The following is a 272,959-nucleotide window of genomic DNA, read 5'->3' as shown; positions in this document are numbered from 1 at the left end:
CTCAGGTATTTCTCTATAGCTATGTGAGAATGGACTTATACAACTATATATTATAGAATGAATTGTGATACTTTTGTCTTTTTCTGTGCCTGGAAATAATAGTAATTCTTAGTACAAATTCATCTGTATCAAGTTCTTCATATGCAACAAACACAATTCTGTATATTTTACATGAGTTAATCTTTAACCTGGAAGTCAACCCTGTGAACTAGGTATTGCTTTCATGTCCATCTGACAGATGAAGAGGCTGAGGGTTTAAGTGTCTGCCTAAGGCCACCAGCCATGGGGGCAAAGATGGAATTTGAACTGAGCTGTTGGCCTTCAGAGGACAGGTTCCTGAACGGTCATTCTGTCTCTCTGTTGCAGAGATCAGTCCTGCATATTCCTGTAAAAACTGCCTGAGCTTGGTGCTTTTTTAAAGGATATCATTTGACTACTTTTTTTTTTTTTCTGTTTCCTGCCCATGTCCCATAGGGCTAATCAGATTTTCTGTTTCTACTTGAGTCAATGTTATACTTTATATTTTCATTTTTGTTGTTGTTTTTAAATTTTACATTGTTTTTTGAGATGGAGTCTCACTCTGTTGCCCAGGCTGGAGTAATCTCTGCTCATTGCAACCTCTGCCTCACAGGCTCAAGCAATTCTCCTGCCTCAGCCTCCCGAGTAGCTGGGATTACAGGCGTGTGCCACCATGCCCGGCTAATTTTTGTATTTTTAGTAGAGACGGGGTTTCACCATGTTGGTCAGGCTGGTCTCGAACTCCCGACCTCAAGTGATCCACCTGCCTCGGCCTCCCATGCAGAGATTACAGGCGTGAGCTAGTGCGCCCAGCCATACTTTATATTTTCTAAGAAAATCACTTTATATTTTCTAAGAAAATCATCTGTTTAACCTGGCTTTTAAAATGTGTCAGTGTAAGCCAGAACATGGTGGTTTTATAATTGAAAAAACCTGCCCTGTTTGTTCTTTGTTCCCCTCTCCCTGTGACCCGGGGACTCTGTGTGTCCCAGGTGTCTGCCTGTGTCTTTCCCGAGGTCTTCTGGGTGGAGACTCGGGGGCAGGGGCCAGTCCACAAACACACCTCATGTTACCGTTCCCTGTAGGAACCCTCAGCTCTGTGGCCGTCTCAGATTAACATCCACTCCTCCTGCAGAATTGAGAGTTGCTATCACCAAATCCCTTCAGGTGTCAGCATTTACCCAGGCTACCTTGATTCCAGAGATGGCTCTTAACTTCATTTCTATAAACCAGTAGAGAATGTGTCTGATGGCACAGAGGGAAACACTGTCAATGCGAAGTTGCTCAACAGTTTAAAGAGATGACACAGATGTTTTTTAAGGTAACCCGTCTAAATCACTGGAAATGCCCCTTTCTCCCTGTTTTGTCAATGGATGGAAATGTGTTGAGAAAGGTGCTTATCGTAAGAGAAACGTAACAGAGTTAAAGCTACTAATACCAATTCAAAACTGGGGAACGGCTGGGCATGGTGGCTTATGCCTGTAAGCCAAGCACTTTGGGAGGCGAAGGCAGGAGGATTGCTCGAGCCCAGGAGTTTGAGACCAGCCTGGGCAGGATGGCAAGACCCCCGTCTTTACAAATTTTTTTTTAATTAGCCAGGGGTGGTGGCAGACAACTGTAGTCCCAGCTACTCAGGAGGCTGAAGTGGGAGGATGGCTTGAGCCGAGGAGGTGAGGGCTGCACTTTTAATTTTTTTTTGTTTGCTTGTTTGTTTGAGATAGTGTCCAGCCTGGATGACAGAGCAAGACCCTATCTCAAAAAAAAAAAAAAAAAACTGGAGGAAAATCCAGAAAAGTAGGGGACATCAACAATCAACACACTGTGAAACTATAATCTCAAACACAGTAGTGTGTGCGTGCAGCTCGCTGGGGCTGAGTGTGTGTGACACTGCGCAGGCTTACAGGCCCCTGGCACGTTTCGGCGTCTGTCCTCTGCGGATGATAACGTGCTTCTGCCAGAGCCGCTGGAGCAGTGTCTGCACTGGGAGGAAGCCCGTCGGGTTGTCATCATACCCTGCTCTGTGGGAACCTTCCAGACAAGACGGTCACTTCGGGGCAGATATTTCCTAAAGGGGCTTAGAATCAAAATCCAGGAATAAGGACATGGAATGCTGAGTGGTTTCACAATCAAAATAGAGTTTATGTCAAATATCGAATATTAGACGACAGCAATTAAAGCCAGCCTGGCCTGAACAGCTGCCAGTGCTCAGCCTGGGTGGGGGCTCAGGACAAGCGGCTTTTATGGAGGCCCTCGAGACCCCCAGGAGGTGGACACTGCCCCCAGCTGTTGGTGGAGCCCTTGGGCTGCAACAGCAGGAACTGAACCCCAGGGGCTTTGGGGTTAAGAGAAGAATGTCTGGATGTTAGAGGCAAAAGCAGGCGGGTGGGGCAGTGAGCGCAAGCGGGGGTACCCTTGATACTGGCTACCCCTCCACATCTGTGTCCGGATCTGCCTGTGTCCTCGGCACATGGCATGCGCTGCTCCAGGGGCGGCCGCGCCACAGGTGAGCGGAACACGGTTCGAGGAAGGTGGGCCGGGCACAGCGCGGCCCGTGGTTGCAGGTACCAGAGCTTGCTGGAGCTGGCTGGGCTTTGAGGATCAGTCACCTGGTTCTGCAGATATGGAAGTACGTGAAGTAATCAGCGCTTTCGCCGGGGCAGGACTCGGATCCAGGCTGGCAGCTGCCCAGCCCAAGGCTCTTTGCACCACCATGTGGGCCACGTACTTTCCGGATAGGAGAAGGTCCAGAAGGTGAAGTCTGTGCCCAGGACCTGCAAAGGTCAGAGGTCAGAGGTGAGGGTCAAGCATTCCGTACCGTGGGGTCCCTGGGGCCCCGCCCCTCTGCACAATGACAGTTTGGGAGAGGTTTCCCACAGCTGGCCTTCCCCTCAGACCACTCGAGGCTCCCATCGATGGAATGTTCATCCTCTAACTGCACAATTTTTCGCAAACCACAACTTTCTATCTTAATCTCATGAAACTGGGAATCCCAGACCATGAGAAAGTCAGGAAATGGCTTTGAACACCGGCAGGCACTGCGCGGTGCTGGGGGAGGGGGACAAGCCTGGGAACTATCTCTGCTGAGGATCTCGGCCCCACGTAGCCCGTCCCTCAGACCCGCATGCGGTTCATCCCCTTCTGTGGCTCTTTTTCGGAGCCCCCCTACCCAGAACGTCCCACCCCAAGGCACGCAGTGGGTGCCCCTGCATGGTCTCAGGCAGCTCCTGACTTCCAGTGAGTCCTGGGCGCTGCAGCAGGAGGTGAAGACGCCAGGACCGGCGCTCGGGCCTCTCGGGTGGCTCTCGGGTCAGAGGGCCGCCCTGCACCCTCACCTGTCCCAGAAGCCCCCCACATCCCTCCGGGGGCCTCTGCTCTTCCCCTGCTGCCTCCCCCAGGCCTTGCTCCTGCCTCATCCTCCGTCCTCCTCCGCATTTGGCATTCCATTAGCTCAAGACCGCCCTTCAGCACTGCTCGGCCCCAGGCAAAGCAAAATACAAAAAAAATTAGCCGGGCGTGGTAGCGGGCGCCTGTAGTCCCAGCTACTCGGAGAGGCTGAGGCAGGAGAATGGCGTGAACCCGGGAGGCGGAGCTTGCAGTGAGCCGAGATCGCACCACTGCACTCCAGCCTGGGTGACAGAGCGAGACTCCGTCTCAAAAAAAAAAAAAAAAAAACCCGAAACCGCCGAGATCCCCACGTCTCTGGTCGGGCCCTGCTTCCTGGAGCGCCGCCCTCGCCTGCTGCGTGGTGTCACCTGCCTCGTGCCACCCCCGTGGCCCCGGCCGCCCCTGAGGCTCCCTGGGTGGAGGGTCTGTGGCCGCCTCCCTGTCTTTGCTGCGGGTGATCCTGTGACTTCATCCGCCCCAAACTCGCTGGCTCCTTGGCAGCAACTTGATTTGTCTTCTGCGGGGCAGGTGCTGTCTTCCCCCACGTGGGTCCTGCTCTCTGTGGCCTCCCTCGAGGTCACCGGCAGGGGCCTCTGTAGGTTTCATTGAGAGGGGCCGGCAGGTCCTGCCCCCGTCCGACACTGACGTTGTAGGACGAGGACACAGGGACTCACATCGGGGAGCCTCTGCCACATTCAGGCCTCACAGCAGCCCTGGGGGTGGACGGGTCCCACAGAGTTGGCCACAGCCCCCCAGTGCCTCCCTGTGAGCCATCCTGACCGCCAGAAGGCCGCTGGTGACACCAGCACAGTCTCCCTCTGGGTTCCCACACCCAGGCCACAGGGCACTCGGGCAGGCTGGGCAGGGAGTCTAGTGCAGGAATTGGTACCGACTTTTCCTGGCTTCTAGAAGGTTCAGCTCTGGCCAGGGTCAGGCCCAGGAGGCAGAGCAAAACCCAAAGCTCCCTGAGATCCCCACCTTCTCTGACGGGGCCCCGGGGACCTCGGGGTATGGAACGCTTGACCCTCGCCTCTTCCTCTTTTGAGCTGCAGTCCGGGGCAGGTGTGCGCCTCCCCGCTCAGCCCGACAGGAGGCTGGTCTAAGCCCCGGCCCCACACATGGCCGCATCGCCACAGCACGGACCAGACTCTGTCCCGGCTGTGCCCGGCACCTCCCGTCTCACAGCTGAGGGTAACCAGGGTGGTGTGGGGCTTGTCCCAGGGCAGGCAGTTGCTGAGGAGAAGGGACACACGTGCTGACGGGGAAATGCAGGCCCGGCTCTGACAGCGAGGTCAGGGTTGCGGTTTCCATGTCTTCGTCATGAAGCCTCGAAGCGCTGCCTGTGCTTAGCAGTTAAAATGTTTACTTGGAGATATTCAGTTTCACAGACAGCCAGGAAGCGGCGGGGGTGGTACGGAAGCATTGCTCCCCAGAGCACGCGGGAGGCGGTCCAGCCCTCAGCCAGGGCGCTCCCCCACCTCACCCTCGCTGGGCTGTGGCCCTGGGGATGCTACCACCGGCCTCACACCCGGGAGCGTGGATGGGCCGCTCTGGCCTGTCTGCAGGGGAAACGGCTGTCACTTCCATTGGAGATGACGGACGCATCAGGGCTCGTCTGCGCCAAAACCAGAGTCAAAGCGGTCCCCGGCAGCCGGTGTGTGGGGAACCCATCAGCTTCTGTGTGGAGGGTCAGGGAGGCCGGATGGCTTTTCCTTCTGTTCCTGTAGGCCCGAAGCCTTCCCCGGATGCACTCATGACCGGGGCCCAGCCAGCAGGCGTCCGGGAGTCAGCGGCTGCTTGGGGAGCCAGGGCCCCAGGCACACGCGCGAAGGCGATGGTGGCAGGCAAACTGGTAGCTGGGAGCGAAAGGCGTGGCGGGGCCCGTCTGGCTGCTGCTAGAGCCCCAGGCTCGTGCGTCGCCTCTGCGTCCCGTCCCCTGCGTTGCGCAGCTTCACCTGCTCATCCCGCTCGGCCTGGTGTTTCTGCTCCTAAGCGCCCCCCTCACGGTGGTCTTGGGAGGCTGACGTGAGAGATCCCGGCTGGCTGCAGTCTCCAGGGAAGCTGGCATTCGGGGCACATGGAGGTCCTGCCTTGGTGCCCAGCCCTGGGACACCCCACAGTGAATGCCTCCTCTGCACGGTCTCCATGCCCCTGAGCTGCTGCCCAGGTCCCCAGAGCTGGCACTAAGGGTGGACGCAGCAGCTGGTGCACACGACAGGGACGGCAGAGCCCGTCCGAAGGGACATGCCACCTGGAAGCCACCTGCACGGGCTCTGTCTGGTGTCTGACGTGGGAAGGACATGCTGGAAGCCCAGGGGTGTGTGGGAGGCCCAGGCCTCGAGCCATGTCCTGGTGCGTGTCGGGGGCATGTGTCTGTGAAGATGCTGCAGCCACCTCACCTCCTTTCCATGTGCGGGGATGGGTCGGCAGCGTCGGGGATGGGTGGGCAGCGTCCTTGCCGGGGGTGTTCCCGGCAGAGGGAGGAGAGCATCACCCTTGAGCCAACACCACCACCAGCAGTGGCTGGACCATGGAGCTGAGCATCAGCTGCTGCTCCGCTGGACCCAGGGCAGCAAGGGGCTGTGGGCGGCACCTGTCCAGCAAATGTCAGCACCTGGTTATTAATGATGTTTAACGACAAGTGTGGTCACAGCGAATTCATCACCCTTGGAATTTGAGGCATGCTCTGTCCAGCACAGTATCAGGGCTGAGTGGGGTCCCCAAAATCCATATACTGGATCCCCAACTCCCAGGACCTCAGAGTGGGACTGGATTTGGAGTTGGGGCCTTTAAGGAGGTGACTACAGTAAAAGAGAGTCACTGGGGTGGCCCTGTCCAGTCTGAATCCCAAGGAGGAGATGAGGACCCAGAGCGCACAGAGGGGCCCTGGGAAGGTGGGAGGAGCCGTTGACTGCCAGCCAAGGGGGTCCCGGGGGCCCTGGCCCCGCAGCACCTGGACAGTGGGCCCCACCCTGCAGGACTGTGGGAGAATTGATGTGGGACGCCAAGCTCCTGTTCGTGGTCCTCCGTCCCAGCTGCCAAGCAGACTAATCCGACCGCAAGGTTTGGGCCACACTGGGCTGGGCTTGTTATTGATCAGCCCTTGGGCACTGTGAGTTCAGCCAGAACTCCCTCCCACACCAACCATCTCCCTGTAAACAGGGACCCTGGGACAGCCCTTTCCTAAGGCACTAATCCCACCCTTCAAGGTAGAGCCCTCAAGGGCGTTCCCACCTCAGCACCTCCCCCAGCCATCACACCAAACATAGCCCAGACCAAAGCCAGAAGCTCTCTGAGCTCCAAGGACCAGCTTGGGCCCCCACCTTCCCACCATGTTTACCCCTGCTGGTGTCATCTGTTCAGTTCCAGCCGGACCACAGGGCCTCTCACCTTCCCTCCCACTGCGGCTGCCGTCCTCTGGCCTGGACCGTCTCACCCTTCCACCCTCCTGGCTGAGCTTGCCCACCTCCTTGGAATGCTCTCACAAGCCCCCCCGCCAGAAGGCTCTCGTCTGGACCACCTGACCCCACGGGCCCCTCCCCTGCTCCCCTGGCCACACCTCTCCGTGAGGCTGTCCGTCTGTGGCAGCCGTGGTGTGGGTGAATTTCGTCCTGCCAACACTCCTCCACACCTGCTCCGTGCCTGGCAGGCGTGGTCTAGGGGCTGGGTGCCCAGGGTAAAGTGGGGAAGAAGGTGATAAGCACCCAGCCACATGCTCCGTGCCCACAGATCCCTGGGGCCAGCCAGGCTGCAGGTGCCGTCCCTCAGGTGAGAGTCTACTCGGCCTTGTGATTCCGACAGAACAGCCCTTCTCTCCTTCTTCTGTGTCTCTCCAGGGGCCAGCGAGGAGATGCTAGGCGCAGAGAGCCAAGGTGGGGTCTCAGCCTGGGAGCGATGGCACTGCTGTGGTTCCAGTGTCTGTGTTCCTCCGAAATCCATGTTGAAACTTAATCCCCAGTGCAACAGTGTTCAGAGGTGAGGCCTTCAGGAGGGTTAGGCCGTGAGGGTTCCACCTTCAAGGGCAGGATTAGTGCATTACGAAAGGGCTGTCTGACTGGCTGGGCCCCTTTTGCCCTCCCGCCTTCTGCTATGAGAGGACACAGTCACAACGGGCCATCCTGGAAGCAGAGAGCAGTCCCTGTCAAACACCAAACCTGCCAGGGCCCTGGTCTTAGACTTCCCAGACTCCAAGCTGTGAGCAGTACATTTCTGCTCCTTATGTGTTACCCAGTCACAGGTACCATCTTACAGCAGCACAAAGGGGCCACTGCAGCCTGGGCCCTCCCAGCCCCACCGTGCTTCCTGCAGATGCGAGCAGCCGGGCGCCAGCCACACAGGGTGCTTCTCGCTTTTAATTTTACTTTTTATTTCAAAACAATTTCAAATACACCAAAAAGTTGCAAGAACAGTACAAAGAGTACGTATTCTTCACCTAGAGACCTACTCAGGTTTTACCAACTGTCCCAATAATGTCTTTTTTCTTTCTTTCTTTTTTTTTTTTTTTTTTTTTTTTGAGAAGGAATCTCACTCTGTCGCCCAGGCTGGAGTGCAGTGGTGCGATCTCGGCTCACTGCAACCTCCACCTCCCAGGTTCAAGCGATTCTCCTGCCTCAGCCTCTCGATAACTGGTACTACAGACATCTGCCACCACATCTGGCTAATTTTTGTATTTTTAGTAGAGACGGGGTTTCACCATGTTGGTTGGCCAGGCTGGTGTCGAACTCCTGACCTCAAGTGATCTGCCCACCTCGGCCTCCCAAAGTGCTGGGATTACAGGGATTATGAGACTTCATGCTCATCCTCAACCTGGAATAGTCCTCAGTCTTTCCTTGACTTCTAAGACCTTGACTCTGTGGAAAAGAGAAATACTCTCAGTTTGGGTTTATGTCGTGGTTAGACCCAGGTTGTCGGTGGAGGGAGCTGGTTCATCTGGGTTGGGAGGTGGGCGTACTTTGTGCACGTGTTCTCCCACCCTCCGGGGGGCACTGACCTTGACCATCTGGGGAACGCGGCGTCTGCAGGGGTCTCCCCTGGAAATTCCTTCCTTCTCTGTAATTCATGCACATTTCGTGGGGACACTCAGAGGTGATGTAAAACCCCATTCCTCACTCCGCTTTCACCACCAGCATTGACTGATGTTCTGTTGCCTGAATTAATTGTGACAGCAACAGCTGCTGGGGGGTATTCCTCATGTGGTCACTTATCAACTGGAATTCTACTGGGGTGGGTGAGCCTTCTTTTTCCCCCATTTATTAATAAGTATATTGCCATCTATATAGAACCACAGAGTCTCATTTTATGCACGGGCCATCATCTGTTCCTGTCCTTATTTAGTTTATTTTGATGTTAAGTTCGTCTCAGCAGGGACCCTTCGGGCTGGCATCTCTGTCTTTTTCACGTCCATCCATGTTTCCTGGCATTTTCTTACTTGCAAACGCACGCACACACACACACATTTCATCTGCAGATTCTTCTACCTATTTGTATTGGGAACCCTGCATTCTGGTGCTTCCAAGGTGAATCTAATGCCATGTGCGCCGCTATGGCTGCCGTCCTCTCTACATCGCGCTCCCGTCAGCCCTGCCGGCCTCCCTACACGCGCTCACGTGTTCGGTCTCCTGTGTGTAACCGGTCTCCTGACCCTTGGGGCTCAGACCGGCCTAGAGGCTGCGTCCCCTAAAGCTGCCCTCTGTCCTGCTCCAATACCTCCCCCATGGAGCCCAGAGCCCCACTGGGCGCCCTCCCTGCCTGCGTGGAAGGAGTGGGTCTTTCTGAATTCAGCTTTCTCCGAAGTGAGGGTGGAGTCTCTGGTGGAAGGGGGGCCCTCGCTCTGCCGCGCCCTCTGTGGGAGGGAGCAATGAGGTGCAGGCTCTGCTGGTCCTAGGGCAGCTGTGCTCAGCTCAGGCAACAGAGGAAGGGGCACCTACAGAGGCTGCAGGGTCCCTCAAGCCATCCTTGCTGCCCCATCCTCAGGTGCCATGGGGAGGACCTCGCAGGGAGCCTGGCTGGTCCACTGTCCCTCCTGCTTCATCCCTCACTCAGGCCCTAGGACTCTGCCCCAGCCAAAGCCAGCGTGGGCGATTCATGGCTTGCTGCTGCGGCAGCTGAGCGCCATCAGAAGTGACCCCATTTGTGACTGTCTGGGCCTGAGAATGTTCCACAAGTAAGAGCGTGCCCCTCCCTGCAGCCAGTGTCCCAGACTCCCCCGCAGCCCAGGCAGGGGCTGGGCTCAGGCGCTGACGCAACAAGGAGAGCGCTTGTCTCCGGGCCGGCCAGGCGGCCAGACAGGCGGTCCACTTCGCTTCACTACTGCAGCCACAGCTGCCCACGGCGCACAAAGGGCTCTTGTTCCCACCCAGCATGTGCTCCCGGTGCCCCCCCACCGACCTCTCCCGGACATGATTAGGTGTGGGAACTATTTTCCTTGGGGCTGCACTTGACATTTGCCGTTCATTTGGGAGGAGGCGTCTCAACCGAAGGAGCCCTCGGCAGCCTCCCCTCCCGTTCCCGTCTCAATGCAGGAGTTTAGGAGCAGGCGGCCCTGATACGCCTGTGACCCCAGACGGGCCTGTGCAGCCCCGGCCTTCGTTGCCTTCCACTCAGAACAGGAGAGGCTGGCCCAGGAGGGCGGCAGGCAGAGAGGACGAGAGGAAGAAGGAGCCGGGGTGCACAAGCACACACATGCATGCACGTGCAAATACACATCAGGAACACACCTGCACAGACACGCTCCAGGAATATGCAGGCATGTGTGAATACACACCAGGAACACACGTGCACAGACACAGTCCAGGAATATGCATGCATGTGCAAATACACACCAGGAACACACATACACAGACACGCTCCAGGAATATGCATGCACGTGCAAATACACATCAGGAACACATGTGCACAGACACACTCCAGGAATATGCATGCATGTGTGAATACACACCAGGAACACACGTACACAGACACGCTCCAGGAATATGCATGAACAATACACCAGGAACATATGTGCACAGACACACTCCAGAACACACACAGATGGCAGATGTACAAATTCACACCAGGAATGCACACGTAGAAATGCACAAAAAGACGAAATGCTCTGTGTGGAACAGTGAAGACACTCAACCCTTTCCTTAAGGACGTTTACTCACGTGTTCACGCCCACAGCCCAGCCGGCCCCAGCAGAGCTGCAGCCTCATGAAAGCAGGGGCTTGCTGTGCAGTGGGACTTCAGGGCCTATCTCTCACCTGCCCCACTCACGGGCTGCCCGTGCCCTACTCTTGTCCTTCTCGCATAGTGGGACCCAAGATGCATTTGGGCACAGCAGGAGGGAATGTCCTGGTGTGTGAGGAATGGCGGCCGGTGGGAGCTCCATGAACTGCCTGGCCCCAAACCCACACTGGGAGCATTGTTGAAACTGCCCTCAAAACCACAGTTGAGAGCCGGGTGGGCCCTGGGAGTTTACAATGTGCTGGGGCAGTGGGAAGAGGCTCTGATAAACACTGGAGGAGATTGCAAAATCGTGGGTCTGAAACGTGGAGCCGGAGTTCAGTTGTAGGCTGGGGCCTCTGGCGGGGCCAGAGCACCTGGGGCAGTGCCTGGCAGGCTGGGCTGGGCCTGGCGCTCTGCTCTTCCTGAGCCCAGGCTGCTATCTGCAGACAACTGCTGCCTGCCTGCTGTCTCGTGCTGCTGGGGGGCAGAAAGGGTCCTGTGGCACCGTGGGCAGGGTGGCGGCTGATCCCCTCTTCCCGCAACGGATCCTTTTCCTGAAGTCCACAGCGCTGGTGCCATCCAGCAGCCTCCGCCCTCCTCCAGCCTAGCCGCCTCTACATCGTGTTTGACCCCTGGAGCCTGTGGTTGGGACCCTGTCTAGGAGGGAGTCTTGTGGGTGAGGTGAGGTCAGGCTCTTGAGGCAAGGAGATGGTCTGGTCTATTGGAGGGGGGACCTAGATGACATCTCAAGGGTCCTTAGGAGAGAGAAGAGAACAGGGCGCCATCCAGCCAAGGGACTCCGGGGCTTCCCAGAGCTGGAGGAGGCAGGAAGGATCCTCCCGGCAGCCCCTGGCGCCCTTGGAGGGAGGCGGCCCTGTGACACTTTCCTTTCAGACTCTGGCCTCAGACCTGGAGAGCACATTTCTGATGCTGAAAGCACCAAGCTCGTGAGGCTTTGTTACCGCAGCCCCAGGACACGTGCAGTCTCTCACCTTGACCCAAAGGAGCACATTTTATTCAAATTTCACAAAACTGAGGACCAGGGGACATTCCAGCTGCTCAGAGAAAAGCTCATCTGACTCACCTGTAGGAAGATGAGTCACCAGTAATGAGTCATGGCTTTTACAGTTTCCGAAAATACCTGTTTTTTCCTGAACTTTTAGTCCTTTCTACCCTGATCCGAAAGTTAAAAACAAAACAACACTTCGTGGACCAGCCCCGACAGCCGCCGTTCTGTTTTCTCCAGGCCAGTGCAGAGCAGAGCCGAGGTGGGGAGACCTGGGCGGTGCCAGGGCTGGCCCTGCTGCTGCTTCCTGGCTTCTGGACGGGGCTTCCTCTTGGCTCAGGGCCGGGGAAGCCCAGCCTCTGAACAAAGTTAGGGTCAATATCTGCATCCCTGCCCTGGCCAGGCACCGCATCTCACATGGGAAAGACCTATTTGTCCTTAAATGGGAGAGAAGACGGAATCCCAGAAGGGGGCAGTGACCCAACTAGGGTCAAAGGGCTGCCGCCGAGAAACCAGCCGCTTCTCAGCCCCAAGGCAGCCTGCCTGCCCTGGAGAGCCCAGGATCCCCAGATACTTTCAGGGACAGGTGCAGGGCCTGTGAGCGACGCTGGCCTTAGGCCTGGACTGCAAGGGGTGGCCCTGGCTAGAGATGGAACTGCACTCCCTGCCAGGCACCGTCCTGGGTAATGGAGACACTCTGGGAACACATATGTGCACATGCACACACTTACACACACATGCACACACATGCAATTACACACACACAGCCATGTGCACACACATCCATACACATGAACACACATCCACACACATCCATACACAGGCGCACACACATGCAGTCACACATGCAATCACACATGCACACACAGCCATGTGCACACACACATCCATACACATGAACACACATCCACACATCCATACACAGGTGCACACACATGCAGTCACACATGCACACACAGCCATGTGCACACATCCACATACGTGTACACACATGCAAAACATGCACATGCAGTCATATGCCCACACATGTGCGAACACATATACACACATACAAGCCCCCACACACTCAGCATGTCCACAGGTGGAGGTGGGTGGGGAGGGTGTTCCTGGCCCTGAACACGGGTGTTCTGGGGGAGCTGGGCAGGTGGGGGCAGCTCTAGGATGGCGGTGCCCGAGCTTAGCCCGGCCTCTGCTTCCTGGGTGCCGCCCTAAGGACCAAATCCCCAGAAGGCAGTTGAGGACATCTGAGAAGCGGGCTGCTCCTTAGCAGACCCACAGAACCCTGAAGCATGGCTGGGCACCCTGGCCTGTCCCAGAGCCTGCAGAAAGATGGAAGCCTAAACAAACTCATCCGCTTCTGCTGTCCCAAGATGACTTTCAGCCCAGGTAAATCCATGTCCCCAGCTGCCTGGTCTGCTCTGGAGGCAGTGGCTTGCAGTTCCGGGAGACAGATCCGCCACCTGGCAGAGGTTTTGGGAGGCTTGTCACCGTTGGTTGGCCCCCTGGCACCTGCCTGTCCTCCCAGGGAGCAGGGATGAGTCAGCTCCCTGGCCCTTGGACTTAGGAAGCGTCAGATGGCTCTGAGAAGGCTCCTCCAGGGCTTCACAGGCACCCTCAGAGGCTTAGAGTCTCCTGAAGATGCGAGAGAGGCCTTTGCCCACCAGCCCATCACAGAGCAGTGGCTCATGCCTGTAATCCCAGCAGTGTGGGAGGCCGAGGTGGGCGGATCACCTGAGGTCAGGTGTTCGAGACCAGCCTGACCAACATGGTGAAACCCCGTCTCTACTAAAAATACAAAAAGTAGCCAGACATGGTGGCAGGTGCCTGTAATCCCAGCTATTTGGGAGGCTGAAGCAGGAGAATCACTGGAACTTGGGAGGTGGAGGTTGTAGTGAGCAGAGAGCATGCCATTGCACTCCAGCCTGGGCGACAAGAGCAAAACTTCATCTCAAAAGAAACAAACAAACAAAAAGGTAGAGGAAGGGCGAATTCTCTCTCTCTGCCTGACTGCTTGAGAGGTGGCACCTTCTCCTGTCCTCCAGCTGGGACTTGAACCCACAGCCCCCCTCATGTGCGGGCCTTCAACTGAAACTGGAACCACGACGCCAGCTCTCTTGGGTCTCTGGCTTGCAGACGGCAGATTGTGAGGCTTTTCAGCTTCCAAAATCATGTGAGCCGACTCCTCAGAATAAAATTCTCTCTTTCTGTCATGCAACCACACGTATAAACATGCATGTGCGTGTTTTCCTGCCCTCTCATCTCTACTCCGTTGACTTATTTCTCTATTCCTGCTTCATTTCCTCTAGTTTTCTTAGGCATGTCCGTTAATGCAGCTTGTCCTTCTTAGCTTTTTTAAAATAGACTTTACTTTTTAGGGAAGGTTTAGGTTCACAGTAAAATCAAGCAGGCAGTACAGAGTTCCCATGTACCCTCTGCCCCACCACAAACATGCAGCCTCCCTCCATCAACACCCACACCAGAGTGGCCCAGGAAAACATGTATACACATGTATACACACACACACACACACACACACACACACACACACACAGCATGTCCACAGGTGGAGGTGTGTGGGGAGGATGTTCTGGGCCCAGTGACAGCATGAACACATGAATTCATCCATCCATCCATCCATCCATCCATCCACCGATCCTCTTGGCTCTGCTTCTCTGGAGAGCACTGTCCACACAGATGCACACAGATATCTTCACTTGGTCTTCAACCCCAGAGCACAGGCAGTGCAATGGACTAAAGATAGGCTTTTCAGCAAATGGTGCTCGAACAACTGGACATCCACATGCAGAAAAAACAAATGAATCTAGACACAAACCATAAAACCTTCATAAAAATTAACTCACAATTGATCACAGACCTAAATGTCAAATGCAAAAGTATAAAACTACTAGAAGGTATTGCAAGAGAAAATCTAGATGACCTAGGATTTGGTGATGAGTTTTTAAAGTACAACATCAAAGGCTGATCCATGAAAAAAAATCAGTGATAAGCTGGACCTCATTAAAATTAAAACCCTCTGCCCTGTGAAAGACAAAGTCAACAGAATGGGAAGATGAGCCACAAACTGAAAGAAAGTGTTTGCAAAATACACATCTGATAAAGGACTGTTATCCAAAATATATAAAGAACTCTTAAAACTCAACAGTAAGAAAACAAACAACCCGATTAAAAAATGGGCAAAAGACCTGAACAGACACTTCATTGGAGAAGATGCACAGATGGCAAAGAAGCACATGTAAAGATTGTAAGAAATGCACTTAAAACAACAATGAGATGCCACCACACACCTGTTAGGAAGTCAGATTCCAGAACACTGACCACCGAATGCCGGTGAGGGCGTGGAGCGAAGTTTGGCATTCGCTCATCACTGGTGGGAATGCAGAACGGCACAGCTACTTTGGAAGCCAGTTTGCAGTTTCTTACAAAACTAAATGTGTTCTTACTATACATTCTAGCAAATACATTTGTTGGCATTTACCCAAAGGAAGTGAACATTTATTTCCATACAATCACCTCCAAGCAGATGTTTATAGAAGCTTTATTCATAATTGCCAGAACTTGGAAGCAACCAAGATGTCCTTCAGTAGGTGAAAGGGGTAGGTGAACCGTGGCATACCCAGACAGTAGAATATGATACAGTGCTAAAAATAAATGTGCTGTCAAGCAGCCAGGAGAAAACATGGAGGAACCTTGACTACGTATTACCATGTGAAAGAAGCCACGCAGAAAAGGCTACAGACGGTGTGATTCTAACAATGTGACACTCTGGAAAAGGCAGTATCGTGGTCGCCAGCGCTCAGGAGGGAGGGACAGACAGGCAGAGCCCAGGGATCTTCAGGGCAGTGGAACTGCTCTGTGTGGGACTGCAATGGTGGATCCATGCCATTGCACATCTGTCCAAACCCACGGCATGAAGAGCACCAAGAGCGAGCCCTTGTGTGAACCAGGGTCTTTGGGTGCTGACGATGTGGCCACGCAGGCTCATGGCTTGTAATAAATGGGCCGCTCTGGTGTGGGTGTTGATGGTGAGGGAGGCTGCATGTTTGCGGTGGGGCAGAGGGTGCATGGGAACTCTGTACCACCTGCTTGATTTTACTGTAAACCTAAACCTTCCCTAAAAAATAAAGTCTATTTAAAAAAAAACTAAGGACAAGCTGCGTTAATAGACATGCCTAAGAAAGCGAGAGTAAATGAAGCAGGAATACAGAAATAAACGAGCGGAGTGGCGTTGAGAGGGCAGGAAAAGCTCCATGCAACTGTGGGAGTCCCATTCGTGATAAGGGCGGTTTCTCAAATGAGGGGTATGCGATGGACTCCCCAGTACGTGTGAAGTCAGACCCTCCCAAGACTGAACCAAGAAGAAGTTGAATCCCTGAATAGACCAATAACAAGTTCTGAAATTGAGGCAGTAATAAATAGCTATTCCTCCCATTCCTCACTTCATTCCCAAAAACATGTTTCACAGACAGTAAAAGCCTAAACAGGAAGGGAAACTATAAGATATCAGAGGATGGGAGTTCACTCATGATTTGGGTTTCTGCTTGGCTGTTGTTGGTGTATAGGAATGCTTGTGATTTCTGCACATTGATTTTGTAGCTTGAGACTTTGCTAAAGTTGCTTATCAGCTTAAGAAGCTTTTGGGCTGAGAAGATAGGGTTTTCTAGATATAGGATCGTGTCATCTGCAAACAAAGACAATTTGACTTCCTCTCTTCCTATTTGAAATCCTGTATTTCTTTTTCTCGCCTGATTGCCCTGGAGTCAGAACTTCCAACACTACATTGGGAAAGAGTGGTGAGAGAGGGCATCCCTGTCTCGTGCTGGTTTTCAAGGGGAATGCTTCCAGCTTTTGCCCATTCAGTATGATATTGTCCATGGGTTTGTCATAAATGGCTCTTATTATTTCAAGGTATGTTCCTTTAATACCTAGTTTATTGAGAGTTTTTAACGTGAAGGGTGTTGAATTTTATCAAAGGCCCTTTCTGCATCTATTGAGATAATCATGTGGTTTTTGTCATTAGTTCTGTTTATGTGATGGATTACGTTTATTGACTTGTGTATGTTGAACCAGCCTTGCATCCCAGGGATGAAGCCGACTTGATGGTGGTTGATAAGCTTTTTGATGTGCTGCTGGATTTGGTTTGCCTGTATTTTATAGAGGATTTTCACATTGATGTTCATCAGGGATATTGGCCTGAAGTTTTCTTGTTTGTTGTTGTGTCTCTGCCAGGTTTTGGTATCAGGATGATGCTGGCCTCATAAAATGAGTTAGGGAGGAGTCTCTCCTTTTCAATTGTTTGGAATAGTTTCAGAAGAAACGGTACCAGCTCGTCTTCATACTTCTGATAGAATTCGGCTGTGAATCCATCTGGACCTGGGCTTTTCTAGGTTGGTAGGCTATTTATTACTGCCTCAATTTCAGAACTTGTTATTGGTCTATTCAGGGGATTCAACTTCTTCTTGGTTCAGTCTTGGGAGGATGTATGTGCCCAGGAATTTATCCATTTCTTCTAGATTTTCCAGTTTATTTGCATAGAGTTTAAAATAACTACAAATACAGCTAACAAGGGAAGTGAAGGACCTGTTCAAGGAGAACTACAAAGCGCTGCTCAAGGGAGCCAGAGAGGACACAAGCAGATGGAAAAACATTCCATGCTCATGGATAGAAAGAATCAATGCTATGAAAATGGCCATACTGCTCAAAGCAATTTATAGATTCAATGCTATTCCCATTAAACTACCATTGACATTCTCCACATAATTAGAAAAAACTATTTAAAAATTCATATGGAACCAAAAAAGAGCTCTCATAGCTAAGACAATCTTAAGCAAAAGTAACAAAGCTGGAGGCATCATGCTACCTGACTTCAAAATATACTACAAGGCCACAGTAACCAAAACAGCATGGTACTGGTACAAAAACAGACACATAGACCAATGGAACAGAATAGAGAACTCAGAAATAACACCATACATCTACAACCATCTGGTCTTTGACAAACCCAACAAAAACACGCAATGAGGAAAGGATTTCCTATTTAATAAATGATGCTGGGAGAACTGGCTAGCCATATGCAGAAAATTGAAACTGGTCCCCTTCCTTATACCTTATGCAAAAATTAACTCAAAGTGGATTAAAGACTTAAATATAAAACCCAAAACTATAAAAACCCTAGAAGAAAATCTAGGCAATGCCATTCAGGACATAGGCACAGGCAAAGACTTTATGATGAAATTGCCAAAAGCAATGGCAACAAAAGCAAAAACTGACAAATGGGATCTAAATAAACTAAAGAGCTTCTGCACAGCAAATGAAACTACCATTAGGGTGAACAGACAACCTACAGAATGGGAGAACATTTTTTGCAATCTGTTTGTCTGACAAAGGTTTAACACTTAGAATCTACAAGGAACTTAAGCAAATTTACAAGAGAAAAACAAACAACCCCATTAAAAAGTGGGCAAAGGATATGAACAGACACTTCTCAAAAAAAGACATACATGCAGCCAACAAATGCATGAAAAAAAGCTTAACATCACTGATCATTAGAGAAATGCAAATCAAAACCACAATGAGTTCTCATGCCAGTCACAATGGTAATTATGAAAAAGCCAGGAAGCAGCAGATGCTGGCAAGGTTGTGGAGAAATAGGAACGCTTTTACACTGCCGATGGGAATGTACATTAGTTCAACCATTGTGGAAGACAGTGTGGTGATTCCTCCAAGATTGAGAACCAGAAATACCATTTGAGAAGCTATCCCATAACTGGGTATATACCCACAGGAATATAAATTATTATAAAGATACATGCACACGTATGTTCACTGCAGCACTATTCACAATAGCAAAGACATGGAATCAACCCAAATGCCCATCAGTGATAGACTGGATAAAGAAAATGTGGTACATATAGACCGTGGAATACTATGCAGCTATGAAAAGGAACGAGATCATGTCCTTTGCAGGGACATGGATGAAGCTGAAAGCCATTATCCTCTGCAAATCAACACAGGAACAGAAAAGCAAACACTGCATGTTCACTTACAAGTGGGAGCTGAACAATGAGAACACATGGACACAGGGTGGAGAACAACACACACCAGGTCCTGTTAGGGGAGGGTGGGGGTTGGAGAGCATTAGGGAATGGAGCTAATGTGTGCTGGGCTTAATACCTAGGTGATGGGTTGATAGATGCAGCAAACCACCATGGGACATGTTTACCCATGTAACAAGCTTGCACATATACACCGGAACTTAAAACAAAAAGATATCAGAGGAGAACATGGACCTTAGAGTAGCAACTCTCCCAAACGAAGACGCAGCCCCACATGGAACAGAGGAGGAGAAGATAAAGTGGACTGCAACAGAAGCTAACACAACTTTACCACAAAAGACCCCAGAAACCAAGTCAGAAGGCCAGTGGCGGACGGGGGAATAATAGATGCTAAAGAATGCTCAGCTCATGGTGGCCAGAGAAAATACTGGCAAAAGTGGAAAGTGTGAAGGCACCAGGCATCAGTGGCGCGCGAGTGTGATCTCCGGAGGCGGGGGAGGCCGGGGCGTGAGGGGCTGTGGTTATCAAAGGGAACCGGCTCTCTTAGGGGGCTCTTTTGCTTTCTCTGTTACTCACAGCAGGGACCAGCCAGCTCTGTCAAGGCCTGGAAAGTAATGGATTTAAGCTTTGCGGCCACGTGGTCCGTGCACCCACTCTGCTCTGCCCATGTTCTTCTTTGTATTTTTCTCCAAGCATTTAAACACGTGCAAACCATCCTTAGCCCAAATGCAGCCAAAAGCTCCTATGGGTGGAGTTTGCTGTCTTACGCCCGTGAGCGGCTCAAAGTGTGCCCCAACCAGCAGCCTGGGCACCCTTGGTGCTGTAGGAATGCAAGTCCCGTGGCTAACCCTGGTGTGGGGGTGGGACCCAGGTGTGTGGCTCAACCAGGTGTGGGGGACCCTGGTGCGGGGGCGGCCCACCCAGGCCTCTAAGAAGCCGTCTAGGGGTCCCGCCCAGGTCTTTGAGAAGGGCAGCCTTGGCCAAATGGTCATACCTGTACACAGGACGGGCTGCACAACTTCTTCAGAGCTGGGGCCAATGGGAGCCTCCTGAGTGCCCCTCAACAGGGGCCTGGAACCCCGGCTCTTGTTAAAATGCAGATTCTGACTCAGCAGGTCTGGGCTGGAGCCTGGGACTCTGCGTTTCTACCCAGCGCCCAGGGGTGCCCAGGCTGCTTCTGGGACCTCAGTTCCTGGCCGTGGCACCTTCACAGCACCAGCCACTAGCATGGAACTTGCACCGCAGCTTCTGACAGCTGCAGAAATGGGCATGCGGGTGGGGTGGGGGCTGGGACCTGAGCTTGTTGTCTGTCCCTCCCTCTCTTATTGGGGCATTGAGGACACACGTGAAAGAGGCGAGGGGGCGAGAAACAATGCTGGCATCTCCATCCTGGGAAGAGGCTGGGAAGAGTGACTCGGTCACAAAAAATAAACACCACCAGCTTTTGTCTCAGAAATTCACCCTGTTTGACTTCATGGATTCCCATCAGTCTGCAAGGACCCGGGTTAGCCTGGAATCCTCTTCTGTGGCCTTGGTGAGCAGATCCCCATCAACCTCCTCTTAGGATGCCTAGTCCTGCCGTGCGTGGCCTTGGGGGCCCGGGGGTGACCTCAAGTGTCCCCAGCCAGGCCGCCCACCCTGATCTCAAGAAGAAACAGGGTGGGAGGAAGCAGGGCAATCTCAGCACCCATGGCAGAGGAGGCCACGGCAGAGGAGGCCACGGTGGAGGAGGCTACGCCTGGCTCAGCCTGGAGTTAGGGACCAGAGGAGGGGCTCAGACGGTCACCCCAAGATCCCCACTTCAGGCCAGCTCAGAGCGTCCAGGGTGGGGGTACTTGGGAGAAGGCTTATAGGGGTCCCTATGGCCTTCAGGGAATCCCACCCCATTTGGATGTTACCTCCAGGCTGGTCCTAGGGGCTGGGCGCCCACAGGCCAGAGGTCAAGGAACCAGGAAGTGCCCCCTGACATGTGCTTGGGGAGCCCCAAGCTCCTCCACTCATGAAAAATCGAAACCCCCCACCGCCACCAGGTCAGTCACCGTCTCCAGGACGTGGGTGGCTGCCCCCACTCCTCTGGCCCCCACTCCTCTGTCCCCCACTCCTCTGGCCCCCACTCCTCTGGCCCCCACTCCTCTGGCCTCCACTCCTCTGGCCCCCACTCCTCTGGCCCCCACTCCTCTGGCCTCCACTCCTCTGGCCCCCACTCCTCTGGCCCCCACTCCTCTGGCCCCCACTCCTCAGGCTGAGAAACTCCACGTGCACCACCCCAGGGGCTTCAGGCTCCTCCAGAGGGTCTCCATTTCCCTTCCTGCCCCGTCCTGATGTTCCTTCCCCACCAAGCCCTGGGCCATCTTCCCACAGCCTGGGACTAGCCTTCTGGTCACCTGCAGTGGCTGCCAGGCCAGGCCGTGGGCTGGGGTGGGGGCTGTCCCTGGGTGCCCAGGCCTCTCGGGGACCCCTGCATGCACCGGGCATGACATGGAGGGTGCCTTTCCCCACCCAGGGCCCAACCAACCTGGAGGTCACAGCCCCCCGCTCCCCAGGCCCAGCTCCAGGGTAAGGCCGGGCCCCTCTGGAGCCCCGCTCTGGCCTCCTCTCCTGCCTCTGCCCCCATCCTGCCCCTTCCTGCCCTGGCCCTGTGTCTATCTGCTCTGCAGGCCGTGCTCTGGGAGCCTTGAGGCCCTGCGTCCACCCCTGGCAGTTCTCCTAGGCTGGGCTCCAGGATTGGGGCCTGTTACCTGGAGGTGGACTGGCCGCCCTGCTGTCAGGCAGGGCCATTGCGATGGGCGTGGTCACAACTGCTGTAGACCCGGGTCCGGGAGGACAAGCGCCTTCCTTCCTGGTGGCGAGGTTTTCCATGACTCACTTCAGAGCCAGGCCAAGGTCAAAGGGCACCAGATGCCGGTCTCTCCTCAGGCAGAGGGAGACAGGAAGGGGCACCCGGGCCCCGAGGGGGAAGGGCTGCTGCAGTTGGGACAGGGAGCGTGTGTGAACGTGAGTGAGGGTGTGAGGCCTGTGTGCAGGCAGCAGGTCAGATGGACAGGCCGGAGGAATGGCCCTGACTCCGTGGGGACCCCGCCAGACGGGTGATTGGCAATGCCGAGAGATGCCGTGCTGCCGGCCCTTCCTGCAGGGTCATGGAGGAGCTCGGCCACTTGTGAAGCTGGACGGGAGAGGACAGTGGTGGCAGCCAGACTCGACTCACATGTATTCCATCAACACAGTTAAAATGTTTTATTACCACACGGCAGTATGGTCGGGTGAGGGTCCTGTATGTTTTACATGACGCATTTTTAAACGGCATTCCAGGAGCACAGAAGCTTTGCCCACCGGCCAGCGAGATGCAGTAGAAAAGGTTAAGGGTCCTAGTCTGGTCCCTTGTGGGCATTGCCTGACCAGGTGGGGTCACCACCAAGATAAGAGCCCCAGCCTGCACCTGCCAGCTGCAGTGCCGCGTCCTTCCTCCACTTCCCTTCCCGCAGCCCTGGGAAACCCCAGCCCAGCGGGCTGGCAGGAAGGAGGCCGGTGTGCATGTGCCTGACTGGCCCCTGGTTGGCGCCGGGCACTCTCTGCAGGACCCTGGCGCCAGCCCGTCGGAAGATAAAGCCTGGAGGCTATTCTTGGAGTGTGTGTCACGGCCCCAGCAGCACCTTATAAGGCTCTGTCCAGGCTCAAGATGCTCTCTGAGCGCCAAGGTCTGCCCTGACAATGGCCTGCGGGTGGACGTGGGGCCACACAGCCACCTGGCTGCTCCTGGCCTGTTTCGCCCTGGGGTCCAGACTCCCTCCTGTTTCCTGTGAGTCTCCCCTAAGATTTGAAGGAATTTGACCAACACCTTGGCCTGGGGGGACCTGGGAGAGAAGAGGGGATGGAGCTCAGAGCTGGCCCTCGGCAGCCTTCCATGGTGATCGTCTGGTCCCGCTGAGCCGCGCCTTGGAGGCTCTGCCGTGGGAGCCTAGCAAGGGTTTATTTTTAGAAGCTCTTACTCTAACACCAGGGCTGGGCCCAAATAACACATGTATTTTAGTGGTTCAAAAATATAACTTTATGGTAACTCATTTGATGCGGAGAAAGTGCCAAACCAGTGAGCGCAGTGAGAGGCTTCCTGGGGCCACGGGCCTCCTCCTGCAGGTGGCCCAGGTGCACCTGACTAGCTGGAGCGTGTGGCTATAATCCCGGGAAATGTACCCCTCCTCTCAGAGGGACTCGGGCTCAGGAGCACACACCGAAGATGGGAGGCCAGGACCCAGAGTGTGACCGTCCTGGCCCTAGGAGGGCAGGGCAGCCTTTGGTTTGCTATCAGAGCCTCGAGGCCTGGCACTGAGCCCCGTGTCCCCGGAGTTCCCTGCTTCGTTGGATCAGCAGCTGGCGGATGGGTGGGCCAGCGGGCCGAGTTTTCCCCAGGACTGGGTGAAGGAGGCACTGCTAGGAAGTCCCCAGATGCAGGAGGCACCCAGCACAGCCGGCCCTCCCTGTCCTGGGAGAGGCATCTACCCCACTGGAGGCTGAGCCCTCGCCCCACCACCGTGGCCCCTGCTCCATGTCATCACACACCATCACCAGTGGCTCGTTAGAGATGCGGACGGACCCTCAGTCCCCATCACACGGGTGGTGGATCTCATAAACCCTCCCAGACCAGGCTCTGCAGCTGCGGGGCTCAGCCGGTGGCTCTTGCTCAGGGGCTCCTGAAGGGCACCCAAGTGGCTCAGCGCAGGGAGGGCAGGAAGGGCAGGCGGCTGGGTTGGGCCTCGGCCTGGGCTGTTGGCTGAGGCCACCCCACGTGGCCACGCTGGGGCTTTGCACAGCCGGCGGCAGCTGGGATCCAAGCGGGAGCATCCCCAGAGACCCAGGCAGATGCAACCCTGGGAGCCCCAGAAAGTCTCTGTCTCACTTCTGTTGGTTGAGCAAGTCGGATTCGAGGAGAGGGCACTCAAACGCCGTGTGTGTGGGGGGGTCAGGGTCCCCTCGTGTGCATCCTGGGGTCAGGGTCCCCTTGTGTGCGGGTGGGGAGATCAGAGTCCCCTCGTGTGCATCCTGGGGTCAGGGTCCCCTCGTGTGCATCCTGGAGTCAGGGTCCCCTCGTGTGCATCCTGGGGTCAGGGTCCCCTCGTGTGCATCCTGGGGTCAGGGTCCCCTCGTGTGCATCCTGGGGTGGCACCTTCAGAACCCACGTCTGCACTTAGTCAGATCCTGGCTTATCTGTGGCTCATTGAAGGGGGAGAAGTGGGGGGTCCGGTTTCGGGGGAAGCTCACGCCCCTGATGAACCCCAGGCAGTGTCCAAGGTCCTGCCCACAGGCCAACTGGGGAGCGGGCAGGCAGACCAGGGGTCAGCAAACTGCTCTGTGACGAGCCAGAGAATGAATATTTTAGGCTTTTTATGGCCAGTCACAACTCAACTCTGCCACTGTGGGTTCTAACCTCGTGGCATCTGTGTCACACAAGGCGATGTCTGCAGATTCCTGAGGTTAGGACGGAGATACCCTAGGGGGCCCGGTTCAGCCACCACAACCACCTCCAAATAACGCTCTGGGGTAGCGGGGGCCGGACGACGGAGCCTCCCATCCCCCTCCCACCCCATGACGACATCACTGTCCCATTACTTATCCCCAGGCCATGACCACCCAGCAGAATTAGGAATCAGAAAACAGGCCAGGCGCCGTGGCTCATGCCTATAATCCCAGCACTTTGGGAGGCTGAGGCGGGTGGATCACCTGAGGTCAGGAGTTTGAGACCACCCTGGCCAAATGGTGAAACCCTGTCTCTGCTAAAAAATGCAAAAATTAGCTGGGTGTGGTGGCGGGCGCCTGTAATCCCAGCTACTTGGGAGGCTGAGGCACGAGAATCTCTTGAACCTGAGAGGTGGAGGTTGTGATGAGCAGAGATTGAGCCACTGTACTCCAGCCTAGGTGACAGAATGAGACTTTGTCCCCCCTCCCCACCCCCAAAAAAGCGTAAGAAAGCAGAAGTCTCTCTCTCTGTCCTTCCTTTCCTCTTCTCTGACACTTCTCCTTGCTGTGGACCTGAGTCTCTGACCTGTCCCATGCCGGCAGCCCCAACAAGGCAGCCAGACCTCAGCCCCAGCCTGGCTTTGAGAGCCACACTTCCTAGCGGGCAAGGAAGGCTATTGGCCGAGGCAGGCTGGCTCCTGGGACAGAAGGTCTCCTGGGATGGCCCCTTCCTGCACCTCCCCACCCCATCCTGCACGCTCTTCCCTCTGCGGCTTCTGAAGAGCTGGGTCTGGGGGGTGTCTCGTGTAAACAGGATAGAGTTGGGTTTTGCTGGGTGAGCCCACACAGCCACTTTTATCTTCATGGGTGAGTGGAGGCTGCTCGAAATTCCCCATGTGGCTGACGGGGCCGCACCAGCTCAGCCGTGCTGTTCTGTTTACTGTGGTCTTTCCCTGAATGGCCACTTTGGCTTTTTGAATTCATTTATGCAGATTTGTACATTTCCTCATGGCTCATTTGTGCTCATATGTATGATATTTGTGCGTACATAACACCTACCTCCTCTTCCTCGCGTGGGTTCTGCCCTCCCGGCCCCACCCTCTTCTTCCTCTCGTGGGTTCTGCCCTCCCGGTCCCGCCCCTCCTCCCCCTGCTCCGTGTTTAGTCCTCAGGTCAAGGTCACGGCCCGGACTCTGTCCTCTGAGCCCACCCTCCCCTCAGACAGGGATTGGACCCTTCGGATCTCTGTGTGGTGCCCTCTGCTCACTGCAGTCCCTCTGATGCCACCTCTGGGCTGGCTGAGCCTCACAGCGTCTGGCGGTGCCCCAGGATGGAGTCGGGGTCAGGGCCTGAGTCCCCCCTTGCTGAGCTGTTTCCCAAGCCCTGAGGCGTTCAGGACAGCGTTGGGGGGAAGCCACGCCCACCGTCTCGCCTCCGCCCAGGTCCTGTCCTGCACGGGGCTCTCAGGAGGCCTCAGCATTCTCCTTCAAGATGCCCAAACTTTACCAACCTCTGTGCCCAGCCTTGGCCCAAACCCACAGAAGCAGGGAACTGGCCCCATCCCAGCCAGAGCGGGTACTCCAGGCGGGCCCAGAACCCGGAGCCGGTGCCACCAAACTCGCATGCAGAGCCTGGCTGTCTGTCAGGAGGAGCCGTCTGGGTGCCCCCTGATGCCAGGACAGCTCTGCCCATTGTCTGCGTCCCTGACTCGAGAGCTTGAGCCCGGGGTGGGCCCCAGAGGCTGGTGCTCTGTGCCAGTTGTACGGGCACCCATGCAGCTGCCCCTCTGCCTTCTTGGCAAGCTCAGGACCCTCCCCACCTGGGACAAAACCACCTCCAACCCTTGCGCTTCACTCGTCAAAATCACCTCTGCTTAATAAACCTTAAAGGTCTCAGGTGCTGCCCGCACAGGAGGCTCCTGCCTGCAGGCCTGGGGCCAGGCCCTGGAAGGCACTTAGGGAGGGCTGGGCTGGCAGCTGCACAAGGGCAGCCTCGTGGGGTGCTGGTCAAGCAGAAAATCCCCAGGGATGCGAGCTCGTTTTTGTGGGAACTCTGAAATCGAAAACATCAACTCCCCGAACCGGGAGGCCACCAGCCCCAGAGGGCCCTCCCCAAGCCCCCGAGGGGTCCCAGCAGGGCCATGGGTGTGGGCAGGCCTGCAGCTCACTGGCCAGCTCCCCTCTGCTTCCTCCCGGGCCACAGCATTCCTGGGGGTCACCGGGGTCTCATTGTCCCTCACCCGGCCAGGGTCTCCGTGCCCCTCACCTCCTCTTTGCTGGAACATTCCACACATTCCTTCCCCCGACAGGGCAGGGTTCCTGGGCTGAGGCTGGGGCAGGTGTGCTGGGCCTGGAGCTCTCCCTAAGGTCTCCAGCTGATGTGGGCTCCTGGGATCTGCACCGTCTCCCCTGGGCCACCCTCGCTGGGCTCATCCTAAAGGAGCCTCCTCCGCCCGCCCCTCCTCCCTCCCAACCTGCAGGTGCCTCACCTATAGCTCCTTCTTTCAGCCTCCCCACCCACCGGCACCCACCATGAGCTGAGCCTGCTGTGAGGAGGGGGGCAGCCCCACGACCCCACACAGGTGGGGCTCAGCAGCTTCCAGTGAGAAACCCATGCAAACTGCCTGGGGAGTTCCCACAGCGATGGGAGAAGGCACCGTCCTGCCCAGGGGGCTGAGAAGGCTGAGCCTTGAATGAATGGCAGTGAGCAGACATCAGTGGAGGTGGACAGGACACTGAGGACAGAGTCATCCTCCCAGGGAGCCAGACATGAGGGGTGCGGGGGAGTGGGAGGGAGGTGAGGGGGTGGGGGTGGGAGGGAGGTGAGGGGGATGGGGGCAGGAGGGAGGTGAGGGGGGTGGGAGGGGGTGAGGGGGTGGGGGTGGGCAGGAGGTGAGGGGGGTGGGAGGGGGTGAGGGGGTGGGGGTGGGCAGGAGGTGAGGGGGGTGGGAGGGGGTGAGGGGGTGGGGGTGGGAGGGAGGTGAGGGGGGTGGGAGGGGGTGGGGGGTGGGGGTGGGAGGGAGGTGAGGGGGGTGGGAGGGGGTGAGGGGGTGGGGGTGGGAGGGAGGTGAGGAGGGTGGGAGGGAGGTGAGGGGGGTGGGAGGGAGGGGTGGGGGTGGGAGGGTGAGGGGGTGGGAGCGGGAGGGAGGTGAGGGGGTGGGAGGGAGGGGGGTGGGAGGAAGGTGAGGGGGTGGGGGCAGGAGAGAGGTGACAGGGCAGGAGGGAGGTGAGGGGGTGGGGGCGGGAGGGAGGTGATGGGTTGGGGGTGGGAGGGAGGTGAGGGGGTAGGGTGGGGTGAGGGATGTGGAGGGGTCTCCTGGGCTCTGGCCTGAGCTAGGAAGGGGCAGGGCTGGGTCAGGAAGCTGGGTCTGCGCGCTGTGGTGCATCCTGGGTGACGGTGGGACGCTGGAGGAGGAAGAGTTCCCGCATTTGCGTCTGGGTTGGGACTGTCTAGGCGAAAGCTCAGTGTGAACTGTCGGCTGTGTTCCCAGTGTCCGAGGCCCCCAGGGGCTGGGTGAGTCCCGAGGGGGATGTAGGCCAAGCACAGTTGGGCACTGAACCCCCAGACTCCCCTTGTTGACCACCCAGCCAGGAATCCCCAGGGCAGAAGGTGGGGTCTGCTCACCCATGGGGCAGGCCGTCTGGGGGTGTCTGACACCTGGGCCTCTGGCCAGCAGGATGTGGACTGAAGTGGCCGCTGGGTGGGGCTGAGTGCAGAGGGCAGTGCCCATCCACAGTGTGGCCGTGCGCCCCATGGAATGCAGGCCCAAAGCGGGGAAAGGACCCCCCTCAACACCTGAGGCCAGCAGGTCCCATTCCAGCTGCCACCCGGACTCAGCCTGAGGCCTCCGCACCTGCACTGGCTTAACGCGGATCCCCAGCCACCACGGCGCCATAGCGCCCGATTCCCATCCTGGTGCCCCCGCTTCCGGCTCACTCACATCCCAGAGAGTCAGTGCCAGCAGGGCAGGGGACAGATCACGTGGGGCTCCTGGGGGATGAACAGTCGTGGGAGGCGGGGCTGCAAGGAGCCTGTGCGGAGGGACCTCGACACCCATCGCCCACGACACCCGTCCACACCTGTGGCCCAGCCACCTACACCCCAGCAAGTCCCACTGGCCTGTTCCAGTGGGGAAACCTGCACACCCCCCTTAGCTGCAGGACACTGGTGCCCAAGCTTGTGGGAGGCCTGAGCTGTGGGCAGAGTGGGGAGGGTGGGAGCCAGTGGTTCCTTGGAGAGCTTCCTCTCCCCAACCCCCACAAAAGGTGGCAATACCTGATCCCCAGGAGAAGGTGCTTCCCTCTGCTGCCCGGCCTCACTTTCCCACCCTGGGATTCCCGAGCAGCCTCAGTGGGCAGCAGACTCTGGGCTGGGCCCCCGTGAGGGGTGGGACTGCTGTGCCTGCATCCCAGGAGCAAGGTGCACGGTGCACCCGGGGGTGTCTCTGATCTGGTTCTCCCTGGCTCCACGGGCAATGGTCCCAGTGGGCTGTGGTCCCTCCATGGGCTGTGGTTCTGTGGGCTGTGGTTTCGTGGGCTGTGGTCCCTGTGGGCTGTGCTGTGGCTCTCATCTGCCCTCGGAGGGGCCTGGCTGGACCGCTGTCTCCTCTGACCCTGCACTTGTCTGTGTCTCAGCCTTGGCTGCCGCTCCCCTGCCATGCGGGCTCGTCCCACGCGGCCCCTGTCTTGAAGACATCTTCACATGGGATTGGCAAGGCCCCGGGAGGCTCTGGGCCCTCGTATCAGGGTTGGGGGGTTAAACAGCCCCCCGGGAGGCTCCGGGCCCTTGTATCGGGGTTGGGGGGTTAACCAGCCCCCCAGGAGGCTCTGGGCTCACTCTGTTTCTAACTGAGTCAGAGCCAAGATTAGAGAAGGCTGAAACCACCCCTACAGCCCAGGGCCCTGGCGCCTTTGCCAGCTGTTTCTAATCACTCTGTAGTGTCAGCCACATGGTATTGCCCCAGGATCCCCGAAGCCAAGTCAGCCTTCACTGTGGAGGAGCAGGGCGGCCTTGAAAGGAGCTCTGTCCTCCATGGGGCCTCGGCCAGGAAGGCACAAAGGGGCTTTGTCCCCAGCCCAAGCCTGGAAGACCCTCCTCCAGCTGTGGCCCTCGGGACCGTCTGGCCGGCTCGTCCTTGGGGGTTGCGTCTCCCCAGGCTGCAGCATGGGCCCCAGTCAGCCGCTGAGGTGCAGAGGATGAGAAATTCCACAGAAAAACGTGTACGGACACCTTGGGGAAGCTTCCGGAAGAATGCACGCAGAAGCCTCGCCACACGCCCGGGCTGGGACTCGGGTCCAGTTCCCAGCTCCTGCCCCCACAGCATCCTCCAATGTCCCTCAAAGCACTGAAACATGAGCGCATGGGCCGTGGGGACACACTGTCGGAGGTCACCGCCTCACCCGGTGCCCGGTGTCTGCCCTGGCCCATACGGTCCCATCGATCTGCCCCAGACGTGCTGCAGCCATGTGTTCGGGGCCCCGGGTCCCCCTAACTCCCGGCCTTGGCTTCCCCCGATACCACCCACGCTGATCATCTCTTAGTCACCCTGACAATGCCCACTGCTCACGGGTCAGCCCCACGCTCTGTGGCTGGGTGTGGACGCCCCCACTAGCCCTTCCTGATACCTCTGCCCCCTCTTTTCTCCTCTCTCCCTCCTGCCCCACCCCTGGCTGCAGTTGACTCTAACATTCCACCTGCATTCACCCCGGCACAGCGCACAGGCTGCATTGCTACCTCTGGGCTTTGCTGCCTGGTGAGGTGTGGGCATCCTTCAAAGCCCAGTTCCCCAATCACCTCTTCCAGGAAGCCTCCCCTGACTGCCTGGGTGGCAATGACTCCTCCCCTTCTGTGTGCAATGGAAACAGGTGGCCTGAGGAGTCAAACGGTGCAAACCCTGCCCCACTCTATTTGGGAAGCACCTGCTGTGTGGCAGGCGCTGCGCTTGGTGCTGGGGACAGACCATGGGGGAGAAACACACAGAACCTGCCCTGCTCTCAAGGAACAGGCCCTGGAGGCGGCCGGGGGCAGAGACCCAAGGCAGAGACCCACACAGTGGCATAATGACAGTGCTTATGGTAGGGATGTGGCTGCATGGCAGGTCAGTGAGGGGATGTTCAGGTGACACCGGGGGCACGGAGACCCAGGGCAGAGTGGAGGGACAGAGGGGACGCTGGGCAGGTGTCCCGAGGCTGAGGTGGAGCCACGGGAAGGAGGAGGCTGCCGGGCAGAGGCGCAGAGAGCTTTGCAGGTGCCGGCGGAGACCAGCAGGCCCTGCGAGGCCTGGGGTGTGTCCTCAGCTGGGAGGGCCGTAGAAGGATTTGGGCCTGCAGATGCTGGTGCAGACTGGGGGCCTGGGGTGTGAGAGTCCAGGTGGGGCTGCTGCCAACACCCGGGGGAGTGGGCCTGGGCCTGGTGGACCAGGAGCTGGCACAGTGCTCAGGTGCTTGGAGGCTGCGTGCCACGCTGGGGACCTGGAGGTGTGTGAGGAGGTGTCTGTTGCGCCTGGGGCTGCTGCCTGCAGGGCTGGGTGTGCAGCAGTGCGGGGCAATGAGGTGGGCGGGTGCTGGGACGGTGGGCGTTCCCTTTGTGCCGTCAGGGGAGGTGTTGATGCCAAGCTGCCATTTGAGTTTGGCTCTAAGGGTGTCTGGGCAGGGGACACACAGGGGATCCCTTGACCCACAGGACGGAGTGAGTTCCCAGGGACCCAGGGTGGCTTGGCCTGAGAACCTCGGCACCAAGTCTCAGCCTCTCCATCTGTGAAATGGAGACGTCACTGGACTTGCAGGCTGTCCATGAGGGTGATGCAATCAGAAAGGGTGGAGTTCCTGAACGCCCCGGGGTCAGGGGTCTCACAGCAGGAGCTTAGCTGGTGTCAGCATCTCCTGGACCCGTCCTCAGCTCCAAGCGCCCGGCCCTGCCACCCGTGTCCAAGTCTGCACTGTGCCCACGAGGCCCTCAAGGCCGCAGACAGCCCCACACGTCTCAGACGCCGCCCGGGCACAGTTCTTGTGTGAGGTGGGCGCTCCTTCTAGGGAAGGAGTAGTAACTCTTGAGTGGTCGGGTAGTTGCCATGGAAAGGGGCGGTAACGCCCAGGTATTGCCATGGCAACCGTAAACTGACATGGCGCACTGGAGGGCGTCTCATGGAAAGCTACCTCTTCCCCTGCCCTGTGTTAGCTAGGCCTCAATGTGGTCCAGTATCTGAGCCCTGCCTCCTGCCTCAGATGTTCCCGTCTGTCACCCCATTACCAGGGCGGCACTCCGAGTCCCTTCCAGCCATCACTGTCCTGGCATCGCCACGGTGGACACTGCCACACAGGTGCTTGCGTGTACCCAGGTCCTTACCTCTCTGGGATAAACCAGGCACGTGGCAGCCGCCCCATTTTCCATCCGCCAGCGGTGGAGGAGTCGCCCAGGCTTGCAGGAAAAGATCTCTCATGCCAGCCGCAGAGCATCCGATTCACGTTTTCTCGGGGCTGCCGGCACAAACGCCACATGCTGGGCAGCTTCCTCAGCAGACCGTTTTCTCTCTGTCCTGGAGGCTGGATGTCCCAGGTCCCGGTGTGGCAGGTCCGGTTCCTCCCGAGGCCTCCCTTTGGCTTGTGGGTGGCGTTCTCCTCCCTGGGTCCTCGCAGGGCCACCCCCCGTGTGTCTGTGTCCTCCCCTCCCCTTATAAGGACCCCAGGCAGACTGGATCGGGGCCTGCCCTAAGGACTGAATTTTACCTTAATCACCTCTTTAAAAGCTGTCTCCAAATACAGTCACCTTCTGGGGTCCTGGCTGTTAGGGATTTGATGCATGGATTTGGGGGACACCGCTCAGCCCGTAACAGCCCCCACCCTCTGCCTGCCTTTACCGTGGGGCCGAGCCCAGCCCGGCAGGAGTCCCCTGGCTTGATGTCTGCTGTGGCCACGGTGACCCTCAGGCTGCTCCAGCCACACCTGTGCTTGTCTCTGCCTGGCCCTGGGGCTTCACCTCCTGAGGGGGTGGAGAGAGAGAGACCTGTCCCTCCCAGCTCTCCTGGCCTTGCCCACAGCAGAGCCCAGAGGGACATCCTCCGCCATGGGCCTGGGCTCAGGTGTGCTGCACGTTCTCCGGCCCCTCCTCCAGGTGCGCTGCTCACGGCACACGTCTCCACGTCCCGGCACCCCGGGCCTCCCTGGGCTCCGTGGCCCTGGAGAGTGCCCCTTTCTCAGCAAGTACTGTGGGAAGAGCCCGGTCCATCTGGGGCCAGACGAGCAGGGCGGAGTGAGCAGGTCCCCCTGCGGTGGAGATTCACGATCTCCACCCCACCCAGCAGCCACCCCAGGCCGCAGTCTGCTGACTGTCCCCAGCTCACACTTCTCACCAGGCGACATGGTGTCCTGGCCGGGCACCTGCCCAGGGTCCCACCCGCAGAGGAACCTGCGTCTTCCAGGTTGGTTCCGGGCTCCTGGACGGGTCACGCGCTGTTGACATGCAGTTGTTGTAGCTTTTTCCTTGTGGGTGGGAGCGATGCTCTTCCCACCTCCACCTGGAATTCTGCCCGGGTTGGGTGCGGCGTCCTCACCCGCCTTCCCTTGGAGAATTCACTGCTCTGGACAGACGCCTGGCCCAGGATTTCAAAGGTGCATCTGTCACGGACTGGGCCCCCAGAGGGGACGTCTTTTTGCCGTTTTGTTTTCTGACCGGAGGGTTTTTGGAAGTTGCCCTCCCACCCACCGGGTTGCTGGCAGCCCAGCCGTGCTGTTTTCAGTGGACCCTTTTGCAAATGTCTTCACAGGCTCCTGGGAAGCTGAGCTGAACAGTGACCTCAGCCTTGAGCAATCCCGAGGATGTGTTTGCTGAGGAAATCATTAAACAGGGAGATGAGAGCATTCAACCCCCCACATGCCAGGCTCTGCGGGAGGCTGCTTGTCCCTGTGGCCTCGGGCCAGGTGCCCCAGCGTTTGCTGCCCTTGGTAGACACTTGTCTGGCCTGAGCCCTCAGGCACCATACACCGACAGGGTTAGGGCAGCCAGGGTCAGCCCAGGCCCCTGGGAGAGCTGAGTGGAGGGGCCACTGGCCAAGCACAGAGGGTGCAGGGTGCCCAGGACCAGGTGTCACCTGATGGTCACCTGGGGGGACCTGCTCACTCCACCCTGCTGCCCTGCTCACTTCTCGGGGGCCCAGCCAGGCCGGGGACCAGGGCCTCAGGGTGGAGCAGAGTCAGGGCCCAGGGCCTCAGGGTGGAGGGTGGTCAGGACTTAGGGCCTCAGGGTGAGTGGTCAGGGCTCAGGGCCTGAGGATGGAGGGGTCAGGCCTCAGGGCACCGGACAGCTGACTGGCTTCTTCACAACCGTTTTCCTTCTTTTCACTCAACATAACCGCTGGGAGGTCTCCACAGAAGGGGGCTCCGCAAACCCTGCCTGGTGTCCTCTGTCTCAGCCCCAGGGGAAAGGACTCTCACGGGACGGAGAGTCCTTTGGGTGAAACTGGGCAGGGGGTGCTGGCCAAGGTGGGGAGGGGGTGGACTCCCATCAGGTCAGGAGCTCCGAGGTGGGGCCTCTGCTAGGGTGGAGGGTCTCAAGATGGGGAGGGAGGAGTCGTGGGAAAGGGGAGGGGAGGTGCAGCCGCTCCAGGAGCCTGAGGGGCCTTCGGGATGGAGCCGCTGGACATTGGCGAGAGGCTTCCATCCACAGCACAGCCCCGCATGGGGGCAGAGGACGGGAAGGGACCCACGGCAGCCCCGAACCACCTCAGACTTTTGGAAAATGAACTGGAAAGAAACAAGACTTCTTTTGAAAAGAAGAATGTCCTTTTTTATTTTAACTTTTTGTCATCGATATTTTTTGCATTACTCCTGGTTTTGAAAAGAATTGCATTAAAATATTGCTTTTCTGATGAGTTTTTGGAACACCCACCTGCTCCCTGCTTTAATTTTGCCCTGGAGATGAGCACCTCATTCTAGTCTGGGCTGTGCATCTTTGGAAGGAATGCTGAGAACCCCGGTTCCCACTGTCCCCATGGGCCATACCCCGTGAGCCAGCGGGACCAGCTCGGAAGGCAGAAGGTCAGCCCGGGGTCAGCTTCAGCCTTGGCGGGGGCAGCCGCTCAGCACAGGTGGCCCAGGGAGGCCAGGCTGGCTAAGAGCAGGGCCAGGACCACCCAGACTGGGAGGCCCACAGCCCACCAAGGGGTTGCCCTGTGGGAAGGCACGGGGAATGGGTCTGGCCCTCTCAGCACGCTGTGGAGTGTGGCAGAGGGCGGGGGTTGTGTCCTGGAAGGAGGAGGCTGAGCCTCCAGAGAGCTGAGTTGGGCTGGAAGATTGGGGGAATGCTGTGTGTACGGGGCCCAGCAGTGACAAGCAGTGACTGTGGTTTTAGCCAACAGTGGGCAGCGAGGGAGGGGACACACATGGCGGATAGGGTGGGGGGTGGCCCCCGCAGGACATCGGCAGGGACCTAAGTGAAGGAGGAAGCGCTGATAGGCCAGGCATCCACCGTCGGGCTCCAACTATCCAGAGAGTGGGCAAGGGGAGGGCAGGGGGCAGGGGCTGAGAGCAGGCAGCGGGAGGGCGAGGGAAGGGGCTGAGAGCGGGCAAAGGGAGGGTGGGGGGAAGGGGCTGAGAGCGGGGAGGGGGAGAGCAGGGGCAGGGGCTGCTGCCTCCTGGAAGCGTTTCATGTTGTCCTTGAACTATTTACAGTGAGGATTATTTATAAAACCCAAATCGCTTTAAAGCCATTTCCAGGTTTTACATGAACACAAATCTATTTGAAAAAAGAAAATAATAAAATAAACATTTAAAAATCTTTCTTAGAATTCCCTAAATTTCAGGGCCGTGTGTGTGCCCATGTGTGGTATTTGTGTGTGTGCATCTGTGCATCTGTGTCAGTGTGTCTGTGTGTGTGAGTCTGTGTGTTTGTGAGTCTGTGTGTCTGTATCTGTGTGTCGGTGTGTCTGTGTCTGTGTGGCTGTGTGTGTGTCTGTCACTGTGTATGTGTCTATGTGTTGGTGCATCTATGTGTCTGCGTGTCTGTGCATCTGTGTGTCTGTGTGTCAGTGTGTCTGTGTGTGTGTCTCAGTGTGTTCGTATCTGTGTGTTGGTGCATCTGTGTGTCTGTGTGTGCGTCTATGTGTCTGTGTGCTTACGTGTCTGTCACTGTGTGCGTCCGTGTGTCTGTGCATCCGTGTGTCTCTGTATATGTGTGTCTGTGTCAGTGTGTCTGTGTGTGTGTGTCAGTGTGTCTGTATCTGTGTGTTGGTGCATCTGTATGTCTGTGTATGTGTGTCAATGTGTCTGTGTGCTTATGTGTCTGTCACAGGTTCAAAATTGTCTGTGTATGTGTGTCAATGTGTCTGTGCATCCGTGTGTCTGTGCATCTGTGTGTCTGTGCATCTGTGTGTCTGTGCATATGTGTCTGTGTACGCACACAGCTGATCCTCTGACACCCGGGAGACACAGTGGGGATTCTGGGTCCGGCAGGCTCCCTCCTCTGCGTCTCTCAAGCCTCCCACAACCCCCTTAGCGTCCACCCATGCTGTAAGAGGAGACTGTCTGGAGTCCCAGGTGTTTCAGAGACTGGAAACCAGCCCACGGGGCCCTGGAGGAACAAAAACCAGTTCCCAGCCAGTGCATGCACACCTGAGATGCACCCTCAGCCACTGGCTTCTGCCACTGCTTTACTGGGTCAGCCATGAGTGGGGCTGAGGAGCCCGCCCTCCCATCAACATGTTGCTATCTGGAGAGCACTGACAGACGTGGGCCATTCCTCTCCGTGGCGGGTGCCCCCGTCTTCCTGTCTACATGAGTCCAGGGGCTCTGCGGTGCATGGGAGCAGCCAGGAGGGGTGGCTCAGCAGGACTAAGATGAGAGACTATCACCAACCGGGCGCATTCTCACCAACAGGGGGTTCCCTTCCGTCCCCGCATCTTCCCTCACCACCAAGCCCCGTGCAGAGCCCAGACTCCACAAAGGCCCATCAGTCATCACTGTCCACACATGCATCCGACACGTAAGGTGGTGGCGGGGACGAGGCTCAGACAAAGACACCCCAGGGTCAGCCAGGCCGGCCTGTCCCACCTGAGCTGGGCTGAGACACCAATGTCACCCCTCTTGAACCCCCAAAGCTTGCTCTCTGGCCGACAGCTGGCTTTTGAGCCAGAAGCCTGGTGACCCTGTTAGGATCTGGCAGAACTGCCAGGGTGGCTCCCAACTCACCCGCTTCCCGCCCTGAGGTCCTCTCCTCCCTCCCCACCCTCTGGCTACACGGACTCTCCATCCTGGAACACCGGGCACGCACCTGACTCGCCTTTGCCTCGCCGTTCCCTCTGCCTGCAATGCTGTTCCGCCGACCACGCAGGCCTCCCTCGCTCCTGGCCTCCTCCAGTCTTTTCTCGGGGTCTTCTCAGCGAGGCCCCCCTGACAACCCTGTTCACGTTCCTAACCAGCACCCAGCAGCCTGTCTCATTGTCTCTTACTGGAATGTGTGTTTGCACGGCAGGGATTTTCCCCCTGCTTTGTGGTGATGGGTCCCCAGCATCTGGAACTGCTTCCAATGCAAAGGGGCTCGGAAACCTTCAGTGTGGGGGTGAGTGAGTGAGGCAGGCGGCGGCCGGCGCGGGGAAGACAGTTAGGGCTGTTCTTACGTGATGGCTTTTAAAGATGCCATCTTTTCAACCAAGAAATTCTACTTCTAGGCCCCTGCCCTGGAGAAACAATGAACTGGCGGGGAAGAGTTTGATCATTTCAAATGCTCGGCCACGGTTTCTGTGACCTGTGGGTCTGGTTCCTTCATGGACGGAGCGGATGTCAGCGGCCTTTGACTGGAGAAGGTCATGGGTCTTGCAGGCTTCAAAAGCTTCTTGGTTTATGTTGTGCCAAGAAAGCCGTGGCTGGGAACGGTTCCCTCCCTCGGTGTCTGCCTGTGGGGGCTCCCGGGCGTTTCTGCACAGCCTCACCCTGCACTGCGCTGGCCTCAGAGCCAGGCCTTCATCTAACCAAGTCCCCACCTCCCGCTGTCTTCACTAGTGCTGTTCTTTATCTACCTTTGGGTTCCTTTTAGTATTTTCCCCTTAATTTTCAAATGATGTGTCTGGTTGACTGGATGTGAACGTTTGTTGATTTCTAGGTAAATGCATCTGGTCTTCCTGGTATGGCTGAGTCCCACAGGTGCAGTGTGGGGCACCCACGTGCCTTCCCTGGAGTGAGGAGTCCAAGCGCTCCTCCCTGTCTCTGCTCACAATGGGGGCCATGCTCCCCCGTGCCCTTCCCAGCAGAGATGGGGCCTCCAGGGCTCCACTCCCACTCCCCAGCCCCTTCAGTGTGGACACATCTCACCGTTACCCCGGTATCCGTTCACAGTCACTGAGACTTGGCCGGCAGCTCTGCTGCCTTTGCGTTGGGTTTGTCAACACTCTGTTCTGTGTCCCGTGCCAGCCAAGAGGCCTGTGGGGTGGCTAGTGGGGGGAAGCTTGGCCTGCAGGTGAAGGCAGGGCCGGGGGCCCATCTGGGCAGTCCGTGGTGCCTGCCTATCACCCTTGTGTTTCCGGCCATCGGGTGTCAGGGTCCCACTGGGCCTTCAGCTGCCTGTGCTACCTGGGCCTGTGCCCCTCCCCCGGCCTGTGTTTTCCCAAACGTACCCCATGGAGAGGAGCTGGGTCCTCACAGGTTCAAAATTGTCCTATAACCCTGGGGGGGTTACGGTGTGTGCGAGGGATGGAAACCAGACTCTGAGGTAGACGTAGATGTGTGTGTGAGGAGTGTCAGCCCCCGCCCTGGAGGGCGAGGAGGGGAGTCCAGGGAGGCCCCACCCCTGGCCTGGGGAGATGGGTCTCAGTGAAGAGCCAGGGCCACACTGGCCTCACAGGCAGGCCCAGTCCTGGTGGATCTGTCCAGGCCGCACCTTTCTTCCCCTCCATCCAGGGTGCACCAGGCTTCTCCCCTCACAGACCACCCAGCCGGAAGCCCAGGCTCCCAGGTCACCAAACGGGGCTTCGGGGCCTCCTAGGCGCCACGGGGTGCTGGGGGTGAAATGTGGCTCTACCAGGCAGCCGTCAAAGAAACAGGTGTAACTGCATCCCCAGCGTGGAGAGGAGGCTGGCTTGGGCCAGCAGGGTCCCAGAGAGAGCCCAGGGTCCGGGAAGCAGAGCAACCTCAGGCAGCCCCAGGAGGATATTGATGGAGGGACCATTGGCAACAGTGGGGCAGGGAGTAGGGAGAAAGCGAGCCCATGGCTGGAGCGCGCCAGGAGGGTGAGGTGAGGGCGGGGCCCCGGGGCCTCAGTGCAGGGAGACAGGCTGCCTGTGCACCTGCCAAGAAGGAGCCCCCCCGCCCGATCTTGGACTGCCAATACCCAAGGCCAAACCCACCCTCCCCAGCCTGTGCCAGCCCCAAGGTCAGCCTGGGCAAAGTGCGGTGGGGAGGGGTGCCCAGGGCACCTGGAGGGGCAAGAGGGGGACACCTGCCCTACGGTACACAGTCCCTGCTTCCCCTGTGTGCTCCCCACCAGCCTGCAGGGAGCATGGAGTCGCTTTCACTTCATCAGGATCCTGGAGCACCTCTTCCTGCTGCCTCGAGTGGCCCACAGTTTCCACAATGCCTCTCCGGTTTGGAGCTCTTGAGCTGGGTTGTAAGCCACCAGCGTTCATCTCCCCTCCCCTGCCTCAGGCCCTTCAAATACCAAAATAACGGGCAGGAGTGGGAGCTTCAGCCAAGGCCCCTGCGCACTTGGTTCACACTGAAATCTGGAACACGGCATCTTGGTTTCAAGGAAAACTGCCCTGGGTGCCACGGCGCAGCCTGCCCACCCTTCAGTCACAGAGCACAGAAGATTCTGTGATTTCCACACCTGGGAAGAGAAAAGAAAAACCTCCCAGGTACTTTAAAGTTCCAGAAAAATGAGAAATGCTTGGCCACAGGTACACCTACAAACCCTGCTGTCTGCACAAACCTTGCTGCAGAAGTCACAGGAAGACTCTAACGAGGAAAGAAGGAAGTGCTGGCCCCTCCTCTCTGGGAGACTGTAGGAGAATGAAGGAACCCTAGCCGGCAGCTGTTGAGCTCATGGTCCGCTGATGACATTGCCTGGGGTGGGAGGGAAGCCCAGCCAGCCCAGCCAGCCCAGGCAGCCATGGGCCAGCCATGGATCTCAGAGGGAGAACAGAGGCCTCCCGCCACCAGCAGCACTAGTGTGCCAGCCACGTGCCTGGACCTGGCCCCTGCAGCCCTGGGGAGGCTCTCAGATGACAGTGGCTCCAGAGGCATCCAACTGCAGCCTCGTGAGAGCCCTGTGCCCCAGCACCCAGCTAAGCTGTGCTGGATTTCCTGGCTCAGAGGAACTGTGAGGATAAGGAAGGTTTATTGTAGGTTATTGTGAGCCATTAAACTTGGGATGCTTTGTTAGGACACAATGGATAGCAAATACTCCACTGACTGGTCAGGAGCCCCCAAACTGGGGAGAAAGTCTCACAGGGAGCCTGTGCTCACAGGGATGGAGTCAGCCTCACACACAGACACATTTTGTTGTGGGCTGAATGGTGTCCCCTCCCCCCAAAAAAGGACGCACTGAAGCCCTACACCCCCATACCTGTGTGTGTGACCCTACTTGGAAATAAGGTCTTTGCAGATTTAATCACGTTAAATTGAGTTCATTAGGATGGGCTGTAATCCAATGTGACTGTGCCATCACCAAAAGGGGAAATGTGGACACAGACACAGACCCACAAGGAGGAGGCCACATGAAGATGGAGGCAGAGACGGGAGTGATGCACAGGCCAGGGGACACTGGGGGCTGCTGGGAGCTGGGAGAGGCAGGAGGGGTCCTCCCCAGAGCCTCTGGAGGGGGCGCGGCCCCACCCACACCTTGATCTGGGACTTTTGGCTCCAGATCTGTGAGAGAACCCCTGTTCTTAGCCATCAGGTTTGTGAACAGTGTTGCAGCAGCCCCAGAAAACGAATGCAGATTTCTGCACCTTTTAAGAGCAAAGACAGATTGGGCGTGGTGGCTCACGCTTGTAATCCCAGCACTTTGGGAGGCCAAGGCAGGTGGATCACCCGAGGTCAAGAGTTCAAGACCAGCCTGGCCAACATGGCGAAACCCCGTCTGTACTAAAAATACAAACAATAGCTGGGCGTGGTGGCAGGTGCCTGTGTGCCTGTAATCCCAGCTACTTGGGAGGCTGAGGCAGGAGAACCACTTGAACCCAGGAGACGGAAGTTGCAGTGAGCCAAAATTGCACCATTGCACTCCAGCTTGGGCAACAGGAGCAAAACTCCATCTCAAAAAAAAAGAAAAGAAAAGACAATCAAAGCCCAGCTCAAGTGAGCAGCATTTGTACTGAATCAATCGGCCTCTGTTTAGTACTATTAATTAGACAAGAAAAAAGGAGGTTGTCTTTGTGTACCACTGGGGGTTTGCAGTTTTTAGATAATAAGTTTATTTTAAGTAACTATGATTTTCGTTTTCTTTCAGTGTTCAGGTAGCCACAGTTGACCATGGGGACCGCTTGAACTGGCACCACCTCCCGTCTGCACCCAAGTCCCCACCAGCCTGTCCCTCTGACGGCTCTGGGCTGGGTGTGGCAGGGACAGGGCAGAAGTGAGACTTTGACCTGGTGGGTGCACACGCATAGGTGTAAATCTAGCTCCAACATCTTACATGAGAATGATTTGAATTCAAATTCTTTAAAGGCCCACCCTGGAGTTTTATCCCTCCTGTTAATAATTTCATGACCAATACAGTTCTTTGTTTAGCTGAGTGTTTCAATCCCGGTGAGCATCATTTCATGTGTGTGGTGTTGTCAACAGCCACAGGTGAATCTAAAATAATATCACAGGGTCTTGTGACGGTGCTGGCAACCTCTCCGCTCATACTGGCCCGCGTGCCTCAGGACGGGAGTCATGGCGCAAGCTTGCAGGTGGTCGTTCCTGGGAGTGTGGTTTTAAGGCAATAAAGGTCTCTGAGAAGAGAAAAAAAGGTGTCTTTATATTCAGAATAGTCAGGAACGGTGCTGGTGTTTACATCTAATGTGAAGTGACCAACACAGGGAAGAAACGGACACGCTCAGGTCGAGGGAATTTGTCTTTAACATACTTTTTTAAATAACCCACAATTTGGTGTTGAATTCTAATTTTTATTTATTTATTTTTTGAAAGACACTCATGTATTTATTTATTTGAGACGGAGTCTCACTCTGTCACCCAGGCTGGAGTGCAGTGGTGCGATCTCGGCTCACTGCAAGCTCCGCCTCCCGGGTTCACGCCATTCTCCTGCCTCAGCCTCCCGAGTAGCTGGGACTACAGGCACCCGCCACCACGCCCGGCTAATTTTTTGTATTTTTAGTAGAGATGGGGTTTCACCGTGTTAGCCAGGATGGTCTCGATCTCCTGACCTCATGATCTGCCCGCCTCGGCCTCCCAAAGTGTTGGGATTACAGGCGTGAGCCACTGCGTCCGGCCAGGTATTTATTTCTTAATGCCCTATTCCTACGAAGTGCAGAGGCCATTTGAGAATGTCAGAAACTATAATGAAATAAGATCAAAATACAATAGCTTTCCACATTGATATTATTAGAGATGCTTGCCCTTAAATTTCACCCTGCAGCTCAGGTTCAGGAGCAATTTTATAGGCCTTTATAATGTTATGATATAATCAATGCTTCTATAAAATCCCGTTTATGAACGACAACAAGGGAGCCATCGTGTGTGTCAGAGTCATTCACAAAATGTTTAATGAGCTGTATTAGGTAATGACATGACCCAACAGGCGATTTCCAAAACGCCTCGTCTTTCAAAAACCATATGAAAATCTCCCAATCGGACATTTAAAATGATTCATATTATTATTAGGAAAAGCGTATCAGATGTATTGAAGAAGAAGCATGGTTTGGCTCCTTTTTAAACATTTTAATTAGTGGACTTCGTTACTTAGAGCAATGTTAGGTTTACAGAAAAACTGAGTATCAGGTCCAGGGAGCCCCAGTGCCTCGGCTCCTCTGCAGCTGACATCCTGCTTCCTGTGCTGCGTTTGTTACAATTATCAGTCACATGAACACACAGCTCACATTAGGGCTCATTCCTTGTGTCAAACATTTTATGGGTTTTGACAAGTGCATCATGACATGGATCCACTAGTTCTGGTCCCTTTTATCAGGTTAAAAATAAAACGGGGCCTTGCAGAGATTTAAAGGTGGCAGTAATCACCTTTGTTATATTTTTCGTTCTGAAAATATTAGCCTTGGAAGGAAATGTTTTAACAACTAGCCACTGTTCTGTGTCTGGGCACATGTCCATAGTGAGCGTATTCTCTTATCTGCTTCGTGATTGGGCACATGTCCATAGCAAGCGTATTCTCTTATCTGCTTCATGCTGTTGCCAATTTACAGACCAGTTGCTCAGAAGCTGTGATTTTTCTTCTGAGCATAAGCTTATCCTCAAAATGGAAACTTTAATTCAAAATACAGTTTGGTCTCATAGGAACATTGTAGTCTTGCTGGCTGGCATTCACATGGAGACCGATGACAGTGCCTCTTTCCTCTGCACACATCCATCCACCCACCCATCCGTCCATCCATCCATCCATCCACCCATCCATCCACCCACCCACCCACCCACCCAACCATCCATCCATCCATCCATCCACCCATCCATCCACCCACCCACCCACCCAACCATCCATCCATCCATCCATCCATCCATCCATCCATCCATCCACCCACCCACCCACCCACCCACCCAACCATCCATCCATCCATCCATCCATCCATCCATCCATCCACCCATCCACCCACCCATCCACCCATCCATCCACCCACCCACCCATCCATCCATTCATCTATTTATCCATCCATCCATCCATCCATCCATCCATCCCTCCGTTTGCTCATTTCCACCCAGGAATCCATCATCTCTCAAACTAAGGTTTCGACATCATTCCCTCCTTTCAGAAAGTGCAAACCAAAGCCAACACTGGCTCACACATGCCACGTGGGAGTTAGAGTGAGAGCATTTTTCAGATCCTTGTTCTCTTCTGGCCCCACCTCCCACAGTTTCTGGAAGTCCCAGGACAGGGAAAAGGAGAGAAAGGTGGAAAGGAAATTATTGAGTGTGGCTCTTCCCTCTCCTCAGAGGAAATTGTTCACCTGCCACCCTCGGGAATTTAATTTTCAGTGTTAAAACTTGACATTTTATAGTAGTATGTGTACCACAGTTATAAAATGGGCAAACTTGTCTAAATGAAGATAGCTACATTGTTATGACATTCTCCCCCAGAGAATCACAAGCTCTGAGATACACTTGTGAACATTACTTATGCAGAAATTCTCTTAAACCGGGATTCTTTCTCTCAGTTTACCTTAGGCTAACACAGAAACATATTTTGACACAGAAAGAATTTTTTATCTTCATTGCTCAAGTCACCTGGAGGCAGCTCCTGCCTGGGGTGGATGCCTCCGACCCCTGGGAATGACCCTGGCAGCCACCGCTGTGCCCCCCACAGAAGGAGGCTCGTGCCTGGTCCAGCTTTCCCACCCGGGGTCTCTGTGGCTGGCTCCCCCCAGCTCGGGGCAGAAGCCTAATTCAGGGTTGTTCTGCTCAGTTGATCCAGTCGGACACTAGGGTTTGCCTAGGGGCCTGGCCTGCCAGCAGCACAGGTGAGGGGACGCAGGCTTGGCCACAAGCACCCCCGCTGACCTTCCCTACAGACCTGGCACATTTAATCTTCTTCTTTGAGGAGGGGAAGAGGATGCATTCAGAAATGCCTTTGCCAATGAGGCCCTCAGGAGCTTGTACTGGAATCACTCAAAATTCCCAAGTAGCCTGAGTGTCCTAATTCATTTCTGTGTACATCTGCCTAATTCTCAATCCACGTCTAAGATTAGAATGAACATTTGAATTAGCCATTCTGGACAACACGCACACGCACTATACCATGCATTTAGATCTCTGCACCTTGTTCGTGTCAGCACAAACGCAGCCCCTCTCTTTTCAAAAGCCCAGTTTGTTTTCCAGCAGGCGTGCGCTTTCATTAAACTTTCCCTCCTGTGGGTTCCGGCAGATTTCCCAACGCAAGCACAGCGGGAACTGCATTGTGTTTGTAGAAAATCCAAAATAATCTCTAGGTGAGTGTTAGGATGAAAAATGAATTTAGTGTTGGTACAGGTTTTTGTTTGTTGTACTTTTTGTTGGGGAGGGTGATAAAAATGTTCCAAAATTGATTGCGATGATGGTTGTGCAATTCTGTGAATTTCCTAACAAGCACTGAACTCTACACTTTAAATAGGTGAACTGTATGGTATGTGAATTATATTTTAATAAAGCTGTTATTTTTAAAAAGTAAATTTAGCAACAACACTGGATACAAGCTAAATATACAGAAATTAATTGTCTTTATACAGACCAGCAACTAATAATTAGAGAATGAGAATTTTTAAATGATACCATTTTAGTAGTATCAAAATCCATCAACCACCTAGTAATTGTTCTAGGAAAATATTCCAAAAACAGCAAAACATTTACTAAGGTACATTAAAGAAGATTTAAATAGCCCAGGCATGTGGGTTCACGCCTGTAATCCCAGCACTCTAGGAGTCCTAGGTGGGCGGATCACCTGAAGTCAGGAGTTCGTGACCAGCCTGGCCAACATGGTGAAACCCCATCTCTACTAAAAATACAAAAATTAGCCAGGCATGGAGGTGTGCGCCTGTAATCCCAGATACTTGGGAGGCTGAGGCAGGAGAATCGCTTGAACCTGGGAGGTGGAGGTTGCAGTGAGCGGAGATCTCACCACAGCACTCCAGCCTGAGTGGCAGAAAAAAAAGAAAAAAAAAGATTTAAATAAAGGAAGGGATATGATATGTTTATGGATTAAAAGCAAGTTAAAAACAAGTTAACAAACACAACAATTGATCTATAAATTCCATGTAATCCCCATTAAAATCCAGGCCGAAGTGTGTGAGTGTGTGTGTTGGGGGTGGGGGGGTTGCCAAGCTAAAGTTTACATGGGAATGGACAGGGCAAGAATAGCGAGACGACCTTGAAGACGACCAAAGCGAGGTACTCGGCCCACAGGTGCCAATGCCCACCACAAAGCTACAGGAGTCCGGACGAGGCCACACAGTGGTCAGTGAAGTGGAATGGAAGGTCCAGAAACAGACACACACGGGACGCTTGTTTCACAACAGATTCAGGATTGCAGATCAAGGGAACAGGAAGACCTCTTTGCTAGTGGTGCCAGCTCAGTTGCAGATCCATACAGAATGCAGGAAGCTGGGGCCCCACGTGCTCCCACATGTAGTCTGCAGATGCAAACACGGAGGCTGAAACAAACACGTCTGGAAGAAATCATGGGGGAGCATCTTCCCTGCTGTGCCCAGGATCCGTGGGTGGGCAAGACAGGGTCCCTGTCTGGATGGGGTTTAATTGGGGGTGCGGAGGGGATGCAGAACCAAAAAAAAACAAGCAAGCGAGTGAAACAGGGAGCTCGGAAGTGGGCGCTCCCACAGGCCGAGGTGGGGAACGCTGGCAGGCACGTGTGTATGCAAGGACACCGAATGTCGATCTGCAGAGCAAAGCTGGGCAACAGCAATCACGTTAACCAATAGACATTGGCTTATCCAGGCAATGGGATTATATGCAGCTGTTAAAATAAAGGTCTATCTGGCCAGGTGTGGTGGCTCACGCCTGTAATCCCAGCACTTTGGGAGACCAAGGCGGGCGGATTACAAGGTCAGAAGTTCGAGACCAGCCTGACCTGGTTTAGTAGAAAGCCTGTCTCTACTAAAAATACAAAAATTAGCTGGGCATGGTGAGATATGCCTTTAGTCACAGCTACTCGGGAGGCTGAGGCAGGAAAATCGCTTGAACCCGGGAGGTGGAGGTTGCGGTGAGCCGAGATCACGCCACTGCACTCCAGTCTGGGTGACAGAGTGAGACTCAGTCTCAAAAATAAATAAATAAAACAAAAATGAATAAAATAAAGGTCCAAATGAGTTTGGAATGTGGAAGGAACCACACCTGGAGTGGCCCTGGGTGTATCCATGTGAATGTGACAGGATGTGCACGTTCCACACAGTGCCGCAGAGGGTGGAAAGGCAGCGTGGTGTAGCAGCCAGTGGCCGGTCCCATCCGTGAACCCAGCCTTGGTTCAGCACTCCACGGTGGGGTTTTCTGCCCCTGCTACCACTCGGAGGACAGAAGGAGTTGGATGAAGTGCCAGGACTGTGATGAGGAGGACTCTGACCTGTGCTCATGGAAACATGCATCTGCTCCACAGTCAGACAGAGCCTGTGGCAGAGGCCGCGGAGGCTTTTCTGGTGGCCACGGACTGTCCTGTGGAATTCCAGCTCATCGTTGGTCAATCGGATGAAGTTTGACTTTAGAGGTGGATGAGACAAGTTGGGCTCTACCCAGAGCAAACTAAAGCTGCTCCTGGTCAACAAACACCAGCTCAGCTGGTCCAACCAATGCCTCTGGGCCCCGGGCACACAGCTGCAGGGAGGCCGGGTGAGGAGACTCTGTCCCTGGCATTCCACCTGCCCCGTGGGAGTGAGAGCACAGGCATCGCTCACGGCGCTGCAGGCCATGTGCACTGCTCCTCCCTTGATGGGCCCTCTAGGCTGTGCCCACATTGCCCAAGCTCCGCTCGGCCTCATCCTTGATTTCAGGCCTCTGTGACTTACCCTTGGGGCCCAGCATAGCACAGACACTATGTTTAAATAGGAGAGCATAGAAAAGCCGAGTCCCTGCAAGGGACAACTGGCTTGAGAGGACAGTTAGGGTCTCAGGCGAGACGGCCTCCAACCGCCTTCAGAGCAGGTAGGTGCCTATCAGCAGGGCCACGTGGTGGTTTCACAGTGCCTTGGCCCCCAGTGCCGAACCTGCCCCCTTGCCAGAAAGCCGAGCTAAGCCAAGCAGCTGTGGTTGACGGTTTTGCCTCAGGAATCGTGTGCGTAATTCAGTGACAAAACAAAGCAGGCACAAGGAAGACTCAGACAGGGAAGTCCCTGAAGATGGGAGACAAGTGACCAACAGACAGAATTTCATGTCCTATTGGTGGCCTAACCGCTTGGAGAAGGATTCCAACTGGATTTTAAACACAAGGAATTGGTTAGACATCCCTGGCAGGGTGTGTCACAGGATAAGAGGAGCCACACAGAAATAGCGGGCTGCGGTCTCTAATTGGGTTGCTGATAATAATATTTAATAATATTTGTATTCCCTTTTTTTTGGCTGTTGTTGTTGTGTTTTTGTTTTTGAGACAGAGCCTCACTCTGTCACCCAGGCTGCAGTGCAGCAGCACAATCTCAGCTCACTGCAGTCTCCGCCTCCCAGGTTCAAGCCATTCTCGTGCCTCAGCCTCCCCAAAAGCTGGGATTACAGGCGCCCGCCACCACGCCTGGCTAATTTGTGTATTTTTAGTGGAGACAGGGTTTCACCATGTTGGCCAGGCAAGTCTCAAACTCCTGACCTCGTGTGATCCACCCGCCTCAGCCTCCCAAAGTGCTGGCATTACAGGCGTGAGCCACCGTGCCAGGCCTGTTGGTTTGTTTTTGAGACAGGGTCTCACTCTGTCGCTGAGACTGCAGTGCAGTGGTGCAATCACAGCTTACTGCGACCTGCAACTCCCAGGTTCAAGAGATCCTCCTGCCTCAGTCTTCCAAATAAATGGAACTACATGTGTGCACCACCATGCCCAGCTAATTTTTCATTTTTTTGTAGAGATGGGGTCTCACTATGTTGCCCAGGCTGGTCTCCAACTTCTGGGCTCAAGTGATCCTCCTGCCTCGGCCTCCCAAAGTGTTGGGGTTACTACAAGTGTGAGTCACTGCACTTGGCCATAATATTGGTATTCTTATTTTAAACTAGAATATATAGAGTTTCAAATACAGCAAATGAAGACAAAACATGTTAATACCATCAGGAACCAGGATTTTCGGGGTTAGAGAAAAAAGCGTACAAGTATAAAGTCAAAGAAGTTGAAGAAACTCTCCAGTTTGAATGGGAGGCAGCCGTGTAAGCTCTTGAACTCACACCATATGTTTCTTTCATACACATACGTTTTTTCCTGCTGTGTCATCTGGAATTGCCCAGAAGCAAAGGCGACTCGGGAACCACAGTTGCCAGCACCCAGGCTGGCTCTGAGCACCTCTCCCCACTCACCTGAACCAGGACTCTGGGAAGTGACTGAGCGCAGGCTGGGCAGGGGCACAGGGAGCTGCCGGAAGCCCAGGAGGCACCAGCAAGTGCAGTGTCACCCGGCACCCCCCCCCCCGGTCGAGAAGGCAGCCCCCAGCTTGAAGGGCTCCCAGCGCCAGCTGGGGCACTACAGGCATCGAACAGACTAATGGTAGTGATGGTAGAAAACATCAAATGTTTAAAACTCCGTGAATTTATCAAACCACTTTCAAAACCTCCTGTCCTTCTCGGATGCTGTTAGGGCACCAAGCCATGATGCTGCTAATGGGCAAATAGGGGGAGGAAGCAAGCACGTGTCCCGGCTTTCCTGCGGGAACTTTCTCACCCAGCCGAGCGGCACACGGGAGAAAGCTCTTTCCAGAGGGTCTCCAGTGAGTAAACGCAGAAGGAGTGATGGGATCCGAAGATCGTCATTTTGCAAGCCTTCATGAAACGCCAGAGGTGAGCCACCGCCACGAGAGGGGCTGAGCCGTCAGGCGGGGAGTAGGGTAACACAGGGAAACCGAGTCCCTATGAGGAGAGAGCCAGCTTGAGACCACAGTTAGGGCCTGAGCCGAGGCAGCCTCCCACTGCATTGAGCTCTAAGGCGGTCCAAAAACTGCCTCTCGCTGCTTTGAGCTCTAAGGCGGTCCAAAAACTCCCTCTGCGGGGCCACCCTCTGCAGCAGCACAGGCTGGAGGGGGTGCCAGCATCCTGCCCTCCAGGGATCCCAGGACCAGGGGAAGGAGTACCCAGTCCTCCTCTGGGGGCCTATGTGACCAGGCTGACCATCCCCAGAAGAGAGGCACCAGGACGCCCTGTGCCCCCACAAGATGCCAAGGGCAGAGGCCGGCACTGCCTGGCAACCCCAAGGCAGGGATGGAGGAGCTCGTCAAATCCGGCCAGGCAGAAGCAGCAGCAGCCCGACAGTGGGCATCCCACGGGACGAACGGCCCGGGATCCACACGCAGATGCCCAGAACACGAGAGGACAGAGGGCGCGGGGTGGGAAGATGCACCTCGGCCGGGGCAGCAAGGAAAACACGTTACAACAGCTGTTTTCAGTCAGGGAAATGTGAACAGGCTGAATATTTAGGGATCAATTGTGATGATTACATTGTGACTATGTTTTCTAAAAAGGAGAGATTTTATCTGCTGGGGGCACATACCACAGTATTTATGGATGCAGTGATAGGACGTCTTCATTTGATTTCAAATACCCCACAGGAGGATTTATGAGGCTAGAGGGAGGCTGGCTATCACTGAAGCTTGGTGATGCATTAATGGATTCATTTTCCTAATAAAAAGTTATAAAATTATGTAAGAGTGGATAAAAGAAGGACATTAAACAAAGGAAGTAAAAGGAAATCTCCTTACTGACAGAGTCCCTGGGTGGTCTGATTCCAGCTGATACATCCTCGTTACTGAAGGTCATAGGTCAGGGTGCTGGGAGTCTCAGGCTCCAAGGGCTGAGGGCGGGGGCTCCGAGGTGGTCTGCAAACCCCCTCTGTGGGGTGACCCTCTGCAGCAACACAGGTTAGAGGGGTCCTAGCATCCTGTCCGCCAGGATCCCAGGACCTGGAGTGGGAGGGCCCAGCCCTCCTCTGGGTTCTCCTGAGGGCTGAGGAATTGGGCCCAGGGCATCGTCGGGACACCAGGCCCTCCCATCGTCGGCTTCCTGTGAATGCTTAGGCCAGGGCAGGGCAGGACAGTGGGTGAGGGCCTGTGTCTGGGGCCAGGCTGCCTCACTCCCGACCTCTTCTCTCCCCTTCCTGCTGTACAACCCTGGGCAAGTTAGTGACCTTGCTGGACCTCAAAGTCCTCATCTGTAAGACAAGCGTCATGCTGTGGATGTGAGGAACCAATGAGAGCACTGCCGGCCGGCGGCATTTGCCCGGTGCATCGATCCAGGGTCGCTGGAACCCAATTCCACATTAACCAGGGGTCTGGCAGCCAGAACTGCCAGTCTCTGGGAGACAGACTGCCCGGGTCCCCAGCAGGCCAGAGTCAGGGCCTGTCTGGGTCCCCACAGCCCCCATGCTCGCTCTGTACACCAGCCTCAGGGGCTGGGGAGGAGGAGTATTCCCAGCCATTTCCCAGGCAGAATCCTTGGTGCTTCTGCTCTAATTAGGGCTGGGGGAGGGGACCTGGGGTCATCATCCCTAAGGTGGGTGGTCACCACATTCCAGGAATCACCACTGGCATTGGCCTCAAAGTCCTCAGCACCAATTGACATAAAATCCATGGGAATTCAGCTGAAGCTTCACACCTACAATCCCAGCACTTTGGGAGGCCAAGGTGGGAGGATTGCTTGAGCCCCTGAGTTTGAGACCAGCCCAAGCAACATAGTGATACCCCATCTCTACAAAAAGTACAAAAAACAATTAGCTGAGGGTGGTGGCACGTGCCTGTAGCCCCAGCTACTCAGGAGGCTGAGGCGAGAGCATTGTTTAAGGCCAGGAGTTCGAGGCTGCGGTGAGATATGATCGTGCCACCACACTCTAGCCTGGATGACAGAGCCAGACTCTGTCTCTAAAAACAAAATAAATGAACAAAAAATCCATGGAAATTCCCTCAGAGCCGGAAAATTGCTTCCAGCCTTTGGGAACGGAGTGTGGTTTGAGCTGCACCGACTGGGCACGCTGTGCCCCACTCTGGGAAGAGAGGCTTCTTTCTGCAGCTTAATCACCCCGCTGGACTAATGAGGCGAGCTGTTCCCAGGAAGCGTGCTTTACGTAACTGCTGGTAATGAGACTGGTGGGGCCGTGCGTGTGTGTGCGTGTGCGCGCTCGTGACTCTGGAAGCCTTCAAGCTGCCAGCATTCATCCATCTTCTCTAATGAGCCTCATGGGAACATTATCGCCCTGGAGGAAGGAGAAAGCGGGGCTGGGCTCTCTCGCCAGCAGCTCTGCTCCAGAACTGGAAGAACTTTACTGCCTTCAGGGACACTCCAGAGCTCCTGCCTCTGCTCATTCCTACATCACTCAAGTAAGCAGCTCCTGAATTTAAAGAGGCACATGTACACATGCACAAGCATTCAGACATGCACATGGGCTACACACGTATATGCGCACATGCACTCATGTGTGTACACAGCACACGCATGTCCATAGGCACACATCCTCACATGCTATATCTGTGCACATGCACATATATTCACACAGGCACACACCACATGTATGTGCACAGAGAGCTGCATCACACAGCACATGTGTAGACACATGCACCACATACATGCATGTGCACACAAACATGTATCACACAGCACATGTGCATATAAACATGCACCACACACCGCACCACACATATGCATACAGACATGCCCCACATACCACACCACATGTACGTGCACACAGAGCTGCATCACACAGCACATGTGCATATAGACATGCACCACACACATCACACACATGTGTATATATATCACACACAGACTTATACGCGTGCAATGCATTCCCACACACACCATATACATTTATATACCCGCATGCATGACACACACTGCCACATATACACGTGTGTTGCATGCGTGTGCACATGTACCACATATAGCACATACATGTGCATAGGTGCATGCCACACACATACTCACCATGTACCTGTGCGTAGGTGCATGCACTCACATATACCATAGCTATGTACACACACAATTCGTATGTACACATATCTGCACATAGACCATTTACATATATACCTGCCATAGAAGCCACATGTGAAAATGAAAACCTCAGAACCCAGAAGCCGTTGTGAGAGGAGTGTGGTGATCAGGAGATGGACTGGGGCTGGGAGAAAGCCCCCTCCCACGGGCTGGAGTGCTCGGGACTTACAGAGGACCCCAGGGTGAGGGGCAAGCCGAGCAGCTGATGCTGGAGGCAAAGCTGAGGTGGGCAGCACAGCCCCCTGCCTCGGTCCCAGCGCTGACCGCGACTCTGCCCTCCAGCTGCCTCGTTCACTGGGCTTGAGTCGACAAGAACCTGCCTGGGAGGGCAGCAGGACCACGAGGCTGGGGGGCTGCACAGTTTCCCCTGCAGTGACAAGACCCAGGATGGGGGAAGGGCCTCCGCACACCTGGAGCTCCGCGGGAACCGGGACGTGGTGGCGGCCAGATCCCAGGATGGGGGGGAAGGGCCTCCGCACACCTGGGGCTCAGTGGGGACCAGGACATGGTAGCAGCTGGATGGGCCCCAAAAACAGAGCAAGACTGATGGAGAGCGTGGATCAGGGAGGTTCTGCACCAGCTCTTTGCACAACGAGGAAAGGTTTTGCTGCTACAAAATAGAAGAAACTCAGCAAACAACCTCTCTGAGTGGTGGGTAAAGATGCCCGCGCCCTGGCACATGTGGTACTAGAACCTCATGCTGTACAGGCGTTCCGCTCCCGCTGAGGGCCTCCTGGACATCTTGGGTTTGAGGCCAGCAGAGGCCTGGCCTTGCTGTCTACCCACCTGCCTGCCCACTTATCCACCGACAGCATGGCCTGGGCGCTGGCAGTGGAACAGGGAAGCATCCCTAGTTTCCCCTCTGGCTCCGGGGTCTGAGTGGGGAGCCCTTGCCGTGGGGATGTGTGCATCCTCAGCTCTGCACCAGCCCCCACAGGCCCCTGGGGTTAACCTGGGCCCACAGTTTCTAGGAAAGAGGGGCACGGGCTGAGGATGCAGGGCCCACCCTTCCTGTGGGGGCCAGAGGGCTCCTCGGCCTCTCCCAGGACCACTTCCTTCCTCCCACATGGATGACCCGGGGGTCCAACCCTGGAAAATCTGAGCAGCTTGGCTGTGGTTCAACCTCCTCTTTCCACTAGCCTGCACCTGGGACCCACTTCCTGCCGGCTGCCACTCCTGGCAGGTCCAGGGCAGCCCCGGCCATTGGTCAGCCCTGCAGCCAGCGGCCCACACAGAAACCACGCTGCCTCCAGCTTGGACCTCAGCATGTGGGGAGCTGTGGGGGCCTAGGCATCTGGGGAGGATCTGCCAGACTTGAGAAGCCAGGAGGGCACAGTGGCTCAAGCCTGTAATCCCAGCACTTTGGGAGGCTGAGGCGAGTGGATCACCTGAGGTCAGGAGTTCGAGACCAGCCTGGCCAACATGGTGAAACCTTGTCTCTACTAAAAATACAAAAGTTAGCCAGGCATGATGGCAGGTGCCTGCAGTCCTAGCTACTCGGGAGGCTGAGGAAGGAGAATCACTTGAACCTTGGAGGCAGAGGTTGCAGTGAGCCAAGATCGCGCCATTACACTCCAACCTGGGCAACAAGAGCAAAACTCTGTCTCAATAAAAAAAAGAAAGAAAGAAAGAAAGAAAGAAAAAAGAAAGAAAGAAAGAAAGAAAGAAAGAAAGAAAGAAAGAGAAGCCAGAAATCCACACCATACGAGGGATCTCATGGGAGAAGAAGTCCAGCCCCTCGGCCTGGCCCCCAGAGGCTGGACAGTTGCCTGGACCCGGCGCCCAGGCCACGCTGTCCTGCTCCCTGTCCCTCCCAAAGACCCAGGCACCAAGTCCCGAGGGCTCCTGCGGCGGCTCTGTGCTTACCCCACCAGCCCCTCCTCGGCCCCCTCCGGCTCTGGCTTCAAGGCTTTCTCCTTTGTGCCCACAATCAGCCCCCCGCCCAGCAGTTACCTCCATCCAGGCACACACAGCCCTGGTTCCCCCCTCTGCCTGTGGGGCCCCTCCACAGATGGCTGGAGGACCCGTGTAGACCCTCGGCTTGGTAACCTGCTGCCCATTCCTGTGCCCATGGCCGGGTGGCCTGACCTCACAGCACAGGGTGAGTCAGCAGGGAGGGTGTGGGGGAGGCGACTGCCCAGTTTCCTGTGATCCCGGCAGGTCCTGGCCCTGCACTGGGCCCGGTTTCACTACCTGTCAACCTCAGGGTAGGATATTATGCAGAGTCACGCAGTTTACACACAAACACACACACGCTGGTATACACACATATGTGCACACACATGCACAGGCAAGCATATACGTACACATGCCATTATAGATTGAATTGTGTCTCTCCCAAAGTCATATGTTGGAGTCCTAACCCCCAGGATATGTGAATGAACTTATCTGGAGATAGGGTCTGCAGCTAATCAAGTACAAATGAGGTAATTAGGGTATGTTTGTGTGTCTTTTAAAGGGGGGGTCTGGACACTGTGTGGAGACAGCTGTGGGATGCATCTGCAAGCCGAGGAGCCACGATGGCTATGGGATGCCCAGAAGCTGGGGGAGGCCTGGAGCAGTCGCTCCCTCACAGCCTCAGGAGGAACCAGCCTGCTGTGAGATAATAAGTGTCTGTTGTTTAAGCCTCCAGTGTGTGGTGGCTTATTGTGACAGACCTAGCAAACTGTGCACACAGACACAGGCACACAGGCACATACACACAGGCGCATACACACAGACACAGGTGCACAGGCACAGGCGCACAGGCACATACACACAGATACAGGCACACAGGCACATGCACACAGACACAGGCATAGGCACAGGCACAGGCACAGGCCCAGGCACATAGGCACAGGCCCAGGCTCAGGCATAGGCACACAGGCACAGGCACACAGACACAGGCACAGGCCCAGGCACACAGGCACAGGCCCAGGCCCAGGCATAGGCACACAGGCACAGGCACACAGGCACAGGCACACAGACACAGGCACAGGCACAGGCACAGGCACAGGCACACAGGCACAGGCACACAGGTACACAGACACAGGCACAGGCACAGGCACACAGGCACAGGCACACAGGTACACAGACACAGGCACAGGCACACAGACAGAGGCATAGGCACAGGCACAGGCACACAGGCACAGGCACACAGGTACACAGACACAGGCACAGGCACAGGCACACAGGCACAGGCTCACAGACACAGGCACAGGCACAGGCACACAGGTGCACACAACTCGCAGGTAGTCAGTAGCATCAACTTGAAAGTCCAGCATAGCAGGGCTCAGGACCTGGCTGGACCATATTCCACCTGTTTGACCTTGAAAAGGTAATTTAATGATTCTGAGCTTCAGTTTTCTCACCTGAAAACTAGGAATCGTAATAGTCTCTTCTTCTAGCATTGTTGCAAGAAGCCGGGACATTTTGCCCTGGGTTTGGCATGAGGGGCTGCAGTGTCTCCTATACATGCTTTAAATATTTTTTAAAGTCTCAACTATTTGTACACTAAACAACACACATCTAAATAACGTGTGGGTCAAGAAGAAATCGCATGCCAGGCAAGGTGGCTCTCACCCATCGCCCCAGCTACGCGGGAGGCTGAGGTGGGAGGATTGCTTGAACCCAGGAGTCCATCAGCCTTAAAAATGTAGCAAGACTCAGTCACAAAAAAAATTTTTTAAAGAAGAAATCTTGAAGAAAATATTTTGAATTGAATGATCATGACAATATAGAATGTAAGAATTTGTAGAATGAAGGCAAAGGGTGCTTAGAGGGAAATTTTATAGCTTTAAATGCTTAGATTAGAAACAAAAAAAGGCTTAACATCAATAATATAAGTTTCCAATATAAGTAACATAAAAGAGATAAGCAAATTAAACCCAGAAAGTAGAAAATAAATAATGAAATTAGTAGCAGAAATTATTGAAATACAAAACAGATAAAAAGATCAACAAACCCAAAATTGATTTTTTAATTGTTAAAATTGTTAACTCTCAAGCAAGATTGATTTAAAAAAGAGAGAGAAGACACAAATTGCCATCTAGACTGAAAGAAAGGCATCAATATGGATCCTTGAGACAGTACAGGATAATAATAAAACTTTATGAGCAACTTTATGTCAGTAAATTTAACAACATGGGTGACACAAATTTCTGAAAAACACAACTTACCAAAATCATCATGAAATAGAAAATCTGGATAGCCTTACGTCTACTTTTAATAATTGAATTCGTTATCAAACTCCTTCCACAAAGAAAACTGCACGCCCTGGTGGTTTTATGGTGAGTTGTATCAAATACGTAGGGAAAAAATAATGCCGATCTTTCACAAACTCATTCAGAAAACAGAAGAAGAGAGAACTTCTGCCATGGCCTGAATTTGCCCCTCTCCCTGCTGCCAAAATTCATATCCTAACCCCAGCATCTCAGAAGGTGACTGTATTTGGAGAGGGGATCTTTACAGAGCTAATTAAGTTAAAATGTGGTCATCAGGGTTGCCCTGGCCCAGTCTGCTGGGGTCCTCATAAGAAGAGCAGATGAGGGCACAGTCACACACAGAGGGACGGCCCTGTGAGGACACAGGGAGAAGATGGCATCTGCGAGCCAAGGAGAGACCCCAGGCACCAGCCCTGCCCCTCCTTGGTCTCAGACCCCAGGCTCCAGGACTGTGAGAAGGAAGTGTCTGTTGTTTGAGCCGCCCGTTCTGCGCATTCTTAAGGAAGCCCAAACAAACTAATAAAATCCCCAGTGCGTTGTACCAGGCAGATGTAAGCCTGAGAGGACACCTGACAAAGACATTATGATAAAACACAATTGGAGAACGTCCCACACATCAACACAGACACAAAACACTCAACCAGATGTTAGCAATCACGGCCAGCAAGGGAAGTAAATGGTGCACCACAACCAACGTGCTTCCGCCAGGAATGCAAGAGCCGTGTACTATTTCAGCATCAATCAGTGTCATTCGCAGAAGCAGAAAACATGATCATCTCAATAAATGCAGAGAAATCATTCAACAAAAAAGCAACACCCATTATCACAGATAAGAACTCGAGACAGGCTAAGAACAAAGTGAAACTTTCTCCATATGATATGGGCCACGTATGAGGGGCCTACAGCTAAAATCAGATGTGATGGTGGAATGCTGACCTTACACAAACTCATTCAGAAAATAGAGGAAGGGGGAGAATTCCTGCTCTATCCTGAATTTGCCCCACTCCCTGCTGCCAAAATTCACCTCCTAACCCCAGCGTCTCAGAAGGTGACTGTATCTGGAGAATGGGATCTTTACAGAGGTAATCAAGTGAAAATGTGGCCATTGGGGTGGGCCTCCCTAACGGTGTCCCTCTCAGTCTGTGAACGGGGTGAGGCTGTCTGCCTGGCCACTTCTGTTCAATGCCGTACTGGAAATTAGAACCAATGCCACAAGGCGACACAAACGAGAGTCGTGCAGTTTGGAGGGGGCGCCTGTTATGAAGGTGTGGTCTTTCCACCCAAACCCACCCTCTGGACCCCACCCTGAGCTGCCGGGTCTGGGACTCCACAAACCACATCTCTGCTCGGCCTGCCAGCATCCCCTTAGACTGCCAATAAGGGGCGCTGGAGAGAACACCAAGGTCCAAAGGGACAGGAGAGTTCAGGCGAGTGTTCTGGGTTCAAGGAGATTGGAGACGTGACGGTTAAATTCCATGCGTGCTCTGCACGGCACCCTTGGGTGGGAAGGAACATTACTGGGACAGTGGACAAGAATGGGAAACGGACTGTCCGCTAGATGGTTGTATCACATCGTTAGGTGATTGCGCCAAAGGGCGTTCCCTGCAGGCACACGCTGACCTCCACAGGGGTGAGTGGATGTGGTGACCCCGGCTTGCTGGGGTTCAGAAGCCGGTACCTGAGACGCAGCTTTGATGTGAACCGAGGCAGCCTCAAGGTCTCTCTGACCTCCCTGCTCCTGTCTCTCTCAAAACATGAAGCTGTTCCCTGAATCTCCCTTATCTGCCTGAAGTCCGCACCGGCCAAAGAAGAAAACAATGACCAGAGTCCCCTCCCTGTGTTTGCATTAACTGAGCTCCCATCGCAAGAAGAAAGGCTGAGGTTTGTCAACATGCCTGGCAAATGCCACAACCATTGTCTGCTCCAGTGGACTTTGTTCCAGGCCATTGTCTGCTCATCAAGCCCATTGAATTCCCTAAAAATCATTGACTACCTCCCTCAAGTCGCCCACACTGCCCCATCTCCTTTCCCCCAAGAGGAAGGGTGCGTGGCCATCTGTGGCCCCCGGGGTGTGGGGTAATCATCTTCCTGGGATCCTCCACGCTACGCACATTCGAACACATGTCGGCCTTTTCTCCAGTTAATCTGCCTTCCGTGAGTTGATTTTCCAGCAAAACTTCCGAGGGCAAAGGGGAAGTTTTTCCCTTGGCCTCTGCGCGCCTACTTGTTTTTTGTTTTTTTTTGTTTTTTTTTTTTTGTTCTAAAAACACTTTTGAGTGAGGGAGAGGAAGTGTGATAAAGAAAACGGGGTGAAATGCACAAAGTTAGTGAGTCCGAGTGAGGTGCCCCGTCTCTATCCTCACAACTTTGTCTTCTAAGTTTTAAATTTCAAAATATAGCAGCGAAGAGAATGAGAACGTTAAGTCCCGGAAAAGCCATGATTTCTTTCACAGGGAAGTGGCCGCGTGTCCGCGATCACAACCAGCGAGGTTCCGACTCCAGGACTGCGAAGCGGCTCCACTGTCAGACACGCCAAGCCGGCACGTTTCACAGCTGCCCTCAGCTCCTGCAGCTGGGAGCATGTTTTTCCAGTCAGATGTTCTTTCGCAGAAAAAGAACGTTCAGTTTTTTGCTTTCGGTCTCACTGTTGGTGACTCTTTCTGGCTGCGTTGGGCCGGACACACACAGGCCCACACCACTCATTTCTCTCTTCACCAGCCAGCTTAGGAATGCTTGACCACTGAACACATATTCCCACACGCCGGGCACTCTCAGGGCGCGGGGTGTGTCAGGAGCAAGACAGCGAGCTGGCCCCTGCCGCACCTGTGGGCTGCTGGGTGGAGAGTCCTGGTTTCACAGCATGTCAGATATGGAAGGAATAGACAGGCCCCCAGGGGTCCTGTGGTTTTCAAAGTCTTCAATCCGTTTCATACATGACAGCACTGGGATAAATGAGGCCCAATATGTGAAGCAAAAAGCAGCCCTGGTCTACCTGAAGGGGGAGCTGCCCGGGACCCTCCTGAGTCCCATGCCCCCTCCTGAGCCCCTCGATCTCCCATGGGGACCCCAGGGGCCAGGGCACTCAGGGCAGCCAGCAACTCGGGCCCCACACTCGGGCCTGGTGGTCGATTCCAGGAAGGGCCCAGCTGCACAAACCCTGCCCTATAGGTGAGGCTGAAGCACGAGGGGCAGCCTCTCCCGGAGCAGCCGCGGCCCCCGTCAGGCCACCTTCTCCAAGCCCCTTCTCTCCATGCTTTGTTTTGCTTTTTGTGTGTGGTGGACACATGAGTGGCCTCCCACCAACAAATCTGGCCAGTGATGACTAGAGACCATTCCTGGCTGCTCTGTGAACCGGGGCCCCGTCCACACAGAGAACCTGGATTCACAGCCAATTCCAGGACTGAGAGCTTCGCTCAGGTCAGAGCCAAGGTCCGGGGATCCAGCCATTCCACCACTGGCCAAATGTTCCTTGGCACCCGAGCCTCTGCTGCCCGGGGAGGGGGCCATCAAGCCAGAGCCCCCAGGTGGGTGAGGGGCCTGGGTGGAATATGATGGAACAAAAGATGATGGAACAAAATAGTTCCAACTCATCAGCCTCATTATTTCACACCAAGTGTGGAAGAGCAGTTCCCCTAACTAGCACGTTCTGTCATGTTCCACGGCTGTTGGCTGTGAGCACAGCCTGGCCACACAACTCTATGAATAGCTGCCACCACTATCCCTACTTGACAGAGCAGGAAACTGAGGCACAGGGAGGCCTCACAGCTGAGCGGCACAGAGCTTGGATTTGCAGCCGGGGAATTGGACGGCAAAGCTGTAGTCCACCAGCTGCCCAGAGGGCCACAGAGAGGTATGGGGCGCAGGACAGCATGCATGAGGGTCCCAGCCTTTGGGAACCTGGGGCACAGCCCAGGAATGAGAAGCTGAGCAGATGGACAGGGAGGGGAGCATCCTGGCAGCAGAGGCGGCTTGGGGCATCTGAGGGGTGGGGGCCAGCCCTGCAGCCCCTGGGAAGGCGGGCTGGTCTGGGCGCAGAGCAGGAGAGTGGCATGGAGGGGGGTCTGTGCGTGGGTTGCCCCTGCACTGGAAGCAGCTAGGGGTGGGGCCAACCCCACTGAACCTTCCCAGGGTTCGAGGCCCTAGGGAGACGCCTTCCTCAGCTCAGCTTTTAATGCCTTCTCCGGCGCTCCCCATTGCAGCCCCAGGAGTCCCTCAAGGGGCTATACCTCCCACTCCCTCATGCACACCAGCCAGAAAATGCAATGGAAAAAAAGACGTCCTATTCACAATTGCAGGCACATGCAAACGTTAGCATAGGCAATTTGCAATGTGTGTGGCCAAATACAAGTAAGCTTTTAAACTGCAGTGTAAGCTTTAGGCACTTGGAGGGCTGGAAGCCCCATATCCCCCTGACCCCTCACGCGTCCATCCCTGTGTCCTCATGGGCACCGGGTGAGGCCTCAGGGACAGGGAAACTGGACGGGCCCCACTGCTGTCCTGGGCCTTCCTCCCGTGCAGGTGATAAGGAAGTGAGAGCATCGTGACGGCTGGCACAGGCCTGAGAGGGAGGGGATGGGGGCTGCTCTAGGTGGCATTGGGAGGCCCCGCTGGGGAGGAGATTCCTCCAGGAGGCCCTGAGAGCTGGAAGCCACCAGCCTATGCAGAGGGCGCCCCCTCCCCATGGATACAGTCCCCAGAGAACCCCCGCCGCCCCCTGCCAGGGCCTTAAAGCGAAGGCTTGTTCTGAGGTTCACCAGGACAAGCAAGTGTGGCTTTGCCCTCTTGCCATCCACACCCCTGGGACATCCAACCAGGACCAGCGATCGTCCACTGCCTAGACCAGACCCAGCCATCCCCGAATTCATTACATGGGAACTGAGGAGGGGGCTCCGGGCAGGGGGATCGTGCAGGTGATCTTGGTGTCCAGGAGGCCTCACAGTATCCACTCATCGCCGTCTCCACCCCCTTGGACACAGGTCCCTGCCCTCGTCCTCATCAGTGCAGTCCCAGAACTCAGGTGCAGCCCCCACTCCCCTTCCCCCACCTCCAGGCCCTGCTGCCCTTCCCTGCCTAGAAGGAAACATGAGCATCTCAGGACAAGAGACAAAGCCCAGGCATTCAGGGAGGATAAAGGGGGAATGCAGCTCCCACCAAAATCTTCCCCAGACACAATGAGGTTTTATCAGCACATTGTGTTAAGCAGAATACTAGTCCCATAAGCCTCCAGCCCTGCTCCGTCCCAGGAATGTGTGGCTCTGTGCAGAGGGGACTTGGTTCTGCTCCCTCCCAGGAATGTGTGGCTCTGTGCAGAGGGGACTTGGTTCTGCTCCCTCCCAGGAATGTGTGGCTCTGTGCAGAGGGGACTTGGTTCTGCTCCCTCCCAGGAATGTGTGGCTCTGTGCAGAGGGGACTTGGTTCTGCTCCGTCCCAGGAATGTGTGGCTCTGTGCAGAGGGGACTTGGTCGCTGTGATGAAGGCCAGGCACTCTGACACCGGAGGTCTGGTTATCTGCTGGTAATCCTTAGGGGCCCTTATCCAGGGAGGCAGGAGGGCCGGGGGGATGCACAGGACTGCAGCAGGGACTGCGGGCAGGGAAAGGTGGGAGAGCGATTCTCCTGGGGGGCCAGGAGGAGCCAGCCCTGTCCACCCCGAGTGACTCCTTCGGAGCCGTGAGATAATGAATCTTTTTTTTTTTTTTTGAGATGGAGTCTTGCTCTGTCGCTCAGGCTAGAGTGCAGTGGTGCAATCTCAGCTCACTGCAACCTCTACCTCCCGGGCAATTCTCCTGCCTCTGCCTCCCAGTAGCTGGGACTACACACACCTGCCACCACGCCTGGCTAATTTTTGTATTTTTAGTAGAGACGGAGTTTTAGCATGTTGGCCTGGCTGGTCTCGAACTCCTGACCTCAGGTGATCCACCCACCTTGGCCTCCCAAAGTGCTGGGATTACAGGCATGAGCCACTGCACCCAGCCGGATCTGTGTTGTTTTAAGCCACTGAGTTTGTGGTCATTTGTCACAGCAGCCACAGGGAACTCATACGAACATTGAAGCAGATCATTTCAGGGCAATTGAAAAGATGCCACAAACGGAGAAATGCCACAAAAATTTTTAAATTAATAAAAATTGCACAGATAGGACGAGAAAGTATTACCATCTATGAAGGGAAGAGCGTCGGGGGCTGTGGCTCTGAGGGCCTGAGCAGAGGGCAGAGCTGGGCAGCTGGCGAGGACGCTGGGCCAGCTCGGGGGCTTCCATTAGGGGCCAAGACCAGGTCCTCGTGTGTCCCTGGGGCAGGGTGAGAGGTCTGGGGTGCTGTAGCCTCGTGGGGGCCAGAGACCACTGCTAAGATCAGCCTCATGCTCTGTGCGAGGGCTGAGCCGAAAACAATCTTGGGAGCCCCACCTCGAGGCCCCGGGGTAGGGAGGAGGGGAAGCTGATGCACTTGCTCCTGGAGGCCGAGGGGAGGGTGCCCTGGGGACTCTCCCTGCTATTAGAGACTGGGCAGGCCGCTACCCCAACCCCCTGTTGTCCCAGAGATGGGAGAGGCAGGCAGATGCCTCCAGCAGCCATGGGACAGAGTCCAGATGTCTTAATGGCCCCATAAAATGGGGCATGTGGGCTACCCAAGGAGTGACCCAGAACTCACAGGGAGCCACCCTCCCAGGCTGGAATCCCAAAAATCCAAGCCCCACTCGCAGTCCTAAGTCTTCCTGCAGAAAACCTCTCCCCCTTGATAAGCAAAGATCCCTGTGAGCTCAGCCCGCCCCCGTCCAGTCCCTGCTCCCAGCTCCACAGTCTCCAGGCAGCCACGGTGCCTCTGGCTGAGCCATCCACCTGAGGACCCATACGGGCCAGAGCCAGCGCTCGGGGTCCCCAGTGGCCTCCCTCCCTGCTGCCTCAGCTGCCCCTCCACAGCCCTGGTCACCTGCAAGTCATCTGGCCAAGAAGGCTGACCAGAGGCCCGAGTGCCTGGTCACGCGGGAGGGGCCCCTCGCAGGGGCACGCTGACAGCAAGGAGGCTCTTAGTGAAACTCAAGGGTCTTGGCAGGAGGTGAAGGCGGTGCCCGAGCCCCCCTGCCTGGCATGGCCTTGGTGAGCTCCCTGCCCTGAAAGTTTTGGGTTTCAGGTCCTAGGCCAGCTCCCCGCTGTCCTGCCTATCTGAATTCCAACAGATTTTATTTGAAAATGTTGCCTTTAGCCCAGCGTCACCTCTGAGCTGCAACTTTATGTTCATCAGGTGCTCCTTCCCCGACTCCTACCTGTGGACCCAAGAGCAGGGCCGGGTCTCCTTCCCTCAGGAGCAGGTGAGGGGGTCTGGGAAGCCCCCGACCACCTCCCTGATCACCTGGCCCCAAGCTCTGCCCAGGCCCCCCACCTGCATCCAGCCACGCCCCACCCATCCCCAGACCCAGGACACACCACCCCTCTCACGTCAGCACCTTTGGGGTGGCATCAGGACTTTGGGGACAGAGCAAGCATGCAGAGGGGACCCCTCCTTGTGAGTGGGAGAGAGAAGCAACCCGACCACACTAGACAGGGGGAGAGAGAGAGAGAGAGAGAGGTCACCCCTAAAGAGCTGCCGGTGAGCCCATCCCACAGGGGCGCTGGGACCCCCAGGACACAGCCCTGCCTGTCCCAGGGCCCAACAGTGACTGCCGTGGACGTCCTCAAGCACAGCCAGGGTTTCTGACTGACCCTGTGGGGTTTTCTCCATCAAATTCCTTTGAACATCTTTGTCCTTAACGATCCTGACTGATCTCAGCTGTTTAGGCCTCTTCTTGGCTGCCAGGCATTCACTCAGGTTTGCGTTGCTTTTAAACTCTGAGAAACCCTCGGCAATGTTTTCTTTTCTTTTGAAAATCACTACAGCAGCCCCCAGGAGGGGTGGGTGGTCCCACCGACAAGGGCCCCCAGGGCCCACAAGAGGCCACTGTCTCATCCCAAAGTGCATCGTGCCCTGAGCCTGGAAGTCAGGTCTGGACTTCGAGTAGGAGAGGCCGAGCCCCACAGAACCCCTGAGGGTGAGTGGGCGAGTGGGAGAGTGGGCGGGTGGGCGCTTCCCTGACGCCCCTCTGTGGGGCTCAGTGTCACCCTCCCGGCCTGAGTCGGCCCCTGCTGGACAGCTCTGTTCCTGGGTTTGGTGACAACTCTCCCACACCCAGGGCTGTGACTTGGGGACACTGGTCTGTGGCATCTGTGGATTCTGCGGACACCTGGTCTGTCACAGAGAAGCCCCGTTAGTCCTTTTTCCCAGCAATAACACAGTCAGGGAAAGACCCCCATCTCCACAGCCTCCTCACAAAGACACTGTGAAGACTGAAAAATTAAGCCGCACAGTGAGAGGCGCTACAGTACGTGTCATTTCTTAGGATTCACGGAGGACTTGTGTCGAGAATGTACGAAGAACTCTGACAAATCAATGAGAATAAAGCGCCCGCCTGGCAGAGGCAGGGACAGACCGAGGCACATTGCAATGCGGGTGTCCAGTGAGCACGTGGGAGGGTCCCAAACTCATCCATCATCCAGGAGGTGCAGACTAAACCCTGAGACGCCATCCTACCCCAGAGACGCCAACATTTCAAAGATCGACAGTTCCAGGCTGTGGGCAGAGTGCCACGGCCAGTGTGGAAAACGGTGGCCGGCATCCACTCCAGTCTAAGGTATTATACCTGGGACCCGGCAGTCCCAGGCCTCAGTGTGTGCTCTGGGTAGGAAGCACCTACTCATGTTCACCCAAAGACATGAGATTGTTTATTATTAGCATTATTCCCAATACCCCTGAACTGGAAAGAACTCAGATGACCACTGGCAGTGGGGTGGGGGTGGAACAGCCACATAATAGAACACGGGTCGGCAATGAAACCAGCTCCTGCGACGCGCAGCCACGTGGCTGCATCTCACACCCAGGAAGCACCTGTCGGGAGGCGCTGTCCCTCACAGGATCCTGCAAGCTTGAGGTGGGCACCTGGGAGGAAGGGTGTCCTTCGTGCTGTGACTCACTGCAGCCCTTCTCCCAGGGGCCCCGGGCATAAGGCTCCATCCCCATGGTGCCTCGACGTCCCCGCCGACTCAGGGTCCTTCTCTCGCCTGCTCCACCTCCAAACCATCCTCCCATTCTGTGTCCCACGGGCTGCCCGGCAGGAGAGCTGCAGAATGGCCCACGAGGAACTGAGGACACACACCATCCTCCCTGTGCAGAATAAGGGCAGAGTCTCCCTCTTCTCTTCTAAGCCTTTCTCTCTCCTTTTCAAATGTATGTAAATCTGTTCTCTAGCTAAGGAAGCCTCTGACCAGGCTCACAACTCAGAAATGTTTCCTTGGGAGGTTAGTGCCTCAGAGCAGCGGGCCTCACTCGCCAAACTGCAAACCCCACGGAAGGCACAGGGCGCAGCGTCCACACGGCTGTAAGGAGTGAGGTTTCTGTCTCTGCGATGCCTTCAGTGGGCTGCCCCCGCCGCACCTCGCATTCTGGCTTACACTTACTCAGTACTAGAATTGCTTTTTCTCTTCCATCTTTCTGGAGAAGTTTTCTGGGTTGGAAAATACGTTGTGTCAGATTCTATTTCCCCAGCAGAGCCCTGCCAGGAGATGACAGCCGGGAGGAGAGCAGGCTCAAGGGCCTCTCCTGGGCCCCGGGAGCCGCTCGCTCCAGCCGGGGTACTGCGCCCATCCTAGCAGCGTGTGGGCCACCCAGTGCTAAACTCCCCTCCACTGCCAGGTTTGTGTCTCCCTCAGCCAGAGTCTGACCCGCCCTGGGCAGAAGCATCTGCCTTGTCAGAGCCGGTTGCCGTGTGGGCTGCGTTTGCTCCCGGTGGTCAAGGCCACACCAGGTGTCAGGAGTTCCTAGGCCCTGCAGCAGGTGAACCTCTTCCCCTCGCTGCCGCACACGCTCTGCAAGACAAGACCTCACTGAGTCCCCTCTGGACCCACTGGGCTCAAAAGCCACGCCCAGGGGCTGACCACGGGATCCCAGGGACAAGGACTTCGCCCTGTGTCTTGTAACTGAGGACACAAACTTCTCTTTCTCTCTCCAAATGCTGTTTGCACAGTGCATGGCGGGCCAGCAATGCGGCCTGGGTTAGCTCTGCCCCGTGTGGGACAGACAGGCCAAGCACAGCCTCCAGGATGCCTGGTCACCCTGCTGGAGCTCCAGGCGACACCCAGCCTCGTCTCCCCAGCCACGCTGGCCACGCCTGGACACGCATCAGAACCTCCCCATCAGGGACCCCCAGGAGTACCTTCCCTGGGGGTCCCCTTATTTCTCTAGCCTTTGTGTGGTCGTCAGGGACTGTACATGATGGTTATGGAGGAGTGTTTCACCGGGCAGAGGCAGAGAGGAGAGGAATCTGCAGAGACAGAAGGGGCCACCCCACAGCCCAGCCTCGGCAGCCGGCAGTGGGAGATGGGCTCACGTGTACTTATATCTGTCTGGAATGAGCTGCTGGGGCCGGATGCCCATGGGCCGGGCGTGGAGGGAACTGGTGCAGAGGTCGGGGAAAGGCTGGCGTGGGAGACACAGCACTGCATTGGCTGGAAGTGGCCCCCAGAGGCCAGGCTGGTTGCTGGTCTCCAAAGCCGGGAGGACTAGGCCTGGGAGCCCCACCCCACGTCCAGTTGCAGCGAGGGCTGCGTCCCTCCCTCGCCAGCTGGGCCTGAGTCACCTCTGCGGCTGCTCTGTTCCCAGGCCCCACTGACCCTCCAGAGCCTGGAGGGCCGCCAACTGCATCCAACCTCCCTTCTCCAACCTCCAGCTCCTCTCCTCAGCACCGTCTGCTCTCTCTCACCCCACAGGTCCGAGTCTGAACCCCGAGGACCCGTGAGGTGGCCAGGAGGATGGGGCTGGGTGGAGGGGGTCGGACTCTCACTCCTCTGTTTAATTCTGTGTGAACTTCCCACAATGGGCTAGAAACGCATCTGAGCCCGTGCTGACTTCTGGTCAGCCCTCGGCCTGAGGGTCCTTTGCTGCCAGAAGGAGGTTGTGGCACGGCCAACCCCGCCAGGCTGTCCCCCTCACCAGGCGACCCAGCGGGAGCACCTCCCTGGCAGCAGCTCACGCACCACCTCTCATACATGCCAATACTGCAGCCTCGCATCTCAGAGGGGCCGAGCGCACACCACCACCCGCCCCGCCGCTGATCCAGAGGCCCCAGGAGTGGCCCAGACAGAGAGGACATGAGCCGAGTGCAGCCTCCTTGCCACAGATACCCTTCCTTCAGTGATTCTTTTTGTTGTTGTTGTTGTTTTTGTTTTGTTTTTCTTGAGACGGAGTTTTGCTCTTGTCACCCAGGCTGGAGTGCGATGGCACGATCTCGGCTCACTGCAACCTCTGCCTCCTGGGTTCAAGTGATTCTCCTGCCTCAGCCTCCCGAGTAGCTGGGACTACAGGTGCCCGTCACCATGCATGGCTAATTTTGTATTTTTTTAGTAGAAATGGGGTTTTGCCATGTTGGCCAGGCTGGTCTCGAACTCCTGACCTCGTGACCCACCCACCTTGGCCTTCCAAAGTGCTGGGATTACAGATGTGAGCCACCGCACCCAGCCCCTTCAGTTTTTCTTCTGTAGCCAAGCCACTGGCGCTGGGAAAACCAAGGTGCCTGGAACCCTGATTTCTGACGTGAGGGATAAAACTCCTGATGTCATAGGAAGACACAGGCTCATGAGTGCCAACACCGCCTGGTTTACAAAGGAATGCGGTGAGGAATGCGGTGAGGAATGTCACGTTCCCACATCCCCTTGGGCTTTGAACTCAGAATCTGTGAAAATCACCCAAAGGCCATTCAAGATAAAAGGAACTGAAAAAGCCACCCGCTCCCAGTCCCTGTCACATCAAAGCACAGATGGGAATTAGATTCAAGGCCAGCAGACGGTGGGAGGTCCTCCTCTCTCCACCCGCGCTCAGAGGCACTTTGTGGGTCCAGTGACAATGGGCTGGTCCCACTGTAGCCCCTGACAGCCACACCTGGAGTCAGATGCACAAGTCAGAGCTGCCTTCGGCTCCTGCCATCAGCCCCTCAGGGCCCCTTTTGGAGCAATCCAGTCTCTCCTGGAGGAGCTCCGGGTCTCTTCTGGGTGAACACCTCCATGGATGAATTCCGGGTTTCTCTCCTCTCAGGGGTCCCCACCCTGGGGCCTCTCCAGGCTCCTCTGCAGCTAAAACAGGGTTTCTCCTGGGGAGTGAGGGCTGGGCCTACGCCTTGCGTCTTCCCCTCCCAAGGCCTGATGCAAACCGTGTGCTCCTCCAGTACTGGGAACCCAGAAATCCTTTTGGTGCGGCCGGCTCTGGCAGACCAAGGCTTGGCCGCTCACTATGGCCCGGTGACGCTGGTGACACTGCGCCTGTCAGGCTCCTCGGGCTTGACAGGGAGGAGCGGGGTTGAAGGAGGCCCCCTTTGCTCCAGCCGGGACCTGACCCAACTCCAGAGGCCTCAGCCTCAGCCTCCAGGGGCAGGGGTCTGCGGGCCACCAGAAATCGCCTGGCAGCATTGCGTATCCGGGGCTCCTGGGACCCCAGAGAGTAGGAGGGGAGGGAGGGCAATAGCGTGGTCCTGCCGTGGGGATGCTGGTGAGTCCCATCCACTCTTCCCGCCCACAGCCTCATTCTCCACCATCCCGTCTCCAGTCTGCTGGAATCAGCTGGCTGGGATCGCTGTCTTGTGTTTTCAGGAGAAAAAGCAAACCTGACCATTCATCAGACAGGGCAAGTCAGCCTCGTCCGGCCCTGTGTCCCCGTCGGGGAATTCCAGTCCATCCTGGCTCCACCTACCCAATCTGTTTGGGCAGCACCCGTGAGGTCACAGCTTCCCTGAGAGGCAAAGCTCAGCTTCACGGGTGTCTCTGGAAGAACCGTTTCCTGGGTCCCAGGCCCTACCCCTTTTTCAAACACCCCTTTCCTCTCTGACACAGCTCCAGCCCCAGCCCCAGCCCCTGGAGACTCCCCCGGGCCTCCTGGTGCTTGGCCCCGGGCCCCGGGCTGAGCTCACAGACTTCCCTGCCCCATCTCAGGCCCCTCTCCCCATCCTCTCCTCTACCCCGCAGCCAGCCGGGCCTGGCCCAGCAGCCCTGGGAGGGACCTGCCACAACACATCTCAGTGGTCGCTCGTGAAAGCGGGCTGGGTGATTTGGCCGGCCGTCCCCACATGTTCGAGGGACACTGTGGTGTCACGGGCTCCGCAGACAGTGGCAAAGCGCTCCCAGCAGCCATTCAGAACTTGGCCGCCTGCACCCCATTGTTCACGCTCCAGCGCCGCTTCCTTTGGTCGTAAACCAGCAGAAGTTGCTGAGGGCTGTTTCCCCCATCAGGGTTCACAGGGCCTGGGTGAGTCATACTGCGACCACTTCCTTTTGGATACACTCACCAAATATCCATAATTTTACTCCCAGCAGCCAAGAAGTTTCCATCTGTTCAGAACATACAATTAAAAATCCATCCAAAGTGAAAGGAGCTTATGACTCAGCAGGGCCCCGAGAGTGACTCACTGGCAGGGAGCCGTCGGCCCGTGTTTCTGGCCCTACACTCCTTTCTCATTGACTCAGCAAACACTCGCCGAGCTCCTACTGTGTGTCAGCCACCACGCAGAGCTCCCACAGATGACCAGAGGCCCAGTGTCCACCTCAGGAGCACCTTGTCTAGCGAGAGAAGGAGCAGTGGTCAAGCAGAAGCCAGGCTGTGGGGCTGGGTGTGGAGAGTGGGTGAGGCCCCCGGCCTCAGCATGAAGGACACCCTTCCTCCCAGGTGCCCACCCCACTCTTGCAGGATCCTGTGAGGGACAGCGCCTCCCGACAGGTGCTTCCTGGGTGTGAGATGCAGCCACGTGGCTGCGCGTCGCAGGAGCTGGTTTCATTGCCGACCCGTGTTCTATTATGTGGCTGTTCCACCCCCACCCCACTGCCAGTGGTCATCTGAGTTCTTTCCAGTTCAGGGGTATTGGGAATAATGCTAATAATAAACAATCTCATGTCTTTGGGTGAACATGAGTAGGTGCTTCCTACCCAGAGCACACACTGAGGCCTGGGACTGCCGGGTCCCAGGTACAAAACCTTAGACTAGAGTGGATGCCGGCCACCGTTTTCCACACCAGCCGCGGCACTCTGCCCACAGCCTGGAACTGTTGATCTTTGAAATGTTGGCCTCTCTGGGGTAGGATGGCGTCTCAGGGTTTAGTCTGCACCTCCCAGATGATGGGTGAGGTTGGGCCCCTCCCACGTGCTCACCGGACACCCGCATCGCGACGTGCCTTGGTCTGTCCCTGCCTCTGCCAGGCGGGCACTTTATTCTCATTGATTTGTCAGAGTTCTTCGTACATTCTTGACACAAGTCCTGCATGAATCCTAAGAAATGACATGTACTGTAGCGCCTCTCACTGTGTGGCTTAATTTTTCAGTCTTCACAGTGTCTTTTGATAACAGAAGTCCTTAAACTTCATGTAGTCCTTGTGATACACTCTTCTGGTCTGTGTAAGATATCATGATTATATATTTCCTTATTTCACATTCTAAAATCTCTATTATTTTATCTTGAGAGCAATAATCCATATGGAACTGATACTTTAGAATGATGGGAGGTGAGATCGGGATTCGTTTCTTCCGATTAGAGACCCCATCCATGCAACGTGGCTTGTTGAAAAGCCACCCACATGGCACCGCTTATTGAAAAGCCTTCCCGGCCGGGCACGGTGGCTCACGCCTGTAATCCCAGCACTTAGGGAGGCCGAGGCGGGCGGATCACCTGAGGTCAGGAGTTCGAGTCCAGCCTGGCCAACATGGCGAAACCGCGTCTCTACTAAAAATACAAAAATTAGCCGGGCGTGGTGACGGGCACCTCTAATCCCAGCTACTTGGGAGGCTGAGGCAGGAGAATCGCTTGAATCCAGGAGGCAGAGGTTGCAGTGAGCCGAGATTGCGTCACTGCGCTCCAGCCTGGGCAACAGAGAGAGACTCCGTCTCAAAATAAACAAAAAAGTAAGAAAAGCCTTTGCTGCTGAGCCACAGTCACCTCTGCTTTCTCAGCTACTTTGACATCATGGCAACTGTAGCGGCTTTCTTCTGCTTGGTGTTTAAATGATATATTTTTGCATTCCTTTACTCACCGTTTTTCTGTGTGCTTTTTGATGTATCCCCCATAAGCAGAATATTACTGGATTTTGCTGCCTTTTCTAAACCAAGTCTGACAGTGTTTGCGTATTTGCTCACTTGCCATTGATGTAATCTCGAAAATATGTGGGTTTTTTACTGCCATCCTGCAGGTGGGCTTCCCTTCCTGTTCCAAGTTCCTTTTCTTCTCCTTCATTATCTTCTTTTTTGTTTTATTACCTACCTTTCTATTATTTTATACTCTCCTTCTATTCGCTTGCTTGCTACAGATTCTTTTAGTGTTCTGTTAGTGGTGACTTCAAAAGTTACAATACGCATCTTTGATTTTTAAGAATCTAATGGAAGTTAGTTTTTTACCTCTCCCCGGACAATGCCCGGACCTTTGAACTCTTTAATTCCATCATTCCTTGTGATAGATAGAATGACCCCTCCCCCAAAGATGCCCTTGTTCGAATCCCTAGACCCCGTGAATATGTTATGTTACATATTACACAATCGAAAAGAGACTTTTAATGAGGGTTGCAGTCTTACGATATCATCCGGACGGGCCCAGCGTGAGCACAGGAGCCTTCGAAGGCAGAGAACGTTCCCGGGCCCGTGCTGGAGCGATTCACTGGCTTGGAGAAGAAAGGGAGGATGATGGGGAATGTGGGACCTTCACGAGCAGAAGCCCCAGCTGACAGCCAGGAGAGAGAGGGGCCCTGGGCTCACAATTGCAAAAACCTGAATTCTGCCGACAACAGTAATGGGCTCAGAAGCGGGTCCTCTCCCAGGCCTCCCGCTCAGAGCCCGGCCGGCTGACGCCTGCAGTCTGGCCGAGAGACTCTGAGCAGCAAATCCAGCGGAGCCCCCAGACTTCTGACACCAGAAACCGTCCGTGAGTGCAGGTCTGCGTTCTCAAGCTGCTAAACTCACGGTGATTTCTACGCAGCTGCAGAAGATAAATGCATCTCCCTTCTACGCCTTCTGCTGTGGTGGCTGTGAGTGTTAACCCACTGCTTCTAAAGCCGTGAAGCCTGTCATGTGACGCTGATGTCCTGTGACTCTGGTGCTCCTGACCCCCCAAGGCCTCCACACCCCCCTCTCTGTGCTGTGTTCTGTGGGCCATAGCCGCCCCTCATCAGAGCAGCCCCCTGGGAATCCCTTCCAGTGGTTGGAAGCAAACTCTTTCTATTTTCCTGTGTCTGGAAATGCTTGTGTTTTGACTTCATTTTTACAGGATATTTTTCCTGGATATAAGATAGTTGGTTACTGACCAGTGACATAAATTACAATATTATTGACTTAAAGGAAAAATGAACATACAGGAGTGCACGTTGATTTGATTAATGATTGAATATATAAATTCATAAGAAGGGGCAACTCTTAGCTACAGAAAAATTCCAATGGATAAATGTAAAAGGAATAAGGGAAATAGAAAATCATTGTTATGACACTACAGTAGTAATTACTGCTGTCACCACTGATAAATGCTAAAATTAGTGGACAGAATTTTAAGGAAAAACGGGATATTTACATAACTCAACATAGCAGTTATTGCAGTGGCTGTAGCAAGCGTCCTCACCCTCATTTATCTCCCTGTTTCTAGGAGATGGATCTTAATGTCACTCAGCTTGAGTGTGGACTGAATTTAGTGACTCAATTTCCATGAATTGAGCAAGAAAAGGAGAAAATAATAACTTTATATTGGAGAAATGCACGGACTTCACCTTGCCCAAGTGATCAAAGGTGACATCCCAGTAGTAAGTCAGGACAATACCCTGCACCCTGACGTGATGTCACAAAAGGGCACTCGCGTACATGGTATTCTCTCCACAAGTCCATAACCCACTGCAATGGTGAGTAAGCCTCAGACAAACCCCCACCGCAGGTCACTCTCCGACATTGCTGGCAATCCTCTTCAAGAGAGTGCAGATCATGAAAGGCCAGGACGCACTGAGAAACGGTGCCAGATGTGAGGAGACGAAGGGGATTTGACAGGAGAAGCATGATGGGATCCTGGAACAGAACAAGAAGGGTAGTGAAGGATGGGTTAGTGAAGAACGTTAGTGAAGAACAGGTGCTGCTAGAGCCTGTTGGTTCTTTGGTAGTAGCATACCAACAACCATTTTTTAGTTTTGATAATTGTACCATGGTTATGTAATACATTAACACTGGGGAAGCTCAGTGAATATGTGGACTCTTGGACTATTTTTATAATGCTTCTTGTGTAGAAGGCCTAAAATGATCTCAGAATACAAATTTAAATAAATTAATTTAACGCTCAAAACACCCTTGGTTGGAACTTACAGCTGGCCCTCTGTATTTGTGGGTTCAACCAATCACTAATTAAAAATATTGGAAACAAAAATTGCATCTGTACTGACCATATGCAGACTTTTTCTGTTATTATTCCCTAAACAACACAGTATACCGACTCTTTCCATAGCATTTACAGCACATCAGGTAATGTAAGTAACACAGAGATGATCTGAAGCATATGGAAGGGTGTGTGGAGGTGGTATGCAAACACTGCACCATTTTACAGCATGGACTTGAGCATCTGCAGATTTTGGCATCTCCAGGAGGTCCTGGGACCAATCCACTCTGGATGCCAGGAGACAGCTGCATTTTCTCTTAAACTTTTTAACGGTCTCATTCCATTGTCTCCCAGCTTCCATTGTCTCCTTGGGAAAGTTAGCTGTAAGTTTTGTTTTCCTTTGAAAGAAGTTGCCTTTTTTCCCGTTTTTTAAATTTTGTCTTTATCTTTAGCTTTCAGCAATCTGACTGTGGTATGCATAGGTGTATTTTTCTTTGTATTTGTCTTGAACTTGTGTGGGCGAGCTTGAACGCTGGGGTTGGCTGGGGGTGACTCAGCACCTGGGCGAGCTTGCACACTGGGGTTGGCTGCAGGTGACTCAGCACCAGTGCACACACACCTCCATCCTCCATCAGAGTAGCCTGGGCATGGTCTAATGGTGGTGGCAGAGACACCAGAGGGAACAAGTCGAGCCACACAGCCTCACTTCTGAAGCCTGGGCCTGGGCCGTAATACTTAACACTCATTTGGACTGACTGGGTGCAGAAGCTTCTGTGCCCCTTATCCTCTTAACACCCTCAGGAGGTGTGAAACACCCCCATTTTACAGAGAAGTAAGATCACTCGCCCCCAGCACACACCAGGTTTTGGGCAGGGCCAGTGGCCGACCTAACAGTCACCTCTGGAGCTGCTTTGAGCCACTGCCATGTTCCATGGGGAATGTGATAGATGGGCACTCCTGTCCCGTGGACACCTCCGAGGTCACACGCCCAAGCTGGTCAGCTGAGAAATGCCATCACCCACCTCACCTAAGACCAGGGGTAATACCCTGCCAGCCCCCTGCCATCATCCTTTTCAAACTCAGACTCTGAAAGTAATGCCCAGAAACCCTGGGTGGTCCCCAAATAGGGGGTGCCCCTCAGCCATGGAGCTCTTGGCCTGAAGGCCAGGATGAGCAGCAGGGTCTGAGATGGGCCAGCCTCCTCAGAAACCCTTGCTTATTTCTCCCACCCACCTGAGACCAGCCCTGGGGCACAGCCCTTGAGCTGGGTTTGGCTGTGAGCCCCTCCCCACGGGGTCCCTCCCGATGAGGGGAGAGCTCAAGGTGGGGTCGCCACACTGTGCCATGAGCAAAGCCAGAGAAACCCACCAGGACCTGTGGAGGTGGGGCTGGGCCACAGCCAGGTGCTGCAGAGCCTGGGGGCTGGACTCCCCTGGGATGCAGGTGACCGTCAGCCCAGTGCAGGCACCGGCCCCTCCTGCAGAGAGTCCCTCCCAGGGCGGAAGCCAGGCCCCTTGGTGCCTCAGGTCCAATCAGCCCTCGTGGGGAAGGGGGACTGGATCAGGCAGCTCCAGGGGGAATTTGAGGAACCAGAAGGATGCTGCCACTGGCTCAAGGACAGGGCCTGCCCCTCCACCATGTCCAAGCACTGCCCAGAGCGGAGGGAAGCCCTGGAGGTGGACGCCACCCAGAGGGACCCACACATCCCACACCAGGAGCTCTGGTGGAGGGAACAGAAACAGACACCCACATGGACACCACCCTCCTGCAGCGCTGCCCCCACCCTGCCCCTCCCCTGCCTCCTCCCCACCCCTGCCCCTCCCCTGCCTCCTCCCCACCCCTGCCCTCCCCTGCCTCCTCCCCTGCCTCCTCCCCACCCCTGCCCCTCCCCTGCCTCCTCCCCACCCCTGCCCTCCCCTGCCTCCTCCCCTGCCTCCTCCCCTGCCTCCTCCCCACCCCTGCCCTCCCCTGCCTCCTCCCCACCCCTGCCCTCCCCTGCCTCCTCCCCACCCCTGCCCCTCCCCTGCCTCCTCCCCACCCCTGCCCCTCCCCTGCCTCCTCCCCACCCCTGCCCCTCCCCTGCCTCCTCCCCACCCCTGCCCCTCCCCTGCCTCCTCCCCACCCCTGCCCTCCCCTGCCTCCTCCCCTGCCTCCTCCCCACCCCTGCCCTCCCCTGCCTCCTCCCCACCCCTGCCCCTCCCCTGCCTCCTCCCCACCCCTGCCCCTCCCCTGCCTCCTCCCACCTGTCTTCCCCACCCGAACCTCCCCATGCCCATATCCCTTCCTCTCCACCCTGATGCCCCCACGGGGAGCTCGGCTCACAGCTCAGCTCCATTCACAGCCCCCAGGCACCTAAGCCCCAGATGGGAACTCCCGGTTAACAGCCCAGCAGTGAACCCACCAGAGAGGTTTCACATCACCAGGATGCCAACTCAGGATATTTTTCTGTATCATACTGTTTTCCTTCTCAAATTACAGAATTCAAAAAGAAGAAGAAGAAGAAGAGGGCATGATTTTTGCAGACCTGCCAACGCCCTGGCACGGGAGACAGCAATGCATTCCCTCTTCTCCTCAGCCCCGGAGCTGCTGGGGCCTGGGGCTGAGGCTTTCAACCTCGGGTGCTCAGTGGGAACCTTCTCTCTTCGGAGTGTGGCCCTTGGCTCCTGTCCGTCTCCCTGAATGTGAGCTGCGGGTTCTAAGCACAGGTGCTTTTGAATCCTCGACAGCAGCAGAAGCCACTGGCTGTCTTCTGGGTTCTCGGGCCAGGAGCATCCCGAGCCACCTCAGGGACCAGCAAGACCCAAGGACACCCTCCAGGCTCATAGACAGGGTCAGACACAGATGGTTTTTCATTGTGTTTCTTTCAAGGAATAGAGAACTGGCTGCAGCTGAGCCTCCCGCCTCAGAGCGCTGTTACGGTGGAAGATCCTGGGGCCTGCAGGCTGCACATATTTGCTTTGTGACAGCCACGTTGCGTTTCCTCTGTAGCTATTGGCAGCTGGGCTGCTGCAGTGGCTGGTGTTTTCCGTTCCCTGATGACACTGTCCTGGCCTGGAGGAACAGAGACACATCCTGGAATTGTACACTGGGTTCATTGTTGTGGCCCCTCTAGATCCCTGCACGGGGGTGTGGGCAGAGCCCGCTGGGCTGTGCTGTTCTCTCCCCTTCCACAGAGCCTGACCTTTCAGGAGCCGCGGCCTTGTCCATAGTGGTTCCAGTGCCTGAACAGAGAGCACAGGAAACACGTGGGGCTGCAGGGGGCGGGGAGGGGAGGGGGCGTCTGTTGAAATGTTCAGTTCGAGATGGGCACTAAGTAACCTCCTTGGCCTGAAAATGGGCATTGGGAGGAAGCAGATTTGGGGATGGGGATGTAAGGCTGGGAGGGGTCTGTGCCATCTCTGGGAAGCCGTGGGGCTGGGCGAGTTGGCTCAGGGAGTGATGAGGTGAACGGCAGGAGGGGCCAGGCCCTGGGGTCTCCGACCCTACGAGGGGCATGGGAGATTGGCAGTGGGGTGTCGGGCAGGGGGTGGGAGAGCCAGGAGAAGCACATTCCAAGGACAGACAGAAAGAGGTCGGCTGACGGCCGTGACTGGGAGGCTGGTGGGTGACTCACTGGACAGACGTCGGCTGTGGGTGGGGGTGAGCATCTGACTGACGCCATGGGTACAAGCAAAGGGCCAAGAGGAGCGGGGCAGGATGGTGGGGGTCTGTCGTCCAGCACCGTGCAGAGCAGGATGTGGGGAGGGAGGGAGGAGGGAGGGGCTGGGTCTTCCTGGGTCCAGTGGCCGTGGCAGGCAGTGCACATGCAGAGGAGGACACACTTGGGGATGCTGGGTGGCGGGGACCACAGAGGCTCCCCGATCTTCCTCATGGAAGGGGAGCTGAGGGTCATCCACAGAGGTGGGGGAGGAGGGGAGCACTGCAGGCTGGGGGATGGAGGAGGGGGAGGAACAGGGACACTGCAGGCTGGGGGATGGAGGAGGGGGAGGAGCAGGGACACCGCAGGCTGGGGGATGGAGGAGGGGGAGGAGCAGGGACACTGCACGCTGGGGGGGATGGAGGAGGGGGAGGAGCAGGGACACTGCAGGCTGGAGGGGGATGGAGGAGGGGGAGGAGCAGGGACACTGCAGGCTGGGGGATGGAGGAGGAGGAGGAGCAGGGACACTGCAGGCTGGGGGATGGAGGAGGGGGAGGAGCAGGGACACTGCACGCTGGAGGGGATGGAGGAAGGGGAGGAGCAGGGACACTGCAGGCTGGGGGTGGATGGAGGAGGGTGCCCCATCTCTGCCATTCACTGGGGACCCATTCCCCAGTCCAGGGCTCTGCCTTGATGAGCCATGCTCCAAGAAATCCTCTCTGGAGCTTTTAGATGAAATATCTGAAGAGCAGAGAAAGGGGCAGTGGGGAAGAGGTCCTTGCAGACCACTCCAGAGACAGGAGAGGAAGAGAAGAGTAAAGCACAGAGACGAGTGGGCATCCTGCCTGGAGGTGGCCTGGAGATGGCGGGGAAATGCCATGTAGGGGGCGCAGTTATTAGGGGGACTAGTCAATTGCCAAAGCCTCCGATTATGATGGGTATTACTATGAAAAAGATTATGACGAATGCGTGGGCTGTGACAATGACGTTGTACATGTGGTCATTACCTAGAAGGTTGCCGGGTTGGCCTAGTTCAGCCTGAATAAGGAGGCTTAAAGCTGGAGGTGGCCTGGAGATGATGGCTTAGAGATGGCCTGGACAGGCCTAGAGATGATAGCCTGGAGGTGGCCTGGGTCCCTCATGGCAGCCAGGGGTCTTTTGGAAGGCCCGGCCAGCCACTGCTGAGCCACTTCCCCCAGCTTCAGCCCCTGTGACTCTGACAAGCCCCCACCAGCCATAGGGATGAGCAGACCCTGCCCAGGGACACCATCCAGCTGCCCATGTGGCCCTGAGTGCCGGCTCACCTGCCTGCCAGTGTCTCTGGGGGTCCCTGTTGGGAGCCCCGGCTCCCCAGCAAGATTGGTCCTCTCCTAGGTGGGGGCTCCCGCAGCAGCTGGAGAGAAAGGGAAGCATTCCCTATTAATTGAACCTGGGCTGAGTTTCTGTGGGAGCTTTGCCCTGGGAACCCATGGTGGCCATAAAACACCAAACTCAGGCGTTGCAAGAACCAAACTCAGAGCCCCTGTGACATCAGTAGAATGAGACCGGGAAACCAGTCCCTGGGGAATCGGCCATGCTCTGCAGTGGAGGCAGCGCATGTGAGATCCAACCAGAAGCCATTTCTGCCTTCAGCAAAGTCTGCGGTGCAATCCTGCATTCTTGTTCAGGCAAATGTTTTCCTTGAAAAAACCTCTGGATGGTGAAGCCGGTTTAACTGGCATTGACCAATGGGGTGTCAGCTTCGAGGGATGACACTGGTCAGCCTAGGAGGTCTTGGTGGTGGAGGCCAGGGGGCCCTACCCAGACCCCTGGGGACCTGGCTGCTGGGCATGTTGGTGGCTCCCGTGTTCAACTGCACCCCTTCTGGGAGCAGCCCTTGGTGAAGGGGATTGTAATGCATGACCCCAAAATATGCCACTTTTGCATAAGAATTATTTTGAGCTGAAGGTAATTCAGAAGCTACAGATTCAGGAAGAGCTCTCTGCCCTCCTCTTTCTGCCTAAAAGCAGGGCATACATTTCTCTGGGTAAAGGTGTTCCCCTCTCCAGTACCAGGCAGAGGAGAATGACTCTTAACTACAAAAAAGCCCCTACCAAACAACCTTTACCTCCCATGCATTTTTTAATCACTGCCAAAAATCTACCACCCCTAGGAGCCCAAACCACCTTTTTCCTTTGTCCAGTGACTTCTCCACAATTTATCACTCTTTGTTAAAATGGTATATAAGTCCCTGTGTCTCATCCCTTCTTTGAGTTTTTGCTTCTTGTCTGTGAAGCTTCCGTGCACATAACATTCAAATTTAAATTTAATTTTCTGCTTTCTTTTCTGCTGCAAATCTGCCTTTTGTCAGTTTAATTTGCAGACCTCAGGAACAGAACCTGAGGGGAGTGATAAAGGTTTTCCTCCCCTAAATAAGCCAATAGGGAAGGATACAGTGTATAAAGGTCCATAAGGCCCCTGCTCTTATGGGGGCTACTTGGAAGGGCCACCCCAGCCCCACAGTGCCCAGGGGTTGGCTGATACCATAAATCTTCTGGGAGAATCAACACGCTGGCCTTGTATTTTTAAAAACACAAATGTGACAGCAGGTACTAGCACTGCGCAGAGCCCTTCCTTAGAGCACAGAGGGGACATTTCTCCCATTATCGGATTCCAACCCCACTTGACAGGTGGGAAACAGCAGATAAAGGACTCCAGGATGGGGCCTCCCCAGGCCAGAGGAAAAACTCAACCATCCAAAAGTACAGAACCCACCCAGGCTCTGGAGGGGTCCACGACTGAAAATCCCATCTAGGGACCTATGTTTTGGGAGGGGAAGAGTGGGGAGGATCATTTTCTCCTTCATTAATCGCAGACACTTGGGTTTATTGTTGTCGACTTTCTCTGACATGTGTTGGAGCCAATATTTATTTGTTAAAGGAAAACCAACAGTAAAACATTTGCTTTGTTACAAAATAAAAGCCACATTCCAGGGAAGTATACAAAGGGCTTCACACGCTGAGATGCCACTCCCTGCCACGGGAGGCTGGACGGCTGCACGGGAGAAAATTCCAGCCAGCCCCAGGCTCTTTGTGATTCTTCCTCTAAAGACTCCAAAGGAAGAAGCAATCTTCATTAACAAACAAACAAATCAAACAGGGGAGCCGACTCTTACTAAAACTTTAAAAGGAACCACACGGACCCTCCCAGGCTAGTAATCCAAGTCTCCAATCCACTCACCCAGCCCTGGGGCAACTCAGGTTTCACGCATAGAATTCTCTGTCACTTCCACCCAATACACAGGGACAAGGGCACTGCCAGGCTGGTCCCTCCTGGGCCCTCTCTTTGCATGACAAGGCGGTTTTGGTCTGAGACCTGGAGGTCCTGCAAAGCCAGCTCTAGAAGGGCCTGACCCCAAACTCCTCCCCATCCCCACAGTTCTCCCCATGCCCTCCAAGCACCTCACCTTCCTTTCGGGCTGGCCAGGGAGGGAGGCCTTGGAGAAGCAGCCAGGTGAGGCCCTGGGTGACCTCTCAGGTGACAGGGAGGCACATTGCACTGCTGTGACCGTGCCACCGCCGTCCTCAGTGACTTACATGTCAGGGGAAAATACTCAGATTCCCCTGATTAGTCCTTTAGCCCAGGGATCACCAGGAACAGAGTCCCTAAACTGGAGGCCTGATTCCTTCTCATCACTGTCCAGAGCCGCTCCCATCAGGGCCACGGTGGCCCCGAGCCAGCCACAGGAAGCCGTCCCGCTCTCCTCAGAACCTCCTCCCCAGCCCCCTGGGTATCAGGCTTGGTTTGCACCTTCCTCTCTGCTGCTCCCTGGTCACAGCGCACGCCCTCCCCATCCGGGGTGCTGTCCCTGCTCCTTCTCTGAACTCCTCTGTCCAGGGGCTGACTTGATTTCCCTGATTGCACCTCCCTGAGCCCCTCAGACCCAAAAGACCTGAGCCAACCCCTCACCTCTGCCTTGATCCTGGCATCTGCTGGGCCCGCCTCCAGGCACTACATTCACAGCCCTGGACACCCATCCCCACCTTCATGATGACAGATCCCTAAGGGAGGTGAGAAAACTGAGGCACGGGGTGGTCAAATGCCTCAGCCATCAACACCCCACTGGTGGGTGGGGAGCCAGGGTTTGAGCCCTGGTGAGCCCAGGCGAGCTGGCTCCAGAGCCGCTTCTCAACGGAGCCTCAAAAGTCCTGATCTCAGCGTAGGTGGTGAGTGCTATCATGGGGAAAACACCCCTTCCTTTTCCATTTCCTCTGTCTTGATTCAGCCTTCTGGCCAGTTAATGTCAGCGCCATGGTGCCCCTCCCAGAACAGAAGCTCCTGCTGATGAATAATTTCCAGCTTCGCTGTGCCCCAGCCTCTCCCCTGTTTATCTGTATCTATCTGTCATCTACCCTCACCTCACACCCAGCGTCCGTCCATGCACACACGCTCACCTCGCACCCAGCGTCCGTCCATGCACACAGTCTCACCTCGCACCCAGCGTCCGTCCGGGCACACATGCTCCCCTCACACCCAGCGTCTGTCCGGGCACAATGCTCCCCTCGCACCCAGCGTCCGTCTGGGCACACATGCTCCCCTCGCACCCAGCGTCCGTCCGGGCACACATGCTCCCCTCACACCCAGCGTCTGTCCGGGTACAATGCTCCCCTCGCACCCAGCGTCCATCTGGGCACACATGCTCCCCTCACACCCAGCGTCTGTCCGGGTACAATGCTCCCCTCGCACCCAGCGTCCGTCCGGGCACACATGCTCCCCTCACACCCAGCGTCTGTCTGGGTACAGTGCTCCCCTCGCACCCAGCGTCCATCTGGGCACACATGCTCCCCTCGCACCCAGCGTCCGTCCGGGCACACATGCTCCCCTCACACCCAGCGTCTGTCTGGGTACAGTGCTCCCCTCGCACCCAGCGTCCATCTGGGCACACATGCTCCCCTCACACCCAGCGTCTGTCCGGGCACAATGCTCCCCTCGCACCCAGCGTCTGTCCGGGCACAATGCTCCCCTCGCACCCAGAGTCTGTCCATGCACACACGCTCACCTTGCACCCAGCATCCGTGCACACACACTCACCTCGCACCCAGCATCTGTCCATGCACACACTCCCCTCGCACCCAGCGTCCGTCCGTGCACACACACTCCCCTCGCACCCAGTGTCCACCATGCACATGCTTACCTCGCACCCAGCATCCGTCTGTGCACACACCTCGCACCCAGTGTCCATCATGCACATGCTTACCTCGCACCCAGCGTCCGTCTGTGCACACACCTCGCACCCAGTGTCCATCATGCACATGCTTACCTCGCACCCAGTGTCCGTCCGTGCACACACGCTCACCTCCCACACTTCCCGTGGAGGCAGCATCCAGGCAGGGAAACAAGGACACTCTGTGTCCATTCCTCTCTCTAAACACCAAGGCCTCCACAATCTGAGGAATATATTTGGCAAAAACAAGAAAAAAGGATGAAAGTGGCCAAGACAAGCTGATCCCTTCTATCTGTTTTCAGGAACACGATTTTGTGGCCCCAAACTCCTCGAAGCCCGATGCTTCTGCCTCCCTTCCGCTCCACTCTCCCCCAACACATCTGTCCAGCTCCCATTCCTCCTGGGCACCCATCTCTGCCGCTTCAGCAGGGTCCCCAGCACCCCCAGGCAAGGCCCGTGTGTGGCGCTTTACTGGGAATGGGCTGGGGAAGAGGGAGGCATGGGCTGGAATAACCACAGAGACCGGCCCTGCACAGATAGCAGAAAGGGAAAGGGACGTGTGGCCCGGCCCACCTCGGCTCACGCGTGACGCTCGGACACTTGGAGACCTGGCCTGAAGCAGCCTCCAGGGGAGGAGGGAGGGGTGCCGCTTGCCACTGTCCCCTCCCAAGCCCAGGGTCTAGGTGTGGTTCACCCTCGCGAGGTTGCCTGGCCCATGTCTGGCTAACTGAGCTGGCCACTGCTGAAACAAAGCCCACCCGGCTGCTGTTCTGGAAGTGGCTCTGGAAAGCCCAGCTCTTGTGGGTACAGGATCGCTGAGTGCCAGGCGTGGGGGCCACGGCCAAGGTGGGATCGCTGAGCGCCAGGCATGGGGGCCACGGCCAAGGTGGGATCGCTGAGCGCCAGGCATGGGGGCCACGGCCAAGGCAGCCGCAGGGGCAGGTGCTGGGCTGTCCAGGAGCAGTGACCAAGCACCCGGAGGAGCCTAACAAGGCCCAGCATAGAAAACCAGCAGCAGAGACCCAGGAGCCACTTAGCCAGAGAGACACCTGGTGTTCATCCCAGCACGCAGATGCGGAAAGGCTGAAGCAGAAAGAAGCAGCTGTGTACAGAGAGCTTCACCCCGAAATCAGAGACAGCCAAAGTCCACCCGGAGAGGAACTGGTCGGAGTCCTGTCCGGGCTGAACGGTGGCGGGTGGGTCCCTTAGGGGTCAGCGGGGAGCGAGGCCGAAGCGATCACTGTGCAGCTGCCCCCTCACGCTGCTGTGGCCCCAGGGTTTGGTTCAGATTCTGAGCGTCCGGTGACTTCCAGACACATCCTTTCCAGTCTCAGGGAACCCACCCCACAAAGCACCTGCCCCAGGACCCGGGCGGCGCGTCTGTGTCTTCTCAGCACATCCGGTTCTTGGAGCAGGGAGACGAGCCAGATCCTGCTGTCTGGCTCCTGGCCCGCTGCCCCCAGCGCTGTCACCAAGGCAGGACGTGGATGTTCTGTGTCATGGCTGCGTGGGCCGTTCGACCACGGCAACACACGTGTAGACTGAGGAAGACAGAGGAAGGGGCTGATTGCCGCCAAGCAGTGGATGCCAGCACACAGCGACAAGGAGCCCAGAGCCTTTTGTGGGTGCCTGCCTGTGGCTTCACGTTCCCGGGATCTGTGTGGACAGCTGCCATCCTAGTCAGCCCTTTCTTGGTTTTCTTGGTTTTCAGAGAAGGGGCGAAGAATAAGGGGGCAGCGTCTCCTCCACCAGAAGACACACCTGCAAAGCTCCGTGAAGGCAGGCGCTGGCTGAGGAGGGAGAAGGAAACAGGCCTCTCAGGAACCTCTGCCCTCGCAGCCAGGGATGGGCAGGAGGCCACTGCCTGGCAGGGAGCAGCCTGCAGGTTCAGCTCAGGTGTAAACAGCATGGTCAGCTGGAAAATGGTCCCCAAATACGCCAGGTCTCAATCCCTGTGGTGCTCGAATGTGACCTTATGTGGCAAATGCGTCTTTGGGGATGGGATTGAGTTAGGATCCCGGGATGGGGGTGATCAGCTGGGCTCATCTGGGTGGGTCCCAGGTGGCATCGCAAGGTTCGCATGAGAGGGAGACTTGACACGGAGGAAGCCATGGACCACGGAGGCGAGAGCACCGTGAAGAGGCTGTCCACGAAGGTCGGAGTGACGCAGCCGCAAGCCAAGGAGTGCACGGCCGCTGGGAGCCAAGAGAAGACAGCAGGACCTTCTCCGGGGCCCCAGTGATGCTGGTTTCAGACTCCTGCCCTCCAGACCGTGAGCATGCATTTCCCTTGCTGCGGCCATTTGTCACAGCAATCCCAGGAAGTCCACGGAATGGGAAAGTAGACAGGAGAGGAGGATGGCTGGGCTCAGCTGTCGGGCTGGGCTGTGTGGGGCTCCCTTGGGTGGTGGGGAGGAGCCCCTGGAAGGAGCTCAGGGAGGGGCTGCCCATGGAGAAAGCGCTGGGTAGAGAAGCTGTTGGTCAATTACCCGGTGATTGCACCTGCCTGTTGCCAGTCACAGTCTTCATCCAGGAGGGGTCACCGACCACAGGCCACATCCACTCCTCCCTGCTGCAGGAGTCCTGTCCCTGCTAAAGCTGATCCTGGCTTTATCTGCCCTTTGCAGAGGTGTGGGGCTTTGGCCCTCCACTGGGCACCACACAGTGTGGGAGCCCCCTCCCCCCGGCCCCTGTGGTGGGGCCCGCCGAAGCACTGGGCTGGTCACTTGGTGGAAAAGGACACAAGTTCCCCTCGGGGCCCAGAGGATGCATTTCCGTCCTTCCAGGACTGGGCCTGAGGAGTTAAATGGCTGTAAAAACGGGGGCACTGTGAGCCCCACAATCGGGCCATGTCATCTGAGGATGATGGTGACAGCAGCAAAGCTCCAGATGTGGACACAGGCCCTTCACCTACCGGGGCTGCACTTCCTCTGGTGCCGCAGCCAGGCCAGGCGCCCTCCCTGAGGGAATCCGCGGGTCCCCACGGCCTCTGGGGTGAGACGCTGGGACCTGCCCTGCAGAGCAGCAAACACTCTCTGGGCCTCACACCCTCTCCCCGGCTGCACAGTGGCACCCCCAGGGGCCTGCCCCTGCTCAAAGCCAGCCCCACTGCCTGGGGTCGGGACCTGCCTGCCCTGCGGGTGGGGCTCAGCTTCCTGGAGTTTTCTGCTCCCAAGTGATTTTCCTCCCTGCAGCCAGGGCTGAACCCCTCGGCCAAGCTGGCTCTTTGCTTTAAGAAGAGAGGGAATCTCCCAGCCCACTGAGGCTCCCTGACACAGGATGGGACGCAGCGCCATGGCGGTAGCGTGGCCGTGCCAGGCTGTGCTGGAGTCTCAGCCTTCCTGTGACCTGAGGCCTCGTCGGTGATCACCACATCATGGCAGAACCTGGGGGCAGGGCGAGGGGTGGTCGGATGCGGTGGAGCCTGTGCCCTGTACATGACAGAAGTTACAAGTATCAAAACAGCTACATTCATGCTGAAGAGGACATTTATTTTTATTTTTGAGACAGAGTCTTGCTCTTTCACCCAGGCTGGAGTGCAGTGGTGTGATCTCGGCTCACTGCAACCTCCGCCTCCTGGGTTCAAGCAATTCTCCCACCTCAGCCTCCCAAGTAGCTGGGATTCCAGGTGCCCGCCACCATGCCCAGCTAAATTTTTTGTATTCTTAGTAGAGACGGGGTTTCACCATGTTGGTCAGGTTGGTCTCGAACTCCCAGCCTCAAGTGATCCCCCATCCTTAGCCTCCCAAAATGCTGGGATTGTAGACGTTAGCCACCGTACACAGCTGGCAAAATGTCTAGGTGAAATAATAAAATAAAATAAATATAGTGGTCGGAAATTTGTCTCCTGAGGCAGAAGTGTCTGATTTTCTATAACTCAGTTAAAAGTGGTGCTAATAGACACGCAGTTACAACGTCAATACCGGAAGGCCAGGAATGCCGCGTGGTGAAGACAGCGGGTCCAGAGGGCCTCCCTCACTTCGGGGTGCTTGGCCTGGACATGCCTGTCACTGTTGATGAACAGCAGGTGCAGGTGTGTGTGCAGCCCTGCCTGGGGTCTCAGGGGAGGCGCAGTGCCGTCCCACTGCCTAGAACCGGCTGGTGTGTGTTTTTGTTTATCCGCCCACGGCTCCCGGTTGAACAAATTCTCTGGTTTCATTTTTCCCATAACAAAATGAGCTTTCTCAGTAATGACAAAAGAAAACTTATGTTCTGAGGCACGGAAGCCTCCATGAAGGAGGGGAAAGTGCCCCTTATTTTCCAGGACACCCTTCCGTGGCCTCAAGGAGCCCTGCCTCCCTGGAGCTGTGTGCTGGGTTGGGCAGTGTGGCTGGGGCAGGCATGCTTCCCGTCCACCCCGACTCCAGCAGCTCCAGCTCCTGCAGGACGCACATCTGGCCCCATCTGCATTGTCTCTCACCAAAGCCTTTCACCAGAACTTCCCACCCATTCTGGAGCCCCTTCTCTCCACTGCCAGAGCCAAGGAGGTGGCCAAAGGTTTCAGTCCCGGGGTCAGAAGCTGACCTCTGCTCTATTCCTTCGGGGATTTTGTGACCATGGCCAAGTCATGGTGGCAGGACCTCAGCTCCCCTGTGTGCACCTGGGGTTGACGTCATCGACCGTCTCCATGGCCTGCCAGCCCCAGTAGGTTTGTAACCACATCTGAGGCCACTCATGGCTTGACAAAGAAGAAAGAGACAGGCCGAGGGAGGGAGGTGGAGGTGAGGGTGGCGATGAGATGCGTTGGGGAGATGCAGAAGGAGCTAGAGAGGGAGGTGGTGAGGGGGAGTGGAGCAGGGCAGAAGCTAGGCAGATCCATGCAGCCCAGCACCCCTGCCCAAGGGAGTGGGGGAGCCTGGGTGGGGAAGAAGTGTGGGAGGAACAGGGGAGACCCTGCCTTCATGCCGCTCACAGGCACGGCCCTCCCTGTTGGTGAGGGGTGCTTTTAGGCAGATGTCCCTGGTAGGGGGAGGCCAGTCTAGATCAGAAGAGCAGGCTTCACCCCTCCTTGGCCTTTAGCAGTGCCTTGAGGCCCAGTGAGGGTCCTGGGCTGGTGGACGTGGCTCTCAAGAGGCCTGTGGACAGATTCCACCACACGTGGCTGCCTCTCCGTGAGCCACACAGGCAGCGCGCTAGGCCTGCGTGCCTCACCGGAGGGAGGGCTGAGTAGCACTGGCTGGGACATGGGAAACACGCCACCCAGGCACGCCAACTCTGAGGCAGACAAATGCCACTTTCTGCATGATACTTCCCCCCGATGTCCGCATCTTTCCCCAGATGTCATCAGTGCCTGCTTCCCTCCCGGTGGAGGGCTCTGAGGGCCGACCCCCGAAGTCCATCTTTTCCCCAGATGTCATCAGTGCCTGCTTCCCTCCTTGTGGAGGGCTCTGATGGCCGACCCCAGGGTGGGAGAGGGCCAGCCCCCCGGGGGCAGGAGCAGTTTAACTGCGGGGAAGTGTGCTCCAGGGGCCCTGGTTCTGCAGAGCCACACGCCGAGGCCCCTGAGCTATGTGAGGAATTCAGGGTGCAGCTCACTGCGCGCCACCCAGCTGCCCTGGGAACCGGCACTGCAGGGTCAGGTGCATCCCTTTCCATGTGAGCTCCCGGCCAGCCCAGGAAGACGGGGGAGGTCACACAGTTTCCAGGCAGGCAGCGGCTGGGCAGTCACCTGAGCTGGCCCATACCTGCCGGGCTCCTGTCCCACCGGCTGTGTCCAGCCAGCCGGGGCTGGGGACATACACACCTGAGCTGCTCCCGGGAGCACTTTCACAGGAGGAACTGGAACCTCGAGGAACCTCAACCCCCTTGTTTCTAAGTTGCAGCTCCATTAAGTGCTCTGCAGGTGAAGGATGCTGAGGCGGACACTAACGTTGGGAGGGAAGCCTAAACACCGACGTCATCTGTGCAAAAAGTCAGGAGCATCCGCAGATCCACTCTGTCCTGGACGCGCTCTCACGCTGTCTCCCGTTTGACTTTGCACTAACACAGCCCATGAGGGTCACCGTGACCTTGAAACAGTCCTGGCTACTTTAAAATTAGCTGCCCCTAGGAGCACTGAAGAGGATTCATCCCGTGACAAATCTTGCCTTTTGTCTCTTTTAAACACACACATCTGGGTATCAGGCAGCCTCACGGGGGCAGCTTGGTTGTGCTGGAACTCAGCCTCACTGACTCTGGCTCCATGTGCCTGGAAACTGTTCCGTGAGGTTCTCAGCCTCACTGACTCCAGCTTCGTGTGCACAGAAACTGACTTTGAAACTCGCAGGAAGAGGCTGTCCTGGAAGAAGCTGCAGCCTGCAGAGACGGCCCTGGGCTTCCTGCATCGCTCCCTTCCTGGCACAGCCCCGTGGTCCCCAGCTGGCTCCCTGCAGAGCCCGACCTGAGGCACCCGTTCAATGAGAGCAGGTTCTCTCAGTGTAGAACCCAGACCAGCAGAGGCCGCATCATGGGGACGCGTCAGAGACGCACTGCTCAGCCCAGACCTGCCAGGCCCGGCAGCCGGGGTGCGGGGACCCTGGGACCCTTATGTTGTGTCAATTCAGGAAAAACAGCGTTGCCTTCCTGAATGCTGTTCCATTTACTTCTAGCTCCTACGTGTTTCTTCAAGTAAAACACAGTGGAGCCTCATTATTCGTGGGCAAATTTGCCTACTCACTAGCATTTATCCTAACCCAGCTTCAATACTCAGGGCACCTCCACTGTCATTGGTGGATGTCACAGCGTCACAGCAATGAGACGTGAGTTTCCTGACACGCTGTCTGGGCGGGGGCGGAACGAGCCATGCTTTGGTGTCTCATTTGTGTGTGCGTGAGTGTGTGAATGTGTGAGTATGTGAGCGTGTGTGCATGTGTGTGCTCGTAAGCGTGTTCTCACCTTAACACTAACAACCCTGGCTGGCGTACGATGGCAGCCTCATGGGGCTCCAAGCCCATGTGTACGGGCTCCCTGTCTGTGCTGGAAGGTTCTACAGCAAAAATCAGCCCCTGCTCCCCAGAGGCAAACTGAGCATGAAAGGAAATGAAAGAAGTGACTTTAATGCCTCTCATGTGCCCGGAGAACGAGGTCACACATCAAATCACAGCTCTTGGGAATCAGGATGTGTTTGAAACCTTCAGGGGCTCTGAGCCCTAATGAACACAACTGATGGGCAAGCAGCCCAGGCCCAGGCTGGAGATGGGGATGGGGCTGGCCGTGGTCCCTGCCAGGAGCTGGCAGCCACTCCCACCCCTCCTTCTCTATGTCCACTGGACACTGTCCCTGGTCCTGGGAGAAGAGGGAAGGCCTCTCGGCCTCCACTGGAGGGACTGCTGGGCGAGCCTGGTCTACACCACAGCACTCCCCACCACAGGAGCGACTTCAGTGGCCCCAAGGGGGACACTTCCCTTAAAAGGATCATCCCACACTGACCCTTGTCTTGGGAATCCCAAGTTGGAGGTCACGTCAGAGGCAGGAATCCAGGCTCAGGGACATCTGTCCTGTCCCGAGAGGTCTTTGTTGTCCGAGGCCCTGCATTCTCTGGCTCGAAGGAATTCTGAAGCTATTTTGGACACCGCAGCCCTTCCCAGGGTGGCCAGGACAGGACAGGCAGGCTTGCTCGGGGTGGGAGGAAGCCATGGTCCACACTGGAGCATAGAAACCAGCCCTGTAAGCCACCCCGCCGGCCTTGCTGGTTGTAGGGAGCAAAGGCCGTGTTGAAGCCCAGGAGCCCCTCAGGAAGGAAGACCCTCGGACTAGGGAACATGGGGAGTGGGCAGCCCCTCCTCCCGGCCCTGAGGCCCATGAGCTGCACTCCCCCCAGGGAGACCCCAGCAGGAAGGCAGGGCCAGGGCGCAGGGCGAGGTTGGGGGAATGGACTCCCCTGGGTTTCTCCCTGCCGATTGCTGTAATGGTTGAGTCCTCCACTGAACACGACCACTGCTGTAGGCTCACCCCGCTGCAGCTCGCTCTGGGACTCTAATAAACAAGTGAGTCCTCCACTGAGAACCATCACTCCTGTAGGCTCACCCCACTGGACCACTCCTGTAGGCTCGCCCCACTGGACCACTCCTGTAGGCTCGCCCCACTGGACCACTCCTGTAGGCTCGCCCCACTGGACCACTCCTGTAGGCTCGCCCCACTGGACCACTCCTGTAGGCTCGCCCTGCTGCAGCTCACTCTCGGACTCTAACAAGTGAGTTACCAGCCCTGGGCGCCGTACGTCCTGTGTTGAGTCCCACAAACCCTGTCTTTGCCTCTGTAAACCATCTCCTTTTTAAATTCTTCACAGAGTATCAATTCTGACTATGCCCTCTGCTTCTTTGTGTGTTGTGTTCTTGAAATCTTTTCCAAACACACCCTCTAAAAGACAGCCACTTACAATTATTTTTCTTTTTTTGAGACTGAGTCTCGCTCTATCACCCAGGTTGTAGTGCAGTGGCGCGATATCGGCCCACTGCAAGCTCCACCTCCCGAGTTCAAGTGATTCTCTTGCCTCAGCCTCCCGAGTAGCTGGAACTACAGGGACCTGCCAACACGCCCAGCTAACTTTTGTATTTTTAGTAGAGACGGGGTTTCACCGTGTTAGCCAGGATGGTCTCGATCTCCCGACCTCGTGATCCACCCGCCTCGGCCTCCCAAAGCGCTGGGATTACAGGTGTGAGCCACTGCGCCCAGCCACATTTTCTAATTAGAATTTACAGTTTTGTTTTTGACATTTAAATCCTTAATCCACTGGGAGCTACTTTCATCTTTTTCCATATGGATATCTATTTTTTTCTAGCTCTACTGATTGAGAGGTTTCTCCTGTTTCCACTAACCTGCAAAGCCATTGGTTCCACCCACACAGAAATGTGTTCCTGAGTTCTCTGTCCAATCCTGGTGCCCATCTATCCATGCAAAAATCTCACATCACTTCCACTGCTGTAATTTCTTAACAATCCCAGCATGTGGTGGAAAAATCTCCCTCCCTCTTCAGAAGTGTCCTGGCTATTCCTGTTTTTTCAGTCTTCCATATACATTTTAGAATAATCACATCAAGTCTCATGGAACACCTTTTTGGGAATTTGGTTGGATGTCCCCCAACCCCCATCCCTGCCTGGCCATGCAGGGGAGAAGCCCACTTTCTCCAGGGGCTTCGCTGCAAGGGACAGGCCTGACACCAGGATTCTCCAGGAACTGCCTGCGTCTCTTCCCGCTCAGCACTCATCTCACCGAAACCACAACAGGTAACGAACTCGGCCGCTGGTTCCTGCCCTGGGTCTCGCCAGTGGGGGCCCAGTGCTTCTGTTCACCAGCACCAGGGGCCTGGCCCACATCCCAGACAGCAAGGTGGGAGGACACAGAGGTGCTCTGCCTGCAGCCCGCCCCCCAGGCCTTCCAAACCCTGCCCGCCAGTGCCCCCCAGGTGGGCCAGCCAGGTCCCCTCCACTCGTTCTACAGCCCGCAGCAGGTGACTTCGGGCTGGCCGCCGGTCGGGGCGGCTACCTTTTCACCGTGCCCTGAGTGAGTTAAGGCTGAAGGCTGCTGCCTGGGGATCTCTGCGCCGACTTGCAGCAACACACAGGGGGCTCCGTGTGGCTCTAAGGCAGGCAGGGAGGGGGCTCCATGTGGCTATACGGCAGGCAGGGAGAGCCAGCGGCAAGCTCAGAAGACTTCCAGAACCGTCGGCTGCGAGGATGTGCCAGGGCCGGGTGTCCTGCAGGGCTGGGCAAAGGGCACGCTGGCCTCTGCCTCCCCTCGCGGGGCCGGGCAACACCCTGGATCTTTCCCTTTTCCTTCTTTTACAGAAACCCCTTGAGGGAGGCGAAGGTGGAGAGAAGAGCTGGACAGGAAGCAGGAAAAGGTGAGGCAGATAGATGGGTGGGGGGGCAGGACAAGAGCTCAGAGGGAAGAGGGGGAGCACTGTGGGGAGGGCAGGACGGAGAGGAGAGGGGCTGGGTGGGTGGGCCTGCAGCGTGAGGCCCCCACGACCACCGCCTTCCCAGGCTCGCCCCCCAGCCCCTTCCCCCGCGTCCTGGACGTGACAGTCCTCGCTCTTCCCACCCTGGCACTCCCAGCACCCCCAGGTCTCCTCCCGCGAGTTGAGGGGCCAGAAACGCCACGTGTCCCCCTCACGGCACCTGAAGGCAGAGCAGGGGAGTTGGGTCTGAACGAGCCTCTTCACTGGGAACGTCCCCAGAGAGCTCAACTTCACGGTAAAAATTCACCCACATTTGTAGTTCTGGTCTTAAGGTTTTTATTGACTTTGCTTATTGTAAGATACACCACGCATCCACAAGTGTGTGTGTCATGTGTTTGCGTGGTTTACAGAATAACACAAAAACCATCCGAAACACACCACTGTCCACAAGCTGAGTCTGAGGCCAGGCTCCCAGGCAGGGAGGTGGCACCTGGAGGCACGGGCAGGGCGGGTGGAGACGGGGACCCAGAGGATGCGGCCACGGAGGCGCCCTGAATGGAATCCCAGACATGGGCGTCCGTGTCTCAGTACTAGCTTACCTAGAGTGCCGAGCTGGGGGCTCTGGCTGTCTGCACCGCAGAAAGAAAGCCCCCAGGCAAGAGCGGGAGACACCGGCTGAGCCCTGAACCAGTTAGGCCCCAGGGTCTGGGGGAGGCCCCAAAAGTGCTGCACACCTGCCTTGAGAAGTGGGGCATTCTGTTCCCCGAGGGCTTTCTGCTAGAGCTTAGCCCCACGTGTGTGGGGATCTCACGTGTTTTTAGTGCTGGTTTTCTGAGCTTCACAGAGAAGAATCAGGCTACGTGTTCTATGACTACATTCTCCCCTTAATGTATTTCTGACATCCACTCATGGCAAGACTCCGGGATCACTCAGGACGCGGTCAGGAGAATGGAATCCGTAGCAAGAAGTTCAGTGGAGGGAGAGCACGGCGGGGGCTTGACTCAAAGGCTTGGGAAGGCTGGAAGACCAAGCAGGGGCTGCTGAGACAGCCACCGACGACAGCAGGAAGCCACCACTGTCTCCTGAGCTGCAGGGAGCAAGAGAGGAGGTGGTGCAACCAGAGCCAGGGCCAGGAGCTGGGCACTGCCAGGAACCCCGGCCGACTCCCAAGCAGGTGTTGGGACTACGGAGAAGATGGAGGAGACATTACCGCACTGCGGCACCCGGAGCAGACACCACGGGAGACGCACCCTGGCTTCTGTCTCCCTCCCGCCTTCCAGCCTCTTGCGGAGCCCTGCCGTGGGCCAAAGCTCATGGACAGCCTTTGGCAAGCAAGCCAGGGGACTAAGGTTTGCAGGTGTTGAGTGGAGTGGAGCAGGGAAGGTGCGGATCTGCTGGCGCATCTGACGTCCATTTCTGCCTCTGCACAGCATGCCGCTCCTGAGGACACTTGGCTGTTCCCCGTGTTTCTCCTATAAGCTTGTCACCAGGGACACGTGTGCAAACGTTTCTCTGAGTGTTGTCCAGATCTTCCGAGCACGCACTGTTCACAGAGACCCAGTGCACACACACACACACACACACACACACCACGACAACCAATGACTGTGAATCAACACTTACCCTTAGAGTGTGCAATGCTTCCTGGTATTTTCTATTCTAAAATTAAAAATGGATACATTTGACTACACTTGAAAAAAGAACTATTTGTCAAAGGACACAAAGTTAAGGTGAAAAGACAAGCCATAAACTGGGACGATATTTGCCACAAGGCATTAGGATCCTGCATAGATAAAGAACTTCAACAAATTAAAAAGATTTTAAAAACCAAATGACACAACAGAAAGATGAACTTAAGATATTATACAAATGTCACAGAAAAGATATAAGAATGGCTCATGTCATAAAGAAAACTTCCTCTTCCTCGCTGGGAAACGATGAGATGTAAATGGAAATCCACAAGGCAATTCCGCTGTGCACTCGTCACGGGCTGGCGAGGAGGGGGAGCTCCTGGGACCCTCCTGTACTGCTGACGGTGGGTGATGACTTGCTGCTTTGGACAACCATTTGATGATGCCTAGCTGAACTGAAGACATGCATCCCAGGGACACTGCAATGCTTATCAATATGCAAAGATATGCACCGAACCCAAGACCTTTGGTGAGCAATGAAATCGACTGGGTGGGACACAGCAGCAATGATTATGTATGTGTGTGTATATATATATATATATATATATATATATTTTTTTTTTTTTTTTTTTTTTTTTTTTGAGATGGAGTCTCGCTCCATCGCCCAGGCTGGAGTGCAGCGGCGTGATCTCTGCTCACTGCAAGCTCCGCCTCCCGGGTTCACGTCATTCTCCTGCCTCAGCCTCCTGAGTAGCTGGGACTACATGCACCCGCCACAACGCCCGGCTAATTTTTTTCTTTATTTTTAGTAGGGACGGGGTTTCACCGTGTTAGCCAGGATGGTCTTGATCTCCTGACCTCGTGATCCGCCCACCTCGGCCTCCCAGAGTGCTGGGATTACAGGCGTGAGCCACTGCACCCAGCCAATCATACATATTTTAATAATGATTACTGTTAAATCTCATTGCAGATTTCAGGTTGCATTTCCTCATTTGCTAGTGAGGGAGAGGAATTTCTCTTTTCTTTATGAGCCATTCCTGTGTCTTTTCTGTGATGTTTATCTCAAGCCCATCTTTCAGTTATGTCATTTGATTTTTTTTTCTCTCTTTTTAGTTTGTAGAAGTTCTTTATCTATTCAGGATACTAATGCCTTGTGGCAAATATCTTCTTTTGGTTTGTGTTCTTTTCACTTTTATGTTTGTATTCTTTTACAAACGGTTTTTTACGTAATGTAGTCAAATGTGTGAATCTTTTCATTTATGGCTGATTGGTTTGTGTTTTGTTTAAGAAATTCTTCTTTACCTTGTGATCATAAAAGTATCTTCTGCATATTCAGTTTAAAATATTTTTCTTTTACATTTATTTTTAATCTATTTGATTTAAAATCGAACAATCCCCTACCATCACCAGCTACTCCCCACCATCACCAGCTTCTCCCCACCACCAGATACTCCTCACCATCACCAGCTACTCCCTGCCATCACCAGGTATGCCCCCACCACCAGCTACTCCCCACCATCACCAGCTGCACTCCCACCACCAGCTACTTCCCACCACCACCAGCTACTCCCCACCATCACCAGCTTCTCCCCATCACCAGCTACTCACTAATCCTAACAAAACACCGACCAGCTCCAACTACAGTCCAACCCACCCGAGCTGCCCCCAACTTCTCCAGGCTCTTCCCCTTGAAGCCCACAGTATGCGTCAGTCTCCAACCTCTTCCTCAAGCTCTCCCAGCTACTGCCCTTCTTTGCCAAAGTGTACCCCAGTCAGTCTTCCAGCATCCACCCCAGCTACCCCAAGCACTTGCCCATCAGCCCCACTGTAGCCTCCACAGCTCGCCATCAGCCTGGATGACAGTGAGCAGGGGGCGTGGGGGTGAGTGCGGCTAGGGTAGCGTCCAGGAGCTGTGTTTCTCCTGCCCCTGCAGAGTGGACTCCCCTGGCCCGGTCCCCTTGCCTACATATACCTCCTTGGGAGAAGGTTTCTCATGGAAGTTCTGGATCCCATTCTGATGGGGCTTTTGTTTTGCTCCCCTCATGCTGTCTCAGCATGCACGACCTGGCTGTTGGTTTGCCTGCACTGCCCCAGGCCTGGCCCCACATGCAGCTCCCTGACTGTGGCTGGGCTGGGCAAAAAGGCACCTGAACCTCTCAGGTGAGGCTCCTGCTCTGGGTTGCTACAGCTGATCCTCAGAAAGAACAAAGCTACAGCTGCCTTTTGCCTGTTATTTTACTTTTTGAAGTCTCAGTCAGCCGTGGGGTCGGGGGCTGAGGCTGGGTCTCAGTCGGCCGTGGGGTCCGGGTTGGGAGAGGCTGGGTCGCAGTCGGCCGTGGGGTCAGGGGCTGAGCCTGGGTCTCAGTCGGCCGTGGGGTCCGGGTGGGGGGAGGCTGGGTCGCAGTCGGCCGTGGGGTCGGGGGCTGAGCCTGGGTCGCAGTCGGCCGTGGGGTCCGGGTTGGGAGAGGCTGGGTCGCAGTCGGCCGTGGGGTCGGGGGCTGAGCCTGGGTCCCAGTCGGCCGTAGGGTCGGGGGCTGAGCCTGGGTCGCAGTCGGCCGTGGGGTCCGGGTTGGGGGAGGCTGGGTCGCAGTCGGCCGTGGGGTCGGGGGCTGAGGCTGGGTCTCAGTCGGCCGTGGGGTCGGGGGCTGAGCCTGGGTCGCAGTCGGCCGTGGGGTCCGGGTTGGGGGAGGCTGGGTCTCAGTCGGCCATGGGGTCCGGGGCTGAGCCTGGGTCGCAGTCGGCCGTGGGGTCCGGGTTGGGGGAGGCTGGGTCGCAGTCGGCCGTGGGGTCGGGGGCTGAGCCTGGGTCCCAGTCGGCCGTAGGGTCGGGGGCTGAGCCTGGGTCGCAGTCGGCCGTGGGGTCGGGGGCTGAGCCTGGGTCCCAGTCGGCCGTGGGGTCGGGGGCTGAGCCTGGGTCCCAGTCGGCCGTGGGGTCGGGGGCTGAGCCTGGGTCCCAGTCGGCCGTGGGGTCGGGGGCTGAGCAGGCACTCTTAGGCCATCTACCTCCGAACCCAGCTCTTCCCTTGTGGCCATGCAGGCTTGGGGAAAACGGCCTCTGCTCTGTTAACCTGGTCTCTGAAATGGGATCAGACCCCGGCCTACACTCTCTCCACCTCGGCTCCTGCAGGTCCGATTGCTGAGGTTCAGCGGATTGTCATGTTGGATCCCCCCAGCTGGTTCAGGAGGTAAACACTGTTATTACTGCCATTTTTCAGATGAGGACCAGCAGGTTAGAGGGGCGAGCATCTGCCAAGGTCCTTGCTGGCACGTGGACATGGGCCAGGAAGGACGGCTGCAGAGGCTGAGTGTGCCTCTCCCGCTTCACCACCCCTCGGTGTGAACTCCCTAGCCATGAATTTACAGGATGTCCTGGGTGGGTCCCCTGGAGACTCGAGCCTGAGGAAAGGGTTAAGTGCAAGAGCTTTGTGGGGACTGTGATCCAGGGAGCAGGTGGAGAGCAGGGGACAGGCAGGGTGATGATGAGATGGGGCCCTGAGCTGACCTGCCTGGGGACCACTGGGTGTCTCATCCCCTTTCTAACATCGAAATCTCTGCTCTTCACCCTTGGGCTTCACTGCCGGAGCGAAGGGGCGCTCACGTTTACGGAGACTCTTTCCAATCCCTTGGTAGAAGTTTGTCCTTTTGATGAAGTTGTTTGCACACCTTTCAAGGCTCACTGCGGGCATTTCATGTTTCGGGACTATTGTGAAGACATTTTTTCTGTCATGCTATATTAGTTGTTGTTGATGAATAAGAAAACTATTGGTTTGTTTTGACGTTCACCTTGCCCATGCCCATCATCCCCAACTTTTATTTATTCTGATACCTTTGCAGTGTTCTGACTGATTTCTCCTGGAATTTCTAGATGGACAATGCTGTCATCTGCAAATAACTCAACATGCTTATCCTTCATCTCATTCCTTATCTGAGCACATGGTCTAGGATCTCAAGAAGTATCAAGTGTTTATTCTTATCAAATTTTATCATTTTCTTTTTGGTGATTTTAAAAGGAATGCAAAATATTTCACAATCTATTTTAAACACCTGGGAGATGACTTTTATCAAGTTAAGAATGCATGCTGGCCAGGCATGGTGGCTCACACCTATAATCCCAGCACTTTGGGAGGCTGAGGTGGGCAGATCACTTGAGCCCAGGAGTTCAAGACCAGCCTGGGCAGCATGGAGAAACCCTATCTCTACAAAAAATACAAAAATTAGCTGGGCATGGTGGCACGTGCCTGCAGTCCCAGATACTCAGGAGGCTGAGGCAAGCGGATTGCTTGGGCCCAGGAATTCAAGGTTGCAGTGAGCTATGATTACAGCACTGCACTTCAGCCTGGGTGACAGTGAGACTCTATCTCAAAAAAGAAAAGAAAAGAAAAGGAAGAAAAAGAAAGCATACTTTGCCCCATAGCAATAGAGTTTTTATCATCGAGTGTTGAATTTTATTGAGCATCTTGGAATTTATTGACGCATCCCATGGCTTTCTGTTCTGACTTGATAAAGCAGTGACTTGTGGTCACTGATGTCCTAATATTGACCCATCTTTATATTTCTGAATGTGCTGTGGTTGGTAAATACACAGATGAATTCCATGTGATGGGATTCTGAGCCTCTGTATTTCTAGGGGAGACTAGTCTCTGTGTGACGTATGACAAATTGAAAAATTCATTCCTTATTTGATCACATCATCCAGGACCTCAAGAAGTATCAAATGTTTATACTTATCAAATTCTATCAGTTTTTCTATGATCTGTAAGAATAACTTTGAATGATGGGTTGTGTGTGTGTGTGTGTGTGTGTGTGTGTGTGTGTGTGTTTTGATACAGGGTCTTTCTCTGTTGCCCAGGTTGGAGTACAGTGGCCCGATCTCGGCTCACTGCAACCTCTGCCTCCCGGGTTCAAGTGATTCTTCCGCCTCAGCCTCCCAAGTAGCTGGGATTATAGGCACATGCCAGCACACCTGGCTAATGTTTGTGTTTTAAGTAGAGATGGGGTTTCACCACGTTGGCTAGGCTGGTCTCGAACTCCTGGACTCAAGTAATCTGCCCGTCTCGGCCTCCCAAAGTGCTGGGATTAGAGGCATGAGCCACTGCCCCCCAGCCCACTTTGAATGTTTTTGACCACTAAACAGTAAGGGTTTTGTGTGCACGGGATCATCGACTGTGTGCACTTAGGTGTCTGTCTCCTCCCACGCAACCATGACATTTGTGAGGCTCAGCCCTGCTGTCACACCTTCCTCCTCATTGCCGAAGGTCACCTCATTGTGTTAAACAACCACCGTCTCCATCTGACTGCTGAGGGACACTGGGCTATTTCTGGTTCAGACTGTGATGAACGGTGCTGCTGTGAAGGTTCCTGGACATGTGTTTTAGAACATATGCGGCAGTATCTGCGGGGCACATTCCCAGGAGAGGACTTCTCGTCAGATGCATGCATGTTCCACTTTATCAGACAGGCCACTTCTCCAAAGAGACCGTACAATTTATGCTCCCACCAGCAGCATGGGGACGCTCCACCGGTCCTTATCCCCTCCAAGAGCTGGTGTTGTCCGTTGTGTTCTTTTTAGCTGGTTCTGCGAGGTGAGTAAAAGATTAACATAACCTTCTCTCATCAATATGGGCAAGTTAATACTGGTTTACCTTTCTAGCTATGTTTCCCTGAAAATCTAATCGAGGCAGAATGTTACCCAGGACATGACCCCTGACGGGCGCATTGCACCTAAATTTGCAGGTCTTTGCAGGTACTAGAAATATCTACTGGGGGCACCCTTGATTTCGGTTGCCCGGGTGCAGTGACCTGCTCCTGGGCGTGTTCCTTGATGCGTGCTGCACCCACCCCTCTGGAGCTGAACTAGAGACAGGAAGCCATAGGCCAGGGTGGTTTCACCCATCCACATGGATCTTGCTCTCCCACATCCCAGCTGCCACTTGGTGGGAGAGGGGGAGAGGGGGCCAGAGAAGAGGAGGCATCTTTGCTGAAAATCAATTGATCATATACATACGAATCTATTTCTGGACTCTATTCTGTTGTATTGGTCTATGTTTGTTTCCTTTTGCAAACTGCACTGTTTTGATGACTGCAGCTTTATAATAAAATATTGAAGACAGGGAGTAACATTCTCCAACTCGTTCTTCCTTTTTCAACCTTGTTTTGGCTATTCTTGTTCCTTTCTGTTTTTATACAGAGTTTCTAATCAGCTTGCTAATAGTTACCAAAAAACTGCTAGCATGTAGCTTGTAATTGTGTTGTATTTATACATAATTTAGGGACAACTGACATCTTCACAACATCGAAACTTCTGATCAAGAATCTTCCAAGTCTTCATATTCCCTGCTGTGGTAAGTATTGCTTTTTGTTTCATTTCTAATTTTTCATCGCTAGTATATAGAAACACAGCCAGTTGTTCTGTGTTGCCCTTATGTCCTGCAACCTTGCTAAACTCATTAATTCTAAAAGTTTGTGTATAGTTTCCTTAGGATTTCCTAGAGACAATCATGTCATGTGTGAATAGCCCTTTTTAATTTCTTCTTTTCCAATCTGTACCCCTTTATTTCTTGTTCTTGCCTATTTAAACTAAGATCCTTCATGCAATATTGTATAGAAATGGTGAAAGCAGCATCCTTCTTTTGTTCCTTACCTTGGGAGAAAGCATTTCATTTTACAATATTAAGTATAAAATTATGCTTTTTACCAGGCTGAGAAAATTCCCTTCTATTCCTAACTTCCTGAACTTTTTTAAGAATGGGCGTTTAATTTTGCCATATTATTTTTCTGTAGATGTGTATTCTTTGTAGGGCGATGACCCCATGAGTTTTTTCAGTTGTCCTACCCGTAGAATGAATTATATTGACTGACTTTTGAATGTTAAACCAACCTTACATCCCTGAGATGGTACCTGCTGGTCAGGATGGTGATGATCCTTTCTCTGCAGTACTGGGTTTTTTTTGCTAACATTTTGTCAAGGATTTTTGCAGGATATTGATCTGCAGTTTTCTTTTCTTGCAGTGTCTCTGTCTGGTATCAGAGTAATAGAGGCCTCGTGAAATGAATTGGAAAGTTTCCCTTCCTCCTCTGTGTTCTAAAAGAGCTTCTGTAATTTATAATTATTCCTTCAATAAATATTTTATAATATTTACCAGTGAAGACATCTGGGCTAGGGGTTTTCTTCCTAAATGGCTTTTAATTATGAGTTTAATTTCTTCAACAGACATGGAGCTATTCAGTTTTTTAAAACTAAAATTGTTCACAAATGGTATTTTATAAATTCTCTATTTTCATAAGTAGTATTTATTATCCTTTTTATTTTTTAAGAGACAGGGTCTCACTCTGTCGCCCTGGCCGGAGTGCAGTGGTGTGATCATAGCTCTCTGTAACCTTGAACTCCTGGGCTCAGACGATCGTCCTGCTTTGGCCTCCCAAAGTTCTGGTATTGACTCTGTGCCTGGCCCATCTTTTTAATATCTGTAGGATCTTTCCTTCTTCTATTCTTTCATTCTTGATATTGGAAATTTATGTCAGTACCCTTTAAAAAAAAAATCAGTCTGGGCCGGGCGTGGTGGTTCACACCTGTAATCTCAGCACTTTGGGAGGCCAAGGTGGGTGCATCACTTGAAGTCAGCAGTTCCAGGCCAGCTTGGCCAACATGATGAAACCCTGTCTCTACTAAAAACACAAAAATTAGCCCGGCATGATGGCTCACGCCTGTAATCCCAGCTACTCAGGATGCTGAGGCAGGAGAATCACTTGAACCCAGGAGGTGGAGGCTGCAGTGAGCCGAGATCACACCATTGCACTCCAGCCTGGGTAACAGAGTGAGACTCCATCAAAAAAAAAAAAATCAGTCCAGACAGAATTTCCAGAAGACAAAACAAAACAAAAAACAGCCAGCTTTTGGCTTCAGTAACTTTTCTCTACTGTTTTGGTCTGCTTCCTATTTTTCATTAATTTCAGTTCTGATATTTATTATTTCCTTTCGTCTATTTACTTTGTGCTCAATTTGCCTTTTTCCTGGCGTCTGCAGTTGGAGGCTCAGGTCGTTTCTTTGTGCTCCTTCTTTTCCGCATTTAGTGCTATAAATTTCCCATTAAGCGCTGCATTAGCTTTTCCCCAAAAATCTGGATATGCTGTTATTTTCAATTAACCAAACAAAGTTTTAATTGTCTCCCAAGAGTCATACGATTTATTGAGAAATGTGTTGTTTAAAATTTCCAAATATGTTGGGACTTTCCAGATAGCTATTTTTTATGTCTTGCTTAACTCTGTTATGCCCTAAAAGCATACTTTGTAGGATTTGTAGTTTTAAAAATTTGTTAAGATATATCTTATGGCCCAGGATATGGTCTATCTTGGTGACGTCCATGCGCGTTTGAGAAGAATGTTCTGAGCTGTTTCTGGGTGGGGTGCTCTGTGAACATCAATCAGCTCTAGGTGCTGGGTAGTGTTGCTCGTGCCCTCTGCATCCTTACTGATTTTTCTGTCCATGTGTCTGACAATTACCAAGAGAAGAGAGATGAAGTCTTTTTTTTTTTTTTTTTTTTTTGAGACGGAGTCTCGCTCTGTCGCCCAGCCTGGAGTGCGGTGGTGCGATCTCGGCTCACTGCAAGCTCCGCCTCCCAGGTTCATGCCATTCTCCTGCCTCAGCCTCTCTGAGTAGCTGGGACTACAGGCGCCTGCCACCACGCCTGGCTAATTTTTTTTTTTTTTGTACTTTTAGTAGAGACGGGGTTTCACCGTGGTCTCGATCTCCCGACCTCGTGATCCGCCCACCTCGGCCTCCCAGAGTGCTGGGATTACAAGCGTGAGCCACCGCGCCCGGCAGAGATGAAGTCTTAAAGCATAACTGGGGATCTGTCTATTTCTCCGTCCAGTTCAATGGGTTTTTCCTCATGGGGTTTGAAGCCCTGTTGTTCGGTACATGCTCATTTATGATTGTGATGTCTTCTCAGAGCCCTGACCCTCATTATTATGCAAAGTCCCTCATCATGCATGTTGATGCTCCTTCTAGATCTACATCTACATCCATGTAGATGTTGAAATCTATTTGTCGGAGATGAAGCAGCGACTCCACCTTTCTTTTGGCTGGTGCTTGAATGGTGTATTATGCTTAACTCTATATATGTCTTTAGATTTAAAGTGCATTTCTTGTAGACACGATATAGTTGAGTCCTGCTTTTTAAAACCCAATCTGACAGGCTGGGCGCGGTGGCTCATGCCTGTAATCCCAGCACTTTGGGAGGCCAAGACGGGCGGATCACAAGAGCAGGAGATCGAGACCATTCTGGCTAACACGGTGAAGCCCCGTCTCTACTAAAAATACAAAAATATCAGCCAGGCGTGGGAGCAGGTGCCTGTAGTCCCAGCTACTCAGGAGGGTGAGGCAGGAGAATAGTGTGAACCCGGGAGGTGGAGCTTGCAGTGAGCCGAGATTGTGCCTCTGCACTCCAGCCTGGGAGACAGCGAGACTCTGTCTCAAAAAAATTAAAAAATAAAAATAAATAAATAAAATCCAATCTGACAATCTATCTTTTAACTGGTATGGCTAGATCATTCACAGTTATTAAATTATTGATACAATTGGATTTTAAGCTACCATTTTGTCACATGTTTTCTATTTGTTACGTGTTTTTTGCTTCTTTTGCTCACTTTTCTGCCTTCTCTTGGTTAACTGAGCATTACTCTATCATTCCATTTGTGTCCTCTTGTCCTATAACTTATACCGCTTTTAGAAAATTGTACTCACCGTCCTAGGGTTCAGTCTTAAATTAATCAGAGTTTACCTTCGGGTATTATGAGACTGCTTCACGCATAGTGTAAGGAACCCACAGCAGTATTTTCCCAACTCTTCTCTTCCATCCTCTGTGAATTGTCATCACATGTTTTACCTTGGAGCATGTTATCAACACAATACAACGCTACCATTTTCCCTTTAAATAGTTGTCATTTGCGGCAATTAAAATTTTTTTTTAATTTTTAATTATTTCTTCCATTTCTATACTCTGTTACTCTTCATGTCTGAAGGAAATAATGTATACAGTGGTCCAATTCCAAGACAAAGTGCCTTGAATTGGCTTAGGTCAGCAAACTGCAGAAGAAACAGGATATCCTAGGGCCCTGCTCGGATAGCCAACGCCTGCTTCTTGGCCTCCCCCTTCCCCCCTGAATTTTTAAAAGTTATTTTCACTGGTAAAGAATTCTGAATCAGGCCAGGAGCGGCGGCTCATGCCTGTAATCCCAGCACTTTGGGAGGCCGAGGCGGGCAGATCATGAGGTTAGGAGATTGAGACCACTGTGGCTAACACGGTGAAACCCCATCTCTACTAAAAATACAAAAAATTAGCTGGGCATGGTGGCAGGTGCTTGTAGTCCCAGCTACTGGGGAGGCTGAGGCATGAGAATGGCGTGAACCCGGGAGGCAGAGCTTGCAGTGAGCAGAGATTGTGCCACTGCACTCCAGCCTGGGCGACAGAACGAGACTCCATCTAAAAAAAAAAAAAAAAAAGAATTCTGAATCAGCACTTTTTTTTCCTTTCAGTACTAGGAAGCCATCCCTCTATCGTCATCCACCTTGCACAGTGTCTGCAGATAGTTCTGCTGTACTTCTTATCTTCATTTCTCTCGCGCCTCATGTGTCCCTCTCCCTCCCTTCTCCCAGTTCCTTTAGAGAGTTTCTGCATGTCTTTTTCCGCAGCAGCTTGAATATGCACAGGTTTCTGTCCTTGTTTTTGCTTCTGTTCTATTTTGTTTGTTTCACTTTTTTGGTGTTTTTCCTGATGGATGTTCTCTGAGTTTCATTAATCTGTGCTTTGATGTCTGTCATTGATTTTGGAAAATTATTGACCATTATTTCTTCAAATATTCCTTGTACACCCCCTCACCATCTGCGATTCCAATTGTATATATGTTAGACTACTAGATATCATCTTGTAATCCCTTGGAAACACACTCTATGTTTTTCCCATTCCTTTTATCTCTCTGGTTTTCCATTTAGACGATTTCTGTAGAGCTATTTTCAAATTCATGGATTTCTTTGGCTAAGTCAAGTTTACTGACAAGCTTCTCAAACTTTTTTAAATTTTTCATCTCTTTTACTGTGTTTTCATTTTTAGCATTTTCATTTCGTTCTTTCTCAGTTTCTATCTCTTTTCAAGGTAGCATATTATTTTAAGCAAAGAAATGGAAATAACCTAAGTCTCATGAATGGTGGAAGAACTGACAAATAAGCTAAGTCTCATTAATTTTAGGGAGACTTAGCTAGTTAGTTTCATTCAATCATTTACATAAATGTGTTCATCCTGGAATTGAAAGAGCTAGAACAGAAATTGAGCTTTAAAAGCAAGCTTCAAAACCATGGATATTATCTCATGTATGCTTTGTTTTTAAAATTCCACAAAGCAACATAATATTTCTAGAGTAACAAATATCTACAAAATGCATTTTGTAAAACAGCCTGGAAGGAAAACCCACAGAAGATGATAAGGGTTTGGTTTGGCAGGAGGCAAGGTTGAGACTCCAGCTTTACTGGTCACATGTGGAGTTTTTACAGTGAGGTTGTGTCCTGCATGAGTTATGTGTCTTCAGACGACTCACCCTGTGATTGGGTGGATGGTGCGGCAGGGAAGGGAGCACAGATGGCCCTGGCAGGTGCAAGTGGAGGCCTGGGAGGCTGTGGTGGGTTCACGTCAGCACCTCACTGGGGCTGCACACTCCAAATCATCTGTCTCAGCCATGCCAGGCTCAAGTTCCTTCCCACAACCAGTCCTTCCGTCTAAACACGTATTCAGCATCTGCGTCCTGCCAAGCATGGCTCTGGATGCTGGTGATGCAGCAGTGTGGTATGTGTATGGTGTGTGTGGATGGCATACGTGTAGTGTGTGTGTGTGATGTGTGGTATGTAGATGGTGTAGATGGTGTGTGTGTGTGATGGATAGCATGTGTGTGGTTTGTGGCATGTGGACGCCATGTGTGTGTAGTGTGATGTGTGTGTGTGGTATGTGCTGTGTGGATGGCATGTGTGTATGGTGTGTGAGTGTGGTGTATGTGTGTGGTTTGTGTTGTGTGGATGGTGTGTTTGGGGATATGTGTATGGCATGTGTGTGGTGTGTGGTGTTGGCTGTGCGGTGTGTGTGGTGGGGGGTGTGTGGTACTGGGTGTGTGTGTGGTGTTGCTTGTGGGGTGTGGTGTGTGGATGGCGTGTGTGTGTGTGTGTGTGCATGTGGCATGTGCATATTCAGGGTGCCTCCCCTGAGTGCAGTCCTGGCTCCCTGGGAGGGCTGCATCCTGCTGTGGGGCCAGCGGTGAGATTCCCACCTCCACGTGAGGCTGAGCAGCAGGAAGGAGAGGGGACCCAGATGTGGGCGGCAGCACTGCTGATGGTGGCGGCTGTCAGGCAGGCAGGGAGCGGCAGGGCCAGGGGTCCGGGGCCCTGTTCCTTTCTCCCCGGTCAGCAGCACCATGTGGGAGGCCAGGCGGTGTGTGTCCTTGTGCATGGATTCACCTCGGTCAACAGAGGCTGGGTGGGTTGGGGACCGGAGGCCTTTTCGCGCAGCAGCAAGATGGGGACGTGCACCCAAAACCACACACACACAGAAACAAGCCTGAACCGCTAAGTGCTGCAGTGACTGGGGCCAAGGAGGAAATGATCTGGGCAATGGGGCCAAGTGGCAGGAGTAGAGGTGGGGACCACAGGGTCACGCAGGGGCAGAGGTGGGGACCACAGGGTCACGCAGGGGCAGAGGTGGGGACCACAGGGTCACGCAGGGGCAGAGGTGGGGACCACAGGGTCACGCAGGGGCAGAGGTGGGGACCACAGGGTCACGCAGGGGCAGAGGTGGGGACCACAGGGTCATGCAGGAGCTGCAGCCCAGCCTCTGTCCACGCTGCAGATCTCAGGTGGGTGCTCACGTCCAGGATGGGAGCTAGCAGACCCAAAGGCGCCTCAGTTATGGGTGGGGATGTGTGGTTGGGGCCTGGGAATGCCAGTGTGTAACCCCGCAGAAAACTTGATTTTGGGATACACATTTGTGCTTTTCACAGCCTGCCCTGCCTGTGCGACACTTTTCTTCCTTACTGGACAAAAAGTTACTCCATAGCACATGGCAAGCTCTGCGGGGCGGGGTCCACCAGACATGGGGAGGAGGGACGGTTCGTACAACCTGGATCCCACTGTGTGCCTCCAGGGAGCACTGGGCCAGCTGGGCGAGCACTCCCCATTTCTACCTGTTTTCCTCCAGTGTCTCAGGCATGAAGGGCCCCTGGGGTGGGTGCTGAGGCCAAGGGCCTGAGTCTGTGCCATTAAAGCCCCTTCAGGGCTGAGGCCGGGTCTGCTCCATGTCAGGAGGAATCAGCCCCTCAGGAAAGCTAAACCATTCCTAGGCTCCTGAGCACTGCGGGTTGTAACCATGGCCCAGGCAGCTCCTCTGAGCCTGAGTGCAGCCCCTTCCCTGTCTGTACCACCTCTCCCTGCAAACCCATCAACCCCATCCCAGGCCCCACATGCCCAGGAAGCAAGACAGACACCTGTGGTGCAGGCCCCAGACTTGAGGAATCTGCTACCGCTTCTTGGAACCCAGACACAGTCCTAAGCCTGCTCCACCTGCTCTACCCCAGGACCTTTGCCGGAGCTGCCCTTGGTCCTGGATGCTCTCTCCTCCCTGCGCACCCCACAGCCCATTCTTCCACAGCCCATGAGCCCTCCCCTGGTCCCTGCAACGAGCCGTGGCCACTCCCCTGCTGCCCACACCTGTGCTCCAAGGTCCCCCCAGGCACCTGGCACGTCCGTCTCTTTGGGGGCACTGGTTTGAGCCTGCCCCTACCAGAGGGCACAGAGCCTCCGGGACCCTGGCGGAGGGACAAACGGGGCTGAGCAGAGCTCCACGTGGATGCTGGGCACTGCCCTCAGAGCACCTGCGGGCGTCTGTGCAGAGGGGCCCGGGAGGAGGTAAGGCGAATGGAGAGAATTTTGGTCTTATTTTCTACATGTGTTTCTGCATTTTCTGTTGATTTTTCTATGGTTATCACATATCACTCATGTCTACAAAGGAAACAATACAACTCTAATAGAAAGAGGGGATGCTGGAGGGCGTATGGGGACACAGCCATGAGGCCAAGGTAAGGCCCAAAGTGAAACGACTGAGCAAAAAGTGTTCCTACAGCTGCCAGGTAAGCAGTCGTATGTGTTTCTTAGTAGCTGTGTCTCCTACTGATCACACCCCCATAGCCCCCAAAGGTGGGGAGCGGGGCAGGAGAGAGGTAGGCCAACTCGGGCCACAGGTGGGCTGGAACCTGCCCTCCCCCAGCCCCTCCCTCGTGGGAGCCGCAGACAGGCCCCCAGGGCAGCGCATCAGGCCACACCTGCAGAGACCTGCTTCGCCTGGCAGCAGGCATCTCCCGTGACAGAAGATTCGGGAATGGGTTGGGTTGGGTGGAAGTGGCGCCCCAGGGCAGGTGAGATGGAAGAGGTGAAAGAGACCTGCACTGCAGGGTTAATGGACAGGGGCCAGGCAGACCAGGAGCCTCGGGAGGAGATGCCACCAGGACTCAGGACACATGAACACCCCTGACACACACTCACACGCACACATGCTGACACACATGCACATGCTGTACATAGTTACAGAAACACACACATGCACAAACACAGCACAGAGAGACACGCAGACACATGCACACAAGGTACAGTCACAGACACACACACAGCAGATACACAGACACACCCACTGCACTGCAGAGACACCACCAAACCCTGACATACACCATACAGACTCACTCCTCCATCCACCTGAGAAACAAAAGTTTTGCAGAAGAGTGTGCGATGACCACTTCTACTCTATGCTGTTCTCCTTAATCTTTTTATTTTTAAAAAATGTGGGTCATAATCCTTTAAATTGATTTCCTTCCTCACAGTGAACCGCAAGCACTCAGAGAAGGACTCCAGGTTTGAAGGCAGATGCTGGTGAGGACCTGGCCAGGTGGATGGGCGGGAAGAGGTGAGATTGGGCAGGACTGGGCCTGGGAAGGCTGAGGCAGGCAGGGATGACGCCAGCAGAGGAGAATCCCAAGCAGGCCCCGCGGCTGCGGCTGGAGAGCTCCGGGGGCGGAGAGGAGGTGGGAGGCAGCAGTCAGGTTGGGAGGACCCTGGCAAGCAAGCCCAGAGAGGAGGCCCGGGAGGGCCGGGCGCTAGAAGTGTCAAGTCACTGCTGCCTCCTGGGGCTGCTTCAGAGGATGGGTGGGGTCACGTGTGGGGAGACCAGGGAGACTGGAGACCATGCTGCTTGGTCCAGGCATAGGAGATGAGCCCTGGCCGGGAAGGGACAGTGTGGATGGGCCAGGCGGAATCCGAGGGTTTCGGAGAAAGCCGTCAAGCCAGTGCCATGAGTTTTGTGCACAGGAGGAGGGAGCAGGTGGGGGGGGTTGCTGGTGTGAGGGCTGTCTGGTTGCAGGGAGCGGTCCGGTCGGGCGGGGGCACAGCGGCCAGGAGGGAAGCACCCAGGGCCGCAGGTGGGGCTCAGGATGCCGGCCCTGAAGAAATAGAAACAGGGTTTTCACCTGGGAGGGAGGAGGAGCCTGGGAACCGGGGAGGAAGAGGCTCTGCTGGGCCGGGTCCTGGAGACAGGGGGACCTGGGGACAGAGCTGGCCCTCGCACGCCCTCCTGTCTCGCGTCCCTCCGTGCAGCTGGGGCAGGACCCTGCAGGGGCTTTCCGGGCCGGAGGTGCCGGCTTCCTCCTCCATCCCGTCCCCCCCGCGGTGAATCTCGTTATTCAAATCTCCCCCCTTCCCGCTGCCCCACAGGACTCAGGGGCTGGGGTCGTAGCGCGGCGGGCAGCGGTGGTCACCTTCCGCATAAACCCGGGCTTCCTCGCGGGGCAGCCCCCGGGCCCTATGCTGGGTCGCAGCCTCGGGCAGTTCCCTCGGGGCGCGGCGCGTCCCTGTCCGTCCTCGCCCGTCCCCGCCGCCCCCAGGTCCCGGTCCGCCCCCTCCTCGCAGCCGCAGGTCCGCTGCGGCGCCCGCCCCCTCTCCCCTCCCCGGGCCTGGCCCTACTGGTCGCTCCGCCCCCCGCCCGTCCCCGCCCCGTGCCCGCCCCTTGCCCGCCCCTTGCCCGCCCCTGCCCGGCCTCTCGGCGGCGGCGGCTGGAGCGCGGCGGTCCGAGCGGGTGCACCGCGGCGGAGGAGGCAGCATCCCGTGGCACTGACGGCCCTGGGGAGAGCATGGCGCCGAGGTGCGGCTGGGGCTGCGGGCAGGGGGTGGGGGACGCCAAGGTGCGGCTGCGGGGCTGCGGGGCCGGCGGGGGTCGGCTGGGTTCTGCGGGGCCCTGACCCGTGCCTGTCCCGCGCAGGTGTCCCTGGTTGTGGCCGCGGCGGCGGCGCCTCCTGGACGTGCTCGCGCCCCTGGTCCTGCTGCTCGGGGTCCGCGCGGCCTCCGCGGAGCCAGGTAAGACCCGGGCGGGACGGGAAGGTTCGCGCCGGTCCCCGCCGGCCTCGCCGCCCTGGCTGGGGTCCCCGCCCGGCTCCCTCACCCCCGCCCCGGCCTCTCTGGGTTCAGCCCCGGCCCTGCCCACGCACGCAGGAGGCGCCCAAGCCGGACGGAGCGAGTCCCGCCCATTCATTCTCCCCGCGGGGTCCGGGCCGGGAGGGGTGCGCGGTGCGAGCGGCCGGAGTCCCCGCGCGGGGACCGAACCTCCGCGGCCGGCGGGGTCGTCGGTGCCGGGAGGGCTCGGGGCGGGGCCTTGGGGTCTCGGGAGACGCGGCCTGTGTCGCCGTCATGGCCTCGTCCCCGCAGCGCCGGGTCCCGGGACTGACCGCGGGCGGAAGGCGGCGGAGCCCGGGGCGTCGTCTCCGCGTTTCCAACCTGTTGAGGCGAAGCCGCGCGGGCTCCCAGGCTCCTCGCCGCGGGCCGGGCCTTGTGCGCCTCTGTCCCCACCGCCCTCAGGCCTCTGTCCCCGCGTCCGCCGCGGTGTCGGGTTGCGCGGTCCCCTTTGATGCCAACCGAGCGCCGCGCGGTCCGAGAACAATGCCCAGAAGCCGCTGCCCCGCCGGCCTCGCCGCTTCCCGTGCGCGGCAAACGGTGCGCGGGGCCCGTGGGGACCTTCCTGCCGCCAACCACGGGACCCAGTTCCCCACCACGCTGCTAACCGGGGCCTCCTGCCTCCAGCCAGCCCGGCAGAGGCCCGGGGGAGGCGGCGGGGACGCGGACCCCAGGGGAGCCCCGCCCAAAGGGCCTGGGTGCCTTGTCGCGGGTGGAATCCCACCCGGGGGTCCACGCAGCCAGCCCCTGCCTCCGACTCGACTGCACACCTGCTTGCTACAGCGGGTGAGGAAGCAGGAAAGGGGGAGGGAGGGAGGGAGGGATGTCGTCTGGATTCTTGTAATAATTTGTTTCATTGTTTCCAATCGATTTAGTCACCAGATTAAATAGTAGCATAGACCTTTCAAAAAAGTAGCTACCTTATAAGTAGATGTGCTGAAAACACCTGCTTGTTGAGTGGTAGATAATTCCTCATTTACTGTGAACTGCAGGGGGTGAAACACTGGCGGAGAGCGGCTGGCTGTGAGCTCACGCGGCTCCATCCCCACCGCGGCCCAGGGTGGCCCAGGGTCACTCGGGGCCATTAATCAGGCTGCAGAGCTGCCCTCTGAGCCGGGCCGCCAGCGCCCACAGGGCCCAGACCAGGGCTCCCTGGCGGGATGTTTTAAATCGCACAGGGACAAAGGAAAGGAAAGACGCTGGGGCCCAAGCCCCGAGCTTATGAAACGTTATCAAGGAGGAGATGTAAAAGGTGATGGTTTTTTGCTTTTGAATAGAAAAAACAAAAACTGTTATGTGAGCTTTGGTGAGATGCAATCTTGAGATCTAAGAGTGGGGTGTAAAGTCAGGGCAGGCCTCAGCAGGGAAAAGCTACGGTTCACCAAATGGGCTGTGCGTTCCTCTTCTGTCCCGGGCCTGCCCCAGCCTCAAGCACTCTGGGGCAGGAAGGCCCCTTGGAGGTGTCTAATGGAATGTGGAAGGCGGGTGGCCAGGAGGCTGAAGCGGAAGCAGGCCCAGAGAGGGGTCTGGATGCTGCCCACACACCCCTCCCCCCGCCCGGAGAGAACTCAGGCTCCAGGCCACCCACAGCCCGGGTTCCAGTCCTTGCAGGACCAAGTCCCCTTGAAATGGGAAAACAGTCGCCCCCTTTAGGGGTTATTAGAGAAGAGCTAATGTGTCTGAAATGCTGACTCTGGCAAGGGTTTGAGTTCTCAAAACTTAAAAAGCACCCTTGAGAGTTGAAGGCCTGAGGCCCAGTTTGCTGATTTGCACATTTTTTTCTGGCCAAGAATGATGCATCTTTCCATGTCTCTGTGCTACACTTGATCGCTAGAAAAGTCTTTTGCTTTTTTGTGTCAGGATTGGTCGCTGTGTTGCTGAGGTTCTTGAATGGTGTTTGTGCCTTTCCCTGTAATCAGGAACCTGGGGGCTCGGTGGTCACCTGGCCGCTTGGTTGCCACCCAGCTGTGTGAGGTGCCGCAGTCTTACCTGCAGTCTCTCCTCTGGTGGATTTGTGTGTGCAAAACAGCCATGACCCCCGAGAGGTGCTTGTAGTCAGTACTCCAGAGTCAGAGTGAGGCTGAGGAAGGGGACTGTGTCACTGGGGCAGTTGCTGATGCCCATGGCCACGCCAGGAGCCTGGTCTCATGAGTCGCCTTGTCTCAGAGCCTCTCCTACACTCTGCCATGGCATCAAGCTCTCCCCCTGCCCCCCTGCAGCCCCCAGAAGGTGCACGTCCTGCCCCTGCTCACCACTGGGACCTCCTCCTGTCTGGTGGTCAGCACAGAGCCCAGTGGTGTGGGTACAAGGCAGGGTCCCTGCGCCTCACTCCCCATTCCCTCTGAAGCCCTGCAGGGATTGGGCTTCAGTGACCCGGGTTCCATGGGTGTGGCTCACCCCAGGGCACATGGCACCGAGGTAACGAGAGACCCTCCCATAGAAGGTGGTCTTGTTTCTGGGCTCACCCACTGGGGAGTCTTCAGTATTCAGATGCAAGGACTTTGGAAGATAGTTTTGAATTTCAGCAAAACTTGTTTTTCAGGGCACTCCTGTTTTCCTATAAATGAAAGCAGAGCGGGGGAAGTCCTCTGTAGGAAAACCTAGAAGGAGTTAACTGTCCTGCTCCAGAGTGCAGGCGCCAGACACTGGGGGCCAGTCCGGGAGAGCCCCACTTCACCTGCTGCTGCTCCATTTAAAAGTGCAAGGCGAATGCATACATGGGCATGCACAATTGTGCACATAGGTGCACATTCCCAGTCATGCAAAGTGCAGGGGCACACCTGTGTACGTACACACACAAAAGTGTACACGTGTGTGCACACACATGCCCCCCGCAGGTGTGTGATTCTCACGTAGTCATGCTGCATCCACACAAACTCTTTCTCCCTCAGAGTGCCTTGTTCTGTCTTCACCTGGATTGTTGAAAAGGCCGGGTTCTCTGGGCCCCGGGAGTGCCAGGGAATCCTGTGGTATGAGCAACAGCACCCCCGCCCTGGGAGCAGCTCCTGATTGCTGGGGACGGACAGTAGGGGCTGGGCTGGGCTGGGGTAGAAGCTGCAGCCTGCAGGCATCCCAGAGAGAGAGGGGCCCCCACAACACCCTCCCCATCCCCGCTCACTGTGTGGGGGCAGGGAGTATGCAGGCAGCTCAGAGAGAGGGGCCCCCACAACACCCTCCTCATCCCCGCTCACTGTGTGGGGGGAGGGGTGTCTGCTTCTGCTCAAGAAGGAGACCCGCCTGGGTCTGGCTGTGGAGCTTATGTTGGAGACCCCAGGCCACCCTGGAACTCTCCAGGTGAAGCCCAGGGATCCAAAGAACCTCACAGCTATGGGGGATGGAGTGGGGTGACACCTGAAACCTCCAGCAAGTCTCTTCCTCTCTCAGCCCCAGGCCTGCGGAGGAGGGTGTGCCAGCCAACTGGGCCTTTGTGCCGGCACTGGCTCCCCACCAGTGCTCAGGAGTCAGGTGCAGAGGCTGGCAGGGACAAAGCTGGCTGTGGCTGAGAACAGCCCCCAGGCTGGGGCTGTGTCTGGAGGGGCTGGCCATGGCCCTCACCCCACCCCTGGCATGGGGCACTGGACCATGTGGAGAAGGGGCCACCCCAGTGCCTGCCAGGGCCAGTCAGAGCTGCCACCCTCCAGGCTGTCTGTTAGCGGGTTCCTGTCAGAACAAGACGACAGGCCTGGCCGGGCCCAACCCCACGGCGAGATTTCAGTGGCTGGCCAGTGGTGGACGGCACAGGGCTTGAGACAGATGTTCCCTCATATGGTGCTGTGCAGGGCAGGGGCGGAATCCTGGGAAACTGAAATACATGTTGGGTGCCCTTATACGATGATGATGTTTGGTACATTTTGAAATACTGTGGCCCATGAAGATCCTGAAAGCAGTTTGGGGCACTGTGGGGTGCTCCGTGGCCTCTGGGCTCGGGTGCTCCCCTCATCCAAGGCCTCCCAGGCCTGGGAGTTTGGGGTCTAGGGCCCTTTTTGAGGCCCAGGCACCTGCCCAGAATGACTGGGCCGCTGAGACCCGCCTCCTGGGAGCCTTGCCAGGGCCACCACTGGGCAGTCACAGGCCAGAGCCCAGCACCGGGCGGTCACAGGCCAGGACCTGTCCAAAGCAGCGGAGTGCCAGGCAAGTGAGGCCCTGCCATCTGGTGCCTGAGCGCAGACCCTGCTCCACGGCCAGTGGCCGTCACCAGCCTTGCTGCCTCAGTTCCCCCTCCTTAACCCCGGGGTGGGAGTGGCTGCTTCCTCCAGGGGTTCTGTGAGCGGCCGCTGGCAATTCTGTAAAAGCCACATACCACACACTGGATCTTTGTGCCAGACCCCGTGTCACGTGAGGAGACAGCCAGCCCAGGCAGAGAGCTGATCTGTGTTGTCCCCTGGCGCTGCCCAGGGCCACAGAGAATGAGGGAGTGACGCTTACCGACCCTGGCGGTAACGTTTTAGGTGGAGGGTTTGGGCCTCTGCAGAAGGGCTGTCAGGAGGAGCGTTTGATCACGGATGCGCTGAGTCAGATGAAATGTGGAGGCTGCAGGGGAAGTGTCTGTGCCCCGTGCCTGCGGGAGCATGCCTTCCCCCTGCAGCTCCTCCGGCTCAGGCAAGCCCCGGCACGGCTGTTCTGGCTTCTTCCACAAGAGCCATGGAAAGGGGAGCTATTCTCAAGTCCCTGCATCTTTCTGGCACTTTCTGGCATTTCATGGTGGCAGATGGGGTCACCTTGCCACCTCGGGGCTGATCCCCTGTGGGGGCCCTCGTTCCCACCAGGGCCTTGTGATGGGCGGGGCAGGGCAGGCACCAGCACCAGGCTGGGTGGCGGTTTGGCTCTCACCACGCCGGCTTCCAGAAGGCCAGCAGGCCTGCGAGTGGGTACACGCTGGTGCTGGGGCTGGGCACTGGTAGGGGGTCAAGGGCTGACCCCTGTGGGGAGTGCCCGTGGACGGACACTGGGGGTCAGGGCTGACCCCTGCGGGGACCCCTGGGGACAGACACTGGGCCAGAGCCACAGGCAGGAAGGCCAATGGGAACGGCAGGAGGAGGGAGCGTGATGGGTTATAGTGGCGGAGCTCGCACCCACCCCCCCCAGCCGTTTGTTTGTTCGTTTGCTCATTTATTTTTGGTCTGAAGTCTGTGCTTTTGTATTTCCCCACCGTTCCGTTGAGCAGCTTCAACATTTGCTGCAGTTGGGCCTCTCTGGAATCTGTGCTTAGAGATTTTGAGACAGCGTCAAGTTTCAGCAGCTCAGACTCCTGTATCTGCAGAGAACCTGCCAGCACAGCTGCTCCTGGGGGCAAGAGAGGCACTGTCTGTTTTGGGGTGACGTGAGCTGATGGGAAAGCCAGGCTGGACATAGCTCCTGGGCCGGCAGCCCATCTTGGTGGCGGCTTCACCTGGTCTTGCATCTCCGGTCCCGGAGCATGAGGGCTCAGGAAGAGCCTCTGATTCGGCTGCTCCGGAGGCCTCGTCTGGACACACCTAGGCAGGCCTGAGTCCACGCACCCTATGGCCTCGGGGACCGAGAGAGACCTTCCTTCCATGTTTCAACTTAGACAACGGGAGACTTTGTTTTGGGAGAAATCACTCAATTCAGGTGGATGCTGCTGCTGGGCGGGACATCTGGCCTTTCCCTGTGGCAGGGAGGGGCACGGGGGAAAGAGGCGTAGCGTCCCAGGAACTCCGTGGGCCCGTGGCGAAGTCCTAGCCCTGCAGCTGCCAATGCAGGGTGTTATCCAGGGACAGGACATCGTCTGCAGTGGCTCTGCCTTCCCCAATGCCAGGTGACCCCACGGAGCCAGTGTCTGTGACCTCTTCCGTGTTGGGGCTAAAGAGGCCAGCAGGGTTGGGGGCTGGCATTAGTGGAGAACCTCAGAGCCCAGGGCTGTGGGCTGATGGGCGGCGAGGCCACCGCCGGCTGCTCGGGGAGAGCCCAGCCACTGTTCTTGGTGCACCCAGCCTTTGATTCCTTTTTCCTGTGTGCATTTTTGAGCACCTTCTGTGTGCGAGAGGCCGTGCCTGCCCGAGAAGGGGGAAGGAAACACCACCGCGAGCCTCGGATGCCCACAATCTGGAGGGCCCGGAGTGAGCCTTGGACACCCACAGTCTGAAGGGCCCGGAGTGAGCCTTGGACACCCACAGTCTGAAGGGCCCGGAGTGAGCCTTGGACACCCACAGTCTGAAGGGCCCGGAGTGAGCCTTGGACACCCACAGTCTGAAGGGCCAGGCACCGTGAATAAGCAGTCACAGGGAACAGCGCGCCCTTATTGCTGACACGAGCTCTGGAGGGCCCGGCACTGTGAGTGAGCAGTCACAGGGAACAGCGCATCCTTATCACTGACGCAGGCGAGGGCTTCGTCTCCTCACAGCTCTTATCTTGGGTGCCACCCCAGCCAAAGTCAGGGATGAGTGGGGGGGGGGGGGGCTGTAGTCAGGGACCTGAAGGAGAGGGGAGGGCCTCGCTTCTGATGGGCGACTTTCATTCACACGCAGCTCTGCAGCCCAAACGGCCAGGCTGGGTCCTGTCTTTTAAAAAACCTTGCTAATTTGGTTGATGGAAAATATCATCTCAGAGTTCTGTTTTGTGAGTCCGCATCGCCGTGTGGGTGAACATTTTCACCCACTAAGGGGCTGCTGTGCTTCTCTGGGAACGTGGCGTTCGCCGTGTGGGTGAATGTTTTCACGCACTAAGGGACTGTTGTGTTTCTCTGGGAACGCGGAGTTTGCCATGTGGGTGAACGTTTTCATGCACTAGGCTGTTGTGCTTCTCTGGGAACGTGGCGTTCGCCGTGTGGGTGAACGTTTTCACGCACTAAGGGGCCGTCGTGCTTCTCTGGGAACGTGGCGTTCGCTGTGCCAGGGAACGTTTTCACGCACTAAGGGGCTGTTGTGCTTCTCTGGGAATGCCGGGTTTGTGGCTTACGCCCACTGCCCTGCAGGTGCATCCTCTTTCCCCGTTGCTTTTTGTCTGTTGATGCTTTCAGCTCTGCATGTCCTATTTTGTGTACTTTTATTGTTTATGGTCAGCCTTTAACTGAGGGTATGATATTTCTTTTTTTTTTTTTTTTTTTCGAGACGGAGTCTGGCTCTGTTGCCCAGGCTGGAGTGCAGTGGCGTGATCTTGGCTCACTGCAACCTCCATCTCCTGGGCTCAAGCGATTCTCCTGTCTCAGCCTCCTGAGTAGCTGGGACTACAGGTGTGTGCCACCACGCCCGGCTAATTTTTTTTTTTTTTTTTTAAAGTAGAGACAGGGTTTTGCCATGTTGGCCAAGCTGGTCTCAAACTCCTGATCTCAGGTGGTCCACCTGCCTCGGCCTCCCAAAGTGCTGGGATTCCAGGCGTGAGCCACTGCACCCAGCCATGGGGTATGATATTTCTTAATGTGTGGAGTTTTTTTTCCTTATTTTTCTGGTCCCTTTAGAGGTGGGACCCTGGAGTGGCCAGCAGAGCCCAGGGGCCGGCGGCCCAGGCACACAGACAGTGGAGCTGGCCCTGCCACTTTGCTCATCTGGGGCGCAGGTCTGCTGAGGGGCCGTGGGGGTCCTGCAAGTGAAGGTGCTTGACGCCTCCGTGCCTGTGGGGAGGCCACGTGGTACCTGTCAGCTGTTAGCGTCTTGACTCTGCCTTTGTGGATATGGAATTAGAGATGCTTCTCACAGTAGTGGCTAAACTGTCAGGAAGCCTGGGCATCATCTATGGTCCTCTTTGCCCTCATGGGTGGGATGCTGCCTAGTGTGATGGCTGAGAGCTCAGGCTGTGACCCTGAGTGCTGTGTGGCCACAGGCAGGCTGCTCACCTTCTCTGTGTCTTGGTCTCTAATCTGTGCCTGGGGATGGTGGCGCATCATGGGGCCATACCGGAAGGATGGGACATCACACATTGGCTTCCTGGGGTGCGTCCTGCTGACAGCCCTCTGAGGCCAGTCCTGAGGCTCTGGGGGGGACTCCACAGTGGAGAGGGCTCCATCCCCACCCTTAGGGCAGAGCCCTGTAGGAGGGACTGGTTTGCAACGTGAGTAAAATGGGTCCCCGTGAGCAGACGCAGCTTTTGTGCTGCTTCTTACTCAGCCCCGCGCTGTGTCTGCTGAACTGACGATGTGTATGTATTAGGGAGGGCAGCCACTCCCACCTCCTCCAGCCCTGCTACGTGTCCGCAGGCCAGGGCGCCTGCACCACGACAGGCTTCAACACCCCTGTCATGGGGACCCAGGGAACACCTGCCTCCTCCACTTGCTGGATTTGTGATTGGGCGGCGAATGTTTTCTAAAATCTCCCGCTAAGACCCCTTGGCTGTCAGGAGACTTCTGAGAAAGCCGGGCCTCTTTTGCCCCCGGCGAGGAGTTTTCTTGTGAAGAGGCAGTTCCCAGAGGGAGGCGTCTGTGCTTTGTGAAGTTTAGCCTCATGTGCTGCCTCTGAGGAGGAGTTCAGAGAACCTCCACTTCCTTTCTGTTATTATCTCAGCATTCCAGCCAGAAAGAAGGAAGTGTCCTTGGATCCCATCTGCGCTAACCTGGGGGTCCCTCTGCCAACCCTGCACATCCTTGTCCCTGGGCACTGAGGGAAGCATAGGCCCCGCCAGCCATGCCCAGCACTTGTGCTTGGGCCTTTGCAGAGGCTAGAGGCAGGGTAGAGGACGGAGAGGGCTTAAAAGGCAGGTTCCCAGGAAATTCCCTAGGTGTGGGATTGGAGGGGTGCTGAGGGAGGTGGCGGACCCTCGGGGCAGGAGCCTTATGGAGTGAGCTGGTCCATGGAGCTGGGAGGTGTCTTCTAGTATAAATTCTCATTTCAGCTAAACAGCTTGCCCTCTCCAAGCCCGTGTGCACCTGAACCATCTCTGCTCTCTGAGCCTCAGTCCCTTGGAGGAGCAGGAGGAGGAGGAGGAGGAGGAGGAGGAGGATCGGGAGGAGGGGGGGAGGCCCTTTCTCTACTGGATGCACCGCCTGGCCCCAGGCCCTCTTGCCCAGCCCTGTTTCTCTGGCCATCAATCAGCTCACTTTTGGCTTTGCTGCTGCCCTGCCTCTTCCTGGGAGGCCATGGTGTGCCTGTGCCTGGCAGGCAGTGTTGGTGCTGACCTCTCATCTGTTTTGGGTCCCCAAATCTCAGCCCTGTCTCCCTTTCGGGGGCACATCTTGATGCGGGGTCTCTGATCCCCTCGGGGCAGGAGGACATCCCTGTTTTCCAGCTGAAATGAAACTTCACCCCCAAAGGAATGGGCTCCAGCCCAACCTGCTCAGGTTGTTAGTCACACGTTTCTATTGTGAAAATGACTGAGAATGTTGTGGGAGGTTTGGAAACCAGGAAGACCACCTGTCCCAATTCAGCCTTTCCTGTCATCACAGGGGACGTCTGACATTTTAACAGACCTCGGCCGCCTCCTGCAGACAAGGCTCGGACCCTGCGGCCGACTCTGCCCCAGGCCTGGCTGTGCTCCGGGCATGTGGCCTGAAGGCCTCATGGACAGCCAGCCTCCCAGACCAGAAGACAGCCCTGCCCGCCAGTGAGAGGCAGACAGATGGATGCTAATGTCCCCGAACCTAAGAAACAAAACCCAAAACCCTCATTTATGCTTCCACTTCCGATCACACGCATAGAAGGCCGAATACTGACCCCCAGCTGACCACCCCGGCCTGTGGGACCCATGTGTGGCCCGTGTGTGGGATGAGGCTCAGGATCAGGTGGGGATGACCCTGGATTATTGGGTGGGCCCCGCATCGTCACGAGGGTCCTTATAGGGAAGGGGCAGGACAGGGAGAGGAAGGGATGATGGCGGCGGAGCCACGGGTGGGGGCTGGGGATGGCATGAGAAGACCAGGAAGTGGGTTCCCCCTGGAGCCTCCAGAGGTCCCCTGTGGGCACCGGGACTTCCGACTTCCAGTCTCCTGGCTCTGAGGGATGCCTGTGTTGCTTTAAGACGCCGACTGACTTGTCCCAGCAGCCAGAGGTGACAGTGCGGCGTGGTGTTGGTTCACAGAAGGGGTGGCGTTAGTAACCGTGGGAATAAGGGCCTCTCACCTGTGAAGGGCCACTCTGTGGGGCAGGAAGCCTTGGATGTGTTTCGAGCTTCAGCAGGACCCTCAAGGCTGCTGGGGGTCAGAATATGGGCACTTCTTACACACCCAGGGCCACCCCAGGCTGTGGGCTTTGTGGAGACTTAAAGATGAGTCCTCGGCCTTTGGAATCTCCTGTCAGTGGAACCTCTGGTCATCAGGTCCCCAGGATGACCTCCCAGCAGGCCCCGGGCAGCAGCCAGGAGCTGGACACCCGGGGCTCAGGGCTCAGGGCCGCCTGCCACGGGTGGGGCAGGAGGAGGGGCAGGACCGTGCGCAGGGGTGGCGGAGCGGGGCTGTGAATGGAGCCCCCCTTCTGGAAGACGGATGCAGGTGGGAGCCAGCATGGTGTGGAGTTGAGAGCGGGGATGCAGCAGGCGGCCTGGGCAGGCCCCCGACAGGAAAGTGCAGGTGGTGCCATTGATCAGACCCTGGCTGGGGGCCTGGGGTTCACGCCTTGCTTGGCCTTCAGAGAGGTGCGAGCTCTGCTTTTGGAGAATGAGGCAAAGGCGCAGAAGCACTCCTAGAAAGTGCCATCCAGCCCAGTGCCTGGCGCTGCAGCTGAGGGGAGAACCGATACTGGGTGGAGCCCTGGGTGGTGCTCACGCAGCCAGGCGGGCTGGTGTGTTGGGGGTTTTCATAAAGAAAAGCTGACCAGGTACGTGCCAAGCAGGCCCTCAGCCCTGGGGGTACTTGCCGGGGACCGGGAGAGTGTGAGCCCCCGCTTATCCAGAACACTGCGTGGGCCCTCGGCTATCTGGAATGCCTCGCCGGGCCTTTCAGTTATCCAGAACACACAGCCAGACCCCTTCCGTTACCCAGACTGCCCAGCAGCACCAGGCAGGTATGCCTCTGTGACCGTGACCCAGCTGAGTTGGGAACATGGCCACACTGGCCCTCCCTGTGGGGCCCGTGAAACCTATGAATCATGCCTCTCATTGGCATCTGGATCGTGTCTCCCTAGACCTGGCTTTTTAAACCCATTCTTGGGGAATGGGGACCTTCTCTGAGGTCCATCTTGGTCAGGAGCAGTAGGGCGGGCCAGCCTGGATCTCTGTCCTGCAGCCCACTTTCTGGCCAGGAGACTGGGGCAGCACGCACAGTCTTGCCATGCCCTGTGTCCTTTGTGAACTGGGGCTGGTGTGGGGGTGGCCGGGGCGCAGTCTCCCCACACCTGGTGTCCTTTGTGAACTGGGGGTGGTGTGGGGACCGTGAGGCTCCGCACTGGTGTGGGGGTGGCTGGGGCAGGGTGGTGTTTGCTCGGATTCAGAAATCCAGGCCCCTAGGTGTTGACCCTGAGTACAGCAGGCTCTCCTGGGCCTCGGTCCGTCTTGTGACCTGGTCCCCCCGCATCTCTTAGGTTCCTCTGAGGACAGCGCCTCTCCTGGACCTCGGTCTGTCCTCTGTGACCCGGTCACCTGGCATCTCTTAGGTTCCAGCTTAGGCTCAGCAGGTGCTAAATATTAGTCAGATTGGAGCTGCATGCTGACTAGCACACAGTTTCTAGTTGAACTCCAGAGGTGCAGCCTCTACTCTCCCACTTGATTGGAAGCAGCACAACTCACTTTGGCCAGGTCTTTTATCCCCAGTCCCAGCCCCTGCCCTTGCCCCTAACAACTCTTCCGTTCCCTCGTTCTGCATCCCTTGGTTCTGCATCCCCTGGTTCTGCATCCCCTGGTTCTGCATCCCCTGGTTCTGCATCCCCTCGTTCTGCATCCCCTCGTTCTGCATTCCCTCATCTGAATTCCAAGCTGGTCTTGCTCTCGAGAGAGTGACAGTGCTTTCACCGTCAGGTATGTTTTCTTGTTCCGTGAGTTTTCAGATATTTGGAAGCAGCTAATTTGATCTTTACCCTTCTGTTTTCAGCAGAAATAATTCTAGTTCCCTAAGTTATTTTTGTTAAAGGGCTTTTCTGACTGTCGGTGTTCTTGGTTGCTTTTGGTTGTGGCAGGTCGCTGTTTAGATAATGTGTGTTTTGGGGAATGATCTTTCCAAAGGTGGTGCAGGGATCCCGGAGAGCCCGCCCAGATTCCCCAGGAGCAGCTCCTTCCCTCGCTGCCAGAGCCTGCTGGTTTTTGTATTTCATGTGGACTCGCCTCCTGGCTTGTCAGGGCCTTGTGGGATTCTTTGCCTCTTCATGGATGTGAATGGCCCCGGCTTGCCTTACCTCCTTCTGGCGCTTGCTTCTCTGTGCTTGTGGACTGTTCCACTGTAGTCCTTGGATTGGCCCCTGGCCATGCCTGCCTGCTGCGCAGGGAGCCCTGGGGTTCCCTGGGGCTTGGGGCCCTTTCACCTGCAGGTTCCTTGTCCTGCGGTCTGTGGCTTGCTCAGTGTCCTCAGGTGTCCTCTTCCGACTCGAGGATCTCACGGGTGCCCCCTGCCCTGCCTGGCCCAGCTGCCTTCTCCATGGCATTTCCAGGCCCGCGGTCTCTCCGGCATTCTGTGTGCCAACTTCTGCTCCCTCCAGCTCCCCGATGGGCTTTTCAGTACACCCAGGACCTGTGCACCAGGCCTGTTGATAACAACAGACCGTGGGGTGACCGCTCTTGGCTGGGGGACGTGGTTTGGCCCAAATCCTCTGCATCCGTTGTTGTAGCCACTGTGGTCTGGGCAGAGCTGGGCCCTCTGTCCTGGGTGCCACTCCCATGAAGTGGCGAAGGAGGTGCTGCTCTGTGGAAAACGCTAAGGGTGGGGAGAATTGCACTGTAGGGAAGAGAGAAAAGGGGGTTCTGGCCTCCAGCCTCCTTCCCCAGGCCCCACCCACAGCGCAGCTGGCAGCACTCTGTCTCCCGCCTCTCCCACCTCCCCAGACCCGTCTTTCCTGGGAGGTGGCCTTGGCATGGCCAGTCCTGCTGTCCCAGGAGCCGAGAAGGGCACGTGCCCGTTCGTTAACATGTGCTGCCCCCGGAGCACTGGCTGTGAGTGGGGACACCTGGTGTGGGGCTGGACGGCCAGGGCCTGCTGTCTAGATGTGCGGTGACAAGACCCTTCCCTTCCAGGGGAGCCGGCTCTGACTCCGAGCTCTTTGTGGGCTGCATCTGCAGATCGAGGACAGCGCTGAGTGGAGCTGGCCGGGTGCTCCTCCCTGGTGGGGGCAGAGGGGTCTGCATCCCAGCCCCCGGCTGCCGAAGTGCTAGGGTGGGCGCGCCCTTCCCACGCCTGCCCGCCAGCATCGCTGGGGGTCCCCGAGCTGGGGAGGGATGTCTCTGGCAGGGCAGCTCAGTGCTGGGCTCATTCTTCCCACGTCAAGGCAGCCGTCCCTTCTTGGGGGTTTCCCTTGCTTTGTGGCAGGAGCTGGTGGCCTGGGAACAGCTGCTGGGTGTTTAGATGAATTCCCGGGCCGGCTCTGGGGCCGCGCTTGCCTGGTCGCTTGTCTGCTGCAGTGACTGCAGAGGCTGCCTCCTCGCTGAGCCTCGGGGCACTCGCCGGTGGTTCTCACCTGCTCTGCACAGCCCGCCTCATGCACCTCCTGACCCCACTGTGTCCACAGCCCGCCTCGTGCACCTCCTGACCCCACTGTGTCCACAGCCCGCCCTCCTTGGCTCACATCTCTTCCTGGGGTCTCAGGGAAGCGGCATCTCCTCAGGGGCCTCCAAGGCTGTCTCTGCTTTAGCGTCGGGTTCCCGGGTCCCTCCCACCCCGACCCCCTGTGCCTGTGGCCCTGCCAGGCATGATGACCAATACACACCCTCTAGAGGAGCTTCTGTCATGTGGAACCAGCCAGACCCCCCAGACGACTTGCAGGCAGGGAGATGGAGAAGCAACCCCTCCACGGGGCAGACAGTGCCACAGTCTTCACCGCCTCAGTGTGGGGGCATCAGGGCTGCAGGTCAGCTCTTCCCTGTCTTCAGTAAAGGATGGACGAGAGGACCAGGGTCCCCAGTGTCAGTGGCGGTTCAGGGATGTCAAAGTGCTGAGCAGAAGTTGGCTAGCCCTGGCCAGAGGCTCTGGAGCTGGGCCCTGACACACGATGCCGTGTGTAGTGACATGCAATTCCGTGTAGTGACGTGATGCTGTGTAGTGACATGATGCTGTGCGTAGTGATGTGATGCCATGTGTGGTGACACGCGGTGCTGTGTGTGGTGACACGCAACTCCGTGTAGTGATGTGATGCTGTGTAGTGATGCAATGCCGTGTAGTTACATGATGCGGTGTGTAGTGGCGCGTGATGCTGTGTGTGGTGGCGCATGATGCCGTGTGTGGTGACACTCAGTGTCAGGTAGTGACACGCTTGCAGGATCGCCAAGACCAGACTGGCTCTGAAGGCTTGGGTCCGGCTCCCTGGGGCCACTGGCTGCTCTCTGAGGCCGCCCATCACTGTTTGAGCCCTGGGGTGGGAGCTGGGCTGCAGAGTGGCCTGGACTTTATTTCCTGCCAGGCACACTGTTTCTCCCAGCAGATTTATCAGGTGTTTTGGGTGTAAATGCCAGGAAGCCTGGCTGGTGCTGAAGGACCCTCCTCAAAGCCACGGATGGGCACCATGCTTAGGGGCAGACCTGGGGCCACTTGGTTGCATTGTGAAATTTTCATGATTTTTAAACAGTTTTATTTTTTAAAATTACTGAAGTCCAGCAGGAGCATTATTCAGCATTTGAGACCCCAGCCAATACAGTGCTGCCTGGAATAAAAAGTAAAATGTCCCCGAAAGCCCAGGCCTCAGTTCTCCCTCCCTGGACCCCACTCCTGAGAATCTTCTCACAACCTTGGCTTATCGACTCCACGCTGAGGCCGTGTCCCTGCTCTGTGGCCTGGTGGACCCAGGTAGTTTTGACTCAAAACAGGAATTTGTTTACATCCTTTTATGGTCACAAATAATAAAAAGCAGCTTCTGGACAACAATGAAGTTGAGATAAATACCAGGAACAGACCGGCCACGGGAGCCGTGGGTGGGCCGAAGGTCCCCCTCAGGACCCCTGCATCCTGCCTGAGTGTGCAGCAGCCCCCGGGACAGGAGCGTCAGGGCCGGTCCCCTCCGCGTCTCCTGGCAGAGGCGTTGCTGTCGCAGCTGGCGCTGTGCATGGCTGGCAGTAGGAGTCTGTGCTTGGCAGCCCTCGGACACCTGCTGGATGTGTTTGCAGGGCTTGGCAGGCACCTGTCCCACGGCCCAGCCCCGAGGGTCTCGTGGCACCAGCCTGGCAGGACGGGCACCTGTCCCACGGCCCAGCTCCGAGGGTCTCGTGGCACCAGCCTGGCAGGACGGGCACCTGTCCCACGGCCCAGCCCCGAGGGTCTCGTGGCACCAGCCTGGCAGGACGGGCACCTGTCCCACGGCCCAGCCCCGAGGGTCTCGTGGCACCAGCCTGGCAGGACGGGCACCTGTCCCACGGCCCAGCCCCGAGGGTCTTGTGGCACCAGCCTGGCAGGACGGGCACCTGTCCCACGGCCCAGCCCCGAGGGTCTCGTGGCACCAGCCTGGCAGGACGGGCAGCAGGGAGTTAACGGGAGCCATTGCAAGGACACTGTGATCTCAGAGCTGTGTCATTGCTGATGGAAGAGGTGACGTCCCCTCCACAGAAAGCGCCTTTGTGGGCGACCCTGGCTCGTCCCCATGCAGCCCCCACGCAGGTATTGGGCTGCCCTCTCCCTCTCCCGGAGTCCCCTCAGGGCACTGAGAACAGACCCCTCCTTCATCCCTGCTGTCAGCTCATGACACCGGACAATCTGGGTCCCAATTATATCTAGAGAACCAGGGGAAAGGTTACGTTGTCTGGACATTAATCCAGCACTGTGGCATTTTTTCCTGGGCCTGTATCCTGGCAACAGGAGGGCAAGTGGGGGCCCCAGCTCCTCCCCTCCGCAGAACCTTCTGGGGCTGGAGGTGTGGCGTGTGCGGGGAAGGCAGCCTGGAGAAGGCAGTGCCCTCGGGCTGGGCCTGGAGTGGGCAGCCACGCGGGACTCCATGGGAGGAGAAACCACAGCTCTCGGCTGTGCTGGGGTGGGGTGAACAGTGGCGGGGAACCTTGGGGAGCTGTGGATGGCCCAACCTCATTGGAAGCTGTGCGTGGCCAAGCTCAGGCACCTGCTCTGCCTCTCCCAGTCCTGACTGTGTCTGTCCTGGTCACGGATTCCTGCCTCTGTCCCAGGAGGGTGTGAGGACAGTCTGTGCCACTCACCCTTGTCAGCTCCAAGCCAGGGTTAGCTGGTGCCTGCCTGTCCTGCCCTGCACTCCTCAGGCTCCTCAAGGACAGACGGACAGACAGGCACTCTAGAGAAGGGACTTTGGCCAGATGGCTTTGCCGCCCCCACCCCCATAGGTGCTTGCTTTGATCCCCTTGCAAAGGGGAAGCCAGATCCGGGATCCCAGGGCCTGCTGCAGCTGGACGCGGGAGGAGGGCCACAGTCACGCTTGCACGGAGGAGAGACTCCCAGAACCACAGGCCTCAGGAGAGCTGGGAAGGGGAGGAGAGGGCGCTGCAGTGCCTGGAGAGCCAGAGTCCGCCCGTGTGGAAGTGTTGGGGGCTGTGTTGCAGTGACAGCCCTGGCGTCCCAGGAGCGGAGCAGGACACTGCGTTTCTGGCTGTGCAAGGCTCCATGTGGGTCCGCAGCCCGTCCTGGCTTGTCATGCTGTGAATCAGATTGGAAAACCTCGGCCTTCTGTTTCTTAAATTGCTCACTCCTGCAGTCTTCTTCTCTTGCCTGCAGGCCTGGGAGGCGTGGAGCAGGTCGGGTGGCCGGCAGGTTGCCAGGAAGGAAGCTCACACTGTTTCAGGGTTGGCCAGGTACTTGCCGTGCCTGCCTGGCACAGAGACCCTCATTCCTGCCACCTCCCAGACATTAGGCGGCCAGGTGGACCACCGAGTGGAGAGAACCTTTGAACACCTCAGCACCTGAGGCTCAGGGCCCTGTGACAGGACACAGCCCGGGTCCCCCAGGGCCAGCTGCACCTCTGGAATTCCTGAGCACTGTGACCGTGACCTGTGTCATATGTGTGGCCTCTCAGCTTGCAGTCCTCCATTCCTGCCTGTGGTGTGGTGCTATCTTCACCCCATTCCATGCCAACACACTCACACACACAGACACACGCTCAGGCTGATATGCACACATGGCTGTCACACACACACAGGTTCACATACACTCGACTCACACGCACAGGTTCACATACACACAGGCTCACACACAGGTTCACATACATACGGCTCACACAGGCTCACACGCACACACGCAGGCACACAGAGGCTCACACACACAGGCTCACACGCACACACGCAGGCACACACAGGCTCTCACATACAGGTTCACATACACACACAGGCTCATATACACAGGTTCACATACACATGGCTCACACACATGGTCTCACACACACACACATGCAGGCACACACAGGCTCACTTTAAGGTTTAATCTCAGCAAAGTCTGAGCACCTGGACTTGGCTCAGGGACCCTGGCACACCCGCTTGCTGTCTGTAGAGGGGCAGGAGGCCCTGGGCTTGGTGGGCAGGCATTTGGAGTGCAATGGCGGGGCCTCGCCTGTGGGCACTGAGGGGTCTCACCTCTTCCTGCAGCTTTTGAAGGGGTGGGAGGCTCCAGGGTAGAGTTGCAGAACAGAAAAGATGGCAGAAGCCAGGAGCTGGGGCCTTTGCGTGGCTGCCTGGCCTGACGCACCTCATGCTGTGGCAGGACCCGGGCAGGGCAGCAAAAGGCATCTGTGAGTCGCCGTCCTGTGCGGGTCTCAGGGCACAGTGGGTGGCATGGGCTCTCCTAGCCGTCGGTGGGTGAAAAACGGGGCCTCCGCCCAGCACCCTGCCAAGGAAAGGGGAGGTGGCGGCCCCAGGTTAGGCCACTGGGTGAGGCGGGGCTGTGGGCCTCCTGGGTGGAGGGGCCTGTTCTTTGGGAGACCACCTGGTGGGGGGTTTCAGGAAGGTCCAAGTGGCTTGTTTTTTTTTTTTTTTTTTTTTTTTTGAGATGGAGTTTCGCTCTTGTTGCCCAGGCTGGAGTGCAATGGCGTGATCTCTGATCACTGCAACCTCTGCCTCCTGGGTTCAAGAGATTCTCCTGCCTCAGCCTCCTGAGTAGCTGGGATTACAGGCATGTGCTACCATGCCCGGCTAATTTTTTTTGTATTTTTACCTAGCTTTTTGTATTTTCCGTAGAGACGGGGTTTCTCCGTGTTGGTCAGGCTGGTCTCTAACTCCTGACCTCAGGTGATCTGCCCGCCTCTGCTTCCCAGAGTGTTGGGATTACAGGTGTGAGCCACCACACCCAGCCGAAGTGGTTTTAATGTCCCCACTTTTGACCACTTCTCCTTCTCCATAGGGCAAATCAAGCTTGGCAATGGTGTCCTGGAGATTAAGGGAGCTGGAAACCACGGCTTATGTTCCATGGTGACGTGGTTCCTGAGGGTTAGCTGGTCCAGTTCCCGAGTGTTGGCCGGTCTGGTCTCTGAGTGTTGGTTGGTCCAGTCCCTGAGTGTCGGCCAGCTGTCCTTGCTGTGCTGGGGTACATTCCCCGAGCTTCTACCATCTTCCCTTTCCTTGCTGCTGTGTTCAGTGATTTGCAGAGAGAAAGGCGTGGAGCCCCACAAGCTCTTTGGGCAGCAGCAGGACCCTCCCAAAGCTGTGTCCACACACAGCCAGGCCCCCGCCTCCCGGCCCCCGCCCCCCGCCCTCCGCCTCCCGGAGGGCCCGGCTCCAAGGGTCATGTGAGTAGATCTGGAGGTGGGCCTCTCTTGAATCCCAGCCTCCTCGGGGTCAGCCCAGGTTGTCCCCACCCCCACCTGAGTTACTGCAGAACCAGGGAGCTCATGGCCACTGAGTGACTCCAGTTAATGCTAAATTAGGTACCTCAGGCTTGAGTCAAATATTAACAGAGGAGGCCGGCCAGAGCTCCCCAGTGTTTGGAGGATAGCTTGGTTTTCTCCCTGAGTGTATTGCCCATACCGGATGGAGGCAGTTCCATCCTGCAGACTCCGTGGTTCTGAGTTGCAGCCTTTACCGGCCAGTTTAAGACCCTCCCGGAGCAGTGTTCTGCAGTGTCCTGGGGGCAGAAGCCGGACGCACTCAGCTTCTCGCCCAGGGCCCTCCTGTTGGGCATTTGGATTTGGAATCTGAGGCTGTAGGAGCAGCTGCCTCCCAGTGAATTCCGATGCACAGACAGGGGACTGTCCTGCCAGCAGGGCCTGTAGACGGAGCCGGGTCAGGGTGCTGGGCAGTGCTGCAGGGCCCTGGTAGAAACAGTCCCTGCAGATGGTCCTGGGCGCTGGTGCTGGGGGGAGGGTAGGGCTTAAGGAGGCCTCGTATCGGGACCCTGGCAGGCCACCCCACCTCCCACAGTGCCCGGTCCGCCATCCACAGTGACACAGGGACACCTTCTCAGGTGGAGGAGGTGGCAGTCACGGCAATTCAGGAGCAAAGCCAGGCTTCCTGTGCCTCTGTGGTGGGCCCTGGTGGTGCTGGCAGGCCCACGGCACAGGCAGGCTCAGGGCTCCGCCAGGGAGCAGTGGGAGGCCCTCTGTGCAGGGTGGGGAGCCAGGTGGGGAGGTGTGTGGCTGCAGGTAAACACGCCTGGAGCGCAACTCTGCTGTGGGTTAGCCGTGGGTCTCCGGGCGAGGGTTCCCGGGATACGGACACCTGCCCCAAGGTGCCCCACAGAGGACGACCCCCAGGGCGGCCATGCCTGAGCCGGCGTGGTCACCTCCCACAGTGCCAAGGCGCTCCTCCAAGGCCCCTGCGGCCCATCTGACCAGTGGAGAACTCACGAGCACTTGGCCAGTGGTGCCTCCAATTTGCAGCCTCCAATCCCTGGTTGGAGGTGTGACCTGACCCTGGACCAGAGTGCTGGGCCAGGTCCTTGTGGCTTCAGCCCTCCAGCTTGGGAGCTCCTGAAAACCAGCTCCCTTCTGGGGCAGCCCTTGGCCCCCGCTGACCCTCCCTCAGTCCTAGGTGTGCAGTGGCATGGGGACCCTGGGAGGCCCATGGCGCAGCCCCTTCCCACCTCCTGCCCGTCGGTTTCTGTTGCTCAGGCACTGCCTCACCTGCGCCTCTTTCTCCCAGACCTGAGCCGCCGCTGCCAGGATCCTTCCCCAGCTGGTTTTCCTTCTCTTTGATGTGTTTCCACTGAGGGTCCAAACCGGTCCAGGCGGGGGTTCCAGAACTTTCTGCAGATCTCTCGCACCTGAAAATTTCCTCTGTAGCCGTTCGCAGGAGGTTTCTCAGATGCCCCAGGCTCAGGGGCCAGTCAGTCTCGTGGTGAGGGGGTGGGTCTGACTTGTGGCATCACGGCCTCTCCATCAGTACTGCTGGGCCTGTGAGCCGATGGGTGGGCAACAATGCCCACCGCCTCCTTCCTCACACCAGTCTTGGGCTGCGCAGAGCCACAGCCATGTGTGTGTGCTGAGTGCAGTGTGACTGTGTCCACCCATCTCCCCTGACATGCCTGTCGGAGCCCCAGCTGTGTGTGTGTGCTGAGTGCAGTGTGACTGTGTCCACCCATCTCCCCTGACATGCCTGTCGGAGCCCCAGCCGTGTGTGTGTGCTGTGAGTGCAGTGTGATCGCGTCCACCCGTCTCCCCGGACATGCCTGTTGGAGCCCCAGCCGTGTGTGTGTGCTGTGAGTGCAGTGTGACCGCGTCCGCCCGTCTCCCCGGACACGCCTGTCCGCGCCACAGCCGTGTGTGTGTGCTGTGAGTGCAGTGTGACCGCGTCCGCCCATCTCCCCTGACATGCCTGTTGGAGCTCTGGCCATGTGTGTGTGCTGTGAGTGCAGTGTGACTGTGTCCACCCATCTCCCCTGACACGCCTGTTGGAGCCCCAGCCGTGTGTGTGTGCTGTGAGTGCAGTGTGACCGTGTCCGCCCGTCTCCCCGGACACGCCTGTTGGAGCCCCAGCCGTGTGTGTGTGCTGTGAGTGCAGTGTGACCGTGTCCGCCCGTCTCCCCGGACACGCCTGTTGGAGCCCCAGCCGTGTGTGTGTGCTGTGAGTGCAGTGTGACCGCATCCACCCATATCCCCGGACACGGCTGTTGGAGCCCCAGCCGTGTGTGTGTGCTGTGAGTGCAGTGTGATCGCGTCCACCCGTCTCCCCGGACATGCCTGTTGGAGCCCCAGCCGTGTGTGTGTGCTGTGAGTGCAGTGTGACCGCATCCGCCCATATCCCCGGCCACGGCTGTTGGAGCTCCGGCCATGTGGCTGAGTGCAGTGTAACTGCGTCCACCTGTCTTCCCGGACATGCCTGTCAGAGCCCCAGACTGGGCTCCCCTGCAGGACCCTGGTGCTGCCACAGAGTCGGCGGGTCCCTGGGGTCCCGGCAACTGTCCCTGAAGAGGTGTGCGTGGAGGTGGACCCCCCTGCCTCACCCTCGTGTGGCTCAAGGCCTCTGAAAACTGTCACGGCAGGGGCCACGACTCCACTCACCCACACCCTCCTGCATGAACACTGCACAGCTACCTCCCGTGGGCTGCCCTGTGAGGTGTGGAGCTGGGCTGCAGACTTGCACAAGGTGGGGTCCTGTGTCTGGAGTCAGAGGGTCCCTCTCGTCATCCAGCCTTCCCGGCTCCTCAGGGGTAGGTTTGGGGCCTGCGGTGTCTGGACTTGGGCAGCAGGAAGGAAACATCCCTGGGGGCCTGTGGTGACTCCCCATCCTCCCCAGGGTGGTCTGGCCGGGGACATTGTTTTCCAAAGCAAAACCAGAGCGCCAAGGGCTCTTGGGATTCACGAGATCCACATTTATCCCAAGTCAGAACAGCACATCTGTGCGTGCAAACTTCATTCTGACTTGGGCCGGCTGTCATTCTTGCCCGAAGCAGCGTGAGGCCTCATCCCGGCATCCCTGTTGCTTCTTTCATGTGGGATGAGAACCCGAGAAGAAGCTGAGTGCGACTCCCCCGGTTTTAGAGAGCACTGCCCCCGCCCCGCCCCCTCCTGCTTCCCCACCTTTTCGCAGTTGCCTGGCTGGGGCGTAAGTGAATTGACAGCATTTAGTTTGAGTGACTTTCGAGTTACTTTTTTTGAGACAGAGTCTTGCTCTGTCGCCCGGGCTAGACTGCAGTGGCGTAATCTCGGCTCACTGCAACCTCTACCTCCCGGGTTCAAGCGATTCTCATGTCAGCCTCTGGAGTAGCTGGAATTACCGGCGCCAGCCACCACACCCAGCTAATTTTTGTGTTTTTAGTAAAGATGGGGTTTCACCATGTTGGCCAGGCTGGTCTCGAACTCCTGACCTCAGGTGATCCGCCTGCCTTGGCCTCCCAAAGTGCTGGCATTACAGGTGTGAGCCACCGCGCCTGGCCTGGAGTTATTTTGAGAGAGGGCGGCTCCTGATTCAGCGCGGTGAGGCTGCGCTTGCTCTCCCGGGCGGGCATCCACACACTCATCGTGGAGATGGAGAAGCCCAGCCCCTGCAGAACTTCCCCATCACGTCCGGTCCTGGAAGTCCCCGGAAACGCCCGGAAACCCTGCCACGCCCTGAGCCGGAGAGCGCGGGTCCCTTTCCAGCCCCGGAAACGCCCGGAAACCCTGCCACGCCCTGAGCGAGAAAGCGCGGGTCCATTTCCGGCCCTTGAAGCCCCCGGAAACCCTGCCAAGCCCTGAGCGGGAGAGCGCAGGTCCCTCTCCGGCCCTGGAAGCCCCCGGAAACCCTGCCACCGCCGAGCGGGAGAGCGCGGGTCCATTTCCGGCCCTTGAAGCCCCCGGAAACCCTGCCAAGCCCTGAGCGGGAGAGCGAGGGTCCCTCTCCGGCCCTGGAAGCCCTGCCACGCCCTGAGCGGGAGAGCGCGGGTCCATTTCCAGCCCCGGAAACCCTGCCAAGCCCTGAGCGGGAGAGCGCGGGTCCGTTTCCGGTTCTGGAAGCCCCCGGAAACCCTGCCACGCCCTCAGCGGGAGAGCGCGGGTCCGTTTCCCGTTCTGGAAGCCCCCAGAAACCCTGCCACGCCCTGAGCGGGAGAGCGCGGGTCCGTTTCCGGTTCTGGAAGCCCCCGGAAACTGCCACGCCGTGAGCGGGAGAGCGCGGGTCCGTTTCCGGTTCTGGAAGCCCCCGGAAACCCTGCCACGCCCTGAGCGGGAGAGCGCGGGTCCATTTCCGGCCCTGGAAGTCCCCGGAAACTGCCACGCCGTGAGCGAGAGAGCGCGGGTCCGTTTCCGGTTCTGGAAGCCCCCGGAAACCCTGCCACGCCCTGAGCGGGAGAGCGCGGGTCCATTTCCGGCCCTGGAAGCCGCCACCGGAAACTGCCACGCCGTGAGCGAGAGAGCGCGGGTCCATTTCCGGCCCTGGAAGCCCCCGGAAACCCTGCCAAGCCCTGAGTGGGAGAGCACGGGTCCCTCTCTGGCCCTGGAAGCCCCCGGAAACCCTGTCACACCCTGAATGGGAGAGCGCGGGTCCCTCTCCGGCCCTGGAAGCCCCCGGAAACCCTTGGGTGCCAGGCCTGGCCAGGACGGCAGAGACATGCATGCTCAGCCCTTGCGTGAGACCACGGGAGTGTCCGCTCTCTGTACGTGCTGCTGATTGCCCGCTTTGTCCAGCAGGTTTGGGAGCTCGTGGCTGCATCCTCCTGCAGACACTTGCCCATTCTGGGGTCTCCTCTCTGTTTTTTCTCCTCTAAGTGTTGAGGGGCCTGGGAGGGAGGCCTTGGAGGGTGCCCATGCTGCTGGGACTGATGCTCCCCGCGGTGGAAGGAGCTGCCTCTTGAACAGCAGGGGGCTGAGCAGAGAGGAGGGGATGCGGGGGTGCGGTGAGCACAGGTGCTCTCAGGACGCAGGGGCATGTCAGTCCTGCCGTCCCAGGGCCGCACCCTAGCAGGGCAGCCTCTTGAGGTGCGGACGCCCCAGCCTCACGCTCACACTTCTGGAAGGCAATGTCTGTGCGTTTGCTTTCTGCTGCAGTTTAAAAAGCCGGGCTCTCGGGATCATGTGTGGGGCCTGGTCACTGGAATATCTGGACCCGGTGTTGATGGGCAGCCACGCTGGGGGCTGGGCCCAGCTTTCTGTTCTCCGTGCGGGTGCCGTATCCACCTCCATCGCAGTCCTTTCTCTCTAGACCTTTTAAATCACAGTGTCACCTCTCCCTGCTGTCCTGCCGGTGGCCCCTGGAGGCTTCTCCTCCCCCTCTTTCTTCTGGGGCAATGCTTAAGGCTGGCATTGAATCAGGAGGCCAGATGTGGTCCCTAGTAACTCACCAGCAGTCCCTGAGGCTTCTGGCTCCTCTGGCCCACCAGCCTCCCATGTCTGCCTCAGGCCTCTTGACCTGCCTGGCGCTGACCAGACTGTGTGCCCGGGTGCCATGCCCATGGGCTCCGCCTCCCGCAGGCAGGCCCTCTCTTGCTCCGCGGCCACCCCTGCTCCTGACCTCACACCTCTGCGGCGTGTCTGGACACACCAGCACCACGGCGGGCGGGGAGCGGAATTCTCCAGGTGGGGTGGGCAGGCCGGCAGGTGTTGAGGTTTCTGTGCATACTTGTGCGTACCCTGGACTTTGCTGCGAGGGGTGGCCAGTGCTCTGGGTGCCTTTGCCGGACAACTGGTCTGCCGGGCCGAGCATTCACGCTGGTCGCCGTCACGTGACTCTCATGCGCCTGGCCTTGGGGTTGGGTCTGCAGGACTGAGAAGCAGCGGAAGGGGGGGGCGAGGCCTTGGGAACGTGCCGGCAACTGGTGATGAGCTCAGGGCTGACTAATGAGCCCAGGTGACTCATACACCCGGGGCCTGGATGAGTCTGACTGGGTCAGGCACTTCCCTGCTTGTTCTGTCCTGGGAGATGTTGTCCCTGGCCCTGCAGAACCGGGAGGACACGAGGTCTCCCGGGTCACAGCCAAGGCAGCCGACTCCTGCCCACTGCTCGCACTGGCCAAGGCCCATCGGCACTGCCTCCTCCATGAAGCCTTCCTGACTGCCCCCCATCCCTCCGTGGGCAGCTCGAGTGTGCATCTTGAGTGCTGTGCAGTGTGGGGTCCGGTGCTCCTCTGGGCAGGCGGCGTCTGGGCCTGGGGGCTCTCAGAGTTTGAGGAGGTGGTGAGGGTGGCCTCGGGCATCAAACACGTAGCGCTGTGGGAACTGGGAGACTGGCTGAGCCCGCTCTGAGGAAGGTGGGGCCAGGGGCACCCTCAGCTGACCCGGCATGCAGGGGTGACCAGTCAGGCGTGGCCAAGGATGGGGTCTGTGGGGTCAGGAGACATCAGTAGCAGCCAGGACCGAGGCCACCAATTTCCACCTTGGCATGTTCCATGTTTTGAAGAACTGGAAACAATTGGATTCTTTAACTTTTTTAAGTTGAGGTGAAATTCACAATGCATAAAATTAACCGTCTTAAAGTGAACAATTCAGTGACATTTAGTACAGTCAGAAGGCTGTGCAGCCATCACCACTGCCCAATTCTAGAACATTCACACACCGGAATAGGGAGCCCTGGGCCGTCACGCAGCCACCGCCCGGCCCCGAGAACCTGCGAGTCCACTCTCCACCTCTGTGGATCGGCCGTTCTTGCCGTTCATGCAAATGGCTCCCACAGTGCGAGGCCTTTTGTGTCTGGCTCCTCTCACAAGCCTCACGTTTCCACGTATGTCGTGTTGTGCGGACCCATGATTCATCCCTTTTCGTGGGTGTGTAATAGTCCACCATAGATTCTCTATGTTTTAAAGCATGTTTTATGTGCCCAGAATGTCTCTGCACTAGAGACTATAGCTTTCTTTCTTTCTTTCTTTTCTTTTTTTTTTTTTTTAATTTGAGATGGAGTCTTGCTCTGTTTCCAGGCTGGAGTGCAGTGGTGGGATCTCGGCTCACTACAACCTCTACCTCCCAGGTTCAACTGATTCTTTTGCCTCAGCCTCCCAAGTAGCTGGGACTACAGGTGCGCCACCCCACCCGGCCAATTTTTTTGTATTTTTAGTAGAGATGGGGTTTCATCATGTTGGCCAGGATGGTCTCGATCTCCCGACCTTGTGATCTGCTGGCCTCGGCCTCCCAAAGTGTTGGGATTACAGGTGTGAGCCACTGCGCCCAGCCGAGACTACAACTTTCTTTTTTTTTTTTTTTCTTTTTTTTTTTTTTTTTTTGAGACAGAGTCTCGCTCTGTCACCCAGGCTGGAGTGCAGTGGCACAATCTCGGCTCACTGCAAGCTCCGCCTCCCGGGTTCACGCCATTCTCCTGCCTCAGCCTCTCCGAGTAGCTGGGACTACAGGCGCCCGCCACCACGCCCGGCTAATTTTTTTGTATTTTTAGTAGAGACGGGGTTTCACTGTGGTCTCGATCTCCTGACCTCGTGATCCGCCTGCCTCGGCCTCCCAAAGTGCTGGGACTACAAGCGTGAGCCACCGCGCCCGGCCTACAACTTTCTTTAACGGCATCCCTGGAGGGATCTGAGGGTCTCTTTCCCTGTCTCCTTTCCTTTGGAAAACATTTCAGCCAGGCCTCCCCGAGATGAAAGGCCAGAGTCCCAGGTATGGGCTTTGCAGGTGCACAGTTGCCATGGTGAGCTGTGGGTGACGGTCACTGTCAGCGATGGCTCCTGCAGGTCCCTGTGAGGAAGGGGCAGTGCCCAGAGCAGGAGGAGAGGGAGTCAGCGGACGTTGATTGGCAGTGCCCCCCCATTCCATCATTCAGTCACCCACTGTGCGCCCAGCACCCAGGCTTGGCTGCATAGAACGTGGCCCAGGAAGGCCCCACTTCCTGTCTCCTCTTCTCCCCTCTCCAGTCTCATGATGGGGCTGGAGCATCTTCTAGTTTTGAGTTCTGAGCTAATGAACGTGCTCATGAGCAGGCTGTGGGATCCCAGGACGGTGGAGCTGGGAGCCTGACTGCAGGTGAGGGACAGGCTCTGGCAGCCTCTGTCAGCATCCTCTCCAGGGCCTGTGAAGGCCACCGTGTGTCCTCAGCTGCCAGTGCCCCCTCCCCACCTCCTCTGGGCCCATGTGCATGGGACCTGGGCTCCCCCCACCAAGCCTGCCCGCCTTGGTCCAGCAGAACGGGTCTTGCCTCTACAGCGGTGCCAGGCCAGGAGTGCCATGTCCGTGAAGCGGGGTCATGGTTTGGGGGCCCCCCGTCTTCCTAGCATCCTCTCACCCTCTCCTGCATGTGTTGTGTCTGTGAAGTGGGGTCATGGTTTGGGAGCCCCCCATCTCCCTAGCACCCTCTCGCTGGGGACCCCCCATCTCCCTAGCACCCTCTCACCCTCTCCTGCATGTGTTGTGTCTGTGAAGTGGGGTCATGGTTTGGGGGCCCCTGTCTCCCTAACACCCTCTCGTCCTCTCCTGCATGTGAGGTGGGGTCATGGTTTGGGGCCCCCCATCTCCCTAGCACCCTCTTGCTGGGGGCCCCCTGTCTCCCTAGTGCCCTCTCGCCCTCTCTGGCATGTGAAGTGGGGTCATGGTTTGGGGGCCCCCCATCTTCCTAGCACCCTCTCACCGTCTCCTGCATGTGCTGTGTCTGTGAAGTGGGGTCATGGTTTGGGGGCCCCCCGTCTCCCTAGCACCCTCTCACCCTTTCCTGCATGTGCTGTGTCTGTGAAGCAGGGTCATGGTTTGGGGGCCCCCCATTTCCTTAGTGCCCTCTCATTGGGGGCTCCCTGTCTCCCTAGTGCCCTTTTTGGCATGTGTAGTGGGGTCATGGTTTGGGGGCCCCCATCTCCCTAGCACCCTCTCGTTGGGGACCCCCCCATCTCCCTAGCGCCCACTCGTCCTCTCCTGCATGTGCAGTGTCCGTGAAGTGGGGTCATGGTTTGGGGGCCCATCTCCCTAGTGCCCTCTCACCCTTTCCTGCATGTGCTGTGTCCGTGAAGCAGGGTCATGGTTTGGGGGCCCCCCATCTCCCTGGCGCCTTCTCGTTGGGGGCCCCCTGTCTCCCTAGTGCCCTCTTGTAGGGACCAGCCCCACAGAGTCAGTGGGTCTCTCCCTGTGTGAGGTGATGAGAGAGTGTAGAAATAAAGACACAAAGAGGTAAAAGAAAAGACAGCTGGGCCCGGGGGACCACTACCACCAATGTGCGGAGACCGGTAGTGGCCCCAAATGTGTGGCTGCGCTGTTATTTATTGGATACAAAGCAAAAGGGGCAGGGTAAAGAGTGTGAGTCATCTCCAATGATAGGTAAGGTCACCTGGGTCACGTGTCCACTGGACAGGGGGCCCTTCCCTGCCTGGCAGCCGAGGCTGAGAGAGAGAGAAGACAAAGAGAAAGACAGCTTACGCCATTATTTCTGCATATCAGAGACTTTTAGTACTTTCACTGATTCATTACTGCTATCTAGAAGGCAGAGCCAGGTGTACAGGATGGAACATGAAGGCGGACTAGGAACGTGACCACCGAAGCACAGCATCACAGGGAGACGGTTAGGCCTCCGGATAACTGCGGGAAAGCCTGACTGGTGTCAGGCCCTCCACAAGAGGTGGAGGAGCAGAGTCGTCTCTAAACTCCCCCAGGGAAAGGGAGACTCCCTTTCCCGGTCCGCTAAATAGTGGGTGTTTCTCCTTGACATTGATGCTACTGCTAGACCATGGTCCGCTTGGCAACAGGCGTCTTCCCAGACACTGGCGTTACCACTAGACCAAGGAGCCCTCTGGTGGCCCTGTCCAGGCATAACAGAAGGCTCGGACTCCTGTCTTCTGGCCACACCTCACTATGTCCCCTCAGCTCCTATCTCTGTATGGCCTGACTTTTCCTAGGTTATGATTATAGAGCAGGAATTATTATAATATTGGGATAAAGAGTAATTACTACCAACTAATGATTGATGATATTCATATATAATCATATCTAAGATCTATATCTGGTATGACTATTCTTGTTTTATATTTTATTATACTGGAACAGCTCGTGTCCTCGGTCTCTTGCCTCGGCGCCTGGGTGGCTTGCCGCCCACACCCTCTCGCCCTTTCTGGGATGTGAAGTGGGGTCATGGTTTGGGGGCCCCCCCATCTCCCTAGCACCCTCTCGCCCGCTCCTGCATGTGAAGTGGGGCCATGGTTTGGGGGCCCCCCATCTTTCTAGCGCCCTCTCACCTTCTCCTGAGTGTGTGGAACTCTGTGGTGGTCAGAGCTAAGGCTCCGAACAGGTCGAAGCACCTCCCCAGCGCTTCTCACCCTGAACGCTCTGGGAGGACACAGCCTTTTCTTAAGCTATGATTGACATGGCAGGAGGGTCCTCCCAGCCACCCGGGTCCTCTGCTGTTTGCTGGGGAGGGGGCTCAAGACCGGGATCCTGGGCTTCTGCTCCAGCTGTGCCCAAGGGAGCTGCTGAGGAGGGGCCAGGTGGAGCATCCACCCTGGGCAGGTTCAGGGTCATTCTTGGTGACCCCAGGTCCGGTTACAAAGGCTGATGGAGAGTGTGGGTGGCTGCCTAAGTCTCTGGAAGCCCAAGAATGTGGAGATGGCGCGTCTCGGCCCGGGGTCTCGTGGCTGGTCTGGGAGAACTTGCCTTTATTTCTAGGCAGGAGGCTGCACCGCAAGGGAGCGTCAATGGCCCGGCTGGCTTTCCCCGGCCCTCAGCCCGCACTCATCCACCAAAGCAAGCTCCTTTGTGGGGCTGGCCTGGGAAGCCGAGATCACGAGGCTCTGCCAGCTGTGGTCACCCCATGAGGCAGGGTCAGCTCGGGAGCAAGGCGGATCAGACGGAACAGAACGCGTGGACTGCCTGGCCCGCCCTTAGTCAGCTGGGCCATTGAAAATCAAGTCTGGGCCGGGCAAGGTGGCTCACGCTTGTAATCCCAGCACTTTGGGAGGCCGAGGCGGGCGGATCACGAGGTCAGGAGATCGAGACCACGGTGAAACCCCGTCTCTACTAAAAATACAAAAAAATTAGCTGGGCGTGGTGGCGGGCGCCTGTAGTCCCAGCTACCCCGAGAGGCTGAGGCAGGAGAATGGCGTGAACCTGGGAGGCGGAGCTTGCAGTGAGCCGAGATCGCGCCACTGCACTCCAGCCTGGGCAACAGAGCAAGACTCTGTCTCAAAAAAAAAAAAAGAAAAAGAAAAAAAAGAAAATGAAGTCTGTAGAAAGACCTAGAAATAAGGCCTGGGGTGCCCTTGCCTGTTGATGCGCGGGCCGAGCAGGACTGTTCGCAGGCAGGCGCTGGTCTCTTGGCTTCCAGGTGGTTTGTTTGCCGAGGCTGAGGGTGACGCTCCTGTGCGGGAGGAGGTCGCATTCCATTCATAGCTGCTTATCTGGGCCGTCAGTCAGGACTGGGAGGGAGCCTGCCTCTGTGCTCTCCAAGGGTGGGCGACGGAGAGCGACGGACAGACAGGGTGTCCCACCCCTTCTGGGCCAAGGACAGAGGGACAGTGTTTGCAGAGACCTGGGGAGGCCCAGGTGACCTCCACCGAGCACCTGCTGTGTGCAGGGCCAGTGCTGGCTGCAGAGACAGCAGAGCCTGTGTGGACCCCTGGCCCAGGGGAGGTAGGCAGGCAGCACCAGGCGGCCCTGGGGGTCAGGGATGGAGGCCAGGCCTAGACGGCCCATGGGAGGGTGGACTCATTCTGACCGATTCCTGGAAGCCCCCGGAAGGTTCTGTAGGGCCCAGCAGACCCCAAGGTCCCCAAGACAATCCAGCTGGCTCTCTGTGGCTCTCGTTGTCTGCCATTTGAGACAATTTGGACACAGGCAGGGCAGGCTGTCGCGGACGGTCGAAGCCACACGCATTGGTGGGGGCAGCAGAGCCCCTGCCCTCAGCTTCTTGGGGTACAGCGGGGGCACCAGGGTGGGTGAGTGGGTGGGTGGTGACTGACTGCTCCTGCCAAGGGCAGCCCTGGTTCGGTTTGCACTTGCTGCCCCGGTGACGGCTGCTCTCATTCCTGCCCTGGTGACGGCTGCTCTCATTCCTGCCCCGTTGCTAACGAGGGTGTCATAAGCTGCTTTCCCGGCCCACATCCTGTTAAGCCCATGCAGACCCTCCCACCACTGAGCCTGCTGTGGGCTGCAGGCCCTGGGAGGTGCCCACCTCAGTCCCCACTGGGCTCCTTCCAGCACTTTAGAGCAGGTGCAGGTTGGAGATAAGGAAAGTTCCAGAGCACAGACTGGAACAAGCCCCAAGCCTCTCCCTGCCCCAGCAGGGCCTCCCTGGGTTTGGGGGACCAGTGCCCTCATGGGGGGTCCTGAAGGTCAGGGCTGGGGCTGGGGCTGGGGCTGGGCTGGCGGAGGTGGCCTTGGCGGAGGCCACGTTCCAGGGTCTCACTGAGAGTCTGCAGCAGGCAGCCTTGCAGACGCCGCTGAGGGACCCCCCACTTCATGCTGTGGGTGATGCGATCCATCGATTGCCTCCAGGTTTAAATCAGGTGGATATTTACCTAGCGGCCTCCTCTGCCTCTGCACAGGGCCTGGAGTGGGATGGACTGGGGTGCTCAGCTGGAGGCTCTGTAGACACAGCCCCCTGGGCTATGCAGGCCTTGCTGGGAGCCACATTGCTACTTTTCATCACCCACTTTTTGGGCGAGAACCCCCTCGAGTCCTCACATCTGCCACACCTCAGCGCCTGTGGCTCCAGTCAGAGAGTCTGGACCACACTGCTGGGGTCAGAGCGTGACAGGACAATGGCCAGTTTCTGTGTGATTGCTGGCGGGAATCCTGAGCTATTCCATGTGCTGGGATCTGGAAGCTTCCTTGAAATGTCTCTGGGCACGTGGCTCTGTGGGTCGGGGTGGCACATGGCCCTGTAGCAGGCTGTCCTACAGCAAAAGCCTGCTCTGTGAGCCAGCCCTGTGCAGGCCTCCCTCGGTACAGCCGCGAGGGGCCTCACCCTCTATCCACAGAAATCAAGGGCTGCAGAAGACAGAAGCCTGCGCCAACCCCTCCGGCAGAGTTGTGCCAATTGTCCCACTAAATTCACCCCTCTAGGGAGAGGTGCCTCCTGCAGCCGCTTTTCTTAGAATGAGAACCCCCAAGTAGGTTCTAGAAAAAACAGCAGTGTGCACAGATGTTAATCCTCTTCGAAACTTGACTGAATCATTTAGCCAAAGAAAACAGTAACAATGGCTTCACTTTGAGAGGGTCACGGACACCCTTTCATGTTTGATTCCTTCTGACCTTGTGAGTTTATAGAAGGACAAGGAGAGAGGGACACGCTGGGTTTGTTCAGATGTGGACAGAAAGTTTGGATGATAGGACAGAACATTTAGTTCAGTATTTCAACTTAAGGCTCTTAAAAGCCCTTTATTTTTGTAGGTAACATGCTTTAAACAAACTTTAAAATTTGAGGTTGCTGGTGCCCACTGTGTGTGGATTGGACCAGCTCCATGAGAGTGGGGCCCGGGAGCCTCTCTAGTTGCCTTTGTGTGCGTCTGTGCCTGTGCCTGGTAGTAGCTCTGTCTGGAAGATGGGCAGGGCCACAAAGCACCAAGAAAATACTAGGGCCTTTGCAGGTCTCGGGTGGATTCAGGTTGATCCAACAGACGCCGGCCCAGGGCCTGCAAGGAGGCTCCTTTCGCATGGCTGCCGTGGCCCCTGTGAGCTGGGTTTGTCCTATGAGAAGAGCTTCTGCAAGAACACCTTTTGAGGTCACCCCTTGGGGAGAGGAACTGGACAGCATTTGGAGCCCCCAGCAGCTCACATTCCTGAGCTCTTGGTCTCATGCAGGGTTCGATAATTTTCTTTACACTGACAGGCAGCATCCCTTTGGCCAGCTGTGTGACTGTTGGGTCATGTGTCTTCTCTGTGCCTCAGTTTTTCTCCCCTGCAAATGGATTCACTGAAAGCACTGGCCAGGGGAGGGGCTGTGGCATGGCAGGACAGGCTGAGGGGCACTGAGCAGGTGCCAGCAGCCAGGTGGTGTCAGGTGAGTCCCCCAGGAACCCCAGTCTGTGTGCATAGTGGGAAAGAGGCCATCAGGGGCAGAGGGGAATGAACACCCACCCTTTGGGGGCTCAGGTGCCAAACAGATGTGTGAGCAGGTGCATGAGCCAGGCGTGTGAGTAGGTGCATCAGCCAGATGTGTGAGCAGGTGCATGGGCCAAGTGTGTGAGCAGGTGCACGGGCCAGGTGTGTGAGCAGGTGCACGGGCCAGGTGTATGAGCAGGTGCACGGGCCAGATGTGTGAGCAGGTGCATGAGCCAGACGTGTGAGCAGGTGCATGGGCCAGGTGTGTGAGCAGACACTTCCTGTGCAAGCCCGTGCTCCTGTGGCTCATGGGTGTGTGATCCAGAAACCTGAAGGCAGTGGCTTCACCGGGGGGTGGTGACATTCAAGCTTTTGCAGGAGGGGGTTGTGGCAGGGCAGGACAACAGGGTGCAGGGCTGCAGCATTTCTGCCCTCGGGGACAGGCAGCCCATGCTGGGATGGGCGCAGGAGCTCCCAAAACCTGTGCTGTCAGTTCAGAAACTGAGTACCTTTCCCATCTGACCCCCCAGGCAGCCATTAACAGGTCCAGGTGAGAGAGTTTGTGCGTGAGACCTGCTTTCTTTGCTGTCTCCAGGGGGGTTTGCAGCATTTCTGAGCATCAGGCCGGAGGCTGGGACTCCCTCCCTGAGTCAGGGTGAGGGCTTCCCGTGGCTCTGTGAGCTTCAGAGGCTTGGCATGTACAAGCAGGGCTGTTACGACAACCTTTAAAAAGTCACAGAGAAGAACCTAGTGCGTCTTCTCCTCAGAGGGAAGCAGAGGCTGAATGAATTTGCACCTGGACGTTCTGCCTCCACCTTCTTCCTAACCAAAGGCTGTATATGCAGGTGGTTCCTGGATGTATCTGGGGTGAGGAGGGCTGACTAGCAGTGGGGAGATGGGGGCTCCCCCACATCTTGGCGGGGGTCCTGGTGGGTCGCAGCCCCCAGAGCCGGGCTTCCCAGAAAGGGGCATCGCTTCTCTCTTTTGGGCTGTGCTGGGGTCGCTCTGGTGAGGGGTGACCCAGGACCTTTGAACAGCCGGTCCTAGACCAGGCCGTGGTTCCTGTGATGCTGACAGGCTGTGCCTTGAGAGCCTGGGTCGGGAAAGCCCAGTCAGAGGGGAAGCCGGGGGCTGGTTCTGACCCTGCATGGTTTCCTGAGGGATGTGCTCAGTGGGATTTGCCCCTGGAGCACCGAGGGCTGAAGGAAAGCCACTGCCCTGCTCTCTCGCAGCCCTGGTCCCTGTTCTTCTGTGGGTGCAGGTGGGGACGGTGGGGTGAACCCGGCCTCCCGGGGACAGATATAGGGATGCTGGGATCCTGCACTGAGGTGTGAGTCCCAGGAAGTGGGTAGGGGGTTGATGGGAGGAAGAGAGGAAGGTGGGGTGGGGGGCAGGAGGAGAGAAGAGGAGGAAGGGGGTGGGGGGAGGGAGGAAGGAAGAGGAGGAAGGTAGGGTGGGGCTGGGAAGAGGGAGAAGGAGGAAGGGGGGGTGTGGGGTGGGCGGAGGGAGGAGGAGGAAATTGGGGCATCCCCATCAGAGACCTCCTGCAGACCTCCAGCTGTTTGGTCCATGAGTGGGTTGGTTAGGCCTGGGTTCAGAAGCCCCTTCAGTGTTAGGCCCTCAGCTGGGCCATGGAGCCCTGGCCTTCCCTCTGAGCACAGACCCACCAGGAATGGGCAGCCCGTTCTTAGTGACCCTGGGCGCTGGGGAGCACCCATCTTCTGAGCCCCAGCCCGGCCTCCATGTGTCAGGTGGGAGGCACTGGCAGGGCCAGGCTATGGGAGTCTGGGAGGGAGTCGGAGGTTGGCTGGGGCAGAGGTGGGGTCAGGGAGCAGGAAGTGAGTGTTTGCCCACTGGGGTAGATGCTGGGTAGATGGGGAGCCGGGAGTCCTGTGGGGTGAAGGGTCTGCCCTGGGCTGAGGCATGTTGGGGCATCAGGAGCACCTATGGGCCCCTCGGACGTCCCCTCAGTGCTCCCTGGCACAGGTCTGCTCGGAGGGTGTTGGCCTCCTCTGCAGTCAGGATGGTGGGTCTGTTAATTGGGACACCTGTGAACAAATGCTCTTCCCATCAGTAACTCCGTGAGCCCCTCTCTCGAGCCCCTGTGAGATGCACCCTGGGGTCCCGGCCTCACCCGCTGTCTTTCACAGCAGAGCTGTGAGTCCGTGGCCCAGGCAGGGTGGCCAATTCCTGCCCACTGCAGTCGGCAAGGGGGACACTGGGGCCTCAGGCTCATCTTCTGGGCGCCTTTATAAAGCCAGCACAATGTGGGGCCTTTGCAGATAGCATTCTCTGTGAGCAAGAGCATGTTTAAAGGGGGCTCATTTTGAAACCCTACCTACAGGGCTGCCATCCCTTTGGTGAAATGCCCACGTGGGTGACAGTAATTCTAGCCCTTGATTTCCTTGAGCTGATGGTGGGCCTGTGGGCTGAGAAGCCCCTGAGTCAGGAGGTCCCAGGCCCAGGGACAAGTGAGCTGAACAGCAGTGTCGCAGCAAAGCAGCCGCCCTCTCCCCGGGCCCATCCAGCGTGTGCAGTGGGCAGAAGCCTGCGTGAGCTGGACAGGGACAAGGGACTGTGCCACCGCCCCAGTGTGAATCTGCGTTCATTTTCCTGACTTCCTGCATTTCTTGTGATTTTAAAGCTGGGGAATGGAGGTTCCACTTCCTGCTCTATCTGGAAGGAGAGGGCTTTCAGTTAGGCAAAAAGGTTGTCTTTGTGGGCGCCTGTGCCTCAGGCCACGTGGAGGCCACATGGAACTCCCGTGGGGGAGGGGACCGTGGGACTAGATGGCGGGAAAGTGCCCCAACCCTGCCGTCCTGGAACTGTGCTGGGGTAGGGCTGAGGCTGGGGGAGGGCTGAGGCTGGGGGAGGGGGTCTGGTGGGGAGGGAGCTGAGGCTGCTTGGGGGACCGCCGCTGGGGGGCCCTAGAAGGAGGGAGCCGTCGCTGTGGGGTCCCTGAGGGGAGGGAGATGTGGCTTGGCGGGGAAGCTGTGGGGGGAGGGAGCTATGGCTATTGGGGAGCTGTGGCTGGGGGGGTGCCGTGCCTGGGGGTCCGTGACTGGGGAGTTGCTGGCTGGGGGGCAGCCATGGCGGGGGGAACCCTGGCTAGGGAGGGGCTGGCTGTGGCAGGAGCCGTGGCTGGGGCTTCTGCTCCCTGCGTCCGTTCCTGTACATAGTGAAGGTGGGTTCTATTGCCAAGGTTCTGCAGGTGGGGGTGTGTGCTGTTCACACTACAGCGTCACACAGGCACTGTCCTGCACACACACACACACACTCAGACCCTCACACTCCAGGGCTGGGCAGAGGACCCCGGACCTGGCCTCCGGAGCTCATCCCTGGGTGCCTGGACAGGGAGTGCTGCTCACACTGTGCACCCATCCTTGTTTTCTCGATGTTGGGTTTACTTTTCCTGCCGGCCGCACGGCCTGCCCTTCTCAGGACTTAGGGCTACTCTGCAGGGCTGGTGTTCAGGGCAGGAAAGGGAAAGGGGCAGTGCAGACGGAGTGTGTGCTGTGGAGGCTGAGACCCGATTTGCACTGAGCCCTTCCATGGCCGTTCAACTCTGGTGGGAGTCCACTGAGGCTCAGGGCGCCTCTGCAGAGTGCCAGGGCCACGCGAGCTCCCCAGCACGTGGACAAAGGTGCATCTAATCCTTGCAGGCAGAGTGGCTTATTCGACACGTTAGCAGGTCTGTCTGTGCAGCTGGAAGGAAGAAAATAAAGTTAGATGCCCACATGTGACTTGGCACCTAGAGGCACATTCCAGATAGCAACCTGGGGCTCCCTGGTGTGGTCTGGGGGCCGGGGGGCTGCTGTGAGTCTGTGTGGAGATGGATACCGAAAGCCACAGGACGTGCTTAGGGACTTTCATGGCAATTTGGCAGGGCCATTCCCAGCACAAAGAAAGGCTGTCAGTGCAGGCCACACTCATCACCCACATCTGACCCCACCAGGCACCCCACAAATGTGACCCTTATGTGTCAGTTAAAAACTGCACTTAACATTTTTTAATTCGAGAAAACCTGTCGCTGTAATCAACAAACGTGTTCCTTGGTCATTTCCCCAACAGAACACGGTGGGAGGGACCTGCTCTTCCGCAGCACCCCAGGCAGGCCTGGACGGCCCGAGCGGCCGTGGTCGAGGGGCACAGCGCGTTCCCTTTCGGCTCCTCTGGTGCGTGCCTCCTGTGCGTGTGAGCAGAGGCCGTGTGGATGCCGAGCGCTCGCCGATCATGGGCTGGTGGGCAGAGAGGTCATGACCTTTTACTTTCTAGGCCTTTACATATTGCAACGTGTGCGTTACGTTCATAATAAAAATGTCCAACGAAACCAAGAGCAGAGTGAACTTTTTGGTGAAAGTTCCCATTGGGACTTCGGTGCCTGCTGAGAAATGCCTGGGCCTGTGGCTCCCCCTGGCGGCCGGTCCCCGGCTTGACGGAAGCGCGTTGCGCGGGCTCCAGCCGTCCTAGGCCAAGTCCTCTGTGCGGGGCCTCCGGCTCTGCGGGCTGCGGCCGTGTTCAGAGCGTGTTTTTGCCCGGAGCTGCTGCCAGCCTCGGTGGCATTGGGCGCGTGCAGCAAGCAGGGTTTGGATTTGGAAGTGCAGCTCGTCCTGGTGCCAAGCACAGAGCCTGGCCTCTAAGATGCTCGGGAAATGCCGCTCTCTGCGCCCCTGAGTGCTCAGTGCGAGCCCGTAAAGTCCGTTACAGTCTCCGGCTGTGAATGTAGCAAGGAGTGGGAACTAGGCCTGGGAGATGGGAGTGTTTGAATGACTTCCTGAGCGAAAGCAAACTGGGAAATCTCGGGCTGCGTGCTGGTGCCCTGACCCCGCACCTCCCACCCCTTCTGTGGGGCCAGCTCCCAGAAAGCGCGAGGGGAGGCTGGCAGGCGTGGGCCGCATTGGCGGAGGGGCCAGTCCTCCGATGATGGGGCAAACGTCTCCGGCCCAGCCCCCAGTGCTTGGGGATGCAAGGGCAAGGGCTGCGGGGTCGGAACGTCGGCTGTGGCTGTGGCTGTGGCTGTGTGACTGCTCCGCACCAGCTCAGCTTCCTCACCTGTGCACACAGGCTCCCGCTGGAATTTGCTGCGTTCTCCAAGCGCTGCAAGATTCAGAAGCAGAGGCCTCCCTGGGCTCTCACAGCCCCTTAGCTTCTTGCCCACCCACGTAGAGGGTCCAGAGCTGCCCCTTGCTGTCTGTGAGGAAAGCGGGTGCTTCAGGCCTGCCAGGGGTCCACTGGGAGTTGCTGGGTAGGCTCCTCAGGCCCTGCCTAGGGCTGACCCCTGGCTCCAGGTCCTGGGCCTCCATGCCATGTTCCCCGGAAGCAGTGAGGGCCTGCTGGGGTTTTAGCCACGTTCCCCAGAAGCAGTCAGGGCCTGCTGGGGTTTTAGCCACGTTCCCCGGAAGCAGTCAGGGCCTGCTGGGGTTTTAGCCATGTTCCCTAGAAGCAGTCGGGGCCTGCTGGGGTTTGAGCCACGTTCCCTAGAAGCAGTCAAGGCCTGTGGGGTTTTAGCCACGTTCCCCGGAAGCAGTCAGGGCCTGCTGGGGTTTTAGCCACGTTCCCTGGAAGCAGTCAGGGCCTGCTGGGGTTTGAGCCACGTTCCCCGGAAGCAGTCAGGGCCTGCGGGGATTTATGTCACACCCTGGCTACACGTGGGGATCGTGTCTAAGCTTTTTGGAAATGTCGATGCCAGACTCTGCCCCAGACCTAGAGCTAGGAACTGGCCCCTGGCCGTGGGCCCAGGCAGGGTGAGGTTTCCCAGCACCCTGGGTGATTTGAACTTGGGAGCAGGGCTGGAACCTGGGGGCGAGATCGGCACTTCTAGGACGTTATCGTGCGTGGGAACCACGGGACGCTCACTCACAGGAGGCTCAGCAGCTCTCTCGCTGTGCCGAGGCTGATGGAGACCTCACATCCCGGGGACACCCGTCTTCCCGCTCCAATCTCTGCCCACCGCCTCACATGGCCCTGGGAATTACAACAGACTTCCCATCTCCCCACTATGGGTGCAATCTGCTGCAGCTGCCCAGACCCGGGGTCTTAGCAGGTGCTGGACGCCACAGCTCCCCTACACACAGGGGCTGCTCCTGCGTGCCCCTGGTCCCTCACCTCTACTCCTGGCACACACTCCTCCACCTGCTGCCCTTCAGGGTTCGTTGAGGTCTTATTTTGGTTCTGTACTGGGAGAGGGGGAAGCAATGGGGCCAGACGCTGCCCCTACTGTCCCCAGAAGATGAGGGACAGCACAGATGCCCAGGCTGAGTTTTCCTGTGTTAAATCATAAAACCCCCAAATGCCCATCCCAGGCACCCCACCTGCCCCAGCAGCTGCCTCCAGGCCTCGGGACGCTTGACCCCACCTCGAAGGCTGCCGGCTCCTGGCCTGGAGGTGCCCCCACCGGGTCCTCCAGTCCTGCTGCCCGGTGGCTCTGGCCACGGTTCCCGTCCCGGGCTGTTTATGTTCCCCCTGCTCCTCTCCATGACCTGCCATCTCCGCTTCACCAGCCGGCACCTTCTACAGAACATGGCCATGAGCTTCCCATGTTCTGCCGCTGGCTCTTCACGCCAACAGGTCTCTGAGCAGGGCCAGCTCACAGCGTGGCGCCAGGTCAGCTCTCACCTGTCCCCCTCAGACGCCCACCTCTGATACGCACCTATTTCCAGCAGAAAATGTCCCATATCCTTAAAGGACGGAGCACACTGCTGGGAACACGGTTCTCTCCATAAAGGAGGGCCTCCCCACGCCACCCCCAAGTCCATGGGAGGCCGCCCTCAGCACAGGGTCCGTGGGATCTCAGGGTCTCTCCCTGCCAAAGTGCAGGCCTGGTGGCCCCCTGGGACCCCCACTCCAGGGAGAAGACTGTACATCTTGTGTGCTTCTCACAGCCACTGTGTGGGGTACAGAAGGGGCTCTGCCCACCACCTCACATGGCCAGACCCACGCCACCCTCGGGGAAGCCCAGCCTGGAGCCTGCAGTGGGGGCAGACCACCCTCAGCTGACCTCCCCACAACCTCACCCTTGTTTACGCAGTGCTGCAGGGAGGTCACCTTGCCCTCCTCCACAGCCCAGGGGAGGTCACCTCGCCCTCATCCAAACAGTCCTGCGGGGAGGCCCACTTGCCCTGACCGCACAGTCCTGCAGCTTGGCTGTGCCCTTGAGTGGGTGGCGCTGCCCTGTTGCCCACTGTGGCTGCTGTGGGGCTACAGCCTTGGGCCTGGACACTGGCCATGACTGGATGCCACCCGCTGCACACGCACAGGGTGCACGTGAGGAAACCCTGCCCGTTCCGTACCTGTGCCTTGCTCTTTTTCTCCTTTAAATCCCACCTGTGAGTTTTATTTTCGTAACTGCAGAGCATGATGAAAACCGTGAAGCCACAGAGGCACGCGTCATGTGTGTGGGGAGGGCCCCTCACTCTCCGGCTCCACATCACCCACGTGTCACACTCACCATGGGTGTCCCTGACCCTGAGCCCACCCTTACCTGTGTTCTCAGTTGGGCAGGCGCTGCCCTCTCTGCCTCCGCCTCCACTTCCGCCACCTCCTGGACATCGTAGTCTCTGTCACCGGGTAGTAGCAGGGCCGGACCCCTTCGAACGAGCACGCTCAGGCCCAAGAGTGGTGGTCCTGGTGTGGGTGTGGTCCTGGTGTGGGCGGCGGTGGTCCTGGTGTGGGCGGGGGTCCTGGTGTGGGCAGTGTGGTTCTGGTGTGGGCGTGGTCCTGGTGTGGGCGTGGCCCTGGTGTGGGCGGCAGTCCTGGTGTGGGTGGCGGTGGTCCTGGTGTGGGTGTGGTCCTGGTGTGGGTGGCGGTGGTCCTGGTGTGGGCAGCGGTCCTGGTGTGTGAGGCGGTGGTCCTGGTGTGGGTGGTGGTGGTCCTGGTGTGGGTGGCGGTGGTCCTGGTGTGGGCGTGGTCCTGGTGTGGGTGGCGGTGGTCCTGGTGTGGGTGGCGGTGGTCCTGGTGTGGGTGTGGTCCTGGTGTGGGTGGCGGTGGTCCTGGTGTGGGCGTGGTCCTGGTGTGGGTGGTGGTGGTCCTGGTGTGGGTGGCGGTGGTCCTGGTGTGGGCGTGGTCCTGGTGTGGGCGGTGGTGGTCCTGGTGTGGGCGTGGTCCTGGTGTGGGCAGCGGTGGTCCTGGTGTGGGTGGCGGTGGTCCTGGTGTGGGCGTGGTCCTGGTGTGGGCGTGGTCCTGGTGTGGGCGGCGGTGGTCCTGGTGTGGGCGTGGTCCTGGTGTGGGCGTGGTCCTGGTGTGGGCGGGGTCCTGGTGTGGGTGGCGGTGGTCCTGGTGTGGGCGGGGTCCTGGTGTGGGCAGTGTGGTCCTGGTGTGGGCGTGGTCCTGGTGTGGGCGTGGCCCTGGTGTGGGCGGCAGTCCTGGTGTGGGTGGCGGTGGTCCTGGTGTGGGTGTGGTCCTGGTGTGGGCAGCGGTGGTCCTGGTGTGGGCGGTGGTGGTCCTGGTGTGGGCGGCGGTGGTCCTGGTGTGGGCGGGGTCCTGGTGTGGGCAGCGGTGGTCCTGGTGTGGGTGGTGGTGGTCCTGGTGTGGGCGGCGGTGGTCCTGGTGTGGGCGGGGTCCTGGTGTGGGTGGTGGTGGTCCTGGTGTGGGTAGCGGTCCTGGTGTGGGTGGATTCCTGGAGGACACGTGGGTCTTGCATCCAGCACAGGTCCTGGTGCTTGGGAGCTGCTTACCCCATGGCCCCAACCAGCAGAAGTGTGGTTGTCACAGCTGGGGTCTGGGTAGGTCTGGCAGCCCTGTGGGAACCTGGCTGTGTGAGCCTGCCCTGGGACCTTCCATGAGAAAACCCAGTTAATGAGCAACCTGGGAAACCCTTGAAAACCAAGTGGGTCTTCACCAGCTTGAAAGGCTGCCCGCCGTGCCTTTCCTCCTCGGCCCTCACGGTCCAGCTCGGCGTCGCAGCAGAGTCCCGGTGATGGAGGTGCTTTGCCACTGGCCACCCAGGGCTGGGAGCCTCGGCCAAGGGCTCCCTCCCTGCACTGTGGTCTCTTAGGACCTAGGAGGTCCCGGGGTGTGGACTGTGCTGAGCTGTTCTCCGACAGACGGCCCTTTTTCTCCCACGTGGGTGAAGGGTGAAGCCTCTGGGTGGTCCTGTACCTGTCCGTCACATCCCAGGCTGCAGCCGGGTCCCCAGGGAGGCCTCCGTGAAAACACAAATCAAGTGCTAACTTCCTGGTGAAGAGTCTTTATGAGAGCAGTGCGGCCCCGTGCCCCTTTACGCGGCTCTGCTGGTGGAGAGGAACAGCTGAGCGGCAGCACTAAAGAGAGATGCCTGCTACAGGATCCCCTAGATGCGTCCCAGGGACACTGGACATCTGGTGGCCCTCCAGACTCCTAGGAAGGGGACCGTCTTCCCAATGGCAGCCAGGACTGCCTGTCCTCTTTTGGGTGGCCAGAATGTTGAGGCCGAGTAGGTGTCTGGCTCTACCACTGGGGGGCCACGTTGCCACACAAGAATTCAGTGTCCCTCTGTGGGGAACGTGCTTCCTGGCTGCCACACTGTCACTCTCTCTTGTCTTCTGTTCGGCCCCTTCCCCGTTGCACATCCTGGCCTGGTGTGGTCGTCTCGTGGTGTCCTCGACCCTCTCCCATGTGGCTTGTGTGCTCCGTGGTACCTCCTGCCTCCCAAAATCACCTCTCCGTTCACTTTGTGCCAGGTACAGTAACCATGAAGGCTGAGACCCTCCCCTTTTGTTCTCCAATGCATCTTCAGTGCTGCGAGCAGGCTGGGCTTGCAGCAGGAGCACGGGTGTGCGTGCGGAGCGAATGAAGGGCCGTGTGCTCGTGTGGGTGGTGTGCGGGGGTGTGGTGAGGCATGGGGCATGTGGAGTGAATGAAGGGCCGTGTGCTCGTGTGGGTGGTGTGCAGGGGTGTGGTGAGGCATAGGGCTGGGGTCAGCTGGTCGTCCGGACTTTTGCTTTTCTGGCTGTAAAATGCACATGCCAGGATAGTGGTGAGGTGCACGCTCACTCGTGCATGGAGGGTGGTTCCACAGTGCTGTGGACAGAGGAGCCCTCGATAAATGCCAGCCGCGAGCACCGGGGGCCAGCACAAGAGCAGCTCTGAGAGCCTGGGTCGTGCGGGGTGAGAGAGGCTCTAGGGAGTAGAGGCTGTGAGCCAGGGAGGAAATGCTACGCGATGGCGATGGCCCTGGGTCGTTCAGGGCGAGAGAGGCCCCGGGGAGCACAGGCTGTGAGCCAGGAAGGAAACCTACTCGATGTGTTAGGAGGAAGCCATGTGCTCCTCGAATGTGCTGGTACTAGGTCTGAAAACCAGCAATGGCAGCAAAGCTGACTCCGCGTCCATACCCTAGTTTTTAAAAGTTGATAAATAGCTCCTCTAAAAATGAGTTTGAAAGCACAGGAATTTATAAGAGAAACACTTTCATCAAATACATGAAAAAAATCAATCTCACTGAAAATGGAATTAATAAGAAATCAAGCAGGATTAAGGATTGTGTGGTTTGGAAAATGGGATGTAGGTCTCCCTTGATTGTTTTGAATGGCTTTATTGAGATGTAATTCACATTCCGTGCAATTCACTTGAAGTGTACAATCCAGTGGTTTTCAGTATATTCAAAAATCTATGCCACCATCATCCCTATCAACCATGGAAATTTCATCACTCCAGAGAGAAGCCTTTCCGCCTCCCTCCGTCCCTCCAGTCCTGGCCACCGTTCATCTCCTTTTTGTCCCTGGGTTCCCTCTTCTGAGCTTCCACATGAATTAAACCATGTAATGTGTGGTCGTCTCTGTCTGGCTTCTTCCCCCCGGCATGTGGTTTCCCGGTTCTTCTGCATTGCATCCTGTCCCAGGGCTTCATTCCTTGCTGTCACTGAATAATGTCCCACCGGGTGGAGGCACCATACTGTGTTTATCGATTCAGCAGTTGGTGGACTTCTGAGTGGTGTCCACCTTTTAGCTGTGATGAATGGTGCTGCTGTGAACACTTGTGTACAAGTTTTGATGTGGACGTGTGTCTTCGTTTCTCTTGGGTATATACCTACGGTGGAATCACTGGGACTATGGTAACTGTGTTTACTCATTTGAGCAACCACCAGCCTGCTTTCCCAAGTGTCTGCACCATCTCATGTCCCTTCCCGCAGCCTTGAGAGTTCTGATTTCGCCACAGCTTTGCCGTCACTTGTTTTTATCTGACTTTTTGATTCCAGCCCATCTTGGGTGTAAAGCAGTGTCTCGTGGTTTTCATTTGCATTTTCATGATGACTGATAATGTTGAACATCTTTTTTTGTGTTTGTTGGCAATCTGTATTTCTTCTTTGGAGAAACGTCTATTCCGATTCTTGCCCAGTTTTAGTTGGATTATCGTCTTTTTGTTGTTGAGTTATGAGTTCTCTACATCATCTAGGTAGAAGTGCTTCCTCACATACATGATTCGCAAATATTTTCTCCCATTCTGTGAGTTGTCATTTCACTTTGTTGATGGTGTCCTTTGAGGCACAAAACTTTTAAATTTTTATGAAGTCCAATTTATTTTTCTCTTGTCACTTGGGCTTTTGCTGTCATATGTGAGAATCCTTTGCCAAATCCAAGGATATGAAAAAGAAAATCTTCAAAAGATTTTTTATTTTAGCTCTTTTATTTAAGAGCTAAAATAAAAATTCTAATAGCTGCATGTGGTTTGAAGTAGGGATCCAGCTTTGCCCTTTTGCCTGTATCTGTTCCGTTGGCCCAGCACCATTTGTTGAAGCCTGCTCTTTCCTCACTGAACAGTCTCGACATTCTTGTCAAACATAAATTGCCCATGGGTTATGAGTTTATTCCGGAATCCTCAGTTCCACTGCACTGATGCATGTGTCTGTCCTTGCGCCACTCCTACACTGTTCTGTTACCATCGCGTTGTAAGTTTTAAAATTGGGAATATAAGTCCTTTGACTTTTTTCTAATCCAGTACTATGAACAAACTAGATGGCAGATGAAATTGAAAATTTCCTAGAAAGGTGCAAACTATTCAAACTGATTCAACAAGAAATAGACGATGTGAATAGATATATAACAAGTGAAGAGGTTGAATTGGTAATCCAAAAACACCCATAAAGAAAAGCCAAGGACCAGAGAGCTTCCCAGCTAAATTCTGCCAAGCATTTAAAGAATTAAAACCAATTCTCACAAACACTTTCAGAAGACTAGGAGAGTGGGAAATGCTTCTCAATTCATTTTATGAGACCAGTATTACTCTGATACCATAATCAGACAAAGACAATGCCAAAAAAAGAAAATTGCAGACTAGTTTATCTTATGAATATGGACACAGAAATCCTTGGTAGACTACTAGTAAATAAAATCCAGCAACATATAAAAAAAATTCACCATGGCTAAGTGGGATTTATCCCAGGAATTCAAGGTTGGTTTAACACTTGACAATCAATGTAATACATCATATCAGTAGAATAAAATATTAAAAACACCCAATCATCTCAACAGATGCAGAGAAAGTATTGGAAAATTCAACACCATTCATGAAAAACATTCAACAAGCTGGTAAAGAGCATCTGTGACAGAGCCCACAGCTGGCACCGTGCTTGTGGTGGAGGAGCGAATGCTGCTTTCCTAAGATCAGGAGCAAGACAAGGACGTTCCCTATTGCTCCTTCTATTTAACATTGTACTGGAGGTTCTAGCCAGGGAAGTTAGGCAAGAAGAAATAAAAGACATCCAGAATCGAAAGGAACAAGTAAAACTGTATTTTCAGAGGCCAGATCTTATATATATATATTACATATATATCATACATATCATATATCGTATATGTATTTAAAAGTAAAAGTTCTAGCCTCTAAAAAGTTTTTTATTGTTCCTTTAAAATTACAGTTTTTTCTAAGTAACCCACAAAAAAACTATTAGAACTAATAAATGAGCTCAACAAGGTTGCAGGGTATAAAATCAGTATAGAAGAATCTATTGTATTTATTTTGCAATGAACAATCCAAAAATGAAATTAAGAAAGAAAAATGTTTACAACAGCATCAACAAGAACTTATACTCTGAAAACTACAAAGCAGCACTGAAAGTAATTAAGGAAGATCTAAATAAATGGAAAGTTATCCCATGTTTATGGATTGGAAGATAGAATACTCCTAAATCAACTGCCAGAATCCCCACTGGCTATAGAAATTGTCAGAGTGACCCCAATACTTAAATTGAATTTCAAGGAACCCAGAATGGCCAAAGCAATCTTGGAGAACAACAAAATTGGGGGACCCCTTGGCTCTTGAACTTCTTAGAGTCTTTGAAAATATCTGCTTTGTTTTGGGTACAGCGCGGATGGTTCCCTTAGAGTCTGTAGAGCACATTGAGGTCTTTTGTTTCGCCCTCAGTGAACTTTGTCACATCAAGCAGGAGATGTCGGTGAGCCTCACTGCCCTGCTGTGCTCCACCCATCAGCCCCCCTTGCTGCAGCATTCAGGAGAAGACAGAGGCAGTGTCTTCTGCCAGCCTCCTCAGACTGGGAAGAGTAACAAGGCTTTGAAGGCGTGCCAGGAATAACACCCACACAGAGCCCCAGGGGACGTGGATCGATGTCTCAAAAGCATTTCTTCCCACCCTCTGCTGAGTCACCTGCACTGCCAGAGGTAGAGCTGGCATAGGGAGTTTGCCAGAAGACATCAGGAAGAAACTTGTTTTCTCTACAAACATCCTTTGAGAACATTTCAAACCTGCATTGACGTTGATACGACGATCAGAAAATGCTCATACACACCTTCCATTTGACTCACAAGCAAACACTTGCCACGTTTTTCCCAGGCACTCCCTTTCTCTCCATCCGTGTCCATATCCACACACACGCATATCCACACGCACAGGTATCCATGCACGTGCACACACAAGAATATCTACATGCACCTCCACGTGTGTACATATCTGCACACATCCGTGATGCATATCCATGTGTGCACGTGTACATACCCATGCACACATTCACACATGCTCATCTGTATGCACACATAATCCACATGCAGTCCACACACACAGATATCCATGTCTGCATGTATCCATATCCACACATCCATGTACACGCACATGCGTGTGCTCCTGCATACCCACATGCAAGTACAGACACTCGCTGAGGTGAGCTGCAGCGTCTCCACCCATTGCCCTGTAGATGCACTTCTGTGTGCATGTCCCAAGAACAAGGACATTCTCCCACAGAGCCACAGTGTCATCGTCATGCCTGAGAAGTTTACAGTAATTCTGTCCATCCTCCTGTTAACAGGCCGTCTGCAGATGCACTTTCATAATGTCCTTTGCCCCACTGGCCTGCATGTCTTTTGGGCAGTCCCAGAGCCATCAGGGACCACATGCTGCATTAGTGTCCTGCTCTGTAGTCTGTTGACTTTGGAGCAGCCCTGCCCGCCCCTGCTGCCCCACTGCCTTCTTCCTAACATGGCAGTCCAGCCGGGTGTCTGGGGGGGTGTCTGTCCCGCAGCCTGGACTCACCCACCTGCCTGCTCGTGTTTAGGTGCAGGCTTTGTGGAGAGCCGTGGCAGGGAACTGTGTGTCCTCTCCGTGGCCTCCCGTCAGGGGCAGAGGTGGCAGCTGTCCCTGGGAAGATGTCTAAAGTGTCTTTTCCCTGCGGCGCTTTGATCCTCTTGCTGCTCCTGCCTCAGGCCCCGCTGCCCGGCTCATGACCCTTCACCAGTGATCCATCTCCCGTGTCTCTGGCGGCCTTCCCAAGGGTGGGCCCTGGGGCTGCGGTGGAGGTTGCACCAAGCCCAAGGGGAGGGCCTGGCTCTCATGGGCTTCCAGCTGCCACCGGCCAGGTGCGGGGAGAAGAGGCAGGCTGCCCACTGAGCGCGAGGCTGTGCTTGGCATTAATTTAGGGGCCAGGAAGGCTCCCACTGCTCATGATCACCCAGTGGAGGATTGAGGTTGAAGAGCTCAGGCTCCCCACCTCATAGTCCCCAGGCTGTGCTGAGCGGTCAGAGGGACACCAGAGCCTGGGGAGGGACACGGCTGAGTCCAGGAATGTACATCCAGGGAAGAGCCAAGAGAAGCCTCGTCGTGGAATCGGGCGACAGAAGCCTCCACTCTGCCCCCACCGTGGGGGAGAGAATGGGCTTATGGGGCACCCTGAGCACAGAGCAGAGGGGGAAAGAGGCTGTAAGCTGGGGGTGGATGTTAGACAGGGTGTTGCCACACTCCCTCTGCCACCGTAGGTCTTCAGGTCCATGTGTTTGGTGACGGGAGTGCCCTCCAGGGACCTGGACCCAGGCCCGGCCACCTGGCCCTCTCACTGTGCGGCCACCTCCAGCCACTGAATCTGCAGGCGGCGGCAGCTGGTCGTGCCGCTGGCCGGGTTGTGCCCGGCGGCCAGGTCTGGTGAGAGGTCCCAGCCAAGCAGCGGAGCTGTCAGGGGCACTTCCAGAGCTTCTGGAAGTGCCATGATAAAGCTGCCTTTATCATTGTGGTTTGAAAAAGTAGCCACAAAATGCAGAGCCCAGGAAGCACATTCAGAGACTTTAGACAATCATAAACTAGTTGCGCCACAGAAAGATGAAAAGTCATGTTTTCATTTCAAAAGGGCTGGAGATGTGTCTGCGGCATCCAAACCTTGACTGGCTGTGCCCGCCTGGGGGCATGCCCATGGGCAGTGGGTACTGGGACCCCAGGGCCCAGGTTTCCCTCCCTGGAATCTCCAGGAGCCTGCCTGGGCCTATCCTTGGACAGTCTCTGGTCCCTGGGGAAGGAGGGGAGGGAGGCCACACCTGAGGGGTCTCTGCAGGACATTCTGGGCTCAGGCGAGCATCTGGGGGCAAGGACAGGCTGAGGGAACGAAGGGGGTGGCTCAAGTGGGGGCTGCCCTGCTCCCTCATCCCTGTCAGCCTCCCGCAGCCTTCAGGGTCGAGGTGTGGGAGACCCACAGAGAGGGAGCCCAGAGCCACCCGCCACGGGCTGAGGCCTAGGGTGGCCAAAAGCAGGAGGGGTGCTTCTGACGATTGAACAGCTCAGAGCCTCAAAGCTACGGTTGGGGCCTTCAGCCCGGAAATGAGCCCCCCTCTTTGCCCCCTGATGAACCAGTTTCCCCTGTTCACGTGTGGGTGTTTGTGCCTTTTTTAAAAAAGACCACACTATTTAGGAATTCAAACCAGACAGGCCAACAAGACAGGACAAACCCTGGCTCGGGGCAGGGCGGAGACAGTGGGAGGGTGGAACCTTCCTGAAGACCAGATGGGGTGTGGGGAGTGGGGAGGCTCAGTTCTTGGCACCTGTGTTCATGGTGGGCGGAGTCTCCCTTGGCCTCTGAAACTGCAGCCAGTGCATGTGACCTCCCCACCGCATCTCAGGCCTTCCTCCCGGTGTGCCCACCCTGCACCTCGCTGCCATCTGCTTCAACGTTTGGAGCCCGTGGCTGGCGTGACAGTGGCGAGCCCTCGATGGCTGTGTGGACATCAGAGGCTGAGGGCGGACACCCACTCCATGGTGGGACAGCACCCCCGGGTCCACCAAGACCAGGTGGACGCTTAGGCTCCAGGGCCCTCGTGGCTGCTCCGGCGGTGCCGTCACCTCTGGACACAGGGCCCGACTCTGCAGGACGACACCAGTGGGGACAGCAGGTCCTCTGGGGACGAGGGGTTCTGAGCTGTTGGCCTCAGGCCCCTCAGGAGCGGGCAGGTCATGATAACGAGTGGCGACGTGCAGGCAGCCCATGGCGACAGCTTCCAACGGGCATTTCTAGTGCCCTGGCCAGATGGCCGGCCAGCGGGGGCCATGGTACCACAGCACTGTAGCCTAGCAACAGAGGAGACCCATTTTCTTATCAGGGAATAGAGTAGGGGATAGAGCAGGGAGTCAACCCAAGGTCGAACTCCGTGCGCACTGGGACAGGCTGTGATGGTGCACAACACAGCAGCTGGGTCAGCTTGGCTTCCAGGAAGGGAGCCGCTTGGCCCTCCCGTTGGCATAACAGAGCCAGAGGAAGGGGCCCCTACAGGCTCTGGGGCCCTGGGGACGCAGCCGGGTGGCTGTGTTGTGTGGTGCCGCCTTTCCTCCTGGGGTTGGCAAGCCATGCTCTTCCCCAGCTTCTCGCTGGCCTTCACAGGGATGATGTGCTTGTCTGCGTGGGGTTTGCTGAGGGAGTTTGTGGTTAACATTGCCTTTGTTGAGTCGAATGAGGACCCTGTGTTCTGTGCTCAGCAGCAGGAACGCTCAGAGGGGAAGGCGGTGGGATTTGAAGGCTGCTTCCTCTATGAAGTCAGACTTGGAAGGTTGATCTCGGGCCTCAAGGCAATAGGGTGGGGGCACTTCAGACTGGGGCACTCTCCTGTGTCACCCAGGTCCCACGTACCCCCAGGGAGTGGTCTCACCTGTCCTGTCAACTCTGCTCCATCGGGATCGGTGGGCCCTCTTCCTCCTTAGCTTGGGTCGTCTCCAGTGAGCTCCATCATGGGCCTCCCAGCCGCCCCATCAGAGCCAAGTGGTTCCTGCCTTCCTGCAGACAGACCCCAAGGTCCCTCATGACGACACGTGTGTCCTCCGTCTCTGGCAGGCCTGAGGCCACACTCACCCCAGGAGGGCCCGAGGAGCCGCAGGGAAACTGCCAACTGCTGCTCCGTGTGCCTCAGCTTCTACGCTCCCTCCACCAAGGAGAAGAGGCCACGCCGAAACCCTGGTCCACACTGCTCATGGGGCTGTCTGGGCACACAGACTCCTGGAAGGAGCCACAGTCGGGCCCGTTACACGGAGCTGGGCAGGGGCTGGGGAGGAGGCCTGGATCCCTGGCCATGCTGCTAGCAGTACTTGGGCAACACCAGGGTGCTTTCTGGGAGTGCAAGTACATGCTGAGTGTGCTTGCCTGTGTGTGTGCATGCATGTGTGTGCACATGTGTGAGAGCATGCATGGCAGAGCTGAGCGTGCATATGCACTCTGACATGTGTAAGCATGTATGTATGTGTGAGCTTATGTATGCATGTATTCATGTGTGACATGTGTGAGTGTATGTGTGAGCTTGTGTATGCGTGTGAGTATTCACGTGTGACGTGCATATTATGTATGTGATTGTGTATGCATGAGTATTCATGTGTGACATGAGTATGTATATACATGTGTGAGCTTGTGTATGCATGTGAGTATTCACGTGTGAGCATGTGTGTGTGGGCCTGTGTGTGAGCATTCGCATGTGACATGTGTAAGCATGTATGTACATGTGTGGGCTTGTGTATGCATGTGAGCATTCACAGGTGATGTGAGCATGTATGTACGTGTGTGAGCTTGTGTATGCATGTGAGTATTCACATGTGAGCATGTATGTGTGTGGGCTTGTGCATGCATGTGAGCAGTCACGTGATGTGTAAGCATGTATGTGTGTGAGCTTGTGTATGCATGTGAGTTCACATTTGACATGTGAGCACATATGCATGTGCTTCTGTATGCATGTGAGCGTTCATGTCTGACACATGTAAGCATGTATGTACGTGTATGGGGCTTGTGTATGCATGTGAGTATTCACACATGACATGCATGGCATAGCTGAGCATGCATGTGCATGTGTTCACGTGTAAGCAAGAGTGAGCATACATATATGTGCATATGTGGGTGTTCGTGTGTGTGTGCGTACACATGCATGTGTGTGAGTGATGATGTGTGAGGAGGCTCATGTAGTAGCCACCCTTGCCAGGTGCTTCCTGGTGGGAACCAGATCCCAGGGGCTGAGCTGTGGAGCCATGGCAGAGCTGCACTAGGATTTCCAAGAAGTTAGATGTGTGATGCTGTGGAGGTGCTTGGAGGTGAGGGAACCCCGATGGTGGACAGGAAGCTCTCAAAGCACTGGGAGGTGGGAAGTCCTGGACAGTGGGCAGGAAGGATGGGGTCAGGAATGGAGTGGGCAGGTGAAGGGTGGAGGGAGCTGGGCACACTGCAGATGGCAGGGTGGGTGCTCAGTGCGATGGGGCTGCCACCATCCTCCAAGTGTGGCCCTGAGGGCCGGAGCTCCTCTCCCTCCATTGTCAGGCATAATCAGTTCCTTGCCCCTGGCTCTGCCCAGGAGCTGTATGTTGGAGGCATGAATGCAGGGCCAGCCCAGCTGGCCAGTGACCCTCTGAGCACAAGAGCCTTCGGGATGGGGCTGGGGGCGTCCCCCACAACAGAGTTCCCTCCCCGAGATGCGCTGGGGGAGGAGGGGGGCAGTCTCTGGAATTTCTGTTTGGAGACTTTCTGGAGGCGTGTTCAGGCATAAAATCACATCAGCAGCAGTCAGTTTTCAAGCAAAGAGACTATTCTTTGGGCATCTCTAAGACGAGTTTGAGCAGGATGGGGATTAGTTTTGGGAGCACGGCCTCACTGAGACGCAGATGTTTGCTTGTGGAATGCCTGCGCCTGCCCTCGAGAAGGATGTGGTGCTCAGCTGCTTGAAACCAGGCTGGGTCCCAAGCAGCCCAGCCCTGTCCTGTGGACAGCAGTCGACCAATGGCTATAGCATGTCCTGAGCTGGGGACGGCTGGGGACAGGTGGTGGGGCTGTTTCGTCACAGCTTCTGTCACATCTACTGACTCCAGCCCTGGGGGAGGGTGTCTGCAGCCCCAGCCACACAGCCTGGAGGAGGCAGGGTGACAAGGGACTCCAGCTGGGGGAGTGGGTGTGCGGAGCACTGAGGGGGTGGTTGGATTGTGGGGTAAAAACTGTGGATGTGTGCATGTGAGGATGTACACATGTGAACATGTGTGTGATAGCACATGTGTGCGTGTGAGCACACGTGTGTGAGTGAGTATGCCTGTGTAGACTGCCTGAATTCCATCTGGCTCCACCTCTTATGGGCTCCGTGATCTTGAGTGGGGTCACCAGGCTCATGCCTTAGTTTTCTTCATCTGTGAAATGGGCCGATGGCCGGGCTGCACACAGGTCCTCAGAGGGCATAAGGCACACTCAGCACCCACTGCTGTGCCTGGGCAGCTGGGGGGCGAGGTGCACAGCAGCCACTCACATGCCACTCACATCCCTGTGGGTTACCCACTGCCTGGAATGTTCCAGTCTAATCGGATCCCTTTGTGGATGGGGAGACTGAGGCCGGGAAGGAGGATGCATTCCTGACCTGGTCCCGGGCTCCATCTCTGCTGGGTCTCCTGGGCAGAAGGTCAGGAAGGGCTGAGAGGGACACGGTCCAAGGCAGGAAAAGCCCCAGCTTCGAGGGGAGGCATAGCAGCTCTGAGAGGGTCCGAGCCCCCGAGCCCCTCCCCGGGATGTTTAACGACTCGGGCAGCCATTGCAGCAGTGGAATTGGCACTGCAACAAGCTGAGCATTTTTTCAGTTCCAAGTTTCCTGCAACACAATGGCTCCAGGCCAGGCGCCTCTGGGCGTTCCAGTCAGAGGGGGAGCAGGGGCTGGGGGCCGCTGCCTCAGTGCTTCTGGGATGGGATCCTGGGATAGAACCCTGATCCAGAGACTCAGCAGCCCTGCCCCGGCAGAGCCTAGCAGAGCACGTTGGGAACCCTGCGGACACTGCACACAGCACCCTTGTCCTCACGGAGCCTGGGGCTGCTGCAGGGCCGTGAGAAAGAAGTTATAAATCCTTGGGTGCTGGAACCCCCAGGTGCTGGGCACCTTGATTCCAAGGCTGGCGCATTCTTCCTTCTGCAAGAGTGGGGGGTGGAAGACAGCCAGCCAGAGCCTGGGAAGCCTGCACAGGGGAGGGCAGGAGGGCGTGAGCCTGGCTAGCCCCACCTCCAGGCACAGAGGCCCTCTCGCCGCCTGCGGCTCCAGCCGCACTGCCCCGATGGCTCCCGACCCCCATGGCTGCCGCATCCTGCTGCTGCTCTTCTGCTGCCTGGCGGCTGCCCGGGCCGACCTGCTGAACCTGAACTGGCTTTGGTTCAATAATAAGGACACCAGCCACGCAGCTACCACGATCCCTGAGCCCCAGGAGCCCCTGCCTGTGCAGCCCACAGCAGACACCACCACACACGTGGCCCCCCGGAATGGTTCCACAGAGCCAGCAACAGCCCGTGGCAGCCCTGAGCCACCCTCAGAGCTCCTGGAAGACAGCCAGGATACCCCCACTTCTGCCGAGAGCCCGGACACGCCGGAGGAGAACATTGCTGGTGTCGGAGCCAAGATCCTGAACGTGGCCCAAGGCATCCGGAGCTTCGTCCAGCTGTGGAATGACACTGTCCCCACTGAGAGCTTGGCCAGGGCGGAAACGCTGGTCCTTGAGACTCCCGTGGGCCCCCTTGCCCTCCCTGGGCCTTCCAGCACCCCACAGGAGAATGGGACCACTCTCTGGCCCAGCCGTGGCACTCCCAGCTCTCCGGGCGCCCACACGACCAAGGCTGGCACCCTGCCTGCACCCACCCCATCGCCTCCCTCCCTGGGCAGGCCCTGGGCACCACTCACGGGGCCCTCAGTGCCACCACTGTCCTCAGGTAGAGCTTCTCTCTCCTCCTTGCTGGGCGGGGCCCCTCCCTGGGGAAGCCTGCAGGACCCAGACAGCCAAGGACTCTCACCCGCCGCAGCCGCTCCCAGCCAGCATCTCCAGCGCCCTGATGTCCGCCTGCGCACGCCACTTCTGCACCCCCTGGTGACGGGCTCCCTGGGCGAGCACGCGGCCCCCTCTGCCTTCTCCTCTGGGCTCCCGGGCGCACCGTCTCAGGTCGCAGTCAGCACTTTAATCGGGGACAGTGGTGCTTGGGTCTCCCACGCGGCTAACTCTGCGGGGCCGGGTCTTGCTAATAACTCTGCCCTGCTCGGGGCTGACCCCAAGGCCCCTGCCGGTCGCTGTCTGCCCCTGCCGCCCTCCCTGCCGGTCTGCGGCCGCCTGGGCATCTCACGCTTCTGGCTGCCCAACCACCTCCACCACGAGAGCGGCGAGCAGGTGCAGGCCGGGGCGCGGGCGTGGGGGGGCCTGCTGCGGACGCACTGCCACCCCTTCCTCGCCTGGTTCTTCTGCCTGCTGCTGGCCCCCCCATGCGGCAGTGTCCCGCCGCCCGCCCCGCCACCCTGCCGCCAGTTCTGCGAGGCCCTGCGGGATGCGTGTTGGAGCCGCCTAGGCGGGGGCCAGCTGCCTGTCGCCTGTGCCTCACTCCCGACCCAGGAGGACGGGTACTGTGTGTTCATTGGGCCGGCTGCAGGTAACTGGCCGGCCCCGATCTCCCCACCCTTTCCTTTTTGCCTTGCCAGGTAAGCGTGGTTGGGGCTGACGTGAGCCTAGTACAGATTCCCCCCACACTGAGTCTACGTTCAGGGGCCTGTGGCCCTTGGGAGGTGGGAGAGCTGGGAGTAAGGCCTCCTATGCGGGGAAGAGGCCGGCATCTGGACGGGAAGAGGGCTGGATGAACCGCAGCCTGTGTCCAGGTGCCACCTGGGCCTGAGGCTCCCTGAGCATTTTAGCGCATTTAGTCCTCAGCACGGTCCCAAGATACCCTGCCATGCCCTGAGTCACAGAGGGGAAACTGAGGCATGGGGCAGTGGTGTGACTCACCCCAGTGAGCCGAGATTCCCGCTCAGGTGCGGCTGCATCAACCTTGCCCCAGTCACGAAGCTGCACGGTTCGACACGCTTCCTGGGAGCCCCAGCATGCTCAGGTCAAGGGTGCTGCCTCGTGGGCAGTGCAGAGACCCAGCGTGGGGACCAGGGAGGTCTGCAGGGCCTGTCCTGAGAGGGAGCCTTTCATGTCCGCCTCCCCATCCTGAAGCACACAGCCTCCCTGCCACAGTGGGGGCCGCTCCTGGGTACAGGGGACGTTGCCCCATCAGCGTGTGGCCTGGCCTTGTTGCTGGCTGGGCAGTTGGGGGGCAGGAAGAGGAGGGAAGGGGGGACTCTTTAACCTCCTGGGTGCAGGGGCAGCCCAGGAAGGACGCCAGCAGCTCCCTCCTCTGTGTCCGGGGGTAGACAGGGCCCCCGCGCTGTGCCTGCCCCATTCAGATTCTGCCTGCTGTGTGCACCTGGCAGCCTTGGCCTGGAGGACCCGTCCCTGCAGGGTGAGGTGCTCTGTCCTCCCCATAGTGCCCAGGGGAAGCAGCCTTGCTGTTTGCTCCTTGGGCTTTGGGACAGGGTTGGTGGGGGTTAGTGGCTGTGCCGGACCTGGAGGTGGGGGTACCTGCAGTGGAAATTTTGGTGGACGCCCACCCGCCAGGCTCCGTGAGGGATGATAAGCTTGGTGATTCCCCTCGAGTTTCAGGCCAGTGACCATTTCTCTCAGCAAAGCCCAGAGCCTCTGCAGACCCTGTGTGGGGCCTGGGGTGTGGCTGGGGGACCACAGGCAGGCAGGGACAAGTGCTGACAACAGGTGGTCCCAGGAGTAAAGCCCACGTGGGCTGGAATGGAGGGGCAGGCAGGAAGGGAGGGAGGGCTGCAGCAGGGCCTGGCTGAGCCTGAGGGGGGCACAGGAACTGCACTGGGGGGGCCTGGTGTGTGCAGGAGTGGGGGCCCTTATGGATGCACCCCAGCAGCATAGGGCTGGAGCTCTCTGAGGCAGGGGCTGTGCCCACGGATGTTGGCATCTCAGGGCTTAGATGTCACCCCCAGGGCAGCTGGCACTGCCACAAGCAGCCGGATTCCTGGGTCCCGCTCATGCTCCGTCCCTGGAACACCCAAATGCCAAGCAAGCACCAGCTGCCTTGCAGGCAACCCCTGCAGGGCCACACCCCACCTGGCTACTGTTCCCCACCAAGCATGTGGGTAGGGCAGCCCTGCAGGAGCCGCACTGCCCAGAGGGACCCGGGTCCAGTGTCCTGGAGCCCCGGGAGGCTCGAGCACAGCCTACCTTGTCCTCCTCCACTGCAAGGCCATGGAGGCAGACAGGACAGCGGCGGGCTGGGAGGGCTGCGGCCTGTGGGAGGGGAAACGCCAGGCCTGCACACCTGACTCTGCCCTAGCCCTGCCAGCCCGAGACTGTCTGGGATCAACTGAGCACTGTGAACAAGCTTCAGCCTCAGGGAAGGTGCCAGTCTCCTGGGAGTCGGGGCACAGCTGCATGGCTTGGGGGCTGGGGTCTGAGTGGGGCTGTGAGGGCGAGGAATTTCTGTAACTGCAGCTGGCCCGGTTGTTGGTGCAGCCTGATGGGGACTTTTCACTGAACATCTGGACAGCTTGATAGTGTCCCCGTGTGAGGGAGGCCGTGTCCCATGCAGGGTCCTGGGGAACTCATCAGCGTTCCTGGCCTGCGTTGTCTCTGGCCAGGGGTGGGCCTCAGGCTTTATCAGGGAGCCCTTTCCCAGGTGTGGCCTGGCCGGGAGGGTCCTGTCCCCTCTTCTGGCCTCTCAGCTCCTCCCCAGCCCAGGCTCCTCTTGGGTTAGCCCCAACTCCTGCCGGGCCCCCATGTTGGGCTGGACACGCCCAGCCCCCCATGTTGGTGCCTGATCCCTCAGGGTAGACTATGAGACCCCGAAAGTGGGGGTGCTGGGCTGCGATCCTGGCACCAGAACAGAGCCCTCAAGGCCCACAGAGGCCCCTGGCTGCATCTCCAGAGGTCAGGGAGTATGTGCCCCTGAGGAGAGGGGAGCTGGAGGGGTCCTGCTGCCTCCTGCCCGGCTCCATCTCCAGCGCCCCCTCCACCTCGTCCTGGGCACTGCCCTGTGTGTCCACCCCCCCTGGCCCACCTTGAGGAGAGCGTGGGGGACAGTGTGGCCGTGCTGGGGCGTGGGGGGCACTCAAAGGGAGTGTGCACCCTGTGCTCAGCACACAGGCAGGGACCCTGTGGAGGGTTTTGCTGTGTTGTAGGCTTGTCCCTCAGGCCCACGAAGAAGGGAGTGAGGCCCCCTCACAGGGGAGGGCCGGGGTGGGGTAGGGAGGCTCCCCGGCTGCAGCTGCCAAGAGTGAGTGAGCGAGGCTTGGGCTTGGGCTGCCCAGGACACTGCCTCCAGGAAGCCCCCTGGGCTGTCTCAGTGGGACTCTGTGAGTGACACATGGAGCTCAGGTCACAAGGGCCATGGGAGTGTCACCCCACAGCAGCCATGGGTGCCTAGCCCTCTAGACTTTGCTCTCTACGTCCCTCCTGAGCTCTCGCAAACCCTGACCCCTGGGACCGTAGCAGAGGCAGGTGATGCTTCCAAGGAGTCCTACACGCAAGCATCCTCTGACCTGGGAGGTGCGTATTGTTCCCGTTTACAGGTGAGAAACTGAGGCCTAGGAAGGACAGACACGTGTGCGTGCCGCAAGTGTGGCTAGGAAGAACGGAGCCTCGAGGAGGGCCCAGCAGCCTGGCCCCAGAGCGCTCTTCAGCATCGCAGCAGATGCAGGACAAGCAAGCTCCCAGCTGGCGAGCACCAGGAGACCAGCAGGCGTCCACCCTCATGGTGCAGGCCATCTGATGAGGGACAGGGACCAGTGCCGGGATGGACGGTGCCTATGCACAGAGTGGGGTGCAACCGGGCACAGCTGCCACCGGGGTGCTTGGGAGGCAGGTCCACACACACACCGGCCAAGTCGCTCATCTCAAATGTGCGAGTCCCGTGATCTTGGCAAGTGGTGCACAGGCCCCTGGGCTTCCTCTGCCTCCACCCCCATCACTGGACATTCGGAGGTCAGTGGGAGGCCACGGGAGGGCACGTGAAGGTCATATCACCATGATGGCCCCGAGGGGCTGCTCCTTCGTCGCTGCTCCCTACCCCATGGGCCAGTCACTGGCACACAGGTGTCCTTACGTGGTGCTTACCTCTTGCTCCTTTAGTCAAACACAGAACTTGAGAAAATGTCCCTTTTCCTTAAAATGCTTTGATTTGTGTTACGTTTCCATGTAACTTTGGTAAGGGAGAAGACCACTCCGTGGGAAATAGCTCATGCTTATCTCTCACCACTTGGCAACCTACAAATGTTTTTTTCGATGATGCTGGCTAAGCTTCTCGTAAATTCTCCATGCCTCTTAGATGCACCAAGAGTGACTCAGCATTTAACTCCTACTGAGTGTCAAGGGCCCAGTGCATTGGGTGCAGTTGTCTGTGGGTACAAGATGTTGTGTGATTCTGAATTAGGCACAGACAGAATGAAAAGCACAGCACTCCAAACGGGGCTCTCTGCAGGTCCTTACATATATTTGGGTTTTTGTATGTATCTAAAGTCAAGCTAGTGGACATCTATCACTTCAACCAGTTACCGTTGTGAGTGTGGTGAGAACACTTAAGATCTACTCAAGTTTGAAGTGCCATATGCGACATAGTATTCTAGCGGTAATCACCATGTGTATATTAGACCTCTAGAACTTTTCCTGCGTAACTGAAACTTTGTACCCTTTGACCAACAGTCACATTTCCTCTTCCCTGTGGGCTGGCCTCGGCTGTGCCCTGTTAGCATTCCCAGATAAACAAAAGCTGAGGGGGTTTTCACTAGACCTTCCCTGCAGGAAATGGTCCAGTAGTCCAACAGGTGAAATGAAAGGACACTACTCAGCAACAGTAAGTCAAGGAGGCCCCCGTTGCCTATGCACAGAGTGGGGTGGCAGCTGTGCCCCATTGCACCCCATTCTGTGCATGGGCACTGTCCATCCCAGCACCAGTCCCTACCCCTCATCAGATGGCCTGCATCATTAGGGTGGATGCCTGCTGGTCTCCTGGTGCCTCCCTGCAGGGCCCTTGTTTGTCCTGCATCTGCTGCAATGCTGAAGAGCACTCTGGAGCCAGGCTGCTGGGCCCCCCTCGAGGCTCCCTTCTTGCTGGCCACATCTGTGGCACACACACATATTTGTCCTTCCTAGACCTCAGCCCCTGACAACCACCATTCTACTCTGCTCCTATGAATGTGACCTCTTTAGATCCCACATATAAGTGAGATCATGCAGTATTTGCTTCTATGCCTGCCTTATTTCCTTTAGTTTAATATCCTCCAGGTTCATTGATAAAATGTGCAGTTACAAACCGTTGTTGCAATGCCAGCTTTTATAATTGCCTGTGTATTTACCTTTACTGAGATCTTCGTTTCTTCATGTGACTTACTGTTATTGACTAGTGTCCTTTCATTTCACCTGCTGGACTCCCTGGACCATTTCCTGCAGGGCAGGTCTAGTGGCAATTAACTCCCTTAGCTTTTGTTTATCTGGGAATGCCAATTTCTCCCTCACTTTTGAAGGACAGTTTTACTGGATATAGGACTCTTGGTGAACAGTTTTTTTTTTCTTTTAGTACATTGAATATATTGGTCCACTGCCTTTTGGCTTCCAAAGTTTCTGTGAGAAATCTGCTGATAATCTTATTAAGAAGCCCTTAGATGTAATCAGTTGCTTTTCTCTTGCTGCTTTCAAGATTCTCTCTCTGTTTTTGAAAGTTTGATCATAATGTAACTTGGTGTGAGTCTCTTTGAGTTCATCTTACTTGGAGTTCTCTGAGCTTCTTAACTATTCATATTCATGTCTCCCAACAAATCTGAGAAGTTTTCAGCCATTATTTCTTCAGATATTCTCTCTGCACCTTTCTTTTTCTCTTCTGGTTGCAGCTTCCACAGCATGCATGCTTCCTTGTCTCTTGATGGTGGCCACAAGCCCCTTAGGCTCTTTTCATCTTTCATTCATCTTTTGTCTTTGAAAATTTCCATTATCTTATCTTCAAGCTCATTGATTTATTATTCTGTCTGCTCAAATCACCTTCAGATTTCTCTAGTGATGTTTTCAATTTCAGCTGTTGTACTTTGCAGTTCTATAATTTCTTTCTGGTTTCTTTCAAGGTTTTTATATTGATATTTCCATTTTTTTCATACATCACTTTCTTGACTTTCTCCACACCTTCCTTTAGTTCTTTGAGCATCTTTAAGACAGTCATTTCAAAGTCTTTGTCTAGTAGATCTGCCATCAGGTCTTTTGCAGAGACAGCTTCTGTTGATTTATTTTTCTCCTTTGAATGTGCTATACTTTCTTATCGCTTGTGTGCCTTGTGATTTTGTGTTAAAAAGTGAACAATTTGAACTCAGTAATGTAGCTCTGGAAGTCAGTTTCACCCTTCACCAGCGTTCGCTTTTTTTTGTTGTTGTTACTTTTTAAAAAATGTTTTGTGTCTGTGCCAGAAATCTCCCTGAGGTGTGAACTTCAGGTCTTCTCGGGTCTTTTCTGAGCCTGTCCCTTTCCCTGGGTGTGTGCAGCCACTTTCTAATTTTCCTCTTACATGCTGCTGTTTTTCAATGTCCTGTTCTTTCATGTTTGGCTCCCAAAGGAGGAATAAGATAAAAATGAGGGAGAAAAAACAGTGCCAGCCCTCTAAATTCCCTTGAAGTCACTTCAGCTGGAAGGGGGAGCTTACAACAACAGAGGGAGAGTAAAACAATGGCCCCACCTCCCTGTCTGCACCTCTGTGATCCCAAGCAACCTGATCAGAGCACAGGTTCTCGATATCTGCAGGACAGGGTCCTTTTTGCCATCCTGTTTCTCACAAGCTGTGTGGCTGCTGCTGCAGGAACTCGTGCATGGCACCTGCTATGGGAATGGGGGTGGGGGATGGATGTGTGGCTGCTATTGTGCCAAGAGCTGGGGCTTATCTAAATTAACCACCCGTTACTGTCCAAGCCATCCTCTGGACATTGCAAGCTTTCAGTAGACTCCAGAGTTCCAAAAGAGTTCTAAGACAAATTCTGCCCGTGTGCTTGTTAATTAGGTGGGTGTTTTCCATCTGCCATTTCCCAGAGTACTCCAGAATCATTTTTGAACACGTTTCTTTCTGTCAAGAAATCAAGTCTTGGCCGGGGGCGGTGGCTCACGTCTGTAATCCCAGTACTTTGGGATGCCGAGGCGTGCAGATCGCCTGAGGTCGGTAGTTCGAGACCAGCCTGACCAACACGGAGAAACCCCATCTCTACTAAAAATACAAAATTAGCTGGGTGTGGTGGTGCATGCCTGTAATCCTAGCTACTCGGGAGGCTGAGGCAGGAGAATTGCTTGAACCCAGGAGGTGGAGGTTGTGGTGAGCTGAGATCGCGCCACTGTACTCCAGCCTGGGCAACAAGATCGAAACTCCATCTAAAAAAAAAAAGAAATCAAGTCTTGAGGCATCATCATTGTTATATCATGTGCAGGGGTCTAGCCTGGATGCCACCCAGCTACGCCAAGTGCAGAGAAAAACTCCCTATGGGCAGCATGGCTGAGTCCAGAGCTCAGAGGCTGGAGCTCTGAGAACTGGGCTGGAGCCAAACCGTGATGGAAGCCTCTAGCTCTCAGGAAGAGATAGACATCTGTGGGGGCAGAGTGACCACATTTCCAGGTTGCCCAGCCCTCGGGAGTGGCACAGTGCCTGGGCACTGGGGCAGAGGTGGATCCCGTAGTCCCTCGGTGGAAGCTCCAAAGCCTCCCGTTTTCATCTCTTCCTCTTCCCGGGATGGGATTTGGGGGATGAGGTCTTCCTGGTGGGCTGGAGTCTGTCCCAGAAGTCAGCAGCTCACCCTGGGGCCACAAGACCCTCTTAGATAGGGCAGCCCCTCGGCAAGACTCCAGCCGCACATGAGAGGGTGGAACAGAGCTCCTGAGTCCCACTCACCATGGCCACCTGCAGGGGTCAGATGGGGGCATCGTGTCCATCCCCACCATGGGTTTGCACCAATTTGCATATAGGTATGTAGCTTCCTATTGGTGACTGTAAGAAATTGCCGCAAATTCAGTGGCTTAAACCAGCACAGCTGTCTTACCTTTCAGTTCTGGAGGTCAGAGTCAAACCAGTTCACTGGGCTGAAACCAAGGTGTTGTCAGGGCTGGGTCCCTCTGGGGCTCTGGAGGAGAATCTGTTTTCTTGACTTTTCCAGCTTCTAGAGGCTGCCACTTCCCTTCGCTCAAAGCCCCTTCTTCCGCCTTCAAAGCCAGCAGTGTTGGACAAGTCCTCATGGTGCCATCTTTTGTCCTTCAATTTTAAGGCTTTGTGTGGTTAGATGTGGATCATCTCCCATCTCCAGGTCCACAGCCCGAGTCCCAGCTGCAGCATCCCCTTGCCATGTAAAATTACGCTTGTGGGTTCCAGCTGTTGTGTCGTGGACGTCCTTGGGGCCATGGCTCTGCCCACCACAGTTTGTCCATGTGCACGGCTGCACATGTGTACATATGCATGGGAGTCTTACTTTGCATAAATGGGATTGCCCTGTGTCTGAAAGTTCCTCTTTCCTTTATCCTGCATCTCAGGAGTCTCCATAACTCCAGGGAGATGCCCTGGCTCTTCGTGTGGTTCTGGTCTTTTCCTCAGCCCCTCCTGACTGAAGTACTCGCAGGTATTTCTGCTTCTCTGTATAACAGATGGCCCTGCAGACACCTGCTCAGCCTATCGGGCTCATTGTGCAGCCTCGCCTTTGTTTATCGGACACCAGCTGAGCTGCCCCGCGTGGGCCTGGCATGGGTTTTGGGTCAGCGCTGATGGTGGAGAGATTGGATGCTGTAAATATGTCCGAGTGTCAACAGGAAGTCTCCACCCGGGGACAGGGGCCCGTTTCTTAGGTTGTTTTTAGCCCTTCCGTGGGGCTCTGCAGCTTTGGGAGTTGGTGGAGGTGTTTGTTCTGAGGCCGTTTTTCTTTGATGCCAAGATGTCCCCCCGGGCACTTCACTGTGTAAGTGCTACAGTGTGATGGAGTGATGATGGTGGCGCATTGAAACCCCCCAGGGGAATTCACTGTGTAAGTGCTATGGTGTGATGGAGTGATGATGGTGGTGTGCTGATGTCCCCAGGGGAATTCACTGTGTAAGTGCTATGGTGTGATGGAGTGATGATGGTGGTATGTTGATGTCCCCGGGGGAATTCACTGTGTAAGTGCTATGGTGTGATGGAGTGATGATGGTGGTACGTTGATGTCCCCGGGGGAATTCACTACGTCAGTGCTATGGTGTGATGGAGTGATGATGGTGGCGCGTTGATGTCCCCGGGGGAATTCACTACGTCAGTGTTACGGTGTGATGGAGCGATGATGGTGGCACGTTGATGTCCCTGGGGGAATTCACTGTGTAAGTGCTATGGTGTGATGGAGTGATGATGGTGGTATGTTGATGTCCCTGGGGGAATTCACTGTGTAAGTGCTACGGTGTGATGGAGTGATGATGGTGGTATGTTGATGTCCCCGGGGGAATTCACTGTGTAAGTGCTATGGTGTGATGGAGTGATGATGGTGGCACGTTGATGTCCCTGGGGGAATTCACTGTGTAAGTGCTATGGTGTGATGGAGTGATGATGGTGGTATGTTGATGTCCCCGGGGGAATTCACTGTGTAAGTGCTATGGTGTGATGGAGTGATGATGGTGGTACGTTGATGTCCCCGGGGGAATTCACTACGTCAGTGCTATGGTGTGATGGAGTGATGATGGTGGCGCGTTGATGTCCCTGGGGGAATTCACTGTGTAAGTGCTATGGTGTGATGGAGCGATGATGGTGGTATGTTGATGTCCCCGGGGGAATTCACTGTGTAAGTGCTATGGTGTGATGGAGTGATGATGGTGGCGCATTGAAACCCCCCAGGGGAATTCACTGTGTAAGTGCTACGGTGTGATGGAGTGATGATGGTGGTGCGTTGATGTCCCCGGGGGAATTCACTGTGTAAGTGCTATGGTGTGATGGAGCGATGATGGTGGTATGTTGATGTCCCTGGGGGAATTCACTGTGTAAGTGCTATGGTGTGATGGAGCAATGATGGTGGTATGTTGATGTCCCCGGGGGAATTCACTGTGTAAGTGCTATGGTGTGATGGAGTGATGATGGTGGTATGTTGATGTCCCCAGGGGAATTCACTGTGTAAGTGCTACGGTGTGATGGAGTGATGATGGTGGTGCGTTGATGTCCCTGGGGGAATTCACTGTGTAAGTGCTATGGTGTGATGGAGTGATGATGGTGGTATGTTGATGTCCCTGGGGGAATTCACTGTGTAAGTGCTATGGTGTGATGGAGTGATGATGGTGGTACGTTGATGTCCCCGGGGGAATTCACTACGTCAGTGTTATGGTGTGATGGAGTGATGATGGTGGTATGTTGATGTCCCCAGGGGAATTCACTGTGTAAGTGCTATGGTGTGATGGAGTGATGATGGTGGTGCGTTGATGTCCCCGGGGGAATTCACTACGTCAGTGTTATGGTGTGATGGAGTGATGATGGTGGTATGTTGATGTCCCCAGGGGAATTCACTGTGTAAGTGCTATGGTGTGATGGAGCGATGATGGTGGTATGTTGATGTCCCTGGGGGAATTCACTGTGTAAGTGCTATGGTGTGATGGAGCGATGATGGTGGTACGTTGATGTCCCCGGGGGAATTCACTACGTCAGTGCTATGGTGTGATGGAGTGATGATGGTGGCGCGCTCTTCAAGCTCTGGATCAGGTTCCGGAAGCTCTGTGTGAGTCTTACTGAGGTGGTTATTTTCTCTTTTCCCAGGAAAGTGGGCTGAGAGAGGAGCCTTAGGGTCTGTCACTGGGAGCGACTCCCTTGCCTGTAGGTGCACAGCGGTTACCGGCTCGGTAGACCCCACAGGGCTGTCAGTGCATGTCGTCCCCTCTGTCCGCCAAATGGCTCTGGCTTGTGTTCAGGTCTGTTTGGCCCACGTTAGTGTTGCGGTGCTCACTTTCACAGCCATTGACCTGCTGGTTTTCCATTAGCCTTTGGTGTTATTTTAGCTAAGGTTTTTGACAAGGTGGAGCTGGGGTTTTCTTGCTGCCACTGTTTTTCATCCACTTGTTTGTCTTGGGCCCACCAGTGTGGTCTGTGTGTCCTGTGCCCCGGGCGCCGAGACCGCCAGCTCGCTGGCACCTCCCCTGCTCTCTCGTGTCACTGTGGTCACTGATGGGAACTTCTGGCTTTTGTCCTTCTGCCTCTTCTGGATCGGTTGTGACCTCTTTGTTTAACGAGAGCCCTGCACGTGTGTGCTGGAAAGGGCGGCTCCCAGGGTCTCTGAAAGCTGTCACAGAACCACTGATGCGGCCTCCACTTGCTGGCGTGGACCTGGGCAGCCGTGCACGTGCCACACAGAGCTCCAGGGCACTTGGTCCTGGGAGTCACAGGGCAGCTTTTGTGGCTGCACCCCGAGGTGTCAGCTACCGTGATGTGGATGCTGTGGGTTTTTGGGCTCTGAGGCCATGCTCTGGGGATGCCACAGCCCACCTGCCCTTGGCCCTCGTGGGCCCCACAGCTGCTGCGTGCGTGGATTTCTGAACAGGCCCAGGTGGAGCTGAAGGACAGGCTGTGCTGGCTTCCCTGGCCTGAGGGAAACGTCCTGTCTCAGCCATTTTCTCTTAGGGCACCCATGGGATTGCTTTGATTTCCACTTTGCATCAAACCCTGTGTCTCGGAAGCTCTTGGGCCTCCGAGTGCTGAATTGGACATTGCCTGAGCAACATGAAACCCACCTGGCTGGGCTTGGCTCCCCCGACTCGGCTCACTCCGTGGGGGCAGGAGCAGCCTTGGCTCTGCAGAACCTGGGGGGGCTGTGCGGGAGGACGGGGGGCTGGCCAGGCAGCCTTGGATCTTGTCCTCAGGAGCCCTTCAAAGGGCGGCAGAGACTCCAGGCCCTGTGCCCCAAGGAGTCAGGCTGGGCTGGTTCTGGGGAGTGGCGGGAGCACCTGGTGCTGAGCACAGGTGGGCGTCCTTGGAGTGCACGTGTCTGAGGGTCTCTGAGGGGTCTGCCCTTTTCTTCGGGGCCACGGTGGCCGTGAGGGATGCAGGACATTGGGGATGGCCCTCGAGGACTGGCCCAGCTGGAGCCCACTCCCTTGTGGGTGAACCCCCCTCTTGGTGGAGAGCCCAGTTTGGGGAGAAGGGAGGGGCTTATCCTGGGAGGTGTCAGACAAAGCCGAGGATGGGACTCACAAGAGACCCCCAGTCAGGCCGTGTCAGAGTGAGGCTGGGAGTGAGGGTCCTGGAAAGTCCGGCTTCTGGGAGAGGGCGCTTTGGCTCAGAGGCTGCCGCTGCAGAAGGGATGGGCATCCCCGGCCCCCTAAGATAAGGGACCCAAGGGGAGGGGCGGGGACGTTCCACACTGGAGTGAGAACAGCGGAGAGTCCCAGCCAGAGGTCCCCGCTGCTCTCCTGCGGGGAGGATGTTGGCTGCGCTGTTTGTCCTGGGCATGTTTAAAGGGGCCTCTGTTAACACACACAGGCCTCCAGAACCATCCACACTTCTGGCTGGCCTGATTCCTGAGGGGGAAATGGTCTTTGAAGAAGCAAGCGCCTTGATCCAAAGGGAGGTGGCCCAGGAGGAGGGGGCCGTCCTACTGCACCCAGGAAGGCTGAGCTCTCACACCCGGGAAGGCTGAGCTCTCAAAATGGGGTTCAGGCATTTGCTGTTTGATTCCAGGACATCTGAGACAGCTGGGCCCGTACCTCAGGGAGTGGAGGCTGCGCCATTCTCTGCCCATCCAGCATCTTAGGGCCGGGCGTTTGGAAGCTGACTTCTGAAGGGAGCCCCCAGGAGCTTCGTGGAGAGGAGACGGGACAGCTTTGGAAAGGGCTTTGCTGTCACTGGGGTCCCTGGGGCCGCCGGCGTAGCGTGCTGGTGCCTTCCAGCCCAGGAAGGTGGCAGCTGCTGCATCTTGCTTTCCCAATCAATGACAGAATGTTCTAGGAAGGGTGGCGGGAGGTTTCTCCAAGGTGAACTCGGGAGCAGCTGGGCGGCTGCCAGGGCCTCTGGCCCCCAGGCCGAGAGTCCTGTTTCCTGATCTTAGCACAGCCCCAGTGTGGACATGTGGGGCCAGGGCACTTCTTATAAGAAAAAGGATCATTGTAACAGCTGCCATCTGGATGGATGGCGGCCTCTGTCTGAGGGGGACGTGACCGCTGGCCCCCAGAGCCCAGGCTCAGCCCGTTGGGACCCCTCTGCCCCTAGCCTCGGAGTGCAGGCACTGGGCCAGGCTGTTGTCCACAGAGCCCATTGTCCACTCTGCGCCCAGCCCTTCTTCCAGTTGGCATGAGGGTGGGGCCCACAGGGAGTCCAGGCCGCCACACCGCCTCATGCTGGAGTCAGGGCCTCGTGGGGCAGCGATGGCGCTGGAGGTGCCCACGGCGTGTGCCAGGGGCCGGGGGAGTCTGCACTCTTGTTTCCGTTGGTTCTGTGTTCTGTGAGCTCTTCGGAGGTGCTGCTTCCCTCGTGATGTCCAGGCTGAGCACTTCTTCCCTCGTGTCCTGTCCCAGGTCAGCCTAGCCCGGCCACAGGGCCATCAGCTCCCCACCCCACAGGTACATGCACACGTGCACAGGCGCTCGCCCCCGCCTTCCTCAGGACGCCTAGGCTTCAGTAGCCCCTTCCTACAGGAGCACCCAACCAGGAGTCAGCCCGCCGCACAAGCGTCCCAGAGTAACCGTTACACTCTTGGAAGCCGACCATATCCAGCCTGTCCGGGGTCTCAGGGTCTCCGGACTAGGGCCTTGGGGCAAGTCCCTGGCCCAGACTGTGGCTGCAAAGCCCGGGCTCTGCCAGGCATGGCAGGTGTGCTGGGAAGTCACTCTGAGCAGGGTCTGCCCTTCAGTGGGTGCTGCCCTCCTCCCGTGGGCAGGAAACAAGGTGTGAGAACTCCGGGCACCGGGGCTGCGTCCTGGCGTAGGCCCCCTGGGAGAGGGATGGACAGGGCTCCTTCTGACCCTGGGCTGCTGAGTTGAAGTGAGGTCAAGCTCCGCCTGGGCAGGAATGAGAAGAGTGAGTCACCCGGCGCTGTGGGGCATTTGCACGGAGCAGCGGGGCTGGTGGGGAGACTGTGGCACATTGGCAGGTATGTCAGGCATGCAGCCCCTCCAAGGGGTGATTGTGGCCCCGAGGGGAATCAGCATGGAGGGTGGGGAGACACAGCTTGTCCTTGCCACATGAGGCACCTGGCCCAGCGGGTGAGCCGGCGCCCCTGACAGCGCTGGGTGAAATCCCGCACCGTGTCCTCAGATGCCATGCAGAGCCTCAGCTGAGGCAGCCGCTCTGGGTGAGGCCCCGTAGCCAAGGCTTCGAAGAACATTGGGGTGTGGAGTCAGCCTGCCTCCCTCCCCTGCGGTGGAGCAGTGGCTTCACAGTGGAGGCCAGGCTGGGGTGCTCCAGCAGGGTCAGAGTGGGCGGGCGGGACACAGGGCTGAGCGGGAAGTCTGCCAGCCCCAGCCCCTCACAGCTCCTTGCTCCAGCGGGGGTGTCGGCCAGTCCCTGGCCCCTTCTCCCCGCTGGCTGTGCCCATCCCTGCTCAAAGCACGGAACGGGGCCTGTGGACACCATGTCCCCTGCAGACAGGTTTCCGCATGGAGCACGCCCGTTTGGGAATGAGTGAACCAGGGTGGCCATTGGGTGGCTGATGGGTGGCTGAGCCCAGGGGATCAGGGCAGGCTGCCAGGCACGTGAAGAGCCCTCCCAGACTCAGTTTCCCCTTTCTGCCCCTGTCTGGCTGCCTCTCCAGGCCGTGTCGGTGGCCCCTGGTTCCATCCTGCACAGCCACCTCACCAGCTGTCTTTCTTTTTGCAGAGCGCGTCAGCGAGGAGGTGGGGCTGCTGCAGCTCCTTGGGGACCCCCCGCCCCAGCAGGTCACCCAGACGGATGACCCCGACGTCGGGCTGGCCTACGTCTTTGGGCCAGATGCCAACAGTGGCCAAGTGGCCCGGTACCACTTCCCCAGCCTCTTCTTCCGCGACTTCTCACTGCTGTTCCACATCCGGCCAGCCACAGAGGGCCCAGGGGTGCTGTTTGCCATCACGGACTCGGCGCAGGCCGTGGTCTTGCTGGGCGTGAAGCTCTCTGGAGTGCAGGACGGGCACCAGGACATCTCCCTGCTGTACACGGAACCAGGTGCAGGCCAGACCCACACAGCCGCCAGCTTCCGGCTCCCCGCCTTCATCGGCCAGTGGACACACTTAGCACTCAGCGTGGAGGGTGGCTATGTGGCCCTCTACGTGGACTGTGAGGAGTTCCAGAGAATGCCGCTTGCTCGGTCCTCACGGGGCCTGGAGCTGGAGCCTGGCGCCGGGCTCTTCGTGGCTCAGGCGGGAGGAGCGGACCCTGACAAGTTCCAGGTAGCCCCCACTGTGCCGTCGCTGGGGGACTGGAGCAGCCGGGGTGGGGTAGGGTGGGGGTGGCCACTGGGACAGGGGTGGAGCTGTGGCTGGAAGAGGAGAGCCCCCATCCCAGCTGTGGTCAGCCCTGGCCTCCGGCGCAGGCCTCCCGGGTTCTTGGCCGGCCTGGCTGGGGTGGCATTCACTTTCTTGGCTCTCTGGCTCCTGCGCCCCCAGGAAGGGTCGCCCTGGGCTTCCATGGTTTCTCTGAGACCCCGAGGCCCAGCCCAGGAGGGCCCCCTTTGAACGACTTTGTAACTAGACATCCACTCCAGCCGTGACCCCGTGACCCAGAGACACCCCCAGGCCTGTGCCAAGCCCCGTGGTGAAGTGGGGCTCCTGGCCTCTGACTGGCCGGTCGGGTGAGTGGGGACCGAGTCCAGGCCCAGCCACACGCCTCGTGGCCCCATGCAGAATGAAAGTTGGGGTCCTTGTTAAAAACGATGAATGATCCAAAGCTGGCGGCAGCAGGGTGTTGATCCCAGCAGGGTTCTCTTGTGGTAGCTGCACACCCGCTGGGACCAGGGGCTCAGGGCGGCCCTGCAGGTCAGCACCTTTAACAAAGAGTGCAGCAACCCCAGGCCTGTGAGACTCCACTTTGGAGCACGTGGTGGGAGTCCCCCAGCGGTGAACGCACGTGGCCGTCTCCACCTGAGTCTCTGGGAAGTCCCTCCAGTGGACCTTCATTTCTTGGGGTTGGGGGAGCAGACAGATCTCTAAACCCATGTGGGGTCTGTGTCCAAAGCCCCTGCATTTCTGGGAACCTTTGGCTGGGAACAGCCACGTGGGTGACCTCAGCTGGCACTGTCTCACAAGTCCCTGAATTCTAATATTCAAGCTGGCCTGCAGCTGGGACGCCCCTGCCCTGGCAGGCCACAGGGGACAGAAGGTTAATTATTGCCCAGACAAGGGCTGTTTGTTTGAAGTTGTTTTAAGTCCTGGTGTCCGGGGGTTCTGAAAGCTGACCTTTCACCTTTGGCAGGAACTTTTAACCCTCAGAGCTCAGGAGCTGCTAGGACATTGACACCAAACTGGTCCTCTTTGTTTTCCTCTTGGTCACAAACACGATTACCGGGAAAGAAGTCAGAGTCATCCCTCCAGTGAGAGGCAACTTGGTGTGTGAATCCCCAGCCATTTCTTGGTGGAATAAAGTTGCCCACAAGTGCCGTACGTCTTTAACACTGTTAGGAAAAGCGGCTAAGTGCCCAGAGCTCGGTACGTGGGTGCACAGCTGTGCCCCAATGGCGCTAAGGAGAGCCAGGCTGCCGCCCTGCGGTAAGGGCCTCCTCATCAGCGAAGTCCCATGTGTAGGAAAAGGGGGTCTGGGTGTTTAATTCTGCGTTTCTCGGACTGTTAGTGAAGACAGACTTTCATTTTGTCCCTTGTTTATTGTCTGTTTGTATTTCTTCCTTTGTGACTGACCGGTTTATGTTCTTTGTGGTTTTCAATGGGCCCAACTCTCAGTGATTTATACAAACTCCTTATATATAAAACAAACCGCTCTTTGGTTTTGCATGCTGCAGATTTTATTTCTACCTTGTCATTTGCCTTTTTACCTTGTCTTTTTTTGGACCATTGGGATTGGATGTGTGGGTTTTTTTGTGTTTTTTTTTTTTTTTTTTAGATGGAGTCTCGCTCTGTTGCCCAGGCTGGAGGGCAATGGGGTGATCTTGGCTCACTGCAACCTCTGCCTCCCAGGTTCATGCAATTCTCCTGCCTCAGCCTCCCAGGTAGCTGGGATTACAGGCACGTGCCACCATGCCTGGCTAATTTTTGTATTTTTAGTAGAGATGGGGTTTCACCATATTGGTCAGGCTGGTCTCGAACTCCCGACCTCAGGTGATCCACCCGCCTCAGCCTCTCAAAATGCTGGGATTGGCCGGGCGCGGCGGCTCACGCTTGTAATCCCAGCACTTTGGGAGGCCAAGGCGGGCAGATCACAAGGTCAGGAGATCGAGACCACGGTGAAACCCCGTCTCTACTAAAAATACAAAAAACTAGCCGGGCGTGGTGGCGGGCGCCTGTAGTCCCAGCTACTTGGAGAGGCTGAGGCAGGAGAATGGCGTGAACCTGGGAGGCGGAGCTTGCAGTGAGCCGAGATTGCGCCACTGCACTCCAGCCTGGGTGACAGAGCGAGACTCCGTCTCAAGGAAAAAAAAAAAAAAGTGCTGGGATTACAGGCATGAGCCACTGTACCCGGCTGGGATTTGATGTGTTTATGTGGTTAAATCTGGCCTGGAGAAGACACCATGACTTACAACAGCCCAGTAAAACCTTGGAAGGTCAGAGCTGGAACGGGAGGGAGCTAGAGGGCCCTGGGTCTGGCCCTGGGCTGGGACCCTGCTGGGCGTGGGTGGCGTGCTGCAGGCCGTGTGCTTCTGGGCGTGGGTGGCGCGCTGCAGGCCGTGTGCTCCTGGGCGTGGGTGGCGCGCTGCAGGCCGTGTGCTCCTGGGCGTGGGTGGCGCGCTGCAGGCCGTGTGCTCCTGGGCGTGGGTGGCGCGCTGCAGGCCGTGTGCTCCTGGGTGTGGGTGGCACGCTGCAGGCCGTGTGCTGAGGGCTGTGTTGATTGATGTCTGTGTCAGGTCCCTGCAGGCCTCAGGTGTCAGGAACTTTGTCTTTGGGTCTTAGATGAGATTCCAGCTGGGAAGAGGAGAAGCACGCTTGTGTGGTAGAGAAGAAGACAGAATTGTTCAGCACAAGATTTTCTCAGACTTCTGAATTGAGATACTTGGGAAAGAAACATTCAAGTTGTGTGACTCATAATTTTTGGCAGGAGCAAGCACAGAGCTTTGGGAGCAGGGAGGAAACCGAGGCTTCCTCCTCAGCCTCTCCACAAGGCTGCATCGGCCCCGGCGCTGCCACAGATGGTGCCTGGGACCCCCGGCCGCAGCTGGGTCCAACAGAGCCCTCCGGAGCATTGTGTTCCTCGTCGTAAGAGTCCTTGGGCATTGTTGGTCTTTTCAGGTTCACTTTCTTGAGTCGGGTTTGTCAGTGGCCGTCTCCCGGGAAATCATGCACCCCCCAGCTGCTGCTGTTGCCTTGAATGTCATTTCCAGCTGTGTCCTGATTTCCAGGGCGCTGAGGCTGCAGCGTGTCAGGAAGCATTTTACATGCTCTTCCCTCACGGAATTCCTGTGATCTCTGTTTAGGGTGTCTCCAGATTTCATAACTTTCAGTCCTAAGTCCTTTAAATATTTGCAATGGGCCTGTGGCTTTTGCACTAGTGCCTCCTGCCCCACCCCTGGAGCCAGTGGCTGCCACGGGCTCAGAGCTTCTCTGCCCTCTGTAGCCGCCCCCCACCCAGGCACCCTGTAGCCCCATGCAGGAGGCATCGGCCCCTCTGGGGCACCCTCAGGAGAGTGCTGTAGCCACCTGTCGGGGCGTCAGGGCCTCACGGGCCCCTCTGGACAGTGCATGTCTGTGTGGGGATCGGGTGTCAGGAATGCCCAGTCCCTCCCCGACACCAAGACCACCCAAGATGCACCCCCCGCCCGGGCTGCCCCATTGGAGAAGTGCAGTTTTTTGTTTGTTTGTTTTTGAGATGGAGTCTCGCTCTGTCGCCCAGGCTGTAGTGTAGTGGCGCGATCTCGGCTCACTGCAAGCTCTGCCTCCCTGGGTTCACGCCATTCTCCTGCCTCAGCCTCCCGAGTAGCTGGGACTGCAGGCGCCCGCCACCACACCCGGCTAATTTTTTGTATTATTAGTAGAGATGGGGTTTCACCGTGGTCTCAATCTCCTGACCTCGTGATCCACCCATCTTGGCCTCCCAAAGTGCTGGGATTACAGGCGTGAGCCACCGCACCCGGCCAAAGCACAGTTCTCTAGAACTCAACCCCAGCTCCTCCCCGGGCCTGACCTGGGGGCTCTTGAATGTGAAGGTTCAGCTGCTAGGCTGCTGTCCCGCCCCCACGCTGTAGGTCCTGGTGGACGGTGGACCCTGGAGCCCACGGTGCTGCTCCTGGCCAACCCGGGGGCACTGTGGGCAATGCCCTCCCCTGCAGTGTGACGCTGAGAACCACCGGTGCGCTCCGTGACGCTGAGAGCCACCGGTGTGCTCCCTGACACTGAGAGCCGCCAGTGCGCTCTGTGACGCTGAGAGCTGCTGGTGCGTTCTCTGGGAAACCTGTGCACACCCAGGGGGCCCACGGGGTCCACACCCCCCCATGCATGAGCCCACACACGCGTGCATACATGATTTCATGTTTGCACACATGTGTCCATGCAGATGCATGCTCTCACGCACATGTGCCCACACACTCAGCACTCACACTCCATCCTGCAGGCTCAGGCCCCACTCCTGAGCCACCTGCCTGGGCCTTGGGGGCCCAGCCGGTGTGGGGAGCCCCAGGCTCCAGCTGGCCTCGCTTGGCTCTGAAATCTAGGCCAGGATGCAGAACCTGCAGTGCGGCCAGTGGAGCCCCTGGTACTGTGTGCGGCCCCCACCTGGCGGCCCCTTTTCCTGCCAAAGCCCCTCCCAGTGTCCTCTCCCCCGGGGCGAGCTGCTTGCTTGAGGCTTAGGACGTTGCGCCCTCCTGTGTCCCTGCCCAGCGTCCTTGGCCTGCGTCTCACGAGGCACCGCTGGCCACGCCAGGGCCCCAGAGGGCAGGGGCAGGCACCCTGGCACTCAGCCCAGGACTGAGGATACCGGAGGGAGCGGTGGGTGGGTGGGTGAGTGAGAGATTGGCTCCGGACGGAATGGGCACAGAGATCCAGGAAACTCCCCCACATCTGCGGCGTTTCTGTCCTTGGCTTCTGGGTTTTGTTTTTTATGAAAAGGTGAAGTTCAAAGAAAGCAAAGCCGTGGTGCTGCCTTGATTGGTCCGAGTCGGGAGATGAGGCCGCCTGGTGCTTGTGTAAAGCTCCTAGGACTTGGGGTTGGGGGACTTGACCTGCAGCCCCTCGAATCTGCCCGTCTCCCAGGCCTTGGATCGAGCCACACCCGCTGTGGTTCTAAACCCGCAGCCCATCAGCCGCCTCAGATGAGCCGAGTCTGAGGAAGCAGCCTCCGCCCAGCCAGGTGCTTTCCAGACGACAGCACCCAGGATGCCCCTGGGTCGCACCACGTCTTCCTACCATGAGGCATACCGCACCCCCAGGGAGGCTGCCCGAGACCCCTTCCTCTCTGAGACTCTGCTGCCCTCTGTGGGCCCCCCAAAATCTGGAGCTCAGGCAGTGCCGGGGTTGCCGCTGCCGCCTCAGGACTGCTGGTGACCCCTTTCTCTGTCTGCATTTAGGGGATGATCGCTGAGCTGAAGGTGCGCGGGGACCCCCAGGTGAGCCCCATGCACTGCCTGGACGAGGAAGGCGATGACTCAGATGGGGTGAGTGACATCTGGGGCCCGGGCGGGGTCTGCCCTCAATCCCTGGCACGCGGAGTTGAGGGCCAAGGTCTATGACAGGAAAAGTCCCAAAATACACCACTTGGGGCACTGGGAAGCTGCAATACCATTTCTGTGCTCTCCTGTAGCACCTCAGAGCCCTTCTTTGCCCTGAACTTTCCCGTAAAAACAAATACAAAGCATAATATAAACACGAGAAACCACCCTCCATGGCAGCTGGTGAGACAGAGGATGTGAGGCAGCTCAGCAAAGTGTGTGTGTGTGTCTGTGTCTGTGTGGTGTGTCTCTGTGTCTTGTGTGGTGTGTGTGTCGTGTGTCTGTCTTGTGTGTTGTGTATGTGTGGTGTGTCTGTCTTGTGTGTTGTGTGTGTGTGTTGTGTGTCTCTGTGTGGTGTGTCTGTCTTGTGTGTCGTGTGTGTCTGTGGTGTGTCTCTGTGTGTGTGGTGTGTCTCTGGTGTGTCTGTCTTGTGTGTTGTGTGTGGATGTGTGCATGTTTATGTGTTTTTGTGTGTTTCTGCGTGGTGTGTGTCTCTGTCTTGTGTGTTGTGTCTGCATGTCTGCATGGTGCGTGTGTCTCTGTGTCTGTGTGTTGTGTAGCGTGTGTGTTGGTGGGGTGTGTGGAATCACGTGGTACCCAACGGGAGACTCCGCCAGCCCCAGGTGTGAGGAATAGGAGGGAAGTCTCACTCAGGGGCCCAGATCACAACGTGCCCCAGGTGGACATGGACCCACAGCGTTGCTCCTGGGTGGCGCGGGCAGGAGACACCGTGGCTGGGCTGTGGGCAGCGTGTGCACATCCATGTTACTTTCATGTTTTTTCTATATTTTGCCCGATAAGTCCATTGTTTTTGCCTGGAACATGTCAGAAGATGCCAGATTGTTCACATGGCGGCCATGACAAGGCTGTGCCCTGGTACAGCTTGCTGGGTGCTGGGGGTCGCCGAGGCGCCGCACCCCTCCCCTGGCCTGTCTTGCCCTCAGGGGTCAGTAGTGGTCCCTGAGGATGTTTCTTCTCCGGGTTTTCATGAAGTTTAAAACGTCCCGCCGCCTTGGCACGTGTTCGGCCCAGGCCTGGGCCCAGCGGGCCCTGCGCTGGGGAAACCTGTGCGGGCAGCATCTGTGGTGCAGCCTCCTCCAGGGCAGGGCTCCGGCCGGAAGAGAGGAGCGCATTCCCCCTCCCACCTCCGCATGTCTGACCACCGGCCGGGGCAGGTTCAGAAGCGTCACTGTCCTCGACCCGATTGGACATGACTTACTGAAGCTCAGATGGTGCCTGGGCAGGGAAGGCCAGTGTGCCCACCCCAATAGCCCCTCCAAGAGCACCAGAGAGGGCTGGACGAGGCGAGAGGGGGCCGGGAGGAGGCAAGAGCAGCCTCCTTTGCTTCCCAGGCCTGCTGGGCTCGGGGCCTGGCCTGGCTGTCATCTCTCCAGCCTTTCCCTTTTCAAACTCCTCAGGCATCCGGAGACTTTGGCAGCGGGCTTGGGGACGCCCGGGAGCTTCTCAGGGAGGAGATGGTGAGTAGCCGGACGGGGCCCAGCCCCGCCTGCAGGGTCCTGGGAGAGCCCCTCCTAGCAGTGGGGTGCACACGCAGGTGTGGCTCCAAGAGCTCTCTCTATGCCATGAAGACATATTCCTGGCTGGGAACAGGGATGCGGGATGCTGGGCTGGGCAGACGCTAGGCCCTGCCTGGCCGCTGCGTGTCTCTGGTGAGAGGATGTTCCTTTAAAACGAGGTCCTGCCCTGCACATTCCTTGGTCTTTGAGGCAACCTTGGCCTTCCGTCCGCCCCATCCCTCCGTTAGCTCGTGGGTGGCCACCAGGGAATGAACGGGTGTGTGAGTCTGACAACTAGGAGGAGAAGGCAGTGCAGGGAGCTTGCGGAAGGCTTTCCCCAGCTCGGGCCACCTGAGGAAACACAGGAGGGGCGGGGAGTGGGGAGGCCCCAGGACTGAGGCGCTTTCCGTTAGAGATGGGCATGGGAACGTGTTCCCTGCGGGGACCCTCTGCAGGTTCACGTCAGCTTCCCAGCATGGCCTGTCGGGCGCCAGGAGGCCTCTGTGGTGATGGCAGGTGCAGTCCTGCGTCCTGGGGAGCCAGGGAGCCCACAGGCGGCCACACCCCTGCGGCCCACAGAAGGAAGCCCCTTGCACACAGCCCTGGAGCGCCCTCCTGTTTCAGAGGATTTTTCTTTATCTTTCTTGCAATCTTAAGTATTTCATTTCACAAACCAAGCAAGTCTCCGCCGGGCATCTGCCGGCTGAATAACAGGCCACCTTCCCTCTCGTCCTCTAGGGCGCGGCCCTAAAACCCAGGCTCCCCACGCCACCCCCGGTCACCACTCCACCCTTGGCTGGAGGCAGCAGCATGGAAGATTCCAGAAGTGAAGGAATTGAGGAGCAGACCACGGTGGCTTCGTTAGGAGGTAAGCTCTTTTCTGGATGTGGGGTGTGTGTGGTGTGTAACATGCGTATTTGTGTGATGGTGAGGCATGTGTGTGATCTATGGTGTGTGTAGTGTGTGTTGTATATGGTCATGTGTGTGTAATATGTGGCACGTTTGTGTGAAATATGTGGCAGGTGTTTGATGTGTGGTGTGTGGTATGCATGTTTGTGACGTGTGTTTACGTGATGTGTGTGTAGCGTGTATGGTGCATGCATGTGGGTGTGATGTGTGCATAGTGTGATGTGTGCAGAATGGTGTGTGTATTGTGTGGTGTGTGTGTGGTGTGTGTGGTGTGTGGTGTACGTGTGGTGTGCAGTGCACGTTGTGTGTTGTATGTGGTGTGTATTGTGTGTGTGTGATGTGCATGTGTAATGTACATGTGTGTGATGTGTGTGTATTATGTGTAGTGTGTGTGTGTGTGTGAGGCAGGTGGGGAGATGCCAAGGCCCGGATGGTGGCTCTGGGTACAGGCTCTGGGTGTTCACTGTGCTTCTCTTGCAGGATTTCTGTTGGTTTTCATTTTTATTTTAATTAAAAGTTAAGAAGGAAAAACGAAAAGGGACAAAGCATGCTGGGTGATCAGAAGGCATTCTGGGGGGCCAGGATCTCTTGTAACAAATTCAGGAAGCATCTCCCAGGTTTCAGCTGTCATCGGCTTAGATGGCCAGACTGGCCTCACTGTTGATTTTAAATTCTGTCTCCCTGTTGCCTGTGCCTGGGAGCCAGAGCTCAGGGGAGTGCAGCTTGAGGCTGGGGATCTGATGGTGTCCAGCCGGGCTCCAGGACTGAAAGCGTTTGGGCTGCCGGGGCCGTCTGGGGTGCCGAGAGCAGAGCTGGGGCCACCCGGGGGGGCCTGACAGTGGCCACCTCTGCTTCTCTTCCCAGCTCAGACACTTCCTGGCTCAGATTCTGTCTCCACGTGGGACGGGAGTGTCCGGAACCCTGGGGGCCGCATGAAAGAGGTAAGGCCACTTCCCCGTGCTTCTGAACCAAAGGACCTGTGGCCTTTTGGGCCACTCACTGGTGAGCCCTGATGAAGCCCCTCTGTGCCCGCGCCTCCTTTGTGCCCAGCACTCGGTGCCAGCATGCGTCCACCCTGCGTGTCCACCGTGGGAAGCAGCCCAGCCTGGGACTCTGGAGGGCACAGCGGGACACACGGGCAGGGTGTGTGGGACCCCACCCCAGCCCGGGCCCTGTGTTCTGTTTATTCCCAGGGCGGCCTGAAGGGGCAGAAAGGGGAGCCAGGTGTTCCAGGCCCACCTGGCCGAGCAGGCCCCCCAGGATCCCCATGCCTGCCTGGTCCCCCGGGTCTCCCGTGCCCAGTGAGTCCCCTGGGTCCTGCAGGCCCAGCGTTGCAACCTGTCCCCGGACCACAAGGACCCCCAGGGTCTCCGGGGAGGGATGGCACCCCTGGAAGGGACGGCGAGCCGGTGAGTCCTCGCGCCTCCCCTCAGTCAGGCCCCATCTGGAGGTGGGGGCTTGGGCAGGACGGGGAGAGGCTGCGGCCGACATGGGAGTGAGCTGAGCTGGGATCGGAGCAGGTCAGCAGCCTCCTTGGGCCCACCATTGCTCGGGGTTGGTGCTGGAAGGTGGTCAGACGTGGGAGGTGGAGCTGCTCAGACACAGCCCTTGTGGGTGTGAGGAGGCTCCTGGCGCGGGTGCAATCACATCGGGAAAGACGTCTTTGCCACCTCTTGGGGAGCATGGGGTGCATTTCCGTGTACAGACTGTAGGTGGGGCCGGAGGTGTCATTTCCCATCACTAATGACTTCTCTTGCATTCCCAGGGCGACCCTGGTGAAGACGGAAAGCCGGTAAGTCTGCTTTTCTTTCTGACCCCCGTGTTATCTGTGATGTTTGCTTAGACCCCAGGGCTTTGCTGCCAGTGACACTCTTTTTAAATGCGACCCAGTGAGGAGACTGTGCAGCAAAACCATTTTGAAAATGGAGTTTTGTAAAGAAAAGATGAGTGTAACTGTTGATGGGAAATAGCAGTTATGCATTTGTGTTGAAACATTTAGGCCACAACTACCATGAAGGAAAGGAAGTGAGAAAAGGCAGAGCTTCCAAACCCTTAGAGGGAAAACGCACAGCAAAGAGAAAGGAGGTCGGGTAGGGGGGTGAGTGCAAGACAGGGGAGAAGCACGGAGCGACCTGAGACTCTGTGAAGTCAGAGCTTCTGTCTCAAAACGCGCAGTTCAGATTTTAAAAATCAGGAAACAGTTTCCAAGCACAGTAAAATGACGTGATAGACCGCAAATAAAGATCTGGGAACAGCCTGCCCAGCAAATGGTAACACTCGGCAGAAAGTGGGGCTGTCACGAACACTGGACAGGAGGGTTCAAGTGAAAAACAGTCTAGAAGGTCTGAAAGGACAGGGAGGGCATCTCATGGTGCCCACCTAACGGTCATTACCGACCGCCTGGCACCCCACAGCCAAGCTGCCTGCGATGAGGACCATGGCAGACAAAGCGGGACAGTCGGCGGGGGGTGGCACGGGGCCCACCCACTGCAACAGGGTGCACACACGCGTGCGTGTGAGTGTGGGGTGAGGATCCACGGGGCCCACCCACAGGGTACACACACGTGTGTGTGTGTGAATGAGTGTGAGACTGCGTGTGAGTGTGCGTGTGTGTGTGTGAATGTGTGTGTGAGACTGCATGTGTGTGGGGGGTGAGGATCCACACGTACACATACCACACATGCACACACAGCATATATCACCACACATTACACACCACACGTGGACACGTGCATACACCACACATTACGCACACCACACGTGGATACACTTGCACACACACACTACACATGTGCACACACACCACACGTGGACACATGCACACATGCCACACACATGCACACACCACATTACACACACCACACGTGGACACACATTAACACTACAGATTACACATACCACACGTGGATACACACATACACGTACCACGTGTGCACACATACGCACACCATGCATTATGCACACCATACATGCACACTCACACGTCACACATACATATCACATGCAAACACCACACTCCTCACACACACACCATGCATACCACACGCACACACACGTATGTAACACCCAAGCACCAGCTGTTGTGGAGGCCTTCGGGGGACCTGCTGTGACCTCCCGAGGGATGTTCCCTGCAGCTTCCCCCAGGCATGGCTGGCGAGATGGGCCCAGGCAGTAGACAGTCTGCTGGGCCTGGCGCCCTACTTTCCGGGCCCTGGAGACTCCCCTGAAGGGCTCAGCTCCCTTCCGTCCCCTGCTTGGGGAAGGAGCACTGAGGGTGCTGGGTGCGGCCCATGGTGGTGCCTTCCCTGAGCGGGGCCCCCGGCTGCTGTGTTCCAGGGCGACACTGGGCCACAGGGCTTCCCCGGGACTCCAGGGGACATAGGCCCCAAGGGCGACAAGGTGAGTCTCTGTGGCTGGGTGGGGGCCCCTTCCTGTGTTGGTCCTTGGCCCAAGGTGGGGGCTGTGTGTGTGCCCAGGGTGTGACGGGCTTGTCTTGTGTTCCCAGGGAGACCCTGGGGTTGGAGAGAGAGGGCCCCCAGGACCCCAAGGGCCTCCGGGGCCCCCAGGACCCTCCTTCAGACACGACAAGCTGGTGAGTCTTGCCCTTGGCTTCCTGCGACCCGGGGTCTGCCCTCCTCAAAAGCAGGCCCTGCCTCTGGGAGGGCACCTGGCCCAGGAGTATCAGCTCCACGCTCAGGGGCTTGCGTGGGGTCTCGGCTGAGCTGAGGGGTCACAGGTGTGGTGGGAGCCCCCATCCACCTGCCTTCAGGCTTCTCTGGGGGCAACAGAGGGGCTGTGGTTTCTCAGCTCCTTGTAGAAACAGTTTGCTCAATATGCAGCTTGCGGGGCAGGGGCCAGGAGTAGGCCAGGTGGGGGGCCGAGCTCAGGGCAACGCGTCTCTCCGGCTCTTTTCCTCAGACCTTCATTGACATGGAGGGATCTGGCTTCGGTGGCGATCTGGAGGCCCTGCGGGTGAGTGGCCCTTAACCTGTGGCGCTGCCCGACGTCTGTGCCCGTGAGGAACAGGCCATGGACCCCCGAGATTCAGCTGGGGTCCTGTGGGGGGTGGGGATGAGGCTCGGTTTGGGGGTGGTGGTCATCCCTGGTGGGTGCCACATGGGCTGTGACTATCTGTGTTCACCCACGTCCAGGGTCCTCGAGGCTTCCCTGGACCCCCCGGACCCCCTGGTGTCCCAGGCCTGCCCGGCGAGCCAGGCCGCTTTGGGGTGAACAGCTCCGACATCCCAGGGCCCGCCGGCCTTCCTGGTGTGCCTGGGCGCGAGGGTCCCCCCGGGTTTCCCGGCCTCCCGGTAAGTCCTGCCTCCCACCGTCAGTGTCGGGAGCCCTGTCTGCTGGGAGTGGGGGATGAACACCCCACATGGGAGCCCCTGCCCCGCCTCAGGCCTCCCCAGTCCCCACCCCCTCACCTCATCTCCTCTGGGAGCTGGCGGGCGGTTGCTGACTCGGGGCCGCCCTGGGGTGTGCGGAGGCACCTGAGTGGGCACCCCGTGGTTCTGGGGGTGCTGACCAGTGGGGGTGACTGCAAGCAAGGCCTCCGACCTCTCTGGCCCTGTGGGTCCATGGACTGCACAGAGGGCATCTCCATGAGCAATTCCCGTGGGTGGGTGTGGGAGGGCCGAGGTCAGCATTGCTGGAGGGCCAGGGGAGGGAGGAGCCTGCTTGGCCAACGTGGCTTGTGGGGTCTCAGGGCCCCACGACAGGCTCCCCACCAGCTCTGCCACACATGACAGGCAGCAGGTCATGACAGGCAGCAGGTCATGACGGGCAGCGGGTGCCTGCCCCACCAGCTCTGCCACACGTGACGGGCAGCAAGTTATGATGGCAGCAGGTTCCTGCCCCACCGGCTCTGCCACACGTGATGGGCAGCAGGTCATGATGGGCAGCAGGTCATGATGGGCAGCAGGTGCAGACGTGGCTGCTGTAATTGGGTCGCGCTGCACTGGCATCCTGTGGCCTGGGGTCACTTGGTAGCATGCCATGGCATGCAGGGCAGGGAGTGTGGGGTTAGGTCACCCATGACACGCCCCTGCCTCTGTAACAGTCCCTACCTGAGCCAGCCAACCCTACCAATGGGCGTTCGCTGTCACCGTCGGCTCCGAGGCCTCTCTGGGTGCCACATGGCAAGTGCTCCCCAGGATCCATTCTAAGGGGCAATTTGGGCTTAAAGAACATGCTTAATCCATATTCATACATGTGGCCAGACGGCCTCTCAGAGGGAGCAGCGGTTACCCCAGCCCTGGTGTGCAAGCATCTTCCCGCCGTGGTGCTGTCAACCCTGCCATCTCATCCTGCCAATGTGGCCGCGAAACTGTGGACTACGCAGGCTATGGGGTCTCCCGTGAGCCCTGGGACTCTGGTCCTGTGTCTGGGGAACGTTCCGTGTCCTGCCTTTGAGAAGCCTGTGGAAGCCCCGATAACCTGTTAACCCAGAAATCGTTTTAGTGGCCGAATGCCATTAAGACCCACTATGCTCTGCTCTCTCCCAGGGACCCCCAGGCCCTCCGGGAAGAGAAGGGCCCCCAGGAAGGACTGGGCAGAAAGGCAGCCTGGTAAGTCTTCCCTCAAGTCCAGGGTGAGTGGGGCCCAGCACCACACCATGTGGCCCGGGTCCGGGGGTGCCTGGTGACGCCCGTGAAGGGGAAATGCCAGGAATAGCCCCCCCATCACAGCGCCACAGCCTGGGGCCTCGGGCTCTGGAGGTCACCCTGACCTGGGCAGCTGGGGCTTGGGTAGAAGTTCATAATCCTGTGGTGATGACTGGACTCACGGGTTTTAAGAACGTGGGTGCCCCGCGAGATCTGAGATCTTACTCCAAGCTTCCACGTTGGTTATGGGGCAGTGGCCATGAGCCTCTGTCGGACTGACGCAAGGAGCCGGGGCCCCGGGCGTTTGTGGGTGGACCTGGTGGGAGGCGCCTGCGTCCGGCCCCCTGGGAAGGATTGTCCAGCGTGACCTCAGATGAGAGCTGCGCTGCTTGGACTGAGCAGGGGACGCGGGCTGTGAATGCCCGTCTCTGCTCTAAGCCTGTGGCTGAGCTGAAGGGCCCTCCTTGGGGAGGCATCCAGGCCCCACATGGAGCCAGGTCCAGCATTGGGATCAAGCTTGGCGTTCCTTGTGGCTTCCCTTTCAGGACCCCAACCACACCAGAAAGGGGGATGACAGCGGCAACAGCCTCAGAAACTGTTAAACCAGCACAGGCAGCAAAGCAGGGACCCGGATCGGGGCACAGTTCCTGGCAGGGCGATATGCCTTCCTCTGTCCGCTGTGCTGCGGGTCTGATTTTGTCATAATCCTGCTCTTTTCCCTACAGGGTGAAGCAGGTGCCCCAGGACATAAGGTACAAGCAGAATCCCTGGCACACCAGTCCCCTGCCCTTGGTGCCCGCTCAGTGCTCGGACCCCCAAAGAGGGTGGAGGCCCCACGGTCGAGGGAGTGAGCTCTCCTGGGGCTGGCCTTCACCCCCACTCCTGCCATCTGTCCATCCGTCCTGCCGGAATCGCTGGCAGCGGCCTCTGTCACTGTGGCGAGGTGGCTTCCGCCGAGCTCTGGTCTGCCGGTGAACTGAGGGCAGACGCGCCCTGGAAGCTGAGCTCGTCTGGAAACAAGCTCCCTGTGGCAAGCGCGATAAAACAGCTTTGGGAGGAGGGGCTGGGCCACAGCAGGTGCAGAGGCTGCCTGCGGCCTGGGGAGGGCCCTGAGCTGGGCCCCCCAACATCCCCCCATAGGGGAGCCCCATCCACCCATCCCGCAGGCTCATGAGCGTCTGGGGGCACTCGGAGGGAGCGCTGAAGGCAGCCGGGGTGTCCTTGGCAGCCCTGGCCTGGCCCAGAGTCTGCTCAGACCTTCTGGACTCAGGGCAGCCGCTCTCCATGGACCCCGCCTTCCTTCGGGTAGCCTGAGGTCTGGGCCACAGCCTGCTTGACCAGACAGTTTGACACCCCCACAACGACCCACTTCCTCCTCCTGTTCTGCGGGAGTGGAGCTGGAGGACGAGTCAGAACCCTGCAGAGGAGGGGCTGGGAGCCGGGCCTGGGCCTCCAGTCGGCATCTGTACTGACCCCACCACAGACGCCCCCAGAGGTGCCCTCGATCTGTACTGACCCCACCACAGATGCCCCCAGAGGTGCCCTCGATCTGTGCCGACCCCACCACAGACGCCCCCAGAGGTGCCCTCGATCTGTGCCGACCCCACCACAGACGCCCCTGGAGGCCCCTCGAGGATCCAGGTCTCCGCGGGCCGCCCACTCGAATCATGTCCAAAACATCAGGAGCTCCTCACCTTGGGCTGGATGGGGTTGGCACTAACGGGGAACTTCCCCAGAGCACGGCCAAGCTCCAGGATGGGGGTGATAAGGGAAGGAAGGCCAGTGGGGAGAGGAGTGAAGAAGAGGACAGCTGTGAGTCAGGTGGTGAGAGCACCTGGAGGGGCTGAGAGGACATGGGCTGGGAGTGAATGCATGTGCACACACACACACCTCTCCAGCATATGTACACACACACACCCCTCCAGCATATGTACACACACCCCTCTCCAGCATATGTACACACACACCCCTCTCCAGCATATGTACACACACACACACACCTCTCCAGCATATGTACACACACACCTCTCCAGCATATGTACACACACACCTCTCCAGCATATGTACGTACGCACACACCTCTCCAGCATATGTACACACACACCTCTCCAGCATATGTACACACACCCCTCTCCAGCATATGTACACACACACACCTCTCCAGCATATGTACACACACCCCTCTCCAGCATATGTACACACACCCCTCTCCAGCGTATGTACACACACACACACACCTCTCCAGCATATGTACACACACACCTCTCCAGCATATGTACACACACCCCTCTCCAGCATATGTACACACACCCCTCTCCAGCATATGTACACACACACATATCTGTAGTGTATGCACATCTATGTCTCTAGTATGTGTGCACACATGTACACATGTAGGCTTTGAGTTAAGCAGGGGAGGAATATTTTGATCAGCTTTAAAATCAACAAAATTAGATATACATGTATGAAAATAATGCAAGTTTTTAAAAAACAAAAATGTCAAGTAACATGAATGAGAATTCTAGAACCCTACAACCTAATTGTAAACCAAATAGAAAATGAAGAAAAAAGGGATAAAATTAGAAAGAGGTTTTCAACAAACCTTTTTTTGGAGACAGAGTCTCGCTCTCACCCAGGCTGGAGTGCAGTGGTGCAATCTCAGCTCACTGCAATCTCTGCCTCCCAGTTTCAAGTGATTCTCCTGCTTCAGCCTCTGGAGTAACTGGGATTACAGGCATCTGCCACCACGCCTGGCTAATTTTTGTTTTTTTTTTTAAGTAGAGGCAGAGTTTCGTCATGATGGCCAGGCTGGTCTCAAACTCCTGCCCTCAGGTGATCCACCTGCCTCGGCCTTCCAAAGTGCTGGGATTACAGGCATGAGCCACTACGCTCGGCCTAAACAAACTTTTTTATAGGCACTTTTTAAAGATCAAAAATTAGATGAGGCTGGACACGGTGGCTCACACCTGTAATCCCAGCACTTTGGGAGGCTGAGGCAGGAGGGTTATTTGAGTCCAGGAGTTCAAGGCTATAGTAAGTTACAATCATGCCACTGTGCTCTAGCCTGGGCAACGGAGTGAGACCCTGTGTCTAAAAAGAAAAAAAAAATAGATTTTTAAAGACGATAAAAGGATGCCAGGCACTAAGTTAGATTAAAGCCAAGAAAACTAAAATCTAAGATTCTCATAAAGTTAGCCCTCAAGTTAAGTGGGTGGTACATGTTACCCATCTGTTAAGACCCAGCATAGCTGTTGGCGGGTGGCCACAGCGGAGACCCAGCCCTAGAAGGGAGGAGACAGGAGGCAGTCAAGGATCACCTTGGCGGGTGGAGGGCGGGGAAAGCTCTGGCTCGGAGGCCCAGCCCCTGTGGGGACATGGAAGGACCCTTCCCCACTGCGGGGGTTTCCTACCTCTGGCTGGGCTTGTGACCATATCAAGGCAGCGGGTCACATTCCTGCCCCAGTTGTGGGCAGTGCTGGGCTCACACTATCTCATCCCACTCTGTCCCGAGCCTGGGAAGGAACCCTGGGCCTCTCTGTCTACAACCAAGGAAACCAAGGCTCAGGGAGATTGTGGCTGCAACGAGGGGGGTGGTGCAGCTGGGCCACGTCACAGCAGGACCCCTGCCCCAGGGCCTCCCTGCCTCGCGTCCCCCGCACCAGGCTCTCACCTCACACTCCAGGTGGCCGGGGCCTTGGGTCACCGATGGCTCCAGCACACGCCTCCGGGCTCGCCTGCTTCTCACGGCTTTCAGACTAATAGAGTCACAGCAACGCCTGCGTCCACCCTAGCCCCGGTGGTCCCAGGGTCCTGAGCATCCTCTCCTCTTTCCTTTCTTCTCCCCTCACCTGCCCGGGAGCCAGGGCTGGTCCCAGGGTCCTGAGCCTCCTCTCCTCTCTCCTCTCTTCTCCCCTCGCCTGCCCGGGAGCCAGGGCTGGAGGTAACGAGGGCGCCGTGTGCGCCTCCCGCTGTGCATGTGTGCCTCCCGCTGTGCATGTGTGCCTCCCGCTGTGCATGTGGGCACAACCCCGACCAAGTTTGGGCTGCGTGGCTCTCTCCTCAGTTGTGTTTCTATGTGGCTGAAATCGTGTCGTAAAGTTAGAAGAAAGGCTGCTGTGGGGCCTGCGTTGCTTGGCAGAACGTTCCTTACCTTTTGATTTGCAGGGTTTAGAAGGCATCGTAAGAAAACGTTGTCTACACTGGGGTTGCAGGGCCAGCGGGGGCTGGGCTGGGTCCCAACATGCTCTCCTCACCCCATGCAGGGGAGCAAGGGAGACCCCGGTCCTGCTGGTGCTCGTGGAGAGAGCGGCCTGGCAGGAGCCCCTGGACCCGCTGGACCACCAGGCCCCCCTGGGCCCCCTGGGCCACCAGGACCAGGACTCCCCGCTGGATTTGTGAGTACCGCCTACACCTGACCCCCTGGAGACCCGGGGGCTGCCGTTGCCCCAGCCCTACTACCCTGGCATCTCACTCACAGGGCAGCACGTCCTGGGCGGTGGCCTCACTGGCACTGCCTCAGCCTGGGATTCCATATTCCCCATGGTGGGGCTCGCGTCTCTCGCCCGTTGCCCGTGCCCCACGGTGCTGATGGGGAACTCGGCCCAGCCATGCCCCAGCACCGGTGCCCTGACTAAGAGCGAATGAGCTGACCTGAGACGGGCTGCCCCGGGGGGCCCCCACCCAGGCCCTGCCACCAGGTAGACAGTCCCCACCTGAGAACAGCGGCTCCCCAGGCCACCGTGGCCCCAAAGCATGTCCCACCCTCCTCTCGGGCAGTGCCGCCCCAGGGAGGGGTCCTTCCCTAAGGAGGGACACAGGCCCACACGTGTCTTGTGTGTCTCTTCCAGGATGACATGGAAGGCTCCGGGGGGCCGTTCTGGTCAACAGCCCGAGGCGCTGATGGGCCGCAGGTACTGTTGTGAGCTGGGCGTGGCCGGCTCTGTGGGGTAAGGGGATGTTGCCTGGGGCAGGAGAGTCTCCCTGAGAGCCACCAGCCTTGCATGGGGTCGGAAGCCGCCCTGCAGAGCCACGTGTGGCGGGCACTGTGCCCCGCGGGTCACCCTCGCTCTTCGGAGATGCCCCTTCATTGAACTAAAGTCACGGGGTGAGGGCCTGCTCTGCAAAGTGGGAGACACTGTGGGTGGTCAAGACAAAGGAACATGGGGCTGCATGCCCCCTGAAAGGCCTTTCTGGGGAAATTCAAGTCATCACATTTTGTGCCCCCAATTTTGGGTAGTAACAAATGTTTGGCCTGAGTAGAATCTGAAATTCCTATGAAGTCTCCACCTTGTTCTACTGTTAACATGTATACTGCTGCTCAGGGTTAGGGCCAGCAAGGAGTGACCAAAATCCCAAAACAACTGTGCCCAGACAGCTAAGACATGTCAGGGGCAGACCCAGGGGCCGGCAGCTCCTTCCTCCCCTGCCCCCGCTGTCCCCTCCACGCCACCAGCGCTCCCGTGGCGCCAGCATGGAGGACCCCCCAGGGCCACAGCCCTGCCCAAGAGACATGTGGGTTAGCTGAAGCCACGGCGTCCAGCTTCATGCTCAGAGACTCAGCCTGTTGAGAGCACGGGTGGCTGGGACAGGTTTCTTACTCGGAGCAAAATGAATGAGAAACTTCAATTAGGCAGAAACTAATTGATTCCATAGTAAGTTAGAATGGCTTTACCGTTTTAACTTAGTACATTTCCTTTTACACACGTATTTTTAAGTCTTGACTGTTACCAGCGGGCTTTTCTTGTGGCAGAAGCATCTCACAGCGGGGCCTCCAGCTGCACTAACACTGTGTCTCCTCTGCCCTGACAGGGACCCCCCGGCCTGCCGGGACTCAAGGTCAGTGACGACATGCCTGGGTTTCTGTGGTCACTGGCTCGGCCCTGGTCTCGGCACCCTCGGGCTGGGGGAGACAGGGCCGTGTCTTGGGTTTTCTGATGGTGGGAGTAGGATGAATTCATCCCAGGAAATGCAAAATACAGCAAAAAAGCCTGACAGGGAAATAATCGCACACCACCCCCAACCTAGACTTCCAGCATTAAGGGGCCATTGTCCCATTCTCTCTCTGAGGCCCAGGAATCAAGATTCCTGGGTTCACACACCTGAAGCATATTCTCAGACTTGGCCTGAAAAGAGGGGCATAGGGGAAGAACTCAGGGTCCCTACCTCAGCCGCAGGGACAGGTGGACTCCTGGGCTCAAGGACAGAGGCGTGGTGACCTTGTAGGGCCCAGGAGCTTTGTCCTCTGCTCCCCCCATCCCTGGGGGACACCAGCCCCCAGCCTGGCCCCGAATACCCCACCCCTGCCCAGGCCCCGAAGCTCCCAGGGCAGGTGCCTGAGGGGGGAGCCTGGAGGCTCCTCTCCTGGGCCCTGGGCAGCAGCCGCCTTTCACCCTGCTGCGTGCTCATCAAAGCGGCTTCTGCTGTGTGCGGGGCCAAGGGCGCACGGGGCCCACCCTGGGGCTCCACTCTCACACATCACCAGCCCCTGCCATAGCACCTGCTCCTTTGAGAATGCTTTGCTTTCATTTGCAAGACGTCGGGACATTTCAAAAGGCTGACTTTTGGGAAGGCTGTGTGTTTGCTTTCTTAAATTGTTTGAATGAGGCCATCTCAGCGGGGTTCTACTTGCAGTCCTAATGATGGAATATGTCCTCAGGCTCCACAGCCGTCCAGGCTGGGTGCCTTCGGCCAGCGTGGGCCACGGGGTCCCTGCACAAGTTGCTCAGTGTCCCTGGGACCCCTCGGCTCTGGGCTGGGGGAGGGTGGTGAGATACATCCTGGGTAACTCACCTTTCCCTTCCCCCGGAGTGGATGCTGCCTGAGGACTGGGCTGGCCCCAGCAGGTGCCCATTGAGCCCCTTTATTCACTTAGGGGGATCCTGGCGTGCCTGGGCTGCCGGGGGCGAAGGTAAGCACTGTGCCCGGGTTCAGGGATGTGGCCAGGCAGGGGCAGGGAGGGCCCAGGTGGACGCCTGCGGAGATGAGCTCAGGGCGGCCTCCCCTGCTCTTCTTGCCACTGCTTTGTTTCTTTATAATCGAAGACGTGCTGGTTTCAAAGGCAACCCCCAGGATACCCACCTACAGGGCACCCAACCCCAGGGCATCCCCAGGTTTGACTGCGTCAGGAACATGGCCTTCCTCCCAGCTGTCTGGCTGTGCAGGCCCCCTCGGCCCCTGCCACCGGCCTCCTGCCTCTCCCTCCTTTTCCCTGACTTCCCCCTCCCGCACTTCCTCCTCCTCCCGACTCCCCCTCCTCCATCCCTCCATCCCTCCACAGCCCCTCCTCAGGCCCACAGGGGTGAGAGAGAGAAGTCCAGGCCATCGCCACGTCCATGGGTGCCCCAGACTCCTCATGGGGGTCCCTGCATTCCTGGGCATGTGGCCAATGCCGTGCGTCCTCCATGTGACCCTTTCAGGGAGAAGTTGGAGCAGACGGAGCCCCTGGGTTCCCCGGCCTCCCTGGCAGAGAGGGCATTGCTGGGCCCCAGGTGAGCCGCCTTGGTGGGCCCAGGGTGCAGAGGGGGGCATGGAGCCCTGAAAGGACTGTGCCAAGATGAAAGCTGGCACGAGGTGTGCCCTCCCGGGTCCCTGGGCCTCCGTGTGCCCCCTCCCGGATCTCCATGTGTCCCTCCCATGTCCCTGGGCCTTGGTGTGCCCTCCTGGGTCTCCATATGTCCCTCCCGGGCGTCCGTGTGCCCCCTCCCGGGTCCCTGGGCCTCTGTGTGCCCCCTCCCGGGTCCCTGGGCCTCCGTGTGCCCCCTCCCAGGTCTCTGAGCGCCAGGAGCTAGTACAAGTCTCTGTCAGGGCTCTCGGTGGCTGCCTCCCTCCCAGGCCCCAGCCGGTCGGGAAATAACCCCACGTCTTCATCAGAGCCATCCCTCACAGGGGGCCAGGGGCTCCTGTTTCTGTTGGTGATGAACCATTTCCTTCCTGTCTCTTCAGGGGCCAAAGGGAGACAGAGGCAGCCAGGGAGAAAAGGTGAGTGTCCCTGGGGTGGGTGGATGGGGTGGGGGCCGCTGGGACATCCCAGAAGGTTTGGCCTCAGCTGTCCCCAGGTCCGTGCCCCTGCTGCCCATGGGACCTCAGAGACTCAGGGCAAAGACCCTCAAGTGGACGGGTGGCTTTTAGGCTGGGGCAGCGTGTGTGGCTCGACCGTCCCTGTTGGAGCCTCCCCTGCCTGGCAGGGGGCTCCAAGGCCACAGTCCACAGCCCCGGGCGCCTCCTCACCCCCCGTGGGCTCTGGGCACCCCTCCAGGGCTGGGTGGACTCCGGGGTCCTGGCCAGAGCGGCTGAGATGAAATGCCGGACGCATGGCCTCCTCTTCCAGGGAGATCCAGGGAAGGACGGAGTCGGGCAGCCGGGCCTCCCTGGCCCCCCCGGACCCCCGGGGCCTGTGGTCTACGTGTCGGAGCAGGACGTAAGGACGTTGCGTGGGTGGGCACCCAATCTGTCCAGACCCCCCACTGGGTGCAGGGATCCCTCCCCGAGCCCCCCACACCCCCCAGGTCAGGACAGGCCGACTGCAAGGCCACACTCCAACTCCACGGTGGGGGCTGCAGAGGCCCTCGGTCAGAGACGCCCTCGGTCAGAGACGCCCGGGTGTCCAGCTCCATGTGGTGATGGAGACACCAGGGAGGGGTGAGGGCTTGCACAGGGGCGTTTTTACATCAAAGGCTCCCACTGGGTTCAGTCCCCATGTCCTTGATACTGTGGCCCCAAAGCTGCATGTAGTCACCCAGCTGTCGCATCAGAAGAAGCAGACGCACCTTTGGCTCTCTGGTGAAGGTTGTGTTGGTTCCGGAACCTTCCTCCCCACTGCAGCCCATCCATCAGGCCTCTCAGCTGCACCCTCTGCGCCTGCCAGCAGTGCATCCCACTGGTCCCTGTGCCACCCTGGCCTCACAGAGGCAGGCGCGTCTCCACCCAGCCACATGGAACACAGGGACCAAGCCCTGCTCTGGGCAGGGAGCTGAGCCCCGGGCAGATGCAGGGCCCAGGGCAGCAGAGCTGGGTGTGGCCAGGGGTTCAGATCCCTGCTTCTCTGTGGCCACCAGTGGAAGGGGCTGCCCGGGGCGGAGCTGAGAGCAGGCACCGTCAGTGTGTGATACTAGACAAGTTACCTAACCCTTGTGCTCCAGCTCCTCACCTAGGAGGTGGGATTATAACAGTCTTGAGAGGAGGGGTGGAGTTGGGAACAGGCAGGAGAGGGCTTGCCCCAGCATGGCTTTGCTAGGAGCAGGCAGACAGGCATCGGGAGGCAGGGGCAGCCCGGGAGGCCACAGGGACCTCGGCGTGACGGTCAAGTCATCAGAACATCAGAAAAGCCTCCCGTAGGCCGAGCCACCTCTGCAGGCAAGCAAGGGAGCGTCTAGCAGAGGGAGGAGCATTTTAAACCAAAATGGAAGTAAAAACCGTGGCCCTTAGGATGTCTGGAGTCTGCATCCAGCTGCTCTGAGCCAAGGGGCGTCTGTGCTGCAGGAGGGACACCCCAGGCCTAGGAAGACAGTGGAAAACAACATTTTCCTTGAATTTCCTGGTTCAGTGTTTTGTTGATCTGTAAGTCGCTCGAGTCCGGTTTAATTTTAAATGCAGCCCTTTGTTTCCGATTTTTCCTTTTGCTTGTGGACAGGGATCCGTCCTGAGCATGCCGGGACCTGAGGTACGTGCCTGTCCGGCTTCTAAGAGACGGGCCTGCGGGGACCTGGGTACAAGGCTGGGTGGGGTCTGGGCAGCTGCGCGGGTGCGTGATGACCCCAGCTGACGCCGTCCCTCTTTCCCCAGGGCCGGCCGGGTTTCGCAGGCTTTCCCGTGAGTAACCTGGCGCCAGAGCTGCACGCTGCCCACCACTGCCCTCCCGGCTGGGGAGGGGTCTCCACCTGGTAGCGCAGAGCAGCCCGGTCGAGCTGGGGTGGGCCTCGTCAGGCCCGAGGGATAGCGACAGTCACTGCTCCCAAGGACATGATGGGAGTGGGATGTGGGCGAGAGCTCATGGCAGGCCCTGTGCTGGGTGGGCACCCGTGAGGGTGAGGCAGCTCCTTGCACCTGTAGAGGCCTGCAGTGTGTGGAGTGAGGCTGGGGCCGAGACCGGTCCTGGTGGGGCTGACGAGGCGGCATATTACAGGGGGTGGCTGTCGGGGGAGGTGGAGCAGCTGTCGGGGATGGGGGAGACGCCAGCCGCTCGGGCCTCACTGCCTGGCCTCCATTCCAGGGACCTGCAGGACCCAAGGGCGACCTGGGCTCTAAGGGCGAACGAGGCTCCCCGGGACCCAAGGTAAGGGGCTCAGGTGCTGTCCCTCAACCCCCTTTGTGACCCAGGGGTGGCCCCAGCCTGCCCAGGTGACCACTGTTGGGAGGGACCCGGGACCCCCCAGCTGCTGCTGTGACACGTGAGGGGTACATCCCCGCTTGGGGCCGTCCCTCTGGTCACCTCCCGTGAGAGGACCCGGGCTGCGAGGCCCAGTCACAGCGGCCCTACCTTCGGGGCTGTGGGTGAGGCTTTGTGGGGTAGGACCTGGCCCTGACCCTGCTGGACCTCCTGCCATTCCAGGGTGAGAAGGGTGAACCGGGCAGCATCTTCAGCCCCGATGGCGGTGTCCTGGGCCCTGCGCAGAAAGGAGCCAAGGTGAGGGCTGGGCAGCCTCCTTCCAGTGGATGTGGGGGCTCCTGGGGCGGTGGAGACAGCCTGGGGAGGGTTTTCCTGAGGGTCTGTCTCCTCATGCACAAGCCTCTCCCACGCAGGGCTCCACCGTCCAGGCCTGGCCCTCGTGGCCCCTCTTTTCTCGCACCCATGTCGGCGGTCCCGCCGGCCCCTTGTCCTCTCCCTGCCCCTGAGCCCACCCTGCCGAGGGGAGGTTCTCGGTGGGCTGCGGCTCTGAGCTCATGCCTCCCTGGGGCCTGGCCTGTGGGGTGCAGGAGCCCAGGCTGTACCAGCTCAGCCGCAGCAGGTTTCTGGCTGCCGTTCCAGCCTCTTCCTGGGGGCCCTGATGCTGTGGGCAGCAGCCTCAGGCTCTTTCCTCTCTGCAGCCCCAGGGTGCCTGCAGGACCCTGAGCTTGGCAGGGCCTGGAGTCAGTTCCTCAAGGGGTCTGTGCCTGGGTCCCCACCCCCAGCAGGCAGCCGCCCAGACAAGCCCTGGGGAAGGGTCCTGGGGAGGAGCCTGGATCTTTGGAGTGTGGGGCACCGGCTCTCCCACTTGGGCCCTCCGGGGTGTTTGGGGTGGGCCTCAGACACGGGATCCCCAGGCCCAGCGAGAGCTCCACTGTCCCACCCAGCTGTGTGTTGGAGCCAGGGCCTGCGGCAACCGGGACACTGCATGGTACACACCCTCCACCCCTGCTTCAGGGCCCCGGGGCATGCCCCAGGCTTGCACCAACCTGGATGCAAACCCCAATCCCGACCCTCTCCTCTCGAGTGGCTCCCGTCCTCTCCAGGGCTGCCTGCGCCTTGGGGACTCCCCAGTGCACCCAAAAGGACCACGGGGGCCCTCAGGGAGGCTGCCAGGTGGGGCACAAGCTGCCACCTAACCCTGCCTTCTTGTTTTTTTGCTCAGGGAGAGCCGGGCTTCCGAGGACCCCCGGTAAGTCGGCCCCTGGCTTTCTCTGCACTGAGCTCAGGGCTCATCTCCCAAGTGCAGCTTTAAAGCGTGTGGGGCAGGTGTCGGTGTGAGGCTGCAGTGGGCTCCTCCGAGCTGATGGGTGGCCCAGGGTGCTGGGCTCTGCATGGCCCCTCCCCTTCCCCAGGACCCTCCAACTCGTGGACAAGGGCTGGGGTCTGCCCCACTAAGCCTGGCTCCCTTCCTCTTGCAGGGTCCATATGGACGGCCGGGGTACAAGGGAGAGATTGGCTTTCCTGGACGGCCGGTGAGGACCTGGGGTCTCCAGTGGGGGCAGCAGATGGGGTCTGGCAGGTGGGGAGCAGCCGAGGCCCACGGGGGTGACATGCCCAGAGGGGAGTGGACGGCTGCCGCACCCACTGTCCTCCCCCAAGAACCGGCCCTGCCAGGCACAGCTCTTGTCCTGGATGTGGCTGGTGATACCCCACGAGGGGCCGGGACCCAGGAGGAAGCCCTGGGGGCAGACAGGGCAGTGGGCCTGGGTGTGCTAGGCTCAGTCACCTCCTTCCAAAAGGGTCCTTGTGCAGGAAAGGGGTGAGAAGGGCCGGGGTAGCCTGAGGGCTGGGAACGTGTGAGGCTGAGCATGGGCCAGGCCTGGCGTGGGGCTACAGCAGCCACCCTGTAGGAACATGGCTGGTGATGACCAGTGCCCAGCAGTCCCCACCCCCTGTGCTGCACCCCAGGGTCGCCCCGGGATGAACGGATTGAAAGGAGAGAAAGGGGAGCCGGGAGATGCCAGCCTTGGATTTGGCATGAGGGTGAGTGTCCCTCAAGGGGCAGCATGGGTGGCTGGGAGAGCAGGACCTGGGAATGGCCTGGCCACAGCCTGGGGTCCTGCAGCTCCTCTCAGAGGCCACTTATAAGCAGCCCTGCCATGTGGCCACACAGCACTGGTCCTACCATACCCATGCACACTCATACATGTCTACACATGCACACGTGTGCCCACTCATACGTGCATGCACATATATGCCCATACTCGTACATGTGTGCACACATATACCTACATCCATGCACGTACATGCCCATACACATGCACACACACATAGACGTGCTCGTGTGTACACATGCCCATACACTCCACATATGTGCACATATACACATGTACTCGTGCATATACATACCTGTCTATGTGCACACACATACAGCTATATATATACACTCATACATGTGCACGTATACACATGTGTATCCATATACTCATACATGATTGTGAGCCCTCCCTGGCCCATTCCATGATGGGCATACACACTGCACATGTACACTCATGCACACATACATATACACATGCGTACACACCAATACACAAATATGCACACATGTGCACCCATATACATACACACACAACAGGCCCCGGTGGATTCTCAGCAGGGCATCCATGGGCCTGGGCCGTGCCCTCCATGCTGGGGGTTCTCAAAGGCGTCCACTCTGCTGTCTTTTGAGCCAAGAGTTTTGTCTCCCTGATGTCAGCAGGGTGGGGCATTTTCAGTCACCTTTTTACCTGAGATGCAGACCCGGTGACCTCTTCACTCCTCCTGAGGGACATCTGTGCACGACTCCAACGTGGGATGAGATGGGGCCCGGGGCCAGCTCCTGTCCTCGGAGCCGTGGCCCGAGTGACCCACTGCATTCTCGGTTTTGCCTGGTCAGAGGTCTGCCTGGTCAGGTTTCTGATTTTTCTGAACTGTCTCTGCTCCCAGCTGCTGCAAAGCCTAACAGCTTTCTGCCTTCCCCACAGGGAATGCCCGGCCCCCCAGGGCCTCCAGGGCCCCCAGGCCCTCCAGGGACTCCTGTTTACGACAGCAATGTAAGTCCCCAGGGCACCCACTGTCCTGCAGCCACCCTTGGCTGTCACACAGAGCCCCACAGAGGGGCTGGGCCTCCTTCTCCCCTGGCCTCTGCGTCTGGGGGTCCTTCTAGGATGGGCCAGTCTGGTGGGCAGTGGATTAGCAGCTGAGTTCCCAAGGAAGGCGAAGGCCTGGGGAAGGGAGGGCTCTCTGGCTGTGGAGCTGCTTCCAGCTAACTCTGCTAAGGGCCTGAGCCCAGGGGTGCTAGGGGCACCCCGATTTTCCCAGGCTCAGCAAGGTGCAGTGACCGATGAGGGCAAAGTGGCGTCACGCCATGGCTCCTGCTCCGCACCCCTGTTCCCTCCCGTCTCTGACTGGGGGAGCCTGCCATGTGGCCTCATACAGGGGTTGGTGCTTCTGGGCTTGATGACCCCTGAGTGGGGATGGCCTCCATTTCAGAACATCGCCCTCAGCAGCCGCCTCTCCCCATTCCTTGCAGGTGTTTGCTGAGTCCAGCCGCCCTGGGCCTCCAGGATTGCCAGGTGAGGGTCCCGGGCTCACAGCCGTGGATACAGGCTCTGAAGGGATGCTCCAGAGCCCCACCTTCCTTCCTGTGCCAGCAGCAGTGAGACTCCCCCAGTGCCCCAAGGCCGGTGCCACATGCCCAGCCCACGCGCCAGTTCCGATGATCTTGGCCCTTCCTGCGGGCCCTCCCAGAACAGCCGTCCAGGACCTGACCTTGGGGTGGCCCCCATTTGCTGTTCTCCATTTAGATTTTGCTTCTCTGGCCAAAGCAGGGTAGAAGCAGCCCCGGCCCTCCTGGTGGTCAGCACGTGCCCTGCAGGTGTGGCCTGGCCCCCACATGGCCTGCTGAGGGGGACCCAGGGCACCCCTGCTCTCCAGGAGCTGCTACCCTGACTGTCCCCATGTCCATCTGATGCCCCCCCTTCCAGGCCCCCAGGCACTGGGGCATTTCGGGCAGGAGGGGCACCACCCTGGAGCCCTCCCTGGCACACTCCGTGATGGGCACTGGGTCTCTCTTCCTCCAGGGAATCAGGGCCCTCCAGGACCCAAGGGCACCAAAGGAGAAGTGGGTCCCCCCGGACCACCAGGTGAGCAGCTCTGGGCATCCCAGGCAGGGGAGCCGTGGCATGGCCAGCACCGAAGTGTGGTCACACCTAGAGCCACCCCCCAAGCAGGTCCTGGACCCTCACTGGGTCGTGACCACCTCACCCTGCGGGAGGAAGGAAGCCCCTTCTGGGTTGATGGGGCCCTCACAGGACCTGGATTTGGGGGCAAGGGCGGCTGCAGGGCATAAGCCCAGCAAGATACCTCCATAACCTCGTGAGGAGCAGGCGGCTGCCCTTCCATGCTTGACCCAAGTGGGTACTGCGCAAAGACACAGCAGCTTCAGTGTGCCGGCGGTCCTGGACGCCCCTCCCCTCCCCTCCTCGGGGCCAGGGGTCAGCACTGGAGGACCCTCTGTGGAGAAGCTCTCCAGGGTCTCGTGGGAAGGAGGCGTTGCCCGACAGGCCGTCCGGAGGGTGAGCCCAGCACCCCCGCACCCCCGAAGGACAAGAATTCGCCCCCTGAGTCCCACCTCCATGGAGAGTGGCAGGGCTGCTTGGATGTCCTGCCAAGACCACTGAGAACAGCTGGATACAATGTGAGAAAACCACTGTTTGAGGATGTCTGGGGGCTGGCAGAGCAGAAGCCCAGAGAGCCAGGCCAGCCTCGGGCGCCTCTCACCGCCAGGGTCCCCTCTGGCCGCCAGGGTCCCCTCTGGCCGCCAGGGTCCCCTCTCGCCGCCAGGGTCCCCTCTCGCCGCCAGGGTCCTCTCCCACCAGGGTCCCCTCCCCCGCCAGGGTCCTCCCCTGCCAGGGTCCCCTCCCCCGCCAGGGTCCTCCCCTGCCAGGGTCCCCTCTCCCACCAGGGTCCCTCTCGCCGCCATACCTGCTCTTGCTAGGGCTGCACCCTGGGGTGGGAAGGGACCAGGCAGGCAGAGGCCGAGTCTGGGCCAGGACATCCTTAAGGCCTGTGGAGGCAAAGGCAGGCAGAAAGCGAGCAGGAAGATGGAAGATGTGCCTGTCCCAGCCTTGGATCTCTCAGCATCACACACGACGCCCAGGAAGGAGTGAGTGATGCACGGGTGACCAGAAACCAGGAGGAACCAGGAGGAGAGGCCAGTGACACACCAGACCGGGAGGCCCAGCTCATGGGGTCATGGGACTCACCTTGAACTCCGAAGGTCACATTCAAAAGCCACAGGAAGCCTAGAGATGGCAGCAGAGAGCTGGGAGGCTCCGAGGTGTTGAGATGAACCCGGGGCTGAAGGCGGAACACTTGGAGCTTGAGACCTGTGTATAGGTTTTGGTGGATGTGGGATTGCCTGTCCCTGGGAGCCAGAACGGGGGCTCCGAGGGCTCCAGAGGGAACAGTGTTCGCAGGCGGAATGGCTGACGCTCTTCCAAAGCCAGGGAAGGCTCAGAGCATTCCCCTCATTCGAAGGATCAACAATTAGAGTGACGAGATTTCTCAACAAAACGGGAGAAGCCAGAAGACCATAAATGGTTTCCAAAATATCCAAGAAAGGCGATTGCCAGTGTAGACTCTGACAGTGGTGTTCCCGTAGCCTTCAGAACCAGGATGACATGCAGGCTGGCACTCCAGACCCGAGCTGTGTCGGCAGTGGAGGGCACTTCGGGCGGAAGATGAGGCTGAGGGAAAGGAGTGCAGAGATGGAGAGAGACAATGCCAGCAGGAACCGGCATCCCAGTGACAGTGGGGTCAGAGGCTCCCGCGGAAACCCGCGTGGGCTGCCCGGCACGGTGTCCCAGCAACAGTGAGGTCAGAGGCTCCCGCGGGAACCCCTGTGGGCTGCCCGGCACGGTGTCCCAGTGACAGGTCAGAGGCTCCCGCAGGAACCCGCGTGCGCTGCCCGGCACGGCGTCCTAGTGACAGTGGGGTCAGAGGCTCTTGCGGGAATTGGCACAGGCTGCACAGTACGGTGTCCCAGCATCAGTGCAATTAAAGGTTCCCGTGGTCTCAGCGCCCTGGGGAGTGTTGGTAGTTCTCACTATATTGGACGGTGAGGTTGGAGAGGAATACGGAGCTGACACTGGTGGAGAGGCAGGAGGGCAGGCAGGATGGCACACACACAGGATGTTTAAAACACACACAGTAGATCCAAAAGAAGGCAAAACATGAGAGAAAAAGGAATGCAGAACAGGTGGGATGAATAGAAACTAGGGAATAAAATAGTAGATTTAGGGCCCAATACATCCACAGGTGCTGTGACGAGGGTAGATACATCCATTGAAGGACAGACATTGTCAATGGGATATGGCTAAACCGTACACTGCTTACAAGAGACGCTCCCCAAACCTGAGGGCTGGAGAGGTCAAGGCACCCAGAGGCTGGTGTGGGTTTGGGTGTATGTGGAGTGTGCATATGTGGGTGTGGGTGGAGTGTGTGTATGTGGGTGTGTAGTGTGGGGGTGTATAGTGTGGGTGTGTGTGGAGTGTGTGTGGGTGTGTAGTGGGGTGTGAGGGGGTGTGGAGTGTGCGTATGTGGGTGTTGGGTGTTTAGTGTGTGAGGGGGTGGGGGAGTGAGGGGGTGTGTGGAGTGTGTGGGTGTTGGGTATGTGGTGTGGAGTGTGGCTATGGGGGTGCTGGGTGTGTAGTGTGGGGGTGTGGTTTGTGTGTGTGTGGGGTGTGTAGTGTGGGGGTGTGGTTTGTGTGTGTGTGTTGGGTGTGTAGTGTGGGGGTGTGGTTTGGTGTGTGTGTGTTGGGTGTGTAGTGTGGGGGTGTGGTTTGGTGTGTGTGTGTTGGGTGTGTAGTGTGGGGGTGTGGTTTGTGTGTGTGTGCTGGGTGTGTAGTGTGGGGGTGTGGTGTGTGTGTGTGTGTTGGGTGTGTAGTGTGGGGGTGTGGTTTGGTGTGTGTGTGTTGGGTGTGTAGTGTGGGGGTGTGGTTTGTGTGTGTGTGTGTTGGGTGTAGTGTGGGGGTGTGGTTTGGTATGTGTGTGTTGGGTGTGTAGTGTGGGGGTATAGTTTGGTGTGTGTGTGTTGGGTGTGTAGTGTGGGGGTGTGGTTTGGTGTGTGTTGGGTGTGTAGTGTGGGGGTGTGGTTTGGTGTGTGTGTTGGGTGTGTAGTGTGGGGGTATGGTTTGGTGTGTGTGTGTTGGGTGTGTAGTGTGGGGGTGTGGTTTGTGTGTGTGTGTGTTGGGTGTGTAGTGTGAGGGTGTGGTTTGGTGTGTGTGTGTTGGGTGTGTAGTGTGGGGGTATAGTTTGGTGTGTGTGTGTTGGGTGTGTAGTGTGGGGGTATAGTTTGGTGTGTGTGTGCAAAGTATATCCTGGAGTAAGAAACACAGTCAAAAATAAATGTTCATTGAGACAACGGAGCAAGTCTCCCAGAGAAATTGAGTAATTCTACATTTCTGTGCATCTAATGAGAGTCTCAAGATATGACAAGTAAAAAATTGGCAAAGTGAGAAGGAAAAACACCAATCATTATAGGGGGACTTTCAGCCCAGGGAGATCTGAACAGCAGGTCTGACAGGTGTCACCTGCGAAGGTCTCTGGGCCGCGTCCCCAGCATCGGGACCGGGGTCTGCCCCAGAGGGGCTCAGGCTATGCTGAAGGTGGGCCTGGCTTCCAGGAACTGTGATCTCACGAGTGCAGTAGAAGCAAGTGGGAAATGCCCACAGGGCACTGCCCTTCCACGCACCTCATGAGTCAAGGAGAAGCAGGTGGAAGTGAGAAACCCCTGGAGCTTAGATGCGTCCAGGGCATCCTCAGCCCTCACACTGCAGCCGCAGGGGCCTTGCCCTGCACGACCCCCGGTCTCCCAGGCAGTGGGGCCTCCACAGCTGGTCACCTCCCTCTGCAGAAGGACCTGGAGCAGGGCCCAGCCCGAGAGGGATCATGGGTCCTGACAGCAGCCGTGACCTCCAACCCCAGGGACTGCACCTGTGGGATGGGGGGGCCCTGGGGGTGTGGAGCCACGTGCTCTAAAGCTTCTGGGTTACAGGGCACAGCCTCCAGGGGTGAGGTTGTCCCCACCCCAGTCATGGTTTCAGGGGAACAGTCACAGGAGAAGGTTTGCCCAGGGCCGTCTAAGGTCCCACCTGGAAGGAGAAGGGGTTTTGTCATCTCTGTTGACAAAATTACAGCTTTAAATAGTACCTGTTTCTACACATCAGCCTAAGATGTTAAAGAATAAACAGCATTTATTGTTAAAGAACAACATTTATTTGATGAAAATAGATGGGAAGAAGTATTGAACATCAAAAATGAGTGAAGAGAAATTTTGTATGTTTTATATATATATGAAAATAGCAAGGATCAAGAAAGTACAAGAATCCAGAGTTAATTCTTTGAAAAGGCTAATAACATTCCTACACCTCTGCAAAGGCTGATGAAAAGGAGAGAAGAAGCAACAAGGAGTGATTTCAGCAAAGGGCTCCTATGGCCTGGAAGGAGTCACCTGGGATTTCCACAGTTTCACCCTCGGAAGGGGTGGAGGGACCCTCAAGTCAGGGCCAAGATGCGGCTGCCTGCCCACCCTGGGAGGAGGCAGAGGAGAGACAGGAAGGACAGGACGCTGGGAGGAAGGAATCGTGTTGCCCTTTTCTCAGCACATCTCCCACATAAGCCACCGAAGTGGATCTGCAGGTGAACCGTCAGGGTTAGTAAGTAAATGTGCCAAGGTCACCAGATGGAAGGGCAGTTTAGAAAAACCACCAACTAGTCCTAAGCAATTAAAAATGAAGTTTTAAAAAGGCAAAATTAACAGAAACATCAGAAAGTATCGGTTAACTAAGAAGAACCTAATGAAATACGCGATCTCTACTGGGAAATGGCTAGAAGGGCCTCAGGCAAACCCACCAGTGCTGGGGCTGCAGGGGGAGCCCGGCGCCATCAGACGCCACCTCAGCGAGACCCCGCCTGTCTCTCTCTTCGCAGGGCAGTTTCCGTTCGACTTTCTTCAGTTGGAGGCTGAAATGAAGGTGGGTGACCTCCCTGTGGGGTTGGGAGCTCCCAAGGTCCTGTACATCCCCCTGGGTGGCCGCTTCCAATTCCTCGCCCCATCCGGCCCAAGCCTGCTTCCTGTTCAGTGCTGCGAGGGGCGCTGGCTCCAGAGGGTGTCAAGGGCGTCCCTCAGGACGTTCTTGTCCCCGGCTCAGTTTTGGGGGGACTTGGCTGATGCAATGGGAGGTGGGGAGTCGAGCCCTATTCTGTGCAGCCAGCAGCTCCCAGGCCTGGGCTCTGGAAGCTTCTGACTGCCCAGCCCTGGCTCGGGGAGATGGGAGGCCACCTGTGGCTTGTGGGGGTTCAGGGCTCCCGTGTCACAAGTGTTTCCGTCCACAGGGGGAGAAGGGAGACCGAGGTGATGCAGGACAGAAAGGCGAAAGGGGTGAGCCCGGGGGTGGCGGCTTCTTCGGCTCCAGCCTGCCAGGCCCCCCCGGACCCCCAGGCCCACCTGGCTACCCTGGGATTCCAGTAAGTCCCATCCTGTGCAGGCCGAGCGCATGTCCCAGGGGTCTGGGTGCAGGAGCCGAGGGCAGGTCCAGCCCGGCCACCGACGCCCGCCAAGGCCGGAGCTGCCCCTGCAAGCTCAGCGCCCCGACATGTCTCTGTCCCTGTGTGGGGACGCAGCAGGCCGCATGGCTGTGGGTGCACTGACCCCGGACACCTCCCGTCCCCCTGCAGCCTTCCATGGCCTGCCCTCCCGCTGGGGCCATGTGCATCCACCTCTGCCCCTGGGCCGGGTCAGATCGGGGTTTAGGCCCATCAGTCCAGAAAGACTGCAGAGACTATGGGCCCCAGCTACTGCCTGGGGACCCACACCGTTGTCAGGTCTCTGGTCTCTGCTGGTCTCAACCCTGGGATGGCACCCCCAGAGAAGAAGGGGTGATGGTGTGGGGGTTTCTCAGGCTATGGCGTGGGCAGGGAGGGGACCAGTGACTCAGACGCTGCGCTCGCCAAGGGGGTCTTGGCAGCTGCAGCCCCAGCCCCACAAGCTTGCCCGCCCCCAGCTCAATGCAGCCCCAGCCCCACAAGCTTGCCCGCCCCCAGCTCAATGCAGCCCCAGCCCCACAAGCTTGCCCGCCCCCAGCTCAATGCAGCCCCAGCCCCAAAAGCTTGCCCGCCCCCAGCCTAGGGCACGAGGTAACCAGGAAGCTTCTCTTGTCGCCGTCCCTAGGGTCCCAAGGGAGAGAGCATCCGGGGCCAGCCCGGCCCACCTGGACCTCAGGGACCCCCCGGCATCGGCTACAAGGGGCGCCAGGGCCCTCCTGGCCCCCCAGGCCCCCCTGGCCCCCCAGGGCCCCCTTCATTTCCTGGCCCTCACAGGCAGAGTAAGTCAGTGGGGAGTGGGCCCCAGGCAGAGGCCACCTCGTGTGGCTTCGTGTTCCCACGTTGGTTTCCCTCCTGCAGCTATCAGCGTTCCCGGCCCTCCGGGCCCCCCTGGGCCCCCTGGGCCCCCTGGAACCATGGGCGCCTCCTCAGGGGTAAGTAGGCAGCTGGCTGGGCACCTGTGTCCCGTACCCTGGCTGGTTCTGCAGCCTTTGCCCCTCGGAGGCACCGTCCCACGGACCCCACAGGGAGATACATGGGAGGCCAAGATGCAGTTTCCAGGGTGGAAGCGGGGCCAGGCCATGGGGGGATCCAGTGGACCCAGGAGGAAGACGAGCAGCTGAGAAGTGCCCAGGGCCTGTGCACTGGCCACGGAGGCTGAGGGGCTGGAGGCAGGCAAGGGTCCCCATGGTGCTTATGGGGGCAGCCGCCTCAGTCCACGCCTGTCCAAAGCCCTGCAGCCCCTGCCCAGCACCCTGAAACGGGCATTCCTTACTTCTGCCCCTGCCCCCCGCCCTCCCACCTCTGCATTTGGTCCCAGCAGGTGAGGCTCTGGGCTACACGCCAGGCCATGCTGGGCCAGGTGCACGAGGTTCCTGAGGGCTGGCTGATCTTCGTGGCCGAGCAGGAGGAGCTGTACGTCCGCGTGCGGAATGGGTTCCGGAAGGTCCAGGTGAGCACTCTGTGTGAAGGGTTCTTGACTTGTGGAAGGGCCGAAGCCGCCTCCTGGGGCTTAAGGAAGGCGACAGGCCCAGGCCCCGGACAGGGATGGGGGCAGGTGGCAGCCAGCGCTTCTTAAACTTTCAAACTTTTGGTAAAGTTTAGTAAAATAACTTTTGTGAGCAGTTTTGGGTTTAGAGAAAAGTGAGCTTACGCTTCTGAAAGCGGATGAACACGTGTGTGAGGGGCTCCTGGCGGGTCACGTCACAGTGAACATTTACAGAGATAAATGTCGCGTCACACACCCGATAATAAGACAAGGCGCCTGATGGGGCGAGGAGGCGGGGGCTCAGGCCCTCCAGGGCCACGTGACATCCGCAGTATGGCCCCGGCTGGGGTGCAGGCTGTCCCGTGGCTCTGCACCCCGCATTATAAACACCAAGGTGGGATGAAATGTGTCCTCTCTGCTTAGCACGGGCCTTGCTCACTGGCCTGGCTCCTCAGACACACCTGGGATTGCCCCTTCCAGGCCAGGCCAGCCCCTTTCCTGCTTTCCCAAAATGGTCTGGGCGGCAGGAGCAGCCGCTCTGATCCAGGTGGGCGCAGCCATGCTTGCAGGGCCCCCGGGAAGGTTTACCTTCGTGTGGCAAAGGTGAGGACTGGTAGAAGCCCCGTGCTGCTGAAACGGCCTGTGACATCTGTGGGAGCCTCCGTGGCAGAACACTGCACATTGACACAGCCCTGACTTCTGGAGCCCTCCCACCTTCCCTCTAGCACTCCCTCCCTCTCGCCACCGGCCCCCACCTGGGCCTGGCCGGCCCCTGCAGCACCCCAGACAGTGAATCCCACTCCAGTCCCTTCATCTGGCCAGGGAGAGTCTGCCAGTCTCATAACAGACGCTGAGCTGGTGCCCACTGTGTGCCAGGTGTCCTCATAGGCACCCGGATGCAACCCCATCCTAACTTTCAGGGGCTTTAGTCCTGACAGGAGGAGGCAGGGGATGGCATCCTAGCAAACGTGTGCTGGGAGGGCCAGGTGTTGGGGAGGGAGAGGCAGGTGGTGCTGGGCAGGGAGGGCCGGGTGCTGGGTAGAGAGGGCACCCTGCTGTGGACTGGGAGGGGCGGGTGCTGGGCAGGGAGGGCACCCTGGCTCAGGCCCAGCCGCAGGTCCTGGGTGACCCTGCTGCTTTCTTCCAGCTGGAGGCCCGGACGCCACTCCCACGAGGGACGGTAAGGAGCATTTTTTTCTGTTGAGACAGGTGGGTGGTCAGGACATGAGGACATGAGACGGGTGGTCAGGACATGAGGGAGTATGTGCCATCTCCTTTTTGGGGAACAACACGTGGTCCTTTGGAGTCCTGGAGCTGAACATGTGGCTCACCATCAGCCCCTGCTGCAGAAATGGGTGCAGCCCACCCCAGTACCTCCGTCTCAGTGCCGGAACCCCAGTATCTCCGTCTCAGTGCCGGAACCCCAGTACCTCCGTCTCAGTGCCGGCCCCCCCAGTACCTCCGTCTCAGTGCAGGCCCCCCCAGTACCTCCGTCTCAGTGCCGGAACCCCAGTATCTCCGTCTCAGTGCCGGCCCCCCCATACCTCCGTCTCAGTGCCGGCCCCCCCAGTACCTCCGTCTCAGTGCCGGCCCCCCCAGTACCTCCGTCTCAGTGCCGGCCCCCCCATTACCTCCGTCTCAGTGCCGGCCCCCCCAGTACCTCCGTCTCAGTGCCGGAACCCCAGTACCTCCGTCTCAGTGCAGGCCCCCCCATACCTCCGTCTCAGTGCCGGCCCCCCCAGTACCTCCGTCTCAGTGCCGGAACCCCAGTACCTCCGTCTCAGTGCAGGCCCCCCCATACCTCCGTCTCAGTGCCGGCCCCCCCAGTACCTCCGTCTCAGTGCCGGAACCCCAGTACCTCCGTCTCAGTGCCGGCCCCCCCAGTACCTCTGTCTCAGTGCAGGCCCCCCCAGTACCTCCGTCTCAGTGCAGGCCCCCCTAGTACCTCCCTCTCAGCTGCCGGTTTCACGAGGGAGCCGCTCTCATCCCTCAACTTTCCCAGTTGTGTCTGCCACTCATTGCCCTCCTCAGGGTCAAAATCCTTGGGGCCAAAATCCACATCTTGTGTCCTTGCCTTCCCTCACCCAAAGTGCCAGACACAAGAATGGGTATCTCTAGAGTGGTGGGGGACTGGGTGGGTGAATCAATGGGGAGATGGATGGATGGATGGGTGGATGGACAGGTGGGTGAGTGGATAGATGGGCAGATGGATGGTGGATAGATGAGTGGATGGATGGTGGATGGATGGGGGGGATGATGGACAGGTGGGTGAGTGGCTGGATGGTGGACAGGTGGGTGAGTGTATGGGTGAGTGGATGGATGGGTAGAAATATTTTCGTTTTCCTGAGTAGATGCTGCGTCCGGCTGCTGTCGGCCCCTCCTTGAGTAGAGGTCATGATTCCTTAATTGGCTCAGGAGTGAGGCCTGATGTGGAGCAGTGTCAGGGGCTCTGCAGCATCCTGTCTCCTCACAGGGTTCAGCCCAGTCTGCTCTCACTCATTTGCTGATTCATTCTTTCATTCAGCCAGTCAATAGTCATGGCCCCTCCTGTGTGCCGGGTGGCCGTGGATATTGCCCTGGGTAACACACAGCCTGGCGCTGTGGAGCGGACAGTGGGGACAGCCACGTGGACAGAGTGCAGGTGGATGGCAGTGGCAGCGGGGTCAGGAGGGGCTGAGGGCTGTGGGGAAAGGTGCAGAATCAATCAGGGGAATCTGGACTGGGGTGCAGGCCTGGGGGCTGGGATTTCTAGGGTGGAGGTCACCTCTGAGGGAGACAGAGCAAGGGCTTAGGGAGATGAGAAGGTCGAAGGTCGCCATGTTGAGGCCAGGGGCCCTGAATTGGAGCCGCAGCAAGGAGAGGGCAGGTCAGGGCACATGGTGAGTGAGGGCTGCGGCTTCTGAGCACAGCTGGGTCTGTGGGGCCTGAGCAGAGGTGACCTGCGATCTGGTGCCACAGCAGGCAGAACTCCCCACCCTTGCTGCTGCCCACACCCCGAGGCAGCCCCAGAGTCGGGGGCACAGCTCCCTGCTTGCCAGCTCGGAGCCCAGCCCCTCTCACCCAGCCCAGAGGAGGACACAGGTGGAGGAGGGGCACCCGGAGGGCCCCCTGCCAACAGGCCCCGCATCTCCCATCTGCAGGACAACGAAGTGGCCGCCTTGCAGCCCCCCGTGGTGCAGCTGCACGACAGCAACCCCTACCCGCGGCGGGCACACTCCCACCCCACCGCGCGGCCCTGGCGGGCAGATGACATCCTGGCCAGTCCCCCTCGCCTGCCGGAGCCCCAGCCCTACCCAGGAGCCCCGCACCACAGCTCCTACGTGCACCTGCGGCCGGCGCGACCTACGAGCCCACCCGCCCACACCCACCGCGACTTCCAGCCCGTGGTGAGTGCCCCCCAAAGTGGGCTTGGCTCCATCTGGCCCCTCGGCTCTCGGCAGCGGAAGAGGGCTCAGCCCCTGCAGAGCTGCTGTGGGTCCCAGGCTTCAGCCATGGGCGGGGGTTCTGGCGGCTCAGGGCCACTCGGGGCGGCTTGGCTGGGCCTGGGACTTGCCCTCTGGTGGCCAAGCAGTGGTCATGAAAGTCCAGCCCCTGTCACATCCTTGAGGAACCGGCATATCTCCACCCACAGAGGCAGCTGGGGGCACCCACGTGGCCCGGGGCTGCTCTGACCTGGCAGCGTATGGGGGCTGCTGCCTGGGCCCCTCAGTGTGTCACTTGGGCGCTTCCCGCTCAGCACCCCTTGGCCGTGCCTGTCCACACAGGTGCGGGGCGGGGTGGCGTGCCCAGGGCCTGGGTGCAGGAGGCAGCATGGGACACAGCCCGTGACGCGTCCTTCTCCCCGCAGCTCCACCTGGTTGCGCTCAACAGCCCACTGTCAGGCAGCATGAGGGGCATCCGCGGAGCTGACTTCCAGTGCTTCCAGCAGGCGCGGGCCGTGGGGCTGGCGGGCACCTTCCGCGCCTTCCTGTCCTCGCGGCTGCAGGACCTGTACAGTATCGTGCGCCGCGCCGACCGTGCAGCGGTGCCCATCGTCAACCTCAAGGTGGGTCAGTCCAGTCCTGAGGGCGCGGCCACACACCCCCCATACCCCACACACACCCCCCACTTGACCTCTGGGGTGAACTCCCAGCAGGGAGCTCCCCTCTAGGGCCTCTGGAGGCCACCGTGGTACAGACTGCCGCCCAGGCTGGTGACTTCAGGGCAGGCTCCGGGTGGGTCACATCCCTCAAGGCTGAGGCCAGGGCCTCTGCATCCCTGGGCGCTGCCACCTTCCTCAGGGCATCCCATGAGGCCCCCCACGGGGTCCCCTGACCCACGCTTCCCCGGCAGTGCCCCTCAGGGTCCCATGCTGCTGGCCCGAGTGTCCACACAGGTGACAGGCCCCACATACAAGCCTGGAATCAGGAACCATCCCTTGGGCCTCCAGTGCCACCTGGCCTGGTGGCCTCTCTGCCACAGCACCCCCCCCCATGTGGCTTTATTCTGTGGCCCCTTTTCGTGCACTGGGCTGTGGTTTCTGGGTGCCCCGGGGAGCACCCACATTCTCCAGAACCAACAGCAGAGGGGTCAGAGACCCAGGGCTGGGAGCAGGCAGCTGCGGCCTGGTGCTCCCCACCCTCTCACATCCTGGCATTAGGGGACAGGGTCCCCTGCCTTAGCCAAGGCCTCTTGGGAGTCTGCAGAGGCTGCCTGGCCAGGCCTGGCTCCCCCACGCTTGTTCCCCGGTGGGACATGCCCAGGGGCTGCAGAACCCCACCCTCCCAAAAAACACACCCACACACAAACCCCCAACACGCATCCACACCCACACACCCCCCACACCACACACATGCACACACCCCACACACACACATCCACACCCCCAAACATACCCCACACACACCCACACCCCCCACACACATCCCCACAACACTACACCCACATACCCACACACCTCCAAACATACCCCCCACACACCCACACCCCCCACATAGATCCACACCAACACGCATCCACACCACCCCCCCACACACATCCACACTCACATACCCATACACCCCCAAACATACCCCCCACCCACACACCCACATGCACACCAACACACCCCCACACAGATCCACATACACCCACACCCCCACACATGTCCACGCTCATACCCACATGCACACCCACACCCACCCACACATGCCCACACACACACACCCATACCCACATGCACACCCACACACCCACACGGTTTCTCTTCCAGGACGAGCTGCTGTTTCCCAGCTGGGAGGCTCTGTTCTCAGGCTCTGAGGGTCCGCTGAAGCCCGGGGCACGCATCTTCTCCTTTGATGGCAAGGACGTCCTGAGGCATCCCACCTGGTAGGTTCCCAGTGCCCTGTGAGCAGCTCTGAGAGCCCCAGCCAGGGAAGGCGGACGGGCGGGCAGGCTCCTAACAGCAGTTCCCCCTGAGTTTTTGGACAGATCTTATACATGCTCATTACTTTAAAATTATAAAATCCAAAAGAACATTGAGAAAAATGAAAACTGCTCTGAGAAGTAATCGTTAGCAATGCGTTTGAGAGCAGTGTAGTTCTAAGAAGGCCCTGAAGTGTCCCCGGCCCTCTGCTAATAGCGGATGGACACCACGTCTCCCGGGTGTCACCAAGCCTGTGGTCAGCCATGTAAGCAGCGCAGTGAGTTTATTCACCGAGAATAAACTCCTCAAAGGGCAACACGGAGTCTAAGCATGTGTGCCCTTAAAATGTTGACTGACAGAAATTTCCAGGGTGTCTAGAAGAACGCTTCATCCCACATGTCGCTGTGCCCTCCCCACGTGAGCGCCGCGATTCTTCCAACACTCATGCATTTAGGGGTGTCTCGGGGTGCCACACAGCGTGTCCCCAGCAGTGCCTGGCCATCTGCTGTAACAGAGATGCACTGTGGGTGGGGCTGGGCCCCAGGGAAGGCCTGAAGCCAGGAGCCCGGGAGGCGGAGCTGGTTCCTAGCGAGGCAGCCACAGGAAGCCTTTGCTCAGCAGGCATGAGGGCCAGGTTCACCCAGCCAGGCCAAGCCCTGGCCCCTCTCCCCTCTGCCGTGGGTGTGTCTGACAGAAGCAGCATGGGGGGCAGTCTGGGAGATGCAGCCCTCTCCACAGGCAGCCACTAGGGAGGCCATGTGGCCCTCCAGGTCGTGGGAGCCTCTGCGGCCCCCTGGCACCCCCAGGGCCGGCCTCCTGCCTCCACCTTTCCTGCCCAGGGAGTGGCCTCTGCCCTAAGCGGAGCAGGTCTGGGTTTGGCTGACGGCCCGGCGCGTCTTACAGGCCCCAGAAGAGCGTGTGGCATGGCTCGGACCCCAACGGGCGCAGGCTGACCGAGAGCTACTGTGAGACATGGCGGACGGAGGCCCCCTCGGCCACAGGCCAGGCCTCCTCGCTGCTAGGGGGCAGGCTCCTGGGGCAGAATGCCGCGAGCTGCCATCACGCCTACATCGTACTCTGCATCGAGAACAGCTTCATGACTGCCTCCAAGTAGCCACTGCCTGGATGCGGATGGCCCGAGAGGACGGGCGGCTCGGAGGAAGCCCCCACTGTGGGCAGGGAGCGGCTGGCCAGCCCCTGGCCCCAGGACCTGGCTGCCATACTTTCCTGTATAGTTCACGTTTCATGTAATCCTCAAGAAATAAAAGGAAGCCAAAGAGTGTATTTTTTTAAAAGTTTAAAACAGAAGCCTGATGCTGACATTCACCTGCCCCAACTCTCCCCTGACCTGTGAGCCCAGCTGGTGCGGCCTGGGTCATGCAGCCTGGGTCAGGCAGGGTGCAGTATCACACCCTGTGCAGCCTCTTGGCCTGATCAGACCACGGCTTGATTTCTCCAGGATTTCCTGCTTTGGGAAGCCATGCTCGCCCCAGCAGGTGTCGACTTCATCTCCCACCTAGCAGCACCGTTCTGTGCACAAAACCCAGACCTGTTAGCAGACAGGCCCCGTGAGGCAATGGGAGCTGAGGCCACACTCAGCACAGGGCCACCTGGGCTCTCCTGCAGGGTGTGTGCTCGCCCTGCGGTAGATGGGAGGGAGGCTCAGGTCCCTGGGGCTAGGGGAGCCCCTTCTGCCTCAGCTCTGAGCCATTCTCCACAGCAACCCCAGGCTGAAGCAGGTTTCCAAGCTCAGAGGCCCACTGTGACCCCCAGCTCTGGCCTGTCCTCCAGCACCACGCACAGCAGCCTGGGACTGGCCTCCCAAATGAGCCATGAGATACATCCAAAGCAGACAGCTCCAGCCTGGCCGAGTCCAAGCTGGGAGATTCAAGGGACCCCTGAGTTGGGGTCTGGCAGCCTCCCATCCAGGGACCCCATCTCATGCCCCTGGCTGGGACATGGCTCAGCCAGCACTTGTCCAGCTGAGTGCCAGGATAGAACAAGGCCACATCGAAGAGGCTGAGGCTGGCACAGGACATGCGGCAGCAGCGCACGGGGCAGTGAGGGAGGGCTGCCATCTGTGCACTGCCCATGGACAAGCTGGCTCCAGATGCAGGGCAGTCATTGGCTGTCTCCTAGGAAACCCACATCCTTGCCCTCCTTGGGACTGAAGGGGACCCCCAGGGTGCACACAGGCCACCCTGAGGGTGAACAAAGCAGCCACGAGGTGCGACGAGGTCCTCTGCCACAGCCACCCCTGAGATCCAGCAACATCGACCCCAGAGTCATTCACTCTGTGGAGGGACAAGTGGACTCAAGACAGCGCCAGGCTGACCACAGCACGGCCAACACGCACCTGCCTCGGGACTGCAACGAAACCGGTGAGGCTGGTTCTGTAATTGTGTGTGATGTGAAGCCAATTGAGACAGGGAAATAAAAGTGACCTTTTACACTGACTCTTGGTTTGCAAGCAGCCTTCACTGTCACGAGGACACGGTTCTCCAAAAGGAGTTCTCAGGAGTCTTTTACCCCTGGACCGTCCCACAGGCGGATCCCAAGTGTGCACAGGCACACATGGTTACATGGGGTATGCATGCATGGGCATACACAGGCGTGCAGTTATACACGGGTGTGCCTGGGCATACACAGGCATGCGCAGTTATACACGGGTGTGCCTGGGCATACACAGGTGTGCACAGTTATACACAGGTGTGTGGTTATACACAGGTGTGCAGGAGCATCCATAGTGTGCACAGGTACACAGGCATGCACGGGTATGTGGACACACACCAACACTCTCAGGTCTCTCCTCACAGCAGGACCTGACTTGCTCCCAGGAACACTACATCCTGACAGCCATCCCTGTCCTGGTGGCCAGGTGAGTGCAGGATTCAGAGGCAGGCGGTGGGTGCAGTGAACGGGCTGCGGAGGGAGCAGGCCCTCAGGTTGGGGAGACGCTGGGAGGAGGATTCTGATGGCGGTGTGGGCCTCCCCAGTGACGCTCTGGCCCATGGCACAGGCCCAGCCCACCTCCACCCAGCACATCCTGCTAGATCTACGAGCCCAGGAAATGGCTGGTGCAGATCCTTCCCAGCAGGGTCCCCAGGGTGGCCATGGCAGGGCCCCTGGATGCACCCGGGACCACGGCCCTGTCTGACTGGCACCATCCACTGACTTGGGCAATCTTCCACGTGCAGCCTCTGCCTCAACCCAGGGTACCCCAAGATGCTTGCTCCCCTGAGCCGCCTCGGGAGACCCTTGGGTCCAGCAGCTCCAGCAACCCCTCCCCAGCCAGAGATTCTCTCCCCAGCTCTCCGTGCTGAGCTGGTGAGCAGCCAGCCATTCACCCGGGGCCGCTGAGATGTGGCAGAGGCCCCACAGGATAGGGCCGTTGACTAGGGTTGTGGGGGGGCTCAGCTCATGGGCACCAAGGCCCCGCGTGGGCTGGAGGCGGGAGAAGGCTGGGACGCCTCTCCTGGCCTCACTGACTGCTGACCCTCAATCCCCAGGCCAGGCCGGCCTGGAATCAGAAGCCCTGCGCACACTCACTTATCAAGTGTGTTTAATGTATGTGGGAAGAGTTCACATCACATCAGATGGTCCTGCACCTGTGGATAAGGCACTAGCGCTCCTTAGACCCTGAGGCCGCTGAGACGTACTTCCCCAGCGCCCACCACAAAGGCAGTCCCACAAGGCTCCCCAGCCCAGGCAAGCCTGGCACGTACCAAGGCCAGCACGTCCGCGGTGACCGGGACCAGTCCTCTCCGGGCTGGCACGAGTGTGGGTGCAGCTGAGGACCCACAGGTCAGGATGAACACACTTCAGAAGGACAGAAAGGACGATGGAGGGCTGCCCTTAGGGTGGGAGACAGGAACCAGCTCCGAGGACCAGAGCCGCTGCTCCCCTCTGATGACGATGCGTCTGCCGCCAACCTGAGATGGCTTTTCCACAGACAGAGAAGCCACATGCAGTTCTTCATTCTACGTCAGTTAAAAAAAAAAAAAAAGCATCTTTCAAAAAGCAAGAGCACCAAGGATGACCAGCAATGTCACAGCTCAGCTACACCTGAGGGTCCCGGCTCCCACCCTGCCCTAGAGGGCTCACAACTCCTGTGGGGCCAGTGTCCCCTGAGCTGGTATCTAAGGCCACTTTGCCAGCCCTGGGGGGCAGAAAGGATTTGTCTCAAGCCCCCCAAGGGGCATGAGCCAGTGAGGCCTGGTGGACGCAGAAGCCCACCACCCACCTCTTCCAGCAACCAAAGCCCGCGGGGCACAGCACAGGGACAGCATGGCCAGGCAGCTGCCCTGAGTGTCGCCAGCACATGTGGCCACCGCCAGAGTGCAGCACAGGGCAGGGGGAATCCTAGGGGGCCTGCCAGCAGGATAAGCAGAGGCCTCCACGGCTAAGGCAGGCGGCCCTCGAGGCAGGGGTCATGGGGATGCACTGAGGGCCACCTGCAAAGTTACCACAGGGGCACCCAAGAGTCACTGGTTCACATTCTGAACACCGTCGCTTGGAAGACACTGCAAACCCAGCTTGCTGACACCAGGAGGATGGACAGCCGGCTGGGGATAAGTCTCATCTGTAGCGTCAGGGCCTGAGGCTTGGGCGGAGCACAGAGTGCAGGCGGAAGGGGCTGTCACTGGGCTCAGGAATCCAGCTGCCTGCGGGGCTGGGGCCAGGGCTGGGTCCCTCTGTCTCTGCTCCAGGGAGGCTGGCCCCACAGCCCCCAGGCCGTCTTCTGGGCAGAGCGGCGGGCTCTGGGCTGGCTGCAGGCCTCCGAGGCCCTTGTCCTGCACGCTCAGTGCCTGTGCTGCCTTCTCCATGGGACTTGTCAGGCCCTGGGCTGGGGGCTGCGGTGGGTGGTGGCCCCGCTGGCAGTGCCGCAGGCCATCCAGCATGGCCCCCAAGAAGTAGATGATGGACAGGATCAGGAAGTACACGGAGTATAACTGGAACTGGAAAGAGAGGCCGGGTGAGGCGGGTGAGGCCGGTGGGGAGGGCCTGGCTGGGACACTGGCACCCTACACCCCGACGCCGGCTCCCAGGCTCACTCTCCTCCAGCTCAGAGGCTGACCCTGAACACTGCACAGCAGTCAGGCCAGCCCCGGGAGCAGGTGCCACAGTGCTTACCACAGCCCCCCTTACCTCCACAGCCTGGCACAGGCCTGAAGAGGGGCTCCCACCATTTCCCAAGAACCCCTCGGAACCTGGCAGGTGGCCTGCTTCTGCGTGGCCTGCTTCTGCGTGGCCTGCAGGGTCTGCTCCCGAGGCCCCTGCTTGGTGATGCTTGCTGCCCACCCATGGTGCTGAGACAGCGGAAGGGCGCCCATGAGAGCCAGAACGTCTTGCCTGGCAGAGCAGGGTGAGGAGAGCCACAGCAGGTGACCGGGAGCTGATCCCCAGGGCTTCACGCCCAGAGCGACCCCTCAGCAGCCTGCACATGGAGCCCGTCTCCACCTCGGCAGTGGAAGCTGTGCTACGATGACCAGAAGGAGTGGCACCAGCAGTGGCCACATCTCTCCTGATTCTCACAGCTGCCAGGGGCAGGAGGGACTGGAGATGTCCCTGGGACACCAGGGAGGGACCTGATCATTCCCAGAGGTGCAGAGGGCTCAGGAGGCTGCAGTGCCCTCAGGACATCTGTGGGCAGAGCCCAGTGAGTCCGGACGCCCAAGACCCCTGAGGCCCCGGCTCCACACCCGCAGGCCAGAATCCCTGCAGCCCCTCGGCACCGGCACCCTTCCAGGAAAGCTGTTTTTAAAGCAAACTCAGGAAGATGGGGCTGACACGCTTCTCCCTGCTCTTCTCATACTCAAGACACTGAGATAAACACCTGGGAAGACTGTGAAAGCAGCAGTGAAGAGGGCAGACTGGCCCTCGGGGCCTGGGGAGCTGTGCCACGCAAGGGCAGACTGCGCCACGCAGAGCTCCCTGGGGGCTTTTCTTTTCGCCTCAGATATTTTGAAACTGAAGAAGGCAGCAGGCTGGAAAAGCCAACAGATGCAGGAAAAAGAGCCCGTGGAAGCAGCTCTCTCTGGCCTAACCCAGGGAAGGGGCAGCCCAACATGAGGAAAGACCTTTCAACAGGAATCGCCCTGCTCCCCCCCAGACACCAGACCTCGGCTCCACCCACCACGTCAGCAAGGACCCCCCACCCTCCCCAGCCTGTAACAAGGACCCCCGAGTCCCCTGCGCGGTGGTGTCAGACAACACCAGGGGGCACTAGAGCTTCCACTCCCACTGGCTGGTAAAGACGCCCGCCCTCGCCCCCATGGAGTCAGCAGAGATCACAGGGAACCCTAGGCTGGCACGCCTAAAGCCTCATGGAGTCAGTGGAGACCATGTGGGGAGCCTGGCCTCTTATCCTCACCCAGTAGTAAGAGCGTGCCCGTCCCCCTCCATGCTAGGGGCGTGTCAGAGGAGGTCAAGCCGAGAGTCCAGACTTTCACCCACCCAGCAATAATGAGAATGTCCCAACCCCAGGGGCATCAAGGGGGCCACGAGGGGAGCTGGACTCCCATCCTTGCCTGGCAACAAGGAGCCCCCACCCAGCCACCCACCCTCCCTCAGGTGTCACAAAGGCTGAGTGAGAGCCTGGACTTCCACCCCACCTGCCTGTAGCGAGGTGCACACCCCACTTGACCTGCAGGAGCTGCGTCAGCCACAACAGGATGCTGAAATTACATCATACCCAAAATGCTTGCATCTCACTACAAAATCCCTTGGCACACTAAACCACAAAGATCTCAAACTGAAAGACAATGAATAGACACCAACACTAAGACAACAGAGACAGCAGAATTCGCCAAGAAAGATCTTAAAGCAGCAACCATAAAAAATGCTTCAGTGAACAATAACAAACATGCCGGAAACAAATGAAAAAACACAGTCTCAGCAAAGAAATAGGAGAAATAAAAAAAATTTAGAACTGAAATATACAATAATCAAAATTTAAAAACTTAATGAATCATCTCAACAACAAAATAGGCCGGGCGCGGTGGCTCACACCTGTAATCCCAGCACTCTGGGAGGCCAAGATGGGCGGATCACGAGGTCAGGAGATGGAGACCATCCTGGCTAACACGGTGAAACCCCCGTCTCTACTAAAAATACAAAAAAAATTAGCCAGGCGTGGTGGCGGGTGGCTGTAGTCCCAGCTACTTGGGAGGCTGAGGGAGGAGAATGGCGTGAACCCGCAAGGCGGAGCTTGCAGTGAGCGGAGATAGCACCACTGCACTCCAGCCTGGGTGACAGAGCAAGACTCCGCCTCAAAGAAAAACAAAAACAAACAAACAAAAAAAAATAGAAGAGGCAGAGAAATGATCAATGATCAATGAACTGGAGGTAGAACAATAGAAATTATCCAACCTGAACAAAAGAAAAAATGGACTGAAAAAGGTGAACGAAGCCTCATTCCTTGTGGGACTACATAACATGATCTAACATTTGTGACATGGGGGTTCTAGAAAAAGAGGAGAAAAGGAGTGAGGTTCAAAAAGCATTTCAGGAAATAATGGTTGAAAACTTCCCAAATTTGGTGAGATGTACACTGCAGATTCATGAAGCTGAGCAAACCCCAAATAGAAAACCCAAACAAAATCACACCAACACATACCATATTCAAACTCCTATAAGCTAATGATAAAAATAAAGAAAAAATCTTGGAAGTGGCCAAAGAAAAATGACACTTTACGGGCAAGCAATTTGAATAACAGTAATTTCTCATCAAAAATCCTGAAAGCTATGAGGAAGGGGCACCACATTTCTCACAGGCTAAAAGAAAGAACACTGTCTACCCAACATCCTATATCCAGTGAAAACATCCTTTATCCAGTGAAAACATCCTTTGAGAATAAAAGAGCAATCAAGACACTCTCAGATGAAGAAAAACTAAGAGAAGAAATATGTAACCAGCAGATCTATCTAAAATAATGGCAAACAACAAACAAACAAAAAACAAGTTCTCTAAACAGAAAGGAAATTACTAAAGAAGGAAAGAATTTTGAAATAACAGGAAAGGGGAAATACCACAGTAGGCAACATTATGGGTAAATAAAACAGACTTTCCTTCTTTAGTTTTCTAAAATATGTTTGATGATTAATGCAAAAATTACAATATTTTCTTATGTAGCAATAAAGGTATGTAGAGAAAATATTTAAGATAATTGTACTGTAAAGCAAGAGATGATAAAGTGACATAAAGGAAGGCAAAGTTTCTATACTTCACTCAAACTTTATGTATTAATGTAATACATAAAGCAACCAAAAAAGCTATACTAAGTACATTCAAAAACACAATAGATAAACCAAACAAAATTCTAAAGGATGTACAAGTAACCCACTGGAAGCTGCAAAAAATATAAACAGAAACTAAAAACAGAGAATAAATGAAAAGTTAAAAACTAAATGGCAGACTTAGGTCCTAATATACAAATTATCACATCAAATATAAATGGTCTAAATGCACCAACTGTAAGACAGAGATTAGCAAAGTAGATTTAAAAACATGACTCAACCACATGCTGTCTACAAGAAACTCACTTCCAATATACCAAGATAGGAAGGTTGAAAGTAAAACGATGGAAAAAGATGTATCATGCGAACATTAATCAAAGGAAAGCAGGGGTGGCTATATTAACGTCAGGTAAAATAAACTTCCAAGCAAAAAAAAAAAAAAAAAAAAAAAAAAAAGCAGGGACAGCAGAGACGGAGAAGGATGTTACGTAATATCCCACTATCGCACAATTGACAAGAGAGATGTAATCCCACTATCGCACAATTGACAAGAGAGATGTAATCCCACTATCGCACAATTGACAAGAGAGATGTAATCCCACTATCGCACAATTGACAAGAGAGATGTAATCCCACTATCGCACAATTGACAAGAGAGATGTAATCCCACTATCGCACAATTGACAAGAGAGATGTAATCCCACTATCGCACAATTGACAAGAGAGATGTAATCCCACTATCGCACAATTGACAAGAGAGATGTAATCCCACTATCGCACAATTGACAAGAGAGATGTAATCCCACTATCGCACAATTGACAAGAGAGATGTAATCCCACTATCGCACAATTGACAAGAGAGTCAGCCTCCCAAAACAAATTTCAATCCCAAACGTGTATGCAACAAACAAAAGAGCTGCCAATACGTGAGGCAAAAACACGACAGAACTGAAAGGAGAAACAGATCCACAATTATACCTAGGGGACTTCAATACCCCCTCTCAATAATAATAAAACTAGACAGAAAATCCACAAGAACTGAGAGGAAATCAATACCATCAACCAACAGGATCTGATCAGCATTTACAGAACACACCACCCAAAAGCAGAATATACATTCTTTCAAAGTGTTCACGGTATATCAAAACAGATAATATTCTGGGTCATAAGACAAATCTTAAATTTATAAGAACTGAAATAATAATGTGTTTTCTGATCACAATAGAATCAAAAAAGAAATTAATAACAGAAAGATAACAGGAAAATCTCAAAACACCTGGAAATTAAACAACAAAATTTGAAATAATGATGCATCAAAAAACACACTGAAATGAATGAAAATGAAAACACAGCCTATTAAGATTTGTGGGATGCAACTAAAGCAGTACTGAGTGGGGAAATTTATAGCATTAGATGCATAAATTAGAAAAGAGGAAAGGTCTCAAATCAATATCTCACCTCAAGAACCTAGAAAAAAGAGCAAAATAAATCTAAAGCAAGCAGAAAGAAAGAATTAATAAAGTTCCAGCCAGTGCACTAAGTCAAGAAAAAGAAATAAAAGATATACAGGTCAGAAACGAAGAAATATTTGCAGATGACATAATTATCTACAGAGAAAATCTCAAGGAATTTAAAAAACAAAGACCAAAAAATGGAAAAGCCTCCTACAACTAATAAGTTCAGCAAAATTGCAGTATACAAGATAAACACACAAGTATCAACTATATTTCTATACACTAGCAATGAACATGTATACACTATTATGGAATGAATTGTGAACCCATCACCCAATTCATATGTTAAAGCCCTAACTCGCAATGTCACTGCATTTGAAGACAGGGCCTTTCAAAAGGTAATTACGGTTAAATGAGGTCACAAGGACGGCATCTTACTCCAACCTGACTGGATGTCCTTATAAGAAGACAGACACTAGCCGGGCGCAGTGGCTCACGCCTGTAACCCCAGCACTTTGGGAGGCCGAGGCGGGCGGATCACCTGAGGTCCGGAGTTCGAGACTAGCCTGGCCAACATGGAGAAACCCCATCTCTACTAAAAACATGAAATTAGCCAGGCATGGTGGCACATGCCTGTAATCCCAGCTACTTGGGACGCTGAGGCAAGAGAATTGCTTGAACCCAGGAGGAGGAGGTTGTGGTGAGCCGAGATCGCGCCATTGCACTCCAGCCTGGGCAACAAGAGCGAAACTCCATCTCAAAAAAAAAAAAAAAAAAGATACCAGGGAGGACCATATACACAGAAAAAAAGACCATATGAAGACAAAGGGCGAAGACGCCACCTGCAAGCCCAGAACAGAGGCATCAGGAGAAACCAGCCTGCCAACACCTTAATCTCAGACTTCCAGCCGCCAGAACTGTGAGAGAATATATTTCTGTTGTTTGTCACCCAGTTTGTGATATTTTGCTACAGCAGCCCAAACAGACTAATGCAGATAACAAATTTCAAAATATGGTTTGATCTACTTGAAAAAAAGTATAAACTAAAAACATGTATAGTACTCATATACTGAAAACTACAAAATGCTGAAAGAAATCAAAGATCTAAATAAATGGAAAGATATACCATGTTCATGGATTGGAAAACAACACAGTAAACACGTCAGTTCTCCCAGAATTGATACACTGGCTTAATTGCAATTCCTGACAAAATCTGAGCAAGAATTTTTGCAGACATAGACAAGATTACTCTACAATGTATATGGAAAGGCAAAGAAACTATAATAGTCAAAACAATTTTGAATAAAAAGAAGTTGGAGGAATCAGTCTATCCAGTTTCAAAGCTTGCTATAAAGCTTCATAACCAAGACTGTGATACTGGTACAAGAGTAAACATAGTTCAACGGAACAGGATAAAGAACCCAGAAACAGACTCACGTAAATATGCCCAACTTTTTTTTTTTTTTTTTTTTTTGAGACGGAGTCTCGCTCTGTCGCCCAGGCTGGAGTGCAGTGGTGCAATCTCCACTCGCTGCAAGCTCCGCCTCCCAGGTTCACGCCATTCTCCTGCCTCAGCCTCTCCAAGTAGCTGGGACTACAGGCACCCACCACCACGCCCGGCTAATTTTTTTGTATTTTTAGTAGAGACGGGGTTTCACCATGGTCTCGATCTCCTGACCTCGTGATCCGCCCACCTCGGCCTCCCAAAGTGCTGGGATTACAAGCGTGAGCCACCGCGCCCAGCAATATGCCCAACTTTTGACAAAGGTGCGAAAGTAATTCAATGGGGAGAGCTAAGTCTTTTCAACAAATGATGCTGGAATAAATGGATACACACAGGCCAAAAAAAAAGTGACCTCAACCTAAACTTCACATCTTATACAAAAATTAACTCAAAGCTGATCAGAGACTTAAATGTAAAAACACGAAACTTTAAAAAAGAAATTTGAGGAAAATCTTCTGAATTCAGGGCTAGGCAAAGAGTTTCCATAAAAGGAAAAACTGTTAAATCAGACCTCATGGGAGTTAAAAAACACTTGTTCTGTAAAAGACCACATTAAGTAGATGAGACGACCAGCTACAGAGTTGAAAAAAAAACTGCAAACTATATATATCCAACGAAAGACTAATATCTGGAATACACAAACAATGCTTAAAACTCAAGAGTATAAAAATGAACAATCCAATGAGAAAATGGGCAGAAGACGTGAAGATTTTGCAAATGGAAAATAAGGACATAAAAAGATGTTCAACATCATTATCCACCAGGGAAATGCAAATTAAAACAACATTATGCCCTAGGGAAATGCAAATTAAAACCACAATGAAATATCACTACACCTATCACAACGGCCAAAATAAAAACTAGTGGCAACACGACATACTGAAGACGCTGTGACTGGATCTCTCGAAGTCTGCTGGTGGTGATATAAAACGGTACCACTGCTACGGAAAGTGGGCTGCTTCCCTGCGGCTTTCCTGGAAAGAAACAGGCAACTACCTGGCGACCCAGCACTTGCACTTCTGGGTGTGTGTCCCAGGGAAAGGAAAACCTATATTCACACAAAAACCTATAAAAGAATGTCTGTAGCAGCTTTATTTGTAATACCCTACACTGGAAACAAGTCTTAGAATGGTGAATAAAGAAAGCGTGCTGTATCTACACCCTGGAACACCACTCAGCAGCAAGAAGGAATCAGCTAGAGCCACAGTAACAACCTGGATGAATGTTCAGAGAGCAATGTTGAGTGAAAAGAGCCAATCCCTAAACGATACACAATGCATAGCTGTGTTTATTCAACACTCCTGAAATGACAAAATCATATAAGCGGAGAAGAGGGTAGTGGTTGCCAGGGGTTAAAGAGGAGGTGAGGCTGGGAGTAGGGTGGGCCATGGCTATAAAGAGCAGCGTGAGGGATCCCTGTGGGGATAGAATGTTCTGGATCCTGACTGTCACCATGCTGGTCGTGATGTGCTACAGAACTGCAAGATGTAACCACTGCAAAAACTGGGTACTGGGTACGGGGTACATGGATCTCCCTGTAGTATTTATTAAACAGCATGTGAATATAAGATTACCCAAGTATAAAGCTTAATTTAAAAAGCAGGCAAACCCAGGCAAGCTCTAGGCCTGTCTGTCCTCCTGTGCTCCATCACTGCTCCCACCCATCTCCAGACTCTACCCCCAACCAAGCCTGAACTCCTGGCCCAGCTGTTCTCCCCATGCTAGAGGAACGAGAGTGGACACTCGGCACCCAGTAACAGGCAGTGGTGGTGGTGGGGGGGGGGGGGCAAGATGAGCCGGCACCACCTCCTCTGGAGTCAACAGGATGTCTAGCCATGAGCAAAACGCCCCACTAGTTACTTTTTAACCTAGAAATCGAACCAGCCAGAGAAAAGTCCATGTGTTTCTTTTCTATGTGACAAGAGGCAGCCAGGAACCACAGGCCAGAACCTGCCTCCACCTCCCCAGAGCCGTCTCCCCCACGGCCTCTGCGGCCACACCAGGACCAGGACCAGGACCAGCTGAGGAAGGGAAAGGGCTTCCTCGTGACCAACCCTCTGGGGAAGAACTGCTCCACCCCCTGCACCAAGCCCCCATGGGCCCTCAGAAGCCCACTGTGAGGGGTCCCCTCCACAGGGCAGCTGCAGGGGAGCACACGCACAGGGTCCCCAAAGGGCCCTCAGGCATCTACCCCTCCAGCTGCCAGGGGCTGAACAAGAGGCAGTCACAGAGGGATGGAGGTGGGGCGGGCACGGTAGTCAGGGGCAGTCAGCACCCAGAGGCAGGTCAGAAGCCAGGCCCAGCCTAGCTGGGGCCACACAGGGCTGTTGGAGTATTCCTGGGACAGGCGCTCCCTGACCATACATGCTGGCAGCCACTGCCGTCCGGGGACAGAGGTAACTCAGGGCTCCAAGAATGGGGAGGACCTGCTCCCGGGTGCTGGAGCCCCTCCAAAGCCAGCTGGACTGCTGCCGGCACCCCGCCCTGGGGCCATGCCTTCAATAGAAGCCTTCTGGGCCCCCTTTCTGCAGACCTGAGACCAGCCCAGCCACCAGGAGGCTGTGTCCACCCAGGCCAGACCTGGACACATTCACCCCTGTGCGTCAGCGGCTCACCTGCCCCGAGCGTTTACCCCCAGGCCTTGGAAGGTCACCCGCCCTGAGTATTCACCCCCGGGCCTCGGAGGCTCACCTGCCCCAAGTGTTCACACCTAGGCTTGGGGGCATTGTACCCAGAGGGCTCTGTGGAACAGGGCCACGTGGCCTGCCAGTGTGGACAGGCCCTAATGACACTCTTGGGCTGAAGAATGCGTTTCGATGAGTGAGCAACAGCCATCCTCACCTAACAGGCATTGCGAGCCGAAGGGGATGCCTGCTACTGCCCGGGCCTCACCCTGAGCTCTGGAGTCACTGAGGCTGAACAGACTCAGCACCCTCAGAGGATCAGGGCTAACCCTGACAGTCCTCCTGCCCAGTAAGACCTGGGCCCCAGGTGGACAAAGCCCTTGTCCCACCTGCCAAGGGCATCTGTCTAGCTGCAGGCTGGGGCAGTCCCGAGGAGCCTGGAATGACCTCTCACACCACGCCCACCATGGCTGATTCCAGCTCACTCGGAGACCCGTCCTTGGCTGGGACCCTCAGGAGTTAAATGTGTTTTTCCAGCTCTTCTCAGAAGCAGCAAAGGCCCGCGAGAGGTGGGAAAGGGGAGGGCACCCGCAGAGGCCTGCGCGCCAACACTGCTGAGTGACTCTGCTCAGCTCTCCTTCCTGAAGAGAACAAAGCTCACGTGGCCTCTAGCCAGGACTCAAGGACACCAAGTTCCGGCGGCCACAGGCAGAGAGCGGAGACAGGGACAGCTCTGCCGTGGCGAGCAGAGGTTCAGTCGCTCCCACCGAGGCCCAGGGCCTGACGGAGGCTCCCGCCCACAACAACGGAGCCCCGATGGGGTCTCCCTCTCTTCCTGCTCTCGCTGGCCTGGTGTGTCCCACTGGAAGCCCCAGGCCCGCACCCTGTGCCCCCAGCCCACAGTGGGCTCCACATCAGGCGGGCACCAGGAGGCCTTGACAGCGTCCCCACAAGTAGCTTCCATCCCCGAGGACGCAGGCCTGAAATGGGCTCACCTGCTGGCGGACCGGGAGGCCCAGGCCCCGCACGTCCGAGACAATGAAAGTGATGACGGTCTTGACGATGGTGGCAAAGAACGTGTTGACCCCGAAGACCAGGGCACAGAGCTCTTTAGACAGAGACGATGCAATCTGAAAGCTGAACGGGAAGAGTGGGCAGATCAGGCGCTGCTGGGAGAACGAGAAGCAGCCACAGGGAAGAGCCTGCAGCCTGGCTCCCACCAGCCCATGACCCGCCCAGCAGCCATGGGGTCCCAGGGCACGCACAAGCCCCCCACCAGGCCCCCATCTCTCCCACACATGCCCGCCCCTGCCAGGCAGGAGCCAGCACCCAGGCCACCCTCGAGGGGCCATTTTGGGAGCTGCCGCATCCCCCTGGCTCAGTACAGAGTGAGGGTCCCTTATCCAAAATGCCTGGGACCAGACGTTTTGGATTTTGGAATATTCACATATCCACAATGAGATATCTTGAGGATGGAACCCAAGTGTAAACACAAAATTCATTTATGCTCACATACACTGTATACACACAGCCAGAGGTGAGTTTATATAATACCTAACAGACATTTGCAAGCAAAGGGGTTGCCTGCTACTGCCTAGGGCCTCACCCTGAGTTCTGCAGTAATTTTGTGCATGAAGAAACTTTTGACTGTGTTCTGAGACTCGTCAAACAAGGTCAGGTGTGGGATTTTCCACTGGGTTGTCTTTCTAGTGCTCAAAAACTGTCAGATTTTGGAGTATTTCAAATTCTGGATTTTTTTTTGTTATTATTTTTTTTTAGATGGATTCTCACTCTGTTGCCCAGGCATGCAATGGCACAATCTCAGCTCACTGCAACCTCTGCCTCCTGGGTTCAAGCAATACTCCTGTCTCAGCCTTTCGAGTAGCTGGGATTACAGGCATGCGCCATCACGCCCAGCTAATTTTTGTATTTTTAGTAGACAGAGTTTCACCATGTTGGCCAGGCTGGTCTTGAGCTCCTGGCCTCAGGTGATCCGCCCACCTCGGCCTCCCAAAGTGCTGGGATCACAGGTGTGAGCCACTGCGCCTGGCTGAATTCTAGCTGTTTTGATTAGGGATGCTGAACCTATACAATGGGTGTCACAAAACACAAACTTGAGATGGCTGGAAGGGCTCCCATGAGCTCTGGGACAGACCAGGTCACAGGCATCTCAAAACACTCAGAAAATCATCAAGAGAACCTCTGGGCACAGACAGAAAAGTCTGGAACGAAAGTCTTTCATGATTAAATGTTTGATAAATTAGAAGAGCAGTGAAACCACAGAGTCGGTGAATGAGCAGCAGCCAGGCAAGGCAGACCCTGGAGTTGAGTGGCAGCTGGGTGGGGGGGGCCCTGGAGTTGAGTGGCAGCTGGGTAGGGGGAGCCCTGGAGTTGAGTGGCAGCTGGGCAGAGCGGGCCCTGGAGGTGAGTAGCAGCCGGGTATAGCCCGGCGGGCCCTGGAGGTGAGTGGCAGTTGGGGGGGAGGGGGGGCCTGGAGACAGGGCCGGCCCTGGAGATGAGTGGCACCAGATAGAGTGGGCCCTGGAGGTGAGTGGCAGCCGGGCAGGGTGGGCCCTGGAGGTGAGTGGCAGCCAGATAGAGTGGGCCCTGGAGGTGAGTGGCAGCTGGGCAGGGCGGGCCCTGGAGGTGAGTGGCAGCCAGATAGAGTGGGCCCTGGAGGTGAGTGGCAGCAGGTTAGGGCGGGCCCTGGAGGTGAGTGGCAGCGGGCAGGGTGGGCCCTGGAGGTGAGTGGCAACCAGGCAGGGCAGGCCCTGGAGGTGAGTGGCAGCCAGTTATGGCAGGCCCTGGAGGTAAGCGGTGGCATGAACATGTCCAGGAATGAAGGTACCACATTCCTGACGTGGAGAGGTGACACGCCAGGCTTCTGGTGCTCTGCAAAGAAACTAGTCTTTGGCCGGGCGCGGTGGCTCACGCTTGTAATCCCAGCACTTTGGGAGGCCGAGGCGGGCGGATCACGAGGTCAGGAGATCGAGACCACGGTGAAACCCCGTCTCTACTAAAAATACAAAAAATTAGCCGGGCATGGTGGCGGGCGCCTGTAGTCCCAGCTACTCGGAGAGGCTGAGGCAGAATGGCATGAATCCGGGAGGCGGAGCTTGCAGTGAGCCGAGATCGCACCACTGCACTCCAGCCTGGGTGACAGAGCGAGACTCCGTCTCAAAAAAAAAAAAAAAAAAAAAAAAAAAAAGAAACTAGTCTTTGGATGCAGTTCCAATTAAAATCCGCAAAGTGCTTAAAAAAAAAATAACTGGACGAAAAATGTCCTAAAGTTCACCTGAAGAAAAGGTAAACAAAAATGCACAGAAACCCTTTAGAGAAGGGCAGAGGGGTCTGTGCTGCCGGGCAGTGTTGACAGGGGGACACTGGGGACAGTGGAGACGGGGCGGGGGGGGGCAGGCAGGTGGGCGGACAGCAGGGAGGACAGGAAGCACACAGAGGTCCCGGTGAGCAGGTCAGTGGGATGAAGGGCAGACAAACAACAGGGAGGACCCAACACAAACACGAGCTTCTGGACGCCGGCGCTGGGCGGGGCAGAACCCAGGCCAGCTCCCAGGGTGCTTCCAAGGACACTCAGAAAACACTGTGAGTTGAATTAAAGGCAAACGAGTGTGGGGCGTGATGGGGGCACAAGTGATTGGAAATACATGATACAGATGAATGCTCCCCAGATCAGCAGGGAGGGAAGCGAGTCCCAACACAGTCAGGAGACACACAGGCGCCACTCAGTCCACAGCAGGCCGGCCGGCCTCACTCTGGTTAAGGAAAGGCTGGGAGCCCAGCCGGCCCGTCAGGGGCTCAGGGAGGGTGGGGAGGCCACTCCACCATCCTGACAGGGAGGAAGACCGCGTGCCGGCCTGCAGGGTACCTGCAATATTCACAGAAACCTTCTTTCAAAAGCACATACTCTCCAACCTGGCCATTCCCCTTCCAGGAATCCACCTGAGGGTCATTATTAGAATTTGGAAACAAAAATGTAGGTAGAAGGGCATTCATCTCAGTGTTTTCCTCATGTAAGAAAAATGGAAATGGTGACTTTACCCACAGACTGGGGATGGGTTGTAAGGCCCACCACTCATGACCAGGAGTGACCACCTGCATCTGTGTCTGACATCAACCCAACACAGACAAGCAGAAAATGCTGGGATTCCCCGTAGCAAACAGCGGTTTTCTGCTTTGCACGCTGCTGCACCGTATGAGATTTTTTTGCGATGGGCATCAGTGACTTTATAACTAAAACCTTTCGGGCTTTGTTCCCCTGGACGCAGTAATGGGACGGCACGTCAGCAGAGGCTCTGGCCCTTTCCACAGTGCTGGCAGGTCAGGGAGGGGGGCCCCAGCAAGATCACGCCGGGCCTTCACAAGCCAGGGACGGCAGGAGCCCAGTGTGGGCCTCGGGGAGCATGGAGAAGGTGGCCACACAGGAGCAGAAGGGGCCCCAAGTATGGCAGGGGCCGGAGAAAAGGGTGGGCCGGGCTACCCATGCCAGGAGACTACTGCCTGCATGCGGGGAGGATGGGGACGTACAGGGCCGGGCACATCCAGGCAGGATGCTGCAGAGGTGAGGCCTCCGACGCAGAGGGCACAATGCAAGGGTCAGGAGGGCGCTTCTCAGCTCAAACAGGCTCGTGACTAGCAAAAGCCCCAGGAGGATGACCCACGGAGGGAGAGAGATGGGCTCGGGGGCCACCCCGGAGGGGAAGCCCAGGAAGGGGAACTGGGCTGGGGCCAAAGTCCTCCCAGCGGGCAGGAAAGAGGGGACAGGTCCAGGGAGGCAGGGGCCAGTGTGAGCGCACAGGGTCAGTGTCTGTGTCAGTGTGTGTAGTCTGAGTATGTGGTGGGAGTGTGTCAATGTGTGGGTGTCTCCATGTGTGAGCGTGTGTTGTGTGTCCATGTATGAACGTGTTGTGTCCATGTGTGAGCGTGTGGTGTGTATCCATGTGTGAGCATGTGTTGTGTCCATGTGTGTGGTGTGTGTCCATCTGTGAGCGTGTGGCATGTCCATGTGTGCTATGTGTCCATGTGTAAGCATGTGGTGTGTTCATGTGAATGTGGTATCCATCTGTGTCTGGTGTGTCCATGTGAGTGTGTGGTGTGTGTCCATCTGTGGTGTGCATCCATGTGTAAGCATATGGTGCGTTCATGTGAGTGTGGTGGGTGTCCGTGAACATGTGGTGTGTCCATGTGTGTGGTGTGTGTCTATGTGTGATGTGTGTCCATGGGTAAGCATGTGATGCGTTCATGTGAGTGTAGTGGGTGTCCATCTGTGAGCATGTGGTGTGTGTTCATGACTGTGGGGTGTGTGTTCATGAGTGTGTGGTGTGTGTCCATGTGTGAGTGTGTGGTGTGTGTGTGGTGTGAGTGCCTGGCGTGAGTGTAAGCTGAGGATGAACTCACACAGGTGCGTGCTCCCACTCCTGCCTGGATGGGGCCTCAGCAGCCCGGGGCCTGGAGGGTGGGGTTGGGAGCAGGGCGGGGTTGGGAGCAGGGCAAGGCTGTGAGCCCAGCAGGCTTCAGAGAGGAGCACGGAGGGCCTGGGGGAGCGGCAGGACGGCACAGGCAGGGACGCCCGAGGTCCCAGGGAGAGGCAAGCGGGGACCCTGGTCAGCTCCAGGTGGCTGGCGGGGCCGCTGGGGCGCGGCAGGAAGGTGGGAGCACCCAGCGAAGCGTGGGGCTTGATCCTGGCGCCTGCCCGCCCTCCGCTTCCCACCCTTCTGGAACTCACGTGGCGATGGGCACGAGGAACTGGTAGGAGCCGCGGAACAGCACGAAGGCCGCGTAGCACAGCCAGATGCTGCTAGGGTGGCGCGTGTGGGCCAGAAGGAAGACCAGCCCCGCCTGCGTGGCCGTGACGCCTGCGATGAGCAGCTTGGACCAGCGCGCCCAGCGGATCTTCACGAAGCCGGCGGCGAAGGACGTGATGGCGCCTGAGAGGGGAGGAATGGGGAGTTGCAGCGGCCCTGGGGGGCCACGGGGCAGGGGGAGGTGGCGGGGAGCCTCCGCGGGAAAGATCCACGGGGCAGGGGAGGTGGCGGCGGGCCTCCGCGGGAAGGATCCACGGGGCAGGGGGCTGGGAGGGGGAGCCTCTGGGGAAAGGATCCACGGGGCAGGGGGAGGTGGCGGGGAGCCTCCAAGGAAGGATCCACGGGGCAGGGGGAGGTGGCGGGGAGCCTCCAGGGAAGGATCCACGGGGCAGGGGGAGGTGGCGGGGAGCCTCCAGGGAAGGATCCACGGGGCAGGGGGAGATGGACGGGGAGCCTCCGGGGGAAGGATCCACGGGGCAGGGGGAGGTGGCAGGGAGCCTCCAGGGAAGGATCCACGGGGCAGGGGGAGGTGGCTGGGAGTCTCTGGGGGAAGGATCCACGGGGCAGGGGGAGGTGGCGGGGAGCCTCCGGGGGAAGGATCCACGGGGCAGGGGGAGGTGGCGGGGAGCCTCCGGGGAAGGATCCGCGGGGCAGGGGGAGATGGACGGGGAGCCTCTGGGGGAAGGAGCCTCGGGGACCAGGGCACGCGTACCCAGCAGCGTGGAGGCAGCATCGGCCGCGCCGTTGTAGACTCGTGCACTGTTGGTGGTGGGGTCCACCTCGTTCCACAGAATGTGCACGTAGTAGACCACCAGGTAGTAGCCGGCCGAGTTGAAGACCCACCAGAGGGACCACAGGCGCAGCTGCGGCCGCCGCAGGCTGTCCCCGAGCTCCCGCAGCATCCGCGCCAGCACTGAGCCCCCGCAGGCCACCCGCAGAGCGTGTCCCAGCTTCCCGCCCGGGCCGGGGTTCATGCGCTCCAGCTCCGAAGCCGAGGTCTCGCATCGCCCCCGGTCGTCGCGGTTGAAGAAGAGGCTGCGCTTGGGGCGCTTCAGGAAGAGGGCGAGGACCACGCTGAAGGCGAGGAAGGCCAGCGAGATGTAGTTGAGCGTGGAGAAGGAGACTCGGCCCACGGTGACCAGCAGCTGGCCCAGCACGGAGCTGGTGAACACGCCCAGCAGCACCGCAGCGCGCGAGTAGCCGGCCACACGCTGGTAGCGCGCGGGCCGCACTAGAGAGAAGATGTAGGAGGAATAGGCGATGCGCGCGGCCATGGTGACGCTGTAGAAGAGCTCCATGAGCTGCATGTGCGCCACCGAGTGGCCCAGCAGCAGCAGCAGCCACACCGACACGAAGCTGAGCCCCTGCAGCAGCAGCACCGGCGTGTAGCGCAGGTAGTCGGTGAGCAGGAACACGGGCACCAGCACGGCCAGGTAGGAGTACGACAGCACCGGTGTGATCTCGTTCGTGACCTGCGGACAGGCGGGCGTGCGCCCCACCAGGCGTTAGCAATGCTGCGGCTGCGGAGGACACAGCCCGCCCGAGGTCATGGCTGCTGACGGCTTCCTGCCCCAACACTGCCTGGTGTGACACCCCTCCCCAACACGCCCCTGTCCCATGTCCCATTGCATCGTCCTCTCTGAACAGGGACCTCTGGCTCCCGACCGTCCCAGGAGCCTGGGAGCATTTGCCTGAAGAAAGCTGGCAGTGGCCACAGAAGGAATCGTTATTAACAATCCTGTTCATCTAAGCTTCTCTATTTTTTTTTCTTGAGACAGAGCCTTGCTCTGTCGCCCAGGCTGGAGTGCAGTGGCACTATCTCTTAGCTCACTGCAACCTCCACCTCCCAGGTTCAAGCAATGCTCCTGCCTCAGCCCCCTGAGTAGCTGAGATGACAGGTGCATACCACCACGTCGGGCTAATTTTTGTATTTTTAGTAGAGATGGGGTTTCACCATGTTGGGCAGGCTGGTCTCGAACTCCTGACCTCAGGTAATCTGCCCACCTTGGCCTCCCAAAGTGCTGGGATTACAGGCGCCAGCCACCACACCCAGCCAGCTTCTCTATTTTCAATAGAATAAAAACATGGTTTTATTTCATTTTAAACACTATGGAAAACACAGCTGTAACCCATACACATTCACACCAGCACAAGCTCCTTCCATCCTTCCCGGAGAGAGACAAAAACAGAAGACACAGAAAGGAAGGGCAGGATCAGGAACAGCAGGTTCGTGGGAGGGACTGTTCGTAGGGGAACCCGGCAGGGGAAGAAAGACAGGAACGGGAAGAAGGGGAAAGAGAGGTCGTGGGGTAGGGCAGAGGGCCCAGGGCTGCGCACTCCCATCTCACACTTGCCCCCAGAGCAAGGTCTTTAAGGCCAGACTCCAACCCAGGGGCAAGGAGGGGGGCAAGCGCCCCTGCAGGCACCCTGCACCCACCCAGGAGGCGGAGCACAGGCTGTCAGCCTGCCCACCCCCACCTCCTCCATCACATGTTATGTGGGAACCCAGCTCCACAGCCTTGGCCACTGAGCTGCTGGTGGACACTCCAGGCCTGGCTTCCATGCCTGTGGCCTCAACACACATCCACCTTCCATGAGAACGTGGAGCTGGGCATGGGGCTGGGGGTGCTACCTCCTACAGGACAAGGTCACCTACAGGACAAGGTCAGAGGGCACTGCCCCAGACTCTACTCCAGGCAGGCACCAAACGTCCTCAGCTGTCTTGGCAGGGGCCAGGGCTGCTGCGGGCACACTTGGGCACACCTGAGCACAGTCCAGAGGAAGAGGACCCACCCCTGTGAGGCCCAAGCCGCTTGCCTTGCCCCTCCCTGGGGACTGACGTGGGAGCCACCCTATGCTTGGAGCCTCCCCTGGCCCAGGTGCATTGTCAGCAGGTGGCCCTGCCCACAGGCCCCACCAGACCCCACCTCAGATCCGCTGGAGGTTGGTACCAGGTGAGCCAGCAGGGCCCTGCTGGACTCTGGGCCTCCAGCAGGCCCCACCCAACTCAGGCCTGACCACCAGCAACCCCACAGCCCTACTTTTGCTGTCCCAGGTGACCTCAGCCCCTGCCAGCCACACTTGACAGGACCAAACCCTGGGTCAGCACAGGGGGTGCTGCGCCGAGCCACGCCTCCTCCCCAGGGCCTCTCGGCCTCGTGTCTGGCACACCCAAGATGTGTGGCCCGATAGGCTCAGAGCCTGGCCACCAGCTACTGTGAACAGCTGGGCAATAGGACCCTGCAGCCAGGCCAGCATGCTGAGAAGCTTCCCAGGGGCTCAGGGGAAGGCTGCCCAGAGACCCCACCTCAGGGCACCCTGAGGTCACACCCCGGAGCCTGCACCCTCATGGAGGCCAGGCTGACCCAAACGCTGTGGTCCCAGCAGCACCAGGCACCCAAGGTCCCTCCCGCACTCCGTCCTGCTAAGGACATTCCAGGACACTCTGAGGGCAGGTCATGTGCCAGGAGGCTGAGTGACCACACCGGGTCACAGAGAGCCTCAGGGCCAGCCATCGGCTTCTGCACTGTGTTTACAGCAATGTCCTGGGGACATCAAACAGCCCCTCCATGGGCAAGCTCTCCTGGCTGATGGCCTGCTCGACTAGGGGAGGCTCCTCCTCAGGCCAGCCCAGGGAACTCCTGCAGATTCCGAAAGAAGCGGCTCAGAGGCAGGGGGCCTCCTAGGACCTCAGGGACCCCGACCCCCAGACACAGGAGGCCACGCGGGGGCATGACAGCCCCAGCCCCTGGCCAGGGCACAGGTCCTGCCCACAGCCCAGAGTCAAAATGGTAGACAGCCAGCAGAGAGGCTCTCTCCAGACCCCACGGCTCTCTGGAAAAGGGCGGCCAGGGGTGCTAGAAGCCTCACCCACCTCTGAATGAATGGACCATGCCTCATTTCCTCTTCCACCAGGAGCTGGCTCTGCAGGCTGGGCCTCATCAGGCACCTCCTGGTCTTAGTTGAGGGTCTGAGTGTAGAGCTCCCCCTTGGCAGACCACGGGGTCAACGTGGGCCTGAACACCCCCTAACACCCACCCAGAGCCCTCCCGCTCCTCTCCCTGCACCTCCTCGATGGCCCCTACTCCCCCTTCCTCAGCCTCGGCAGGCAGACAGCAGGGAGATTCTGCCCAGAGCTGTGACCTCCGTCCCACTTACAAGGCTGCTGGGGGAAGGGCCCCCACAATGGTCCCAGCAGGGAGGTGGCATCTGTCAGGCGGCCACGGCTCTGACACGAGGACAGCCTCCTGCTGCCTGAGCCCAGCGTCGGCCCTGGTCTCCACAGGTCTTGGTTGGGGTCCAAGCTGAATGGGCAGAGTGCAGGGAGCTGGGCCCAAATCTAGGCCCAGACGGCCTCAGGGCGGCTTCTCTGAACAGGGGGTCGGGAAGGGGGACAAGGCCCGAAGACAGGCAGGACACAAGGGCAGGGCCAGGTGTGGGGCAGCAGGACTGGATGCCACAGAAGGGCACCCGACAGGGGCTGGCTGGAAACGGGGCATCGGCCGCAGGTCAGGAGGGACTGCTGTGCACAGGGTCCTGGGCCGGGAGGTCTCCCTGGAGGAGGGCGGGGGCTGCAGCTCCCACCACACGGCACAATTCCAGCGGGGGCCCAGGCAACCTCAACCCACCCAGGAGCAGCTCACAGACTCGGCCGAGGAAAGCGCTCTCAGCTGACACTCAAAGCAGAAACCCTGGAGAGAAATTTGGCCAAATCCAAAATAACTCCAGAGAAACACCGTATGTAACACACAGCCAGTCCAATCCCAAGGGCACGGGGTCCCCAGGAGGCAGAAAAGGGAACCAGGTCCAAGGAGGACAGCAACTGCAGGGCTGCCAGGAAACACCGGCCCACGGCGGGAGAAATGGAGGCAGAGCAAATGTGAGCAAAGGAAACCGCGTTCCTCACCGTGGCCAGACGGCCGGCGCTCAGCAGCCCACCCGAGCTGGTGAGGGGAACACGGGCAGCCTGTGGCAGGCTGCGAAGGAAGCAGCATTTAAGTCCCAGCCCGGGCCAGCTGGGTCAAGGCCCACCACCTGAGGCTGCCAGCTCGTGCTCTACCCATAGCCATCACCTGCAGTGGGAGAAGCCAGAATCCCCTAATCACCTCCAGCAAAGCAGCAGATAAGCACCTTGTAGTTCAACCCAGGAGGCGCAGCTTAAGAACAGCCTTGAATCCACGTGGAGCGTCTCTCAAGCCAGATTGGGCAGGAGAGCAACTTGCAAAAGCTGGGTCACAAGACACCATTTACGTGAACTTCCTAGACACAAGCCCGGCAACAGCAGGGGCTGGCGAGTCCTGGCAGGCCGCGCCTCCCTTGCCCCCGAAGCTGCTCCCCGCCCACCTACTGGTGGCCACCCCCGCACCCCAGCGCCCACGTGCCTGCTCCCATGTGAAGTTCTTGTTGGGCCCCAGGAGGCAGGGCGGTGATGAAGCTCTCCCCGGGCCTCTCATGCAGCCAGAGGGGCTGAGATCAGGGGGCCCCACCAAGTGGCAGGTGCGCACAGCGCCTGCACCCATCATCCCTCTGATGATATCCAAGGCCTGGTGGAATGGATTAATTTCTGGAATCTACTTTTTAATCCGTTAATGTGCAACATGAGAGGGCAGGCAGATGGGATTTAAACATTTTCGCTCTAGAGACTTTTCTTATTTTGTTATTTTAAGGGAAACGCCACACATAATGCTCATCCCTATAAATAACCTTGGCGGTGGACAGTGGCCCTCCACTAAGAGCAGAGATGCCATCTGGTTAGTGGGTGGCAGGGAGAGGGGCGGACTGGCCAGGAGCAGAAGGCACTTCATGAGGGGTCAAGGAGATGGCTCTGCCACTCCAGCCCCACCACCGACAGCCAGAGCCAGGGCAAGACCCTGTCCTAGCCTGGAAAGTGACCCAGCCTGGCGGTTAGCAGTGCTGGCCGTGGGACAACACACAATCACATTGCACGGTGCTCCGAGCCGGGCACGCAGGAAAGACAGCACCTCCGCTGTTGCAAGAGCACACTCCTCGGCTACACATCAGTTTCACAATTCTAGGGTCTGGGAGGGTTGGGGGCCCGGCTTCTGGCCAGGAGACGCAGGGAACAAGAGGCATGCCTAGCAACAGCAATGTGGGTGCAGAGGATGGGGACAGCAGCTGGCATGGGCAGGTGAGCAGGCCCAGGGCCCTGATATGGGGTGTCGGGGTGACCAGCTGGGCCGGCGGCCTGTGAGAGCGCTTTTCCCCACAAAGGCTTCCAGGCTCCTTCTATGGGGATGTGCCTTATGGACAAGGACCCCACAGCTGCAGGAGGAAACTGCTTCAGATACGGCCGCTCCTGCCTCCACCGTTCATGTGGCCTGAGAGACCCGTGACTGGGCATAAGTCCATTAGAACAGTTTCAATAAGACCCTTTGTCCTCATGGCTGAGTAAAATGAAAATTCCTTCAGTAATCTCTTTAGATAAATAGCCACTAAGTCTGTGTTGAAGGCAGGTGCCCAGCAGGGTTGGACGTGGGCTTCCTCACCAGGAGGGCCGATGAGCCTGGCCTGACGGGTGGGGGTGGGGCAGCCTCCCTCTCTGCAGGACACAATATCACTTTTTATCTAGCCTGGTTACTAGGCCGAAGCCAGGTCCCTCCATCTGATGGTGCCCGCTGCAGGGGGTGTGAGACCCCAGCCGGGTTCCCTCCAGGACCGTATTATCAGCTGACACGGCCACTCACCCGCTGCAGCCTCAAGTGCTCACGCATCCAACAGGAAAAGTGCCCTGGCCCCTGAAGCTGCTCCCCGCCCACCCACAAGCGGCCGCCCTGGCACCCCGGAGCCCACGTGCCTGCTCCCGTGTGAAGTTCTTGTCCGGCCCCAGGAGGTAGGGGGTGATGAAGCTCTCCCCTGGCCGTATCTGCGCCATGAAGCCATAGAAGCAAAGGTAGCACACAAGGCGCCGCCACGACCGGAGCTCAGGGTCAGGCCCAGGTTCCACGGGCACCTGCTTCTCCACCGCTGGGCTGGAGGGCACCATGCTGCTCAGGCCACGTGTAGCCCCGGAGGGGACGAAGGTGACGCTCTGCCTGGAAGGAGGGGTGGAGTCAGGGCACCTTGGAAGTTGGTCTGCAGGCCTCCCTACCCCGCAAAACGAGGCCCAGTGCCGGCCTCTTCCTCACCACTCAGGACCAAACACCACCCTGGAGACGAATGCAGACCCCAGACCCATCCTCACCCCGTAGCAGCAAACTAGGAGCCACCCACACCTGAGCCACGCTGGAGTCCCCCAGGCCAGGCTGTCACCACCTCCGGGTCTCCGATGCTGAGGGAAGTCTCCAGCCACATGGAGTGATTTAAATGCCAATCAAAACCAAGTTAATTACCGAATTCACTTACTATATTAACTAAACTAACAAAACTTAGGGTTTGGGGCCACACTAGACTCATGGCACTGCTGGGCAGTACGTGTGGCTGTGGCGGTCGGGCGGGCACACCTCACCCCACAGGACTGAGGGCAGCCCACGTGCCTGCTGCTGCTCTAGTGGCACCCAGGTGGCCCAGGGAGGGCACAGGCAGGAACGGACGCTGCTGGAGGCCGGGGACACACCTGGTCACACCACAGTGGCCAGCAGCGGGTGGCTGCAGGTACCAGCCTCAGGTCCCCATCAGCCTGGGGTCGGATCCTGCACATAAGCGTGGGGAACGCACCCGCCCCCATGCCCTGGCAGGAGGGCGTGCAGGCCAAACCCACAGTGAGGGAAGGGCAGAGGGAAAAGCAGGTGTCCTCGAGGGGGCTGAGGGCAGCCAGGGGTGAAACGTGCATGGGAGGGAGGATGGGATGGAGCCGAGGCCCAGCCACTGAACCCAGGGACCCCAACATCCCCGGAGGCAGGTTACCCTAGACAAAAGCAGCTGGCAGGAGCCATGAGTGGACCTGACATGTTCCAGATGGAGCACCCCAGACCACGGGCCTTCATCCACGAGGCAACATGCATCCAACCTTGGGGACCATCCCGCAGCACCCCCGCCCCACACGGCCAGAGCAGGTGACGGAGCACGCAGCGCACTCAAGGGCTTGTCTCTTTCAGTCCTGATTCTGCCCAGGAGAAAGGCTCCTCTGGCGCGGGCAAGAGCACGTCTCACCACCACCAATCATGCCTTCCAGCTGTGGGGCAGGAGCCTGTCCACTTATCAGAATCGTGTCTCCAGGTGCCAAGTGGCTCTGGGTTTCTATTTAACGCCTCGGTGTAAAGTTCTCTTTCAAGTAAGTCAAAAGTGAACTGCCATAAACAAGTGTGGCAGGCGCCCACACCAAGCCAACCCAGTGAGGCCAGGACCCGGCCCTGGTCCCCCACAGGTGCACCTCACGTCTGTATCAGCTGACCTCTGCTCCCGGAGGCCAGGCCTGGCAGAGTGCGCGTGGAAAGGCCGTCTGCTGCTCAGGTGGGGTGGGGATGCAGCACATGCAGAGGGCAGCTGAGCAGCCTTGTGGGGCGGGGTTGCCCTCCCATCTGCACTGGGCTGACACAGTCAGACAATTGTGCCTCGCCACAGGGCCGACTTGGGAGGGTGGCAGGGGGGTCTGCGGAGGGTCTGGAGTTGAGGAGAGTCTGCTCCAACCCTCCAGCAGGGGCTCAGAGCATCCCTCGATGTGAGGCCAGCTTTGGGGGTCCAGGGACCCCTAGGAAAAGCTGCCCCAGGCTCTCAGCACTCAGTCTCCAGGTATCAGAGACCACTCAGGCTGGAAGTGCTCCCTGAACCGCCCCCAACCTGACACACAGGCTTAGGAAAGAGGTGGCCTTCAGGGACCAGAGAGAGAGACCCTCCCCAGGCCACTTAGGCAAAGCCATCAGCATCATCTGGGGTCCCGTCTTGACACCTCTACACACTCATGTCTGTGACAAAGGAACACAGGTGACGGCAGGGAAGCCCTTAAGAGGCAGAGGCTGGTGGGCTTGCAATGGGGGCTGCAGGGAAGCGGGGGAAGGGTTAGGGGAACCTTGAGGTTTCTGGAGCTCCATGGCAGGACACAGCTGGGAAGAAGATAGGACCGGCACCCTCCATTGGAGGCAGCCAGGACCCTAGTTCTCAAAGGGCCAGAATGAAAACAGCCGGCCAGGCAGGAGGAAGCGCAGGCAGGGGCCACTGCCAGGCTGAGGCAGATCTGATGGTCGCCTGCCTCGGCCTCACCTTCCACGCCTCCTCAGGGCCTGTCAACAGCTGGGAAGATCAGTGCACAAAGGTTGGGCTCCGTCACCAAGGACCCTGATGCCCAGAGAGGCCACAGGCAGAGCTGGATATACCTTGGACTGCACCCACTCCTCCCCACTGGGAGACCCATTCGGCCCTGGGACTCCCTGTCAAGTTCACTTTCCCACCCGACAGCAGGTTTAGACAGGCGCACCGATCCCCAGACAACCAGAGCAACAAGATCACCGCAGACAACGGGCAGCCATCAGGAGCTGAAGTAAGCCCAGGGTCTGGGCCCACAGTCCATGGCTGCAGGAGTCAGATCCCCACCCACAGGACCCCCAGGGGCCCAGGAGCCCTGGGTACTTGGGCCCACTGTTCTGAAAGGTGCCACCTCCAGAAGCGACCAGAACATTCCTTCCTTGGAGAGACAGCCAGAGTCTCAGCCAGCAACGGGGTGCTGCTGGTCTTAACTGTCAGCCTCTGCTGCCAGCATACTCAACGTACATGCAGTGAACGTAGCCCACTGACAGATGCTTGGCCATCACGGCCAAGACCACCTCCAAGAGGAAAGATAGGGAACTTGGTCACCACCATAGAAATGCAGCCTCAAGCCAGGGGAAGCCTAGACTCCAAGTGTCCAGACCCCAGCCCAGTCCCATACAGCTTGAGGCCTCTTCCCGGCATCTGAAGGAAGTCCCCGGCGAGACAGGAGGGCCACGGGGAAGCAGCGAGAATCCCTGCCTTCAGGAGAAGGTTGTAAGAGCCCCCGCAAATCCCCGGCCCCACTGTCCCCAGTGACCACCCCCACCCAGGCCCTGTCCTTCCAAGCACCAGAGAAGGCTGGAGACCCGCAATCAAAACAAAAGCAAACGCCACCTATCATTCCGTGTTTAAACCAGCTCCTACTCTGGAAGGCTAACCAAGAATGTTCGTTACATTTTTAGAACGCCTGCTAGTTTAAACAGAAGAAGAAAGCATTGCACACCCTCCCGCCCCCGTTCAGATGACCAAGTTCAGGGTTCCTAACAGCATAATTAGACCCTCCGGCTATCACTGCTGCAGGCCCAAACACCCGAGAAGCACTCTTTCTCATCTGTGTCCAGCACAGATAACTGTACTATCTGGAATTATAAAAATCCACCAAAGCCCCTTCAGAAAGAAAGCAATTAGCAATGGCAGCAAGCAGTGCACAGGTGGCACCCAGGCAAGGGCGGCCAGTGAGATGCAGCCTGGCTCCCAGGCCTGGACAGGGCAGGCAGGTGCACTGGGCCAGAGGGACCTCGGCTCTGCTGATTGAATCTGGGCTGTGTGGGAATCCTCGGGTCTCCGTAGGGGGAGGCCACCTCTTTACAGGGCGGCTGACAGGCACCTCCAAGGACTTTATCCCATCTTCCCTCTGGATGCATTCTGGATTTCGGGGCCAGCTTAGTTAGCCTGTGTCCTGAGGCCAGGCAGGCCAGACTCCCCAGGACAGGAGTTTCCGATGGACAGGACCCTAGGGGGATGGCTTTCCTGCTGTAGAGGTGTTGGAAGGACCCACTCGGGAAAGGCTCCAGCGGCTGTCCAGGCTCTCTCTGAGACGCCTCGGGATTGCTCCGCTGGATCTGCACCCACAGCTGCTCCAAGGGGAAGTCGCACCAACAAAGCTTCTGGCACAGGAGACAATGGCCTGGAGATGCGCCAGGGGCCCGCCCCACGCGTGGCTGGCAGGGTTCACCCGCCGGCTGGCCCGTCCCGAAGCAACACGTGCCTGGGCGCGAACGCCGGATCCACGCGTTCCTCCAGACCCGGGGGTGGGACTTGGCGGCCCAGGATGACGCGGAGGGCAGGCTGGGGGGCGGGACTCTCCACCCCATTAGCAGGCTGGGGCGGAAAGTTAGCGGCGGGAAACCCGCTGCACAGCAACGGTTCTGCCAGGCGCCCCGCACGCAGCCCACGGCGCCCGGGCCACCGCGACCCCCGCTGAGACCCCGGCCCACGCCCCGCACCCTCCCCAGAGCCCCGCGGACCCCAGCGCCAGCCCCCGCACTCACCTCCCAGGGTCCTGCAAACCTCGGCCCGCGCCCCGCACTCACCCCAGGGCCCCAGACACCCCGCAGCCCCCGACACGCGGCCCCGTGGCCCTGTTCCCCACCAGTACCTGCGACTCGGCAGGGCGGCTGCCCTGGGGCTCCCAGGACCCGGACCCGCGCACGCGGACTCCGGGACTACAGAGCCCACAAGGCGGCGCGGCGGGCGCGCGGCTGCGGGGAGGGCGGGTCCGTCCCACCGAACGCGTCCTGAGGGCGGGGCCTCGCGCGTGGCCGGGCGCTGCGGCAGGAGCGTCCCCACGGGGCATCCTCCCACCCACGGCCGCGCCCGCCCACGGCCCTCTCCCAGCCCCGGCCCGGCTGGCCTCTCCCCACCCGGCCACCGCCCGCGTCGCGCGGCCCCTCGTGCTGCGGCCCTACCCCTGGGGCCGCCCCCTGACCCCGACCGCCCCTCGGGCCCCCACCCCCGCCGGCGTCAGCATCCTGGGGTGCCACTCGCGGAGGTGTCGGTCCCTCGGACGGGCACCTTGCCATCCCTCTCCCCCGCGTTCTTCCCACCCCTGGTCCCCTCCTTAGCCCCCCTCCTGACCCCCACCTCCTCGACGAGGCCTTGTGCGCTTTCCTTTTTGCACCCTTAAACACCTGCATTCCTGGCCGGCTGCAAGCTGGATCCGGGACGCGGGTCGGGGCCACCAGTCCCCATCCCAGCAGGGAGAACCCGGGGGAGACCCGCGCAGGCCTCGCAGACGGCAGCGCAGTCACACTCAGGAAGCGGGGCCTGGGCCACTCTCCTAGGAAGGTGTGGGGCTGCAGCAGACAGCGCCGCCGAAAGCCCAAGGCCTGTGCAGGACACGGGGGGAAGTGAGGGGCCACAGGGTCACTTTACCCTGGAGTTATCCAGGGCCTGGCTATGGGGAGGGAAGCCAAGCCGAGGGCTGTGGGGGCCCCGAGGCTAAGGAGGAGCCAGGAAGTCCGCCACACAGAACAGAAGGGGAGGGCCACCGTGGTACCCACAGCTCAAGACTGCGGGTCCCAGGTGAGCGGTGAGTCTGGGGCAGCAGCCCCTGGAATGCACCCCTTCCCGAGTGTAGACAGCACAGTCCGCGACCTGCCTCCTGGTGTGGGGGGGTGCTCTGGCTCTCCTGCCCACCAGCCGGGCAACCCCACCAGGAAGTCGACACAGGGCCCTTGCCCTAAATGGCCGCCTGCCCAAAGCTCTGGCCTGGGCCTTCTTTCCGGAATCCTGAGTGTAGCAAGCCACACGAACAAATCTCAAAAGAACTTAAACAGGATTTGTTGGCTGGAAATGGGGGATGTGGGGTAGCTTGCAGAATTTAAGGGAGCACTACAGGATGGGGCGCCTCGCCTGGAGGGACCCCCTGCTTCGTGGGAGCCCTGGCTCTCTCCCCGGTACTGGCCTTCTCCACGGGCGGGCAGAACCTGGCCCTGCTGAAACACAGGAGGGGCAATGTGGAGGAGGAGGGGCCCTTCCTTCCCTCCAGGCAGAGAGGAGCCGGCCGTGGGGCCAGCTCACCAGGGCAGCCTGCTCCCTTTACGCGCAGGACAGGCCAGGAAGCCGACGGGAAGTGGGGATGAACAGCAGCAGGGATCCTAGACCCCTTCCCACAGAAGGATGGCTCCCACCCCCTTCCCGCCTGGAGACAGCAAGGCGGGGAGCCACAGCCCCAAGGGGACCCCACAGGACCCACAAAGACCAGTCCCTCACCTGTCTCTCCGGCCAGGTGGAACCGAGTGAATCCGCCCCTGCCCTCGAGGGGCCTGCCCAAGCTGCCCTCCGGTCCCCCTGCGTGGCAGGAGTCCTGGGAGTTCCCCAGCCACACAAGGCCCAGGTTTCCTGTGGGAGCTGCTTCGGAGTGGGGAGGTGGGGCTGCAGCCACCAACAGCACTTGGCAGTTGTGTAATCTGGAGGCAGCTGCTCTGAGGGAAGAGCCAGGAGACTCATGAAGACCTTACAGAAACCTCCATTGAGGCCTGCGAGGAGTGGCCACAGACAGCGGGGCGTGGGCTTCCAGAGGGCTCCACCCAAAATAGAGACTTACAAAAGCAGGTGACTTGGGAGTGACACTGGCATCTGGGAATGGATCCTGTGCTTGGGGCCTCACGAGCCTCCAGCGGTCGCTGTCCTTGCGTGTTTCATCATCGGTTTGTCAAATAGTTAAGTGCCTAAGCGTCAGGGATGGGAGGCAGACCTGGTCCCTGGGAGAAGCCCTGGGTTGGAGGGATCAGCAGGGGCCCAGCAGTGTGGATCCCAGCCCTCCAGCCTGTAGGCTCTGGCCACATATAGTGATGTCTGGGGTCTGCAGGCCTCAGAGACCCCTTCCCCTCCTGGAGGGGCTCAGGTGGGCTCTGCAGCCACCCCACGGCAGTGCCCCATCCCCAGCTCCTGGGCCCCCACTCCCCGGCAGCCTTAGCACCCATAGTCCAGGCCCAAGAAATCTCTGCCAGAGAACGAGAACCCTGCCCACCCACTGCCTTCTGAGACCAACCGGCCAGTCCTCTGCCTTGGCTGGAGAGACCCAGGGCTGTCCCTGTGGTTAAGGTCCCCGTCAGCATCAGGGAGGCAGTGGCATTCGAGCAGCCCTTTCCCTCAGCTGGTACTGTTGTGGTTGCTGTGGCTCTGGAAGCAAGGCTTGGACCAAATGCTAATACATGGACACACATGCACAGAGACACACAGATCCACGCAGACATGCAGAGATGTGCACACACAGATGGACACAGACGTGCACAGACACACGCACACACAATGATGTGGTTTGGATTCTTTGTCCCCTCCGAATATCATGTTGGAATGTGATTCCCAGTGTTGGAAGTGGGGCCTGGCGGGAGGTGTTGGATCATGAGGGAGGATCCCTCATGAATGGCTTAGCACCATCCCCTTGGTGATGAGTGGGTTCTTGTTCAGTTAGCTCACTCAAGAGTGGGTTGTTTAAAAGAGTCCGAGACCCCCCCTTTACCTCCCCTCCTCCCACTCTTGCTATGTGATGCTGGCTCCCCGTCACCTTCCACCATGAGTGGAAGCTTCCTGAGGCCTCACCAAGAGCAGATGCTGGCACCATGCTTCCTGTACAGCCTGCAGAACCGTGAGCCAATTAAACCTATTTTCTTTATAATACCCAGTCTCTGTATTCCTTTATAGCAACACAAAAACAGCCCTCCCCACATATACACACACGTACAGACACCACCAAGACATATGCACAGATACAGAGACGTAAACACACATACACGCAACACAGACATACAGAGATAGAGACACATACGCATGCGTGCTCCTGTGCACACGGCACCCCATATGCAGGAAGATGGGTGCAGACCAGCCTGCCACGCCCCAGCATGTGCAGTGAACTGGCCTGCACGTGGCCTCAGCCACAGTTTTTCCTCCCACACTGCCAGGCGTCTCCCCAGTCTCACCTTGCTGAATGATAGGTGCTTCTGCTCCCATCTGAATCTGCTTGGTAGAGGTGCAGTGTGCCCTGTAAATGCCTTGCCTTGCTTGTTGGCCAGTGGGTCTCTGCTGCAGCTGCCCCTCTCTCCACCCCCAACTCCCGCCTGGCCTTTGCCCCCACTTTTTCCACAAGCTGACCTCCTAACACTCCCAGTGGCCAGGGGTGGCCCATCACAAGGGCCTAGGGGCCCAAAGGTCTGGAGAAGGGGGACTGACACGGACGCCCTTGTGTCAGGCCTCCCAGCACTAGCCCCAAGCCCAGGTCCGCCTGCAGCTGTGGCTCCCATCCTCTCAGAGGCTGAGCTGGGCCACCGTCCTCGGCACCTTCTCTGTGAAGCCAGAAGCCCTGTGGCGGCTGAGCAGAGAAGCAAAGCCCAGAGGAAGAAGCGTTGTCCCTGGCCTGCCTGGAGCCCAGGAGCTCCCGGCTTCCGCATCCCCCAGGTGAGCGCAGGACCCTCACAGCCTGTCACAGCCTGTCACAGCAGTGGGGCTAACCTGAGCCTGTGCCTGCCACACTTCTTCCCTGGAAGTGTGTCCCACCTGGTCCTCTGGGCATGGAGTTGAATCCCGAGCCCCTCCCCGTTGAGCCCTGCCTGGCCCAGCAGCATAACACCGAATCCCAGTGCCCCCAAGTCTCCCTACAGCCAGACTTCCACAAAATCATGCTTAAATAGCCCATCTTTACTAGGGAAAGGGGGAGGTTTGAACCTCTTTGGAATCACAAGGCAGCTGTTTAGAATAATGTCATCTAACAAGAGAGTGTTCGAAACACATTAAAATAACCAGTGGAAATCTGGCCAGTGCAAGGTGGAGTTTGAAGCCTAGCCTGCCTGGTCCTCATTTCCAGAACTTGGAGGTGATAACCCTCCTGCCCACAGGTGGAGTGATGTCCGGCTACAGGAACATCCTGGGGTCGGAGGAGTTTTGCATTGACCTCCACCACAATCACAGGCATGCATCTTGGTTGCAAGCAAGCTGTTTGAGAAACCTAAACATGACATTAGAAGACAAAATGATTGGGAAGGAAGCGGCAGAGTCTCTGTTCACAGATGATGCAATTGTCAGGGCAGAAAATCCTAACAGGTTGTCAAAAATACTAGAAATAATAAGGGCATTTAGCAATGTTATGAGATACTAAGTCTATATACAAAAGTAATTGTGCTTCTATAATCTAGCAACAAATAATTGGAAGACAGAATTTGAAAAACAGCATTTACAATGCCACTGAAAATCAGAAAATATCTAAGAATGCACTTAATGAAAAATGTGTAAATTCTCTATACCGAAAGCTGCAGAACATTACTGAGAGAAATTAATGAAGAGCTAAACAAATGGGGGAGACAGACCTTGTTCGTGGATTTGGTAAACCAAAAATAAACTTCTAAGCCCCCAACCCTCTCAACAGATCACTCCTCTGGGCAAGGGCATTCCAAGGTAACCTGCAAAACTGGTTCAGGCCACGAGGGGAAGGGAGGGATGGATACTCCGTCATTATACCTGACCCCCTTTTGGAATTCAGGGAAAGCCGACCAACGTTCAACGTCAACACAGACCTGAAGTCTGATAAGAATCATTTAGAATCTAGTCTTTGAAGCCTGCGACCCAGAGACTTCATTTGCTGCTAAAACTTTGATCTCCACAACCCCTTACTGTAACCTAGACATTCCCTTCTATTGATAATATCTCTTTCAACCAATTGCCAATCCCGACATGTTTCGCTTTACCTATAACCTGGAAGCCAGCCCCCACCAGGTTGTCCCACCTTTCCACACCAGAGCAGTGTATATCTTACATGTATTTGATGGTATGAGGCCAGGCTGTGCCCAGTCACCTTGGACGCATGTTTTAGGATCTCCTGAGGGCTGCGTCAAGGGCCGTGGTCACTCATATTTGGCTCAGCGTAAATCTCTTCATATGTTTTACATAGTTTGACTCTTTTCATTGACAATTGGAAGATTCATTATTAAGGTGAATGTTCTCCCCAAATTGATCCATAGATTCAGTGCAATCCAATAGAGGTCTCACAGGCTTATTTTTTAGAAATTGAGATGTTGATTCAGAATTGAGATGGAAATGTAAGACTTACAATAGCCAGAACAATTGTGACTAAGAAGAGTGACGTCAGAGAGCTCAGAGATATGGAGACCAAGGGAAGCTGGTGGAGTCCGGAAATAGGACCACCCACACGGACAACAGATTTCCAACAAGGGTGTCCATGTAATTCAGTTAGGGAAAGGGTGGTCTCTAGATCACATAGTTCAAGAACAGCTGGATATCCACAGGGGAAGATGAACATCAGACTTTATCACGTCCCTTTCACAAACACTAATTTGAGATGGCTGATAGACCCAAATTAAAAGCTAACACTGTCAAACTTGTAGATCTGTGTCCAGTGACACGGGAAGCAAACAAAATGTCAGGCCACACCTGTGAGGAAACACTCATATTCCTTGTATCTGATACAGGACTTGTATCCAGACACATAAGTGACCCTTACAACTGAGTAATAAGAAAATAGCCCACTTCTTAAGATACACAAAAGAGGCCGGGCACAGTGGCTCACACCCGTAATCCCAGCACTTTGGGAGGCCGAGGCAGGTTAATCACTTGACGTCAGGAGTTCAAGAGCAGCCTGGCCAACATGGTGAAACCCCAACACTACTAAAAACAGAAAAATGAGGCTGGTGTGGTGGTGTGTGCCTGTAGTCCCAGCTACTCAGGAGGCTGAGGCAGGAGAATTGCTTGAATCTGGGAGGTGGAGATTACAATGAGCCGAGATCTCACCTCTGCACTCCAGCCTGGGCGACAGAGTAAGACTCTGTCTCAAAACAAAAAAATAAAAAATAAAAAATATACATATGCAAAAGATTTGAACACTTAAATGTGAAAATATACCTAATATCATAAATATCATAATCCTTTGTCATTAAGGCCTGAAGTACCAAACCACTCCTACTATTAAGGCTAAAATTTAAGAAGCTGACAATACTAAGTGTTGGCAAGGCTGTGGAGCAGTATATGGGGATGTGAAATGTTACAAACACTTTGGAAAACAGTGGGGCAGCTTCTTGTGGAGTTTAACATGTGTCTACTTTAGGAACCACAGTTCCACTCCTAGGCATCTGCTGAAGAGATATGAATGCACGATCCCACAAAAGCCCATGCACAGGGGTTGTACCCTGTTCTCATGTAACTGCTAAAAACTGGCAACAACCCGAATATCCATTATGGGATGAAGGATAAACATGCAGCACATCCACCTAACAAGGACTACTCAGACTAAAAGGAAATAACAGCTGAGTGAGTCTCAGCACCCTTGTGCTGGGGGGCCAGAGTCCAGCCTGGGAAAGTCCATCTGTGGGGGAGGGAGGCTCCGTCCTGGAAGGAGGCAGGTGAGCAGGTGCCTGTGGTGGAGGCTCGGGGTCAGTGGAATTGTTCTGTGTCTGACGAGGGTAGAGGTTAATGGTTGTGTCCATCTGTCAGACATGTTTAACAACTGCTTCTAATGGGTGCAATTTATGGCATGTGAATTGCACCTCAATAAAATTGTTTTTTAAAAGCCTGCACTGCTGGAAGTGGGTGAAAGGCCTGGAAGCAAGTCGAATGCTCCAAGCCCTCTCATGTCTCTTGGGAGACAATCCAGGCCTCAGCTGGTTACAAGGGAGAACCCAGAATAGCCTCAGCCTCGGGAGAAAAGGGCAGTGATGTGGCAGGGGAGGGGCAGGGGGACAGGTAATGGGTGGTGGGAGGGGGACAGGTGGCAGGGGAGGGGCAGGGGGACAGGTAATGGGTGGTGGGAGGGGGACAGGTGGCAGGGGAGGGGCAGGGGGACAGGTAATGGGTGGTGGGAGGGGGACAGGTGGCAGGGGAGGGGCAGGGGGACAGGTAATGGGTGGTGGGAGGGGGATAGGTGGCAGGGGAGGGGCGGGGGGAGAGATGGTGGGTGGTGGGGACAGGGACACGTGGTGGATTGTGGAGGGGGATAGGTGGTGGGGGGACGGGCAGGGGACAGGTGGTTGGTGGTGGGGAGGGGGACACGTGGCGGCTTGTGGGGAGGGGGACAGGTGGGGGGTGGTGGATGGTGGGGAGGGGACAGCCGGGCGCACACTGTGACTCTTGGCTGCAGATGGGGTGCAGGTCCAGTATGCTCCAGCCACATAGGTCTCCATGTGACCTCCTTCACATCTTGTCCCCACAGAGACCCCCATCTCTGCCCCTTCTTAGCGCCAGGGCAGCCCTCCTAGGCCCTCCCAGGCTGCAGAGCCCTGAACTCTCTGGCATCTTGGGAACTGTCACTCCCCGGCCAGGCTGGCACAAGTGGATGTTGCAGGATTGGCCAAAAGTGGACCGTGGGGGTCAGTGTGGGGTACCGCCCACCCCATCCCAGCCCCTCCTGGGCTCCTGTGCATCCTGCTCCTGCCCACCCAGCCCAGGCTGGCACCTCCTCCTGGTCTCTCCCACACTCCATGCACCGCCCTGGTCACCTCCGTGGTTTCGGGTGTTTCCCTCCTGGGGAGGCACCTCCTGCCCCCTGAGGCCTCTGAGCCCCAAAGGGTCACGTGAGACTGTGTCCCCAGGTGGCAGCTGTTGGTTCTCTCCAGCCCCCACAGACACTTCAGGCCCCTGTATGCCAGACCCCATGGAGACGGGGTCTTCTGTGCTCCCTTCTTCCCGTGGGCCACCCGCCACCCCGTCCACAAGCACAAGTGAACCTTTCCAGGTGGAAAGGGCTGGCTCTCCAGCTGGAATTTCCTTGACTACACGGTCTTATTTTGGGCAGGACGGAGCTCAGTTCTCCCAGCCAAGGGGAGACCACAGCCAGCTCTCCATCCACGGTTCAGGATCACAGCGGCCCCGCTGGGAGGCTCGGCCTTGCATTCCCGGGGCTTCTGTGGTTTTGTTGCACGCAGATTTCATCGTCTTCTTCCGAATGTTTCAGTATTCACGTGTTCCTGGATGACTGGCGTTCCCTCTCGATTTTCACACGCAGTGGTGCAGGGGCGTGCAGTCTGCAGACCCCTCTCCTCTGCCTTCTCCTCAACCTCCCTTCCCCCCACACCCATCTCCCCTCCCTGCCTCCCTCCACCGCCTTCCTCCCCTCTCCTCCGCCTTTCCATCCCCTTCCCTCCCACCACCCCCCAACCCTGCCTCCCCACAACCCTTCCCCCGCCCTCCCTGACCTTCACCGCACTGGCCCCCGCCTCCATTCTCCTCCTCGCAACACCCACTTCCTCCTCCACCTCCCTTTCCTGTTCTTCACGGTCCCAGCTGCGCCTGGGTTGGCTGCCCTCTCTGTTCCTCTTATTTTCTTTCAAGGAACTACCTTTTGGATCTAAAAACTCAAGTTTTACTTAAGAGGCTGAGGCAGGAGAATAGCTTGAACCCGGGAGGTGGAGGTTGCAGTGAGCCGAGACACTGCACTCCAGCCTGGGTGACAAGAGTGAGACTCCATCTCAAAGGAAAAACACACAAAAAAATCAAGTTTTAATTGCTTTCCAGTTAATTAATTTCTGCTTTTCTCATTTTCTTTTTCCTGTTGACTTTGTTGTTCCTTTTCTGTTCTAGTTTCTGAGTTAACTGCTCTGTTCCTTTAATTTGAATAAAACTAGGAATAATAAACCATTTAATAATTCATTCCTCTCACGGGGCACCTTTGGCCAGGCCCGTGGACGCTGTGTCACTGCACTTGCCACCGTCAGCCTCTACATAGGACGCGATTTTTGCTTGATTTCCTCTTGGACTCATGACTCATTTCAGAGAATGATTCAAACGTTTCCAGTGGCCGGATGTTGTTGTTTGTTGGTTTAATACGTCGTTTTATAAAGTTAAGATAAAAGAATGTGGCCTAAGCAGGTTTTCATTTTGTGAAATTGTTTTGAGCTTCGATTTGTGGCTTGGTTTTGGGTTTTACCTTTTAAACTTTTCCATGGGCCTTCGAAAAATGTATATTCTCTATGCACATCGTGTTTTATATGAATAAAATCTAAATTGCAAATAGTGGGATTTCAATCTTTGATAGCCTCATTCATGCATTGTCTGGGGTATGTGTCAAGTTTGCCAGAGTGAAGGGCCCCGCTGTGACTGGGGTTCGCGCCTCCCTGCATGTCCACGCCTTTATGTCCGTACTTTAGGGCAGTGTGGAGATGGCCCACACCACCTGCGTGTTCTGCCACCGCGCTGGCCTGAGACCTCGGCTTCCTGTGCGGCCTCCTTATGGCTGTTTCAGGTGCGTTCCTCAGAGCACCTGGGGTGGAATTTGCTTTTCTACAAAAGGTGTCTGCCCGAGTGTCTGACCCATGGTCTCCGCCGCTCCACAGGGCTGGCTGTGTGGTGGGGACTGACGGCCTCCTCAGAAGGAGGCAGTGATGACCCCAGGGAGTGGGTGAGGCACTGCCGGACCAGAGAGATCTGCGATGGGACAAAGAAGAGGCTGGGCTGCTGCTGCTGCATCTGTGTCTGCCCAGGGGAGCTGCATCCTGGCCTCGGGACCTCCCTCCCGGCCAGAGCAGTGGGGGTCAGGCTGGTCCAGCTCTCAGGAATGTCCCAGGGAAAGAACAGAACTGCCCTTCTGTCCGCTCCAGGGAGACCTACAGGCTGTGCCACCAGCAGGCAGTGTGGACATTGGTGCTGTTGGGTCGGGAGCCCCAGGGAGAGCCCCTGGGGAGAGCATCACCCACCTGGAGGCTCAGGCCAGGCCAGGACCGCAGCCCTCGAATGTGCAGAGACGCCCGGTTCCCACCCAGGCCCGGGTCTCGGGACTATGTGGAGGAGGGATAAGCGCCTGCTATAATCCAGTCACCAGCAGAGCAGACGGCCTCTCGCCCAGAACAGGGCACCCGGGGCAGCGCCAGCCCCAGCAGAGAGGGTCCGGTCTCAGCGGAGTGGAGCGGGTCTTAGTGGGTTGGGGCCAGTCTCATCCTGGCCCTGGGTGTGGTCTCAGACCCCTGATGTGGAGCCTGCAGATCATTCCTGGGCCATGAGCCTGACCTGACCCGGGAGTCTCTGGGCTGGTCCGCCCGTCCACCCTGTCCCTGCGTTTGTGCTGATAGGAGGACACTGCACAAAACACACGACAGCTGTGTGCTATAATCCACAGTCACCAGCAGAGCAGACGGCCTCTCGCCCAGAACAGGGCACCCGGGACAGCGCCAGCCCCAGCTCTCCCTGGGGCCCCGTGTGCTCACTTTTACACAAGACCTCGCACAATGGAAGCTCTTCCTCCTGGCAAATTGCAGGGGGCAGATTCCACTATCTCGCTCACCTGGAGGACTCAGCACCGAAGCCGAGAAAAAACAAGACTCTACCCGGGCGGCAGGTGGCCAGGCTCAGGGCTGGGGCAGGACCGGGCCGGGGGCCTCGCTGGAGGCTGGGCCTGAAGGCCAGGGGCCTTTGCTGCCCTGGGTGCTGTTTTGTAAGCAGAGGCTGGGGCTGGGTCCTGCCCTGCAAGCTCTACTGGTCCTTCCAGGCACAGCGCATCCCTCCCACCAGCCTAAGGGGACGGGAGCTGCTAACCTTTAGGACCTGTGCAAGGGTCATGGTGCTGTGTGACGACATGACTCCAGGCCACATCCTCCCTCCAGCCCATGAGGGTCCCCGGGATAAAGTCCAGAGGAGCCACAGGGGGCACGGCTCAGCGGGAGGCAGCCCGGCCCATCAAAGTGCCAGTCCTAGGCCTTGCTGTTATTATTTTGTATTTTTTTGTGGTAAAAGAGACATAAAATGTACCACGTTAACTATTTTTAACTGCACACATCAATGGCATTAAGGATATTCACACTGTTGTGCAGCCATCACCCCCATCATCTCCAGAACTCTTTCGTCCTGCAAAACTGAAGCTCTGCACCCAGGACACACTCACCCCCAATCCCCCCACACCCCCTCCCAATCCCCCACACCCCCTCCCAATCCTCCATGCCCCATCCAGTCCCCCGCGCCCCCATCCCAGTCCCCCGTGCCATCCCAGTCCCCCATGCCATCCCAGTCCCCCGTGCCCCCTTCCCAATCCCCCGCACCCCCCTCCCAATCCCCTGCGCCCCCATCCCACTTTCTGGCCGGGTTTGGCCACTGCAGGGCCTCTAAGTGGAACCACGCACAGTGGGCGTCCTCTTGTGCCTGGCCAGGTGCATTCAGCATCCTGTCTCCAGGTCCTTGCACGGGGCAGCGGCGTGGGAACTTCCTTTCAGGCCGGCGATCCTCCCTGCGTGCCTGTCCACATTCTGATTTTTCATTCATGGATGGACATTTGGACGTCTCCTTCCGCTTGGCTGTGGTGACTAAAGCTGCTGTGCTATCAATTTTACTATTATTGTTATGACAAGTTGACAAGTGAACCTTCCTCTTACTGTTTGGGTTTTTCCCATTTCATTCGCTTTTAACTGTCCAGATTCATTGAGTCCCAGCAGTGGGCCCTGTTCCCGGCTTCAATGGCAAGGCCCCTCGCCTTCTCCCCAGAAACAGCCCCTGTGACGACATCGGTACTTTCGGTCCATTCCCTGGGTGGATGTTTCCAGGACCCCGCGCCCAGTCATTGGGGCACCGCTAGGTTATGTGTGGGGCCGCCGTGTGTGCGCGCCTGGAGGCCTCGGGTTTCCCGACGCAACGCGGGGAGTGGCCACCAGGGGGCGAGCGGCGCCCGGAGACTCTGCGGGTCCCAGCCCAGCAGCCTCGCGGCGCAGGGGACGGCGGGGACAGTATGGGGGGCGGCGGGGACGGCGGGGACAGTATGGGGGGTGGCGGGGGGCGGCGGGGACGGCGGGGACAGTATGGGGGGCGGCAGGGGCGGCGGGGGCGGCAGCGCTGCAGGTGGGGGTGGGGTTGCAGGGGCGGCGGGGACAGTATGGGGGGCGGTGGGGGGAGTTGGGGGCGGGAGGGGGATGGGGGAGGTTGTGGGGGGAGGGGGACCGGCTTGAGTGGCGGTGCGGGCGGTGCGGGCGGCGCGGGTTGCAGGGAACGGAGGTGCAGGGGGCGGCGGCGAAAGGGGACGGGCTTGCCTGGCAGCGCGCCGGGGCTAGGGGGCTGCAGGCCGGGGCTAGGGGGCTGCAGGCCGACCCACCGTCCAGGGCACTTGGGACTCAGGAGGGCGGCGGGGCGGGGCGGCCCGCGTGGGGAGCGCCTGACGCTGGCCTGGGCCCGGGGACCGCAGCCTCCCGTTCAGGGTGGGCTCCACGCGAACGGCGGGCGCTGGCAGAAAGCGACCCACGCAGAGTTTCGCGCGAGCCGAGGGGCCCGGCTGCCACCCATGCGCGGTCCTGGAGGTGCCGGGAGGGGGTCTCGGACCTTGAGGCAGGATCCACGTGGTCCCCGCGGGCCCAGTGAGTGACATCACCACGACACTGTGCATGAAGCAAGGTCTACACCCAGGAGATGGCCACGGTGGGCATGGAGCAAGGTCTACACCCGGGAGATGGCCACGGTGCACATGGAGCCAGGTCTACACCCAGGAGGTGACCACGGGACAGACGATCCTCTGAGGTTTCCAGGAAGACCCCCGCCCTAACCCTCTGAAGGTCGGAGGTCACAGGTCAAAGCCGAGAACAGAAGCTGAGGTGGGGCACACAGAGCTGGAAAGAGGGGCCTGAGCATCGGGCGGCCACCATCAGGGTCCCCTCCAGGCCACAAGGATGCTCCCGTTCCAGTCCTCGGAAGAGGGTGGCTCCAGCCACCCTGGGGATGACCAGCAGAGGTCCTCACGGCCTGTGGTCCGGGGAGACCTGAGACTCCTAAGCTGAGCACGTCAGCGTCTCTACCTCCACCGCAGACAGAAAGACCAGGCGGACCCAAGACTGCAAGCTCAAGCTCTGGCCGCAGGGCAGCGGGGCCTGTGAGGGCCGAGGGTGGACGCTGCTCTGAGTCAGGCCCGCCCGTCAGCAGCTCGTCCTCTCCTGTTGTTCACCACCAGCACCCAGGCTTGGGTGTTTGATGCTTCCAACTTTTAAAGAGAAGCTTGAAATCTGTAATTCTTATGTGAAACCCTGCCTTTTTTAAAGACTTAAAATTAGCTAGTTAAAATTAATTAAAATTTATTAAATTTGTACTAATTAAAACTAACTGAATTCTTCTCAAAACACTGTGCAGACGAAACCAGCCAGAGACACACCTGTTTGCAGCCATGGCGCCAGGAGACTCGGGGTTGGGGCCAGGGACATGGCCGGAGCTGCCACAGACGGGACAGAACAGGACATTGTCAAGGGCTCTATGGCTGATCTGTCTCTGTTGCACCAAAGTATTTTAAGTGTTCTCTCATGTCCTCTGAAAGATCTTGGATGGGGAGAGAGGCGGGGTGGAGGGTGGCGTGGGAGACCTGTGGCCGGGGCTTCCTGGGGGCCCTGCACGGCAACCGGCCCTCGTGTGTCTCCTGGGACGGCGCCTCAGTGGCCTGGCCACTCCGAAAGGCCTCTGGACACCACATAGCCTCCCCTGGGCTCAGCCCTGGCCTGGCCAGTGCCCTGGTGCCAGGACTTGGGCACCAGCCACTGCCTCCCCACGTGTCAGCTCCTTGCACAATGGCACCCGCTGCATGGAGCTGCCCAGGACTCAGGAAGAATGGAGCTGGAGGCTGGGCCCTGGGGCTGCTGGAGGCCTGGCAGCAGGAAGGGATTTGAGATAGAGAACCCGAGACCAAGGCACTGGGGCTCAGAGAGCGGCCTGGGAGATGGGTCTTCCCTATCAGTGGAGCCAGACCTTGGCCTCGTGACACCCTGGAGTCCCCGGCTTTGGCCCCGTAGCTCCTGCCACATTCTCCTGAGGCTTCTCGTCTGCTCTGGGTGAACCAGGTGCTGGTCTGTGCCTTGTGGCCCCAGCCTGGCCCTGAGCCCTGGGCCCTGCACACCTTGCTGGTAGTCTCTGTCACAGAGATGGGTGGGCCCGGGGGCTGCTGGCATGTGAAGGTCCGCCTGGAGCGTCCTGCTCCAGCCACAGCCCTGCGGTGGTTTGTGGCCAGAGCACAGGAGCGAGGGCTGGGGGTTTGTGCAGTGACCAGGACCAGGGTGCAGGGGCCCAAACCAAGGCCACTCACTGCCCTGAATTGAGCAGAAGGGATGCTCTGAGGCTCCCGGGGAGCCTCGACCCTCCACCACACTCAGACGGTGTGCCTCTCTTGGACCCTGTCCTGGGCTCTGGTGAATCTCAGGGATGCTAGTGAGGAGCTTGTCCTGGCTCAGGCTGAGCTCTCTACTCAACTAATAGCACAGATGCAGCCCAGATGGCTGCGGAGGGGAAGTGGGTGTGGGGGTGGCCGTGCCCTCGGCACTCGGACTTGGCCTCCTGAGCCCAGTGGCATGGGGAGTGATAGTGTGATGCTCACGTTTGCCTCCTGCATCTCTGACGGAATCATTCCTGTTTAGATATGAGCTCCATTCTCTGGAGGGCATGACCAGGAGGCCACCTGTTTGGGGATACTTTTAGGGTCGTGCCATCCAAGGCAGTCTGTGCCGAGTGGCTCCATATTCAGACAGCGGCAGCATCGTCTCCAAGCCTGGGCTCAGTGGTTAGCACGTCCCGTGCTGATGAGAGACTGGAGGCGGCTTCTGAAAACCCTTTGGGGCCAAGGCTCTCTAGTCGGGCTCCACACGGCCGGTGACGGATCAGGCCAGACAAGTGCATGACACCCGGCATCCAAGACGACAGGCTGAGACGCCCCAAGTCCAGGTGGGCCACTGCTGGCGGGACCTCAGCTGGGACTCAGACATGCGGGCTCTGCAGCCTGGCCCCAGGGTGTGGGCCTGCAGCTCTGGCTGCTGGGAAATCCTGAGTGGGCCCTTCAACCTTTGAAGGGGGATGGATTCGCCCCATTGTCACTGCAGTGAGACCCCCGAGAATCCGGGAAGGCAGTGGTGCCGCAGAAGGGGTGCTGGCCGGCGAGCCTTGGGGATCCTCCCAGGGATGCAGGAGGTGGTGGGGCTGTGACCAGGCTGCAGAGGGTGTTTCTTCTTCACATGTGGCCAGTGTGACTAGAGTTCAGCTCCAGAAATAAATGTGTGAGAGGGCTGGGTTTGATTTGAGCAAGGGCAGGCACAGGTAGGGAGCGGAGCTGCTACAGGGAGCCCTATGGCCGGGAATCTCAGGGAGTCAGGGCAGGCTTGTTCCCAGGGCAGGACAGATCACGGCCACCTGGCTGCTTGGAACAAGATGGAGTTATGTTCCAATTTCTCAGCACACAGGAAAACACATTTCAGTTAAATTGAATTTTCTTTTCTTTTTTTTTTTTTTTTTTTTGAGGTGGAATCTAGCTAGGTCCCCAGGCTGGAGTGCAATGGTGCAATCTCAGCTGACTACAACCTCCACCTCCCAGGTTCAAGTGATTCTCCTGCCTCAGCCTCCCAAGTAGCTGGGATTACAGGCATGCACCACCACATCCAGCTAATTTTTGTATTTTTAGTAGAGATGGGGTGTCACCATGTTGGCCAGGATGGTCTCAATCTCTTGACCTTGTGATCCATCCACCTTGGCCATCCAAAGTGCTGGGATTACAGGCATGAGCCACCGTGCCTGGCCTAAATTGAATTTTCATGTGGAAGTCAATAACTACATAAATTTGGGGATGCCAGTGGCAGAAATCACAAAGGAAAAGACGGGTAGATGTGCTTGCATCCAACCTAAAAGCGTAAGTCAAAAAGCACCATGAAGAACTGCGAGCCGCTCAGCTGTGTGGAAACATCGCAACGTTGAGGCTGGGTGAGTGTCGCTGTCCCGGGTCCATCAGGGAATTGCCCCATCTGTGTATTTAGGTCGGTGAGGTGTCACCACGCACCGACAAGGTGACAAACACACACACTGAAAACGGCCAGGGGTGTGGGCGAGTTCCCCATGGGGACCAGTGTAGGCAGCGTCCTCCGGAGACCACGGGAATGCCACGCCTTCCAGCTCCAACTTGCAAAGATTTGCTAAGATTTATATATTTTTTTCCAGTTGATTTTCAGTCTTTATTTTATCGAGGCCCCTGCAGGTACTTGTGGATTCTGATTTGCAGCTCTGTCCAGGGAGGATCCGGCCAAACTTGGAGCCCGGGGCGTGCAGATGGACCTCCGGACGTGGGGCCACACCTGCGCGTGAGTTTTCTCACTTACTGTCTCGGTGGTTCCACATCAGCACGCATAGAGCTTCCGTGTTCCTCATTAACAGCAGTGAAGAACTAGTCACTCAAATGTGCATCATTCCCTCACACAGGGTATTTTTTTTTTTTTTTTTGAGACGGAGTCTCGCTCTGTAGTCCAGGCTGGAGTGCAGTGGCGCGATCTCGGCTCACTGCAAGCTCCGCCTCCCGGGTTCACACCATTCTCCTGCCTCAGCCTCTCCGAGTAGCTGGGACTACAGGCGCCCACCACCACGCCCGGCTAATTTTTTTTTTTTTTGTATTTTTAGTAGAGACGGGGTTTCACCGTGGTCTCGATCTCCTGACCTCGTGATCCGCCCGCCTCAGCCTCCCAAAGTGCTGGGATTACAAGCGTGAGCCACCGTGCCCGGCCTCACATAGGGTATTTCTAAGAGAAATTGCTAGACATGGAGTTTGTTGTCAAAATGGCCCCCAGTGTGACAAGCAGATTTATTTTCACTGCGACATCCATTTCTGGTGATGATGGGGGCAGACAGCCCTCCACATGGGCAGTGGGCACAGCTGAACCTCAGGCAATCGGCCACAGCCCCAGAGACAGGATCCGCATGTGAACAGACCACCGCAGGGGCCCAAACGTCAGAAATGCACCTTACTCTGCAGCAGGCAGCACATCACACCCCCCAGCTCCCAAAATGTAGGAAACTAGCTCATGCCAGGTGTGGCTGGAACATGGGCATAGGGGAGCCCTGGGGTCACTCATGGAGCATAAACCGTGCAGCCTTCCTGGGGAGCGACCTGGCCCTGAGAGGTGGGGATGCCAGGGCCGGCAAGTCCTCTCCAGGATCCACCCCCAAGGACTCCTCCCACAGCCACACGGGGCCCACACGGGGACGTGCCCACGGCTCAGTGAGGCCGGCAGGAGCGGGACAATCCGTGTCCATCACCTGGGGAGGGTCAGGCAAAGCGCACTGGGTGCCCACTATGGCCTCCACAGGAGCTAATCCACCACGCAGCAGGGAGGGGTCTTGGAGACGCCATGTGGGAATGGGATGTGGCGCTGGCACCCTGGTAGGAAGCGAAATCAGAGTCCAAAGAGACACACACTCCTCCAGAACAGGAGGGAAGAGACAACCCCAGCAAGGACAGCCGCGCACGACGGGGCAGGGGAGCCGAGGTTGGAGATGGGAATGAGGAGTTGAGGGACCAAGAAGAGGAATGACAAAGGCGAGGGGCCTTGCGGAGTGGTGACAACAGTGGCCAAGTGCCAGTGAGGAGGACGAACCCAATGCTGGGCTGAGGCCAAACAGAGAAACAAGAAGAGCAGCACCCAGGCTTGGAGCTGAGGGACGCCCGAGCGCCGGAGAATTGGCGCTGTCCTCTGAGTGGGCCTCTCTGATCCTGCTTTCTCCCTGATAAAGAGGCGCTCTCACGGCTGGCGGAGGGGATGCTCATGGCTGGCTCAGCCTCAGCTGCTGCTCTTACCACTGCTGTGGTCATTCCCTGCCCTTAAAAACGAAGCTGCTTCCCAGTCACCCATGTGCAAGGGAAGAAGGAAAGAACGAGAATAAACGACCGAGCCTAATCCACTTTCCCTGTCTTGCGAACCACAGTATTTTCCGCTGCCGTGCACTTGGAGAGAACAAATGTCACCGGGTCTTGTTGAGAAGACAAGAGAGGCAAGAGGTCTGAACAACACCCAGCTGGGGGCAAATACCTTCAGACAAGCACGACCAAAGTAAAACAGGAACGAGCAACGACCCTAAAAGATGTGCTAAAAATAATTGACAAACTATAAAATAAATATTTGAGTATTCTATTGCAGTAACTTGCCATTCACTTGTAATAAATCAACCTCTTTCGAGTTAGAACAGTGTTGCGTTTCTGCAACCAGGAGTAAATATGGCAGGTGTGGGGTCCGGAGCGCCTCCCAGTGTTCCCACTCCTGGCCTAGTGGGTTCCAGCTACAAGTGCTGGACTCTGCATTGGAAGTGAGGGTGAGGCCGGGTGCAGTGGCTCACGCCTGTAATCCCAGCACACTGGGAGGCTGAGGTGGGCGGATCACCTGAGGTTAGGAGTTTGAGACCAGCCTGGTCAACATGGTGAAACCCTGTCTCTACTAAAAATACAAAAATTAACCAGGTGTGGTGGTGTGCACCTGTAGTCCCAGCTATTTGGGAGTCTGAGACAAAAGAATTGCTTGAACCCAGGAGGTGGAGGTTGTAGTGAGCCAAGATTGTGCCACTGCACTCCAGCCTGGGGGACACAGCGAGACTCCATCTCAAAAAATAATAATAATAAATAATAAATAATAAAAAATTAAATAAAAAGTGAAGGTGGGAACCTGCACAGCAAAGAAAGATAAGACTTCCAAGGCTGGGTGCAGCAGCTCACGCCTGTAATCTCAGCACTTTGGGAGGCCAAGGCGGGCAGACCACAAGGTCAGGAGATCAAGACCATCCTGGCCAACATGGTGAAACCCTGTCTCTACTAAAAATACAAAAATTAGCTGGGCATGGTGGCGGATGCCTCTAATCTCAGCTATTCAGGAGGCTGAGGCAGGAGAATCACTTGAACCCAGGAGGCGGAGGTTGCAGTGAGCCAAGATCACACCACTGCACTCCAGTCTGGCAACAGATCAAGACTCCGTCTCAAAAAAAAAAAAGACTTCCAGAAATGCACACTAACTCCAAAGAGTTTCCTCTTAATTTTAAGACAGTTATCAGTCAGAGAGCTCAGGCATGAACCGAAAGCTATGTTTGTGGAAAATGGTACACAGACAACACTCACCACACAGGCACATCACACTGACACGACACCACACACGTTCGCCACGTCGGCATCGTAAAGGGAAGCCCCAGTGACTACGGAACATTTATGATGGTCTCTGGGAAGTTTTTCAAAAGGCCAGTTCTGAAAATTTCCACTAACAGCGTGGGAGGAGCAGAACCTAGACTTACCTTCCCCCATGAAACAACTGAAAAAAAACAGGCAAATATGTGAAGCAAAATGTTTTCAGAGCCTGGTCTCCGGCAGCGTGGTGCAGTGCTCCCTGAGAGACGTGAAACAAACGGGTTGAGACCTAGAGCTGCTGGAGCTCACGACCAGGAGAGAGTTTCCAGGATGCAGCACAGGGAAAAGGAATCCAGGCAGAACCACGGTTTCCTACAGCTGAGGAAACACAGCTGGGAGCCTGCGAGGCAAAGATGGCCAGAAATCACAGGACGGAGCCCCAGACAGAAAGGAGCTGTACTTACGGTAATTCCAACAATCCGCAAAAGATCCTCCTCCAGTATCTAGGTGTGTACGGATCTGTGCAGGTGTGAGAGGCAAATACTCAAGGCCAGGGAAAGACCATCAGAGAGAGAAGCAGGAGTGACCCTTAGAGCTCACGCACAGGCAGGAATGTTGCCTGTTCCGCCAGTCAGAGCGGAGATCTCATGGCCCATGGGACGTGGAGTGGAGCACTCAGAAGGCTTTGCCACAGTAGGGGAGATAAGCTCTTTCTAGGCTAAAAACTGTTCTGACCTTGCCTGAAAAGTTCAAAGCAAGCCTTGGGAGAAACAAACTGTTTCCATGTAACTTAACTGCATTCCAGAACAAAGCTCAAGAATATTTGTAGGAAGACAAAAATGTCAATTATTTAACAAAGTAAACTCATAATGTCTGGCATGCAATCAAAAATTAGTGGGCATGCAACAAACAAAAAGAAAACGTAACCCAAACTGAGGATACAAATTAATCCATAGAAACAGATCTAGAAATGACAAAGAAGGTAGATTTAGTACAAAAGGACATTAAAACATTTTCATGTTCAAAATGGTAAAGAAAAGAGTGAGTATTAGGAGGAGACACATTGAAGATTCAAAAAAAAACACAAGTTAAACTTCTAGAGATGAAAACTACAATGTCTGAGGTGAAAAGTACACTGGATGGGACCCCCGCAGATTAGTCACTGAAGAAGAAAAGATGTGTGAACTTGAAGACACAGCAACAGCCATAGAGACTGTACAAAATAGAACACGCAGAAAAAATTACTTAAAAAAATGGACAGAGCAGCAGTGAGCTACGGGACAACTTAAAGTGCCCTAATGCTTGTGTAATATTAAGGCACTTTAAGTTGTAAAACAAGGATTTGAACAAGGTAAACCCACAAATTGAAGAATCTCAATAAACCCCAAGCACAAGAAATATTAAGAAAAGAACAACAAGTCACATTATAATCAAACTGCTCAAAACTTGTGTTAAAGAGAAATTTCTTAAAACCAACCAGAGGGAGGGAAAACTTCACATACAAAGGAATGAAGATAAGGATAAGGATGGATTTCTGATTGGAAACAATGCAAGTGAGGAGACCATGGAGCAACCTCTTTAAAGTACCAACAGATTCTTTTTCTTCTTTTTTTTTTTTTTTTTTTTTTGAGACGGAGTCTCACTCTGTTGCCAGGCTGGAGTGCAGTGGTGTGATCTCGGCTCACTGCAAACTCCACCTCCCAGGTTCAAGCAATTCTCCTGCCTCAGCCTCCCGAGTAGCTGAGTCTACAGGCGAGCTCCACCATGCCTGGCTTATTTTTGTATTTTTAGTAGAGACAGGGTTTCACCATGTTGGCTAAGAAGATGGTCTCGATCTCTTGACTTTGTGATCCACCCGCCTCAGCCTCCCAACGTGCTGGGATTACAGGCATGAGCCACGGCACCCGGCCGAAAGTACTAACAGATTTTTAAAAAGTGTTAGAATTCTATACCTGAGAAAGCCATCTTTTAAAAATGGAGGTGAAATAGACGTTTTAAGGAACCCAAAGACTGAAAGATTTCATCAACAGTAGACAAATGTCATATGACATGTTAAAGGCAGTCCTCAGACAGAAGGACAATCTGAATCTGGACAAAGGAATAAAAAGTATTGGAAATGGAAAATATGTGGACAAATATTAAAAACTTACTTTTAAAATATCTTTAAAAGATAACCAACTGCTTAAAATGAAAAGAAAAACCCTAATGATGTATTGTGAGGTTTAAAAATGTGTGAGGTTGACCAGGTACGGTGGCTCACGCCTGTAATCCCAGCACTTTGGGAGGCCGAGACGGGCGGATTGCTTGAGCTCAGGAGTTCAAGACCAGCCTGAGCAATGTAGCGAAACCCCATCTCTACAAAAAATACAAACAATTAGCCGGGCATGGTCGCACGTGCCACAGTTCCTGCTACTCGGGAGGTTGAGGTGGGAGGACCTCGTGTGTCTGAGAGGTCAGGGTGGCAATGAGCCATGATCGTGCCATTGCACTCCACACTCCAGCCTGGATGACAGAGTAAGAAAGACTCTGTCTCAAAAAAAAAAAAAAAAAA

General features: G+C 57.0%; 3 protein-coding genes and 2 long non-coding RNA genes across 28 annotated transcripts; 1 reads left to right on the top strand and 4 right to left on the bottom strand.

The window, feature by feature from the left end:
- Positions 1-40,758: 40,758 nt before the first annotated feature.
- On the bottom strand, positions 40,759-44,207 carry LOC129481848 (uncharacterized). Its single transcript, XR_008657535.1, has 2 exons — positions 44,042-44,207; positions 40,759-41,052 (listed from the first exon to the last, which is right to left on the bottom strand). It is a non-coding gene; the product is annotated as an uncharacterized lncRNA (long non-coding RNA).
- A 64,450-nt stretch (positions 44,208-108,657) lies between these two features.
- LOC134736566 (cleavage and polyadenylation specificity factor subunit 6-like) lies at positions 108,658-110,069 on the bottom strand. The gene is made up of 3 exons (XM_063638503.1): positions 109,959-110,069; positions 109,696-109,875; positions 108,658-109,380 (listed from the first exon to the last, which is right to left on the bottom strand). The coding sequence occupies exons 1-3, from the start codon at positions 110,067-110,069 to the stop codon at positions 109,048-109,050; spliced, it is 624 nt and encodes a 207-aa protein (XP_063494573.1). The 3' UTR covers positions 108,658-109,047.
- On the top strand, positions 109,952-222,723 carry COL18A1 (collagen type XVIII alpha 1 chain). Of its 12 annotated transcripts, none has more exons than XM_063640472.1 (42): positions 109,952-110,078; positions 110,196-110,290; positions 179,436-179,980; positions 185,254-185,340; positions 186,813-186,872; positions 187,650-187,779; positions 188,685-188,761; positions 189,014-189,229; positions 189,586-189,612; positions 191,157-191,219; positions 191,326-191,412; positions 191,739-191,792; positions 191,972-192,130; positions 193,328-193,390; positions 194,152-194,178; positions 197,689-197,820; positions 198,274-198,336; positions 199,235-199,261; positions 200,298-200,333; positions 200,842-200,913; positions 201,368-201,403; positions 201,753-201,842; positions 203,055-203,084; positions 203,207-203,233; positions 203,634-203,696; positions 203,973-204,047; positions 204,973-204,999; positions 205,229-205,282; positions 205,719-205,793; positions 206,774-206,842; positions 207,322-207,364; positions 207,872-207,934; positions 212,784-212,827; positions 213,189-213,320; positions 214,024-214,177; positions 214,257-214,330; positions 214,720-214,848; positions 216,032-216,064; positions 218,025-218,270; positions 218,732-218,929; positions 220,115-220,230; positions 221,171-222,723. In XM_063640472.1, exons 1-42 carry the CDS (start codon positions 110,068-110,070, stop codon positions 221,379-221,381), a joined length of 4,020 nt encoding a protein of 1,339 aa, XP_063496542.1. In that variant the 5' UTR covers positions 109,952-110,067; the 3' UTR covers positions 221,382-222,723. The 12 variants fall into 12 exon arrangements, with proteins under 12 accessions (XP_063496542.1, XP_055135932.2, XP_063496546.1 ...); XM_055279957.2 differs by having other exon boundaries at positions 214,717-214,848; XM_063640476.1 differs by lacking the exon at positions 179,436-179,980 and having other exon boundaries at positions 110,074-110,078; positions 214,717-214,848.
- LOC129483109 (uncharacterized) lies at positions 112,092-114,986 on the bottom strand. Its single transcript, XR_008657899.2, has 4 exons — positions 114,809-114,986; positions 113,296-113,395; positions 112,849-112,940; positions 112,092-112,463 (listed from the first exon to the last, which is right to left on the bottom strand). It is a non-coding gene; the product is annotated as an uncharacterized lncRNA (long non-coding RNA).
- Positions 222,724-223,812: 1,089 nt separating the features above from the next.
- Positions 223,813-271,016, bottom strand: SLC19A1 (solute carrier family 19 member 1). 13 transcript variants are annotated; one of them, XM_063640479.1, is made up of 7 exons: positions 250,609-250,806; positions 246,724-246,961; positions 240,622-241,381; positions 239,831-240,032; positions 235,083-235,224; positions 224,734-225,225; positions 224,120-224,247 (listed from the first exon to the last, which is right to left on the bottom strand). In XM_063640479.1, the coding sequence occupies exons 2-6, from the start codon at positions 246,910-246,912 to the stop codon at positions 224,752-224,754; spliced, it is 1,767 nt and encodes a 588-aa protein (XP_063496549.1). In that variant the 5' UTR covers positions 246,913-246,961; positions 250,609-250,806; the 3' UTR covers positions 224,120-224,247; positions 224,734-224,751. The 13 variants fall into 13 exon arrangements, with proteins under 13 accessions (XP_055135937.2, XP_055135936.2, XP_063496551.1 ...); XM_055279962.2 differs by lacking the exon at positions 250,609-250,806 and adding an exon at positions 270,873-271,016 and having other exon boundaries at positions 223,813-225,225; XM_055279961.2 differs by lacking the exon at positions 250,609-250,806 and adding an exon at positions 251,209-251,338 and having other exon boundaries at positions 223,813-225,225.
- Positions 271,017-272,959: the final 1,943 nt, after the last annotated feature.

This window comes from Symphalangus syndactylus, chromosome 5, assembly GCF_028878055.3.
Source record: "Symphalangus syndactylus isolate Jambi chromosome 5, NHGRI_mSymSyn1-v2.1_pri, whole genome shotgun sequence".
In the NCBI taxonomy this organism is placed as follows: domain Eukaryota; kingdom Metazoa; phylum Chordata; class Mammalia; order Primates; family Hylobatidae; genus Symphalangus; species Symphalangus syndactylus.
The sequence above is the reverse complement of the archived record's forward strand: the minus strand, read 5'-3'. Positions and strand labels throughout refer to the sequence as shown.

Coding starts and splice junctions, on each gene's coding strand:
- LOC134736566 (XM_063638503.1), bottom strand. CDS start 110,069: ATGCTCTCCCCAGGGCCGTCAGTGCCACGGGATGCTGCCTCCTCCGCC. Junction 109,876..109,958: donor GAGAGGCCGGGCAGGGGCGG/GCAAGGGGCGGG, acceptor CGGGGAGGGGAG/AGGGGGCGGGCGCCGCAGCG. Junction 109,381..109,695: donor AGCCCGGGTTTATGCGGAAG/GTGACCACCGCT, acceptor CTATTTCTTCAG/GGCCGGCATCCTGAGCCCCA.
- COL18A1 (XM_055279952.2), top strand. CDS start 163,865: ATGGCTCCCGACCCCCATGGCTGCCGCATCCTGCTGCTGCTCTTCTGC. Junction 193,391..194,151: donor CTGGGCAGAAAGGCAGCCTG/GTAAGTCTTCCC, acceptor TTTTCCCTACAG/GGTGAAGCAGGTGCCCCAGG. Junction 205,000..205,228: donor CGGGCTTCCGAGGACCCCCG/GTAAGTCGGCCC, acceptor TTCCTCTTGCAG/GGTCCATATGGACGGCCGGG.
- SLC19A1 (XM_055279962.2), bottom strand. CDS start 246,912: ATGGTGCCCTCCAGCCCAGCGGTGGAGAAGCAGGTGCCCGTGGAACCT. Junction 240,033..240,621: donor TGCTGCCTCCACGCTGCTGG/GTACGCGTGCCC, acceptor CTCCCCTCTCAG/GCGCCATCACGTCCTTCGCC. Junction 235,225..239,830: donor TTCCTCGTGCCCATCGCCAC/GTGAGTTCCAGA, acceptor CTTCCCGTTCAG/CTTTCAGATTGCATCGTCTC.